Source organism: Equus asinus, chromosome 28 (assembly GCF_041296235.1).
Source record: "Equus asinus isolate D_3611 breed Donkey chromosome 28, EquAss-T2T_v2, whole genome shotgun sequence".
NCBI lineage: Eukaryota > Metazoa > Chordata > Mammalia > Perissodactyla > Equidae > Equus > Equus asinus.
Window position 1 is genome coordinate 40474013 of NC_091817.1, and position 288358 is coordinate 40762370.

Genomic DNA, 288358 nt, shown 5'->3' on the forward strand with positions numbered 1-288358 from the left:
TTTTTTTGGTATGGTGAAAACACTTAATATCTACTCTCTTAACAAATTTCAAGTGTACGGTATTGTTAACTATATTGTTAACTATACATTCGATCCCTAGAGCTTATTGATCTTATAACAGACAGTTTGTACTCTTTAACCAACCTCTTTCCATCCCCCATCCCCCCGCCCCGTAAACATAGTCTATAAGGATGGACAACTTTTAAATAAATAAATAAAAGTTACAGATATACCAAAAAGACACAGGAGTTGATCTAAAAGAGCTCACAAGGGCTAAAACTGGAATAATTTCCCAAAATACGTGATCGTATAGGATTATACCCCAAAAGAATAAAATAAATATCTATAATCATATGGATGTAGATAAAAGACTGAATAAAGAAATAAATGAGAAGAAGAGGCAAATCTTTCCTATAAAAGAATTCCAAATAACATACATAGATATCCACCCAGGACTTCACTTCCTCTTCTTTGGGTGTAGGCTGAAATTAGTGATTTACCCACTTCCAAATAAAAGCATGAAAAGTATGGAAAGGTAAAAACAGTGACTGCATGGCAGAGAAACCTAGCAGACATCTTCTTAACCAAGTGATCAAAGTGAATATCATCAGGTGATAATTCATATGATATCACACATCACCTGATATGATGCAATGAGAAAGAGAATACCCTTCAGTGGTATTCTTCTCAAAAACCTGTAATCCAAATCTAACCAATAGAAAACATCAGAAAAACCAACAATCAGGGGCATTCTACAAAATACCTGACTAGTACTCTTCAAAACTCTCAAGATCATGAAAAACTAGGAAAGATTGAAATCTGCCACATAATATAGAAGACTAATGGCACATGGGTAATCTGTTATCCTGGCTTTGGTCAGGGAAGTAAAAAAAGATTTGGGGGCAAGAATTATCTGACATGAATAAAGTTTGTAGTTTACTACCATACAATGCAGCTGTTCTGCTGCTGGGTCTTTATCCAAAGAACATCAAAACACAAATGTGTAAAGATATATGTACCCCTATGTTCACTGCAGCATTATTCACAATAGCCAAGACTTGGAAGCAACCTAGGTGCCCATCAAGGGACAAATGGATAAAGAAGATGTGGTATATGTACACAATGGAATACTACTCAAACAGAAAAAGGATGAAATCCGGCCATTTGCGACAATATGGATGGACCTTGAGGGTATTATGCTAAGCGAAATAAAAGTCAGAGGGAGAAAGGCAAATACATATGATCTCACTTATAAATAGAAAATAAAAACAACAACAAACAAACACATAGAGGCAGAGATTAGTGGTTACCAGGTGGGTAGCAGGGAGGGAGGAGGTTGAAAGGGGTGAGTAGGCACATGTGTATGGTGATGGATTGTAACTAGTCTTTGGATGGTGAACATGATATGATCTACACAGAAATCAAAATATAATGATGTACACCCAAAATTCATATAGTTTTATAAACCAATGTTACCACAATAAAAAAAAGAACTAGAACTTTAAAAAAATGTTTATAGTTTAGCTCTTAGTATGGTATCAATACTAATTTCATAGTTTTGACAAATATACCATGGTTATGGAAGATGTTAACCTTGGAGAAACTGGGTGAAAGATATACAGAAACTCCATCCTAAATTTCCAACTTTTCTATGAATCTGAAATTATTCCAAAATTAAAAGTTCATTAAAAAAGTTACAACATAAAAACAAAATTGTAAGAAGCCCTAAAAAGAATAAACAAAATTAAAGGAATCCAAGGGTGGGTAGAGTTGGTACCCGGTGTAAAGGTGACTAAGAAGAATGATTCCAATTGATTTGTGAACCCATCATCAACCTGTATTTCCCTAATGGATATGCCCAAAAGATGACAATAAAATGCAGTTGACTACTTATCCCCCAAGGAGCTTGAGAGCCCAGCAGAAACTTTGTGGAGTGTCTCAGCCATGATTGCCAAAGGGAGGCACTTCAGAACAGTGGCCTAGGCTGGATGTCCACAGGATCTAGATGTAGATATCTTTGCGTTTAAGCTATTTGAAATTTGTTGACCTTCTTAAATACACATATTAATACTTTTTCTCAAATTTGAGGAGCTCACATCCATTAAATTTTTCTGCCTCTTTCTCTCTCCCTTCTCTTTCTGGGACAAGCATTGTATGTTTAATATAATATGTTTAATGGTCTCCCAAAGGTCTTTTAGGATTTGTTCATTTCTCTGCATTCTTTTATCTTTCTGTTCCTCAATTGGACAATCTCTATTGATCTGTCTTCAGTTTTGCAGATTCTTCCTTCTGCTGGCTCAAATCTGCTGTTGAATACCTCTAATGAATTACCCATATCAGTTATTGTAATTTTTTTAACTCTTGATATTCCTATTGGTTCATATTTATAATTTCTATTTATTTTTCTTATCTATTATATGAGTTATGGAATTGTATTTTCTTTAATTCTTTAAATATTGTTTCCATTAGTTTTTAAAGCATGTTTATAACTCCTGTTTTGAAGTCCTTTTCTGCTAAGTCCAATATCTCAGCCTCCTCAGAGAGCAATTCTATTGAGAATTTTTTCCTGCACATAAGGCATACCTTCCTTTTTCTTTGCATGCATTATTGAAAAATTGGTACTTTAGATAGTACCAGCTTTGAATTCTGCTCCTTCTTGGTAGGTGGTTGTGGTTGCTGGATTTTATTTCTTTGTTTGTTTAGTGACTTGCCTGGACTAACTCTGTAGAGTCTGTTTCTGACCCTCTAAACCTAATTATCTCCCAAATGTCCCATTTCCAAATACTGTCACATTGGGGGTTATGGCTTCAACATCTGAATTTGGGGTGGAGGGGACATAATTTGGTCCATAGCAGGAAGGCAGAATAATGCCCCTCCCCCCCAAAGATGTCCACATCCTGATCCCAAGAACCTGTGACTATGTTACCTTACATACCAAAAGGGACTTTGCAGGTGTGATTCAATTTAAGGACATTGATTTGGGGAGATTGTTCTGGATTATCTGAGTGGGTCCAGTTTAATCTTGTGAATCTTGGAAAGTAGAGAACCTTTCCTGGTCCTCAGTCAGAAAAGTAAATGTGGCTACAGAAGAACGGTCAGAGAGATGCAACACTGCCAACTTTGGAAGCGGAGGAAGAAGACCGTGACCCACAGAATGCAGGAAGTTGGTAGCAGCTAGAAAAGGTGAGGAAACAGATTCTGCCCTAGAACCTCCAGAAAAGAACAGACTCACTGACACCTCGAGTTTTAGCCTGGTGAGACCCATGTTGGATTCCTAACCTATAGGACTGTAAGAAAATAAATTTGTATTGTTTTAAGCCACTAAGTTTGTGGTCAATTGCTACAGCAGCAATCCGTAATTAATGCAAAGCTGTTTATGGGAGTCTAGAGTCTTGATATCTCATGAGAATTTGTTGGGCTCCAGGAACTCACCCAACCCCATCAGCCAGAGCTGTTTTTTGTTTGTTTCTTTGTTTGTTTTGCTGAGGAAGATTTGCCCTGAGCTAATGTCCACTGCCAATCTTCCTCTTTTTGTGTGTGAATCGCCACCAGATGGCTGCTGACAGACAAGTGGTGTATGTCCACACCCGGGAACTGAACCTGGGCCTCCAAAGCTGAGCATGCCAGACTTAACCACTAGGTCACTAGGCCTGGCCCAAAAGTTTCGTTACTTTTTAATTTTATACATTCTAATTGGTATGCAGTGGTATCGTTTTGTGGTTTTAATTTGCATTTTGCCAATGACTAACTAGTTGAGCATCTTTTATATACTCATTTACCATATAAGTTCCTTGATATAGTAGTTGTTCAGTTTTCACCAATTTTGTATTTGGTTATTCATTCTCTTGTTGAGATTTGAGAGGTCTTTATATTTTCAGGATAAAGTCCCTTATTAGATATGTAATTTTTTTCCCCAAACTGTGGCTCATCTTTCATTCTTTTAACAGTGCCTTTCAAAGAGCATAAATTTTCAAATTGAGATAAGTATGTTTCAAAATTCTCTTTCTTAGCTTTGGTGATTATGGCTTAGGGTGTTCTGTGAGGCTGCAATCAAGGTGAAAACCAGGACTACAGTCATCTCAAGACTCAACTGTAGAAGGATCTGCCCCCTAGCTAACTTACTTGGCTCTTGATAGACCTCAGTTTTTCGCCTTGAGACCCTCTTCATCTACCTCATGACATGGCAGCTGGCTTCTCCTAGAGCAAGAGAGAGAAAGGAAATCAAAAGAGTTTGTCCAAGAAAGAAGATGCAGTCTTTATAACCGAACAAAAGACATCCCATCATTCTACCATATTTTACGCCTCAGAACTGAGTCATTAAATCCAGTACATACTTAAATGGAAGGGTTTACACAAAGTATGAATACCAAGAGGCAGGAATAATTGGAGGATATCTTAAAGGCTGTTTGATACAGTTCACCTTCCAGCACCCCAAATCACCACACCTCCACAGGCAAAATACTCTCAGCCCTTCCCATGGTCCCCCAAATTCTCATTCCATTGAAAGATTAGCTCAAAAATCCAGAATCTCATCATCTAGGTCAAGGCCAGGAATGGATGAAGCTCCTCTGGTGTAGTCTCTTATGCAAACTACTGAATTATCAGAATCATTCCATTTGATGGAAGAGAACAGAGATCTCAACTATTTATGTAACCACACAGCAGGTCCTGGGAAGGCCTTGAGTAGACCTCTGTGGGAGGTCACACAAAGATCTAAGGCCAGTTATGAACCAACCAGGTCCTGGGCTAGGCCAATCACGTGCAACGTTAATGGTTTCACCTCTATCTTAAGAATGTCCAAGACCTGTCAGGCCCTCACTGGAGGGTCACACACAGGTCAATGATCAATGCTCACGGCTCCTACTCCAAACTACTGGGGTGGCTATGCCCAAGCCATTACCAAGGCCAGTCCATGCCTCGTCATGGGATGGGGAAGAGAAGCAAGCTTCCTCTTATCTAAGTCTTTGAGGCCTTAACTAGCTCATCTGGCCTGCACTACAGCTTGTTGACTCCCTAAAAAGTCTCAGGTCTCCTTGACCACTGGAGAGCCAGTGTGCAGGGGTCACAGAAGAGCACAAGTCAAGCAAGGAAATGTGTAGATTGAATCAAGGACTTAATGAGTGGACAATTACAGGTCAGGAAGCAGTCACCATGCCTTCATATATTCTGGACACACCCATCTAAAGCCAGACCCCTAGATTCTTCCCAGCTCTGGGAAGGCCCAGGGCTAAGCAGGCATTGGGTTAGAGGTCATAGGCTGGTCAGACATCAATGGCCCAGAACCTCCTTTTGGACTGTGAACTCAGGCCATAACCATTTCCCATGACCTTCTCTGTCCATGGCAGGAGACCACGCACATCAGAAATAAATTCACTTGATAAACTGCACCCCTGGTCCTCTCCAAGTCCCCATGGTGTTTTGGAGGAGATACGGTTTGACAGTCTTGGTCTTGTTTGGCTCATCTAGTCTGCCACGATGACTCGTGAACTCCCAATGTAAGTGCTCCCTGTCTTGAGCTGTGTAGTTCTCCAAAATCCCTCTGAGAGCAAGAGACCAAGAAGAGATATGTTGGGTCATTGAGATTCAGGGAATAATCAGATTCTAGATAAGAGGATGTCACAGGAAACTTTCCCCATGCATTGTGCCCTTTTCCACAGGCCTGTCCATTACCTCATGATCCATAGCCCTACCCTGCCTTGGAGTGGGAGCCAGCCTCATAGGCTCATCAGAGAAAAAGAGTCAAGCTGCCGATGACATCTATGAGGCACAGCCCTACTCCTTACACTACACTTCCGTCTCAAGTCCATCTCCTGTGCTTGGCCAAGACCTTGTAGGGTTTAGGGGTCAGATAAGCACTCAACCCTCCAAAGAGGCCAGTATCCTCCCTGTCTCCCCCATCCAGGTGACTCCTGGGTTCCGCAATCTTTCAGGGAGGTTCACAAGATGTAACAAGTTTCCTCACCCCAGAGCAGTCTGGATCTGGCACCTTTTCTAACTCCAGATTTTATACTTTCAGCGGGATAAGGTCGTAGACTGTACTTGAGATTAAGGAAAAAACAGGGTCAGGAATGTGACTTGCAGATGACGGAGAACTCAAAGTGGCAAAGTAAAATGGGATGAAGAAGCAGAGAGGAGGTTTGTCAACCTGGGTATTTGTTTATTATATTATGTTGATGCCTAAACTATATGAGGAAATGTGTGGATATCATAGGCATACAGCTCCATGAATTGTAACAAAGTCTGCACACCCATGCACCTGCAGCACTCAGATGAAGAAACAGAACAAAACAAGTGCCCAAGCACAGATAAGGATTCCTATGCTTGGTGAGCTTTCAGGGTTTGGAGGAGGCTGATGGGATTTGTGAGAATGGTGTGTTTGGGAAGATTGGTGCATCCTGGAGTCTTAAGGTGTTTAGGAATGTTGATGGGCTCAGGGAGTGTTTTTAAGCCTAGGGATTAAGACAACTCACCAGTTGAGTGAGGCGGAGTGAAATGCATGAGGCTCTTATTTACGTAGTCCCATCCACAGTGACCAGGTAGAGAGGGTGGGCAGGAACTGATCATGGACAAATGAATTAACTCAATGTTTTCTAGCAGACAGAGCCCATAGACAGGGCAGGAATTCAGGAAAGCAGCAACCCATATGAGTTTTGAAATCTATCCACAGAACTCAAAGTACAGCAAAATCAGTTCTCCTTTGCTCTCCGTTACTGTAGTCTCCTCTAATTAGAGAAGAGAAGTGAATCAGGTATTGAGAAGATGAAATGAAGCCACCGTGAAGCCACAGAGCAGGGAGATGGTGACAGGTTGAGAGTAAGGTGGAGAGGAACAGGGAGAAAGAACAGACAACAGATGCACAGATTGCAATGGGATCAGAAAGCAGAGAGAGAGATCAGGAAACATGGTCAAAGAGATTGGGATGATGAGTGGCACTGGGTAAGAGGAGAGAGTGCAGGGCCAGTGAGAGAATGCAGGGAGATGAAGAGAAAGCAGGGAACGGGAAGATGGAAAAGCAGCAGGGAATGTGGACAGAACATAAGTGACAGTCTGAGAGCTGCAGGAACAGCTTTGGGGGATGCTTAAGGCACAGTTCCCTCCTACCTTTACCCCACCAGGAAGCATTGGTTTTGCTCAAAAAGGAGCACCTCCTAGGAATCCATATGGCACATATTAAAATATAGTTCCTTGTTATGCAGATAACTTTGAGGGAACACATGGTACGCCATTAGAGCCAGCACAACGTGCCTGGATAGACCCACAAAAGGACACACATGGTTTACAGTGGGCAGTTTCAGAGGCTCAGCACACCCTGAGGCAGATAAAGAATCCATAAAGACTGCACATTCTGCCAGCACAATGTCCTGAGGACAACTCAGAGCAGAGCGCCTGATGTGAAGGATTCTGTGTTACCAGATCTGTGAATGGAAGCCATGTAGAGGGATTCCTGCAGGGCAAGGGTATTGGTATGGGTCAATATCCCATGTGAGGAAATCTTTGCCGGGGTATTCTGCCTCATTGGTGTTCTCACACAGAATCACTGATGTAGCTAATTAGAAGATAGCAAATGTTCTTTCAAAGCTTTTGATCCTCTATGAGGAGAAAAGGAATTCATGAAGCTGGCCTGAAGAGCTTCTGTGGGGTGAGAGGCCAGAGTCTTGTTATTTCAACAGGACCTGCTGGAGACCTGAGACCCTCCACGCACCCTCAGCCACAGCAGAGTCAAGGTGGGGGGTGTCTTGGGGATACGAGTTTGGGGAAGCCTTAAAGGATTTACCTTGCTCAAGTTGAACTTATGAAAGTGCGTCTTCTCAGCTGACCTTGCTGGCTTCATCACCAACATTGTATCAATGTGATATGGATGAATCATAGATACTAGAAACTTGTAACAAGTTTCTGTAAGAAACAGTATCAAAAAGAATGGAAGCCAACCTCAAACTAGGATCAAATCTAGCGTATCACCTGTGTTCCTTATGGTTCTGCATTTAAAATGGGAATAATTTTTACTTCCAAAATAGTTATGAGTAATTACATAATTACTAAATAATTAAACTATTAAAAATATGAAGGGCATGGAGCAGTGTCCAGCACATAATAAATGTGACTCTAGTATTACTTTTGTTAATTTACTTAAAATAAATACTGTAGTTATTATATGGTAACAATAATTAATATTATGCTATAAATGAGGTTACACCCCTTTTAGGTCTCTCAAAAAATACTTTAAAATATGGATTATCTAACTCTATTTTATAAAACATCTTCCTGTTTATAGCAGTACTAATTGCAATTATGTTGGTAAAAAATAATTATAATGTCAATGAGGCATCACATTTCTGCTTACTTCACAGTTGATGGCAGAGCACAACAAGATTGTCAAAAAGTGATACTAACTACTGCTACAAAGGCAGCATAATGCAAATGAACAATGAGAAGGGCACCATTTCACATGAGGAAACCAAAAAGGTGCTGTCCTGACAGTGATGTCTTTCACCAGGCACAAACCCATGCACTGGAAGGTGATCTGTGGAGGTGACACAGGGCAAAGCCTGTGGTCCCACCCAGGCCCTCCTCTCAGGGCTGGGCAGACACTCCACGGATGGTCTGCCCCAGGTTCTCCCCTACCCAGTGCCTCTCCAAGACTAGTCATGAGATTACACACAGGGCAGTGATTGTGTCTATGTACCTCATTCCACCCTAACCCCAGGGTGGCCATACAGCAGCCTCACCCTGGGTCAGAGCAGAGTCTGAATTTAGATTTAAGATTGTCCAAGTGATGGGGGCCTCCTCTGTTTTCTTTTGACCCATCTGCCCTTCACTGGCAGCCTTCACATCCCTTATCCCTACACAGGAGCTTGATCTCCTCACTCCTCTCCCAGGGCCAGTCACATGGAAGGATGTCACAGGCATGTTGAGGAAAAACTACCATACCCTTGAAACACATACACACATTTGGCCTGACCTTGCCCCTCAGGCTGCATTCACTTCTCAGGCCCACTGTCCAGGCCTGTATGTATCCCCTGGGATCATAGAGGGCCCGCCTAGAACTCTGTCCCTCCACACATCCAAAGGCCCCTTCCTTGACACCACCACTGTCCTTTCTACATCCCAAATACCCTTATGGAAGTTTCATGACATGTATTGTCTGGTAGAATCCAAGAGATCTCTGGATCCAACACCTTCTTTAGGCCCAGGATTTATGCCCTCAGTGGGTGAGAGCGACCCTGCTTCAAGTTAAGAAGGAACACGGTTAAGGATGGAATTACTGGATGAAGGAGAGTATGACGGCATAAAACAGGCTTTGAATGAAGGAGCAGATAGGATCTTACAAGGGTGAGTTTTCTCTCATTTTTTGTAGTTTATTGATGCTTGATTTTTTAGAAATCTATTGATGCATAATAGAAATAAAGAAATCTGTTCACATTCGAAATGCACGTCTACACATTTTGACAAAGGATACACACTTCTTTCGCAGCACCCAGATCAAGATATAGTCTTTGTACAGCACTCCAAGAATGACGAAATTTGAAATGTTTGGAGGCGGTTATGAGCTTCTTGAGTGACGAGTTCTTTGGGAGTTTTGTGGTCTTTGGGTGGGTCTTTTGAATCTTCATTGGAAGGCTTGTCCCACAAGAAATGGAGGGATATTCTAGATAGCCTTATTTATATTACCCATTTGCAGAAACCAGGGGACATGGTGGTGCTGGTCTCCACATGTATGAGGACTGTATGTGTCAAGCCAGGCAGAATTGAATTATGTCTTAGCCAGGAATCATGGAAGAGTTATGCTTTGCCTAGGGAGTGGAGAAGCCATGCCTAGTGGAGCTCACCAGTCTTCCCAGTCCTGGGTGCCAACCCATTTAGAAAACAGAAGTGTGGCAGGTGCTAGAGATCAGAAAGCAGATCCAAGTAGTCTATAAAAGGATCAGTTTCAGATTTAGGGAGCAAAAAAACAGGTAGAGAACACAGACAATGAGAAGAAAAAAATAAGCAACAGGCCCTGGAGTTCAGGAACAGCTGAGGGGGCTCCTTACAGCTCAGTTACACCATCCCTTGTAGGATCCCTCGAGATGGCACCAATGCAGGTTGTCCAGAAAAATCTCCCATTCTTAATATCCTTAAGCTTACTTATATCTGCAAAGGCTGTCCTGCCTCATGAGGTAACATTCACAGGTTCTAGGAAATAAGATTTGGACATCTTCAAGGGCCATTATTCTGCTTCCCTCACATTACTGTCGCTATTACTTATGAGGAATAAAATTATAGCAGTAATTAGCACTGCTCTACAACGAGGGTTCTAACTAATTTAAAACTCATAAAACCTCATGTGCTGTAAGGATTTTCTTACCCTACTCTACAAGAACATCTGCACATTTAAATAGTATTAATTAGAATTATAAAAATTGAAAAGACAATAATGTCAATAAAGCATCATATTTATCCCTACATCCACGTGATGACAGAGCGTAACAGGACTTTCTAGTGTGGCACTAATTATTGCTACATGGTATCATAATGCAAATGAATAATGGAAGAAGAGCACCTCCATTTTACAGTAAGGAATAGAGAAGGGGCTGTGGTGACAATGATGGCTTTCACCAGGTACAAGCCAATAGACAGGCAGGAACTCTCTGAAGGTCACACGGAGGATAAAGCCTGTGGTCTCAACTGGGCCATCCCCTCTGGACTGGACAGACGTTCCAGGGATGGTCTGCCCCCTGCTCCCCTACTCAGTGCATATCCAGGACTAGTCATGAGATTATACACAGGTGGGTGATTGTGAACATGTACCTACTCTATCTTACACCTAGCGCTGTCCCTACAGTAGCTTCACCCTGGGTCAGTTTCCATGCTATTATGAGAGAAGAACTTGGACTCAACCTTAAATATGTCTATGTGATAGAGGCCTCATTTGCTTTCTCACGACCCATTTGTCCTGCACTAACAGCATCCTTATCCTCTGACCACTACATAGGAAGCCAATCCTCCAGTTCCGATCTCAGGGCCAGACACAACGAGGGATATCACAGACCTGTGGAGGGCACACTAGGCCTGGCTCTGGTCCTCAGACTGCCCAGGACCAATTGTTCAGGCTTGTATGTATTTTCTGGGGAGGTACAGGGCCAACCTAAGACTCTGCCTTGCACACATTCAGTCCTCTCCCTGGACCCCAACCCATAGGTATTTTTACATCCCAAAGATCTTTAAGGAAGTTTTATAATGTGACCTGTCTAGTCAGTTCTCAGAGATCTCTGTATCTAGCACCTTCTTTAGTCCCCATGTCTTATGCCGTTAAGGGAGAAGCAGAATGAGAGACAGCATGCTTCAGGGTAACAAGGAGCATGGTTATGGAAGTTATTCCTCAATGAAGAAGAGCCCAGGGAGGAGAGAAGAAGAATTATAGGTGCCGAAAAGATCTGTAAACAGGATAAGGATGCAGCCATTTCTTTGGAGTTTATTGATATTTGATGCAGAAACTACATAAAATATGTGCACATCATAAATGCCCATGTCTATGGATCTGGACAAAGGTTACACACCCCTCATTGCAGCACTCTGATGACGAAACAGCCTTTGAAGAACATCCTAAAAAGATGATAACTAAAACGCTTGGAGTGTTTTGTGAGCTTTACGAGAATGGTGTTCTTCATGAGTCTCCTGGTCTTTGGGCAGATATTTGGAAATGCATGAGATGACAAGACACGGGAGAAATAAAGAGAGATGTTAGTTGGGCTCACTTATATTTTTCCATTGGCAAACCAAAGGAGACACAGGGATGCAGGCACCGGTATTGTAAAAGTGTGAGTACTCCATGGGGTTGAGGTAGGAGTTGTCCCAAAGGCATGCCCGGACTGGTTCACCAATTGAAGCTCTTTCTTTCTTGGGCAGTATCTGGAGAGTGGAGAAATCGTAGCAAAGCTCATCACTTTTCCTCCCGGTTCTCAGTTCCATCCCATTAGAAAGAAGCGTGGGAGGTGCCAGAGAACAGAGAGCTGATCTAAATAGAGAAGAGGAAGTTTCAGGTTGGGGGAGCAAGAGGCAAAGACGTGAAGCAGACAGTAGGAAAAGAGAAATAACCAACAAATCCTCAGCTGTGGGAACAGCTGAGAGGACTACTCACAGTGCAGTTACATCCTGCCTTATAGTATGTGAAGAGACCTTGTTTCTGGTGTTCACTGATGTTCTCCCAAGGCATGATATCACACTCTGTCACATTTAGTTGATTTTTATTAATCAGAGGACCTGAAAAGAAGAGATACTATAACAAAAAGATCAACACAATACGTCCAGATGTCCACAGACAGGGATATGCTTTGGTCCATAGGTTTCAGACTCAGAGTCTCGCGACACCCCCAGGCAGGTATAGATTCAGCCAAGTCAGAGGACAGAGTATCCTGTGGAAAATTCCATGGGGAGAGGCTTTGGGGCAGGAGTTACTGTGTCATCATCTTCACGAATGTGTCTCATGTCAAGGAGTCCATGCAGGGGCTAAGTGGACACGGGGCTTGGGTTAGGTCAACTCACCCCATATGAGATACTCGTCGTTAGAATATAACATCTTCGAATGGACATGACTACAGGCAAAAATTGATGCATATTCAAAAAATTGCAAGGGTGCAGGGCCCTTGATCATCTGTGAGAAGAAAGCAGGAAAGTCATTTGGAAAGGAGGAGCTCTGATGGGGTGGTGGACTGTGGTCTTGCTACATCACCAGGACCCATTGCACTTCTGAGACCTCCTCACTCCTCCCGCTGCAGCAAGGTCCAGGGTCTTGTGTGTCTGTGGGAAGATGAATCTGGGGAGGAGATGCTGGATTTACCTGGACAATGGTGATATCATAAAGCAGCTTGGATGTGCTAAGATCGAGGATTCTCAGGTATTTACCAACAAAGACTGTGGGTAAGAAAAAAATATTCAGGAAAAACTCTGCCCCTCCTCATGTTTAGGCAATCAAGTTTCTCTTCATTCACCGATATCCAAGCCTCCAAGGGACAGAGTTTATGGAAACCAATGAGTTTCCCTGTCTAGCCACCTTTTAGAGGAGGAGATTTTTTGCCCTCCAGTAACCTCGGGTGAGAATCCCCATGGGACCCATGGTGGTGGCTCTTCTTGGGTCCATCCAGGCATACCAACGTCTGAGTTGCAGTAAATAGTTTGAAGGTGATCCTGGAAGCAATTACAATCCTGTACAGCAGGGGTGACAAACAGGGACATCACCACAGCAGAGGTCAGCAGGAGGGTGCGTTCCATGGTGGAGACCTAAAAGGCATGAAGGAGAGGTAAATTACAACTCTCTCACAGCAAAACTTACTCCATTCCACCCACTAATGTCTAAGATAGGGCGAATTTTGTCAAAACATGTACCAGCCTCAATTTCTGTGGCCCTGGGGGAAATGGAGTGTTTCCCCAGAGACTAATGGTAGAACTCACACTGAGTTCCTACCTACCTTTGCCAGTCTGGAAGCTTCTGCAGAGAGCCAAAGCTCAAGAGTGGATAATCATCCTCAGGAGGGTGTGGCCTGGACATTCATGGGCCTATGAGCCACACCTCTCACTCTAAATCCTTCTGCAGATCAAGCTTTGGCCATATAGCAAAGTGAGGAAGAGGAAACAGATGGAAGTAGCTGGGGCTTTAAGAGTTTCTTAATCAGACTTTCAGATCATCCTCTTTTCTTAGCTACATGCACTTTTACTTCCAAAGGGAACTCTTAGATCATCATTCCTCTTTCCTTCCATGAATGGTGGGCACCATTATTGGCATGGGAGTTCCCACACCATGCCCTGGAAAACCAAGTAGGACCCTTTGATAAACAGGAAAATGTCAAATCCTGTGTTAGCCACACACAAAGGAAAGGAAGGAAACTTGACCCTTTTAGTGATCACAGTAAACCCTAGCCACACCATGGATCAATATACCACAACTGTAGATATTTTGTGTCTTCCTTCAGGCAGAAAACTTGAGGCAGGTAGGACAAGTTGGGAGCAGGAATCAAGCTATAGAACAGAGGCAGCCATGATTCACTTACTCAGGACGAGGAATTATGTTTTTTCTAAGCTTTTTTCCCATTTAATTTTATTGATATTCTTAGCCTGATTTGTAGGAAAATCAGATGCAAGTTGAAGATTAATGAATCTTCTATAAGCATTCTATGTCCATGCTCACCAGCCTCAGACCTTATGACCTGATCTGCTTCATGTGAGCCTGCTGACATTGCCACCATCAAAGTATCAATATAATATTGATAGAACATGGAAACACGTATTCAAGATTCCCCAGAAGTTCTTCTTTAATCACCCTGAGAAGAACAATGTTGAAATGAATGAAGTCAGCCTCAAACTACCCTAGGATCAAGTCGGAGATACGTTCCTCCCACACCGTGGCATCCAAGATCAGGATATTTATCATCTCTGTTCCTCAAAATACAGTATTAAAATTTAAGCACTTGGAGAAGTACGTGGCACACACTAATGACTCAATACATATCGCTCATGTTTTGTTTTCATAAATCTCCAAAATCGTTACGTATTCACTCCTCTTACTGCTGTAAGAGGGCATCACAATCATAGCAGCTTAAAGTGACACAAATCTATTTACATTACAGTTATGTAACTCAGAAGTCCCAAATGGGTCTAATTAGGCTAAAATCAAGGTGCCAACATCACCGCTTTCCCCCTGGAGGTCCTAAGGGAGAATCTATTTCCTTATTTTTGAAGATTCTATAGGACACTGTCATTCCTTGGCTCTTGGACACCTTCTTCCATCTTCAAAGCAAATAACATATCATCACTCTGATGTCCTCCTTCCATTGTTAAAATTAATTCTGAGTACAGCCAGGAAAGGTTCTCTGGTCTTAGGACTTGTATTTTAGGATTGGACCAACCTGGATAACCCAGAAAAAATTTTCCTTCTGACGATCTTCAGACTTAATCACATGCGCAAAGTCCTTTCCACCATGTGAGATAACACATTCACAGGTTTTGGGGAAAAGGAAATGAAGATCTTTAGGAGTTATTGTTATTATTTCTACATATTACTTTCAGTACTATTTATTAGGAATAAAAATGCAGCAGTATTTAACACTGCTTTACAAATAAAATTCTGACATTTAAAAAACCTTCAAAGTATGAATCGTCTAACCCTACTTCACAAGAACATCTAAATTTTTAAAGCAATATTAATTGCAATTATAGAAATAAAAATAATGCGATGGGAAGAGGAACTGAATGAAGGTAAAAATAGAATCTGTCAACATGATGAGGTTTTGACATTCTTTGTAGTTTATTAATATTTGAATTTTCTTAAGTTTATTGATGCATAATCTAGATAAAGAATTACGTGCACATCTACACATTTTGACAAATGCACCTCTCATTCATTGCAGCCCTCAGCTGAAGAGAAAGTCACGAATAACACCTATAAAGATAATATTTGAAATGCCTGGGGAGGCTCACGGGCTGCATGAGTAAGTGTTCTTTGGGAGCTTGTGGGCTTGAGATCTTTGGACATGCACAAGATGGCATGACATGGGAGGACTGGAGGAAATGCTGAAGCGTGACACCAGGAGATGCAAATACTGGTCTCGTACAAGTATGTGAGCACAGCAAGCCATCAGGGAGGATAGAGGGCCAACAGCACCATTGTATTATGATACTGACTTATGTCATATAACAATCTGGGAAGTGGAAAAACCTCAGCAAGCTGACCCCCATCCCTTCTTCCTTAAGTCCTACTCCATTTGTAATAAAGAAATGTGACAGGTATGAAAGCACAGGGCATGTGCCAAGAGCAAAGAGAAGGAGCATTGCTCAGGTTAAGGGAGCAAGAAATGGAGAAGAAATAGATGATAAGAAGTGAAAATGGACCACAGGGCCTCGCTGCAGGAACTGCTGATAGGCTGCTTAAACTGGAGTTACATTCTTCTCTATAGTTTCTTTCAAAATAAAATCTTATTTCTGGTCTTTGTTGACCTTTCCCCAAGAAATCATATCACACTTGCTCAAGTGTAATTTATTACTATCCAAATCATCAGGCAGAAACAGATTCAATAGCAAAAGAGTCAGTACACTTTGTCCAGATGTCCACCGGCAAGCACACACTGCTGGGAGGTCATAGGTGGTCAGTCCCAGAGGCTCAGAACCCCTGAAGCAGGTACAAAAGGAGCCAAGAACTGCTAGTTTTATGTAAATAGAACCACCAGAGAGTAACTCAGTGGGTGGAATTCTTGGAGTGGGGCCTCCTGTGTGACTTTGGGCATGCATGGGGCCTAAGCTGCAGGGGTCCATTCTGAGAGTTCACACAACAGGAAACATGGCAGGGGTCAACATGCCCTATGAGAGGAAATCTTTGTTGGAAAGCTAAACTTGTTGGCTTTAGAACACAGAATCACTGACTTAGCTAATTTGAGGATATCATACTGTCCTTCAGGCCTTTTAATCATCTGAGGAGAAAGTGTGTGAAAGAAAAGAAACTGAAGAACTTTGATGGGGTGAGGGAAAAGAGTCGTGATATTTCACCAGGACTTGTTGGATGTCCGAGACCCTCCTCGCTCTCTCAATCACAGCAGAGTCAAGGCCATTGTGCTGTGGGCAGATGAGTCTGGGAAAGCACCGATGGCATTGTCTTCCTCTTGTCAAACTCCTGAAGCTGCATCTTTTCACCCGATCTTCTGACATCAATATTGATTGATATATTGACACCAGCAGTATATGAAATATAACATGGACAAAATATAGATACTAGAGACTTGTAACCAGTTTCTGTTTAATCACCCTGAGAGGAAAAGTGTTGAGAAGAATGGAGCCAGGTCTCAAACTATCCTAGAATCAAATCTAAGATATACTCCTTCCTGGCTGTGTTTCCTCGGGAAAGGACATTTACACTCTCTGTCCTTCAGATTCTTTAATGTAATGTGAGAACAATTTTGTCTACCAAGATGGTGGGAAAACAGTGTTAAATAATGTAAAGCACACATAAGACACAAAGATGTGTCTGGTACATGGTAATCCCTCAATGCCTGCTGTCATTATTATTGTTTTCATTCATTTCTTCATTAGTTTTCTCTTATTATGTATATAACATAATACCACAACCTTAGCCACAGAAATAATGGAAATTTATTATCTTATATTTCCGTATGTCAGAACCGCAGCAAAAGTCTCACTGGGCTAAAATTGAGGTATCAACAATGCTACCTTCCCTTCTGGAGGCTCTGAAGAAGTATCTGTGCCTGGCTTTAGGAAATTTCAGAGGCTGCCAACATTCCTTGGCTCTTGGCCTCCTCTGTGCATATTCGAAAGCAACAACGTAGAATCCCTCTGACTCTTACTTCATTTTCCTAACTATTTACGATTCAATTTGGGAAATGTTCTCCACTTTTTATTTTTTTATATTTTTTTATTAATGTTATGATAGATTACAACCTTGTGAGATTTCAGTTGTACATTTTTGTTAGTCATGTTGTGGGTACACCACTTCCCCCTTTGTGCCCTCCCCCCACCCCCCCTTTTCCCTGGTAACCACCGATCAGATCTCCTTGTCCATATACTAACTTCCACCTATGAGTGGAGTCATATAGAGTTCGTCTTTCTCTGACTGGCTTATTTCGCTTAACATAATACCCTCGAGGTCCATCCACGTTGCTGTGAATGGGCCAATTTTGTCTTTTTTTATGGCTGAGTAGTATTCCATTGTGTATATAAACCATATCTTCTTTATCCAATCATCAGTTTCTGGGCATGTAGGTTGGTTCCACGTCTTGGCTATTGTAAATAATGCTGCGATGAACATAGGGGTGCAAGGGACTCTTGGGATTTCTGATTTCAGGTTCTTAGGATAGATACCCAGTAATGGGATGGCTGGGTCATAGGGTATTTCTATTTTTAACTTTTTGAGAAATCTCCATACTGTTTTCCATAGTGGCTGTACCAGTTTGCATTCCCACCAACAGTGTATGAGGGTTCCTTTTTCTCCACAACCTCTCCAACATGTGTCGCTCTTGGTTTTGGATGTTTTTGCCAATCTAACAGGTGTAAGGTGATATCTTAGTGTAGTTTTGATTTGCGGGAAATGTTCTCCACTTTTAAGGACTCATGTCATAACATGGAGCCACCGGATATTCCAGGGCAAATCTCCTCAACTCAAGTCCCTTAACCTAAGCACATCTACAAAGTCCCATTCACCAAGTTAGGTCGTATATTCGGAGGTCCAGGGGATTGGGATGCAGGCATTTTTAGGAAGCCATTATTCTGAACACCAAAAATTACTAGCATTAATATTTATTAGAATCAAATTGCAGCAATAAATAGCAAAGCTTTATAAATGAGGTTTTACCTTATTTAAGCCTAAGGCGGAAAAAAAAAAAAAAAAAAAAAGGAAAGAGAGAACTGGCTGGTGCTCATTGGAGATCACACGCAGGGCAAAGATTATGGTCCTGACCAGGCCCTCCTCTCAGAGCTAGGCATACATCCCACGGATGGTCTGTCCCAGGCTCTCCCCAACCCAGTGCCTATCCAGGACTAGTCATGAGATTACACACAGGGCAGAAATCGTGTCTATGCACCCACTCTACCCTAACCTCAGGATGGCCAGACAGTAGGTTGGCCCTAGGTCAGGTCAGGCTCTCTTATGGGAGAGGAGTTTAGATTTAGCTTTAAAACTGTCTATGTGATGGAGGCCTCCTCTTCTTTCTTCTGACCCATCTTCCACACACTAGCAGCTTCCACATCCCTTATCACTACACAGGAGATCAATCTCCCCACCCCACTCCCTGGCCAGACAGATAGAGGAATGCCACAGGCATGTTGGGAAAAAAATCACCACAATCCTGACACTGACACTTGGCCTGGCCTTACCCCTTGGACGGCTGTCACTTGTCAGGCCCAACTGTCCAGGCTTGTGTGTACCCTCTGTGGAGATAAAGGGTTCAACCTAGGACTGGGCCCTGCACAAGTCCAAAGTCCTCCTCCTGGACCCAAACCCACAGAGATCTTTACATTTGAAAGAACATCAAGGAATGGTCATGCCATGCCCCACTGTGGTCTTATCCCAGAGTTTTATTGCTCCCAGTGAGGAGATACAATGTGCCTCCAGGTAAGAAGGAACAGACACATGGGTGTGTTCTTGGATGAAGAAGACGTCAAGAGTATACAAGAAGAATTGAATGAAGGTACCAATGGTGTTTCTGGACAGCTTTTTTAAGTCCAGGAACTTTTTAAAGTTTATTGATGTATAAACTACATAAAGAAATTTGTACATGTGATGGGTGTACATCTGTGTGAAGTTTTTTACGTTCACAGCCCCTCTTATGAGCACCCAGAGCAAAAGACAGTCCATGGAGAGCACCTCAAAAAACTGACACTACTTGACAGTCCTGGGGCGGTGGGATGGTTTGGAAAGGCTGGTGACCTCTGTAATCTGGTAGAATTGTGGGGACTAGTGTGTGGGCAGTTTTGTCTGCTAGGGAGGGTCGCTTGCTTGGAGAGGTCAGTGGTTTTGAGAAGTTGGAGAGTTCATATTTTGGGGAAGTTTGGATATGTTTATTTGAGGAAGACAGGAGATTGAGAGTGATTGTGGGTTTGGAGATGTTGATAGACTTGAAGATTTTGGCTTTGTGGAGGACGTGGGATTAGGGGATGAGAGAGTATTTGGAGAATTTTAAAGACATTAGCCATTTTGTGGGCTGAGGAATCTGGTGGATTGAATCAGGGTTTGATAAACTCCAAGTTAATGAGATTGGTGGCTTTGGGGAGTTAAATAGACATGGGGATTCGAGCATCATGGAGAAGCTGGGATTTGAGGAGCTTGGAAAGTTTGGAAATATTAATGCCTTGGGGGAGGATAGAGGTTTGGAGAGTTTGATGTGTTTGAGCAAGTGGGTAAATTCGAGCAGTGTGGTGTCTTCAGGAAGTCTGCAGGTTTGGAGAGGATGAATGGCCAAGGGATATTGGTGGATTTGGGGCAGTTGATGGACATGGGATATTGTTGGTCTTGAGGAGGTTGATGGTCATGGGACAATGGTGAGTTTGGGGAGATTGAGGTTTCTGTGTGTTTGTTTTAGAGGTTTGCATTTTTTGGAAGGTTGCAGATTTGTAGAAGTTGGCAACTTTAGAGATGTAGATAGGTTCATGGATATTGGGGTATTTGGGATGATTAAGTGTTTTGGACATTTTCTTGGGTTTGAAGAGTTTGAGAGTTTGGGGAACATTGTTAGGCATGGTGAGGATGTGGTTTGGGAGAGGTTATCATATTTGGGGAGGCATGGTGTTTGGGGATGTTTTAGAATTGGAGACACTGCATATTTTATGGAGGCTGATGACTTTGTGTTTAAGGGTTTGGTTTAATTGGTAGATTTGAGGATGTTAGAAATTTGAAGAAAGCAGTTTGGCTTGGGGAGGATGGTAGGTTTGGGAATGGGGCTAGACCCCTGTTGAGTGACATAGATGGAGCGCATTTGTGGTTCCATTTATATTGGTTAGTTCCAATAAGGTAGGCAGGTGCTGACTTTGTTCAATTATTGCATTTGATGAATGCAAGGCTGGGGATGTTCCATTCACAACTATGTGTCTCAGAAAGCATCTAACCCTCCCACTGTGGAAGTCTATTTGAAGAATGCGATAAATGAAGCTAAGATCATCATTCCTCTTCTCCCAATTCCTTTCCCAACCCAATTTGGAAAAGATAATAAGAGTAGGGGATCACAGACCAGAAGAGTGACAAGGTAAAGACAGAAGGGCAAAGCACAGAGTGAGGGAGCAAGGACCGAAGAAACAGAGCAGAGAACAGCATGATGGTGCAGGGAACAAAAAGTAGGAGCAGGGAGCAGCGTTCCAAATCAGAGAAGAAAGACGTGGAACAAGGTGAGGGGGCACAGAAAAGGGAGAAGGAACAAGGAACAGCAAGACAGGACAGGTAAGAGGGACATGAAGGCAGCAAATGTTCCTGAACTGCAGGGACATCTGAGGGAGCCAGTCACAACTACACAATGACACAAATACACTGCAAGTTGTCTTGTTTCTGCTCATAGTTGTGTTCCTCTTCCCACCCCAATTCCCACTGAATATATGCAAGTTCAATTTCTAGCATTCAGGAAATCTAGAAGGAAAAAAATCCCACAATGTGAGGGTCATCACAATGTATCAGGATAGGCATAGACAAGTTCCTAGTGGTTTATGAATTGTCAGTTCCAGAGGCTCAAGACATCCTGGGGGAAATATAGAACTACATATAGTTGTTCAGTGCTAGGAATATAATGTTCTAGTGACCTCAAGAAAGAAAATGTGCATGGAAAGGGACTCTTTCCTGGCTTGTGAGTGGGGCCCAGTACGGAAGTGTTCATGCAGACAGTGAGATGGCAAGGATCTGGAGATGGATCAACTCACCCCAAAGGGGATGCCCGCTTTGGGAAGTAAGCACAAGTATTCTCCTTAGCAGTCATACACATGAACTCAAACGCCCTTCAGTTGCTTTGATCCTCTGTAATGAGGATTGAAAAGTACTTATATTTATGTAAATCCAGTGTCTTCCTATTTCACCAGGATTCACTGGACTCCGGAGACTCACTCCATTCTTTTGGCCAGAGCTGTTTTTTAATGTCTTGTATTTTGGTGGGAACATGAATGTGGGAAGAGTTGGTTTGTTTACCTGGTGATGTTGATTCATGAAAAAGGATATTCTTGCTGACGTGACAAGGACCATGGAATTTAGCAGAGCACGCTGAGGGGAGGGGAGTCACAATTCAGGGAACCCCTGTTGTCAAGGGATGGAAGAGTTTACTCCTCAATCTCCCGAGGAGAGAGTAATCAGAGTCTTTTTCTCCTAAAATTCTCCAATGTAAATGAAAATCCTGCGGGGCAATGGCACTGGGGGGATCCACTCCTTCGGTCCTCAGGGGCTTTGCCCCGCGGGCTCCGGGCGGGCGCCACGTGGCTGGGCAGTGGGAGAGGGTGGGAAGCCAGAAACCAAGAAAGAGCAATGTGAGAGCGACGAAGAGGAAGAGGGAGAAAGCGAGATACTGGAGGACAGAGAACTAAAGAACAATTGACAGACACAAAGATCTAGAGAAAGACACAGAGACGGAGCTGAAGGGACAAGGAGGAGGGCATATAGAGACACAGACACAGACACAGGAAGAGAGACAGAAATGCAGACGCAGAGAGACACCCAGAGACAGAGAGAGAAAGAGACTCAGAGTTAGACAGGGAGTCGCAGGCAGAGGCATTTAGAGCAAAGGAGGAGAGTTTAGAGTAGGCGTGCGCAAACCCGCGCTCGCCCTCACTCGAAAATTGTGGCTAAGACCGCCTGACGCCACCCGGGATGAGAAGATCAGCCAATGGAGGTGCGCAGAGGCCAGAGGGGCATTTTCCTCAACCAACGAGAACTCAGAAGATTCTCGAAGCCACGCCCACTTGCCCCCGGTTTTCGCCTGGGCTCCTAATCTGCATAGCTCCGCCCCCAGAGATCTGTCTTCGGAAGTGAGGTCAGCTTGGCCTTTTGCCCATCGGGCAAACCCTGGTCAGTCTGCACACTGCCTTCGAAAACTCATTCCCCTGCACCATGAGCATGTTCACAGCTCGCGGTCCCCCTTTTCCACAGGCCGCAGAGCCCTTTGCCCGGCTGAATACTCCCACTTCGGAGAAGCCCGCCTCTCGATTTAGCAGCCAGGTCCCATAGGCAGGCCAGGCTGCGCACGGCACTCCGATTGGAAGCGGCGACTGTCCGTCAAGCATTCCCTCTCTGCCCAGACTCTATTCCACTTCTCCCTCAACCCTGCTGGTGGATAAGGGAGGGTGAAGACGCCTCAGTTCTGGGGAGCACGTCTATTGGTCGGGCACGGGTACCTATCATGACGTAAGGAGTCGGCGTCTCCTGATTGGGCCTAAGGGAGGCAGTGCCGCCCTCCGTACTCCGGATTGGCTGAACCTGAGCCGCGCCCCCCTCACGCCGACAGTCTTCAGTACGAGAAGTGGGCCCCGCAGGCCTCCGTTAGCCGCGGGAGCCAGTGCTGAGGGAAGGAGTGCAGAGGGGTCTCACTGGGTTCCCAACCAGACCCACGTAGATCCGGGAGTGGCGCGCGCCATCTCAACGGTGAGGGAAAACCGGTGGGCGGCGGGAGGGAGGGGTCGGGCGCTGCGGGGAGGGAATCAAGCTCTGCAACCGGAAGTGTCTTCAGAGCGGCGTCGCACCCGGAAGTGTGGCAAGACAGCAGCTGCACCCGGAAGTGTCATGCTGCTGCAGCTGCGGGAAGTAATGCTACCCGGCCAGTTGAGATACGGGGTTAAAACAGGTGTTTATGTATATTTATTTCCTGAGGCTCAGCAGAGCCTCCCTTTTCCAAACGTGTTGAAGGTTGCAAGCATTTGGTCATGTGTTTGAATGTCTCGTCCTGTTGAAACCCGAGGGGACTGGGAGTGTGCCCAAGGGGGCCAGGCTCAGTAAAGGCTTTAAAAAAGTTTCTTTCGCTGCCCGTCAATCTCAGTTCCTTTCCCCTACAGGGATGTGCAGATGGAGGCCGGTGGAGACGCTGCTGCCCCAGCCCCTGGGGACGCGGAGGACGTGGAGGACACGCAGTTCCCCAGTGAGGAGGCTGGAGACGGTGGAGATGTTCACGAGGGCTCGCCGGATCCCGAAGATGGGGGCCTGGAGGAAACAGGTATGCCTGCCCCCTCACTAGGGTCTTGAAAGGAATCCCTAGAGAGTGTCATTGTTGGAGGATGTCAGTAGGGGACCAATGAGGAGTCTTTGGGGACTCAGGAAGTAGCTTTAGCCATAGCAGCGTCAGTAGGAGGTCATTGTGAACTCATGGTTTAGTTTAAATCATTGAGGAATGAAAAGTAAATCAGTGGGTGTCAATGAATGTTCACTGGGGACTTGTGAGTTTAGATCTTTGAGGAATCAAAAAGGGGTCAGTTGGGGTCAGAGAGGGGCGTTAGGGATTTAGGATGTTTAGGTAAATGAATGGCCAAAAGAAAGTTAATGGGAGCAAAGGGGGATTATTTAGGGTGTTATTTAAATCATTGAGGTGGGAAAGGGGATCATTGGCGGCCACTGGGCACTCAGTGTTTACATCATTGAGGAGTTAATGGTGAGTTGTTGGAGAGAGTCTTTAAGAAACCAGATGTTAGTGGATATTATGGTGATCCTTGGTTGGGAGGCAGTGGATGTCAGTGAGATTATTAGAGAAGTCAAAGGACCAGTAGGAGGGTTTTTGAAGACCTGGGTGGATGTGTGAAGGTATTTGGTGGAGAATCAATGGGAATCATTGGGGAATCAGTACTCATTGACCACTTTGAAATTAGTGGATGTTAATGGGGTCATTGGGAAGGATTAGCAGATATCACTGAGAATAAATAGTGGTGGGGGGATGGGGGAGTCTTTGAGAATTTAGGAATTATTGGCAAGTAATGGCAGGTATTGGGAGGAGGTAATTGGGGACCAATTAATTGAGGACGTGGGAAGTCAGTGAATGTGAATGAGAGAATGAGAGAATATGAGGTCATTGAGATTCTACGGGAAAACTGTTGAGACATAGTTGCCAATGGATAATAATGGTTGTCTTTAGGAGATCAGTGGACATCAACTGGAATAAATGGGAGAGGTGTCAGGGGAATCAGTAGGGGGCAATGAAGTCATGGGTTTCATTGGTGACTGTTATTGATGGTTATGGGGAAGAACAATGTTGGTCATTATTAAAGTCCTGTGTGTTGGTATATAAAGTGGTGGTTATTGTAAGGAGGAGATGGCTATCATTGAGAACAAGAGGGGTCAGGGGAGTCAGTGGAGGTCACTGAAGTCCTGGGTGTTAGTGGAGATTAATAGTGGTCACTGGGGAGAAGGGAGAATACAATAAAGTTGAGGTCGCTGGAGGTCTTGGATATTAGTGAAGGTTAATGGTGGTCATGGTGGGGATGGAGTGGACATGGAGTAGAATAGATTGTGGGTCAGAGCAATCATTAAGTGTTGGAAAACCCAGGTATTAGTGATGTTAATGTGGAGTCATTGGAATATTAGTGAACAATAGTGGGAGTAAAGAGGGAATTGGGGGAGTCCTGAAGATCAGGGTGTTAGTGGATATTCATGGCAGTCACTGGGAGAATTAATGGTCATCACCAAGAATATAAATGGGTGACCAGGAGAGTCAATGGGGTTATTAGGGATCAGCGGACATCAATGAGAATAAATAAGGGATTAGGGTAGGGGGAGCCATCAAAGACCCAAATATTGGTAGAGGTAATGGTGGTCATTGAGGGGTGAGTAGATATCAGGAGAATAAATAAGAGGTCAGAGGTATTAATGTGGGCTCATTGAAGATGAATATATTAATAGTGGTCATTCAGAGGCAATGGGGTGCTTTGAAGAGTTGGGAATAGCAGTTATTGAAAGAATAATTGGTCTCTAGGGACATAGGGGGTTCAATAATGAGAATGAGAGATTGGATTATTGGGATTTTAGGGGAATCATGTGGACATCACTGAGGCGCAGAGGAGATACGCTGGAGGTCTGTTTCGGTATCAGGGGTCATTGGAGATCTGGTAGGAATTTTGTGGGTCCCTGGGCACATGGAGTTAGTGGAAGTCCACAGGCAGATGACCCACCAGGGGTTCCCTTTCAGGACCTGAGACCAAGGAACAGCCACCTGACCTGCTGTCACCACTGCCACAGTCGGAGGCCCCATCATGCACCTGTGGGCTCTGGAGTCCTGCAGCCTCTGAGAATAGTCCCATGGGTGGCCCCGAGAGTGGCTCTGGGAGCCAGGGCGGGGACCCCAGTGACGAGGACTGGCGCAGCAAGCGGAAGCACGTGTTTGTGCTGAGCGAGGCAGGCAAGCCCATCTACTCGAGGTACGGTAGTGTGGAGGCACTGTCGACTACCATGGGTGTGATGACAGCCTTGGTGTCCTTCGTGCAGAGTGCAGGAGATGCCATCCGCGCCATCTATGCTGGTGAGCAAAGGAGCACGAGGCAGGATGGTATGGTGATTGGGAATATGTCTGGCTAGCTGTAGGTCTGTCTGTCCGTCTGTAGCCTGGGGGACTACCCAGCCAGCCATGGGTGAGTCAATATGTGTGGATGGCTGGCTAGGTGTCTGGGTGTTGGGTGGTTCCATCTGTCTGGCCTGCTGGGTTCTGAATGATTAACTCACGGATTTAAGTGAATGACTGGATACTTACTTGTTGTTCTCAAAGTGTGACTTGAGTGCCTTTCTGGCTCTCTGTCAGTCCTTGCTCCATCTTCCCCCGCTTCATGCTGTGTGTCTAACCTGATTCCATGACCATCCCATCACATCTCTACAAATGTCCAAACTCCCCCAGCTTGTCCTTACCCTAGTCCAACTGTCCATCGAGTGACCATGTGAGCTCGGGCTAGAGGTTTGTGTGTTGGGGGGAAGGGTGGAAGAGCCCCACCTGACACCCTCTGGTCACTACTGACCCATTTCTACCCCCTGCCCCAACCCTTCCCTCTCCCAGAGGACCACAAGCTGGTGTTCCTACAGCAGGGCCCACTGCTGCTGGTGGCTGTGTCAAGGACTCCTCAGTCAGCATCCCAGCTGCGCGGGGAGCTGCTCGCTGTGCACGCACAGATCGTGAGCACGTTGACGCGCGCAAGCGTGGCCCGCATCTTCGCACGCAAGCAGAACTACGACCTCCGCCGCCTGCTGGCCGGCTCGGAGCGCACACTAGACCGGCTTTTGGACAGTATGGAGCGGGACCCAGGTGCCCTGCTGCTGGGCGCTGTGCGCTGTGTGCCCCTCACTCGCCCGCTGCGGGAAGCACTGGGTGCACTCCTACGACGATGCACAGCACCTGGTCTGGCACTGTCAGTGCTGGCGGTTGGCGGTCGACTGGTGACAGCAGCCCAGGAGCGCACTGTGCTGGCCGAGTGCAGGCTGGACCCAGCTGACCTGCAGTTGCTGCTCGACTGGGTGGGTGCACCGGCCTTCGCAGCAGGAGAAGCGTGGGCACCTGTGTGCCTGCCCCGCTTCAACCCCGATGGTTTCTTCTATGCCTACGTGGCCCGCCTGGATGCCATGCCTGTGTGCCTGCTGCTGCTTGGCACCGACCCTGAGGCGTTCCATGACATGGCCACCTGCCGGCGCTTGGTTGAAGACGGCATGCACACCCTTGGTGCCATGCGTGCCCTTCGGGAGGCTGCCAGCTTCTCTAATGCCTCATCAGCCAGTGCCCCTGCCTACAGTGTGCAGGCAGTGGGGGCACCTGGACTCCGGCACTTCCTCTATAAGCCGCTGGACATCCCTGACCATCACCGCCAGCTGCCCCAGTTTACCAGGTGGGCAATAGTTACCCTATGAGCAACCGGCCAGGCAGGAAGGCTTATCTAAGTGGAAAGTTTAGCACTGCATAGACCTCACCTTGGAGAGAGAGCCAACTGTGCTCTAGAAAGATGGAATGGAATGGGTGTCTGTCTGATGTGGGAGGCTTGACCACCAATCTCAAGGAATCCTTTATTCTAATGGAGAAGAGGGCCCCAGTATTCCAGGAATTCCCTAGTTTGATGGGGAAGCTGGGCCTCAAACCACCGAGACTCCTCCAGTCTAATGGGGGAGGCTCAGCTCCCTGACTTAATTGAACTCCCTTGACTGAGGGGAGATGGGCCTGCCGAGAAAGCCCTAGACTGACCTTGTCCCCTACCTCCCTCCATCACTGCAGCCCTGAGCTAGAGGCCCCGTACAGCAGAGAGGAGGAGCGGCAGCGCCTGTCAGACCTATACCACCGCCTGCACTCGCGCCTCCATAGCACCTCCCGGCCCCTGCGACTCATTTATCACGTGGCTGAGAAGGAGACGCTGCTGGCCTGGGTGAGTTGGGGAGGGCTCTGCAGGAGTTAATTCCCCACTTCAAGCCTCTTCTCCCTCCACTGTATCCCCTCTGGCTGTAACAGCCTCCATCAAGCACACCACGCCTTTGCTTCCAATGCTTGTCCCTGCCATTACACATGTGTCTTTGAAACCCATGAGGATTGATCACAGTGTCTACACCTCTCCATTAGCCCCATCTTTCTGTTTGTTCTTCCCCCATTAGCAAACGATACAGTGTCTTCAACTTTCCACAGGCTCCATTAACAACCATCACTGTGCCTGCTGAATTCCCATAAGCCCCGCCCATGTGTCTGCAGGCACCAGTTCAGTTTGGACTCTTAAGTCCCTGGCACTCCTTGAACACTACAGGCTTGGTCCCATGCTGTGCCTTCCACCTGGGGTATCCTTCCCTAGGGTCTCTTCCGGGCTCCTGTCATCACTTCCCATCAGTCTATTAAAGGTCAGCTATTCAGGGAGTTTGGTCAAGATGACCCCGTTGGAAACAGCACCTTCTCCCAGGCTCTGCCATTTAGTACACATTTATTAAATCATTCATTGCACGCCTATGTGTATCAGGCATCGTTCTAGGCTGAGGATTTTATTTAAAATTTTTTTAACTTTACTTTTCAAGCAATGTTAGACCTACAAAGAAGTTGCAAAATAGTGCAAAGGATTACTATAAATAGGTTCTTCACCTAGTTTCTCTATATGTTAACATAACCACAGGAACTTACCAAAATCAGGAAATTAATATCAGTACAGTAACATCTAATCTACAGACTTCATTCACATTTCACCAATTGTCCCACCAATGTCCTTTTACTGGTCCAGGATCACATGTTGGATTTATTTATTGTGTCTCCTTAGTCTCATTTATTCTGGAACAGTTGGTCTTTTTTGTCTTTTGTGACCTTGGCACTTTTAAAGAGTACCAGCCAGTTAGTTTGTAGAATGTTCCTCAACTTGGGTTTTTCTAGTATTTTATCATGACTAAATTGAGGTCATGCATTTTTGGCAAGAATATCACAGAAGTGATATGCCCTTCTCTGTATCATATCAGGAGGCCCACGATGTCAGTTTGCCCCACTGTTGACGCTGTTATCTGTGATCACTTAGTTAAGATGGTGTCTGCCCATTTTCTCCACCACAGAGTTAGTAATTTTCCCCTTCGTAACTAGTGAATGTCTTGTGGTGATTACATCAGTGTTCTGTCTTTCATTCACTAATTTTAATAAGCATTAATGATTTTTGCCTTCAGCCATTATTACTCTGGTGTTTACCAGACGGTGATTTTTCCAACTCCATCATTCCTACCACATTTATTGGTTGCAATTCTACTAAATGGAAGAACTTCTCTTCCTATTTGTTTGTAGAGTTTTAAATTTTATATCAGTATGGTCTCATGGATTTTTCTTTTATTCAGTGGGGTAAAAGCCTTTTCTGTCATTTACTTTTATGCTCAGATTGCCTCTGATTTAGCCTGTGGGAGCTGTGATTTCGTCAGGCTGGTCCCTGTGTCTTTTTGACACATCCTCATCACTGCTCGAACACTCCTTACTTTCTGGCACAAGACATTCCAAGCTCATCTTGTACTTTCTCTGTACTAGTCCTGAAATCAGCCATCTGTCCAAGGAGCCCTTGTACCTTTTAGTGGAGAATGGTGTTTCACAATCAAGATATGGTAGGCCCAGGAGTTTAAATTGGGTGGGCAGGGGATGCCTCACTGAAGAGATGGCATCTAAGTAGGAGGGGAGGCAGTGGACCATGTGGGTATCTGGAGGAAGTGTACACCTGGCAGAGGGAAAGGACTGAGCAAACGCTGTGAAGTGGGATTGAGCCTGGTTGTATTTGAGGAGCAGCAAGGAGAAGCTAGAATAGCTGGAACAGAGGGAGCGAGGTGAAGAGCAGTGAGAGGTGGTGCAGAAAGGTGTGACCTGGTTAAGTCTCCCAAATTGGTGTGAGGATTAAAGTGAAATAATCCTCATATTTTGCCCAGGCTACAGCGGATGAAAACATAGGTATGTGGAGCTTAGAAGAGGACCTTGTGTGCCACAATTGCTCAATAAATGTTAAGCACTCTTGTTGTTATGCCCAGTCTATAGATGAGCAAACTAAGGTCCAGAGAGAATACACACACACACATACAGCCAGCGTCACCCAATTGAAGCCACCAGATCTAGCTGATCCTTTGGCCCATCTGCAAACCCCAGGCCCACCCATGACACAATAATGTCAACTTACTTGCTTTAGCACAGTGGCCAGGCGGCACCAGGTGGAGCTGGTACCAGTGCATTGTCCAGACAGGAGATAGGCATGGGGCTAGGGTGAGGGGACACAATTGGGCATGGCCAGCTCCGGCCCAGCTGACTCTGTCTCCTCTCAAACCCACAGGTGACTTCCAAATTTGAGCTCTATACCTGCCTCAGCCCCCTGGTGACCAAGGCAGGTGCCATCTTGGTAGTGACCAAACTCCTGCGCTGGGTGAAGAAGGAAGAGGATCGGCTCTTTATTCGTTACCCACCCAAGTACTCCACACCCCCAGCAGCCCCAGCTGCCTCTGCGGACCAGGCTTCCCATAATGGCTTGTTCACTGGCCCTTGAGAGGTGGAGATCCCAGATTGGGAAGTGCTGGCAAGGACCACCTTTGGCTTTTACCTTCTGTCTCCACCCTGGAAATGGGGCATGGGTGGGGCGGCAGGGGCGTTAGTGGTGGTGTCTGTGGCTGGTCCCTGTCTCCCTGGACAAAGGGGCAAGATCTGAGGGTCTCCCCACAAATGAGAGATGGGTGGCAGCACGACTGCACACAGTGAGCAGGCTGCTTCCCCGGCCCCCTCATGCACCTCCACCTCTGGGGAAATCCTTAGGAAAACCTCTTCCCCTCTCTCTGCCTCACCTTCTCCACTTTGATGATGTTCAGGCATCTGTCAGGGGCTGCCTCCTCCTATCCTGGGCACCACCCCTTCTGTACGGCATGGAGTCTGCCTCTGCGAGGGGATCTCAGCCCTGAGTGTCCAGAGCTGCCCAAGGTCTCTTTGGGTGGCCCACAGGGATTCTGGAACTGGGAGTACAGGGCCAGCCTGTGCTTGGAACCAGCCTTAGGATATTTTAAAGAAAAACTTTACATGAAAGGCTGGAAACCCGTCCCCACAGCGACATTCCTTTGCCCTTCATGCACTTCATCTGTACCCTGTCCAAAATGACCATCAACGCTGGCTGCTGCTAATATGAACGAAAATGTACCCTTCAGGGTCTCCCTGTCTATGTAAACCAGGACAAAGTCCCTGACTTCCCCCAGTGGCTTAAATCCAGAATTTCTACACAGGATGTGCACTTGGCTTCTAAGGCTCATTCTCCTCATCCGTGAAATGGAGATAACTAACCTCGCATAGGCTGTTCAGTGTGTGAACAGAAAGGAACTCAAACTCTTGTGCACCACTACAGAGCACATGCACGTTTGTCCCAGCCTTGCACAACTTGCACAACACAGGCAACCTGGAGAGGGAGAGACCTCCCTACAGTTTTGTATGTGTGTGCACAACACTCTCCAACCGACTAAGACCCTAATTCTGCCCTCCTTTTCGCTCGTGGTGTACGCATGCGCACTAACTGTTGGTCAGGGACCTGGCGCGCTGTTTACCTGGACCATGGCTCCTCACCCTGGTCTACTGATGGGTAAACGCGCACTGCACGCATGCGCGTTGCAGGGCCTTTCGCCCTCGCGTGGTTTTTTTTTTAACCAATCATGTTACAAGGCGCACCCGTGCAAGCCTCGCGTTGGAAAATGGCGGGCAAGGTGGAGCCTTTGAAAGTGGAGCCACTGGAAGTCGCGGAGGAGTCTGAGGAGGCTGAAGGTAGCGAGGGCAGGCGGGCCTCTCCCCTGGGGCAGAAGGGAGGGAGCCTTCGTCCCATTACAGTAATGAAATATTGATAGCAGTACTAAAAAAAAAAAAGGTAAAATTGTAAGCCTTTTATAAAAAAAGATACTGTTCAACAAAGTGGAGAAAAATAACATGAATATTCTCATCTAGATTAACTCTTGTCAGCTTTATTGGATATATGGGGTAAGTATTTTAAAGTAAACAATAGACTCAGTACTTCAGTTTGCATCTCAACGGAGAAAAGAGTTGGATGTGCTCTTAAAAATCACCGTGCTGCTGCCACATCTAAGAAAGTGAACAGTGATTGCCCAATATCATCATTTCACACCTGGCCCATACCACACTGTGCATGGACTCTTCAGTTTTACTGAGAACGGCCGCTTCCACAGTTTCTTTTCTCCAGGGCATTTTGTGGATAATAGTCCCCCAACCCCTAGTGAGAGGGGAAAAAATAAAATCATCCTGGAGACAATTGGAAACTGCAGTCTAGTCAAAAGAAGAAAACCTTCCAAGACAATGAGCCACCACTATGCCACTAGCATTTTTTAATTAGAAATTTTCAAAATGTACCAAAGTACAGAAAACAGAATGATGAACGCCCGTCTCCCCATTACTGTTTCAACAGTTGTTGACTTTCTGCCCTCCTTTCATCAATCTCTAACCCCTCTTCCTACAGACTCTTTCAACTGCTATATTAATAAACGCGTTGGATGGCATTTTCCCAGACCTATCTATGCAGACATCAACAATAATAATGACTTGCTTGTTTATTGTCTGTCCTAGGATGTGAGCTCCATGAGAACCATTTACTGCTGTTTCCCCAGCTCCTAAAACAATGCCTGCTTGGCACATAGTGGGTGCTCCATGATTTTTTTTTTTTATTGTGTGAATAATGAAATAACTTAAAACCAAGAGCTCTCTTAGATTAGGACCACACATTGAATGCCAGCTTTCAACAAAGGACAGACAAAAATAAGATAGATGCAAATAGATCTCATTTATTAAGCACTTACTATAGCTGACACTGTGCTAAAAAACTATGTTAATATCAATCTTTCAAATTCATCAAAAGTGAAGTTATTAATTTCACCAGCAATGGAGAAAATATAAAAGCATGTCAAGTTACCATTTCCAGCCCATCAAAATTGGCTTTATAAAGGGAGAAATAATATCTAATATTGATTACTCTGTGGGCAAAAAGGCCGTCTCTTGCCTCCCTGGGAGAACTGACCAGTAAAGGCTTTGCTGGAGGCAGAATATGTTTAGCATCTCAAATGCTACTCCATGTCTTCAGTCACCGTGCTTGGTAATCATAGGAGGACTACACAGACCTGTGGACCAGGAAGGGTCATTGGAGTGTTGTTGATGGAAGGAAAACACGAGGAGCAATCACAGAAATAGCTGCATTGAGGTATAGCCATGCCTATTGTGGAATGCCCACGTGGTGGGCTTTTTTTTTAAGTGGCAGGAAAAAATAGTTAAATTCTAACTTAATTTAAAATGATGAAAAATTAATTTTTAAAAGGATAAGATCATGATTTATTGACATAGAATGAGCTCCAAAAGAGATCCTATTTTTATGAGAGAAAAGCAAGTTGGGATTAAAAAAACAAAAAGGAGGGGGCACTGTCAACTCTAGCCCTGTGTATGTAGCACAGAAAAATGGAGGCTAAAGACCTACCAGATGACCCAAACAAGGGACTTGGATTTGGCGGGCTGCACACAGGTTGAGGCGTTTTTGTGACTTTTGTTTTTTGGGAAAATGTAAGTAGTTCTATATAATTTTAAAATGGAAAAATTTGAATGGCATTTGAGGATGATATATTAATATTAATAAATATTAACATCCCGGTTTTGATGATTATATTGTGGTTACCTGGTAGAGTCCCTTTGTATATTGGAAATATACAGTGGACTGCTAAGGAATAATGATGCGTGCAATTTATGGGACAGAAACGCTCCCAAATGGGAAATCTGATACAAGAGCAAATAGGAGCACTATGGTCTATTTCTACAACCTTTGTGTACGGCTGAAATTATTTCAAAATAAAATGTTCAAAAAGGGGGCTTATGCTCTACAGGCTGTTTTGTTTTGTAATGTGGATTTTTGAAGAATTTTATCAGATGTTAGATTGATTATTGAAAAGATTTACCGATCACCCATGATCTTACCCCTTGACTAGGACTAGGAATGCAGTGGGGAGGAAAACACAGATAGATCTTTAGCAGAAATGGTTCAAAAGCTGGCTGAAATGACATATGGGGACAATCAAGGGAGACCACGTATGTTCTGCGTAATGGATGATAGTAATGATCTAAGATTAGTTATGATTGTTAATCTTACATTACCGTATATCCATTCAGTGGCCCACTATGCAGCCACTAAAAAGAATAAAAATATCACCAGTATACATTGTCGGATTATACATATAATTTTAAAGGTAACACAGGCTCATGTTAAAAATAGAATTATATATGGTGAAAAGTGATTGAATCAGGATGCAAATAAGGTCTATTCATTACCGTCAATTGATGTATGTCTCATGTCTCTTTTATTCTATAGTTTCCCCTCTCCCTCTTTTTCTTCTTTGCAACTTATTTGTTGAAGACACAAGATTGTCCTGTGGAGTTTCCCAGAGTCTGGATGATGCTGATTGCATTCCCATGATGTCATTTAACATATTCCTCTGCCCCTTATATTTCCCCTGAATCGGTATTTAGACATAGAAACCTAATAAGATTCTTTTTGTTGTTGGCAAGGGTCCTTCATAGGTGATATTATGTTCTTCCATCAGGGACTATGGTATTTGGTTCTCTGTTTTTGATATTAGCAATCATTAATAACTATTTCCTGGATCCATGAGTTCTTTAAGAATTTGCAAATCATGGTCTATACTGATTTTAAAGAAATTCATATGAAATCTTTCGGCCCTCTTGCATTGCTTAGAACTTGATGCTAATTTTGAATAGCAGCAGCAGCAGCAAAAGTGCACCCCCTTCTGTCATCCCTGAGTTTCATTAAGGGGATGTCTGTGGTGTCCTTTGACCTCTTGGGGAGAAGCTGACCCTGAGCTGATTTATCCAGCACACACCACAAACTGCAGGCACAGGGACAGGGTCCTGCAGGGTCCCCACTCTGGCTGGAAACCTGCCCCTCAGCCTCTCCTCCGTTCCAGCCCAGAGGGGTCTGCAGAACCCACTGGGACTTTCTTTCTCCATTTCCAGATAGGCTTGGACCTTTCCCCAGTCCCTGTGACTCTCCCGGGATCCTGTAATTCTTGTTTTCATCTCCACAGGGCAGACCAGGTCTTCGAAGAAGACTGAAGACTTGCTGGCAATGGTGAAAAAGCTGCAGAAAGGTCACGTGTCTCCTTGTGTCTGAGGCTTGGTCTGGGGTTTGGAGTCAGGCATGTGGTGCAAACCCAGCCCCTCAACTCACACCCTTGGGAAGTGATCCCACCACACTTTCTCCCTCTTAGACAATTTAATTCTTTGAACCAAAAATGCAGCTTCAAAATTCAAGTATAAGAGGAAGGAAAACTCTACCCTCTTACACACACACACACACACACACACACACACACACACTAGCCATCCATTTCCCTGACCAACAGGCTAGCAGCAACTATTTTTAAATTCTTAGGTATTTTTCCAGAGATTTATTTTTAAATACACTCGTGGGTGTATATTCTTTGTCTGCCCTTTGTATATGCAAATGGAAAATGGCAATGCAAATGGCTTTGCACCTTGCTTGGCTTGTTGAGAGGGCCTGTGAGCCAGCCTACATCAGGGCTACAGCACATTGCTGGTTGGGTTTGAGGTCAGACCCCACCCCCAGACCCTTCCCAGGTTAAATTTTACCATCCGTTTATCTGTTCCAAATAAAAGGAAACACCTGCTTCCCCCTACCCTGTGGCCACCTGCAGAAGTGCGTGGGGGCTGCTGCCTGGGCTAAAATTAGGTAGAGAAATTACCAGACTTGAAATGCAGAGTGACTCTGACCATCTCCAGTAAAGCAAAGACCCCCCGGGATCTGTTGCAGCACCCGCTCTCCCAGATGTCACAGGAGCTCGAGTTGGTGGCCTCGGAAAACCAAGGGCTTGAACGTATCAGCTCAAGAGTGTCTGGGGTTGGTAGTGAGACCCAGCAAGGGTAGGGAAGCTTCTTGCCCCAACTCCATGCTGCCGACCTTGAGGCCAGCGAGGGCTGAGGAGGAGGGCTTCTTCAGACGGAGCCCTGAACTTGGGGCTGTGAGATGTTAGAGAAGCCTTCTAAAGAGACAGCAATCTCCCTGTCACTGGAGAACTTGAAAGCTGCCACCCACAAAATGGAAGCAGAATTTGCCCCGTTTCTCAAATGTGGCCAATACCAGATTCCAGCTGGGCAGAAGTGACAACCCGCCCTGCCAGGCTTCTAACAAGGTGGGGCAGGCGGGAGGTCTTCATTGGCTCCCCTACACTCAGATTTATATCTGGCAGCTTCCATCATGTCCCAGGAGGCCCTGTGTGACCTGCCACCACCACATCCCCCCCTTGCCTCCTGCTTCTCTCCGCTTGCTCACAAACTCACAGCCACCACACTGGCCCCTCAGCCATTACTTTGGGCGTGTGCCTTGCTCACTCCCACTGCAGGAGCTTTGACTTGTTGTCCCTCAAGCTGGCATGGCTCCCCTCCAGACTCCCCACCCCCACAGAACTGCAGGGCTGCCTTCCCCCACTTCCTCCGGCCCTTCCCACGGCTCAAGAAGCACTTTTGACCCTTGCACTCTTCAACCCCTTCACAGTCATTACTGCTACCTGCATGCATATCGTACATCTTTGTTCAATGTCCAACCCTCCCACTTGGAATGCAAGCCCGGAAAGGGCCCAGCACACAGCAGGCACTCAATAAATGCATATTGATTGGTAACAGCAGAGGCACAGTGCCAACACCCACACCCTCCATCTGCCTTGGACAACCAGGCATCTGTCTTCTCTGGCTCAATCTTTCTTTCTTTCTGCAGAGGGAAGTCTGGAGCCACAGATTGAAGACCTGATTAACCGGATTAATGAGCTTCAGCAAGGTAAACTCCGGGACCTTGGCTGGCCAGCTGGCCAGGAAGGACCTGGACTCTGAATGCCTCCGCTTCCTCATCTATAAAACCCAGGCCCCTCCAGGTTGTTTGAAGATGGGTGTGCAATGTCATGGTCTGCGAGAGAATAGCAAGCATAGAGGCTGTGCTCATACACTGTCTTCTTCCCTTCTTTGGTCCAGCAAAGAAGAAGTCCAGTGAGGAACTGGGGGAAGCCCAAGCTCTCTGGGAGGCCCTGCACAGGGAATTGGACTCCTGTAAGTGAGACCAAAAGAGGGATCCAGAGATCCCATGACCATTGCTGATATTCCTGTGCATGCCTCGGGGTCTTTGCATGGGCTGTTCCCTCCACCTACAGTGCTCTTACCCTGCAGAAGCCAGATTGCCTCTTGCTATCTCAAGTCATCTTTCAGCTGTCAGCTCAAGCTTCCGCCTAACAGGTCTACCTTGCTGGTCCCACCTAAAAATTGATATGACCTTCTCTCTGTCACTCTCCCTCCAGGGCTTGATTTGTTTCTTTACAGCCTTTATTTCCACTTGACATGGTGTATTTATTTATTTCTAGTCATTTCTCCCATCAGTATAAAGCTTGTGCATTCTGCAGAGTCTTCACTCCTTTAGCATTTGCAGGGAATGTGGGCACCGAGGGGGAGAAGCTGGATCAGGATGGTCCCCAGTAGGAGATAGGTGTAGGGTGGCAAGAAGATACCTCCCCTCCGCTGGGGCTGTACCATACCTCCTGTGTGACAGTGGGCATGCCCTTGGCATGAGGTTGCATTGGGGGCACAGGATGTGCCCTGGAGGCTCAAAGTGTCACTCTGTTTTCCAGTGAATGGAGAGAAAGTGCACCTGGAGGAGGTCTTGAGCAAAAAGCAAGGTATTTACCAGCTGTTCTGTCTTCATTATTCTACCCCATCCCTCCACAAAAGCCCACAGTCCCCAGAACAGCCAGAGGAATCCCGTGGAAACCTGAGTCCGGGTGCTTCCCCCTCAGCTCAGATCTCTCCCCTGGCTGCCACCTCACTTGGAGTTAACACTAAAGTCCTTTCAGGGCCCTCCAATGCCTGATGTGATGTGGGGCCCATTACCTCCACCCAACCCTGACTCCCCAAGAACTCTCACAGGGCACCCTTGGTTCCTCTCCCCACAGAGGCACTGAGGATCCTCCAGCTGCACTGCCAAAGCAAGGAAAGTGAAGCTCAGAGGTAGGACGTCCTGCCCAGCTCGTCCCCACTTTATTTCCCAGCCTGAAGGAGGAGGGAGCAAGAGCTAGGGAAAATAAATCTTGGACACAAACTCCCCATTTTCCCTTTCTATAAAATGGAGTAACTACACAAGAGAATTCTCTGCTCATCTCTCATATTAGGTGGTGGTGTTAAGATTAACTGACTCGTTTAATAATTCATTGCTAGTTTCTTTATCAAATTTCATCCACTGGTATTATTCTGTCTTCCCCTATTGATTATCCAGCTCTTTTGCCATCCATTCATGTGTTTATCTGTCCACTCATTTAGTCATCCATTTACCCACCCATCCATTTATCCACCTGTCCACCCACTCACCCACCTGTCCATCCATACATACATCTGTTCTACTCTCCAACCCTTCAGCCAGCCAGCCAGCCAGACATTATCTCTCCAGCCTTCCATCTAATCATTGTCCGTGTAATCATTCATTTATCCTCTCTCTGTCTTTCCACTCATCTGTCCATCTGTCTGTTAATTTCTTCACCCAGCCAGCCATCCAGACATCTTTCCTTCCTTCCAGCAGTGCTTCCTCTATTTCTCTATCCAGCCATCTCTCCACTCATCATTTCTCTGGCTAGCAATCGTCTCTCCAGCCAGCCGCTCACCCATCCAATTAACTGTCCATCCAACCATCTATCCATCCATCTCTCCATCCTTTGAACCTTTACTTAACACATTCCTGTGGCCAGAAGTCTCATACTCGGGTACACCATGATTTTAATTGTGTGGGAAAATCTGATGATGGATAGTTTAAGTGTGTGTATGTTTAACCACACCACACACACATGTCTGATAAGGATTTTATGTTCATTTCTCAACCTAATCCTGACAATGACAATTACAGGAGTTAAGGGCTAATGTCACCCTCCCATCACCACCACCATTTTACATATGAGGAAACTGAGACCCAGAGGATTTAAGCAACTTGTCCAGGGTCACAGTGGAATAGCAGATCCAGGCTTTAAGCCAGGACTTTAGAAATCTATGAAACTAAACCACTGCCCCCCTCACAAAATTTTCTTGGGAAGGCATGGTATGATGGGGAACGGGATGGACAGGGTGATGGTCTCAATAGAGGCCCATCAGGTTTCACATTCAATCAACAGAAGAAAGGAGAATGATGAAGGCTATGAATGGACTCCTCTCCTGCAGGAGGGAGCGGGGATCATTCAGAGAACATGGCTGAGGGTCATCTTTCCCTTCCCAGGAAGCACACGTTGCAGGATTGCACGGATCAAATTTCTATCCATAGCTCTCATATGGCAGAAAGTCAGAAACAGAGGAAGCCGGGGTAACTGCTAGGGTAACCCTGGGTCTAGGGCCTCGTGTGGCCCTGGGTGGGGAGTGGGAATGGGGCTTGCATCAGGGAGAGTTTGTTGGCAGAGGAGCTAGGCTTGGAGGATAAAGCCCATAAAGAGGCACCTAGCAGAGGGAGCTCCAGCAAAGACCTGAAGGCCTGTGCATGAGGAACCCCAGCCCGGGCCAGGCTGGGTGTCGGTCGGAGCACGTGTTCTCTCTTTCTGCCCCTAGGTTGCATGTGGAAGAACAGCTGGAAGATCTGATGGGTCAGCACAAGGACCTCTGGGAGTTCCACGTGAGTCATCCTCATCACCTCCAACCAAAGCCCCTCCTCTCCCGGCCTCAGTGTCTCCGCTGACGGGCCGAGGGTCCACCTACTGCTCAGGCCCAACTCCGTGGGATAGTCCCCTTGACTCCTTTCTTCCTCTCACCTACCCACTGAATCCTTCAGCTTTTACCTTAAATGTGGCTACCTCTCACCATCACCCCCCCTCCCCCAGATCCTGTATCTATTGTCCAGACTCTTGCAGTAGCCATTGCTGATCCTGCTTTCCTCCTGCTCACGCTGAGAGTGCTCACCTTGCAGTGGCAAGTGGGAACCCTGAAAAAGCAGTGGTCAGGGCATTCCTTCATTCAACTAATGTCACTGGCTGCATCTGGCAGCATTTCAGGCAGGAGGAGGTAGTGGGAACCAAAGGGGCAAATCCATGCCATCTCCAGGCTGGCCGGGCCAGGGGCGGGGGGAGGGGGGGGGCGGTGGTGAGGCATAGCCAGATTCTAGACAATAAGTAGATAGATCATGTAATGTCAATGGGGAAGGCCTCTCTGAACAGGTGACATCTGAATGCAGACACGAAGAAAGTGAGGGAGGAAGCCATGCAGGGATCTGGGTGTAAATGTTCCTGGCAGAAGGAAAGGCCAGTGCAAAGGCCCTGAGGCAGAACTGAGCCTGAAGCATTTGAGGAAGAGTAAAAGTGGGGGAAAGGATGAGGAAAGTGGGAAGAGATGAGGTCTGAGAGTTACAAGGGGACATGGGGAGCGATTGGCGAGAAATGCATCTCCATCAGCACCCAGCCACAGCAGACACTGCACATTGAGTTAATAAATAGTTGAATGAATGAATGAATATGAATGACCTAATTCAGATAAGGACTTTCGGAGCGGCGCGCAGGAGGAGGGGGCCAGGAGGACAGACTGACGGACAGGGCTCCTCTCTTTCCTCGCAGATGCTGGAGCAGCGCCTGACCTGGGAGATCCGTGCCTTGCAGAGCAGCAAGGAGCAGCTGCTCACTGAAGGTGAGACTCCAGCGTTGGGCCGGGAGCGAGGGGGCGGGGCCTGGCCTGCCGGAGTTCCTGGCCCCGCCCATGACGCCCGGCCTCCCGCAGAGAGACTGGCGCGGGCCAAGCTGGAACAGGTGGCACGGCTGCTGCGCTCGCCTCCTGGGGTCCAGGGCACCCCGGCAATGCACGACGGGTGAGAGGGGAAGGGAGGCCTGGGGAGAGGGAAGGAGCTGGGAGGAGCGAGTGGGCCGACGTGCCCCCAGCACCGCCCCCAGAGTCCCCCCCCACGACTGCTGGCTCGGGGGCCAGTGGGCTCTCTCCTGCCCCGGCTTCCCTGGCGTCCTCCGGCCTCCGTCTGTGTGTCAGTGGCTTTCTCCCGGTCCCCGCCACACTTGATCTCTGCTTCCTCCTCTCTCCTGTGCCCCTTCCTCGCAGGCTGCAGGCGGAGCTGGAGAAAGTCGGGGGGCACGTCCCCGCCCAAACCAACGGCACCGCAGAGGGAGGGGCCGGCCACGGAGAGGTGGAGCCCTGGGGTGGAGGCGAGGCGCTGGGGTGTCCCTGGAGGCCGTCTGAGAGGGATGTGTGGGGAGCTTGGCGCCCGGGGGGCAGTGGGAAGGGGACAGGGGCCGGGCAGCCACCAGGGCGCTCCGGATCCCCGCCCCGCAGCCTGACTCCTGACTTCCGCAGGCTGGCCCCCAGCGCCCCCGCGCCCGCCACGAGGACGACCTGGAGAGGCCGGGGAGCTGGCCCTGACGCCCCCTCTAGGCCAGAAGGACCCCCCCCACCCCACCCCCGCGGGTCCCCACCTTCCTTCAAGGCCTGCCAAGAAATAAAGGCGATGATCGCGGACCGTCCTCCACCTCCGGGGCTGAGTCTGTGCTCCAGGAGTGGTTGGAGGTGGGGGGCCGTCCCTAGCTCCTTGGGGAGGACAGGGGTTTGGGGGGAGAAGGAGGGGACTCGGGAGGTGGGAGGGGTCCCGGGCACCCTCAGTCTCCTGGCCAGCTCCCGCAGAAGCTCAATAGATGTTCCTGAGCCGCTCAGTGAATGAGCAGGGGTTGAGGAGGTCGCTATGTCTCCACGGCCTCATCTCAGGTTCCGGAACCGTCTGTTTTACCCGCAACAGCCGGGGAGAACATGTTAAAAACTTACGCGAGGTCCTGACGGTCTCCTCGGGTTCAGAGTCAAATCCCAGCCTCCCAGAGTCCCTGCATTCCCCCAGACTCCTGCTGACGCCCTGGACCCCTGGGCCCTGTCCGCCTGCCTGGGCTCCCCTCGCACGTTCGGTTCTGGTCGCACAGCTGCGTTCCCATCCTTTCCTAAGCACCGTGGCATCCCAGGGCCTTTGCCCTACTGTGTTCTTAGGTGGGGTGCCCTTCTTCCCGTCTCCTCAGACCGCAAGTCTGTGAAGGATGGCAGCTGCTCCAGGGGCTGGCTGGCGGAGGGGGTAGGGGGGGTGGGCGGGGGGGCGGGGTCCAGTTCCAGGTGTCCCCGCTTACCAAGCATGTATGGATGAAACAAGGCCCTGGGTTGTAACTAGCGTGGTCAGGGAAGGTCTCACTGAGGAAGTGAGTGGTGCCTGAGCAGGGAGGTGAGGGGGCAGGTGAGGCAGCGAGCACTGTGGGTGTCTGGAGAAGGTGCACCTGGCAGAGGGAGTGGGCGCTCAAAGGCTGTGAGGTGGGACTGAGCTTCCTTGTGTTGGAGGAGCTTCTGGAGGGGGCCAGTGTGGTGGAGCAGAGTGAGGTGAAGAGGGCAGGGAGATAATAGCGGAGAATTGCTGGGGACCCAGTCCACTTGGGCCCTGTCTGTCTAGTCTGTGCAGTATTCCAGGAACAGGACCTGGCACGCAGCAAACCCTCAGTAAATGTCCGCTAACACTTATCATGATGATGATTCATTTTTATTCCCAATCCATCGGTGAGGGAAACTGAGGTGTGTGAGGCACTTAACAGGGGCTTGTAATCTAAGTGTTTAATAAATGGTTCATTTAATTTATTATTATTGTTGTTATTCCCAGACTACAGATGAGGAAGACCAAGTTGTGTGTATGTCTTAGAACAGAGATATTCATGCAGTAAATACTCAGTGAATGGTACCTATCATTCATTCTTCTCATTACTAGTCTTTTTATTCCCAATCTAGAGATAAGGAAAGTTGAGGCAGTGAATATGTACAGTAAGCCCACAATAAATGTTGAGTCTCAGGCCATTCTTGCTATTATCATTCCAAGTCCACAGAGGAGGCCCAGGGAGCTTTAGTGCCTGTACCACAGCTCGCACTAGGCCCAGCTGACCACGGGCCTGGCTTCTGATCCCCTGTTCCACTGCACTGCCCGCCTGCTTTAGGCCAGCCCCCAGGGATCTTTACGGAACTTTAGTGTCTTCTTCATCATCCTCTCTGTGTCACACAATGGGGACAGCCTGGATATTCTGCTGACTTACCATTTTCCTCCTAGGATTCAAATCTTGGCTTCCCTGCTCACTGGCTGAGTGACCTCAGCAAATTGCTTAATGTCTCCAGAACCCAACTGCCAAATTTGCAAGATGGTGATACCAACCGCGCAAAACTTATAAGCCTAGCCAACTCCTCACTCCTCACAGAAACCTCCCTGAACCCCTCGATAAGTTACACTGCCCCTCATGTGGGTACGGTGTGGTGCGAGGAGGCGTCTGGAGCCCGGGATTGTCTCTCCCAGACTGACCCCACCCACTCTGTCTCCCTGGGTTCTAGTAAAAGGCCTGAAAACACACTAAAAATAGCTCCCCTTTCCGTGACCGCCTGTGTATTTTTGGACGTGTGTGAAATGCCACTGAAATTTCTTGGATCTGAAGGCTGAGGATGATTGTTGTTTCCCTGTGCTGATAGGTTTTATTCTTAACTATTTTCCTTCTCCCATCTAAAATAAATATTGCTTTATTCCATATTCCTGAAGTCCCCTAAAGGCTTACACTTTGGCTGGTTCTTCTTTGCTCCCACACGTCTCCTTGTGTCATCTGCTTTTTAGGTAAGAGCAGTTGTCAAATATATTCCCCAAAAAGGAAAGGATCGAATTGTGTTCTAGTCAGGGAACTTTTTTAGGCTTCTCGTCTTTATTATGTTGGGATTGTGGGTTTGGAAGGGGAGAGAAAAAGGACAGGAGAATGGTATTGGGGAATGTTGAACAGCAATGTGAGAACTGCACTTTTAAAACACTGGGTCATCGGTAAGAGCTGTGCCATCCACTATGACGGTAAAGGCCACATGCGGCTACTGAGCACTTGCAGGTGGCTGGTCCAAATTGAGATGTGCCCGAAGTGCAATATACACACTGGACCTCAAAGTCTTGGAACAAGAAAAAACATTTAAATATATCATTAATGATTTTTATGTTGATTACATGTTCAAATGATAATATTTTGTGAATAGTTATATTTATAATGCTTAATATATTGAATTAAATAAAATATGAAAGTTAATTTCGCCCTTTTTTGCCTTAATTTTTCAAATGTGGCTAATAGAAAATTTAAAATTACATATGTGGCTCAACATTTTATTTCTGTCAGGCAGCACTATTTTATTAGAGAGTGTGGGAGGGGGTGGGGCCATGCCATCTGCTATGCTCCCGGCCCCTTTATAGCCACTATCTGCAGGCCATGTGGTTCCTGATCCACCGAATGTCCTGATCTAGCTTGATCCCTTTGGTGCCACAAGGGCAGCACTGAAGAGCGGAGCAGTAGTTTTTCAAATGGGTGCTGACTCTGAGATGGATGGGCATGTACACAGGGCACACACAGAAGTCTCTGCGCCCTGCTCCCTTCTCTGTGTACATATCTCAATTTGTGGATGAAGAGATCACATAGTCTTGCATTTCAGAAAATGTTTTATGGATCTGAAGGACATTGCTGGGAAATTCTTGGTATAACCAGATTTCTTCGCTAGCTCAGGCAAAAGTGCTGATTTTATCCCCTGGACACCTAGATTAGGATAGTTTCTTCTAATGCCGCTAGCAAGAGCCTCAAAATTTGTAGACTACAAAATTACTGGGCTTCCAGAATGCATTTTACGCTTCTGCTGTGCCACCAAAACTACGAGTCCATTTACCTGCATCCTCCCTTTGATGTCCTTCATTATTTAGACTCTGGGCTTTTCCTGATAGAAATCCATAAATATTGGGCTTTGATGTGAAGTGGCAAGCCAAAGGCTGGTACAACGTCTCAGGGCTTAGAATGTCACAGAAATCACTAAATGCCCTGGCCTGGATGCAAGGCCATTCATGCCCCAGCCCACCTCCCTTCCTGGCCTCATCTGTCTCCGCCTCAGCCCACTCCCACTTAGAGGTCTTGTACCAGCAAAGTGCTGTCTCCCACGACCCTGCCTTTGCTCATGGCGTTACCTCTGCCTGAAACATGCCCCCTCCCCCCCCCCCCCCCCCCGTCCCCAGTCTGTTTCGTCTGGGTAAATATCACTTGTGTAGAATCTAAAGCTAGTGGATAAGACATATAGACGGAAAACTCCCATGTACATTGTCAAACTGTGTTATCAACAGACTTGCTACTTTACTTGTATTTATTGAAGGGTCTCGTGTCAAGCTTTTATTTCAAGAAGAGTGTAACTGATATGACTTATCCATGATCCTGCAGCCTGTTCCTGGTAAAGCTGGGGTGAATCCTATGCCCTGCTACAGTGGATACATCAAAAATGGTCGGTTTGAGGCTGGTTCAAGCATTAATAAATAGTGGCAGTAATGGGGAAGGCAGGGGACTGTTCTAGACTGGGGGAGACTAAAGAGACATAACAGCCAAGTAACATTAAATTTAAAAAAAAGAGTCCATAAAGATACTGATAAAAATAAAAAGGAGAAAGAGGAAAAGGAAGAGCTCTTTTTTACAGATGATGACAGCTAATAAATGAGAAAGGAGAGAGAATTTAAAGATCTCCATTTTGTAATCCACAATGAACTAAATGATTCAGGGATGATTAGTGAATGGATGCTGCCACCACTGGTGAATGGCTGTTGAGGAGCAGGTGTTCTTAAAGATTTATCCTACGGCTTATTTATTAACTCTGAGGGGGCATGTGCCTTTACAGTGGGGAGATCGGAGTGCTACTGCTGAACCGAGGGCCAGGTTGAGCACGACCAACAGCGGGACAGTCTGACCTATGTTCCTCTTGGTGCAATGAGTGGGAGGTACACATCATCACCCATGTGGGGGTCTTGATGAAAATGTTTAACTTCAATTTAATCAACATGGAAGAGACACAGTGAGAAGTTCTGTGGGACAATTGTCCTGGACTCCTGAGAGGAGTCGTGTCATGAAGAATAGAGGAGGCTCTGAGGTATTAGTTTCCTATCGCTGTGGTAACAACTACCACAAACTTGGTGGCTAAAAATACAAATTCATTACCTTACAATTGTGGAGGTCAGAAGTCTCAGTTCTGGAAGACTTCACAGTTCTGGAGGACTAAAATCCAGGTGTCCTCAGGACTGTGTTCCTGCTGGATGCTCTCAGAGAGAATCTATTCCTTACCTTTTCTAGCTTCTCAAGGCTGCTTGAAGTCCTTGACTCACCTTACTCTGATCTTTGCTTCCACAACACATCTCCTTCATTGACTCACACTCTCCTGACTCTCTCTTATCAGGACCCTTGTGATTACATTAGCCACTCCAGGATAATCCCCCAACTCAAGATCCTTAACTAAATCATAGCTGCAAAGTCCATTTAGCACGTAAGATAACATATTCACATGTTCTGTGCATTAGGATGTGGATTTCTTTGGGGGCCGTTATTCTGCTTACCACATTGCAGGAACTGTTCTTGAATGAGAGAGACCAAAAAGACCAAAGGCAATTCATGGAAATTGATTGGAGCCTGGATCAAGGCTGGGGGAAAACAGCTACAAAGGACCTTTTGGGGGCCTTTGGGGAATTTAAGTACGGACTTAAGACTGGATGGCATTGTGGAATTAGTGTTGATTTTCTAACAGATGTACTGCCACTGCCGATATGGTTGGTTGGAGAATGTTCTTGTTTTGCGGAGGTGAGGGCTGAAGTAGGTTTCAAGTTTCGTGATGTCTGCCCCCTATTTTTGGATGGTTTGACAGAGGGGCAGTGTGTGCATGTGCTGCATATTCAGAGAGGGGGAAGGGTGAAGTGGATGTGAAGAGGCATTAATGGTCATTGAATCTAGATGTTCACTGTATGGTTCTTTTTGGTAGATTTGAAATTCTTAAAAATGAGGGAAGAAAACCCAATAATAATAAGTGGTAAATTGGGGCTCAGTTTCCGTGGCCCCTCCTATCTCCCAGACTTCCCAAGGAGGAGTCCCTGAGATGGCGGCCTTTATATTTTCCATGAGCACATAGAACTGGATTGAGAATCTACCCTGAGTCCCCCAGACACGCACACTTCTTCCTTCAAACTCTTTTTCCAGAACTGAACTTGCTCATTTATGATGTTCTTCTTAGGTCCAAGCCCAACTCTGCCTTCTTAATGAAATTTCTTTATTGGTACTGAATGCCTTGGAAACGAGAAGTGCATTTCAGGCTGTTACCGAAGGTCTTTTCATCTCTCCCCAATCTCTGTTGCTTGTCAGGAGATGTTTCCACTCTCTCCTTGGCCAGGGAGTTCAGGAATTAAGAAGGAGAATGAAGCCTGCCTCCCCTATGGGAGCCTCCATCAAGAAATGACTCTGCCCTCACAGTGGTGGCCTTTCCTGATCAACAGCAAATCTGTGTCCTTTGGCTTTTGATTTGCCCTGTGTTCTCCCAACTCAACTGACCTTTGAGGCAGGGCCAGTTCCCTTTACACTGAAGTGATGGATGGCTGCTGTGAGTATCTTCACTCACTGCCTCCCATAGCGCTCCTTTCTCCCCTGCCTACCTCCTCTGTCCACAGGCCTGGTATTCAGTTCCCATAATTTGTTCGCAGAACTTTGCATCTTTATCTCTCAGGTTCAAATGTGAATGGACCTGAGGAAGCTCAGCATTGCCAAAAGGCTGAAGGGCATGCCTAACGAATGTGAGAAACTGTGAGAACCAGGCAGAGGAGCCAGAGGAGAGGTGCGCACCTGAGCTGGATGTGCTGGATGAAGGAGTGGCCAGGTGACTTCATTAACCTCTCCAGGTGCGTAATAATTCCTCCCCGAGGGCAGGTGGTGGAGCGTGCTAGATAACAGAATAGAACCCAGAATCCCAGCTCTGCTGCACGCTAGCTGTGTGACTGCAGGCCAGTTACTTAACTTCTCTCTGCCTTAGTTTCCTCATCTGTAGAGGGTTGTTGTGAGGGTTAAATAAATTGATAATAGATAGAAAGTGCTTAAAACAAGACTTGGCACATCATCAGCACTCTGTTGATGGTAGCCACCATTATTATTACAAAGAATTTTCATATCCTCATTTGGCCATCATCCCAGTAATCAATTCTAGGTAATCAACAGCGTTTATTTTTGTGAGTAAAGGAAACTAATGGCGACTTAACTAAAATCAAGATGGAACTAGTATTTAAGCCCAGGTCTTCCTACCTTAAGTCCCAGTAGGTCTCATCCTGGTCACCAGACACTGCAGAGGAGGAAAAAATAATTTTCCCTCTATCCTTTATGGTGAGTGTCTGGCTGAGACCCCTTTTTCTCCAGGGCACCTGGTAAATGGATAAGCTTATCTAGGCTGAAAGTCTCCACTGTGGCCACTGTAATTCAATCTTGTCTTTGATAAGGTTAACCTGCTTGTTCAGACTTCAAACAAAATTTTATTCACCTGAAGCCTCACCCTGGCTCCGGTCCAACTTAAGTCAGAGCCAGTCCGGCTTTTAAGTCAGACCCGGTTCTACTCCTGGCCCTTTTGGATCCACTCTAGAAGAAGAAACGCTCAGTCTTAAAGCTCATAATGGCAAAAGCCACAGAGCTGGGATCCAGGATGCTAGAGACGTGCCCAGCAACTCTGGAGGCAGCGAGAAACCAGCGAGCGCAAGGCCCTCAGCAGGTACCTCACCTGGTTGCTCCTTGCTCCTGGGGGCTGTCGGGGGTCTCCTTGGGCTCCCTCTCTGGCACTAGAACTGTTAAAAGATAAACTGAGGTGTATGAAAAATTTAAAGAGTTTATTTGAACAAAAATCAATTTGAATTGGGCAGCATCCAATCCAGCAGATAGAAAGGAGCTCCGAGGAGCTGTACAAAATGAAAGATTTTGATAAGCAGAAGGGAGCGGGAACAAGGAAGTTTTACCAGGCGAAAAAGCGGGTTGGTTACTGCAAAGTTACTTTCCTTTAGGGGATGGCAGGGGTCTCTGTCAGGCAGATTACGTATCTAGAGCTGGTCAGGTGATTCCTGATGGCCTGGTGTAAGATTCCATTTCTGGCAGAGCCAAAACTGTAATTAAGTCTTGATTTGCTGACATGGGGCCTAGCATAACTGACTCCATTTGGGCCTTTTGTCTTGTTTTTAACAAAGGCTGGAGGCTTTACCCTCGTTAAAAAGATAAAGTGGAGGGGCTGACCCCGTGGCCCAGTGATTAAGTTCACGCAATCCGCTGCAGGCAGCCCAGTGTTTCATTGGTTCGAATCCTGAGCACGGACATGGCTACTGCTCATCAAACCACGCTGAGGCAGCGTCCCACATGCCACAACTAGAAGGACCCACAACGAAGAATATACAACTATGTACCGGGGGGCTTTGGGGAGAAAAAGGAAAAAAATAAAATCTTTAAAAAAAAAAAATAAAGTGGAGGCGACATCCTGGGCATTTGAAATAGCAGTTGCGGATTTTCTTTATAGAGCATCTGTGTGCACATGGGTTCCAAGTGTTTCTGCAGACTTCGTGAGAAACACAGCTTGTTGGTTATTGCTTTATTTCTGCACCTGAAGTAAGTTCGTGTTAACCATCAAGGCTTAAAGTACTGCTTTCGTTTAAAAAGAAGCTGGAGTCAGATGTCATCACTGTTTCTGCTGAAAGTAGCATCAGATTCTAGTGTTCATGCACATGAAGCATCTCGCTGAAAGGCTTGGCTCAGCTCGGAGAAGAATTTGTCACATTTCCCCGTCATTTCCTTACAGAATCTATGAACAGCTTATGAATGGACACCAAGGGCAACAGACACACATTACAGAGAGGATTTTTAATAACTGTTATTATCTTTTGGCCTCTGGCCAAAGAAACAGTGTCTGGGAACTGGCTAAAGGTACATGCTAACTTCCTATTGCTAAACTCTAGATGGCTTGGTTGTTTACAGACTTTTCTAAGTATGTTAGTGAAAGAAATAGAAGGAAAGAGGGAGGAAGAGGAGGAGGAGGGGGAGAGGCAGGGGGAAAAGGAAGGAGAGGAGGGGAGGAAGGAAGAATGGAAAATCTTGCATTCGGGATACCAAAGGAAGGATTATTCAGTAAGCAGAGAACTTGCTAGATAGAGCATGGAGGGGATTTTGTGTTACCTATGTCCCCAGACCCCATCCTATGGCTGGACTCAATAAGCTCTTCAGGGTGACTTGGAAGAAGTTACAAAACCAAAGCAGGGTCAAAGATGTGCCTCCATCCTGGGTTCTGAACTAAGAATTGGAAAGGAACTCTGTTATCAGAAATTCAGATATGTGAATTTGAGAAGTCATGGAGGTCCATAACAATGCTTTATAGCACTTTATAGCACTTTTAACTTTATAGAGCACTTTTTAACACTGTAGATTCTATATTGTAGTAAAGTGCTTTTATGTATCCTTGATCTCATTAAATTCTCAAAATAATAATGTAAGTGAAAGAGGTAGATGTGGCAGAAACTATAAGGCTCCCTTTGTAGTAGGAAGAATTCTAGGATGACCCCAGTGATTCAAGGCCATGCGTAATCCGTCCTCTTGATTGTGGGGGACCTATAAACATGGCGGGCTCTCACTTCGTGTTTAGAGTCTGCTGTGCGACACAGCTGCCTTCAAGAGAGGGCGATTATCCTCAGGGGGCCTGACTCCAGGGTGAGCCCTTACAAGGGACTGGGCGCTTCCTGGTGAGAGAGATTCACAGTGTGGGAGGGATTCCTTCAGCTCAGGGGTAGTCTCCCTTGCTGGCTTTGAAGCTAGAAGGGGCCACGTGACAAGGAATGAGGCTGCTTCCATAAGCTGAGGGTGACATTCAGCTGACAGCCAGCAAGGAAGCTTTTCAGTCTCATTTGCATTATTAATATTTTCTCCATCAGGTTCTGGAAACATTTCTTGCAAAGGGCCTGCTGGTAAATATTTAAGGCTTTGCAGCCATGTACTGTCTGTCATATATTTTCTCTCCTTTCTTCCTTTTGTACTTGAAAATGTAAAAAATTCATTCTTAGTTTAAGGATTGAACCAAAACAGGTTGTGGGCTGGTTAACCAGCTCCTGGTCTAGACAATCAACAAACAATAAATTAAGGCCTGGACTGCAGTGTTTGCCAATTCTGTACCATAAATACACCCACAATGCTTGGCTTCAACTGCCAACAGGAAGTTTCTTCACTGTCAGAACAAGAGATGCAGTAGTATATTGTATATAGTGTTTCCATGTATAAACAATAGGAGTAAATGACCAGAAGAGCACAGATAATAGTGAAATAATTAGGAAGGGTTGAGTTTTCGGTATCTGCTGCACTTGTTTTTAGTATAATTTGTTTAATTGTGAGTTTCTGTAATTTAATTTTTTTTTTAAAGATTGGCACCTGAGCTAACAACTGTTGCCAATCTTCTTTTCTTTTTTTCCTGCTTTATCTCCCCAAACCACCCCCCGCCCGTACATAGTTGTATATCTTAGTTGCAGGTCCTTCTAGTTGTGGCATGTGGGACGCCACCCCAAAGTAGCCTGACGAGCAGTGCCATGTCCGCGCCCGGGATCTGAACCCTGGGTCGCCGCAGCGGAGTGTGCGAACTTAACCACTCGGCCATGGGGCCGGCCCCCTGTAATTTAATTTTTAATAAAGGCTGTGTTTAACAACCAGCTCATGTAATTCCTGAAAAGTTAACCGGCTCTGATGAGCTGGTGCTAGCCACCCCCAGCGCAACACTGGCTGTGCCCTTAAAAGAGAGAGGTATGTGTTCCACTCCCCAGTTCTTTCCTCCTGTCAGCTGGAATGTGAACCCAGCAGACATGATCATGGGCCACTTTTCACCCTGTAGGCACGACTCCATCAGCGGGGATGGGAGAACAATAAGAAGGAGCCTGAGTTCCCTGCACAGCAGAGCTACCACATCAGGCCTGGACCTGCTCTGATCCTGTCATTAGGCCGAGGGGAAATCAACTTCTACCTTGTTTAAGCCACTCCTATTTAGAGCTTTTGTTACAACAATTGGCTCTACACTCAAATTAAATGCTTAGAAAGTGAGGAAACCGATGCTTAGAGAGGTAAAATTGCTTTCCCCACATCACAGGGCTGAAACTCGCACGCTCAGCATTTTAAACCACATCTTTGAACTCCAAGTCCACTGTGATTTCCATTACATCCTGTTGCATAGCCAATCAATAAATCATTCATTAATCAGTGCTGGCATCCAGCTTGGGGATTTAACAGAGGCGCAAGACTGCTCTTGACTGACTTCTTGACTGACTAGTGGTCCTGTCTCTGGGAATGTTTTACTATTAAGTAAATGATGTAGTGTGAAGAAGGCAACCTGTGAGAGAGTGAGAGGAGGGCCCTGCCTGGGCAGCTGGGGAGGAGGACAAGCTGCATCAGTGTCCTCTCACATCTGAGACTGTATTGCACACAAACAGGGAGCTCATCGCTGTGCTACTGCTATAGGGATCACAGAAATACAGAGGGAAAAGTAATCTAATATCCAAGTATTTGCATATCCAAATGTATTGGCTCTAAGTCCCACCTATATGGGCTCCTATTAACATGCTCCAGGACCACTTTTGAGGATTATAGTCTTATAGGACCACGTGTGGCCCAGGACCGGATTCATTCATAATTCAGAGGCTGACACATACACACAATTTGTAATCATTTTTCAGTGGAAATTTTCTAAGTTCTTGTAACACAAATACCTATTAATTAAAATGATATTAATATTTTCTTACGCAGTTAAGCAGTTGAAAGCATTGTGGCATCTCATATAGCATGGCTTTTCCCTAAATTAATGCTCTTTCCTTGTGTATGTAGGAATGTTTATATAATCAAAGGCATTAGTAATCTTTTCCCTCAAACTAACTACTTTCAGGCATAAAAATGATCTTATATTCTCTTTTGTCTTATATTCTCTTATATTCTATTTTGTCTTAGTCCTGGTCAGCCTAACTTAAATCCTTAATCTCAGGGGGGATTAATTTAATTCTCACTGTCGCTTCTCTGTACTGACACCAGCTGAAGACAAATGGTGGGGTCACCGCTACTAAACATTATGACTGTGTTCTGCTCACTCTGTTGGGAGGACAGGTGGCTGTATATTCCGATAAGGGAAATTCTGGGGAACTATAGCTTTCTATTTCCACTTTTGGCAGAATTATTTATTTTTTCCAGATGCTTCACTGTTTTGATGCTTCATTGGTCAGAGTCTTCCATATTGCACTTAGATGGGTCACATTTCTCTTGGCCTCTTTGTATCTTAGGCTTTTGGCTACTTGTTCATGGATAGAGTCCTGGCTTTTGCTGCCACCTCCAAACCATGGCCACTGCCACATCATCTAGTTGCAGCACAGGCGATCTCGTCCTCCTCCAGGGTCATTGCTGGCATCTGGAAGGACTCCTGTGTCACCACTGGATGGGAGACACAGGAGCTCCGGCAGGCAGCCCCCACCTGGTGGATCCATGAGGCTCTGGTTCCTTCCCCCACGCTGGGCAAGAATGAAGCGCCATGGCAGATTGTGCCACGTCATCATCACCAGTGGGGATCTGAAAAGCTCAGGTGATACAAGCTGGAAACCAGGAGGAGTCAACTCTTAGTGGGGCAAACTTGGACCAATGAGAGACAGGAGATGAGAAGAGGCTGGACATACATGTTTTCCGTCCTCTGATGTGCTGGTCTGAAGTCGGGAGTTGCTGTGCACAGTCCAGCGATGTCCTGTGTGGCTGATGACCAGCTGTTTCTCTTTGTGAAGCAGAGGCCACCTGAGGAGCGCACTACGTGGTCTTTGCTTCCCAACAGTCCCGGCCTCTCGCCACTTTCCCCTCACTCTGCTCCCTGGGATTACAGCTCCCCTTACAACATTAGCACTTACCATTTTTCGGTTTTTTAAAAAAATTTTAAAGTATCAATTTGTATACTGTAAGGCAAAGACAACAGAGGATCATGCGAAATAATTCCTCAGTTTTCCTTGTAAACATGGCACAAACTGAAAATAAGAAGTCAGCCCTTATGCGATTCCCTTTTAGTTTATAGCATACTGGCATTTATACGTTGGAAGCCACATGGAAGAGTAGAAATAAAAATAAAAAGTATTATAAGAGAGAACCTAATAAAATGAATCACGTGTTAGAGAACACATCCCACATCCGAGGAACCAAGTTGCCCCTGCACAGATATTTATAAAGTTGGATTATGAGCACAGAGTATGTTGAAAAACAGGACAAATTATTGCAAAGGCCCAAGTTACTGAGAAGAACCAGCCCCTGAGCACAGCAGGAGCAGAATCTACGTTTCTGCTCCTGGAACAGTCACACTGAAACCTCTTTTTCAAGTGCCAATCAAGCAGAAAACAGTGCTTCTCACCACCCTGTGGAAACAATGCAGACCACCCAAATGAGAGCAAGCAGAAGCTATTTCTTCAGAGTCTGCTATGGCAAGAGCCACCATGATTTGCATTTGGCAGAGACTCAAAGGCAGGCAGCGGAGAAGGAAAGCTTTACAGTGCGGAAAAGAGAGACTTCAGGTGTGGCCTGACTGGAGGCTGTTGGGGGAAGCTGTCCCTGGGCTAACCCAAATAGACATCTTGTGTGATGGGTTAGGGGCGCATCCTGCTGCTGCATGGAGTGAGCCTTTCTCCTGCTGGTCCTAAGTTGGAAGTCGGGGCAAAAATTAGGGAGCCTGTCAGTTATTAATGAAGTGCCGGCCATTTTGGGCCAGTCGCTAGAGTAGTTGTTAGGCGTCCTGGACTGGTTGCTGCATGTTGGGGGTTTGCAGGCGGGCTTCCCGCAGATGGTAGTTGCTGCGGGTCAGTTCTGTTCTCATGTGTGTCATGGCTCTCATCCGTTTGTATACTCAGTCTCTCAGCCCAGAGCACAATGAAGTGGTCAAGAAAGAAACGGTCTTGTGTTTACATAACTGCTGTACAAATGAGCCGATTCAAAATATTAAATTTGGGGCCATAATCTATTCTTTATTATTATTTCTCTGGAGAATTATGACTTCGATTTTTGCTGAAGATGAGTTTCAGGAAAAAAGTGAACTTGATATGACTTTAAATAAAAAGGAAGGGCTGTGTGAGATTGGAGAGGCGAGGTAAAAAGATGAGAAGATTGCCAGGGATGCATTGCATCCTGTGTAGGATAATGGCGGTATGATTGACAAGATGAAGGGCAAACTCAATCTGAGAAAGCAAGTATTTAAGACGTGGGTCACCGAGCCTGACAGCAAGTTGCCCTGCATTCACAACATTTAAAAACTTCACAGAAAGTATTGTTATTTTTCTCTTTCTTAGCCCTGGAAAAGTTTCTCTTCATGGTTTTGTTACCCGTAGAATGTTCAGGAGGTTAGAGATAAGTGGAACAATGTGACGCATTTCAGGGGTTTGGATTGATAAAAAGGCAGTGGATGGTATTTCAATTGTTCAGTCCAACAGGTAATCAACTCAATGCACACAGCCATGATTTCTGCTCTCAGTGAGTTTGTAATTCAATTGTTTTGAGAAAGGAAGAACAGTTGAAGAAAAATATAAGAAAATAAATCGAAGTCTGGAGAGAAATTTAGAAGGAGCCTCTATACCTCAAATAAAACCAACCACAAATTAGCTGTTTTGTTTGCAATTGCAAATGGAAAGCAGCAAGTTAATCTAAATACTATAAATGATTCTGCTTCCTCACAACTGCCAGAGTCACCGTAGAAAAATCTACATTACTTATTTCAGGAGACACTGGAACCAAGGGGCATTTGGCTTTATGAAGAAAATGGTTTTTATTAGTAAACAAATATTCTTTCCTGTAGGTGATGGTGGGCGAGCTTCCCAGGCCTGCTGGAACAAAATACCGCCAACTGGGCGGCTTCAGGCCCCAGAAATGTATCCATCCGCAGTTCTGGAGGCTGGACGTCTGACATGAAGGCGCTGACAGGGTGAGTGTCTTCTGGGGGCTCTGAGGGAGGGACTGTCCCCAGCTTCTCTCTGTGCCTCTGGGGGTTGTAGCAAATCCTTGCTGTGTCTTGGCTTATGGACACATCACTGCAACCTCTGCCTCCACCTTCACACAGCCTTCTTCCCTGGGCTTCTCTGCAGCCTTTTCTCCTCTTCTAAGAACGTTCTCATTGGATTTAGAACCCACCCTAATCTAGTAGGATCTTCTTTCAATCCTTAACTAATTAAATCTGAAAAGACTTTATTTCCAAACAAAGCTACATTCTGATTTTCTGAGTAGACATGAATTTTGTGTATTGAACCCACTACAGATGGACTCTGAATTCATTTTCTTAGAAAAACAACCAAACAAGGTACAACAAGGTTTTAGTTTATTTTTATTAGAAATATTGTAAAGAAATAAATATCATCAAGTTTCTTAACTCTTCAAAAGCCTTGGTGATTGTAAGTCAATATTCAAAAGTGTATTTAGGGAGGGGGAAGTATTATCATCCATCCTCCTCAGAGATCCTAAAACATATGCACATTTTAGATTTCCAAGTTCAACAATTCTAATCTAAGTCATAAGATTACACTACTTTTAGATTATCCAGAGTTTATTACATCCTAAATCTTAGAAGTGAGGAATTAAGTCAAATTATGCATTTTTTTACTTTGGAATCAATAAACAATTTTTTTATGCACTAAAAATAGGAAAGAAAGCAGCAAAAACATGGACAGATATTTTGATGAAAAAAAATCAATCTCTTGCTATAGCAACCCTGCAAAACACCAGTAAGACATCAGAATGGCCATGATAGAAACAAACAAACAAACAAATTTGGAAAAAGTTTTATGCAAAGTAAGGAAAACAGAAGAAATGATATTTCCAAGAATAGTAGCTGCTGTTTCCTTTTTTTGTTTGTTTGTAAAGTTTATATATAATTATCAAAAGGAGATTTAAGGGAAGCTGAGACATATCTTGAATCACGTCTTAATCACCGTCTTCTGTGTTGTATTACATTTAGGAAGACAAATTTCTAAAAAGTAAATTTAATTATTTAATACTGTAACCTGAAACTTAATAGATCCCCAATTGATTGCTTTATGGAGACTTTAAATTCAATATTTTAAGATAAAAATTCCAGGTCTTATCAAATTACCTTTTGATAATCAGTATGAGAAAATTGTATCTGGGAAAACTTCTATATCTAAGACATAGTGTGTTCTGTAGTAATTAGGCATAATGTATATCATGAGGGTGTGTGTTTGGCCACCAAATAATCCATTAAAATGAAATGGTACCTGCTCTATCACAATTTTAATGTTTTGGAATGAGTCTCTTCCTGTCTTTGGTAATTCCTTCAGATTATTAGTGGAAGCCAAATTTGAGTATCTTATTTAACCTGGAAGCAAAGCATAGAAACTCGTGAGGGATGTCAGTGTTTAAACAACACTGCAGTGTGACAACAGAGCCCTTTCTGGAAGTTGAAATATAAGAGAGAGGGAGAAAGAATAAGTTAAAAGGGAGGGGCAGAGAGGAGGGATTCTAGAGAAGACCAGACTCACAATTATATCTTTAGTTCCTAATACAGTGCCTGACACTGATGAGCACAAACAATATGTGTTGAATAAATGCATGCTTAAAAGATGCCTGAAGTTCAAGGCAATGTCATTTATCGAGAGTGGCTACAAATGATGACTGGATATTCCCAATCATCCAGATGCCTGGCCCTTCATCCAGAGCCCCAGCCCTTCAAAGGCTACAGCAATGATGCTCAAACACAAGCTTTTCTGAAATTCTAAAATGTATTTTAGAATTGGAGATCCATTATTTTCAATAGTTCCAATTATGGCATTATCCATTTTCCCTTATGGCATTATCTTTTTTCCCTTCTTAAAATGGAAAGTTTAGTGTTTTATAAGAAGCTGAAAGTCATTTGGTTACTAAAAAGAAAGAAGTAGAGGCTGGCCTGGTGGCGTACCAGTGAAGTTCGTGCACTCCACTTCTGCGGCCTGGGGTTCGCAGGTTTGGATCCTAGGCACAGACCTGGCACCGCTCATCAAGCCTCAAGCAAAAAAAGGAAGACTGGCAACAGATATTAGCTCAGGGCCAATCTTCCCCACAAGAAAACCCAAGTAGACTATATTTTATTAATTCTAAAGTGGAGCTATATGGCATTGAATCATTTCTACTTCTAAATGAAACTCGGAAAAAGAGTCTAAAATGCATTGGTCAACACTTAAAGTCCTGGACCAGGACCGGGAAGTCCTGATAGTCTTCGAGTACCTCTTAAATATTTTCTCATTTCTTAAAATAGTGGTTTGAAATGTTCTCTATGAAGTTCTTGAGTGGCTTTGTAATGGATCAAAGCTGAAATTTGGATGTATTTTGCTTCTTTGTATTTCTATATTTTGTTTTCTTTTTTTATTGTGCATATCTAGAAATAAAATTGATTTTGCTATATTTACTTTCTATCCAATGACCTTGCTAAACTCAAATGTCCTTTTAATAGCTTCTCTCTTCATTCATTTGGATATTCTATGTGTACCAAGTCATCTATGAATAATGGCAGTCTTATTTCTTCATTTCCTAAGCCAGCCTTATTGCATTACACAGGACTTTCAGTAAAATGTCGGAGAGAACTGATGATAGCAGCCCTCCTTGTTTTATCCCTGATCTCAAGGGAAAGCTTTCAATATTTCACAACAAAATATGACGTTTTCTGGAAGATTCTTATATTTTTTATCAGATGAGTGAAGTTCCCTTTTATTCCACCTTTGGTAAGAAACTTTTCATTAATGAAGGCTGAATTTTATAGATTGCTTTTTCTGCAACAATGGGAATATTTTATTTTCTCCATTATTTTGTTAATGTAGTGAATTATATTGATTATTTCCTTCTTTTGGGGGGAAAATGTTATTGAAGTATAACGTGCATACAGAAAAATGCAGACATGATAACTATTATAGCTCAGTGAATTTTCACAAATGAAACCAGAGTGATCAACTGTCAGATGAATAAACAAATCATTACCAGGACACCAGAAATACTCTATGACTCCTTTCAGTATAGAGACTGGGTAACTAGTATCTTGACTTCAAATGTCATAGATCGGTTTTGCCTTACTTTGATGGTGGTGGTGCAGGGTGGAGGTGGGGGGTGTCTGGCTTCCTTCATTCAACATTATGTTTGTGTGATTAATCCTTGTTATTGTAAGTAGTTGTCATTTGTCTTTTCATTTCTGGAGAGTATTCCATGGTATGAATATGTGACAATCTAGTTACTAATTATACTGTTTATGGACCGTTGGTTTGCATCTTGGTTTGTATTTTTTTTTTTGCCTGTTACAATCAGTGCATATATCAACATTCTGGACAGGTCCCTTTTGACTGTATCCATGCATTTATTTTGAAGATACACACACACACACACACACACACACACCCTAAGAGTAGAGTTTCTGGATCAGAGGTTATGCATATCTTCAGCATTAGTCAACACTGTCCAAGGGTTTTGCCAAAGTGATTGTACTCATTTGCACTTTCACCAGCAATATACGAGTTAGATTCCCATTAAATAATAGGTGTTACTATTATTATTAGAGAATATCCTTTCCTCTTATGGAGGTGATAGAGGAAAGTGAAAAGTAGTGGGCCTGGCCTCAGGTCAGATGGAGTGGACTACATGGCGTCTGGTTCTTATACTTTGCTTCCGTGGTGTTGAACACATTATCTTGCAGCACATAGCCATCCAGGAAGCTTTAATTGAAGTGAAAGGAATTGCAAAAGATCTCCTTCATAATATCTGGCTTGTGGAATGAGCAGGTACAGAGGCAATATATTGGTGGACGTGAGCAGCCTGAAAGCACTATTGAGAGACAATAAGATAGATAAGGCAATAAGAGAGAAGATTACATAAATAGATATGGAAGGACATTGAAGATATGTTTCCCACCTTGAATGTTCCATCTATTATCCTTATCATAGAATTATGTTTAAAAACTTGAATTGTTTTCGGGGTAACCTTAGAGGGATAAGGGGGAGGTCTGGTATCCAGAAATCCAGCTCCTTCAACCACCGCTACCCCTCCCCACATTCAGACAGGGCATTTCTACCCATCTCAGAGGAGATTTCATAGATTGCCATAGAAGATTTTATTTGAAGATACTGTTCTGCTAAAAAAGAAAAAGAAACAATTGAGATAGTAATATTCTTCTTGATAAATACTAAATTTTCTGTTTCCTGTCTCAACCACTCATTAATCATTTTAGTGTTTCTTTTCAACTGTCACACGATGATAACATAGGTTTATGTTTTTCTTTGTGCAAGGGACATTCTGATGCAGTGGATTTTTTTGTTTAGTTTTGTTTTTAATCACAGTACCCCATTGCTTATATTTTTGTCAGAGAACATCTATTCTGTCCATCTTTCAGTGAGACCTGATATTTTTATCATTCCTAATAACAACTATTTTTTGTAATAAAAAGAGGAACTGGAAGTAGATTTTTACATCAGTGGGATTGTAGCAAAGCAATTACATCTCGATATACATGACCTGACATGAATGAGCCAGTTTTAAAATTTCCCATCATCTAGAAAGGAAGTGGACTCTGCTAAATAATTCCTGATGGTTCTATAATTATTGGTAAGTCAGAAAAGCATGATTTATTTATTCATTTATTTAGAAGAAAAGGCAAATTTTTCAGGGAAGCATCAATATTAGTTAATAACAAATATTGTATAAAAAATATTTTGTCTTTTAGTGATGTTAGAAGTTGAGAGATTTTCCACAACAATCTAGTCACTTCTGAGAGTTTAGTTCTCCTTTAGTGTTTTGCTGTTTATCCTGTTCCGATAAAGGTCTGCTCTAAATGTTTTACAGTATGTGCCATTTAGAATATGGGATCTCAACTTCCTCTTGGCAGATTAGCATCCTGCATACGTACATGATTTTGTGGGTCAAGAGGTGTCTCTCTGATTATCAGATATAACTGGCAGCCGCAGTTCTGGGAAACTAAGTCCATGTTTTTCTCCACGTGTCTTTGAAGACATTCCTAGTATATTGGCTTCCCAATACTGAGCCATTGCGTAGGAAGTATATGCACATAGATAACTCATGCATGTTATCTGTGTGCTTGCGTAAACCGCTTGTTATGAACTCTGAGTCAGAGCCAGGAGACACCTTACAGCCTAGTGTTGAGGTTGGGAGTTGACACCGATATTCTTTAAAGACTCAGTCACTCCCTCCATTGTCAGAGTTGAGGAGGTAACTGAAACCTACTCAAGGTGTCAGAAGACGCTTGTCTGATTATTTGCGCTGCTGGAAAGAATTGATTGTCTCTCTTGGGTGCATAGATTCAGCTCATCTCTGCTTTCTGCTCAAGTCTTGTTTTGGCCCGGGACCCACCTTAGACAAAGCTCTCTTCTGAGTATTTCCACTGTTCTTGGGTTCGGAGTGGTGATCTCTCTGACGATGGTTCACCGTGTTGTGTGGTGTCAGAGCTCCTGCAGGGTGTCAGCGGCTTCAGGTCTAGCTAGAATCTCTGCAGATTTTGAGGTCATTAAACAGCCTTGGCTGAGTTTTGGGAACTGGGACTTTCCAGCTGTCTGTGCTTTGTTACATGAAAGTGTCCTTCACTAAAATGAGAGGAGTAAGATTTAAGGCAAAACATAGTAATGGAGAGTCATAACCAGAGTGTAATACTAGACCCACCTTAAAACACAAACTCTCATAAAATCTCAAGGAATCAGTTCTGAGAGTGGTGGACATGGGCTCATGAAGACTTTGTCTTACCATTCCTAATAATTGGCTGTGAGAATAATTCATCAGTAAAATTGCCTATGTATTTAAACTTTAAAAAAAAATCAAATGTAGACATTGACCATCACCCTCAAATCATATTTTTCTCTTAGTTAATAGTCTTTTTTTAAGGTATGCTTTTTTTCTTTTTTGGTGAGGAAGATTGGCCCTGAGCTAACATCTGTTGGCAATCTTCGTCTTTTTTTTTCTCCCCAAAGCTTCCCCAGTATATAGTTGTATATCCTAGTTGTAGGTTTCTAGTTCTTCTGTGTGGGACACTGCCTCAGCATGGCTTGATGAGCAGTGTGTAGGACCACACCCAGGATCCGAACTTGTGAACCCTGGGACACCAAAGCAGAGTGTGTGAACTTAACCACTCAGCCATTGGGCCAGCCCCTCAACAATCTTTTAAGTCACATAAAATGATATTGGTATCATTACTTAAAAGAATTTATAATTTCCAGCCTTTATGTCTGCTATGGTCTGAAAGTTTGCATCCCCCTACAATCCATATGTTGAAACCTAACCCCTAAGGTGATGGTATTAGGAGGTGGGGCCTTTGGGAGATTAGGTCATGAGGGTGGAGCCCTCAGAATGGGATGAGTGCCCTTCTAAAGGAGACTCCAGAGAGTTCCCTGGCCCCCTCCACCATGTGAGGACACTGCAGGAAGTGAGCTGTCTGCAGCCTGGAAGATGGCTCTCACCAGACCCGGACCATGCTGGCACCCTGATCTCAGACTTCAGCCTCCAGAACTGTGAGAAATGCACCTCTGGAGTTTATCAGTCTGCCAGTCTGTGGTGTTTTGTTATACCAGCTTGAATGCGCATGACTGTACGATTGCTTCTTTTCCTCTCTTAGACGTCTTGTTACAGCGTCTTTCCTGACCCAAGCACGGGACTCACCCTACGCATCATGAAGATTGTGCTTCTCTCTCTCGGAGAGGGGCATGGGGAGAGGAGCTCCTGGGAATTCACGCAGTGGCACTGAGGATCAAGGAACCCCTTAGGCAGCTGCTCAATTTAAAAGTTAAAGCGTTTTCCCAAATTGTCAAGCATCTATTTTCTCATGAGACGGTATGGTATTTGCACAATCTTTCCAGGATAGGCTGATAAAACAGACACAGATGGGCTTTGCTCAATAAGATAGTTTTGCTACTGACACGGAGAAGGAGCGCACGTGGTCCCTAGGTCGGTGTGTTTCACGCCCGGGGAGTTCGCATCCTTGGCGTGGGCGGGGCCGCGGCCTCAGAGCCCTCCCCGGAGTGGCGGCAGAGGAGCTGGCGGGTGTCCCTAGGGTCCGCAGGGGCCTCGCTGGAAGAGCGCAACCACGAGGATGGCCGGATCCTCCTTGTTCCCAGAACCCGTGTCACAGAAAGCCTTGTTCTGTCTGCCTTTTTCTTCCACGTTTCTTGCCATACTGTGCTCGGCAAACCAACTTAAAATTTCAACTTCCAATTTTGTTTTCTAGCTTGGTGAGGAAAGGTAATGAGATTTTTTTTTTTTTTATCTGAGAAAGGATGTTTTCCTTCTTTTATTTAACACATTTACTTTTGCAGTTACATGCGTGCCCAAGGCCCTCAGATAACTGGAGAAGGAGTTTCCTTTTGAGTTTGTGAAATCCTGTTGTTTTACTTTGATGGAGCTGTTCAAATCCCCACCCTGCCGGGTCCTTTAAAACACCTGCCTTCTGACTTGAAACACCCTGCATTCATTTACAATTTTCTGACTCCCCGAGTTGCTTGAACATTCTAGCGCTTGGCTTAATGAATTTCTCCCCGCCAGCTAACGTGACATTTTTTCACCGTGATTTTGTCGTCTTTGTGACGTTCCATCCAATGTTCGGTCTTCCTATCTCACAGATACCTTGTTTTCATCTTATCTCCACCGTCCTGTCCTAAAAAAAGCCCCGAGAGTTTGTTATTGCGGTGACTGCGCTGTCTCCTCAGTCCCCCTACCCCCTCTCCTATGGATGGCCAGCTCACTCCTCTGCTGCCTCCACTCCCTCCAGACCCGACCCCTCAGCATCTCTGTCCAGGGCACTCAGCACCCTTTTGCTGTCCACACTCTCCTCCTGTTCTCCTTTCTCTCATGTGGTTTATTTCCACAGTCCTTGGGTAGAATTATACTCTGGTAGACTCTCAACTCCATTGTCGCTTCTAACCCATTGTAGTCACTGGGCAATACCCCTCTTGGTTGAATAAAATGTTCCACCTACTCTGTGTCTGTGATGAGCAGCTCATTGTGGCTGAAGAAAAGACCTGGGCCCTCCTGCCCCGTCTCCCTTTAATTGCTGACCCCTGGCCTCCACTGGAACTCCAGACTCTGCTGACACATTTCCCTTTTCCTTGATTTTTCAAATTACCTCTGTCTGTCACGTTCTCAGAAAACTGAAGTAGAATGGTAACTTTGTCATCTATGGGAAGACTAATTTAACAGACCAATTTAACCAGAGGCCAACCTAACAGAATATTTTTATCAAAAAATTATAAAGATTCCATAAATAATTTACAGCCAATATGAATTCATATAACTTTATTGCTATGGCCTGTTCTTTCAAACCTAACAGCAATAATCATCAATGTTTGTCTGTTGTATGTTATCCTGAGCCTCGTGTCAGAATCTGTGCCGAACCCTGCTTTCATCTCTGTGACAACAGTGGCAGGTATTTCTCGCACTCCCTGGTTGACACAGAGTGAAATTGAGATGGGAGGAATTAAGTCACTTGTTCAAAGTCTTTTAACCAATAACAGTGCCGTGAGGATTCATGCTAAGTTCTCAAGTCAACATTGTAGGGCACAGACTCTTTCCACATGGCATGCGTCTTAAGGAAGGAAGCAGAATAAAGTCCTTATGAATATGTAGTCTGGAGGTTCCTAGACTAGATGCCTCCCCTAATCTTTTTCTGGCTACTATATTGTGATTAGATTCTTTCTCAAGCCCCTCCAGCTTCCACTTATAACCTGGGCTTAATGCTCTCTAGCGAGCCTCTTCCCTCAGCTCCAGTTACCTCCCTGAGGCTGACAATGCTCCTGCCTCAGGACCTTTTCACTTGCTCTTCCCTTTTCTTTCCTGATGACTAATGGCATCTGTGTCAGTTTTAGCCCCAAGTATTACATATTTTTGTTGTTATTATAAATTATATTATTTTTAATTTCAATGTCAAATCATTCATTTCTTATATGGAGAAATATGATTTATTTGTGTATGTTGATCTTTTGTCAACTTTGCTAAACTTAAGGTTCTAAGAGGTTTTTTTGTGGATTTCATAGACTCCTCTATAGACGTGCATTTGAGATAAAGTGTATTATGCTATTTTTGGTGCAATGTTCTATAAATGTCAGGTCATGTTGGTTAAACTGTTCAAGTCTTTCATAACCTTTCTGATTGTCTGTGTACTTTTTCTATCAATTATTGAGAGAGGAGTGTTTAAATATTTGACTGTAATTGTGGGTTTGTCTATTTGCAGTTCTGTTAGTTTTATCTTCATGTATTTTGAAGCTCTCTTATTAGTTGGATAAAGATCTAGGGTTATGTACTCTTGGTGAATTTTTCGTTATGACTGCTTTGTCATTATGAAATGACCTTCTTTGTCCCTGGTATATTCTTTTCTCTAAAGTCCGCTTTGATATCCTTTTCCATACTTTTAATTTTACATTTTTTCTGTCTTTATGTTTAATGTGAGTTCCTTGTCAGCACCCTGAAGTTGCGTCTTGCTTTTTTGTCCAATCGGACAGTCTCTGTCCTCAATAGCAGTTCAGACTGTCTGTATTTAATGTGGTCATTTTTATGGTTGAGTTTAAATTCACCATCTTATACTTTGTTATTTTTATACTCTCACCTGGTATTTGCTCATTTTTCCCTCTTTTTGTAACTTCTTTTGGACTGTGTATTTCTTTATTCCATGTTATCTCCATTGTTGGCTTATTTGCTATAATGATTTGTTTTGTTATTTTAGGGGTTGTGTAGGGTAAATAATACAAATCTTTAGGTTATCTCAACCTATTTAAATGATATTATACTTTTTTTGCATAAAGTACGGATATATTTTCACTCTACCGTTTTAGGGATAAAGAAAGCTGAAACTCAGAGAAGAAATGTGACTTGCCTATGGCCAGAAACCGTGTTGGGGCTAAAATAGGAATTCTAGTCTACTGACTTCAGACTCGGTGCTTTTTCCACGATGTAATGCTAGGATGAGAGTCGGTGTATTTTCTCTGGAGAATACCAAGTCACCACAATTAGAAATTATACTTATGAGCGTCAATGGGGAAATAGTTGGGATTATTTTTTTCTTATTTAGGAAAGTCTAAGTTTTAAATATCCAATAAGAAAGCCCTAAAATTTCCCTGCAGACCACGTGGAGAGCATCACACATGGGCATCAGGTGAACAATTAGAGATGAGGCTGTGAGCTGGTGTTTCAGCAGAGACCCTAGAGCAGAGTTTGGATTCCTTTGGCTTTTCCCATTAGTCACTCTGGGAGAGCAATTCACATCCCATAAATCACATTCAGACTGTGACTTGTAGGGTTGCCTGAAATTGTATTTACTCATCTCCTTCTATGTGCCAGAATTAAAGCGTATCTGAGACTGTCCACATGATAGGAACCTCTGTCTAGGCCTGATTATGTCAAAGTTGAATGCAGGATGCATATTTACTCCTTGCATTTGTAACGTTGGGATTGCACAATTAGTCTGTGAATACACTCCATTAGGGCAGATCAGATTTTATGTTCCCTGAATCATCATGAGAACAAAGACAAGAGTCCATTAATGAGATAAATGAATATGTCAATATTACTTTTAAACACAAGTATGACATAGATAGGAACCAATATTTATTAAAATTCAAAATAAATTTTTGAATTCCCACAATTCTCTTACATATATTTTCCTTAGTATAATTGCATTTACATCCAGCTTTACTCCAAGTATTATATATTTATATAAGATTAAAATGAAACGCCTTTCTGGATATTTACATGTTACCATTATTTGTCATTCTTACTCATGAGCTCTAAATGGCAGGTGCTTAATCTCTGAACCTCAGAGACAGGTCATAAATGTAATCAGTTGATATAACTAGTCTGATTTCTGTTTTCTCTGTTTGAAGAAAATAAAGAAGAAAGGTTGAAACAACGTTTGTTAGACCAGGAATTTATGTATGATGTATGTATATACTTTTCCAGCACCTGTTTATAGAGAATATCAATGATACCAGAATGCCTGGATTTCTTCCCTATATTTATAAGAATATTACGCAGAAATAGCCTTGCAATGTAACTTTTTGACTAACATTTATAGAGCCAGAAGAATTATCAGCCTTAGTTGTTAAGGCATGTGACAATATCTTTTTAGCTTCCCCTAGAAGTCTACAATGTATTGGGGGAAAGAAAAAGGAGTAACCGTTGTTTGGTGTTTCCACTATAAATGCACAGGAAGGCCTGTGTGTGTGCCCGCAAGTGATCATCGCAGACTTAGGCCCCTGAAGACAAAGGCAAGAAGAGTCCCTGTTCTGGTACATGATAGAGGAGAGTGGAAAGGGAAACAGTGAAATGAGAGGACAGAAAAACAAGGCCGCTTAGCCTAGTCCTGTCACTTTTGCTGTGTAGCTTTGCAGCTTTTAGACTATTTGCTGTTCGTACAGCCTTTCCCATATGGTTTCATAAAAAAGGAAATCTTTCCAGCATTCTGTGTCGCAGTTGTCTGTTGGGATAGATGTTTAGCTGGCAGTTTCACTCTCTCATTTCTTTAAAAGAGACATATTCTCAGTGATCTTTGCATTTCAGTTTCATGAAATTGCTTTATTTCAATGCAGAGCCATCTACCATCTAGATTCAATGATGCCGTGCCATCCCCCTCCACGTCCACTGAAGGTGACATGATGAGTCCTGTCCTGGGAATGGCTTTGGCTTCATTTCCTAAAATGTGCTTTAGACACACTGATTATTAGGGTGAATGATGACACAAAAACTGTAAAACTAAATTAGAGTATTTGCTCAGGAAAAGCAAGAATGTAGGGTGAAATTTTATAAACAATTTGTAGTAAAAGATTGGCTTTGATTAATGAGATGTTCATTCATTCATTTATTCACAAATATTTCTGAGTGCCCTCCATGATCCTGTGGAGGTTGGTTGATTGGTTATATTATTATGCTTGGTTGTTATGTTGGTAAATTAAAAAAATATATGGCTAATCAATAAACGAACAAATAAAAATTTAAATTTTATATTATAACGATTATATTTGATGAATGCTATAATGGAGAATAGTTTAACTGGGCTGCTATTCAGAAAGTATAGTTATAGGAAGTCCCTCAAGGAATTAGAATTTAAACCAACACTCAGTCATATGACCAGTCCACCACATGAAAACTTGGCCACATCATTCTAGAGAAAGGAAGAGACATGAGCAGAAAGGAAGCTGGAGATGGCCCGAGCTTAGCATATTTGGGAAATGGAGAGGGAGCTGGTGTGCTGAGAGGGGCAGAACTGAAGGTGGGGAAGATGGAGTTTGGATTATTTAGGGCCTTATAAATCAGAGTAAGGTGTTTGGAATATATACAAAAACACAGGTCCATATGGTAATTCCATTTCTTCTTTACTAATTAGTATTCTATTATTCAATTAAATTATTGAATACATACAAATTATTGAATAAAATGCCAACTTCTATTATTCTATATACATTAATAGATATCTACTTTAATCCCAAAAGTAAATAATCTCAGACCAGTCAATGGAAAAAAACAGGCATTGTGATAAGACTGACATGCTGAAGGAAATGACAATGACTTTGAAATGACATAAACTAAGGTTAAGTGATGGAAACAGATTTAGAACTCAATTCATGTTTAAGCTTTAATATGATTCTGTTTAACTTCAGTGGACTGAAAAATAAATCTTGGGTTTATTGATGTATTATGATATAATGTGACATGTGCTGTATGATAAAATAGTGTGACAAGCAAGATTCAGGAATCGATAAGGTAATGGAGATGGAGCAGTTTTCCAGTTTGAGTCTCTCTACTTTTAAAAGAAGATTGAAATCAGTAGAAACTTAAATATTATGAAATGAATATGTTATAACCTGTATATGTGTCAAAAATGTTAAAGTTAGGAGCTGTACGAAAAATATCTTCAATTTTTGGAGGGTTTACTTTACTACAGTAGTTGGGGGAAGGGCATGCAGGATGGGTCAATGTTGTGGATATGTTGTCATCTAAAGTGTATTTCGTATTTCTATCACTGTTTGTTTGCCTACTTTCCATCTCAAAATGTATTTATCTCTTGACCACTTATCCCTTCACGTCTTCCAGTCCTTGAGGCTCTTGCCTGTTTCTGAGTCCTGGCCACAGTGTGCTGATATGTCCCCTTCACACGGTAGTGCCCTGTTTTTCTGTAAGTGCTAGAACACCTTCTCTGCAAGACATACCGTAACCAAGACCCTCTCCTCTGTCTCAAAACCTGATGAGGAGGAAAAGATATTTAGATTAACAACTACAGTACCGGGGAAAAGTTATAGTCGGTGCAAGAGAAATTAAAAACACCTCAAGGGGGCATTCAGAAGAGAGTGCTGACGTTTGTTTGGGAGGATGAACACGTTTATGGAGGCAGCAGAATTTGAACTGACACTTGCAGAATGGGCATTGCTTTCCAGGCTGGAAACGGAGGTCCAGCTGAAGCCGGGTAAAGGAGAGTCGTGTGTGCACTAACCTTGAGAAGAGAATGATTGCCCCAAGCTGATAGTTTGTTGTGACACAAGCCGGCATTACCCAGCTTGGTCACCCCCTTTATTCTTCCTACTTGCCACCAAATCCCTATTGATTATTACCAGAAATAAAACTCACCTGGTAAGATAAAAATATCTATGCTGATATGGCTCAGTTATGTTTATTTTACTATGGGATCCAGGTTCCCAGTGATTCACACGCTTGCGTAGTCCACTCCCACATTGTACCAAGGGAGCAATATAACACAGAAGAGAGGATGGTACGTCACCTTTGAGACTAAGTTATAAAATATTGCTACTTCTGTCTTGGTTTTTTCTTGCTCTTTCTTGGATCACTTGCTCAAGGAAAAGCCCTCTGGAGAACCAAACAGAGGGAGGAACCGAGGGCTCCATCCAGTAGCCACATGAGTGGCCTTAGTAGCAGATCCTGAAACCCCAATGAAGCCTTCAGGTGACCAAATTCCTGGCCACCGTCTTGATGGCTACCCCATGGGAGACCCTGAGCCAGAACAACCCACCTAAACTGCTTCTGGATTCCTCATCTTAGAAACTGTGAATGTTTTCTGTTTTAAGTTACTGAGTTTTTAGGTAAGATTTTTAAGCCTCAGTAGGTAACTAGTACAATTCCCGACACCTAGAAATGCTTTGTGTATATAAAAGATTCTCAGTAAATGTTTACACTTTAAACCTTAAAGTGTACACAATTTTTTTATACTGGGGACTATATTTTTTAAAATTTTAGGTCTAAATACATAAGCCTCTATATAAAACTCAAATTATGTTTAAAGAATTTTTTAAATATGAATTCACAATCATTCCGCGTGCTCTTTACTTACACACTTCCCCATTTGGTCCCTGACATTCAAATATTGATGTTGCCCCAGGTTAAGATTTAATTCTAAGCAGCTGGCTCCATCCCAAATAAAAGGCTATGATTCTATTGTTGCTTATCACATATGATTTTTATTTTATTCTCTAGAAGCAAATTAGAAAAAAATGGTTCATGAAAGTGTTGATTCTTAAATGCAAAATTCCTAGATAAACATAATCAGGGAACTTAATTTTTAAAAAGTTCTCTTTTTCACTGTATTTACAGCTCTTTTTCTTGAGGATATCTGATTTAAGAACTTAACATTTATACAGGATCACAGTGAAATGGAAACAAGGTATTAACCTGCATGTCTTGATCAACCTTTTAGTGTTTTTTAATGATATTATTTTCTTAGAGCAGTTTAAGCTTCACACAAAATTGCGGGGAAGGTACAGCGATTTCCCATATACCCCCTACCCTTCCACATGTATAGCCTCCCCCATTATCAACATCCCCCACTGGAATGTACATTTGTTAAAATTGGTGAACCTGTACTGACACATCATAATTGCTCAAAGTACATAGTTTACATTAGGGTTCTCTCTTGGTGTTGTACATTCTATGGATTTGGACAAGTGTAAATGACACATAGCTGTTATTGTAGTATCCTACAGAGTATTTTTACGACCCTGAAAATCTCTGTTCTCTACTTATTCGTCCCTCCCCCACCCCCAAACCCTGGCAACCACTGATCTTTTTACCATCTCCATAGTTTGGCCTTTTCCAGAGTATCATATAGTTGGAATCATGCAATACGTACTGTTTCCCAGATTGGCTTCTGTCACTTAGAAATATGAATTTAATATCCCTCTGTGTCTTTTCGTGGCTTGATAGCTCATTTCCTTTTAGCGCTGAATAGTATTCCGTTGTCTGGATGTACCGCAGTTTATTTATCCACACCTACTGAAGGCCTTCTTGGTTACTTCTAAGTTTTGGCAGTTATGGGTGAAGCTGCTGTATGCATCCATGTGCGGGTTTCTGTGTGGACATTCGTTTCACTCCTTTGGGGAAATGCCAAGGAGTGTGATTGCTGGATTGTATTGTAAGGGTGTGGATAGCTCTGTAAAAAGCTGCTAAACTGTCTTCCAAAGTGGCTGGACCGTTCTGCGTTCCCGCCAGCAAAGAATGAGCCTTCCTGTTGCTCCACATCCTTGCCAGCGTTTGCTGTGGTCAGTGTTCCAGACTATTGCCATCTTAATAGGTTTGTAGTTGTATCTCGTTGTTGCTTTAATTTGCATTTCCCTGATGAGATGTGATGTGGAGCATCTTTTCATATGCTTATTTGCCACCTGTATATCTTCTTGGGCCAGATGTCAGTTAAAGTCTTTGGGCCATTTTCTAATCATGTTGTTTGTTTTCTTACTGTTTAGCTTTAAGAGTTCTTCGTACATTTTAGCTAACGGTCCTTTATCAGATGTGTCTTTTGTAAATATTTTCTCCTAGTCTGTGGCTTGTCTTATTCTCTTGACATTGTCACAGGGCAGAAATTTTTAGTTTAATGAAGTCTAGCTTATCAGTTATTTCTTTCAAACCTTTAAGTATTGAGATAATGGATATGAATGTGTTTTTACATGTTGTTCACATAACTTAATGTGGCAGACAGACCCTAAGTGACCCCCAATGAGTCCCAACCCCTGATGCTCGTGCATTTGTGCAAACTCCTGTCCTAGAGTGTAGGCAGGACCTGCGACATGCTTTAACCAATAGAATATAGCCAACACGATGGGATGCCATGCTTGTGCTTATAGTAGTTACATAAGCCTCTGTCATAGTGGACTGGAGCTAGAGAAGCCCCTTGTGAACCTGATGAAATAAGGGCCACGTTTGAGAAGCCCCTGTGGTGAGGACCTGCAGGAGGCTGCTCGGACCTGTGGGCAAGCCCCTATGACCTGAGGTAGCCTCCAGCCAACAGCCTGCAAGAAGCCAGGACCTCACTCACACAGCTGCAGTAACCCAGATGAGCTTGGAAGCACCTTCTTCTCCAGTGAAGCCTCCAGAGGAGAATGCGGCCCAGCAGCCACCTTGGTCGCAGCTTTGTGAGACCACGAACAGAGACCAGCTAAGCTGTGCTGCACTCCTGACCTGTGGAAACTGAGAAAATAAGAATGTGGTATTTTAAGTGGTAAGTTTGTGGTGATTTGGTGTATAGCTAGAGAAAACTAATACTTTTTGTGATTTAAATTTATTGTAACATATTTTTGACCTTGAAAAACCCATTTCCATCTTTGATAATAATATATATATATATATATATATGTTCTTCACTATTTCAAAATAAATTAAAAGTACTTCAAAACAATTACAATGACAAATCAAAACAAACCCTTTTTTTTTTTTTAAGAACACAATTCCCCTGGATATTTGTTATAACCTTCTATGGGGAAGGGGTGCATGTGTGAATTTTTCCTCCCCTGACACTAAGTGACGTTTAGTTCTATAACACATAGGCACCTATTCAATTTTTTTTATCTGTAGGAAGATGAAAGGGAGGTGGAAGGCAGGACCATTTGCTGTTGGGGGGTCACTCATGCACTTTACTGCAAACATATGTGATCACTGCATGGCCATGAGTCACCCTGGGGATGAAGGACAGCCCAGTTTCATGTGGCACAGCCAACGGGCCTCTGGTCTGCAGAGAGGATTCAGTGTCAGTTTATCAGTTTCCTCCTACGTCAGCTCCTCTCCAGGGATGGGCATAGGAAGAACGGCTGCATTATCAGAATCACAAGTGGGATCCTTCTAATTCAGTATGGTTTACACCGCCACGTGAACCTCAAGCTTTTTCTGGTTCGTACCTTGTCATCTGCTGATTTGTCCCAGCAAGAGTGAACAAGCAAGAGCTCCAGAGGCTGAAATCCACCTACTCTGCTTTATGAAACGTCCGACTTAAATTGATCTTGAGTACAAAGACTTTTCTCAGCTGTGCGACATCTCTCTGATAATGTTTTCCATTGTTTCTTGTTCTTTTCTGCCCATATGTTTCCCTGCGCGCTCACACAACAATGTCCTGCAGGGCCAGCCTATGTCTCTCTCTCCTTCTCGGCCTGGAGTCTGCCTTCTCTTTCTGCTTCCTCACCAGTGATTCAGTTGCTGCTTTCAGGTGCTAAATTGTTTCGTGCCTTGTTTCATTTGGTTCCCCTAATAACCTTATATGTTAGGTAATATTATTATCTCCAGTCTACGGGTGAGGAAACTGAGGCTTAAACAGATTAAGTGTTTCAAGGAGTTGGTGTTGTAAGCAAATTTTAAAAGGATAAAAAGAGAAAGCAAATATTTTTAAAAAGAAAATATATACAGAAAAATGAGATGACACAGGAGAATTTTGAGGGGAAAAGTATTTATTGGAAAACCCCATTTTTTGTTTCCTGTTCCAGGCTCTGACAAGAGAGCAGATATATTAAACATGATCTGATTAAGAAGGAAACACGTTGCTTTCCAAAATCCTGCATATGTTAGAGCTGTGGACTGAGGGTGAGAGCTGTGGGACCCCACGGAAAGGAACAGCCATTTTACTCTGAGATGGGCTGCATGCTCAGCTTTGATAGATTAGTATAGTAATATTATTATGGATTATGAAAAGGCAGAGAGACCAAAATTCTTCTAGGCCAGGAAAACTGGGTGACCAGTAGAGGGAAAGAGAGCAAGCGTATCTGGGGCAGGCTTGAAAAATAAAAAAATAAATGCAGAAATTAAGGCAGGAAAGGGGAAATCACTGTGCATTTCTCTCCTCTTGAAGGTCACCATCATGACCCTAATCTCCTGTAGTATGAAACCCAGCACCATTTACACACCAAGTACGTTAGTTTCCTTCAGTTGTGAAGGCGACTAAAATAGCTGAGCTACATACATCTTAGCTGAATTAGATAAAATCTCCAAAGTTCTGCTCATTCGTCTGGGTTGTTTCATTTTACTTTGGTATGTGCATGGTTCCTCTAACTACTAAATATCTGCGACTTGATGATGGATCCATGTAGACTCTATATTTGTATTTATCAAAGTGCCTGCCACTCACCACTAAACATGGCGAGATCTTGGTAAGTGTTTGTTGAGGAGTCCTGGGTTGAGGTTGGGAGAGGGGAATTACATGGAAATTGTTGAATCGGTGGTTACTTCTTGACACAGGAAGGAAGGGAAGTGTTGAGAGCACAGTTGGGAACCAGAGTACAAGGATCCCGGTTGTATGTATTTTATCATAGTGTCATGAGCAACCATGGGTAGGTCTTGAGCAGTGGCTTGGCCGTGAGCAGAACCACCCCCTGAGAAATTTAACTGAGCAGGCGGTTGAGGGAGGAAAGATGATACCGGAATCTAATATAATAGTTTATGAGGCGAAAACAGGGGGCTGACCCAGGCAGTAGGAAGAGGAAGAAAGAGATGAGGAAACTGAGATCTAAAGAACAAGACATAGGAGTTCACCTCTAATTCCTTCTCTGAGCAGCTCTAAAGTATGAAAATAGAGTGAGCTATTTTTCTATTGTGGACACCAAAACGGAACATCATGTTACTCTGTTTTGGTGGAACAAGTGTTGAGTTGTGGTCCCTTGGTGTAATGCCTTGAACTTGTTGAGCCTGTCACAGTACCTGATCCCTGGTCCCATTTGGGAGGAGTGTAGCATACATGGAGGGAAGTGCTCAAGTTCCGGTCAGCCTCCCAGGTTCCAATCCACGCCTTCCCCCTTTGTGGCTGAATTAACTGCTCACCCTCCCTCGTCCCACCCATTCAAGTGCATGTGAGGGTAGTGGTGGTATGAGTGTAGTATGGTCACTGTGGGGAGTACGGGACCTCCATGAAGCACTGAGCACAGCACCTGACCCATAGTAAGTGCTCATGCTCACTCACTAGTCTGCAAACGGTTAGCAAGGCAGCTGCTTCCAAAATTCTGATCACCATGTTCAGGGAACAAACCAAGGAGCATATTGTCCCACTTGATACAGTCTGCCTGAGTGTATCATGTTCTTAAATATTGGCCTCGCAATTATTTTTACAATGGGCCTATTAAGCTTATTTTCTTAAGATCAAAATTGGTATGCATTGCCCATTTTCAGTGAACAAAATAAAAGATTCACTTTCAAATTTTCTTTTGAATAAGAGGAAAATTTCCACACAATGGAACTATAAATTTAAGTGAAAGAATACACTGTGGAATTTACAATAGATGGCAGACTGAGTTCTTAGTCTTCCTGAAGGTGTGAAATTGTAGTTAATTGCTTTGTTCTCAATTTTAAAGAGCAAAGAGTTCATAAATAATGAGCTCGAGTGGGAGTTTGCAAAGGCTCTGAAACCTCTCAATGTGTTTTTCGTTGCCAAAGACGTAGTTCTTCTGAGTGTTGATTTTTCCCATGAATTTTAAAATATTTAAAAATACCCTACAGAGACTAAATGGTTGAAAATTATCTCTCAGTTCCCTTTAATAGAGCTGTGTGTGTCAGTGAGAAGCCTGCTACCTTTGGTTTCCTATGATTCATGCATCCTTTATGGAGGTATAATATTTCTTAAAAATATCATGTACTGTTCTACAGTGAAATTACTGCTTCCTAACTGCATAATGATAAGCAAATTTTCAAAAGTTTTGGGTTAACTCTATGTGTGTGTATATATAGACAGAGAGAGAGAGAGAGAGAGAGAGAGAGACTATTTCGTCATATTTGGCAACTATTTGTTCATTGAAAATATCAATCATTAAGTGAGAGCATGATCTACTCAATATCCTAAATCTTTCTGGATGACAAATTTCACCAAACATTTAAAAATACTTACATGCAGTAAACATGCATCATATTTGGCCCCTTCCCACCAAAACCCAGTAGAAGTCACCTCTTGAAAACCACGCCTGTCTGAGGTAAATGTAATTCTTTGGGACACCCCAGCACCATAAGATTAATTGAGATTTTCCAGACATTAATTCTGCCTAGTCATGTTGTATCATCATTTTTTTTTCACGCAAGTTTTTTCCAAAAATAACTTCCACGTGTAACAATGTAATCAGAATCCTCTTTTTAGTGGCCACATGTTCAGCAGATAATTGTAGCAGCAAGTAAATACATAAACCAAGCAACCAAACCTATGGATGAATAGGACAGTTTGACTAACACAACCCCCTGCTGTGGGAGTCCAGGGGGGTGGGGGTGGGATATTAAGGTTTGTTACTCTTTAGTTACCAAGAATCCCATTTTCCTCTGGGTTCTTCAAATCCCTCGCAGGCAATTGGAAATCAGACTTGAAAGCCCGATTCAGAGAGAACAAACAATAAATTGCTTAACCTGCTTGTGAAGTACAGTAGACTTTAATCTTATGTTTTGTCTTTGGAAAATCGCACGAGGGGAGGTAAAAATCTATTTTAGGTGACGTTAAGCGTTGCAGCATCCACGGTAATTGCAAAGTCACATTCCTTTAGGGGATTGCAGGGGTCTGTCAGGGAGATTACCTAACCAGTGCCGATTAGGCAATTTCTAATTGACCTGTTTAAGATTCCATTTCTGGGAGAGTTAAAACTGTAATTAAGTCAAGTCTCCATTTGGTGACATGGGGCTTAGCATAAGCGACATTATTTTGGGCTTGTTGTGTTTTTAACAATCTTGTACTGAGTAAAGATCACAATCCATTTAACTTCATTTTTCCAAGTTCGGTGATTCAGCTTGCATTAATTATTTGCCACATCCCTGGCACTTTGTTAGTCATTGAGAAAGTAACAGAAAATGTATTCGTAATAGGTTCTGATTTCAAGGACTCACTGGAGAGAGAAAAGACTTACGTAGTCAACAATAGCAAGCATGACAAAGTATTGTTCTATGAGGCAGGAAGAATAATTTTCCCTCTACCCTTCTAGGCTCTTGGCTGAGACATCCCTGTAATAAAAGACAGATAAACAGGAGAAAAACAAGCAGAAGTTTAATGACATGTATATATCCTATATATATGGGAGATACTCATGTAAATGTCTATTACAAAAAACTCACTTCTGCTCAGTTTTCAGAGCTTCGCCTGTATCTGCTGTTTCTTAAAAACAACCAGCCCAAAGTAGTCAGAGTGCCAAAAAGGCATATTTTTGGGTGGCATATTCTGCTCCCATTTACTCTTAAGAGGCAGTGGGGCCAATGCAAGATTCCCAGGCCATGAATCAGGTGGTTCCTTTCCTGACTCAGCCCTGTGTGACCTTTTTGGGAAAATGTAACTAAAATGAAATCTGCTGCCAACCCAGAAATCTTCTCCACCAAAAGCAGAAGAGAAAGAAGACATTTTTATTATTGAATAGGCAATAAACTAGAATGTGATGCGCATCCCAGGCAATCCACTAAAGAACAGACAGAAAGAAATCTCGCCCCTTCATATAGCCAAGCAGATACAGCCCATTGATAAACAATAACTAGTCCTCAAATAGTTGGCTTGACAGTACCTTGTGTCACACAGAAATCATCCTAAATTCCTTTAGTAATGGCGGTGACCATCTATGTTAGCTCATTGGCTTTATCCAAAGGAAAATCAAAGGACAGTAGGTAGTTTGGGAGCAAGGCACCTGTAGAAGTCAGGCTCCTCCCCTCCTCTCCCACAGAAACTGGGAGATGGGGCTCTATCTTCCCTGATGATTGCATTTCTAAGAGATGGTTCCCGGGTCCTTGAGAAAGACACTCCTCGGTCCCAAAGGTGGTAAGAGGCTTATTTAGCTTTTAGAAAGATTTATATACATTTCAAAGAGAGAAAGAGCTGACAAGTTTTCTAAAGTAGGTGCTCTAAGAAAAGGCAGGCAAGTGAAATCTCTCCCCTTATTTTCAACAGGGAGAATTAAGCCTCTGGCTCTGACAACCTTGCATAAGTCACTTCATCTTTCTCTGCCTCTTTTTCCTCCAGTGTAGCAAGAGGGGGAGATCTATGTCAGCATCCATAAACTATTTGCCCACCCAGTTAGAGAACCACTGAACTGCCACCAGGAAGAACTTCTGAATTCTTCCACTTTTTCACGTCTGTTCTTGTGGTAGAATTAAAGAAAAAAAAAAGTATACGAAGGCAGAAAATTTCAGTGAGAAAAGTGAGGACTCGCTAACAAATACCGCTGGCCAACAGTGGAATCAGAAGTCACATTGGGTAGTAAGAGCTCTGTCACCAGAGGTAAGCAAACAGGCAGCAGCCGATGAATGTGCAGTCACAGATGTGTGCAATGGTTCGATGTTAAAGTAAAAGGCCTGGTTGGAGTGTGGGGTGTTGGGGGTGGGGAGTTAGAAAAGGAGTTAATATGTGAAAAATGCCTGCTATTATCAATACTTTGGATCACCTCTTTCAGTGTATGAAGAACTTCTGAAAATTACTTTCTGGTGTAGGGACCTGAAATTGGCCACCCCAAGATATGTCTCTTTGGCATCAGCATTACTTGAGGCTGATTGCGTTTGATAAACTGGGACAGGGAAGGAGGCTCTGAGGAATGGAACTTGCCCTTTGTTAGAACATGTTTACATTTGTAAGGTAAATCTCTATCTGTAAAAGGTGCCTCCCTCTCTGTACCAGGAAGAAGAAAGGAGATGACCTTCTCTCTAGAAACTCTTAATACCAAAGGCAAGGACTTAAATCTGCATTTTATTGTGCTTCTCTGGTAACCTCCTGTAACTGACTTCCCTCCCCCTCCCAATGTTGGCATCTCCTTAAAGATTAAGCATCTTTCTTTAGGCTGGGAACCGATTGCAGCGCTCATATGTGACCCCCCAGCCCGAGGTAACACACCTGCCACCCTGCGGTGATCACTGAGACAGCAGACCTATCTGCCGTTTCCACCAAGAGCTGTGCTGACAGAGCAGCCTCATGACTATTGTAAAAGGGACATTTCAATCATATGTGAAACACCCTGTTTGGGGGTGTATAACCACTCTGTGCACCCCACTTCTTTGGTGCCCTTTCTTCCTTCAGGAAGAAAGGCCCCCGGCCATGGTCCTCATAAAGCTTTGTTTAATTTTCTCTTGCTATTCTGTCTTATGTGAATTTAATTCGTTCTCCGGCCAGACGAACCCACATTTGGGAAGAGGAAATGTCTTCCTCCCCTACACTGGCAAAGTTGCTTAATTTGCACCCCCAACAACAACAAAATCTTCACATAGCATTGTTTCTTCAGAACCATGCCTCTCGTGTAGGGCCTTCAAAGACCAGAAAGAAAACTATGAGCACAAGCCAGTTTAAAAAGTGCAATGGCAGAGATTTGTGTGGGGAAGATGGGCCCAGAGTATGTTTTGAGGTAACTATGGGCTCTGCTGATGGCCAGCTGGCTTTTCCTTTGTGTTTTCCTGCTTCTAACAGCTGACTCTGGGGATTCAGGTGTAAAAAAACCCAGCCCTTGCAGCTTCCAGCCTAGAATGCTGAACGTTCTGAGATCTGCTAAATGTGCCTCTAACCGGGAGATGGCAGCATCTGCCTAGAGATGCACCACCCAGCCTTGGCCGCCTCACAGCACCGCGGAGTATGGTTAAGAAACACTAGAGGGCTCTGTGCTCTCACTGTTGGTCGTAGAGTGGGCTGGTTCAGAGGATCTCCTTGTAGGGAACAGCGCTCCCCACGTCTCCACCCTACAACTACCCCCGTCTATGCATACACCTACACCTGCTCACAAAGAGGGCCCTGTGGCTGCCTACACAGGTGTGACTATTACACACAGACACACACACACACACACACACACAAGATTTCCAAGCTGAGACTGGGCCAATGAGCTACCAAATTTCAAGGTTCAGAGGGAGCTGTCATCCCTTCTTTACCTACTCTTTCACACTTCTGCAATCACAGGAAGTGTTCCACATTAAATACATGTTTCAGTGGCAGGATTTGTTAGACTCCATGGTCAACCAGGGCACCAGATGGACATAGGTTGTAACTAGTAAGAAACAACAGCAAGTAGAGAACCAGGACTACTTGTGTGCTTCTGTGTGCCTGGCATGGTCGTCATGGATGTATATATCCAATGAGATTTTAGGCATATAATAGTTTAATTTTGTGAGAGAAGTAACTTTATCTCCACTTTACATTTTAGGCAGCTGATTCTCAGTGTCACTTCTTAGTCGCTTCTCCATTGTCATAAACTACCTAGTGGTAGAAAAGAGATTCAGTCTCAGATTTATCTGTTTCCAAACACTTCTTTCTACAGACTCTTTCTGCTGCCTCTCCTGCAACATGGGAACAAGAAATATTCAATTCTCTGAAAGGAATTTAGTGTCAGTTGTGATTCTTTTTCCTTTTCCAAATAGAATACAGTTGACTTAAACATTTTCGACAAGTGCTAAATAGAAACTTTTCCACCAAAGGTAAGTTCTAGTTAAGTGGAACGTTAGGGGGAATTCTGGCTTAAGGTGAATTCACAGGAGCATTGCAAGCTACACAATTTCCTGTAATCACAATAGCACCTGAAGAGCCCAATTACCTTATAAACTTGAAAACAAGGCTAAATGAAAACTGCCATGCTTGTTCTCTAAAGTGTTATTAAATAAAATAAAATCAGCTGCACATTCTCAGGTCAAGGTAAGATGTGAATGAACGCTGACCCAGATGTCTTTTTCATGCAGGCTACTGAGGGAGGGCTGCAAGGCCATTATAATGTGCATGCTGCATCTATCCAGTAAATCAATATGAGCATAAAGTGGCATTATTAAAAAAGAAAGTTGTATTCAATGGATGTGATAATTTTCCTCTACTCTACCTTGGTCAAGTCCTTCCTGGTGGCGCTAAGTACTTGTTGCAACATTGTGGCAAGAAGAAAATTGTCAAGAGAAGAGAAACTGGATGGTCAGGTGGTACTCCCGGCCAGACATCCCCAGGGGCCTCAGCTGTTACTTATACTGTGGGCTGAAGAAGAAGTGTTTAAGGAGATTGCAGCACCTGTATGCAAATATGCAAATATGTAGGGGATGTTTGGGAGCTCTCAGTGATCGGATGTAAGCCTATGAACAGAAAGTACACACAGAGGTAGAGGCTGTCTCATTTAAGGTCAAACAGTGTCACGCATGTCACTGCCCTGCAGTGGAATGGGTGGCCTGGTGAGGGCATCAATAACCACTTGATGGACTGATGAGATACCCAAGCAGATAGTTCTTTCCATGTCTGACATGCTAAGCCAAAGCTGGGAGCACAATAATGACTGACGCAGGCTCTGTCCTGTCCTTGTTGAGCCTTCAGTCTCATGGGGAAAGCAGGCATTACAACCATGGGGTGTGAAATGACTATAACAGGGAAAGAGCAGTATGCAAATGAGCCCATCAAAGAAACACATAACTTGATCTCAGGAGTTGGAGAAGAATTCCCAAAGAAAAGTTGTCTAATTTCAGACCTGAAGAATGAATAGGAGTTGGTTAGATAAAGAGGGTAAGAGAAGAAAGGATTTTCCCATGGAAATAATCCACCTTCCCAAACACAACGGTTCCCATGGCTTCATATACGTGTGTGAACCTTTCCAAAACACCAAAGAAAATGTCTCATTGTATCTATTATCTGTTGCTGCCTAACCAACCACCTCAAAATGTTGTATCTTTCAACCATGACCATTTATTCATTCATTTAATATAAATAAATCAAATTTATTCTGCAATTTGGGCTGGACTCAGATGGATGGTTCTTCTCCTGGCTTATCTTGTGTTAGTCGCGGAGCTGCCATCATCTGTTAGCTCAACTGAAGTGGATGGTCCAGACGGCCTCAAATTTCTGGCAGTTGGTGCTAGCATTCTCTGGGGCACTTCTTCTGGGCTTCTTCTCCACATGGCTTCACATCCTCCCCTAGGAAGGACTGAACTTCTTTAAATGGCGGTGTCAGGCCAGCATTTCAAGAGGACAAAGGAGAACATTTCAAGACATCTTCGGGACTGGATTGTAGAATTCACATAGTGTTACCTCCACCACATTCTGTTGGTCAAAGCAAGTTTGAAGCTAAAGAATGAGGAAATGGACTCCTACTTTTGATGGGAGGCACTGCAAAATATTGTGGCCATGTGTTTCAATCTACCACAATCATGCTGAGAAAACCCAAAGTAGAGTCAACTAGAGGTTACACCAGAGGGGTGAGGCTGGAACTCAGTCTTTAAGGATGAGTAAGATTTCATTAAGGCGAGCAGAGGAAGGCACAGCATGGCAGGGAGAGATTAGACAGCATGGCTAGCCTGGAGAAGTTCACAGGGTTTGGTATCAAAGAATTGGGGGAGCAATTATGGGAAAAGACAGCAGGAGAAGAACGTCATCATATCAAGCAGCGTCCCACAATGCATTGGGTTGCCAATGAAGCGATCAATAAATATTGATCCCATCCAGATAAGCATAAAATCACAAAGGGCCTTGTATGATCGATGTAGGAGTTCAAGAGAATATTAACATCAGGAGATTTAGATAATGAGTTTTGTATTTGTATATCTGAAGTGTCATTTCACACACTCTGCAGAAAGTAGCCTTGGAATTATTTCATTCTCATGAATTGGTCAGAAACTTCATTATAGGTACTTGCTATGTCCTCTGGTGAGTCATCAGATCTGTGAGTTCTGCCTCGTTGTTTTGGTCACGTCACTTCACTGGGAGTAGAAGAGAGGTGCTAGTTTTTAGCTGGCTGCAAAAATTCCATCTGGCTTCACTGTGGACTCTGAAACCAGTAACTCCGAGGACCATTATGGAATCCCATGGACTTCAGCATGTGAGAGCAGAAGCCATCTAAGATAACACACATCTACCACCAGTGGGATTTCCATAGGATTTTTTTTTTTGCCTATTTATCTTCAGTTGGTAGGGAAAAGACATTTTGTTGCTGGACAGCCAGTGAGAGGAAGAACTAAACAGCAGTCAACTTTTTGGCAAAACCAGGATAGAGGTGACTTAGATCACCGAAGGTCACATGATAGCGAAATGATCTAAGCCACTAGGGATGGAGAGCAAAGAGTTCCTCGCATTCTTGGTTGCTCTGTGGGCAGGAACAAAGCCTGATTTAAAATTAAAGTGCAGACTCTCTCTTTTGAGCAAATCCTCCTGTCATTTTGAGGCAGACTGGCAACCACCTAGCCTTTATGTTCAGAAAGTCTTTTGAAAATCAAGTAGAGGCATGTTCTCAAAGCAATAGCAAGCATAACAAGTGTCTTCCGCTTCCTAAGTATACCCCTTTGTTCCTTTCAACCCCAAAGAGCATCTGTAGAAAGACAAACCAAGAATCTAGCAATTCTTAATAGTTAGCAGTTGGAATTTATGCTGTTCAATCAACCTTAAGGCTAGCAATAACTCCTCCTTTGTTTTGCTTTGGGGAGAAGTAGAGTCCCTTAGAGGTGGCAGGAAGAAAGACCTGTTGATTCAACTCATTTTGTTAGATTAGCTAGACTCTCCAAAATGACATGCCCCTGAGCCTCAGGTTGCCTCTGTTTTGCTAAGATAGGAAGGACTCCCTCAGGGACAGACAGGCCTGGGGCTAATTATGCTGTAGGCTGAATTCATCACTAAATCTTTTTCGCTAACAAAGACAAATTACCTCATACATTTTAAAAGGCCCTAAAAAATTAGGTGAGTGACTCTAACATCCAGCCAACACATGAACCCAGAGTCAGCACGTGGCAGCCTGCCAGGGAGACTCCTCGTTGTTGGTTTGCAACGACTGAGATGAGAGTAGGCAACCATCATCGGGCATGTAGCTGATGAGATCTTTCACAAACCTAGGTCTTCACGGCAGTCACTGAGAGGGAGGCATTATTAGTACCTTTGTCTGCAAACGAGGAAAGTGTGGTTCGGAAACATCAGAATCATAGAATCAAAAGCTTAGGTTTTGCAGAGACGCAGCTCTCAGTTCCTATTCCATCTCCACCGCTCATTTGCTGTGCATGTGCCATCTAGCAGATTTTTAAACTCTTCGAGACTCAATCGCCTCATCTTTATGATGGAGATAATACCTACCTCGTAGGCTTGTGACAACCGAGGAGAATCCATTCACACATCCGCACTCTCACATACAATACATGCACTTCAGAAGTGTTTATTTCACCGAGCGGTTGTGAAGCAGTGGACCCTAGAGTCCGATGACTTGCGTTCAAACTCCAGCTCTGCTATCTCCCCATGGTCCTAAATTGAGGAACTCGTTTAGCTCCTCTGTGCTGCGTTTCCTTATTTATAAAATGTGGACAATAGTAACAGCTGCCCCAATGGTTTGTTGTGAAGCTTAAAGCTGATTGTGTGGGTACAGCCAATAATAAGCACTTAGATGATGATGATGATGATAGTGATTCTCTTATCCCTCAGAATATTTGCTCAAGGTCACACATGTATAAGGTCCAGTGTCAGGGTCCAATCCCAGGAATTCTAACTTTAAGTTTTAAGGGTTTTCTATCGTAAGACAGGAGCAAAGCATTAAGGGCAAGGATGGGAAACAATTTGAAATCCCAAGAGATGGGATTTCTGTGATGGTTGAGCAACTTTCAAGAGACAATGGAAATGTGAGAGGGCTGGGCTAATGCCTTCCTTATGGCCAGGATGGGACCTCTCAGGCTTTGACCAGGGAGGCTAGAATGAGGTTCCATTGCAAGACCTGCGTAGCCTCTCCAGTCTGGGCACCAACTGTAGCGGTCATGGGACTGAATTATGGAGCTGTTGGATCTGCAGTGTGATCTTCAGCTCAAGTTTGAGAGAAGGATCTCTGACATGGTCACAGGGAAGCCAGAATCCCTCTCTTACTCCTCTCTTTAGCCCTATAGCTTCCTCTTTTCAGGGAAGTCATTTTTATCTGTAGTAAAAAGTGTCTTATCCTGTATCATTCATTCATTCACTCACTCTCCATGTACTACTACTTGCCCAAGGTCAAATGGCCGCTATATTGTTTCCATTTCCTTATCTGTAAAACTGGTAATAAGAGTATCTGTCCCATAGGATTTGAATCAAGACCATATAAGATAATGCAGGTAAAACACTTAGTTATTATTGATTCATCGCTGCCTTACTACTTATCGATAACTCTACTGGAAACCCATAGGTAGATAGCAGCAAGGAAAGGGTTGAGTCCTTTGGTTATTGTCTGAAGGTCCAGGTTTCAGTCCTGGTTGGGCCACTGATGTGTGACCTAAGGAAAGTTGTTTTTTCTCTCGGACTTTTTGTTCCTCATCTGTAAAATTAGGATATTGGAAAAGTTCAACATTTAAAGGTTATTTCCCATGAAACATTAGTCTCATGAGATTGTCCTTAGAATGAAAAGGGATTCAGTGGACATATAAGTCTGAGCAAGTCTGTATCTTCTGGTCCTCTCCTAGAACTCCTGAGTGCACGTTATTATAGTAAAGACCCTGCAGGAAAGGAGTCTCGTAGGAAAGAAACCTGTTTGATTGGGAATAAACTAAAGGTTTCCCAAAGCCATTTGACCATGGGAACTTTTTCCCTCGATAACAGCAGATCACCTTCCCATGGAATATTTTTTGAGACAGGCTGAACTACGCCATCTCCTAAGAGCCTTTTCAACTTTGGCCATCTTTTCTCTCTACCAACCTCGTCTACCTTCAATGTTCCTTTCTGTCGTTTCAGCATCAGGTGCAAGGGGTTGCTCTCCTGTTGGTAGGGGCCGCATCTGTCAATCCAAAACCACGTGCATAGGCAACTGACAAGTCTATATTTACACAGAGCCACAAGAGTAAAGTACACACCCATCCGTGCATGCACAAAGACGATAATATGCAAGATCTAAAACTGCATTTTACAACATTCTTATTGCTGCCAAAACTGTTTGGGGTTGTTTTTTTTCCACTGTTCCCTGGGCAGCCTATTTTTTCAGAATTGTATCCCATTTTTCTCACCCAAATGGAAAGAAAAACTTGGAACCAGAAGCCTTTCATTGCCTTCTGAGTAGCTGAGCCAAATCAGAGTGATGGTCTGGAAACCAGAAAGTTTGGATTCTAATTCTGCCTGTGCCGTGAGCTTGGCCTTGATCTGGAGCAAGTCACCTGTCCAATCAAATCTTGCATTTCTCCATCTAGAAGGCGAGAGAGTTGAGCTAGATTGGTCTGTGTATTCTCACCCAGCATGAGGTGTGGTTTCTTTTAGATAAATGGCATCTGAAAGCTGCTTTAGACCCAGCAGCCTCACAGGGTGTCCCTGTGGCCTCCTATAGGAGCCACCTGATCCTGTATGGTCTGCATTAGGCTCCCTGCACCAACAAGCAACAGCAGGAGATGGGAGCAGCCTGAGCCCATCTTCTCTTTTAAAAGAGGGTGCTCTTCACACCCCATGAGCCAATGCCTCCACTGATGTCACCCTCATTCTTTGGGAAAATGCTCTCTTCATCTATTGAGACAGCCTGTGTCCACTAGATCAATGGCCTGGATGGTAGGGATTTGATTGTTTTCTTTCTTTCTTTCTTTCTTTTTTTATATTATAACAAAAGAAATATCATCAACACAAACCCTAATTTAAATTATGTGAAGGATTTTACTTAAATCCACAAAAGCAATGAGAACCAGACCTGGGCTTGCAAGCAGGGCCAGTCACAATGGCTCAGATTAAGGCCTGAGGATCAGCTTCAGTTTTGAGGTTAAAGATTGTTCTTTCTTTTGTGGCTGTGTCAGGCCCTTAACATCACTTAGGCATAATTGATTCAGGGGAACTGAATGCTGTGAATGTGTACATTGGCTTCTGTTTCCCCTAAACTGTGCTTTAAAGGAGCTCAAATTCTCTGAACTGTTGAGCGCAGAGATCCTCTCACGAGGAAAAGCCTCAAGTGTTGATTTTGAGGTTGTTTACTGCATCTCTCTCTCTGCTCCATAGGCAAGCAGCTAATTAAGACCTGCTCAGGGCTTGTCTGGGTCCCTTCAGTAACTCCCTGGGTGGGTAGGTCTCCTTATACTTGCAGGTAGAAGAGCGTAAAGACCTGGGCTGTGCCTCTGCATGGCTCAGGGAATTTACCACTCTGTGACCCCAGGCTGGGTGTTTAACCCCTTCCAGGGGTTCCCACCTGGGCTTCCTTTTCTGTACAGTGGGGCCTATAATCCCTGTCATGAAGCCCTCATGGGGCGGCTCTGCTGGGACACCTCCCTTCCCCACTTTGCTCTATATCATGCACCATCTTGACTTTGCCTCACTCTACCTTGTTCTCTGGTGTCTCTGAGACTTGGCAAGGGCTGTCCCCTCTTCTGGCAACAAGCTTCCTCTTTTGCTTGGTGAACGTGGACCCATTCCTCCAAACTCAGGTCAAGTGTTTTCTGCCCAGGCAATTTTTCTTGACATTCCAGGCCAGGTTCCTCTGTTCTGTGCACCTCTCTGACACCCTGTGTTTACATTCATCAGAGCACTTAGGAAACGTGAAGTCCCCACCCTCAAGATGCTCATGGACTCATGATAGATGTGTCATACTCTTCTACATTTGTATGTTTGCAGCATCCCATGCCCCTTAGGGTGGTTAATGCTATTCTAGGCAGATCATAGTTGGTGAATGAAGTTGAAGAATGTATCTTATTTTTACACACCACTAATGGAAAAGGTCCTACTAGTGAACTGAATGAAGGAAAAAAAAATCTTGGTGATGGTCTATTATGATCCAGGATACTGTGTGTATGCTATCTCATTTAACCTCTTCAGATTCTGATGATGCATATGGTAGCAATGTAATTTGAGAGAGGAAGAAATTGAATCTCAGAGAGTTTAAGTAACTTACTCTGTCATGTGGGTCCTTTGGGAAGCAGACACTGAGATGGAATTAGTAGTTCAAATGGCTCATTTTGTGTGTGTGGGCAGGGAGCTCTGACAAAGTGTTGGCCAATTCAATGGGGAGCTTCGGAGCAAAGATTGCCCATTAGAGATGTCCCACATTGAGCAGAAATGGTTATCCTCCCGAATCCCCACTGTGCTCAGAGCTGAGGCACTGCAGCTGGAAGTTCTCAGCTAACTGCACTCCTTGCCATATTGAATCTAGATGTCCCAACCCCAACAAAGCCATGATTTCAAAGTGGGTCAATCTGACTTTAAAGTCCATTTTTTACTACACTACATTTCTGAAACTTAAGGGGCCTCCTATTACAGATCCTGAAATAAAGTTTCATAGATCAAATGAATGATCAAGATCAGCGCAATACCAACATAAATACAGCTCTAGAGTTTAAGCTTCTATGTAAAACAAGATACAAGGTGACCTTCTTGTTCACAATCTTGCTTCCATTACTCTGTTTCCTCTCTCTTAAAACTGTGTCTTGGCAGGACCTACAGGGATCGTATACTGAATGACTAAAAGTTGTTAAAACCCCGGATGATTGAACCTACTGATTAAGCAACTGCATGGATGTCCAAGTCAATTAACAGGGCTCTGATGGTCGCCAAGTGTTATAACCCTGGACTGGAAAGGCAAGGGATTTATTCAAGCTGGAGTGCTTCTCATGCTTCCTCTACCAGAGCTTGATCTGAGCCAAGTCTTGATTAACCATGACCTCATCTTCATCATTGACATCATGGGACTGCAACCTTCTGACCACCTCCATCCATGGCCATTTGAGGACCATCATAGATGGCACAGGATGTATTACAGTATGAACTCTCTGGAGTATTCAGAAAACTATAAATGACTACAAAGCCTTTTCTTTCAATCCAAGACTTTAAAATTGCTGCAAAATAAGATGTTAAGTAGAGGGATTGAGATGAGTTCAGCTTTCTGTCTGATGATACGGTTGCTCAATTTGGTAAGGCCAAGTCTAGAAATGGTAGTAAGGGTAATGTCTCAATCACTCTACTCAGACCCCAACTTGGAGTTAATGAGTATCTCTGGGATTGAAGGTCAGAATCATTACTTTATTACTGATGTATTTGAGGTTATCTCAAGAGAATGAGCAGACTGGTGGCAGGCACTAGAATCTTGAACCCCATCCAAGTCTACACTGATCTTAAAAGTTCCAGTTCCAAAGTTACCAGTTCTCTAATGGGAGAGACAATCCTAAAACCCAGTCCCAGTAGTCTGTTAGAATTATAGGGAGTCATATAGCTCTTCAAATCCATGTGTCGATAGCTGGCTCAACTAGTGGTGAGCTTCCCATCCCTGGAGATATTCAAGCAGAGGCAGGAAGGTCATCTGTCAAGTAGGCCATGGATCAGATTCTTGAAGAGGCAGAGGAGGGAATCCATGAATTCTCTTGTAACTCTGAAAGTCCGCATCTAATAAAGGTGGACACAGACAATCCAGTAGGAAAAAATTCACTGTGAATTATGCCTAATATATATATCTGCTAACACCTTCCTTCAGATCATGCTCTAGTGTCTAAGTTTACTTTCTAATTCACAAATCCAAGTGCACCACTTCATTGCTAAAGTCAACAACCATCCCCTTTTATAGTTCTCTGTGGTCCACCCTGACTACAAAACCTTTGCAATCAGACCTTCCTCTTTCCCTTTGGACCCCATCCCTTACCATTCCCCTTCTTATCTCAGAGCATGACATAAACTTGGATGCCACCTATATCAGCTAGCTATTGCAGTAAAACAAATGACCCCCAAACATGGTGGCTTACAACAATAAACATTTCAGAATTCAGAAGTGGTTAGCTGTGTGGCTCTGGCTTGAGGTCTCTGGGGAGGTTACAGGAAAGATGTCAGGCAGGTCTCAGCTATCTGAACACTTGGCTGGGCTGGGGAATCTGCTTCCAAGATGGCGCTCTCACATGTTTCCGGTTATTGTCTTCAAGTTCTTCTTCAGAGGGGCTTCTCCATGGGCTGCTTGAGCATCATTACAACATGTGGACTGACTTCCCCCAGAGTGTGAAATCCAAGAGGCACCAAGACAGGAGCCATGATATTTTTGATAGCCTAGCCTTGGAAACACACACAATCATTTTGGCAGTATTTCACAGGTTACACAGATTGGCTTTTTTCAGAATGAGAGGGGACTACACAAGGGCTTGGATACTGGGAGGCAGAGATCATTGGGGGCTTTCTTGGAGGCTGCCTGTTGCACTCATAACTCTGAACATGCTGTTCTCCTCGATTGCCCTTGCCTCTTCTCTGCCTAGTATTCTCCTATCCATCCTTCCAGAATCCTTTCAAATTCCACCAGCTTTGGAGTCTTTTCTGAATCCATTATATTAATGACATTCATTTCTGTTTCCCATAACACTTTGTACATAGTTTTATGTTATCTCTTATAAAAAGATGCATTCTATTATAAAGTATAATTTTATCTCTCCACCAAGAGATATATAAAAGAAAGGGCCAAGAGGTTTGTAAAAAAGGGCCGTATCTTATCTAGTGTTTCTAATATTGAGTTAAATTTTGGCAAATAACAAGTACTTATGGAATATGTCAATGAATTAATATCATTTCCCTCATCTTATCCTCCCTAACCTACTTTCAGGGGCCAAAATTAATACTAATGAAGTAAAGTACAAAATAGCACCCAAGATTAAGTAAAAGGTGCTCTGTGTTATTTTTCATTTAAACCCTAAACCTAAGTATAATTTTAATAGGAAACAACTTTCTGTAGGGAAAAGCGGAGAGAAAATGGAAGTTACAACTGTTAGAGCAGGAAAAAGCCTTAAAAGTTATGTTGTCCAAATTTCTCCTTTTGGAGACGGGAAAAATCAAGGCCTGATTTTAACATATTTTTCATGGCAGAAACTGGAAAAGAGGATTAATTAATCTCAACAGAAAGAAGAGAAATAAGTTGAGTATATTGGTTTTTATTCTTTAACCTTTTTCATAATCCAAAATCTCTAATTTCATCCCCATAAGTATTCCTTGAAAAAGAGCAATATAGAGTGAATTAATTGAATGAGTCAAAAGGGACAGGGAAATCAGATATTCACTCCAAAACACTGAGAGAAGTCTCAGGGATTTGGTGCCAGCCGTGGGTAGAGAAGAGCTCTTTATAAAACAGAGAGAACTTGGAGGAGGCCCCGTTCACCTCTCCTCTAGCTCCAGTGTTCTCTCTTCTTGATGCAGAATCCTAACTTCCAGAATGGGATGGTTTTTCTCTGGATAAAGAAAAGTAAATGCAGTGATAAAGGCTTGCTAACTGACTTCCTTTTAGGGGTAGGGAATCGAGGGAATTGGAAAGGGGACAGACAGGAAAGGGGACAGGAGAGAGAACATTAACTTTTGCAAATTTAAGCTGTATTTTTTTCCCTGAGTGGATCAGAGCTCATTTATGCTCCTGTCTCATTCCTCTGTGACCTTCACTATCCCAGAGTGGTACAAATAGTTTTCCTTGTTGAGAGTGGCCAGTACCAGTAGGAGCTTTCAGATGTTCCTGGGTGAGGAGAAGGAAAATAAGGTATTTGTGGAACCAGAGAACTCTAGGGTCCCGTGTTCCAAGCCCCCCAATAAGGCAGAGGCAGGGCATTTGCTGCTAGCATCATAGGAACAGAGACATACATCCAAAAAGGTTTTGATTTGAGCTTTCCAACAACAAGCTCAACAACAAGCTCCCTGAGGACCACTTGCCCCGCATCCTCATTGTGTCCCGTGTCACCGCAGCAACTAAGACTCAGCACATATGTTTTCAATCTTTGCTTGTTGAACCCACCCAGGGCAGATAAATAAATTGCTTTAGTAACTGCACTTTCAGGCCACTTACACAATAGGCTGAAGTCATTCTTAGATTTTCAGTGAGAATGGAAACCATCGTAAAATTATGGAAGAGTCAAGGGCTTGGAAGAGCCCTTAAATGACTCATCTACAATGTTGTTGGAATGGAATCAATGGTTCCCAACCCTGCTTAATATAAGAATAACCTGGGGTCCTGCAGCTCTACCCCAAATCAATGGAATCAGAATCTCTGAAGGTGAAGCATGGCCACAGTGTTTTCTTTACATTTTCTCTAGGTTATTACAATGTATATTCAGGGTTGAGAATCACAAAATCTAAATGATATCCTGGGCTCAAGAGGGTATGAGAATAAATCAAGTTTATCCAGAGGATTAATTGCTGAGCAAACTCTAAACCCCAGATTTTCTGGCTTCCAATGTGGTCTTCTTTCCAATGCACCATAGAAACACACTTAGTAATTAATGCCCTTAGTAAGGTCTACTTAATTCAGGGAATAGAGACAGTAAATCTTTTTTTTTTTTAATTGAAGTAACTTTAGTTTATAACATTATATAAATTCCTGGGGTACGTCATTATATTTTTACTTTTGTATGGACTACATCGTGTTTGCCACCAAAAGTCTAGTTGCCATCTATCACCATACACATGTACCCCTTTACCTCTTTTGCCTTCCCCCTGCCTCCTCTCCTTTTGCTAACCACCAAGCTGTTCTCCATATCTATGTGTTTGTTTGTCTTCCACATATGAGTGAAATCATACAGTAGTTGCCTTTCTCTGTCTGACTTATTTCGCTTAGTGTAATACTCCCAAGGTCCATCCATGTTGTTGCAAATGGCAAAATTTCATCTTTTTTATGGCTGAATAGCATTCTGCTGTATATATATACCACGTCTTCTTCATCCTTTCATCCCTTCATGAGCACTTGGGTTGCTTCCAAGTCTTGGCTACTGTGAATGATGCTGCAATGAACATAGGGGTGCACATCTTTTTGAATTAGTGTTTTTGTGTTCTTTGGATAAATACCCAGAAGTGGAATAACTGGATCACATGGTAAGTTCTATTTGTAATTTGGGGGGAACCTCCATACTGTTTTCCATAGTGGCTGCACCAGTTTACATTTCCACCAGCAGTGTACAAGGGTTCCCTTCTTAGAGACAGTAAATCTCAAGATCTCTTTCCTTAAGTAATGAACCCCAGGCATCCAAGATCTTCAGTCTCCATTACTTGTTGTTGACAACTGGGTTGAATTTATTATTTTTGAGAGGCAGCAGAGCTCTTAGAAAGCACCTCGGACTGCCAGTCAGATAAAACCAGTTTCTAGTATCAGCTTTGCCATAGACTAGCCATGCGACTTAGGTTAAATGCATTCAGTCTAGGGCTATGGTTCTCTATCCTGGCTGCATACCCGAATCATCTCTGCAAGCTTACAAGATGCACAGGCTGATTCCACCCCCAAGGATTTTCATTTAGGAAATCTACAGTGGCTTGGGAATCTGTGTGTTAGAAGATCCTCAGGTCATCCTGATGTCCATCCCGAACTGAAAATCCCTGGACTAGAGGTCTCCAGAGAAGAGTTTTTTTCAGTTCAGATATTCTCTGTGGTCAAACAATCTCTATGGCTCTGGGTTATACTCCACTGCTTAAGTTGTTTGTTTGTTTTTTAAAAAAACAACCTTATTGGGATGTAGTTTGTATACCATACAATGTACCCATTTAAAGTGTACAATTCACTGGCTTTGATATATTCACAGATGTGTGCAACCATCACCACAGCCAATTTTAGAACATTTTCAAAACCAAAAAAGAAACCCTACACACTTTAGCTGGCACCTTCCTGACCCCTAGCTTCCCCCCAACCCTAGGTAACCACTAAACTTCTCTCTGAATCTATAGATTTCTCTATTTTGGACATTTCACATGACTCAAATCACATGTTATGTGATCTTTTGTGACTGACTTCTTTCACTTGGCATAATGTTTTCAAAATTTACTGTTATTGTAGCATATATCAGTACTTCATTCTTTTTTATGGCTGAATAATATTCTGTTGTATGGATATACCACAGTTTGGTTATCTATTCTTCAGTTGACGAACATTTGGATTGTTTCCAACTTTTCTCCACCCAATTTTATTGAGGTCATATTGGTTTATAACATTGTGTAATTTCAGGTGTACATTATTATATATCAGTTTCTGTATAGACTACATCATGCTCACCACCAGTAGTCTAATTTTTATCCATCACCATACATATGTGCCCCTTTATTCCTTTCACTCACCCCCCCCAACCCCTTCCCCTCTGGTAACCACTAATCTGTTCTCTTTGTCTATCTGTTGGTTTATCTTCCACATATGAGTGAAATCATACGATGTCTGTCTTTCTCTGTCTGGCTTATTTCGCTTAATATAATATCCTCAAGGTCCATCCATATTGTTGCAAATGGGACAATTTTTTCCTTTTTTATAGCTGAGTAGTATTCCATTGTATTTATATACCACATCTTTATTCATTCATCCATTGATGGGCACTTGGGTTGCTTCCACATCTTGGCTATTGTGAATAATGCTGCAATGAGCATAAGGGTACATAAATCCCTTTGAATTATTGATTTCATATTCTTTGGATAAATACCCAGTAGTGGGATAGCTGGATCATACGGTATTTCTATTTTTAATTTTTTGAGAAATTTCCATATGGTTTTCCGTGGTGGCTGCACCAGTTTGCATTCCCACCAGCAGTGTATGAATGTTCCCTTTTCTCCACTTCCTCTCCAACATTTGTTATTTTTTGTGTTGGTAATAAAGAAAATCCCAGAACAAATAGCTTCATGGGTGAATTCTTTCAAACATTTAATGAAGAATTAACAAACTCTTCCAAAAGTTGAAGAGAAGGGAAAACTTCCAAACTCATTTTATGAGGCCAGCATTACTCTTATAACAAAGCCAGATAAGGACACTGTAAGAAAAGAAAATTACAAGCCATATCCTTGATGAATATAGAGGTGAAAATCCTCAACAAAATACTAGCAAACTGAATTCAACAGCACATTAAGAAAATTATATGCCAAGATGAACTTGGATTTCTCCCTGGGATGCAAGGATGGTTCAACATTTGCAAACCAATAAATGTATACATACATTAACAGAACAAAGGCTAAAAATCACATGATCAACTCAATAGATGCAGAAAAAGCATTTGATAAAATTCAATATCCTTTCATGATTAAAAAAAACCTCTCAACTAATTAGATTCAGAAGGAATGTATCTCAACATAAGAAAGACCATATATGACAAGTCCACAGCTAACATCATACTCAACGTGAAAGGCTTCCTGTAAGATGAGGAATGAGATAAGGATGCTTACTCTCACCACTTCTATTCAGCGTAGGAGAATGAAGCCTAGCCAGATCGATTAGGCAAGAGAAAGAAAAGGCTTCCAAATTAGAAAGAAAGGAATTAAACTGTCTCTTTGCAGATGACAGGATCTTCTACATAGAACTCTGAGTCCAAAAAACTGTTAGAATTAATCAATGAATTCATTAAAATTGCAGGATAGAAAATCAACATACAAAAATCAGTTGTGTTTCTATACTAACAACCATCTGAAAAATTTTTTTGAAATCCCATTCACAAGAGCACAAAAAAGCAATAAGACACTTCTGGATAAATTTAATCAAGGAGGAGAAAGATCTGTACACTGAAAGCTATAAGACGTTGGTGAAAGAAATCGAAGATTTGAAGAATTAATATTGTGAAAATGTCTCTACTACCCAAGGTGATCCACAGATTCAATGCAATCCCTATCCAAACTCCAATGGCATTTTTCACAGAAATAGAAAAAATAATCCCCAAATTCATGTGGAATCACAAAAAACCCCAAATAGCCAAAACGATCTTGAGGAAAAAGGCAATGCCGGAGTCTTCACATTTCTGATTCAAATTATATTACAAAGCTATAATATAATCATGGGCTGCAATAACATTTCAGTCGACAGTGGACCACACATACAACACTGGTCCCATACGATTAGTACCATGTTTCCTAGGTGTGTATTGGCCACACCATCTAGGTTTGTCTAAGTGCACTCTATGATGTTCACATAACCATGAAGTCACCTAGCGACGCATTTCTCAGAACATATCACTGTCGTTAAGCGTTGTATGACTGTAATCTCAACTGACCCACGTTCAAGTTTGCTGATTTTTTCCTTTGCCTGCTCGAATATGCTACTTAGCCCCTCCAGTACATTTTTTTTCATTTCAATTCTTGGGCTTTTTAAATTCCAGAATTTTTGTTTCTTTTTAATAATTTCAGTCTCTTTATTGACATTCTCTATTTGGGACATCATTCACATACTGTACCATCACTCTAAGGGTTTACTTTAGTTCTTTAGACATAATTTTCTTTCATTTCTGAAATATTTGAACCAGCTGATTTAAAGCCTTCTTTACAAAGGTAATATCTGGGGTTCCTCATGGAAAGGAAGAGAAAGGAAAGGAAACTTACCCCTTTGCTATTTGCTTCTCCACATTGACTCCCTTCAACACTGTGCCTGCGGATGACTACTCTCCAGATCTTTAGGCAGGTGTTTTTCATATTTTGTCCAAAATTTGTCTGTTTGAGAGTTGGTCTTCAGGAAGCTTATACTAACATCCTATAAGTGGAAGCCACGGGGCAATTTTTAAACAAATTTTTATCATTGGCCTGTTTGAAAAAAAAAATTGGCTCCTCTCTTTCCTAAGTGGAAAGATTTTATTTCCTGAAACAGACCTGTATTCTAAACCTGGTAATGTCATCTTTTGCTGTGTGACCTTAAGTGAATTATTTACCTTTATTGAACCTCAGTTTCCTCATCCTTGAAGGAAACAATAATGAGTTTTATGTGAGAATTAAAGAGGAGAGTGCAGATGACGTGCCTAGGACAATATCTGGCACATGATCAGTTCTTCGTAAATGTCAGCCCGCTTTTCTCTGTGTAGCAGTAAAAGTGTTGGAAAGGAGTTGAACTAGCTGGTGATTATTTGGCTTCTGCATTTGAAGGCAGTAAAACCAGCCTCTGAATGATCTGGGTTGATGAGATTATCTAGATGCCTGCTAAATCTCCCTGCCACTTTGTCCTGGGGATATTGAGACTCTTAACCCCAAACATAATCTTCCAAAAAGCAGTCCTGTACAGGGTAACTCTGAAAGACTCTTTGTGCTAATAAACAATGCCCAGAGTGTGCCTTCCAGATAGACAATACAGTAAAGCAGCACATTAATCTTCCCCCAAATCCTATTTCGTGTCTTCCGGACCTTGCAGAGGGGAGATGAGTGGAAACAATCGATCCATTGAGGATCACAGGCTGACCTCCAACTCAGACCTCTACCTGGGTGAGTAAATTTGGATGGAGAACAAGTGCTTTGGCCCCAGCCAAGGGTTGTTTCCTGCTCCCTGACGAGGCTGGCTGCGGTTCAGTTATGAACCCTGCTAGTAAGACTGCCACGGGAAGAGACATTGAAAGTGCCCACCCAGTGAGGATTTAATTAATAGTCACACAGGAACCGACCTCCTCCCACTCTGGGAAAAGGAGGCGTTTGGCAGCTGGTCATTCCCAGGCTGCCAGCTCTCAGTCCTTTGAGGACCTCAGCCATGCACCTGTGCCAGGAGGCTGGCAGCTGAGGGTCACATGATCCAGGGCCTCAAGAAATCTCAGCCACGAATGAACCTGCTTTCCAGTTATTTCCTGAAAAGCTTCAAAATCGTAAAACTCTTGGTTAACCCTTCTGATTTCCTTCGCTATTGCAAGAGCATCTGTTACCTTCTTCACACTTCTGTCTTTTTCTTGATTATCATTTTTATAGTTACCATTTGTTGAGTATTACTATGTGCCAGACACTCCCATTTAGTGCACAATACCTTATTAAGCCTTCAAACAATTCTGGTTATTATAGTTACTCCTGTCTAGGTCAATGACTAATAAATGAATGACATCTTGGTTGAGGGTCTGCACAGGGTTGAGTAGGGGAGTAAATTTCCAGGCACTTGTGGTTTTCTGTGCTTGCAGGCGAAGTGGGTGCTGGCAGTGAGAGCATGACCTTGGACAAAGAAATGCAGGTGCTTGCTTTGGGAGTAAAATCACCCCACAGACTGGTGTGTCAGAGATTGACTAAGGGTTATAAGCCATATGGAGAGGACGTTATGTAGCTTCTGCCACAACCATACACCTTTTCTGCTCAGCCCTTATCATGGTTGTGATTTTGTGTTTGTCTGAGATGCCTTGGTTAATGGCTGTCTTCATCCATGAATCTTAAGCCCACTCAGGGCAGAGCTCTATTTCTCTTCAACCTTGTAGTATCCATCACAAGTGGCGCTAACTTTTGTTGAATGATTAAATGCCTGTTCCTAAATGAAGAAATTAAGGCTCAAAGGAATGAAATGACATTGCCGCTGACCTGATGGGTTCTTTGGGGTCCCCCATGGATCTAATAGTGTCTCCACGAATCTAACACCATTGTATGAAATGTCTGTGAGCCCTGGTTCATATGTGAAATCAAGGAATTAATAATTATTTCACATGTTATTTTAAGATTAAGATAACTCCAGAAATTCAGATTAATATTTAGAAAATACAAAGTGTATCCCTTGCACATAGAGATTGTGCATTGATGTTATTATTACCATCATTCTCGCATCATCTTTGCCTCTCCCTGCTTTTTCCACTCCTATTGCTAGCCTTCTGAACTCTAGCATCTTATTACATTGTTATTCTCGGTTTTCCAGGTAAGTCCTACTAAGATTTTATGAAAATAAGCAAAACATTTAAATTTCATCAGATGACTCTTAAAACATAGATTTAAAAAAATCTGTTTCGTAGAATCCAAAAGATATCAAAGAACCCTATACCCAAAATCACTTTCCCCAGGTATACCTCTTTTTCTCTTTTAATGTGTAGAGTAGAAAGAAAGAAGTAAGATCAAATTAGCTTTTCCTTCCCTCCGTCCTTCCAACCCCAACCTTACCATTGACATCTTTTTCCCCTTGGGATGGAGGTGGGAGCATACGCAGGTATAGGCCCTCCTGTCAAACTCTTAAAGAGTAGGTTGAATGAGTATGGCTTAATGTTCCCATTCTTCAAATTATCTTCTGCAACCAGCATTCAGACTTCGATAGTGCCTTTCACCCCACTCTTATCCAAGAGAAACATGCTTGCCCCTGAGAGATCCTTATCCTTGAGTGACATCACAATAAAAACGAGGGGCTTACTACAGTAACGGGTAGTCAGGGGCAGGAGGATTTAATTATCATGGTTTCAATTGTTCTATTGTTTTATGTTTCTAAACAGGACAAACATAGTAGACCACATTACTCTCTTAACTGGGCATTTACAGCCATTTTAATCATTAGTTCATGTTATTGTTTGAGTCAAAACATGCTTACTATCTGTGCCACAAACATCAATACTGTAAACGTTTCTCCTCTTCAAAAGGGTATTAGGGAATCAATTTAGAACATTTTTAAAACAAATGCTAACATTATATCCTTTTCATCTCAATCATCAAGTTCAATAATCACACACAAACAAAGAACTTTAGAAACAATCTCATTGAGTGCTCTCTTTCTGGCCCCACAGAGTTCTCTTTCATAGATTATTTCAATTCTGTGCTGAAAGTGCCATTTAATTTTCTGAGTCTCTAACTAGATTATAGGCTTAAAGAGGGAGCCTGTGTTTGTCTTGCTCCCCCGTGTATCCTCAAGTCAAGAAGTGGTAGGTAATGGCGATACTATACTAAACCAGAAAATCCCCCTGTCGTCATGGACCTCCTGTTCTAACTGTAACTTGAGTACCAAGGACAAGCAGAAAGTTACCAAACTATGGCTATTCGTGATGTGAAATTGCAAATGGATGAAGAAAGTCGCCTCTTCCGTAATCAAAATTTGTTTGGGGTGCTGTGTTGCACCAAGTAAATATCCCCGATGGGGTATGAACAGTACAGGGAGAATTAGCTCTACCCAGTTCCTGTGTGACCATTCACGTGAGCATAGGTAGTCCTCATTTCGAGCATAGTCTTTTTATTTAGAGAGCTTTGTTGAGAGATAATTTACATCCCATAAAATCAACCCATTTAAAGTGTCCAATCCCATGGTTTTTAGTATATTTACAGACTATATATACTATATATATATACACACTAAATACTGTATATATACTATATACAGACTAAATATACTATACATGCAGTATATTTGCAACCTTCTACATACTTCTTAACTCCTGACTCAGGGCAAAGCTCTAGCTCAGTTCCCTGAAGATACCAGACTTTTGGAAAGGGACTGTCTTAGATGGTTTTAGAAATTGGTACTTCCATCAGGTCACCTTTGCCCTACATGGAGGAAGTAAGACAGCATTTTTATGCTTCTTATGGTAGTAGAGCATTTCTTTTAGGGGAGAGGAACTTAAGTTAGAATTATAGATATCATATGAACTCAGCAATGTTTCTTATTAGGTTTCTATTTGAAACTCACTGCTCATTAAAATTGTCACTAAACTCAAGAAAAGTGCCTATCCAGTGAAAAAAAATCACCAAGTATTTTATGACACAGTGAAAAGTATACTTGCATGAAAATTGTTATAACTGGACTTATCATTAACTCACTAGGTAATTTTAGGAAAGCCCCTCAAATGTTGGGGTCTCAGTTTCTACATTTGTGAGAGAGTTTGAAGTGATAACTAAATTCTCTTCCTGCTCTTAATTTCTACACACAAATTTGCAAGTGGGCCACTCTCTTCTTAATACTATAATTTTGTGATTTTATTTTAGAGGGGAAAAAAAACCCATGACTGCAGTCTGCATGGTCCTGATTTGTGTATGCGATACTCACAATCATACAGACTAAAAACAACCATCATCAAATGTTGACTGGGGTGAATGTAACAGTGAGGAATTAAAAAAGAATCTAGGACTCTGTGACCTTGGACCATCGCCTAATGGTTGTATGGATAAGCATCCCGTATTTTCAAGTATCAGTCCCTTTGGGTCAGGAACAAGGTCTGTTTCTGTGCTTGGATCTCACATTGCAGTTGATGCTTAACAAATGCTTGTTGAAAGAATGAGTATATTTAGATAGCAAAAATGCAGAAAAAAAATGTTAGTTTAGGCAGACCAATCTGCAAAAGGGTGAGTGTGACTCTATGTCAGAGAGACTTTCAGCATGAAAACAAATACTAACCTCTAAGAAAATGAGAAATGTTTGCCCCTCAGCTGACCAATATGCAAGTAGTAAAAATCCTGGATAATGTGGGCATCATAACAAAGGAAAGAATTTGCTGAATACAACAATTACTCCTTTATTGGTTTAGGACTGTGCAGATATATAAATAGACATGTTCATTCTAAATATCTGGAACCAATCTTTAAAAAATAAAACCCCGTAAATTAATGAAATTAGCCATTAAACAAGAAAAATCAGAGGCCCAGAACAGCACAAACCATGAAATTGTTTGTACTTTAGCGTGGCCAAAAAGCATCATCCTAGCAGCTCTTCCCTATATTATCAAAGACGTTGTGTTTTTGCCTTCTGTTGTACAAAAGCTGAAGTTACCATTTTCATTCAGTCGAGTCAGCCAATGCATTTCTGGCAATTTGTAAGGAAGTGACAGTTGGCCTGATTCATAAAAATGATTAATTCACCTCTTGGCACCTAATGACTAGGCAGGAAACAGGACAGAAGCCTTCATTCTTCCTTGACTCTGGATCTCAGGAGTACAACTGTTTTCTTGCGCCGTGAGTTTCTCCACACACACATGAGGCCTTGGGAGTAATTTGCCAGAAGACACTTTGCGTTGGGGATTTCACCGGCTTCTCTATTGTCTGTCCTTTCTTTTTAAAAAGCACAGTACACTAGTTCTTGCATGTGGGGCTTGACTGAGAGAAATGGCCAATTGCCCTCAATAACCCTGTTGTAGGCTACTGACATGCTTGGGAATGAGAAGAAACCCAGAGAACGATGACCTGGTCCCTGCCTGTGAGTCCTTTCCTTGACCCATCATTTACCGCCCCAAGAGTTTCCCAGGTGAAAAATACATGCAGACAATGAGACTAGGCCAAGGCCCCTTTATCTTTAGCTGAGTTTGGTCCAGACACTGCAGAGCTGCACTTAGGGCGTGGTGCTGAGGGACCTCCTTCGCCTGCACAAGGCAGACAGACCCAAGGCACTTCTTTCTTTGCCCTAGACCAGTGGTTCCAAAACTAGCTGTTCCTCTGAGAAACTTGAATGCCTTTAAAATATAAATTCCCAGGCCCCACCCCCAGGCTTAATTAATTAAGTTTCTGAAATGGGGCCTGGGAAGTTTATGTGTAAAATATCCTTAAGTGATTGTGATGTAGCTAATTACTTAGAAATATCGTCCTGAGACTCACTCTAGATCCAAACTGGCTTTCTAAGGGGATGGGGCAGGGGAGAGAGGACCCACTTTCTAAGCAAGGGGTGCTACTCAGCCCTATGGAGCATGGAATGAGAGTCTGCAGAAACAGAGGTGCGTGGTAAGGAACAGTGGAGCTGGCAAGGCCTTCTGCCAAGAGGGGGCTGCCCATCCTTCCTGGGCTCCAGCCACATGAAAGGAGAGGGAGAAAGGAGTCAGAGAGAAACATGTCTGGGCCTTGTCTCCAGCAGGAACAACCCCTGGCCCTGGTTCACCTTCAAAGACCATTTCCTCCAGGGCTCTGATTGTTAACTTACAGTGAAAATGCTACTCTTTGTATTGCACACCAGTTTTAGAAAGTCTGTTAGTTCCTCTATGGCTAGCATCCCCCACGGAGGGTCAAGGAGGACCAAGAGTTCCTTTAGAGTAGTGTTTTCCAACAAGTGGTGTGGGCATTGCAGTGCAACACTGGGTGACGTCAGGTGGGCTCCTAACCTATATAGGGCAAGGGCAGCCTAAATGGGAAGGCCAGGGCCAGTAGGGGAGAAGCGAAGAGGGGTAGAAAGAAACAGAGGGGCTTGGGGAGAAACGGCCTACAGGGTTTTCTTTTCCTAGACATTGCTGTCTCCTCCTCATCCCAAATAGGATGCTGTGAACAATCCTTGGACCTCATTTGTCCAATAAACCAACCAACAATTATATAAATTACTTTGTTATGACCTGATTATGAACTCACTTGTGTCCCTCACTAAACATAGTTTAGGAAAACACTTAGAAATACCTTGCAAGTGTCTCCTCATCACATTCAACAAGATGGTGGTTGTGTGCAGGGCTAAGGCAATTTGCCATTTGTTTGCAGAAACTGGACACATTCCAAAAAATACACTCTGGACATTACTCCTGATGGATTTTCTGTAAGCAAAAAATTTGCTGAATAAAAAATGTCACTTACATCACAATTCTCAATGTCTATCAGCAAAGATGCAATTAAATGGATATAATTTGCCTTTTCTATGTACAAATATGAATTGTGGTTCAAGATAAAAATAATCTTATTGACAGAAAATTTGATCTTTTTCCTAAGCTTAGTGATGCTAAACTGAATTTCCTGAGGAACTATGAACAGTTCACTTATTCTCGTTGAGGAATTTTTTCAGATATGAATTTTGTAAACCAATTATAGTGACTATGTATTAAATTAAAATTAATTCAAATATTTAGTGGGCTTTTATGACTACCTTCTATTTATGGCAAATAATACAGATTTTCCATTTAAAGGAGTTATAAAGAGTTTGCTTTATTTGACAATACTTTCCTTAGATCAAATCATTTTTTACTTAAATAAATTTAAATTAAAAATTTAGTAGCGGTGTTTTGTGCTTACAGGGAAGCTCAATATGAATGACAGCACTTCAAGAATCACTTCTCCCTGAGGTCATCTCTGGAGGGGGAAGATACAGTCACCCTGACCCAGGGATGACTAATGAAAAGTCACTGCAGGTGTTAAGATCCTCAGCATCAGCGGCGACCACAGAGGTGTTCAAGAACTTACGATCTTATGAGGAAGGTAACGCAGACAAAACATGGAATCCATACACGTATTTTTACTGTTTCTAAAATAAAGCCCTTCAGAACATAAGTGAGTAGCCTATTCTACATTGCATTTAGCAATGATGGGTTCTATGCTATTAATTCCATAAACTGTTTCTTGCATGATACACACTGCCATGAGGTCATCCTACAGTCAGCATATAGCATTCATGCCAAGAACACTGTTCTTCACTCTCTCTCCATCCTAATGGCCTTGGTGTTGTAGACTCCAGACACACACATGCTATTGCCCAGGAAACACTATCATCCCAGAGAGGAGCAGTTATTAGAGAACAAAGACAGTTATGCAATAAGTCTTTCAGTATCCCTTATTGAAAAGACGGGCTAGGTGGGAATGTATTACCTCCTGTCCCCAATTCCCTATCTTAAATCATCCCAGCTCTGCTCATAATTCTTCAGTGTCATATCGTTTATTGCCAAATCCTCTTCACATGTGTCTCAGGCCATAATAGTTCTAAGGCTTAGATGCCCTTCTTTCTTTTTTTAAAATCTCTCCCAGGGTAATGCAGCGCAATGACAAGAGATTAACCTTTTAAGTTCGATGGACCTGGCTTTGAGTCCCGATCCATCACTTGATGACCATGTGCCCTTGAGCCAAACAGGTTATCTCTCTGAATCCCAGAGTCTTCATCTGTAAAGGAAAGATTATAGTATCTTCCTAAGTAGGCTGTTGTGAGGATTAAATGAGATAACATATATAAAGGGTTTGGCACAGTACCTGGCACCCATTAAACACTACTGTATGGTTTCTTTTATTAATATTTTATTACCAAAAGGTACAAAGATACCTGCTCTCTTGTGCCATCTATTCCATTTTTCATTCTTGACCATAATTTATGTTTGCCAAATAGCAATAATTCATATAAAAATCCTCAAATAGGGGCTGGCCCCGTGGCCGAGTGGTTAAGTTCGCGCGCTCCGCTGCAGGCGGCCCAGTGTTACGTTAGTTCGAATCCTGGGTGCGGACATGGCACTGCTCATCAGACCACGCTGAGGCAGCATCCCACATGCCACAACTAGAAGGGCCCACAACGAAGAATACACAACTATGTACCGGGGGGCTTTGAGGATTTTTTTCTTTTAAAGTTAAACACCTCTTTTTTTTTTTTTTAAAGATTTTATTTTTTCCTTTTTCTCCCCAAATATATTTTAAAGATACGTATGCATAAATGATCCACATATACACATATACATGCATACCTATATATGAATGTGTGTAATCACATATGCGGGGAAAAATACTGTATATCCAGGTCAATTGGACTTTGCCCAGATAGTTTTTATTCTCCACTGGTCTGATGAGTTGAAATTTGGAAAAGCTGAGAACAACTGCTTTTTAATTTATTTTTTCTTCCTCCATCCCTCCTTCCTTCCCCTCCACTCTTTCTTTTTGCAGAAAGATTTTATCAGAATGTCTTTCAAATAGAAAAAGAATGAAAAACAAACCACATTTATGCTTACTAATTGGATGATTTCCATAAATAAATGTTTATGTGACCATGAGAGGAGAAAAAATAATTCACTATCTCCATAAGATGGTAAATGTCATCTATTTCATCCCAGCATTGATGGTTTCTGATTTTCTCAAACACAAGATACTCATTAATTAATGAATGATTTTTCTTATCTCCCTCACCCTGCACCTTTTTCTCAACTTTTCATTGAGAAATTACTCTGAGATTCTTAACATTTATACAGTTAAATCACCTTGGAAAGGACTGACTTCTAATTTATTCAAGAACTTAACAAGCTTCAAAGATAAAGAAACAGAGCACTTTATTATAAAACTTATAAAATAATTAAATATTACACATATATTTTGACTTTTCTCTATAACCCATGGTTTTATTCAACATTTTCCCTCAGAATTAATATCACTTACTCAGAGAAGCAAGTGAGAACACATAATAGGCTATTAATTATTAATAAATTAATTTTTCCATAAAATAATGATAATTATATAAGGAAACAAGTAACTTGCAATTTTTCAGAGGGCAAGAGGGTGGTGATATGTAACTATTTTCTTCTGATGATAAAATGGCCACTACTCTAGGCCAAGCCACACAGATTAAGAAAATATTCTAATCATTATTTCTCTGAGATTCAAGGATGCATGATTTTAATTAGAACAGGAACAAAAGATGCTCTAAATTTAACAAACCACTGTCGAGTTGTTTGTGCTGCACTGGCACATCCCTGTTTGAATTGAGACTTTTTAAAGCAGTAAAATTGGGTTACATTCATCAAAGAAATTGAGGAATAGAGTAGAATTATATAAATATGCCCTTTTTAACCACATCTCAAAAAATTACAGAATGACACAGTCTTGTAAGTTACTCCGGTTTTGGCAAAATAGTGTGGTGTTTTTCCAATTGAGAACAATTTTAAGATCATTAGTACATACCAACAGTTGGCTTCTGAAGACTGAAAATATCATCTGAAAAATTATAAAATACTCTTATTCATTGAAGGGTCTTGGCATATTATGACTTATTAATATCAACCTAGCAAGAAGACAGATGGATTTTTCTATTGCCACTAGGACCTTTTTCTTGTTAACTTAATCCTAAGGCAAATTTAAACACATAAGTTGGTAGGAAAAAACCACAAGTGGCCTTTAATTTCCCAAGCAGCTCTGATAATATGTAGGGAGCCTTATAAATGATGGTCTCCTCTCCTTCAAAGCACTGCTTTTTGCTATTTAGCTCCTCCTAGATTTTTACCAGAAATGAACATCTCACCAATTCTGATTCCCAAAGAGCAGAATCGAGGCTCCCGTGTGCTTATTCAGCTAGCACCAAAAGTTACGAGGTTGATATAACGTGTAGTGTGCCAATATTTGCCTTTCGTATGAGTTTGGTGTGTTTTTTCCAGAAAGTGAATTTCAGTTAAATGGAGACTTTAAATAGTCCATGTTGTCCTGTTTTCAGAATATTCCTTGGAACACTTTTCAAGTCGTGAATTTTAGTCTTGGAGACTCTCTATAAGCAGAATATACTTTAAACAAAATAATAAAAACAACACACACACACTAAATAAACATAACATGAAGCTTGCTAGTCCAGCAGCAAGCACAATCATGAGCACCATTTGGTTTCTCGTAGAACTCCTGGTTTAGGGTGTCCACAGTTCAAACTGTGAGCTCCAAGTAACAGTTAGGCAACGTGTTCCATCCAGATGTGATTGCCCCAAGTCTCAGCCTTTGACCTGAAGTCCTAAAGGAACTTTTCAAAACAGATGTCTTTGTCATGGAACCCTTTGAAGTTCAAAGGGGGATCTGTCCCAAAGTTGACAAGACTCTTGCTTTGTCAAAATTAAAATTTGACGTATCTCAGTGTGATTCATCACTTCTTTCGTGTAACAGTGCAAATGAAAGTTGTTCTGTTTTTGTTTTTTTGTAAGTCAGATATGTCATCGCTTCCCATTTTCAAGTGCTTCAGAGTACCATGTGCTTTGGGGAACTGAATAAGTCAGTCTGGTCTTCAGAGCTGGCTCCTTGAACACGGCAGCTCACAAGTGGTTTTGCAGTGTTCAGCTTTTGTTCTGGAAGGCAGCTGGTCTCTCTAGAGGTTGAAAAGCCCTGAAACACGGCCCTGCTGTGTTGGGGAAGCCACCAAGATCAGCTCTTCCTTGTGCATGACTTGCAGCACTGTTTACCATAAAATTTGTGGTTGCAGACACCATGTTGAGGAACTAGATGACACCAGCTGAAGAAATCTACACAGGATGGATCCTCTGAAATGAGAAAATACATTTAAGCATGTTAGGAAAATGTTCTTAGCCTTTTTTTTAAAGTGAGGGCCTACAGAACAAAGATGTTGGGTCAACCTGCCTTGTGCCTCCGAGTGGTTCCTCCATTATACATTAGGACCTTGGTAGGAGGGTGCAGGATTTAAGACACCTTGAGGGACTTTTAAACAGGTGGGGGGAAAAATGGATGTTAAAAAAAAAGTCATATGTAGCTAGAGGGTAGTCAGACCCTCCCCAAATAGCGTGGGAGCTACCATTTTGCATCTAAAGGAATGCAAAAGGAACCCCCCCAAGGATGTTGTTAAACCACTGGTTCTGCTTCAGAGGGTGTAGGGTGAGGACTGAGATTTATATTTCTAACAAGCATCCAGGGGATGCTGATGCTGCTGGTTCACACACATTACTCCTAATCTACTTGGAATCAGGACACCTGCATTTAAGGCCCAGCTGCAACTCTCCTCATAGCCAATTTGTAAATAAGTGAATTTAAGTCAGGGCCAGTCCTTTCTAACTTCTTTAGTTGTTTCAATAAGATAACAGATGTGATTATCTATTAGAAGCAGAACATTGTACATCTGAGATTCTTACCCAGAAGGGCCTCAGGCAACACAGAATGCACATGAAATTGTGTGTAAAATCATCTTTATGTAAACTTAAATGCACATTTAGGAGGTAGGGCCCCGTTGTTTTACTGGATCCTCAGTGTTTTCAATTCAACGGTATTTAGAGTCTACCCTATACATGGATAAGTATTCCCATTCCTAGCTGGAATTGTTTTCCCCTTCCTCTATGTAAGCCTTAAGTTGACTTTACCCTCAATTCACCCCAAATCACCCACCGCTCATGGGCTCCCAGTCGCGTCCCTTCTGAACGCAACCTTCAGTGGCTCTCCGCTGTGCCTCTGCTCATGACATTCAAGGCTCACAGCTCTCCTGCTGCTTTCCTGCTGCTCCCAATTTGGATCCTACCTTTCCATGATTCAAAACTACCACATTTCCTTCTTCAAGCTTTGGTTCTTCTGCCTCTAATTCCCTTTTATACACACATCCCATTTCATAGTAGTCCCAGTGATTCTTTTAAATTATAAGCCAGTTCACATCATGTCTCTGCCCCAAAGTCTCCCATTAGCTCCCATCTACCCAGAGTGAAAGGTATAGTTCTTACAATGACTGACAAGGCCCTAGGATCTGGTTCCTTCAGTCTTTGTACATGTGGGTTCACCTGTGGCCATGTGACCACAGGGTAGAAATTTGAAATTACTGATAGTGAAGGAAGGACACGGTTTGGGAGAACATGACCACTTGCTCAAAATGTGTGTTTCTTCTCCCAGAAGCTTTCTGCTGAAGAAGGCTGCAGGTTTATAGAATTCCAGCATCGCCTAGAGGTGATCTGGCTCTGACAAACCGCTCTATAACTAGTTTTCTGGTCTAGCGCAAGGCTCAGATAAGATAGGAGAGAAAGCAGAGGAGGGAAAATTGATGCCCAGAGCCTGGAGCTAAGTCTTGAAGAAGTAGATCAACGACAATTTAGAGATAGGAAGTGATAATGGACAGGGGAGAGCAAGTGAGTAACAATCCCAGATCTGATTTACTACACATTGGAAAACGTGGCAGAAGAAACTGGACAGTCTTGAAAAAGCTGTGATTGGATAAAAAGAAAACTCAGCAGGTACATTATGGAAAATGACTCTTTAGCACAAGGAAATCTGATTAGGCTGAAAAAATAGGTCATGGTGTTCATTAGATTACTTTAGAATAAGTTACACTACTAAGGAATGGTATAGTTCATTCAGATAATTGAATTTCGTGATTTTCCATCAGCACTCACTGTACTTCATCTGAACTGACTTGGACTAAGAAAACACGTAAGGCGTAGTCCTAGGATATTACCTATTCACTGTAATTGACTGTAATTGATCTGTCTCCTCAATTAAAATGTGCTCTCCTTGAGGGCAATTCTCATTCACTCATGCATTCCCGCTGATTAGCATAATCTCTAGCAGACGGTGATCACTTTTTCATTTGTTCAACTAAAATTTAGTGTAAAAAAATGGACTTGGAAGATTACCATTTCCCCCTTTCAAAGTAAGAATTAATGGCTAAAAAAGCCTTACCATAGAATTAAATGTTCCGTGCAAAAGTGTGCAAATAAGATCACTCGGAGCAGCAACTGTCCCAGATTGTGCCTTGCACACCTCCAAGGGGTGCCATTCACATCGACTTTGATGTGAATGGCAGTGCCTAGAGTGATGCAATGTACAAGTTGCACAACTTAGTGCATTTTTGAAAAATTCTCTGAAGACCAGTAAAAGTGACGGGAGTGTGGGGCCCTTTACCTCTCTTTTCAGGAGCTGGACAAAAGTTTGTATTACAGGCTCGTAGCACTGGAGGTTTCTGATGGGGCAGACAACTTGAGGAGGGCCGGCCCTGCTGAACACAGTGGACCGATCGGGTCTGGACCCCTCCTCCACAGGTCACCGTGCACTGCAGAAGAGGGAAAATGGAAGGAATGAGAAACACTCAGCTGGATGGTATCCTTTCTGATGTCAGTGACATCAAGTAGAAGGAATCCCCGTGCTTCATGACATTACCAAGACACCTGTCAATAAAACAGTGATTGTCCAGAGCTAGGTCCATGTGCTCACGGTCCACAGAATCTCTTCTGACACATGGGAGCCATTTGATCTGATTAGAAGGGGCCTAGGCAAATGCTATCTATTTTGCTGAAGAGTGTCTCTCTCTCTGTTAAGTGACTCATAAAGAAGAAAGCTTCCAGAAATACAGAAGCTGCCGTAAGAATGCAGAGACAAATACAGAAACATCTTGGCCATTAATCACGGTCTTTAAAGAATTCCAGATAATCTCTACAGATGCAATAGTGGACGGGACAGTTCAAAACCAGGAGAGCAAAAGAAATGATATCCTGAGACAGCTTTGGAATTATGCCCTTGCTGCCCAGCCAAGTTCTGAGTTAGCTTGGTGGATATGGTGCTTCCTAGAAGTCAAGGATTTCACTGTCCAATTAAAATTAAAACAAACAAAAACAGATGACTAGCAAGGACTATCAGCTTATTTTCTCCAGACACACTATGAAGACTTAATATTGTTAATATTGTTACTTCATAACAAAAGAAAAAACAAGAAAATGTTAGCAGGGAAAAATCAGCCCTTTCTTTTGATTTGCTTTAAAAAATTCACTATCCTTATTGCAGATAGGTGAAGACTTCATCTTGGACAAGCATCACTATATGGACTGATATTTGGGAGGAAAAAATACATTGGGTTAGAAAGAGTACGAGTTTTGGAATTAACTCAACATTCAAATATATGACTGTCATCAAATCATTTAAACTAAGAGGTGGCAAGCTTTTCTGTAAAGGGCAAGATAGAAATATTTCAGGCTTTGGGTTGCAACTACTCGACTCTCCCTTTGTAGCACTAAAGCAGCCATCGACAATACACAAATGAGCGTAGCTGTGTTCTAATAAAACTTTATTTACAAAAAACAGGCAGGAGTTGAGGGAGCAGATTTGGCCTGCTGGCAATTGTTTGCTGATCCCTGATCTAAATTATCTTGTAAAAAAGAAATCCATAGCAATATGCATAGCACCTAGCACAGTGTCCAGCCAGAGAGACACAATGATGTTAATTTCCTTTCCTTTCCTTCATGTTTTAGTTCCCAGATCCTCCCAGACACACAAACATATGCATATTTGTATGTGTACTTACCCATGCACACATATATACGAATGCATGCACACATGTATATATAAACACATATATAGACACACATCTGTGCTCACACACGCCTCCACCTGGCCCCTGTGTTAAATGGTTGGGTGGGCAGCACCTCTCAAGCCAGTGGGTTCTTTGAAGAGCTATGCAACATCTGTTGGTTGGAATTCTGCAAGGACCGAAACACAGTTTGGGATTCCTGAGGACATACTGCATAGTGCATAGTAATGGTGTGACAAATGTTAGCTATTATATTATTCAGAAACACAAGAACCAAATGAGTCAAGACTGTGAGCAGCATTCCCAAAACAGAGAAGACTCTAGTGGTGAAAAAAATTTTCACGATATTATTTTCTAAATGTAAAGACTGGCTCACAGATTATGTAACCTGCCCAGGGTTACACAGGTGGTGGAGCTGGCCCAAGAACTCAAGCCATTCTGCCTCCAGAACTTGAGCTCTTTGTTCGTTATGTTTGGATGGGTGTCTAACAGCAGCAGTGGATGGACTGCCTCCTTTTTTTGAATATCACTTAAACATAAACCTCCTAAATCCATGAGCGCTCACCTGTTGCCATGGCGATGAATACCATCCAGCTGCCATATTGTACACTGGACGGGCCGGGCAAGCCCCTTGGTTGCAGGTTTCTTCCAAGTTCAGGTCTGGTTTCTTAATATTGCGGCATCTTCGCTCTGGGAATGTTATCAGCTTTCCCTGGAAGGCTTTCTCGCTGCATTTCATTTCCCTCTTCCTCACACCCAAACCACAGGTCACAGAACACTAGGAGCCAGGAAAGAAGGCGTAAGTGTGCAGAGCTCCGCAGTCAAGTCTGCTGAGCAGATGTGTTCTGACATAAGGACACACCATCCATGTGAAATTAGAGAGAGGGGATGAAGGCAAGTCAACCACATGTACACAAGGACCCTAAAGATACAGCAACCGAGGCCCTCACGCGATAGATGAGGAACCAGAGGCCAGAGAATTTGAATGACTTTCCCAAAGTCACAGAGCTCATTATCACCATGAGGCACTGTCCAACAGGGACCACAAGACGCCACATGGATGTGAGTAAGACGAAGTCCGAGAGAAAGACAAGGTTGGCAGAGGATGAGATGAGGGTCTCTGTGTAGTGTTTATTTGGATATCCAGGTCTACCTGAGGCCTCCCTGAGTCGTCAAGAGTCTGTGCCAAGGAGGCAGGCACAGAGATGAGGGTTAGAAGCAGCTACATGGGAAGAGCCACCTGTAACAAATAATTCTCCTGTATTTTTATCTTTCCTCTCCCTTGGCTGAAATATAACCTGATGCTATGTTATGACAGGAAAAAAAGGGGGCAGGGCAAAGGAGGATGGAGGCTAATGAAATAAGTATGAGAAAACTTGTTTCTGTTTTAAGTATTTTAAACAGTATTATGGGATGATGTATGGGACCTCGATAAAGTGAATAAATCAGTAAGAATTGGCAAGAGTGTAACTCATGAATATAACGATGACACTAAGCTTCATCCTTACAACCGCTCCATTGTACAGATGAGGAAAGTGAGGCTTAGCCCTGTTAAGTGGTGAGCCCAAGGTCACCCCCTGAGTAAATACTGAAGGCTGCATTCCAATAGGGTAATTCTGATTCAAGCCCAAGTTTTAGCCATTAGAGTACAACGTCTCTTAAAAAAATGGGTGAGGAGGAGATGGACGTGCTATATACTTATCATTTAGATAGAAGAAAAGGGCATTGATGGAAAAGATCCATCAGTGGCTGTTGGGATGGAAGCTCTCCTCTACTGGACCTCAACATCCGCACTATTGACCTTTTCTCTTTCTTGGTGTCTTCCTCACCAGACCGTGAACTCCTTAAGAGCAGAGACCTCCTCTCACATGTTACTGATGCATACTTCAGGCTGGGCTCCTTTTCTCCTGTTGTTTATGTCTGTGAACTAAACTGAGTTTCCCAAGTCTGAAGTCTAGGAGGCATCTTCTAATGTTCCTTCTGCCCTACTCCCACATATGCCTGGAGGTACCACGTGCCCTCTTTTTTTTTTTTTTTTTTTCTTTTTCTTCCCAAATCCCTCCAGTACATAGTTGTATTTTTGTGTGTGTGTAGTTGTGGGTCCTTCTAATTGTGGCATGTGGGATGCCACCTCAACACGGCCTGATGAGTGGTGTCATATCTGTGCCCAGGATCTGAACCGGTGAAACCCTGGGCCGCCGAAGCAGAGTATGAGAACTTAACCACTTGGCCACAGGGCCGGCCCTCACCACATGGCCTCTTTAGGAACTCTCAAAGATACTCCTTCTCTCCATCCCTGAAACACTTTCATCTTTCATCTTAATTACTGCAGTATCCACACAAGCACCTTTCCTGCCTCTGGGATTGCCTGCTTCACACCGGTTTCCGTTTCTCTAGAAGGAAAACTTGATGGTTCCGCTTCTTTATTTAAAATTTTAATTGGCTCCCCAATGTTTATAGAACATATTTCTAGTCTGTCACTTGAGGCCCTCATTGTCTGTGCCTGATAACATTCCCGGCTTCCACCCCCTCCCCCCGTTCCTTTCAGACTGAGTGTTATATTCTCTCATCTTTCCCTCCTCTAAATGTCCCCTTTGTCTGGAACAACCTCCCCTGAACCCCACCTGGGCCTGATTCCTGCTCATCCTTCAGGCTCATGCTCCCTAGAAAGTCTCTTCTGACAAGGATTCTTCCTGACGTCAGGGTTGGGTGGACCTCACACTCTCCCATGGAATTACAGACCCCCATCCAGGCACTCTGCACACCTTACCCATGTTTCTATACAAATGCTTTATGAAGTTTTGTACCCCCACTGCCCAGGCACAGGCCCAATCAGTGCAATGGGTGCTTTATGAATGTTTGATGAAGCAATCAGGAGAGAAGAATGGATAAGTGCACACACATGTACCAGATGTGTGTGGAACGGAAAGGAGATTTCAGCATCTGGATGTTGGTGGGTGAGCTGAGCATTTCAGAAACACCCAAGCAGTACATATCAACTCATACCTCACTCCACGAAGAGACGATCCACTGCAGCCGGTTGTTTTTGGGGCATCGTCCTAGGACACAGCCCTCCTGGGACTCTGGTCTCGGGATGCTGGAGCACAGGCTCTCGGGGAGGTCCTCTGCTGCGGCAGAACTTTTGCACAGGATTTCTCGTTTCCTTGTCCCTCGCCCACAGGTCTTGGAACACTTGAGATAGAAAAAAAAAAATCTGCATGTTAGTTTCAAATGATTTTCTTCCAGGCGAATACTGAAAATATGTTAATGAAGTATTGGCAAAACTATTTTTAAGCATTAGAACCAAATGCCCAACAAAATCCCTTGCAGCCAGTAAGAGAAACCCTTCCTCCATCCAGAGCCTTAAGTGCAGATGTGCAGCCACCTTCAACCTTCTGAATGGCCAGTGGCTGCTGTGTTGCCCCAGGTCGGAAGACAAGTCTTATTCATAATGGAGAAGTTTTCTTTTCATATATAGCACTCATGATTACAGTTTGGAAAGTGGTCCGTGGCCTATTCATTGGTGTAACCATGTGTCTCTCTCTGGCACAAGGCAGAGTCTATCTGGGCGCTTGGGTCAAAAGGATTATTAGTGCTTCTAAGAAGGAGAATTATAGCAGAAGTATATGCACATGTCTAACAGCAACAGGCTGTGACATCAACAAAATGGGCTACGGGCGTCCAGTTCCTGCCCCTAACCTGTGCCATCTCTGGGCTGGGCATTGTGCTAACTATGGGGGAAAAGTCCATGACACTCATCAAATGTTGGTGGATACCTTTGCGTGGTGGGCGAATCACTTCTTGAATCATGCTCTTATCTTCTTGACCTTCACAAGAACTCTGTGAAACACACAGGGCAGCAAAAATCTCCTTGCTCTCCGATGAGTTGTGAAAAACTTGCCAAAGTCACTTAGAAGACTTTGGCTCCAGGCTGGGGTTTGCCCTCAAGGGATGCGTCCGTGTCCTGTTGTCCCCCCCGCCCTGCCCCGGTCTTTACAGTTTTGCTTTCTCTCTGAGGAGCCATAGGAGATGTGGCCCCTCTGGCCTGGGCTCTGTCAGTGTGCTAACATCTGGGGCTCAGTTCCAAGCCTGCACAGGGGACCAAGGTGAATTCTCATTCTTCACATCCTTAAGGGAGATGGAGGTAGGATGATGATATTATCATAATTAGCAAACCACAGCAGAGAACACGTATATACTGCCTTCCATGTGATGATGAATTTTAGCATATACCAGAGCCTGTATCACCCAACCCTCTAACCACCCCAAGAGATAGTTGCTATTTTCCCATCTTACAGAAGAGGCATCTAAGAATCAGAGAGCTGAGGTGTCTTGATCAAGATCAATCAAAGCTGTCAAGGAGTAGAGATGGACAGACAGATCTGTCTGATGTCAGACCATGGTTACGCCCACGAAACACATCGTCACTCAGTCACATTCAAAATTTCTAAATGGTTAGTCCTCATTCAAGAGAATTCTTATTTTATGTTTGCATTTTTTTTTAAGAATGGTGAATTTTTTTTATTGCTTTCCAAGAGGTGTCCAGAGACATGGTCCCTAACGGAAGAACAGGCTGTGTAACAAATTCTGAAGGACATCTTTCGTATTAGCCATGAACAAGTTCTCAAAAGGACACACTTCGTTTTAGTAGTCAAATAAAGAAATAAAAGAGAAAATTAAAAACGAAAAAGAAATAAAATACTCTCTTAAAATATTTCCATGTGAAATTTGGAGTAAGCTGCTTTTCAGGAGGTCCCATTTGAACCTCCCCAGTCCCTCATTTCCTTTTTCTGTGCTCCATTCATATTTGGCTGAATCAGTCCTTCGAAATCTCCTTTTGTAAATTATAACTCCTAACTGCAAAGAAAAAGACCAGCCTCAACACTATGTACTGCTTAGATTTACCCTCTGCTACAAATGAACACTCTCCCTTATTCTAAAGGACACCTAAGCATGCTCAAAGATATTCTTTCCCATTCTCAGATCCTTATACCCCTAACGGATATAGTTGCAACATTAAAAAAATCACATAATATCCTCTCATTAAAAAAAAAGGCTTATTCTAAACTCTCTCGGGGATGTGGTGGTGCTTGCTAAGCCTATGAAAATTCAACATGCTCTAGGATATCATGTGCCCGAAACGTGGCCAGGCGCTGCTACCTGGCTTCATAGCTCGGGCGATGAAAGCCCTGCATTTTTTAAAATTATTCCCTAAAATTGGCTTGCCATGCATGGTTTATCAGAGACTGGGCTATCATCGAGTTCTCACCCTCGACACATTTTGGACCAGATAATCCTTTATTTTGGGGAGCTGTCCTGTGCATTGTAGGATGTTTATCTCTACTAACTAGAAGCCAGTAGCACCATCCTTCCACATTATGACAATCAAAAATGTCTCCAGACGTTGCCAAATGCCCCCTGGGGGGCAAACTCACCCCCAGTTGAGAATCTCTGAGTTGGGAATGACAGGGAGCACAATGCCTCTTCCAATTTTATAATTTTGTACCTTTCCCTGGGAGTTTGTGACGATAGCAAAATTTATACCCAACTCCTCTCCGTATTCTTTGAACCCCACCTCTTTCCATTGAAGTAAGAGTTAAATCTCCTTTCTACGCCTCACTCTTTGTATTATTTTCCATCTGCTTTGGAGAATTCAGTAGCCAGTTTCGTGTGCCAATCCTCCACCATTCAAATCCTGTCTGGCTGTGCTCACCAGTCTAGCCTAAATAGCCCCCTCACTCTAACTTCTGGACCTCTAAGGAAGAGTCTAAGCTGTCATACAGAGGTTCCCAAACTTCAGGTTGCATAAGAATCACTAAAAATGCTCATTAAAAATGCCCCATCACATTAACTCAGTGTCATTCCCATGAAGATATCCAGCTGAGACCCCCCCCCCTTGGGGAGCAAAGACACCACCTCTATTTTTGCTACCTTCTTTTTCCATGGGGAACGAGACCACTGACTCCAAGACTTTCCCACTCACCTGAGACCAGGGCCCAAGGCTCCACTCTGGAGGGCAGGCGTCGTTGTTGCAGACTTGAACCTGAGTAGGTGTGCTCACTGGGCAGAGAGAATGCAACACTGCTTCCTCCTTCTGGAAGGGCTTCTTCTGGACACACTGGATCTTTCGGCTTTGCTGGCCCCCTGCACATGACCTGCTGCACACACTCCATTCGCCTGGCTTCCAACTTTCAGTGAAAAACAAAATTACTTCCAATGAAGCTGAGACTTTGGAGCACCACGTCCAAAGCAGTTACTGTGAAAGATTAACCACTTGATGAAGGCCTTAGGTCAATTTTAGAACCAATAAGAGTGATTCCTACTAATTATTCTTTCATAGATGTTGAAACCTACACTAATGTGGTCCAGTTGTATGGATCACATTTAATCACCGCACCGTTCTGGGGAAAAATGCATTCCTGCCCTCTGCAGGGGAAGAAACTTGTGCCATTTGGAAATCTGAGCAATTTATCCATTCAGCCAAATTTATTGGGATCCTACCCTGTGCCAGGGACTCTCCTAGGCATTAGGGCTGGAAAAATGAATGAAGCAATGTTCTTTCCATTAAGGAGCCTACAAGACAGTGAAGAGGTGGATATGTGAACAAATAAAGACAATACTTTCAGATAATTGCCACAATAGAAGTTAATACAAAGTACAATAATAAGACTAACTCAAGAGAGATCAATGAGAGAGAGAAGTGTGTGTGCAAGCATGCACATACGTGCATGTGCAGGAAAGAGGGGCACGTTCAGAGATCTTTCAGAGAATATTTCTAAATAGCTCCTCCAACTTCTTTTCTGGTTAGTCTTAAAATTTACTGATGGGTTAAAGATATAAGTTGCGTTCTTTATTTAAAGATTGCCAGATCACTTTTTTCAGTTATCTGAGACTTGTTTTATTGAAGGGTGATCAACTACTAATAAAACTATTAATCCTTTTCAACAACTACTTTTGATTAATTGAAATTCTATGATTTGAAGACCTAGCATAAAAAAGATCCACCAGATATGATCATTATACACTTCGGTCATAGCAGCAATGTCTAAAATTGACCTTGATTTACAAATAGTCTAAGTACCATCTTAAGAAATAAAACATCACTAAGACCAAATATGTGTTTGTTACACCTGTGTGTTTCTATCACCTCTCCCGGTCCTATAATTTTTCCTTTAATGTCCCTCACAAGTCTAATGTGTGAAGTTAAAGACCTTTAGTCTGGAGAATTTAGTGCACAAGTTCTAGGATTATATGTATTCTAAAACATTGCATAATCCATATTATCTTATTTAAAGAAAGATGACATAATTTCTTATGTTTATACCATCATTTGTATCTTATAACAAGATGCAAAGAAAATATACGTTACTATGAAATTATTAGTTTCAACATTAGCCTATAAAAATGGCATTTTTGTCTACCAAATTCAAGTTCCTTTCCCTTATGTGGCAAATAGGATGAGTTTGTAAAACTATCAGAAAGAGCATAACACAAATAGACTTTCTTCTTGCTAAGGGAGATTATCCCTGAGCTAATGTCTGTTGCCAATCTTCTTTTTTTTTTTTTAATGTGAGCTGCCACCACAGCGTGGCCACTAACAGACAAGTGGTATGACTCCACGCTCAGGAACTGAATCCAGGCCACCAAAGTAGAGCATGCAGAACGTTAATCACTGGGCCATCAGGGCTGGCCCTCGACTTTTTGCATGACATGCATGGCTCTCTGCACTTGGGCCCCAGGCTCACTTTCCACCTCAGCATTCCGTCTCAACCCTTCCCTCAGAGCCCAGACTCCTACACTGTCCATTTTCTCCCTTACTGCTTTTGTATACATAACTCTTTATAGCATGTATCTCACTGCATCTTAATTATTTCTTTACACATCCATCTCTTCCATTCAGTTGTGGGTTCACTGATGGCAGGAACTACAAGCTATTCATCTCCACATCCAAGTTCTCAGCTCAGAGCTGGCATACAATAAGGATATATGACATGATTGTTATTTGGGAAAATAATGGAGTTAAATCAGACGAACTCCCTTGTCCTTATAACTTTAATAGTCTAAGCCCTTATTTCTAGTATCTCCCTCAGGAAGAACAGATCCTGAAAGCCCCCATTATGTCAACAGAAAATACTGAGATATGAATAATAGAGCGCAGGGAAGGAAGGGAGCAAGAGATCCTGCCCATTGCACCAATCCAAGTGTGAAGAGTCATTACAAGGGCCTGTTCTGCATTTAAATAGCCAGTAAACATGTTACTGCACAGAATGTCATTTCTACATGTAGTCCTCAGGCAAGTTCTGGAGTTTGGCATGACCTCAGCTCTCCCCTCCTTTTCGTGGATGTACATATGAATGGGATCCCTTTGTTCACTTGGCAGAGATCACCAATGATGGTAAGGAGGCATAAAATAAGAAAACATCAGCTTGCCATCCAAGCCTACGTGTACTGACAAACCCTCCATGTACAGGTACACACACACACCCATCTAAAGGAGAGATTACCCCATAAAGGTCAATAACACTGTCAGGTAATCACGTCTTACAGCCGCTGGATATTTCTTAGAACCAGATACTTCTTAGCAAAAGAGGAAAATCCCTGGAAGCCCTCCAAATTTCTTTCTCCTTTTTGTGTTCAGGATACAGCTGGTTCCAGATTCTAAGAGAAAAACTAGGTTGACAATTGGGCATAGGGGATTGGCAGAGAGCTGAAGCCCCAAACAATTATGACAAACACACTATTTACAAGGAAAAAATATATGTATGCATATAAAAGGATTGTGCAATGTAATTGCATCACCACAAAGCAAACACTACTTATTAAGATGATCTGAAACATTAGTGAAGACAACATTGCTTTAGAAGAAACTCTGTCAATTTTATATAAATACATTTGGCAGAAGATAAATCACACAAGAAGAGACTCCATTTGGCTGGGAAGATTACTCAAAATTAGGGTTCAAACAATAGTGTGAGTAAAGTCAATCCAAAAATGAACCCACTGAGCTCCCCAGACTGTACCCTCATCAGAAGTGGATGACCACTTGCCTTCTACCCCTTTCTTTTTATTTTGTGTCTTGCTACTGTGTAATTTGCATTTGGGGTTTCACGGTCTGCTTAGTATTATGATTTTTAAATTCTTGGAAGACTATATAAAAGTTAGGCACACAACCACATGTAAATTTAACTAATACAGGATTCTGTGTTATTTAAATCTGTGATTGGTTTAGTTCAGAGAAGAGGGGTCTGTAGGCAAAGGTTAAAAAAAAAAAAAAGACATCTTTAGGCCTTTTTATCCCAAAGTAAAGTCAAAGCCAGAGTCAAATGAGTGTCTACAGCAAATTTGAGTTTTCAAGTTATATATCTTAACCTCAACTATCTTCTTCTTTCTTCTATTACTTTTCCTTGGGGGTAGGGGGGCGGGCATTCTATCTGTCTTTGAATTACTTTTGCTTGGAAGCACTGACAGTGGCTTTAAGTATCTCCTATCAACAATACAGGCAGACAAGTACAAATCTAACCAGAAAGACATTTCCAGATGACTTACTAGGCAGGGCAGGAGAAAGCATTGCATATTTTGGGTTCAGTTGCTGGCTTGGTTCTTGCATTACAGAATGAGGAATTGACTTGAGTATTCTGATCTCGTAAGCAAACAGCCTTTACACTTATGTAACCTAGCGAGACATCAAAAGTTACAAAGTGAAAATTACAGATAACCAATTCAATTTAGTTTCCAAGTTTAGCTTCCGATTTACCAGGGTTCTGATATTTTATTGAAGATACAGAATCTATATAGTTTGTGAAAACACCTCCTTCTGATAAAATCTGCAACTAATTTGAATCTCATTTTCCCCTGAGATAATTTTCATATTTTAATAATTTTAACGTGTAGCTTCTTAGTTTTCAAGACTGCTGTGGGTTCTAGAACCACACAGTGATAAATACAACCTTTTGCAAACACAGCAGCTGTAAAGGGCAACATCCCACAAGCTTTAACTCACGGTGTACACATCTAATGGAAAATGTTCTTCAAAGAAAAGCCATTGGTGAAGTGTGTGTAGAAATGCTAAGATTCTGCTTTTCCGTGAAGTATCTTCTACTTCCATAAGAGTATGACGCATATAGAAACAAAAAGTTGAACTCACTGAATATGTATTCATACCTGTCAGCTAGGACTCTGGTCGTTTGTCTATTTTAGTGGCACGCCACTGGCCTTGCTTTCAATGTTCGTTTCAGGACTTCTCATCAGAGGCATACATTGTTTTGTGAATAACTATATTTGTCAGCTTCCCAAATAGGAAGGCTGCCTCCTCTTTCAATTGTGTTTATTTATATTTACATGGTACTTTTCCTTAAAATGGAATCTGAGAAACAATGAAAAGTCACTCCTGCTATAATGATTAGGTTGAACTAGGCTTGCTTTCAGGAGGCGCTTATCAAAACCACACTGAGATTCCCTAAAGTTAAGAGTTTACTGCTGGACAACTTATTCATTTGGACTCTTCTTGTCAGACGCCTGGTACACACCATGGACTGTGACTCATGGGAAGGGACTGCTGAATCAAGGCAAGGGCAATCCCACAGTGCACTTCTCCAGCATCCTCCCCTTGGTTGGGTTTATTCCCTGTGAATGGAAAATGGGTAGAATCTCTCTCCTTCCCGAGAAACTGGGCTCTCCCTGGAATACCAGGAAGTTACTGCAAATGCTCTCCAAGAACATTTGACATATGAAAAACTGCTTATGCTCTAGGACTTAGTGAAAAAGAGTGTAAAGATATGTCTATAGCATGGTTCCTGTTCTGTAAAAAAAGAATGCAAAATGATACCTTTGCCAAGTGTCTGAGTATGTCAAACATGTTTTTATGTTTGCATAAGAAAACAATAGAATGACATAGACAAAGTATTGACATTGACTATTGCTGATAGAGAATTATGGGAGATTATTTTTCTTATAGCATATTGCCTTAAAAATGTTTATCAGTAAAAATGAATACATTTTTAATACATTTTAATTATTTTAAAACAGAAGTATTTCCTCATATTTTGTTAATTAGCATAGGCTCCTGAAGAATAGGCCTTACAGATATAAGAATTTCTTCATTTTCTACATTTCTGTCCTGTCTTTGGTTCTAAGATGCCCCATTTTGCTGAGGGTGCTCTGAAAATGAGGAAATGGCTGACCAACCTTCATGCTCTGGTTTCATGGACCTATTTATGGACTTTCATTCTTCTTCCCAAAGTGACAAGTGTGACAAAGATTAACTTACACACAAATAGGTGATATTTTTGGATCTAAGTAAAATGCCTGCTTCTACTCGCCAGAGGTTGGCTGTTGTTCCTCCTTCCTTTTAAGGGTGATTTCTCAAGATTTAATCCACTTGTCTACCGAGAGAGACTTTGCTGACCTCATCCCCGAGGGGATGGAATGACACAATACCTACATTTCAGAGGACCGTCCTAAGTTCACCTTACATGTGTTCTCACTTGTCTTGGCCCCACCTTCTCTAAGTCCCAGTGGGAGGTTTATAACAACAGAAAAGTCAGGATAGGGAGAAACTAAACTGCAAGCTGGAAATAAAAAATATATAAACATATAGACATATATCCTTATATTGATAAATAAATATATATTTTTCCCCATAAGTTTCAGATGTATAACTTTTGAGTTTTGGTTGTGATTGACTTGAGTTTCATGAGAATTGGTTCTTTCCTACATAGGAAAATTCCCAAATAGTACAATAATATTTACTTTTTACAGTGATGGTTCCCATAAAGGACAGTTCTTTTGTTGCTTATTTGAACTATGCAATTCAAAAAGGCCTGGAGTGAAAGAACCTGTTTTAATAAGAGACTTGGAAGACAGAATTAGGAAATTGACTACCTCCACCACAGGAGACGGAGCAATCGGACTGCACTGTACTCCAGGCGTGGATGTGTCTTTTTGAGGCTGGCTGAGTTCCATTCACGACCTTGGGAAGTGCATACTTCCAAGCTATCCCTGGATTTTTGCCTTGCATCAGAATCTGGCGAGTGTAAGATACAAATCAGAGATCAAGATACAGGTCAGACTCTGGAATTCCAAAAATCTCGCTGAACATTTTAAACACATTTGTATGACATTTTGACCTTAAAGTTGGTTCACATCATTGTTCTCAAGTATGTTTCATGTTGATTTAAAGTTTTCCCATGACGCTTTAGAATGTGTACCTCCATATCATCAAAACTGTGATTTAGATAGATGGTAAATAGGGAAACCTGATTTGACATTTGTCATAAGCCCACAACCCTCAACTCTAGAGATACCCATGAGTAAAATAAAAAATATTTTTTTAACCTTATATTGAAAGAAAGAAGGTAATATTATGAGGTCTCAACCTTCACGATAAACTTGAAAGCCTAGCATGATACTAACACACAGTGATGCCCCACAGATAATGGCTGCAACTCAATCTACAGATATACGCTTGTATGATGTATCCTGGACCACAATTTATAATCCTTCTCCTGGGTGCCAGTAGAAGCTGGACACAAGGGAAGCACTCCAAAATCCTTAGAATACCCCTCTTGGAGTTGCCTATCATCAACTTTAGATTCCTAGCAGGTTTCCACTAGGATTTCCACACAGAATTTGCCCAAAGAGGATGTGTCTGTTAACTGTGTCCCAGGATGAGAAGACAAAAAGAAATATGATCAGAAGTAGGGATTGGTAATATATAAACTGGAATGGATTTAACCTCAGAAGGGCAAAGACTCAGGATAAATCTGATCCTTTCAAGTCTGACTACTTAAATAAGAACAATCAATTCACTGGCACTTCTCAAGTGCCAGGTACCCTGCTGGGCTTTTTCTACGTATTATCTCAAAACACACCTCTAACAACTCTATAATGTAGCTGTCTCCTTTTTCAGTGGAAAAAAACTCAGAAGAACGAACTTGTGCAGGATCACACAGAAGACAAGTGAATGAGCTTAAAATAAAATGTAGGACCTCTAACAAAATGTGGGCAAACACTGCAATGTGTCACTTTGTGTCTGATGTGCGCAAACATTATTTGCCTCCCTTCTCGATGCTCTCTTTCCTTAACTACTACTCTCTTTTTTCTTTCAAGCTCAAAGTAGGGATAAAATAGCTGGTTCTCTCCCACTCCATGAGTCTTGTGGAAAATTCTTTACCACCAGAACTGGGCATTCATGTTCAAGAAGCAAAGCAGATTTCCAGTTAAAAATAGGGATGCCTGGCTCTATCTCTGTCTGGTGGCATCCCACCTCAATTAAACTTGGGTGGATGGCAGCTGTTCAAGGACCTCCATTATACCAGACCACTCCTTAGGATGCTAAAAAATGGTTTCCACTTTGCTATTAGCTTAAATGTTTCCAGGAATATTATGGCTGACTCTAGAGATTCCATAGTGTGGACAACAAAACAAATCTTGGTGCCTCCCAGAAATAACCAAGATGTTAGTAGATGTATCTTTATTACCCTCAATCTCTCCAAAACAAAAACACAAAACACGGCAATTAGTACCATTAAAATGGACAAATGCCAGGGCTGACCCGGTGGCATAGTGGTTAAGTTCGTACGCTCTGCTTTGGGGGCCCAGGGTTCACAGGTGCAGATCCCGGGTATGGACCTACACACCACTCATCAAGCCATGCTGTGGTGGCGTCCTACATACAAAATAGAGGAAGATTGTTACTGATGTTAGCTCAGGGACAATCTTCCTTAAGTAAAAAGAAGATTGGACATGGATGTTCGCTCAGGGCCAATCTTCCTCACTGAAAAAAAAAAGGACAAATGCCAAATTCTCATTAGTCATCAGTGAAAACCTTCTCAAAATCAAGGTCCTAAGGGTCTTTTAGTTCTAAGGATCTTTCTAATCTTTGCTTTTCTTATTTCTTCAGCTATGTCATACAACTCTTCTTGGAATCATGTGTTTGATTATGTTATAACATTTTATACATTTTGAATAAATAGCATGCTTTCCTTATTTGAGATTTTTGCAGCATTTCTGTTAATGTCTTCAGGCGATATTAAGTAAACACAGACACTTTAGAGTTTTATTGACAATCAAACCAGAATTTTGAGAGAAGTTTTACTTTCAGAAGATAATCTTGATGCTCACTGATATTTCAACTCAATTCCTCCTTCAATTAAAGTAGTATCTCAAATGTAACACTCTTGGCTGTTATTTTCTGTGTGTAATAGAAATGCCCAGATCTTGCAGGGGAGAAAATAATGCCGTGCACCACATGTATACGTGTGGCAGTGTAGTATAGGTGAAATGCATGAGAGTTACAGTGAGCTAGGGCTCACCAGGCAGGATGTTACAACACAGAGGAGTTGTGTCATGACATGCACGTAAGGGAGGCAAATTCAAGTGTAAGTGCGCTAGAGAAAGAAATCCATTCACTGATCTCCACTTCCTAGGACCACCCCATTTCCCCTTTCAAATTAGATTCTGACTTCTTTGCCATAGGGAAAGGGATTCCCAAAGGAAGTGCAAGAAAATAAAAAAACCACATTAGTTCTTGCTTTTGGGGTTTCAGGGACTTAACATTTTGGTGATTTAAGTCTACTTTCACCTTTTAGACAGATTGTAGAGCCTAAGTCATACACAGCATGTGGTTTCACTCTAAAATATTTTCAAATGTTGCTGTGAACAGCAGGATGGATTTAAGAAAAAATATTAGACTGTATTAGACTGTGAAGATCAAAGTGCATCACTATGAAACCAACAGAAACAACCAATATGTCAAGTTTGCCCATGCCTCCAGTAAGGCTAGCCATAAATTATCAATGCTACCATCAAGAAGAGAATTTACACAAGCTCCCCCTTGTCAACCTGTTTCTACATTGTACCCACACACTCCTCCCCCCCTTCTGTTAGCCAGGATGCCCTATCTTGGCTCCTGTCTAAATCTAGATTCTTCTCCACCATGCTCCAGATTCCATCTTCTCTCACTGACTTAAGATCATTACTATAATTAACCCCTCTCTCTTGAGCCTTCTTGAAATTTCCCTGGCTACTGGATTATTCCCATCAGCATCCGAACACACTATTATATCTCTCCTCTTAAGAAAATTATCTCCACATATCTCTCTAGCTCATGTCCCATCTCATTACTTCACTTTATAGCAAAAATCCCTCTAAGAGTTACCTTTACTCTCTGTCTCTGCATCTCTCCTCATTTGCCCATGATCCTTCTCTATCAAGCATCCTTTCACACCACATCACTCAAACTGCTCTTTCAAGGGCACCTTGTTACAGCCAATAGTTGATGGGCCTTGTCTTACTCAACCAATCACCGGCACTGCACTGCCTGCTTCCTTTTTTCACCACCTGAAACCCATTCTCTCAGTTCTTTTCCTGCCTCACTGACTTCCATTCCTAGTCTCTTCTGCTGAATCCTCAGTATCTCCTAACTATTCAATGTCAAAGTGACCTCAAACCTCTTGACCTCGTCTCTTGTTTATCTATATTCACTCCTCTGGGTGATCTCATCCAGTCCTGTGGTTTTAAATGCAATCCACATGCTGACCATTCCAAAATTCATGACTCTACACCAGCACTTTCCAATAGAACTTTCTGCAATGATGATAACGTATTATAATTCTGTGTTGTTCCACATGGTAGCCACAAGCCACATGTGGCTATTGAGCACTAGTATACTAGTGTGATTGAAGAGTAATACTTTCTATTTAATTTAAATCTAAACTTAAATAACCACATGTGAATTAGTGGCTACCATTGGACAGCACAGCTGTCAATGAAACCCATCCTCCGGCCTCCATATTCACATATTCAACTGCCTACTGGGATCTCTACTTTAACGTTTAAAAGGTATATCAAGGTCCAACAGTGAACTTGTGGTTTTCTTTCCTGTCTCCTGAAGGGCTGTTCATCCCAATCTCATAAAATGGCAACCCAACCCTTCCAATTGTTTAGGCCAAAATAAACAGTTGGAGCACCCTGATCTCCTTTGTTTTTCTCACACCCCACATCGACCTGATCAGGAAGTGATATTACCTTCACTTTCAATATACCTCAAATCTGACCACATCTCAACTTGTGTTACTATTGCTGCTTCGCTGTCTAAGCTCCCATCCTGTCTTCTGATTTCCATGATCATGGTCTCCAGGGATGGGAAGAAGCCATATTCTCTAGAGGAGGAGATGAGACAGGTCCACACATAAAAATAACACATGACAGTTACTTAAGAGGTTAAAAACAAAGTGCCATACAACCTGCAAGGGGAAATTGGGAAAAATTTCTGTGAAATTGGGAGAGAAGAATCCTATGACCCTAAAGAAGCTTTGCACCTGTCACTTAATTAATAAAGTATCGTGGTGATGATTTCAGCAGAGAACCCATAAAACAACAAAAGAGAATTTGCCTTCTTGGAGGATTTCTATTCCCCCAAAAGGAACAAACTTTTATATTGAGTTTTCCACCTCCCTTCCTTCATAGTTGAAACAAAAATATGTAAAGATCCTCTGAAAAAATTCTTGAGCTGAAAGTAAAAACAGCAGTAAATAGAATAGTTAATAGCAAGACGGCGACTAATCCATTCATATTATCAAAGTAATAAGATGTTTACTTATCCAGCCAAGGCAAGAAGAGAAATAACTTATACGATTTACTGTAAATGTTCACAGCATTATGCAACTTTAAATTACTAACTCATAAGATACATAGTAGCTGGTTATTGTTGTATTACTATTATATTTTTATAGCCAATGGCATATAGGACATATTGTTCCTATTTTGTTTGTTGAACATATTAATGCATTCAATGGATGTATAAATGAATGACTCTCAACTTTAAAAAATTAAATGACTCAATGCTTGACTATAATGTCTATGGAGCTATAAATTCACATGCAGAGTTGTATGTGTAATCACGTAGCCTAAAAGACAATATTTGTATAAACCAGCAGAAAGCTGACTTAAGAATTTATTTTAACATCAGCTCACAAAGCCCTCTTAAAAATAGTAATTATTTAAATAAATAGACACCAAAGCCAAATATCTAAAAGAGGAGTATCTGCCAATTATTTTATTTGCTTGTCAAGGATAATTAAGGCATTCTCTGTTCCTTTCTTTATCCTGTATTGAGGGAAAAAGGGACTAAGAACAGAATAAACAGCAGTCATTCTCATTTCTTACTGTTTGATGCTGGCAAATAGTCAATCCTCTGGAAATAAACCATCCATCTGGCTAATAGAATCTCTGGCAGCCCCTCCTTCACCCCTGTTCTCAAAAAAGAGTAGACTTTGTTCAAAAAAAAATATCTTACCTTCAGGAATGGCTACCTAATTTGTGGGGCCCAGTACAAAATAAAAATGCAAGGCCTCTTGTTTAAAAAAAATGAAGAATTTCAAGCTGGAGACAGCAGAGCGTTAAACCAAACATAGGGCCCTTCTGAGCATGCGGTCCTGTGTGACTTTGCAGAAGCCAACCCTGCCCAACTGTGAGCTTGAAGTTTCCTCACCTGATTCTGTTTTAAGACACAACTTAAAATTTCCCCAATTTTAAATGACCCTGTAGCCTAATAAGACTTTGTTCGCTCTTCCTAGGTAGAGACTGTAGCCCCCAATTTTCTGGGCTTGTTTCTACCTACGTACCTCAGTTCGACCATGACCATCATCTCGAGCACAGTCTGTTCCCACGGGAGCTGGGAAGCAGGAGCATCCTGGGATGATGTGTGATAACCACATAGCTAAGATTCTAACTGCCTCTGTGAATGCTGAGGAACACGTCTGGGACAATACCCAATTTGAAAATGATAATTCCCATCATTCAGGTCTATCTTAAAACACTTTCAGTGACTTTGTTAAGAGCAATCGGTAACTTTTTTCAGCACTAGTGGAGAAGACAAACGCCCTACAGGTCATGGGGATGCCACATCCCTCCCCCGCCCCCAACCGCGGCATAACATCGTAACACACCTGCTCTGAACCATCCCGCGCTGCACGTCAGACTGTACAGCCGAGCTGTTAAACGTACAAATTTGCAAAGACCGCCAGTGATTCAGTCTACCTAATTGGACTTAGTCCAGAGAATTTTCCAGCCAACTGGCATTGGGTCTCTAATTTACAGCTGGCAAGCAACGTCCTTAAATGCTTCCAGGTCCTCAGTAGAACTGCTTAATGTCTACCTTGAACACACGAACCACCTGACTTCAGACACAACACTCAGCAGCTTTGACCGCAGGGTGCAGAGTTATAAAATTTACAGCTTCTTAAGTTGGAAAACCACAGACAGGGTTGGACTCTACCAACTGCCCTCTGAAGGAGGGGGATGCAGTTTTTGCTTGGGGCACACCAAGTTAAAACAAAGGACACACTGAGTAATCTTGGGGGAAAAGCTTTCTTTCTTTTGCTCCCACTTTTAATTTTTAATATCAAAACTATAAATGCTTTCAACTAACTTTGTATTTGTTTCATCATTTAAGGCTTTTTTTTCTCTTTTAAAGAAGTTGTTCTAATTCTCCCATGGAAATTAAAGAGTTATGGACAGCCTTTAAAAGACTGGCTTTTTATTTTATGCTAGGAAGCTTGTTTCTTGCCTTCGATAATGTATTTGATTGCTTTAAAAATAATAATAGCAATACTGATTGTGCTTACTGTATGCCCGGCAAAACATTGAACATGTATTATTTCATTTAAAGTTGATAACAATATTATGAGGAAGGCGCAGGGCTATCAATATCCCAACACTGTAGATGAATAAACCAATACACAGGGTCATATTGCTAATAAGTAGCAACACTGGGACTCAAGTCTCTGACATTGTCCGACTCCAACATTTGACCTCTTAACTCTTGGGAAACTGCCCCTCCAGCTCTGAGATACAATGTCTGGGATTCTAATTTAAAATTCTAAAAACTGGATGAAGTGTTGAAAAGGTTTTGTCACTAGGACTCAATAGCATGCCATAACATTTACATTGCGCGACTGGTTTCAAACTTGAAAATTCTGTTTCTTGAGCATGCTAATATCTGCTGTAAGCATCCAGGCTTTCTAATCTCCTCAATCCATTTCCCCCTGCATTTATTTACTTATTTAAATGTTTCATTGAACCATTGTTTTAACAACTGAAATACGATATGCTTTATAGATTGGCCCTTCCCAATAAATTGCAAATTGCACCCTATGTTATACGTTGACTAATTCAAGGAAAGGATAGTTTTGTGGTGGGAATTCAAGTTTTTGTAAGTTCCCGTGATCTTTGGAAGGCTTGTGATATTAAAAATCAGCCGGTTGCCTTTGCCTTCTTGTTTGCTCCAAAGCTTGAAGAACATGACCAGGTATCATCATTGCTATTATGTGTGAATGAGTTGGATGTGACAAGAGACAGCAAGAAATACCCTGATCAGGGCCTCGGAAACGCATCTATTAGGCAGCTTCAAAGGTGTGGGCTGACACGTTGAACCTCGACTACAGTTCTAATTCAACTCACCAGCATTCCTCTGAGAAACAGTGTTCTCTGACCTGTCACCAAAGTATTTGCCGTGAATTAACTGGAGGCCTGCACTTCAAATAGCAAATGGCAACCTAGACAAATGATGTGGCATCACAAAATCACCTCTGAATTGTCCTTTGGAGTCTGTGTTTTTGATCATCTGTTCTGAATTAATTCTCCATTACTTCTTTGCCTCTTTTGTGTTCTGTGTCTTCACTCAGGCCAGGCTACTTGGCTAATCTCCTTTCCCTTACACCGATTGTATCTCAAGGCACATCTTTACTCATTTCAGCCCCTTTCCCTTGGGGAGAATTCAGACAGCAGGGTCAACAAGGAAGGAGGGAGATGAGAAGGTAACACTCCATCTGCGGTGCTCACACACTGTCATCTCATTGATCAATGTGCCCGTCCACCTGGTCCCCCGCCACCCCATCATCTCCTTTTGCCAAAGAGTGGAGGAAGTTGTTTATTATAGTAATTTTCTTTAGATGTCTTTTTCTGCCTTGAAACTAGCTGTGGTTAACCTATTTCTCACTTTCTGTCATCACAAAGGCTGCTGCACTTTTCAGCTTCAGGATTCTCCCTTGGTATACAATTAAATAGGAATGGACTTTCAAAGAGTCGAACACCCCCCTGTGCTGCTTAACGTAGAGGAAAAAAATCCTTAACATAAAGGAGAGCTTTTATTTTTAAGACTTTTCTAAAAAGGAATGCTGTAAAAACACAGATGATCATATTTCAGTCTCAGAACAGCAACCTGTGTTATCATGTCATCCTGAATCACTGGTTATCAGACAGAGATGAAGTTACTTTATAATGAAACACTCATGATGAATTTCCTCATCTACCCTCCAACTGCATGACAGTTTGATAGAGAACATGACTCATTCACTGCTGTGTGTGTGTGTGTGTGTGTGAGCGAGCGAGACAGAGACAGACGGAGAAAGAGAGAATGAGGGAGGGGAATGGCAGAAAGAGAGGGACAATGAGAGAGAGGGGAAAAAAAGAGGAAGGAGAGAGAGAGAAAGAGAAAGATAGGAAGAGAGGGAGAGATCATGAGCTAGCAAAAAAGTTAATCTGCAGTCACTTCTAAAGCATGTGTCATCTCCAAGTTGACTCCCTAGCTAAGCATTAAAAAAAAAAAAAGTTTTTGTGTTTTAAATTTTTATTGTCAAGGCCTCCTAAAATTATGTGTCAAACAGGGCCTTTGCACTGTGTTTAAACAAGGAACAAAGTCAGTAACCTTAAATTACCTACATTTCAATTTCAAAATGGAAAAACCATTATGTTTTCAGCCATGCACAAAAAGCCTAGCATATATATGTCTACTTCAGATTACATGATTATTTTTCAACAAGGACGTGTGTAAATGTCAACTCTGATCTTCAATTTTCACATTTCTACCACTTTGGAATTTAACTTCTTACACAACACACACTCACTAAATTTAGCTATGTGGGGTGCAGAAGTAACATAGGTTTAGTTTTTCTTGATGTTCCTAAACCTAATAAAATAAATATAATGTGGTGGTCTAAACATAATATCCTAAAGACTATTGAAATATAAGCTGACTTTTAAATCTTTCAGATGACTAACAAGTACACTAGCTCAATGGGAAACTCCTTAGACTTTATGCCAGACTTACGTTGTGGGGAATAAGTTGAATAAAAGAAATGTGGAAATTATCCAGTTTTATAATGACTGTATCTGTAGTGATCTCAGAATGTGTATGATTGCCAAACCAATATTGATTTCTTTTTGTGCTGGGGTGTGTGTATGTATGAGTAGTTTTTCCCTGGGTAATGCAGAAATATAATACAGAGTTGTGAAAACTAGCAACTTTTCTCCAAGTCATTTATATGTATGTGTAGGTACTTCAAAATAAAAATTTGACTGATGGACTTAAATAATGCCTAAAAAATTTAAGACCTAAGACAATCACATAAATCTTTGATTACCCTTAGGTATTTCCTTGGCCACCGAGAAAATCAACGGGGCCAGAACTATTTAAGTTGACATCCACCTGTTGCAAATGTTGAAACATGTAGAGTTGAGGTTCCAAGGAAAATGAATGTTTGTAACGGAGACTGCATTTTAAAATTGGACAGCCTCATGACTCAGAGATAAAAGTGAAGGTGTGTTTTCCATTTAGTTTCTACTGAGCTTCCCTATGAAGACATTCTATAAAGCTCTGACATATAAAAATAACCAGAAGCAGAAGACACTTTTATTTGGTGTCAAGCCACGCACTTATTTCTTGGGGTTAACTGACAGCAGTCAGTTATTCCCAGGATTGTTTTACCCTGCTTTGTACTAGAGAACACCCAGAAATAAGTGACAAGAGCTTGTAACCCACCACCCTATGAGGGCAAGCTGCTGCTCTCCCAGATTAAGGTAAATCTACTGTGGACTAAATTGTCAGCAACTTCTTACGTGTAAATGATTCACTTTGGGAAAGGCAAGCATTTTAGGAAGCATATTATTCCTCAAGTGCAATTTAGGAGATCAAATTTCAATACTTTAAATGCTTCTCTCTGTACTCTGTACAGTTCTAACACTAGTCCGAAGAGATGATGAAATCCAGTGGTTTTTAAAATGTGCCCTGCAGAAGTCTAGGCCTCTGGAGAACTTCAGATCACAACTGTGGTTTGGGACAGAAGGGCTGAAACAGTGGGAGGAGCAGGCTGGCCACTGGGCCTGTCGCTCCTGACTTTGGTCAGAAAAGTTCTCCTTTCGATTGCTTTATCTTTGCCTCCATGCAGGATTTTTCAATTTGGAAAGAAGATTCTACTCTTTACTTGAATAAATGAATCTTACTATGGGATGTCATTTATTCAATAAATTTTTTTTGAGCGTCTACAATGTCCCATGTATTATGCCAGTTTTGGAAGTTATAAAGATGAGTAGGTCATCTTTCTGCTAGTGTAGGGTTTCAGGTGCTAGAGATGTGCTTCAGGACAGTGCTAGAGGATGTAGTGGAAGACATTAGTTTAGCCCGGGGAAGTCATTTTGCAAATGAGAAAATTGGGACCCAGGTAGTTTAAGTGATTCATGCAAAGTGACATAAGGAGTGGAAGAGCAACCCACAGTGCCAACTATTTATACAGATGCTCCCTGTTCTAACCCACGTTGCTTCCAAAAAGAATGGGATCCACACACTAAACTCTCTCTTTACATTCTTTAAAGATCTGAGGCTTGAACGTTTGGTGACATGATTTATGACTTAACCATTTGTATATCTCCAATGCCTAGTGCAGGGCTGAGCAGTGAATGGGCACCCAGCACATGTTTGTTTAAATTTTTTACCAGACATGGAGAGGAAGTGAACAGACGAAAATTGCTTTGAAGGTAGTTACCTAAATCAATACATACTAAGATGGTTAAAGATAACTGGCTAAGATATTGGAAGGATCTGATGAATATGTATAAATGAGAGAAGAGGAGGGACATTATCCTCATGATGACATCCTCATGTGTTTTAGCAAACATACCCTTCTGTTGAATTTTACGCTATAATAAGACCTTAGTGAACATGCTGTAATTTTATGTGGCCAAGAGAGAAAGTGCTTTCTTTCATAGACTTATACTTTCTGTGGATGGAACGGCATTTTTCATTTTGGTAGGTTCCCACACTTCGATTTCAGCATCCCACAGGATTGTAAAACACATTCAACATTTTTATATTGGAGTGAACATATTTTTGGCTCCAAAAGTATTCATTTTGGTTCAATACATAGTTGTATGGAAAGGCATATGAACTTTATTTAACTTCCTTTAAAGAATACAGTCATAGACTTCTTGGATACTGATATATAGTCCAGTTCTGGAAAAATATAACTTATTGCTTATTGTCATTTTAACTTTTTTGAAATCACTGTGTTCTATCAATTTAGGAGAAGTACGGGCACCTGATGAAAACTGACCTGAAATTTGATGATGTTCTCCTGAGAGCAATAAAATATAAATATTAGAGTCATTAACCTAAATTCCTTTAAAAGATAAAATAAGCATAATACTAGGTTACTGGATTTTATTTTTTTTTTTAGGTCCTATTTGCAAGTTTTGAACAAAACCGTAACTCCTTTAAAAATACAAGCAAGCCATGTCCAATAATTCACGCAAGGCTCTCCCCAGACTGTTTTCAGACAGGTCACATTCCTAGGACATTAATTTAAGCTTTCATTGATTCTATAAGGGGAATGAGGGGCTCTGTAAAACAATGGCTAAGCGAATGTGACCTTACTCTATTGTGGCGAAATTATGATTCGTATTAACAGACATATTGATATAGTTCTTATTTCTATTTATGTAGTAGAAAAACTTACTTTAAAAAATATATTATACATATCCAATGGAACCTTGGGAAGCCTTAATATTTTTATAATTTTATTTAGATCTATCCAATATTTCCCCTTACATTTTAATTGTTTTTCTCAAGGAGCTCTCTGTATTTGCAAGGAGATGGATGAAACTGACCAACTTTGGAGGGTCCATCAGCCACTGAGGCTGCCCTTCCATTTCTCAAAAATAGCTCCTAAACATGAGGAAAAATTGTGGCCCTGGGGAACAATCCAAAGATTTAGTTTTAGCACTAAATAATGTCGGTGAATAAGAGATGAAGCTGTGCTTAGATGAGGCAAAGCACAAATAAGAATTCTGAGTTTGAGGCTGGTATCATGTTCAGCAACAATGTGTCAATTATCTGGTTAATTTCATCAAAACAGACAGTGCCAGGGGATATTTCAGGTTCTAAAGATGAAAGTAAGAAGAAACTCTGTTATTCTGCTTTGCCCTTTCCATCATTTCTTGTCTCCTTCTTTGTTGTGGTTTTCCTGCAGATAATATATGTTTAACAGCAAACCTTAAGTCATGAACAGAACTGTGAAAACCTACTGGAATAGTTTCGTGTTTATGAACAAAACGAGAGAGAAACAACAACAACAAAAATGGCTGCTCATCGTGAAGTAGTAAAACCTGTATTCCCCATCAGCAACGATTCACACTCTGTTCTGACCGCCCATGGCAGACCCTGTGAGAGGCAGCTGGCCCCACTTCCCCATCCAGGTCATTTTTCAGCCACGGAACTTGGTTTGTGCACGTTTGCTTAGAGGTGGATCAAAGGCCTCTTGGTGAAACTGATGCAGCCATGTTGCTCTAAAACTGATACCTTGCAAGCTAAATACACCTCTCTAAAGAAAATACACTTTTTCTGAAGAAAGGGGAAAGATGTTTGCTGTTCAGATGCTTGACAGAAAAGAAACAGAACATATACATTAAAGGAAAAGTTGGGGGAAAAAAATCGAGATCTTTAACTGGAGAGTTCAATTTCTATGAATTAGGTTTAATTAAAGTGTAATTGCAGGGGCTGGATTTATTGCTGAGCTCAGAACAATCCTAACTTTAGTCCAACTCGATTGAGGTTCCTGTTCTCATCCTCTGAAATGAAAACCCTGGAAGAGTTGGAAGAATCTTTCCTTGCGACAGCTTCTCTCAGCATAAGTGAAGTGAAATCTTTGAAGGATCTTCTATCACACAGACAGAGGTGATAGGACCTAGTATCTCAAGTTCACAAGGTAATGGGAAGTCAACTCCCACGGTCAAGGTCTAAGGCCCAGGTGTAAACTCAAATATCTACTGGGGCCAGAAATTCCTTTTTCTTAAGAAATGTCAAAATCTATATTTTTATAAGAAATCACCTGATATTAAGCCATTGATCCATTTTGTTTTAATATGATGAAGATTTGGGAGCTGGATTTTGTCTGTGGTCACCAGTTTGCTAACTATGGTTTGAGGTTTAGATTTAAAAATATATGTGATATGCTCAGAAGACAAAATGATGATAATAGTCACAAACATTACACACCAAATACTCTGTAAGCATTGAGCTTATCCTAAATTATCCTTCCGATAGCGCTAATAGTTAGCCAGTATTGTTCGCCCATTTTTACAAATGTGGACATTAAGTGAAACAGAGGCTAAGAAATTTGCCCAAGTTACAGAGCTAGTTAGGAGTCTGTACTTCTAACCATACTAAGTGTACAACACATAACTCAGAACCCAAAGTTACACATAGTCATATTTTAACTGTCTTCCACTCATCTTCCTTAGTAAATGTTAAAGACTAGGGCCTCAAATAAAAAAATAATAGTTGAATTAAGCTTATGTTTCCTTTACTTGAGAAGAGCAGAGCAGCATGACTAGACTGTGTGGAGATATCATACTCCTAGGTGGAAAGATCTGGACTCCAGCTCAGCTCTGCTTTTCTCCTAGCTGTGTGATTTGGGCAAATCTCTTAACCTTTCTTCACACTTCTTTGCTTATTTTTCTGGCAAGTCAGTGAGGTAGGTTTTCCATCCCAATTTTGTAGGTGAGAAGTCGAAGCTCAAAATGACTAACGTGAGTGCCTGGTCACATAAATCCTTAGTAAGTGGGAGCCAGCGTGACTTCTCCACGATCTGAAGCAAATCACTTGCCTCTGAAAGTCAGTGATCAGCCCCATTTTACAAACTGGAAAAAGCAAACTCAGAGACATTATGAGAACCAAAGAAAATGTACACATGATAATTGTCTGGCAGAGTCATGTTGGCTCTTTTTATTATCGCCATCATTACCCATGAACTTTTTTCTTTTCTTACCTCTAAGGAAACAATGACCCACAGAATTAAGGTGGTTTGCTACAAGTAAAGCTTCCTTGAAGTTCATGTTCTTTCTACTGTATCACTGCCTCCTAGGCCACTCGACCTCTGTGGTGAAGAGCTATAATGGACCATCCAAATGGCAGGCATAGACAACCTAGAAGAATGCCCGAAGTACTCCTCCTACACTCCTTAGCATTCCTGACAGTCTAGTCTAACAGTGAAAGGTTGGCATCTAAACATGAAAATCAACGCATTCTCTTAGAGACCCATTGGATTCCTGCTTTCTTCCCAAAGATGGAGTCGTTATCTTTTCCCCTTTGCACTTTGAAATTTAGTCAACTAGGAAACAAATTTGAATGAGAAGGATTGGAGTTCTTTAAGCTGGCTCAAATTGGGGTCATCACTAGAAATTTAGCAAGAGGCATTGAGAACTGAATGAACAGAAGGGGCTTACTTCAAAGACCAGTGTCTCATTTGTGGGTCCTGGCGCATACAGACGTTCCGGGCGGTTGAAGGCCCGCTGGTATTCAAACACGGTCCCAGCAAAGGGGAACTCCCCAGGCCAGTCGATGCTCCAGCCCCCTGTGAGGTAATACTTTTGACTGAGGCTTCGGACTGCGAGGTAACTGGAGGATATCTGTAGTTCCTGGATTTCAATGCTTCGGGCCCCCGCTGGAATGATGACAACTGGATAATATTCTAAAGAATAAAGAGAACACAACATTTTTGCTTTCCACATTGTGCACGGAGAAAGGTGACCAGAAATGCCCAGAGACATGTAATGTCTATTTTTATAGAGTTGGGTTTTAGAATCATTAACTGACATTCATTTCTACTCTTGTGAAGTGAAAATGATCAATTATTTCATTTTCCAAGTGGTAGGAACACCAGAGAGAGAGAGAGAAGATGTACATGCCTTTCCCAAGCATGCGGGTGTGGACAGAAAACACTCTTCTCCTTTCCAGAGCAACAAAGGCCACAAAACTCAAGAAAGCTTTTTATTTTTAATCTACCTGGAAGAAATGCAAAGCCATGTATTCTCAACAGCAATATTCAGAGAAGTTTAATTTTACTCAAGATGTTTAGACAATTACTCCAAATATTCACCTAACGTGAGTGTGGATCATTTAAGTTTCATGATAAGTTCTTTGTTTAACAAATGTACATGGGGCGTATGACAGCCTGGGCAGCATATTAAAACTGCAAAGAAGAAAGACATTTTTAAATATATATCTCTGAGCCGTATGTCCTGGTGAGACTCCTCACACTGTGAAACCATCTATCCTCTGGTGCTCTTGCACAAGTGTCAAAAACCATCATCTTCCATGTGTCAGGTGAGTTAGTAAAAGGCTCGACCATACTTAGCATGACTCAAACTCGTTCAGTGGCAAAGGGTGTGTCCCACTAGTGATGGCAATGAACCAGCAGCATCTCGTACCATTCGCTTTGTGCTGGTTGAGGTACAGGCCTTTATAAAACTTGCAAGTTGAATTATCACCTTTGCAGACACCACATGCATCCAGGACTGCTTTCGAGCCAAGTTCATGATCGCACCCCACTGGCTGTGACCAAAAAATAAATTAACAAGTGAGAAAATGGAAGATCATAGAAGCCAATGGCTAAGACTAACTGAAAGGTACCTGGTTTTCCGTAGTTACAGGACATTAGGAAGGTAGCACAGCTTTCTGGTTAAACGTACAGTCTCAGGTTCAACTGACTAGGGGTTCAAATCCTTCCTCTGCCATTTCTAGATGCATGATTAGGCAAGTTATGTAACTATCTAAGGCTTAGACTTCATCTGTAAAAAACCCACCATTGCTAATGGCAGGTGCGCTTATTCTAGCCAGGTCTACCACTGACACATCAAAATGCTGGACAGCATGCAAACACACACACTCTTAAAAGATCAAAGAGTTCACAACAAAGTTAAAATAAAAGGGAAAATGGAAACCCAAAGAGAAAGGGAAACTAATCAGAAATAAATAGTAGCACTATATCAAAACACATCTATGAGGTTCTAATCATACAGTGAATGTACTTAGTGAGCACGCAAGTTTACTGCTATTATTGACATTCTTATTTAATTTTTAGAACTACTGTGTGAAGAGGGATATGTCATCCTCTCCATTTTTATACAAGGGAAAACGAGTGGAAGTGAAACTGAAGAAACTGGATGAGGGTCATGGGGAAAGTAAGGGGAGAATTTGGAGACAGTGCTCACAGCCAACCTGAAAACATCGCCCTTTCTCCCTATGGCACCTGCTCTTGTCCAGACATGGAATCTCTTGCAGCCCTTCTCACAGCATGCGTTTGATACGGGGAAACACAAGGACGACCATACATCCCAAAGCAGAAATGCTCTTACTTCACAAATCCCATCGATGCAGACGTCATTTTTGTGCGGGGAGCAAGGGGTCCCATCTTTCACTTTGCCAGACATTGCAAAAAAAAATTCAAAGTTCTCAGCCTTGCAGTACAGTTTACATCGATCTTCCTCTAGAAGCAAAGAGATCGAGAGAGAGGACACGGTCAAGAGGAAATCATAGGAAAATGACATGACTACCACGGGTGAATGAAATTTATTTAGAAAGCTATCATGGTCAAAATGGAAAATGCTATGCACAGTTTTATGTGTGGTGTGTGTGCATGTACATGCATGAGAGCATATGCATGTGGTTTTTAAAAATATGAATCCCATTTAGCAATGCATATCAAATTGCCCTAATATTAATACATAAGAATTTTATTTCTTTAATCCTTAGTAAAAGCCGCAACTTGTATGATTGGTGGGTTGTGTAGCTGCCCTCCTTGGAGAGTAAATATTTTAGGCTTCACAGGCACTATGATCAGCCATTGACAGTATACAAATGAAGGCGTATTGCTGTGTTCCAATAAAACTTTATTTAATAAAAAACAAAACAGGTCAGATTTGGCCCACAGGAAATAGTTTGCTGACCAGGAAGTAGGACATGGATTACTTTACATATTTTACAGTCTGTTAACAGGAAAAATTTTAGGCACTTTGGAAAAATGGCATATGGTCAATAACGTTTATAAAACATATAAATAATCACATCATGAAAAGGAAAAGGAAGCAGATAAACTAAACCTTCAGGCTAAAAAAAAATGTAACTTTTATTGACCATTAAGTCCCTGAGAAGTTTCTGGCAAAAAGAAAAGAAAAAGTATTTTTCAGGCAAAAAGAAAAAGTATGATATTTATAGAGCTCTTGTTAGCAGAAAGGAGTATTATGCCAATTTCTCAAATAGAAAGAGCTCTTCTTGGCCATAAATTCCAGATGATGTTTCTCACATGAGACCTTATGTAGGTGACACTGTGCGATATCCCTAACAACAGTTTTACAACAAGTCTGTAAACAGTTTGCCAATGGTTCTGCTTCATAAAACCTCTCAATAAAAGACAAAGTCAAAAATGTGAAAGAAGTTCACATGTTATGGTCCAAATATGCCTACACGTGGATAGATTAAAATTTTTTCTCTCACCTAAAAATTTTTTTTAACAGCAGCTTTATTTAACACCCCCTACTTTTTACATATGACATTAGGGAGCTGGAGGACCTATATACCCTCTCTGTTGTCTATCATTCCCAGGAATTAATAAGTTGTGTAAAGTTCAGTTTTTCCAGCACAGATTCCTGGGCAAGTTTACAAACTAGTCCATTAGAAAGAGAAAAAAACCTCATTACCGTAAGTCAAAGACTATCTACATTTATGAATAAAATTCTCCTTGTTCTTCCCAAACTGCATGAATTCACAAGACCTTCAAATCACGGTCAGTCTTTTCTGATTCTAAGTAAGTACCAAAAGGAGCAGAGGGAGGCACAGAGGTCTCCACTTTCCTGTCTCCAACCACTGGGATGCGAGATCCTAAGGCTGGGGTCTCTGTTCTATTCAAAGTACTCTCCTCTGCAACTAGCCATGTGTCCCATGCAGTAAGTGCTCAGTAAGCATCTTTGAGTGAATGAGTGGCATGGCATGCTCCCTACTTAGTAAAAACTGCAGTAAAATTAGTGAAAGAACTTTGAAACCAAAAAACATTTTGCAAGTTATAAAATTTATTTGCTTAACCTTCTCCTCATGTCTTCAAGACAGAACCTATTTAAAGGATGATAACGGAACAGATTCCATAAACACTATATTTGAATGAAAGATGTAATGTGGGACAGGCAAAGGAATATCCAAGCAGAAACGGAGTTTTGGAGAAAGAACCGTAGATAAGAAACACAGAATTATGGGAAAATACAACCAAGAGAAAATAAATCTTCAAATGTCAGAATTGAAAGCAGTTGAAGCTATTCTATCTAATTGTCCACTGGACTCTGTTGTCTAGTATCCTTCCCAGGTAACTACTCAGTTCCTGATAGAATGCCTCCAGTGATGGAGATCTTACTACTCATAAAGGGAGACACTTCCATTATGGACAGTTGATATTCATTCATTCATTCATTCCAAAAGTTATAAAGATGTATCAATTACTGTTCTCATATGCTGTAGATTCAAGCATACTCAAAATGGATAAAAGCTTCATCTCTATGGAACCTAAATTCTTGTGGGGAGAAAGATAATAAATAAATGACTATACAATATAACTTCAGGCACAGATAAGAGCGGTGAAGACTAAAGCTGGCTACAGGTTCAAAGAATGACATGAAGGACAGATATTTTGGGTAGGCCGGCAAGGAAGGTCTCTCTAAGGTGATACGGCTAGGAAGTTCTTAGCCCTTGAATCTGTTCTCTGAAGCAATTTCAAACAAATCGAAATCCCTTCCTATTCAATATCTCTTTAAATTCTTGAAGGTCACTATTTTCTTTTCTACAGGAAACATCTAGAGATCCCTCATTGCTTCCTCCTAGACACAGATTTCAGAATTTTCATGTCTGTCTTTGTGCTTTGGGACAGTCATGACCCAGAAAGAGTTCAGGGCTCCTGCAATGACTGGTCTGGCATTGAGTAAAGTTGAACTGTCATCTCCTCTGATCTGGAGGTGCCACTTGTTATATTGATGTCTCTAATTACATTAGCTCCTTTATGGTTATTGATAACATAGATTCTTGTTGAGCTTTTGCACAGGAACAGCCTTCAGTCTTATTCTCATCATATTTATCTTTTTTTCAAGGGAGGGTGGTTGAGTTTTGATAAAGCAAGTGAACGGAAATAAGAGAAAGCAAACAACTAGAACAGTGACAGCTTATTCTGCACAGGTAATAAAAAGTACATTAAATTTGTATATTGAAACCTAAGTAAATGTTTTGATGCTTAGCCCAAATAAAAACAAATTAGTTTAAAAAGTAAAATACAAGCCACTGCTTTAAGTTATAATAGGAACCCAGTACAGAGACACTTTTCATTCATGTGTGTGTGTGTGGGGGGGGGTGTGTGTATACACACTCTGCAAACAGACCTTTCCATGCTTGTAATCATCTCACATGTCAGTTACTGAGTATGGTGTCTCTATGGGGCATACATGGTTTCATAAGCTTTGGTCTAGACAATTCATACCAATTTCAATTAACATCCCTGAGAGACTGAATTGCTGAAATGTCAAAGTTAAATTTAGAAACATAAGTACGTTCCAAACACATGAACTTTTTGGCTTACAGATGTGGGAGACAAGGGGTGAAAAAGAAGCATGGAAAAATAAACAAAACATATGGAACTGAATGAAAAATTGGGCCAGGTTGGGTCTGGGAATGAAAAGGTAAACATTGAAACTCTTTAATATAGACAGCAACTTCTTCTGTGTTGTTCATTCACATTACTGTCCTCATTGAGACATATCTGAGGTTCATAGAGATCAAATTACCTTCCACTTTCGTATAGGGTTTCCACTGGTAGAACCATCCACGGAAAGGTTTGCCATTATATTCTGCACACTGCTGGGCTCGAAAATCCAAGCTATTTTCACTACAGGGGTTAATGTTGCACAGTTGATAAATACGGCTAGAACCTGGACAGAACTTGCCACCATACTGAGGCCTAAAATAAAATTAAAGAACTTTAATGTTAGCAATCAAAGGAAGTATGTAGCATACAACTTGCCATGTCCCTTCTTGTATCCATGGCAGACATAACTAATCAATCAGGGACTTTTCTTTCTTTCAGTCCTTTTTTTTTTTTTGTGCAGTACCTGACATGGCCTCAAAATCTTTCTCAACACAACCCTCAGGTAGCCACTATCCCTGCTCATTAATTGGAATTGGCATGTTAGATCAAACATTTGCCATCTCTCATCCAATTTTTACATTAGGACAATTTACTTAAAGACTGATGAAAGCATATTCTTGACATTCATAATGTCACCTCATATCTTAGCAAATCTATAAATACACCTAAACGTTCTATTAATGTAGATATGTGCTTATGTGCCACACACACAAACACGCACACCCCATATGTTGGCATTAAAGCTCTTCAAATGCAAACCCAAAGTACTCTCCAGCTTTTCTCCCATTCCTGAACATTCTCATCGTCTTCCTACAGCTTGCCATGCACCTGGCTGCTACGTAGATGGCTGCTACATAGAAAGTCAGGGCACTGAGGAGAAAGAGCGGAAAGCCCCATTTGCCATGTTTTCCAATCCAGCTTTATCAGGCGTTGAGCTGATATTTTGAGTATTGTCTGCCTCGTGTGTGTTTTATTCTAATTGCTTCTAAACTGCAAGGAAAAACATTCCCTTGTTTTTATCTGCATTATCACTTTTTAACGTTGCAGGTAGCCTAATCCTTTCCTGCCAAGCACAATGGGAAATGGATTTCCAGAGTAGGGAATCTCATTAGAACATAAATAATTAGGATCTAATAGCAAGCTCCTTAAGATCTTGGTAGGTAGACTGTAAAAACCAGGAAGGAAAATAAAGAAAAAAGGAGCACAAACCACACGGAAAATAATCAATAACATCTTAGCCAGCTTACTCCGGGCACAACACGATGGTTTCTTTTCATTCCCGCTTTTTTGTAGTTTTCTCCAAAGGCTAAAACGCTGCTATGGATCATCTCATACAATTGAGCTTTGGCTCAACGTAAACATGTAACATGAAAGAAGGCTCCAGGTTAATAAATTTGTGTGATTAAAATTCCTTGTCTCTTTAGGAAGCACAAGAATGCCATAAAACAGCCCTGGATTTGCTTCAGCATATTTGACCAAATCCTCCTAGAACTGAGTGCTAAAATGGATTCAACAGAAACGGGAAGTGTCACACTGCCAGAAGGAGAATTTTTTGCTATTTCAAAACATTCTGGAGCAACTACTTAAACATCCAGCAGTCACCGTGCTAGAGCAAGTCCCTGCAGACTTCTTAAATCATTATCTAAAAAGCATTTAGAAAAACCTTAAAGGGCCGTACGATAGCCTTACAATTCCTGGTCATCTTTCCAAGCATATTTAAAACTTTCTTAGGAGGACCTTCTGTCTGAGATTTTACAAATCACCTTCGTTTAGACTACTCAAATTCAATAAAGTGAAAGAGGACCACATGTGGTACCTTTTCAACTCAGAAACTGTAACAAGGGAAAGACCTTAAAACTTGTGTAAGCCATCCCCTCATTTATAGATGAAGCGAGCTCACAAAACTTGCTGAATGAAGGTGACCCCGCTAGAAGGGGAGCAGAGCTAAACCTGTACCTTTGGACTCTGCAGGACGCTGTTCCTATGCCACTCTACCTGCATTTAACTGAGCTAGGCAATGGGAGCCGAGCATGGAAGAGGAAGAGAGGAACGTGCAATGGTTAGGGAGCTAGCCTTTTATAATAAGGCAGATCTGCACCGAAACACTCCCTGCCTCTTCTCAGCCTATCTCTAGGCAATTTTATTTAACCTCCTGATCTGAAGTGGTGGCAATCATGACAATTGACTGAGATAATGTTTGTAAAGAATTTAGGGCAGAGTTGAGGGCAGTGTGGCACAAATAAATTATAACTACTTTTAAATACTTTCTACTTTTAATGACTGGCAAGAATTTGGACTTTTGCATCAAATCCCTAAACACAGGGACACTTTTCTGCAGCTTTAAACATGAGAGTTAGGATTTAAACACGAGTGTTAGGTAGAAAATTCTACCATGACACAATATAATAAGATTAAAAACAAAATATGATAAGATTAAAAACAAAAATATAAACAGTCAGAAAACAAGTGTCTTGGCACATGATTTTGTCCTTATATTAGACTACTACAAAGTATACTCATATTTGCCTCTGCCTAATTTATCAAGTCCTGACTACAAATGGTTATAATATTGGCTGGCTAGCAGATCAGCAGAATCACCTGGGGAGCCCTGTTAAGAAAGATAGATAGATAGGCAGATAGGCAGACTCCTGGGCCCCTCCACAGACTTTCTCAATAAGAATATATGATGGGGAAGATCCAGAAATCAGTGTTTCTTAAAGCACACTTGGTGATTCTGATAATCAACTGAGCCTAGAAATTACTGAGTGAAAAATGGGCCAGAGATTTGATTCAATTTTTTTTCTAGAGCTATGACTCTAGTGGTATATTATTCTTTCTCAAATACACTCACATTTTAGGAAAATTCTAGAATGCCTTAGCATGTTTAATTTTTGCTATTTTAATTTCACTATTTTAATTTTTGCTATTAATTTTCTTGAACCGAGTTTCTAGGAATTTCCCTAGGCTCTCTTACAGTGTAATTGAATCACCAGGCAACCGGAAAAAAGGTCAAAGGATTAAGACTACGGGATCTGGGTCTGACTCTACCATTACCAGCATAGTGAGCTGGGCATGGGTTGCTGCCCTGTCTCTCCTAGTCATCTACTTGTCAAATAACTGGATTAGACAACAGGTTGCAACTCATGGATCTGTTCTAACCTGATTTGGAGCAAATGCCTGGAGAAGTGTTTGGAGAACTTTCCTGAGCCATAAAAGGCTCAGGAGAAAATAGGCTTTGATCAATAACAATGTCTGCCACGGACACTGGAAAAAGAAGATGGGCCATGTGTGCCTGGTATTGGCCATTCCAGAACCAGATAACCTTTAAACTTTTTTGAAGCTGACAAGTTTGATAAATCCATGAATCATCCAGGAATAATTCATTTTTTAGGAAACAAAATACGTTCTGGGAAAGCCATCATTATGTGAAATAGAAAGCTCACACTGCTTCTCACGTGAGAAAATGAAAACAGTTAGGTTGCGTGATGCAAACAGACCAAATGTTCAAACTGAAGCAAGAAAGAAATCAGTAACTTGAAACAGGGAGAAAAAATGGCTTTACTGCAACAAAGCGAACTAAGAACAGAAAACAACTCATTCAGCTGTCTTGGGATAGCACATCATTTATTTATTTGTGACTTCACGCATAATGAAAGCAAACCGTATCCTGATTAGCCTTAATCTTGTTTGAAATGATAAAACTGCACCAAGTGGAACTACTTTAGTGATTAAGCCTTTTATGAGGCATCTCTAAAATTACAATATGCTATTTCCATGAACAATGCCCTATTATAATGAGAGTTCTCCATCTCACAGATATGAGCGAGGTTTTAATTTAAATCTCAGGGGCATCATTCATGCACTTTACCAGCAGAGCTATTAAATTAGGTAATCTCTTTCTTTCCTGGGAAAATACTGAGATTGTAAAATGTTGTGATGTATGAAAACCAGATCCATGAAATATGCTGCAAAAACAAAAAGCAATGATTTTAACAATTCTGTCCAAGACACAGGCTACATTCAAAGTAGAGGAGGGTGATTTTATTAAGCTGGTATAAACTGTAAATGTATCACTGGTCTCCCTCTCATTATACCCAGTTCCTGAGTCTGATTAGAGCAGAGACTCACCTGGGGATGACTCTGCCCGCTATAGGACACTTGGCAACATCTGGAGACATTGTTGGTTGTCACAGCTTGGAGGCTGGTGGGGAGGGAGAGCCATCCTACTGGCGTCTAGTGGGTAGAGGCCTGGGATGCTCCTAAACATCCTGCCGTGTACAAGACAAAGCCCCACCACAAAAAATTTTCCAGCCTAAAAATGTCAACAGTGTCGAAGTTGAGAAATCCTAGATTAGCCTGAGATATCCCAAAGAGTGCCTAAGAAACCACAGAGTATCTCCCAACCTCCCCCCCCCCCATTTCTTTTGGAACAAATTGGCCTTTTGATCCAGCTCAGACTGCTGACTCAGATGAAGGACCATTTGTCTCTTTTCCTTTTGCTCTAGTTTCATTATTTATTTTAGTTCTCAATCTACCAGACATTTGTGCAATGCTTATAATATACCAGGCACTTTTTTAAAGCACTTTACAAATATTAGCTCAGTTGATGGAGGTACTATCATGATCCCATTTTTTGCAAATGAGGAATCTAGAGCCAGGAGAGTAAGTTGTCCATGGCTAGCTAGGAAGTGGCAGGCCAGGAGGCAAACCCAGGTTATGGGGATTAAGAGTCTGTGTTCTTAACCTCCATGCTATGCACCACTCAAATCGTGTTGTAGAATTAGATCACTATTTTGCAAGGTCCCATCACATTCTTCTCACTCCATCACATTCGCCAAAGTTCAGTTGCATCAGTACGGGTTCCCCCCACTGCTTCTGAGGGCTGGCCCTCTGTTACCCAGTGTTCCTGGTGAGTTTAGGATAAAGATGATGAAAACCACATGGACCCAGGCACCTTCTGCTGGATGTCCATTGGATGCTCCTCAGTGTGTCAGACATTCCACAGATGCAATTTCTAATCCTCCCCAGACCTTCAGAGGTTGGTATTCCTATCTCCCTTCTATACATAAACCCAAGCTCAAAGTTCAAGTGACCTTCCCAAAGCCACACAGTTAATAAGTGGCAGACCAAAGATTTGGAGTCCTATCTTTCTATCTCTAAAAGCTGGCCTCTTTCTACATCACCATGCCTGTCAGGAAATATACATCTCCCATGTGCTTCATGTATCTGATTAGAGCACATAAAAGTAACACAAAACCACCTTCATTTTCACAGAGCACAGACCACAGTTCAGAATCTGGTACAACTAGACCAGAGGGTGGCCACAGGTGACCACGGGCCAATTTCAATCTGTAGATGCACTGATTAGTGCTCACAATGTTTTATTTTTTTAAAGAAAACTGAATTTGTTGTCAATATTTTAAAAATTGGGAAATTTCACACAAAACATCGTTTGGGATTTTGGTTTCTCTTGAAAAGTCAGGCAGATCTGTCGACATGTGTGGATGTGCATTCCTGCAAGGCAAAAATCAGCCTCCTTTCTCCAGGTCATCAGTTAGAGACACACACATTCTACCAGCCAAGCTTCTCTGTTCTGGAATATCACAAGCATTTGGTTGTGTGACTGTGTTGCCCTCATTTAGATTCAGAAAGTAGCTCAGACGATTCCTGGAGTCCTTGATCATCATATTCACCCACAGAATAACTCCTTTGCTGTTTTCCAGTTTCTGGCCACCATACCTCCCCCCACCAGCGCATATAACCTTCACATGCAAACAGTAAAATTCTAGTTGGCTGCTATTAACTGGAGGGAAGAAAGGGACACTTAAGAACAGTGTCTAAGCAAAACAAAGCAAAAACAGTACGTTAGGGGGCTGAAGGTTAATGCCTTACACATACTGACTTTCTGTCAGAGCCTTACTTGGGGTTATTGCAGTGTCTCTCTTGATACTTGACTCCTCCACCACAAGTTCGGGAACACTCTGACCACTTCGACCAGGCAGACCACTGGCCGTGGATGGGCCGGGGCCCATGCTCCCCAAACTTTACACACTGGCCTTGCCGACACCACTGCAAAAAGAATGCATGACATGTTTCCTGTGAGAGACCACCTGGGAAAGGGCAAAGGGATGCGAACACCTGCACAGGAACAGGAAAAACGAGTCTGCTGGCAAACGGGAGAACGCAGGACACCTTGATGGAATTCCTTCGCTGGCTGCACTTTATAAACACCCACTCACTCCACGTTTACTGCATGCATTTTGAAAGGCTGACATCTAGAGGGAAGGGGCATCTGTCACCAACAGAAGGAGTATTATATGCTTTGTGAGCAGTCGACGTGAAATGTTCAGAGAAGATTCCACCCAACAGCCAAGGAAGTTAGTCCAGACAAAGTGACAAGGGAGCCTCCCCTGACATTTAGAAACAATGCTGTTCAGAGAACCGTTTGGATCATTCACTCAAGCAGAACCAGTTTTTAAGATATTAACACCGAACACAGAGCAGTTCTTATGAAACCAAATAGGTTTCCGTCTATGCAAATTGTGCTTTTAGATATCACCCTTTGACCTTTCGTCTGGATGAAAGGTCCCTACTACTTCAGCCCCTCTGATGACTTTGAGGTCTCTGAGTGTTTTCTCTGAATTAGCTCTGGGTCTCCCATGTGCCAATGATCCGCTCAAGCCAGGGTGAGAGTTGTTTTCTGTGCTAACCTCTCCATTTTCGCTCTCTTTGTCATACATTCCAGGCTTTGCTGGTCATCTCTGACCTTGGGGCCTGCATTAGCCTCTGTAGTGGTTTTTCTCCTGCGGTGCTTTTGTTATGAGCAAGTTCTGCATGACTTAGCGTAACTACACACTTTCCTAAAAGCCTCTGCAATTAGATCCAAAGGGCTGGGGTTTGGACGGTGCCAGGTTCTGCCGAGGAGGAGTAGGGGGGTTCAGTTACAGAATTATGGGGAGGTTGTTTGACTTTCAAATCTTCACTCGTCCCCCGGGGATCCATTTGGCTTTGTGGCTGTTTATTGTGAGGCCTGGTTGCCAGTGCTCTTTGTCGAGGTCAAGATATTGCTTCCTTTCTGCAAATTCTTGCCATGTGCTGATTAATTCTTCAGTTTTTCATTTCTCTTTTCCCTGGATTAATTGCCATTTCAGAGTTTGCATGAAATCATATAACATTGTTGAGAACTTTCGGGGGAAAGCAATCGGTCATTTGAGGATTTTGTCTACCACAAGCACGAATCTGAATCTTCCCTACCAAGAATCCCGCGGATTCTCCTGGACTGAGCACTGAGCTCAGTGGCTGAGACAAAATAACAACAACAAACAACAGCAAAGCAGGTACAGTTATTAAGCTGCTTCTATGTGCCCCAAATGGGACGGGCGGGGGCAGGGGCGAGGACTTCACGTGCACTAATATAATCCTCGCAAAGTCTTCAGGAGTCAATAACTACTTTCTGGATGAGAGAAATTGACCAAAGAAATACAGACGAACTTGCTCAGAGTCACACAAGCTACCCAAGTGGCTACACAGCCAGCTGAGACTGGATTTAAACTCAGTAGCTGAAGGACGCATAGACTTCTCACCTCAGAGGCAAATTGCCCACTAATGTATCTTAACTCTAATCTAATTTCTTTCTTTAGAAATATCACTTTTAGATCTTTTCCAATCCTTCAATTAATACGACTTTTCTTTTATTTCAGTATTCATCCTAGTATTGGATTAGGGGCTGACAGATTATCTACTGGGCTTTTTTAATCAGTATAGAAATCAGGACTATATAGGAATATACACACATACATGTACAACCTGCATGTAAATATAAAATTATACATGTAAAATATAAACTATATACATATATAATTTTATCAGTCATCCATATATATTACTATCCATATATAATTTCACATCAAGTGGCCATGACTTGGGCAAACATCTTTTATGCTAACACACACAAACCTTTCTTGCCTTGCACACATAATCTAGATAAAAGTACGCAGCTTTCACATCTGCACATGTTTACTGAACATTCATGGTATAAATATCACTGAAGGACCAGGGACTGGAGAAGGATGGGGAAGGATTAAGTTGGGTTTCAGTCATGAAGAAACAAACCAACAAACCCTGGAGCACTACTACTCTGCAAGACACGCAAGATGAAACATGAGTAAGTCATGGCCCTGGCCTCAGGGAGCTTTTGGTCTAATAAATAGCCAATTACACCCCATCGTGAAGAAAGACTCAGAGAACCATATATATGAATGCAGCAATAATTATCCTGGAGTGATGATGGATGGAACTTCTCAGAATGCTTTCTACTGGAGGTGACCTCACAGCTGAGGGCTTTTCCCCAGGATACATAACTAGAGCCTGGTCTTTAAAATAATGAGGTGGGTAGGGGGTGGTATCAAGACATCTGTTTTCTAGCTTCTGGCTTGGTTTGTTTCATGTTTTATTAACTGAAGTCTAATCCAGGGACATTTTCATCCCCATGGAATTAGATCCCTGGTGTATTTCTGTAATAAACCTTAGACTTATGCCATTTATCACTTATTTTCTTCATTTATTATACCAATATTTTCTTGTACATTATGTTTAATGTTTTCTTAATGAAAAAAAAATACCCATTAACCCTCAAGTTCTAAATCTTGATGCTTTAAAAATGACTTGAGCAGTACTTATATTTTCAATTATTCAATTGATTCATTGTTTTGTATCATCGCAGCTAAAACCCTCCTATGCACATTTTTAATGAGAATCCTTACTGGGATTTCTTAAGACCAGTAAATCTGATTAAAGATTGCACATAATACCTTAATTTTCAAACTGTTCACTTTCTTTAAAAGCCAAAAATTGCAAATCTTTTAAGAGATGTTAAATAAATGACTTAAATATCAGAAAGTATTTTCTGAACACTCATTTATTTTTGTGTGTCTGTATCTTTGCCTTTATTGTTGGTCTCTCCCTGAAAGTCTCTCCTCTCATCCACCTGAAGAACTTCAATCGAATTCCAACATCCGTCTTGGTGAACCCTCTCATCGTAGTTTACGCTAAGTGCATACTGAATCCCAAGCAAGATTCCTTTCTCATTCGTTTGGGTCTTGATAGTAACTAGGTGCTTAAAGATGTGTTTAAAAAGAAAGCTCTTGGCTTCTGCACAGGTTTCCCCACTGGACTGTAAATTCTTGATGACAGAAAACTGAGTTTTATTCATCTCTATAGCCTCAGAGCCTCCTGTCCCCGATATCTAGTTGTCAATAAATTATCATGGAATTGAATTCACTTTAAGTGACTGATTCTTCTATACAGGCTTGTGCCGCCTTGAGAAAGCCAACAGCAGAGATCAAAAAGCCTGTAACATCTCATGCTTTCTCATCATCCGGAGCTCCTCTATCATGGTCTTTCAAAGGATCTCCCTAAATCTAGCTCACTTACTGGCATCTCTCTTGCACCTTTACCTCCAGAATCTTATTGGGAAAGGAGAAGAAAAATAGAAACTCATATATGAGAGTTCTTAATTCAAAACATAGAAATCGCCCATAATCTTCCATAATGGTTCTTAGGGTTCAGGATACTTGCTACAAAAAAGACTTTCCAATACAATCTAGATGGAAATGCGGCTTACTCTTTAACAGGAAAGTCACTGCAAGTGATAGGACTCTATTGGGCATTCCAGAAGCCCAGTGATGGATCCTGTGAGGTGAGTGGAGTTCTTGGTAGGGAGGCACAGTCTTTTCTTTGCTACTAAAGGGGACACCTGCTCCATGAGGCTTTTCCAGACTGAGTCAAGATGAAAAGGCAAACAATATACAATGAAACCTATCAGCTCATTGAAATAGAAATCATCTAAAAAAGGAAAACAAAGGCAAAAAGAAAAAAAAATCTTCTTGAACAATTTAGCCACCTGGGTGATAATTAGCATTGAGTTTTATAGGAACTGCTAAATAGTGCTGGCTAATTGAAAGAGAAGTCAGAAAATATATGCAGCCAAGGCATTCCATTCTAAGGTCATCATACAAATAGTTTGGGTTCTACGCTTTATCAAGTTTCTAGAACTAAAAACTAACAAGTATGCTGTTTACCATACTCAAGCCACAAACGGTCCCTTCCGCCGCAGGCATAAACTTGGTCTCACATCTGTGGCCCACTCGGTGGCACCAAAGTGATTTGCAAATGTCCTGAAAGGAAAGAAGGAGCTCATAAGGGTGATGATGCAATAAAAACAAAAAATATTCAAAGCTTTTGTACACAATATTGTATTTTGAGATGGCCAAAATGAGGCAAAGTATCCAGAAAGTACAGGCTAGTGAAGTTGGTAATACAAGGTAACTGGGAATATGTTGCAGCAAACGTGTAAGCAGGAGGTTTCTACACAACTCTATATTTGCTCTATTTGTCCGTGTTTAGTAATGACTGGAGATCACAACAGTTAATTTAGAGAACACTTGGCTTGAAACTAAGAGACCCGGTTTATAATAATAACCACCAGTGAAGCAGAATAGGCCAAGACTGGGATAAAAACAAGTCTCATTCAAATTCTTGTCCTGGAATTCCGGGCTGCATGCCCTGCTAGAGGCACGTCATAGACCTGTTGCCTGACATGTTATAGAAGCCTTTTGAGCTGTAGTTTCCTCACCTGTAAAATAGGGATAAAATTAGCCGTTTCCTATGAATGGCTGTTCTCAAGGATAAATGATGTAAATGACCATCATCACCTTCTTCATCTTTACAGTAATTTCCAAGCATTTACACAATTTAATTCTTACACTAGACCTATGAAATACTTTAACTTTCATGCTAGACTGTATTAGGCAGAATAATGGCTCCCAAGGATGTCACCACGTCCTAACCCCTGGAACTTGGGAGTACGTGAGGTTACATAGCAAAGGAGAATTAAAGTTGCACATGGGATTAAGGGTACTAATCACTTGACCTTGAGATGGGGAGACTAAAATTTCCTAGATGGTCCCAAGGTAATCACAAGGGTCCTTAAACAGGGAAGACAGAAGAGAACCAGAGAAATGACAGTGGGAGGAGCACTAAGGGAGATGTTTCTGGCTTTGAAGATGGAGGAAGGGACCATGAGCCAAGGGATGCAACAGTCTTCTAGAAGCTGGAGAAGGCAAGAAACTAATACTCTTACAACACCATTTAGTGGTGGATACTAAACCAATTCCTCATATAAACTCATTAGATGAGGAAAATGAGCAAGCTACTGACCCTTTCAAAGCTGTAAAGTCAGACAGCTGGTAAGTGGCAAGGTTGGGATGCTAACTGGCCTGATTCCAGAGCCAGGTCCTTGATCCCTGCTCTGGACATCGATTTGCCATTCACAGATGTTACAAAGCTCTCGACTTCTCCCATTTTAAATAGGAGTGTAGCAGTGGCCTATTATAAAGTAAGGGGACTGAACCAGCTTCCTTGCAGCTCAAACAGTTGAAGTTGCGATTCAGAATGGCATCACTAACGGAATGTCAAAACCATGAAATGTCAAAGTGATTCCACTTTGTTTGCCACATTCTGTTTACAAGGTAGAAATGTGAACACATACATTTTGGGGAAAATATTAACAACCAGGGAGGAAACAAAAATGATTTTTGTGGTCACCCTGAAAATTCAATTACCCAGGCGCCCAATTCCTCAAGCCTTCCAGTTAATGTGGATTTCACGGTTAGAAAATATGGCAAGAACATGCTTAGAAATATTTCACAAAATCATTTTCCACAGGACTGAGAAAAGAAAACATAGGGAAACCAGTGATATGTTCAGTGAGTCTGGTCTTGTCAACCATAAAATCCTTTCCCCCCCAAAAAGAATGGAAGGATATTCAGGACACTGCTTGGAAACATCACTACCAGGAGGGTCCCCAGACATGCCCCACACGTACCATTTCCAAATCTCAAAACAGCTGATAAGACACAATGTGTAAATGTTTCCCATGGAAATGGACCTGCCTTCGACAGTAGTAGAAAGCATAAGGCAGCCTTCCAACAAAATCATTCCGGTTCATTATCTCTGTGTGCCCCTATATTGTGTCACCCTGCATGGGGGGAACAAGTTATGTGGGATAAGGAAAGTCTACATCAAAATGGAGGAATGAGAGGTAACCACTGAAACTATCAGCCACAGTTAGAAAGGCTTTCAGAATTAAAGGGTTTTCCTTCTTACAGCCAGGGGAAAGCCATAACTCACACTCATAGCCTATATGGTGGCCATCGAAATGACGCTAGGGCAGACCAAAGCAAGAGAGGCCCAGATTCCACAGCCAATGCCAAGCCACGGGGCTAAGGAAAAGGGGCAGCTGGAGAAGACCAGGAAAATAAAGCCAAACACAAAAACACAGGGATTCCAGAGTGAAATCAGACAGGCTGTATGAACATGTTATTTCTTTTGTGGCAAAGCACAGAAGTCAAACGTAATTACAGCCAACTACGTGCTTTGGTGACCATGAGGGCCCTCTGAGAAAGCTCCCTTTCAAAGTAAACAGAAATGGGAGTTTGCACTTTTTTGCTTGTTCTTCCCTCTTTTTTTTCCAGCGTGTTCAACTAACTTTTCCTTATCTATAATTCCCTGGACTTAAGTCATAATTTAAGGGAAAAAGAAAGAACCACAGAGACTCCAAGGTCTCCTATTGTCTGGATGTGATTTTTAAGGAAAAGTCTCAGTGCTGTGCATCATTCTGTCCTGTCACTCGTTGACCATGTTCTTCAGCTGTATTCTAAAGGACGGATACCCCTTCAAGGGAAACCCGATGTGCTAAAAATGGTAATGGTCTTTGCAAATCAAATTTCATAAAGCACCTCAAACTTAACAAACCTAAAACAAAATTCCCCATCTGTCCCCCAAAGCCTGTTCCATGTTCAGCCTTCTTTGGCTCACTCTATAACTTTATAACCTCAATACTTGTAGTCACTCAAGCCAAAAATCTTGGAGTGATCTTTGACTCCTCTCTTTCTCCCAGATAAGTCTCTCTGCTTTTTTGTGGAGGGATAAGGGGACAGAGGCAAAATCCTCCACTTTTGGACACTGGAAGTGCTAAAAAAAAAAAAAAGACCTGTTAGCTTGGGTTATCCTTGTAAATCCAATAAATAATTACTGAGTATCTGCTAATATGTCAGGTACAGGCCAGGCATTGCAGATATTCCCCACCTGCTGAGGCAAGAGACATAGATAGACAGTTATAATATAGTATCACAAGTTTATGATGGTGTCTTGTAGGGTGGAGAGGGAGCAAAGAGAAAGTAATGTTTAAATCTTCTTGGGGAAAAAAGGAGGTAATACTTAGAGCTGAGTCTTCAACAACACTAAGAAATGAGTAGATATTTGTCACATGGATGGGCATGCAACATTCTCGGATGGGAGGCATATATACAAAGGCTTGTAGATATGAAAGCAGAAAATGTTTGAAAAACATTCAAGGACATCAATATACTCGGAACATAAGTCCATGGGGAAAGATAATGGAAGTTGGAACATGATGTAATAAATTTAGTAGTTAACAAAGTAGGTGTGATTTAGATACTGTGAAGTTTCTCTTTATTCTCCGTTCTTTTATCCTAATATCAAATTCTTTTTCTGAAGAACTTTTTCCTGAGGTATAATTGATGTATAACATTACATTAGTTTCAAGGGTACAACGTACTGATTTGATGTTTGTATATATTGCAAAATGATCATCACAATAAGTCTAGTTAACATCTGTCACCATAGATAGTTACAATTTTTTTTCTTGTGATGAGGACTTTTAAAAGATCTGCTCTCTCAGCAACTTTCAAATATGCAACACAGTATCACTAACTATAGTCACGAAGCTCTACGTTACATCACCATGACTTATTATTTCATAACTGGAAGCTTGTACCTTTTCACCTCCTTCACTCATTACAACGTCAAATCTTAAAAGAAGAAGTACATGTCCATCCTGCTATATTTCGCGGGACTTTTCCTTCAAAGAAAATGCTCTCTGAGGTGATGGGCCTGAAAATATTCATTAGAATTCAAATACCTTCCCCATAGTTCCTATTCTGCCTCAAACCCTCTTGGTGCATCTATAAATGAACATTTACCAAGCTTCTGCTGTATGATAGTAACTGCTGGCTACTGAGGCACAGAGGACAGGTTGCTCGTTCCTAACTCGTAAAATAACGAGCATTGGAAGCATTGATCAGAGTTTCTTACAGTGCTTGGAGCATTCTGGCAAACAGCATTGATTCACTCAGAGTCAGAGAGCAATTAACAAGGGCATAATAATCAAATGCATGTTCTCCTCAATTGCTATGGAGGTAACCCTCCTCTAGGTCTGTCTAAATAATGTGGGTTATCCTGATGAACAACTCATTTTCTTGAACACTTTGAAAGGGAACAGAGATGAAGTTTGATATGCTGAAGACACAGAACCCTTGAGGTTGGGATGGGAGGGAAGACAGGATAAGTGATGAAAAATAGCCAGCCCCAGGCCCTTGGACAAGGAGGCCACTGTGAGGGAGCAGCGAGGTGTAATGGTGACACTACTGTGAAGGTATAAGGAGGAGAGCAAGAAGGAAACCCTTATTATTTATTAAACAGCGCAACTGTACCAAGAGATAAATCCTCACAATTGCCAGGGAAGAACTATCCTTAGTCTCACCTTCAGATGTAGATACAAAAGCTGAGAGAGGTTAAGTCATTTGCCCAAGGTTCTAGGAAGTCATGGAAAAAGGTTTTAAACCCAGTTCTAGCTAACTCCAAAAGCCAGAGATGTGTGTGTGTGTGTGTGTGTTTAAAATTTAAGATTGTCTAATTCAGTAGTTCTCAACCTGGAGCATTCATCAGAATCCCCTGGAGGCCCTGTTCAACCACACTTGCCAAGTCCTACCCCCAAAGCTTCCTACTCCCTAGGTCTGGGATCTGACCCAAGCATCTGCATTTCTAACTGGTTCCAGGTGCTGCTGATATACTGCACCTGCTGGTTCAAGAGGACGCTTTGAGAATTATCATCATTATTATTTTTGTGCTTCTAACCACTAAGCAAAACTGCCTTTCTAAGAGGCAAAGAGAAAACCAGGCAGACTGAGGAGAAAAGGTTAGAAAGGGAAAGTAATGATAGGACAAAACAGACCCTGAAAACAAACTTCCTCCTTTTCCTATGTTGGTGGAGTTGGTCTAAATGGTTCAGACCAACGGGACGAATAGGAGATTTTGTTGTTTCAGAAAACCCTCCTACTTCGGCGGGGGGTCGGGGGAGTCTGGCAGGGAACTATTTATGATCCTCAGAAGTGTAGCTATGGTTTAAGGTATAAGCAGGTCTAGGAGGGAAAAAATCATATTCCACATTCAGGATCCACCAACCAACTCTACCTTCTCTATCTTACCTCATCATCATCTTGAACAATCTCTCCTAAGCAATTCTCTCTACCCCTCCAGGCATTCCCATCTCTGTCCCTTGCCTCATTTTATTCAATCTTCTAGTCTGGAATTTCCATTTCCCTCTCCTTCTCTTCCCAGGAAAGACCATCACACTGAGATGCCGTCTTTCAAAAATTTGGTGTGGTTCCAGAAAAAGATCTATAATTTAAGAATGGTTGTTTAAGCCCTGCACACTGCCTGACACAGAACAGGCACCCTGCAAATGTTTGTTGAATGTATGATCCTGTAGGAATGACAGTAATTTTAGAAACTTCCTTTATATTTCTAAAGAAAAATTAAACATTATCAATTATGCATTTGCTGCATAGTAAGCGCTTAGTAAATATTTGATTAATGAGTGAGTAAGCCAGTGAATCCTATAAGAACAAAGTGAACAGGAGACAAAGTTAGCAGACAAACTTCTTCAATAAAGTGAATGGCTGCTTACTTCTGCCAAATGTATCAACTTAATAGGCAATTAGAAACAGTTGTAAATTTACTAATTTATATATATAATACACCAGCATTTGCCAAAGTAAGGTCCACGTAGCCTGGAGGATACACCAAAAAAATCATGGATGGTCTATGTGTAAACTTCTCTAATAGTTATACATTTAAATTGCATTAGAAAAATATGTAATCCCATATCAAACCTGTGATTTAATGGTTATTATTTCTTAGGGCTGGGCTTATATATTTTTAAGTGAGTTGATTTATAGAAAGCAACAACTGAATAATAAGACAGAGATACAGCACTACTGGCGAAGGTAATTGCTCATGACTGAATGTTAATGTTAATGACTGAAGCTTACGAAACACTGGTATTAACTAATGGAGAGAAGGAAGCTTAACATCAGTGTGGGTAATGTGTTTTGCTTAGGTCCCACCATTTAAAACTTTTGTGGCTTTGGGCAAATTGAATACATTCTCTCAGCTCCAGGTAAGAGGTGGTGAATTCTCCCTTCAAAAGGTTTTTGTGAGGATTGAGAAAAGTAAAATAAGTCTCTAAGAAGACTTATGTGGAGCAGAGGCTCACTTAGCAACCGCTGAAGGTGATGGTGGCGGAGGGTGATAGAAGCGGTGATTGTGGTGGGGTTAGAGGTATGGTGTTGGTAATGGTGGAGGTGGGGCTGTTGATGATGATGGCGGTAATGGGAATAACGGTGGTGGTGGAGAAAGAGGAAGAGAGAGAAGAAAAGAAGAAGAAAGAGAACGAGGGGGAATAGAGGGGGGAAAAGGAGCTGTAAAACTCCATAATTTCCCTGTGTCCAGACACCTAGGATTTCCATGTTTCTGTTTGGATACAAGGAATAGACCAACTTAAAAATGCTTCTACTTTTTAGCGATGTTGAGACTGTCAGTGATGTAGTTCTTGACCAACTGGAACAATGTTTCTCCCATCTCTACATCCTGGACTTTTGCCTTTTTCCCATTAATCTTTCTCACAATATTGAATGAAAGACTTGACCAAACATCTCATTAAGATTACTGAAGATACACCTTGAACTTTTACATATTAAAAAAAAGAGTTGCCTGCCAACAATAGTTTTCATGTCTTTCGAGGTGGTGATGATTTTCAATGTATCACACTAAAAAGGAATATGAACACAACAATAACAAAAAGAGTGATGAGAAGTAGGTAAAAGCCATTGTACCCAGATTTATTACTTGTGATAAAATCTTCATCTACAGGGGAAGAATTTTCTTCCAAGGATGCAGTCAGATGGTATTTAAACCAGACATGGTCTACGGGGGATAAGCCTGGATAATTCATTGACAGTAAAATTGCCACTTAATTATCATGCCAAACAACTGACATTTTAGAGATAACCCAGACTCTAACCCTTGGCCTTAGCAAACCAAATGTTTACACTTCTGTTAGGTACACAGATGCAGTGCAGGATCTTAATGTAAGTTTGTAATCACAAGCAAACATACCTTCGCAAAACCGAGGCTGCATAACTTGGCTTTTGCTCCAAATTGCCACTTGCACTGTGTGTCAGCATCATAAATCTGTCCTGGGAGTTTGTCCGGATATTTATACTGCCCTGTTTGCTTGGGCTCATCCACCAGACACCCAGCCTGAGGTGTACTGCAGTGACAACACATCATTATTAATGACTCTGTTTATCTATGATCTTTCCACTTCAAACCATACACCTCTGAATGCATTCATGCAGAGAAAAACATAACATGGCTAAAGAAACGGGTATATGCTCAAAGTTAAAATGTATATTTACTCCAAAAAGTGAGTTCTATGCTAAGAAAATGGAATTGACACAGCCAGGAAGGTTTTTATATGGTTCTGGAAGTCATCACCATCCAAGTGAATTGGCTTGGCCAATGAGGAGATGAGTAATGTCAATCTACAGACATACTTGAAAACTCTCCCCAACAGTCTTGTTCAATAATATTCAACAAATTTTTATTGAGTGTTTACTCAATATTGGGTGTGATCAGCATTAGGCTAAGCACTAAAGGTTAAAAATAAACTAGAAAGAGACAGCACCTGTCTTCATGGAGTTGAAAATCATGCTGTATTTTTACAGATAATGGAGCAGTGGTCAAAGACATACTTTACCTCAGATAATCCTTACAAGCAAAAAAAAGAATAAAAGTTTTTGAAAGAAATCAGGAGGAAGGATATATTGAGGCATAAAGCAGAACAATTTCTCTGAGGTATGTTCAACTGGGATGAGTTGAGGAAAAAAAAATCAGCCTTAATGACGGATAATCTTAGAAAGCACCATTTACTTAAATTATCTCCATTTACTTAAATAATTAAACTATGATATCAAGGAGAGGTAAAATATCATGGTAGTTAAATGGATCACCACTAGTAGTTACGAACTTAAGGACCACCACCAGACAGATGGTGGTCCTAGTCAACCGTTCCACCAAGACCAACTCTTATACATCTCATTACCAACAATGACTTCCACAGGAGTGTTAACAGATCGACAAGAAAATGTAACACACTTAACACAGCATAGTAAGCATTCAAAGTTAGCTGTTGTTATTATTATTACCATCCCAAAGCACTTACCTATATAATATTAATGATGGAAATTCAATCTACATTGGTGACCTTGATTTATAATGTTTATTAATTCTATTCTCACATGAGCTAGAAAAGATCATTTCAGGCCCCAAATTGCAAATTTGAAACTCCTACGAAAATCTTCTGTGTGACAAAGCTTATCATTAGCAAAAGATTTGTCAATTTTTTACTATCCTGTACGAGATCTTTTGGTTAGACATCATATTTAAGCAGTTTTCCCTGTGTGTATTGCTAATTTTGTAAACATTTGCAAATAAAATGCAGTAGTACAGGTTAAGAAAAAAGTATCAATAATATCAATTCCCAAAGAAATTTTGTTAGTTTCCCTAACATTTAGTCAAAGGAAGATGAGATCAGAGCCTGAGTGTTCTTGTGAGTCAAGATAGATTAATAAAATATATATACAGTCATTAGCCATATAACAACATTTTGGTTATGATGGATCACATGTAAGATGGTGGTCCCGTAAGATTAGTGCCATAGAGCCTAGGTGTGTAGTGGGCTATACCATCTAGGTTTGTGTAAGTACACTCTATTGTGTTTGCATAATAACGAAATCACCTGATGATGCATTTCTCAGAATGCATCCCCATTGTTAAGCAATACAGAAGTGTATATAACAACTTTAGCACTGTTACAATGGTCAAATGGTCAAATATATATTATAGCTAAATAAAATCAAAGGACACTTCAAAGAGTTTCAACTTTGGGTTTATCATTTAAGATGAATCAAACAGTCTTACCTTCCTGACTCATATTTTACTGATGCAGTCTAGGAGTTCTGAGTTATCAAATGGATTTTACACATCTATCATCCCCTTTGGATGTCTTTGGACAAAGAGCTAGCTCGTGGCCATTTCAAACCAAATAGCCAATCAAGACAATGATTTTTTATAAAACATGCACAGCATTTTAGCATTTTTAATATTCTTAAGACCAAATTGATTGAGTAGATTAAAACAATTAGTCACAGTAAAAAGACAACATGTCTAGCAACTTGTGGAGGTCATAGAGGAGAGAGAGTTACAAGCACAGATCCTGGAGTCATAACAGACCCAAGTGCGAGTCTTATGTCTACAACTTACCAGCTGTATGACCTTAAACAACACCATCAACTGCCCTAAGACTCTATTTCCTCAACTCTAGAATGAGCACAAGAATGGGATTGCTGTGTGGACCAATATGTGGAGAGCATTTGGCACAGTATTAAACCTTCAATGTATTTTTTTCAATAACAATAGTAATGACAATATCATCATCATCATCAATCCACTGAGAATTGGTTTTCGCAGCTGTTGAACATCATTCACTGTCCCCACTCCAAACCTGGGAATACCCTTTGCTTTGCCCTCTGTTACCTAAGGAATTTCTTGAGATATTGCCGGCTACATGAAGACCACGAAAACACCCCATTGTTTCCTGTCAGTGTGGGAGACATGATATTGCCTTCAGCCTTCCTGCAAGGGTTGCCTTCTCCATCGTGAATCATGCCAAAACTGAAATAAAAAAAACAGTAAAGCCTTCTTTGAACCCATTTTCTAAATTATAACCAGAGGAGGAAAAAGATGCATTAAGAATCAATGAATCTAACCGGGGGACAGAGTTATCGAAATTGCAAGAAAAGAGAAAGACAAAAATGAATTACTATTCAGTGTTGTCAAAATTCATGTAGATATTCTAAAGAATGCTAAAGGCTTTGTAATATTATGTCTTGGCCACAAAATCAAAAAATGGTACACCTGCTACATAGTTCAAGGGTGAGAAAATTTTGGTCAAGATTTCTAAGCTGAAGTGATGGGATAGTCAAATTCTCTTTTTTCAAATGGCAAAATTCTTTTCTTGCCACCAATTGTGGAACTGTGGCAAGGAAGTTCAGAGCAAGTAGGAGGTAGGAACAGAGAGAAGCTGATTATAAGTTGTTTAGGGACTATTCATGCATACAGCCAGTGTGATACGCAACCTTCTCTCTAATGATCAGTTTATTAGCTGAAATCACAAACTCTGATCATAGTTAAACTCCCCTATAATCATAAACATCTTTAAGAATTCATGGTTGAACCCATCTATTGAAGGCACATGCAGGACTTCTTTTGAATGCATTTTTCTGAGAAGACATGGATTTGTCCCATTTCACCACAGAAGGTTCTAGCAAGCGGAGAGTAAAAATAATTTTAGGTAGTTTACTCCCTAGAAATCATGTTCATTACACCTAAATGATTTTCAAGTCTCCTGAGAGGTAAAATAAATGTAACATTATGTATATACCCACATATGATACATACACCATAAAGGGAGAGCTTACTTCAGGCCATATTAAAGGGGTAGTAGATGTGGCAACAAGCTTCTCTGGTCATCTTTAAAAAATTCAGTACACAGAAACGCTTTTTGTGGGGGCTGGCCCCACGGCCTACTGATTAAATTCAGTGCACTCTGCTTCAGTGGCTCGGAGTCGGTTCCCAGGCATGGACCTACACCACTCATCAGCAGCCATGCTGTGGCAGCAACCCACAAAAAAAATAGAGGAAGATTGGCACAGATGTTAGCTCAGGGTGAATCTCCCTCAAGCAAAAGAGGAAGATTGGCAACAGTTAGCTCAGGGCAAACCTTCCTCAGAAAAAAAAAGAAGAAGAAAATAAATATACGTTTTTTTAAAAAAGCTTTTTGTGTTTTTTCTAGGGAGGCAGAGGACAGAGGGACATCAGTTTTATCATTAATTTAGGTTGTTCTTAACCTAATTATTTAAAGGAGTAAAATTTGTCTAAGAATATATTTTTATGAGGCAGATATGATTCCTGTGGAAATAAATGTGTTATTCTGATATAGTCTTATTAATACAACTATCCTTTGAAGGTAGCCTATACCAAATAAATAATTATGTTATAACCATAGATATGATTTTGTTATGACCCATGTCTATAAACTAGCCATTTTTCCAACATTCCTCCCAATTTTTCAGGCAAGCAATGGAGGGATGGCTGTATCCTGTGATCCTATCAGTGAATGCCCCAGGTATTCAGAGGTGACACATTCACAAACAGGGATTTACTAACCTCAACATATACTCAGGGAAACTGTTTTTCTTCTCCTCAGCTTTGCTTAACCAGGCAAACTAACCAGGAAATGAAGGGGGTTTGTTTTGAAGACACCCTTTCTAAATATATTTGTAAAAGTCAAAAACGCAGGGAAACTTATATAAAAAGTACCAGAAGAAAGAGTGCAAGTCCCCAAAACGGGGAAGGAATGGGGAGAGATTGAAGCCATTACTGAAAGAGGAAAAGGTAGTCAAAGTAGCACTTCACTGGAGCTTTACAGACATAAGAAAACCTAGTTTCAATTGAATTTTGAACTTATGTCTGAATTTTCTAATTTAACAGCATTTTAGATGATCGTATGCATTTTCTTTAGCACATGTCAAATGTCACATTAAAATCTCATGAACTGTCTTTTTCAAAATTTAACTCTATAAGGCCATGCTATCTAGAACGGAGTATGAATTCTATTTTATCTCTATTCTTCCCCCTTACATGTGACTCTTCTCTCCCATGCTACCTGGAGAATGTCTTTGTTTTTCCCTATCTAAAATGCTGTATTTTGAGGACTAGCCGGTGGCGCAGAGGTTAAGTGCGCACGTTCCGCTTTGGCGGCCCGGGGTTCCCTGGTTTGGATCCCGGGGGTGGACATGGCACCACTTGGCAAGCCATGCTGTGGTAGGCGTCTCACATATAAAGTAGAGGAAGATGGGCACGGATGTTAGCTCAGGGCCAGTCTTCCTTGACAAAAAGAGGAGGATTGGCAGTAGTTAGCTCAGGGCTAATCTTCCTTAAATAAATAAATAAATAAATAATAAAATGCTATATCTTGATTTTGGTGACTTCAACTCTCAAGCAAGGGTAATTAAGTTTTTAATGGCCAGTAATTTGAAAACTGACAATTGTTAATTTGGACTTTATGCTGGTGAAACAAATTAAAAAATATATATTTGACATTCACAGATACTTTATTTCCTGCTCTGGACAAAATGGCCTGTGCCTAACAGGCATTTTTGCAACTCCATTCACAATACAATTGGTTTATTCATATCTTGCTAAGAAGGCGGTTGTGTAAATACATAAAATGCTGGGAAACTGTTGATAACAGCAATGGTCAAGATTCAAATTTCCTGAACAAATCTACTCATAAGAGATACTAACACCAAAATACCAATGTGCAAATTATAGTTCTGGAATGGATGATGTTTGCTTTTACATTTAATTCAGAAATTAATTGGATGCTCTGAAAATGAGCATTCAATAAAAATGTTGAAAATGCACACAAACATTCCTAAACTCATACATCCAAAGAGTGCTGCCTTTTGAAAGAGTCATTTTGTAAAGCAGTATGCTATTCTAATGCCCATGCTATTGCTCAAACAATGTTTGAAAATTCTCTGTAAAATTGTCTCCACGCCAGATTATATGCCTCATAAAATAAATTCATCTCATTACTCTTAGGTTTCTCACTCCTCATTCCTAACTCTATCCTCACAAAAGACCTACTAACACCAATTAAAAGACTATTAAGTACATGCAAAGACACCAATACAAAGAATATCCAGTGTATGCATCAAAATTTCTTAAACAATTAGCACCATTACATTCTTGGAATTTGCATGTCTCTCTGATTATTTCCTTTTATCTAAGGAACTAAAAGTACCTTCACTGTATCAAAACATGGACTAAAATAAAGAAATGCCTAGAAGACCAGAGGGCCCCTTAGATAGAACTTAGCATGCCTAGTATACGTCTAGGTGTCCATTTCTACAAACCATGTAATACTGTGTAGCTATTAAATGTCGTTTTTAGAAAGAGCAACATCAACAATGGTTAGCCTTTGCTGGGCCTTTCTTAACGTCAGGTACTACTCTAAGTGTTACACAAGATTTATCCTATTTATTCTACCTAGATCAATAATAATCACTAGAGGAATGCCAATGAATTGCCCAACCAGTCTTCACACAAAGCGGTGAATGAAGGGGTCACTTACTTGTGCCCTGACTCATGAGCGATGGTGAAGGCCAGGCCAAGTCCTGTGTCCTCATTGATGGTACAACTTCGGTACTTACTGCACATCCCACTGATGGGGGCAAACCCTATTGAAGGAGCAATTTTAAGAGTTAGTCCAAAGAAAATACACACAGATACCTGATCATTTCTTAGGTCCTCAAAATGTTCTGCACAGCTTTAGTTTAACAGATTAAAGTATTTAATTTTTTTGCAGGAAAACACTAACGGTATATTGTTCTCTGTCCTGTCCAAATAGATAAATGCAGCATTTAACATTTTCTTGCTTTTTAAAGGTATTGTCATCAATTGACCTCCTAACAACCCTGTGAAATGTGAGTATTGCAACTCCTATTTTACATACAGAATAGTAAGTCATAGGACATTTATATGCCTTATCCAAATATCTTTATTATTTGGGTCAGAGCAATTGCTGAAATGATAGTTAAACCGACACAAAATGTCCACTTATAATCAAAGCTCAAGGTATATTTTCTAAGAGAACACATATCCCAGTCTGATTCTAAAGCAGATAACGTGGAAAGGCCTAAAAAATGTGAGAAGATTAAATTCATTTTTCTCCTATTCACTATAATGTGATAAATGCTCCTGTTCCCCAAAACTGCTTCCTTCTAAGAGTAATAAAATATTCCAGCCAGTCCTTGATACTATCTTGAACTACCTTATAGTGTTAAACGTCTTCCTTCCAGTTTTGGGTCCTCATAACCAGCAGAACAAGGCTATGCACCCAGTTAGTATTAAATACACACTGGGAATTGATTGCACCCATTTCGCTGCCATAATATAAGTGAGATCATATGGACAACCTAAGGTATAGGCACATATCATGGGTGGAACCATCATCATCACCACCATCATCATCAACAATGATCTAGATGATTATGAATTCATCAAAAAAATTGTTAAATTCCTACTATATGCAATGGAATATGCTAGAAAATATAGTACCGATGTAAAAGATTTCATCCTTACTCACTATCTTGTACAAATATAGAAAAGCTGAGTCCTTCAAAGGTCAAGTAACAGTCTAAAGGAGGCGCTGCTACCTAGAGGCACAGGTAAGTACCATGGAGCCGGGTCAAATTCTCTTCAACTACCCAGTTCTGCAGTCATGATGCTAATGGAATAACCCACAATTTATCTAGTTAAACAACTTTTCCCATGCCTCAAGGGTGATCAATAGAATTAACAGAAAAATGCAAAAGGAAAAAAGCAAATGGGCTCCCCATTCCACACTGAGTTCAGTTAATCAGAACAGAATTTACCAGCAGCTACAGTGAGGATACTCACAATCTAAAGATTAGTCTCCTCATTAAGGATCATAAGGGCCACCCACCCAATAGAAAGCTTCCATACTGTGTTTTCTGCTAACGTAAGTTGCACGAAGCCTCTGTTCATACCATACCTAGAGTGTCACACGGTTCATTCTTCCAGGAGCAAATATCAAATCCCGTGAGTAAGATGGCGTGGTCATGCCTCTTGCCATTCTTTCCAATGAGGGCAGACTGCCACTGACAAAAACTATTCAGAGACTGATCTGCATGATGATTGATCAATAATCCTCCCTATGGGAAACCCACACAAATCAGAGTGTGAATTTGTCACAGAGATGAGAATGCTGAATCGTTCCATTTGTACAGGCAAACACAGAAACATCATGTTTCTAGGGAGAAAGGTCAGTAGAGGAAAACACTTGAGCTAAGGTTGGAGACAACTGGTAAAAAAATACAACATAAAAACAAAAACTATTTTGGGTAAATGCTTACAGTATTTAAAGTAGCTACAGAGTTTCAGTAATGTAGTTTATGACCAATTGTATTTCTACAACAAACAACTTGACATCAGTTAGGGACATCTTTGTTCATCTCATGCTGGTACCACCTTTATAAAACTGTCATAACTTTTAAAACATACGCAGTTATGAATTAATGGTGACAAAGTTCAATGCCTTCCTCAGGAAGGCAGGAGTAAGTTAGTGAGCATAGCTTATTTACCCCATGTCAAAGTTTCCAGCAAAGAGCTTGGCCCATCATAGGTTACAATGAATCAATCAATACAATGAAAGCTCAATGAATGGATGAAGAAACAAATAGAAGACTCTAAAGGATAAGATAGGACTTGCCCTTAAAATAATTCTTTATCAAAATGTTTGCCTAAAACTATTGACTTGGGTCAAGTTGAGGGTTTGTAGACAAGATCTTTAATTATCAGTGAATTAGGATGCCACTGGCTTCAAAGTCCTTGGGCAAAGTATAAGTGGTAGGTTAAAGACAAAAGTGGCTCCAAAACAATATACACCCTTTTCCACCTTTCTAAAATTCCAAGGATAATTTGACAAGTTGTTGACCTGTGTAGCTCGACACACCTGGGCAATTAGATTCATTTTCGTCTTGTCTCTGACTCTCTGCTTTGTACGTTTGTTACTGAGGTTACAGATGAAGAGGAAAAGCCACAGGGGACTTAAAAACAGTCTGTTTGATTCGTAATCCCACTTCAGAAAAATACATTTTCAACATCAAAACGCTGCAAAGCACAGTGTGCCATGCAATTTAACACTATATTATATGTTCTGGTTTTATAATTTGCCCCATGCCCCTGTCTTGTACCTCACTGTAATCAATTCAAGGGCAGTTAAATAGTCCTTGTTTATTCTCTGCAGTGCCTAAGATGGTGTGGGGGAGATAACAGGTTTACTACAAGAATTTTAGAATGACTTATTTTGAGTATATTTTCAAAACATCCTTTTGCGTTTACCTGCAATTACCCAGCATATCCAACTTGCAAAATCCAACTAACCCTTAAGTCTATCATCAAGTGCCCCTTCCTTGTGAAGCCTACATAATATTTAATTTTTATATATAGTGTAACATTTATCTTTTATATTTATATGTATATGTGCATACTTAATTATATTTTATGTGGCATTGTATATATATGCATATATAATTATTTTGTGATGTTTTAGTTATTTGAATACACAACTCTATTAGACTGTACTTTCCTTGAGGGTAGCATCGGCATATTTTCAAATTTGAATTTCTAATGACCAGTACATGGATTGTCACATAGTAGGTATCCAGTAAGTGTATCCTGAATGCTGAATGAATGAAGGAATAAATGAAGTCTGCCACTCACAGGTTCTTGTTCCAGAAGAATGAGGCTCACCACAACAATGTTTATATCACTTCCAATGGTCCCATCTTTAAATAGGCTGGAAACCTGTTGAAACCATTGAAATCAAACAAAAATAAAATCCCAAAATATCCAAAACTGTGGGGGGAGAAGGAAAACCAATCAACCATATTTATAAGTATATAGGCTTCAATTTTACCAAATATATGTCCACATGAAACCAATTTCCTTAAATAAAACTCGGGGTTTTTTTCCAATAAAATCATGCGGCTACTTCTGCTATTCAACTCATGCAAGAGAATTCTACGATCTTTAGCTGTTCTGGAGAGCTGGAGGATTGGAGTTCTGACAACCCCCTTACCATGTTCATGACTGTGAGAATGTACGTGGTGACATTTGCCTTGCTGTGCTTTTCCACCATTTTCTTGTCCGCCACCACAAGGGTTTCCACGTTTAGACCCTTTTGTGACTTTCCGGCTGATCTTCTGGGCCGCCCTGCGCCCCCGTATTCATCAAACCTGAGATAGGTGTCCTCTGGGGGAGGCTTGGGGGCATCTACAATGGACATAAGAGCATTTGGGAAGGAAATCAGTAGAGAACATCTGGGTGAGATAGACAGAAATCTGAACAAGGAGGAGAGAGACGATTTAACCATCACTTCACTAATCCACTGGTAAGTGATGCCATTGCTGCCTGTCCTTGGGCTTTGTACCTTGCATCTGCTCAAGAAAGACTCATTCAACAGAAGTATGGATGGATGGGTGGGTGGGTGGAATTCAAAAACGCTCTACAGAGTAAAAGAAGACAAGCTACAGTTGTAGCCAGTAGAGTGGGTCAAGAAAAATCAATATTTCTTGAATTGTCTTTTTAAAAACAGAAAATGCTCATTTTATTTTATTGCTAAAAAACTGCAGAAATAGACACTATCCTTTACATCTGAATTCATGATAACACTTTATATATTATTTTCTAAATAAAATTTAGAAATATATATCCTGTAGAACACTGTCCGTATCTTATACTCTTGTCTCATCAACACAAACTTTAATGTGGTGCAGAATGAGTGGTCAATAAGGACTGGCTGACCCGATATTGACTTAGTTACTGGGGAAACAGCACTGTCAGGGGTGATATTTAAAACTATATGATACTTTTTAACAGGTAAGATGGGGTCACCACCTTAACAGAATGGATACTGGCCATAACTTTGAGCAGAGACCTGGGAGTGCCTGTTGGGTCAGGCATGACCCCTTTAGTTAATGGATAGTGACAACCCAAGGGTTGCTGGGGTGGAAGATGGCATTTGGAGAGCTCAGGACAGTAACTGTGTATTACTAATGCAGAAATACTTTAACAACTGGAATAGTCATAATAGTAAAGTCAGCTTTCCACAGAGTGAAATTAAAAGATCAAATCATCCAGAGTTAGATTCAAAACCTTAGGTTGTCCACATTGATGAGTGACCTTGAGTCTCAGGTCCCCATCAATGAAAAGAGCCTAATACCCAATCATAAGGTTGCTCCAGAGATTAGTTTTGATATCTCATATCCAATACGTACCATGGCCTCTTTGAATAACACTACTGTTCTTAATACCACTGTTATTATAGATCCATGCCAAATAGATGTTCCTTAATGAGGATATTTCAATAACACCCAAACCCCAAAACCAATTAAAATGGTAGAAGCTGTCTTTCATTATTGCTCCTGATCAACATCTCAGAGACACCAGTTCCTCTTCTCCATGGATAAAACTGTCATCTGACTGCTCTGTCCAACTCGGTACTCACTTGCCACTCAAGACTACTGAGCCTTTGAAATGTGGTAGGTGCCACTGGAGGAACTGAAATTTCTATTTTATTTAATTTTAATTAAAAAAGTAATACTTGATTCCGTTATTGAAAAACTTGATGTTTGGAGCAACTTGAGTATGTAAATCTAGTTTTTTCAATGTTAAATTTTATAAAAACCTGGAGACAGATTAAATATTTCTGGTGAGAATTTGTCACTTGATCCAAAATTGTACTGTAAGTGTAAAATAAATACTAGATTTCCAAACCTTAATATGAAAAAGAGAATGTAAAATACCTCATTAATAACTTATTATATTGATTACATGTTGAGAAAATATTTTGTATATATTGGGTTAAATAAAATATATTATGAATTACCTATCTTTAAATTTTTTTAATGTCACTACCAAAAAATTTAAAATTACATTTGGGGCTGGCATTATATTTCTAAAGGACATTGCTGGTCTAGAAAATGCAGAAGGTTGTTCCTGGGTCATAAACCATGCCCAAGGGTCCCTGTGTTTCACTGCCACCTCCACTCAAGTGCTAATGTTGTTTTCTGGGAAGTTTCTTCTTAAAGTCCTCAAAAGGAACCCCAACCACAGCTGGGAGTCACCTCTGATTTCTTTCATCATTTGGAAGACTGAGTACTTTTCTCATGAGCACAGAAACCAAAATGATACAGTGGAACCTTTGACTAAAACCTAGGAGAGTCTAGAAGAGCAAAGAGAAAAAAAAAACGCCTATCAGAATCTTTCCAGTTTTACCTAGAACTAATCATCCAGTTTCTCCCTGACAAGGATGATTCCTGGTCTGTCTCCAAGACTAGCTTCAGAGGGTGCTTAGTGTAGCCCCATTTCAACCCGCAAAATCAGCAACCCAACAGCATTTGAGAAAACCTGTCAAGGGCCCCCAGAAGAATAGAACAAGAAAAAGTTTCCTTACATACATTTCTTGCGTCGTCCACAAAAATGATGCTTTTGCAACCTTCGATGGCGATGCTCTCTTTCTTGACTCTGGGGTGTGTGGGGAGAGTGACTTGGGGGGTGACCAAGAAAATTCTGGCTGGAGCCCGGGTTGCCCAGGCAACGCTGGACCTTCTCCTCGGCTGTCCTTTTATACAGTACGTGAGGATGGTGGCCAGCAGGTGAGCTGTAGTTGTGTTCCTGGGCCAGGAGCTGAGGTAACGGCGAGATGAGGAATTCATTTTTTCGTGTCCTTATTAGACCTGACTAAAAAGCCGAATACAAAGGAGATATTAACAATTCCGTGGGTCCCTTTTGGTGGGACGATTTTTAGCAGTTGTTTCTTGGCTACTTCCTGTGTGCAGGCAACTGTGCCAAATGCTTGGCATGTATCATTTCATTTTATCTGCACCATTAGCCATTGCAACTATTATTACCCCCGTTTTACAGATGAGAAAACTGAGGCTAAGATAGGAAGTGGGAAAGCTAGTAGTGGCACCCAGAGTTCTCTACCCTCAGACGCAGGGCTCTTAGCTACTATTTTAGGCTGTCAATCTTGTTTGTGACTGAAGGGCTGAGCCATAGGACATCTGCAGATAAGTCTGCATCTATGACAAGGCAGACACTGTGATAAACACTGGAAGAAGTAATGAATTTAAAAACAGTCCCGTCCTCAAAGAACTCAGAGTATAAACAGTAAAAACAAAGACATTCCATCTTGATTTCATGAGTGCTAAGTAAAAAGACTAGCAAGGAGGGCAGAGAAAGGAGTGAGCGGTCACTGGGTATCTCTAAGTAGGGGTCTGGGGAATCTGATGAGGAGCATCATTACGAAGAGACCTATCTGCTAAGTGGAGAAGAAAGAAGGGATTCAGAAGCCCACGCCATCTCAGCTTTGCTTTCCAAGTTCATGGCACAATACGTGTATCTTTGTACCTGATATTTCAGCTACAATACACCCCTGCCTTTCTCTCAGCATCCTGTACCCCCTCTTCCCTGCACTTGGTCTAGAATTTCCCTGTTATCCAGGCCCTGCTATGAAAGTGTGGCCTGTGGACCAGCAGCTTCAGCCTCACCCAGGAGCTTGTTAGAAATGCAGATTCTCAGGTCTCACCCCAGACCTGCTGAATCAGAATCTGAATTTTATTTAGATCCCCAGGTGATCTGGGTGCCTCTTAAAATTTGAGAAACACCAATACAGACAATTCTTAAACTTTGCTGAATATTAGAAACACCTGGGGATCTTTAATACACACACATGCACGCCCATGCACAGAGTCACTCACTCCCAGGCAGAATCCCACACCGCCCAAAACAGAATCTCTGTCCTTGTGATGGATGTATCAGAATTTTTTTAACTGCCCAGATGAGTATTCTAATGTACAAATGAGTTTGTGAACCAGTGTTCTAGCCCTTGCCGCATTCATGTGCAAAATGGGGAGAATTCTTCCTGCCCTCGCCACCTTACAAGGGGAGAAAAATAACCATCATAGAAGCCCTTTATACACTCTCAACTGCAGCAGTTGAGATGACTGACTGACTGATGAGCGACTGAATCAACACATGTTCACTGAGCACCAGCTAGGTGCCAGGCACCCGGGTAAGAGCTGTGCATACAACTATGCAGGAGCTTCACAAATAGAGCATGCGGTTTACGGGAGCCAGACACAAATATTCAAGTATGGTACAGAACACAAGGGGGTGACAGGGTGAGGGCAGGTTTCCATGGGAACATAGAGGCTTGGCACCTAACCCAGCCTGTGGGGGATGGGTGGCATCAGAGGGGCTGTCCCAGGCCTTACGTTGGCCCTATGTTAGGATTCAGCTTCTCATTCCTAAAAGGAGTCCCAGAATGTGTGGTTTGGTCCTGAGTTTCCTTCCACTTCAGAAGTCTGCTGCCTTCTGAAAGACTGTCTTATTGGGTGCAGCCCTGACAGGATGTCTAGAAACCAAACACAAAGATAGATGCTTTCCCTCATTCAGCAAACACACCGAGCGCCTAATTCATAGCCCTGTTCTAGGCAGTGGCATAAAGAAAAGAGGTATACACTAAACAAATACAACCGTTCACATCCATGTCCTCAAGGAGACCATGGGAGAAGAGAATAGATCAGCAAGATAAATAGTTAAATAAGCAAAATCTCACAATCCTAGAAATCCTGTCTACCACATCTTCCAGCCGCATCTCAGAGCAGCCCACCCTTCCCCACCCAGCCCAGGGTCCCTGCGAGAGGCTTTCATCGCCTCTCATTGGGGTACTGTGTCTAGTCTCTCAACTCTCCCCCACCCAGTCCTCTCCACTAGGGTCTCCTCACAGCAGCCAGAGTCCCCGTCCAACATGAATCAACTCATTCCACGCCCTCCGGTATTACTCTAATCTGAATCTCTTTTCCTGGCCCATAAATCTCTGCATAATCTGCTCCTTGTGAAGGCTGGCAGCTTTATCTGTCCCCTCTCCTTCCCATCATTCTACACAGGACTCTTCTTTCACTTCTTGAATCGACTACGTTCTTTCACTCGAAGGGGAGCAGAATTTGCCATCCCAAAATATGCCTGTTTGGCCTAAGGATTATCTTGAGCTAGTTATTTTTAAGAAACAGCACACACAGAAGCAGCTCTGAAAACCCAGAAGTTAGCCTTTTGTAAGAGACATTTACATTTATAAGAGGAATCTCCCTCTGTAAGGGTGCCTCCCTCTCTGTGGCAGGAGGAGAAGGATGACTCTAAATCTCTGGAAACTCCTCCCAATGGAGGAGGAAACCGCTTAAATCTGCAGAACAGCCTTTCCCCTATTTGCTGTGCTTTACCTGTCACCTCTCATAACTGCCCCACCCCCAACATCTTCTTTTGTCTTTAACTAGATATAGTACTTAAGGTGGTGGCTTGGGCCATATGGGGGAGTTACTCAGTTTTCCTGGGTATCTCTCATGTATACAGGATATTAAACTTCTGCTTTTCTCTTGTTTATCTGTCTTTTACACAGGGGTGTCTCAGCCAAGAACCTAGAAGGGTAGAGGGAAAATAATCCTTCCCCCTACCACACTCTTAGCCGAGTCTGCAGTCACTTTTTCTTTCACTGCCATCTTCTCCCACAGACTTGCTTGGCTTTCTGTTGCTCACTGCTTATGTCTCAGCTTAAACGTCACCTCCTCAGAGAAGCTGTCCTCAAGACCCTGTTTAAAATTACCCTCCCCCACTTCCAGATTATCTCAGGTCACAGTTTATTTGCTGTGTGTCTATGTTCAATGATGGAAACAGACAAACTCAACCTTCTCCCCACCACCTCTGACACACAGTGTCAGCGTACACTCTGTGACTGCAGGAGCAGCATCAGCAACCTGGGGGCGTGCCGCACATCATCAGCTAGTGAGTATTTGCTTATTAGTCTATAAACATTTGCGAATAAGTGAATTAAAGAATCGCAGAGCGGAGGAGATACGGAGGGCATACCAGGCTCCCCCTCCCTTAACAGCGGAGGGAATCCACAGCTGGGAAGCGACATGTTCAGATTCACAAAACCCATGAAGTCTTTCTGCATTACAGGTGTGAAGCCGCAAGCACTCCACGCAATACCATATCTAAACCCCACGTCCTCCCTGTGAGGGAATCCCGGCTGGAAGCACAGGTAGAACCAGGTCTCTCACTCTCTCGTCTAACCCCGGCCTCCCAGTGCCCTCGCCGCTTCCAAGCTATAGGAAGACAAAAGGCACCACTGACAGTCTGCACCAGACAGAGCGAACAGCTACGAGCAAAAAAACAGCGAGTTCTCCATGAAAGCCCTCCAGGCTTTCTAACTTCCTAACTTGGTTAAACTAACAGCAAAGACTTAAATCACTTACTTGCCTTAACTGGACTAACCATTTCAGAAGCTTTATTTTCTCCCTGCTTCATGAGAACTGTAGGCAACGCAAACGCAGAGGGAAAACTTCTGTTTTGAGAAAGCCATAAAAAATCATAAAATTGTCATCCCATATTGGGACAAACACACTGGGCCCACATAGCCCTCTATTTTCAGTTCAGAGTGACAAAGACAGAAATTGAGAACAATTCTTTATCACAAAGATTTTACAGTGCTGGATATTATGGAAGAAAAATATTCTTTTTTGGGTTTAGTTTGATGGAAAACATTGCAGTATCACCAAATAAATACATTTTATAATTTAAAAATATAAACCCGGTACATCCAAAAGGAACCATCTGTTTATTTGCAGAATGCGTGAAGCATTTTGTTACGGAACACATGCGAAGTTCTGGCTAAGTAGTGGTGATCAGGACAGATCCATGGTCTCATGTAGCTTCCAGCTAAATGAGGGAAACAGGGATTAAACAAGTAAAGATTACAAAGGGAAATGAAACATTTCTTTGTGTAAAGTATGAAGAAAAAGAACAGGGTTCTGTGAGAGAAAATAACAGAAAAGATGAGAAAAGTGGGGAAACTAATTTTAGAGTGGAAGGTCATGGAACGCTTTTCTGAGGATGGGTGTTTCCACTGAGACCAGAACCCTTTTCTGGATCATGCAGGGGAAGCCTAGGTGGACTAAGAGATGGACACCTCAGAACTAAAGAGGGTAGAAGCTGGAGAGGGAGGGGAGGGGAGTGGGGATCGGAGACCCAATGGCCTGCTAAGAAGGAGATTGAGTGTGTGGACACCCTTAAGCTTCCAGTAGGCTAGAGGAGGACAAGAAAGGCTCCAAGTCCATAGGCGTGTGGGTACCACAAGCTGAGAGCTGGCCTGACTCCCCACCCAAGGGGATTCCTTTCCCTAAGACCACCAAGGGAGACAGAGGTAAAGAACTGGCTGTGTCCTCTTCTGGGCTGAAGGGTCTGCTCGCAATATTGTCCCCACATTAAACATTCAATCTTTTCCGATTTGAAAGACCTGGAAACTCAGTCACCTAATTTAGCTGGTAAGTTTAAAAATTAAATGGCTACTGACCAAGAGTGAATATTCTATTCAGATCATATTTCGCCATTTAACACTTTTTAAAAGCAGGTAATATAAGTTTTATTTGTTAGCAGTTGTTTCCTATTTTAGATTTCAATGGCTGAAATAATTCTCAAAGGACTCAGAACAGGTATAAACTACACTTTGAGAAATTTCCCTTTAAAACATTCTCCCTATAGGTCATATTTCAACTCCATTAAAGGCTTTGGATTTAACTGAAAAAGGGAGACCTCAGATTCTGATATAGTTGACAAATTAAGTGGTGGTATGAATACACAATTTGTTTTAAAAAGTTTAGAATGAACAGCCTTAAACGTTAATGAAAATTACGAAGCTATAAACCCTTTGAAGGTAGAGTTTTCAAGTGTCTTAAGTGACATATCCTAGTGCTTATACCTATCAAATAATCCAAAACTAAAAGACTTAACGATGTTTGCTAAAAGTGGACCAAAACTTCAAGTGGGAATAATATAGGTAAATCTTAAAGAAGTATCTTGAAATAAGAGTTAAAAAAAAAAATCCCATGCACAATATCATTATTCTATTTCTGCTTTTAGTAAAGACTAACTGATAGATAAACCAAGTAGCCCCCTTGAGGCTGGCTGGAAAAATATTGCCAAAGACACATATTTGCAGTTATCAATAATCAACTTCTTTTCCATTAAAAAATGTTTAACCTACTTCCAACAACCAAAAAAATTTATTTCAATCAAGACATCACATTCCTTTTTAAGTAAGCATTGTTTTATCCAAGCAATAGCACTAAACAAAATAATTGATTTGTTGCCCAACATGTATGAGGACACCCCAAAGGAGAAATCTCAGTTCAGAATAAGCCTTCACCGATTCTGAAGACCCTCTCTCTTATCCACCTGCCCTCCACTGAAAAGAGGTAGCATCAGGCCAGCGCCAGTGGCCTAGTGGTTAAGTTCGGTGTGTTCGGCTTTGGGACCCCAGGTTCGGTTCCCAGGCATGGACCTATACCTCTCCTCTGTCAGTGGACGTGCTGTGGTGGCGGGCCACATAAAAAAAGAGGAAGACTGGCAGCAGACATCAGCTCAGGACACATTTTCCTCAGGGAAAAAAAAAAGATAGTTACTGCTGGGAGATAAAAAGCGAAGTAGACTTTCTGGAGAATATGGCAGAAGGCACCATGATCATGGACAAGAGCTCTCAAGTTACGTGCGGGTCATCTGATTAGATGGGACAGGTAAAGGCCCACCTCCTCCCAGCAAACACCTGAGCAGATCACTCCCAGGCCATTCAACAGATGCTCATTGAGCATTCTGCCTGTGGCACATGCAGCTGCAGCACTGGGCAAAGACGATTTACCCAGGTGACCCCTGACCTCATCGAGGCAGGTGGACTCTCCACCCTCTCTCAGTCCCTATGGCTTCCTGAGTCACATTGTTAACGATGGATCAGGAAAAAAAGTCTGAAAGTCTTGCTGCAGAAGTTCTTAGAAATGCCTATTTTCTATCTCCTTCCTAGCCTGAGATGTTTGGTTACTTCTTCAAACACTCCAGCAGGCTCAGAATGAATTATCCTATTCTTTCACTTAAGCTAACCAAATTTGGCTCCAAGACAATATTAACTAACGTGGCTTTGACCATATGCAATGGTTTATGCTACTGACGGAAAGATGGATTGTCTCAGCCCCTTTCTTCAAAGCACTTAAATAATGCTGTCTGTACTGGTATAGGGGATGCCATTCCAGTGGTTCTTAAGAGATATTAATGACACACTGATGAAACTTACTTATTTGGTTAATTAACAATAGTTCTATCGAAATAAACACTTAATGACTTCAACAGCCCAAATTTCATGAAACCGGAATACGGTGGTTCACAGCTCGACATTAGGTTGGAAATGTAAGCCAACTCTGTCCAAATTATGCCTGTGCCCCTTCTCAGAAGGGCATGTACCTCCAAAAAGCTCTATTTTTTAAAAAATAATGTATTAATATCAAAATGGTTGACATGCTTACCATAGCCTATTATATAAATTTTAATATTCATTTCAAAAAAATTAAAGGCACAAATACTCATAAATGCACACGGTTTTTATAAGCAGTCACAATCTATGTTTCAACATTTATATATCAATCCAAGTGATTTAATTGTGATCAGTAGGTGCTGGGGAGTCTCTCTCCTCCTCCCTCTCCCCAGCTTCCTTTACCACCCCTCCTGGAGGAATAGGTCATTCTTCCCTCTATACGACACAGTGCAAGGCATTCTATCTGCAAAATCTCATCTGACTCTCACAACAGTTCTACTTGATGGGGACTTCTGTTAACCTCTCTACAGCTCAAGGCTGTCTGACCACACAGCCTTCCCTTATTCTTAAACATACATCCTATTAGGATTCAGGAAAAGTTCCAGAAACACTGTATTGTATAATGAAAATTTGCTAAGAGAGTAGAACTTAAATTTTAAAAAAAAGGTAAACAGGGGCCAACCCAGTGGCATAGTGGTTAAGTTTGCATGCTCCACTTTGGTGGCCCAGGGTTCACAGGTTTGGATCCCAGGCGTGGACCTATACACAGTTCATCAAGCCATGCTGTGGTGGCATCCCATATACAAAATAGAGGAAGACTGGCACAGATGTTAGCCCAGGGGAATCTTCCTCAGGCAAAAGGAGGAAGACTGGCACAGATGTTAGCTCAGGGCCAATCTTCCTCACCACAAAAAAAAAGTAAACATGTGAGGTGATGGATATGTTAATTAACTCAATGGGGGGACTCCTTCTGCAATGTGCATGTAGATTATATACATTGTATATATGTCATATACATTGTATATGCTTACATCTTTATATATCTTACAATTTTAATTATACCTCAGTAAAACTGAAGAAAAAAAGAAAAGAAAGTTCTAGAGAGGGTATGACTTTTTGGGGGGGGTAGGGTAGCAGCCCAAATCACTGACTCTTAAGAACAAAATACTTCTGGGCTGGCTTAATGTAGGTCCTAAGCTCCTGTCAACTACCTTTTACTGCCACTTCAGATGAATCCAAAGGACATACAGAGATACCCACCAACTCAGGTCTTCTAGAAACGAAGGCTGGAATCAAGTGATATTACAACCAGAGAATCATCCTTTTGGCTTCCCCTTTAATTTTCACACCAAAGGGAGGGTGTGCAGCAGTGTCACTGAGATTCTTCTCCACGGATCTGGAGATAACTTGCTCAACTGTTCTCTAGAATGTGGTCTTACTGGACATTCCTAATCTAGTTCAGTTTTCACCCTGCAACGCTCTCATGTCCTCCCTTCTAGGGTATTGGAAGTACTTTCAGGGCAAGGCTGGGCTACTCTTGGCAACAGCCATGGCATGTGTTGTACATCAGAGGTACTCCACACATCTTTGGGGGAGAGATACACAGAATAATAGGGAAGAGAAACTACATCTTCCCAGCCCCTTGGATAGCTAAATATGCCCTGACAATCAGCAAGAAGGAGAGATGTCACAGCTGCAGGACCCTTATAAGCAGTTTGGTCATGAAGACATTCTCATCTAAGGAAGACTAAGGAGGGAGCCGTTCACAGCCTTGTGTCACATAATCCTCTTTGCTCCAGCCTCTTCCTGAGAATAAGATCATTTCAAAGGAAGCTTAAGGAAAAATGTCATTTGGAAAATACATGACTGCCATAATGGCTGTTGGTTAATTGTGAGGGACCAAGTTGAGATAGCTAGCATGTCTGGATTTAATGGAAACCAGATTTTTCACGAACCTCACATGGGAGCACGCAGCCAGTCTTTCCCTCTAGATCATTCCAGGCTTTGGTGCTGTGTCTGCTAATAACAGACCTCCTCTTTCACATGTCACGTGAGCATCCTCTGGAAGGGGCGGGGGGGGGTGCTAAATATCTAGGAGCTGATGATTATACTTTATCTCTGTCTAAGCTGTGTTTTAATGTGAATTTCAGAATCGAAATTCGTACCCCCAACCTCAAATCTCCATCTTTCCCAAACAAGGTCCTACGGAATGTGACATTATGCAGTTAAGAATGTCGACAAATTTCAATATACGATTGATCTTTTGAACTCCTAACTCTGTTCTGCCCTGAATTCTCATTCCAGTTTAGCCACATATCACCCTAGGCCTAGAATAAAGAGGTGACCTCCTATCTCATCTCCCTGTTGGCTTACCCTCTCTTGTTCCAAAGTTATTTTTCTAAAGCATCATTCTGAACAGGTCACATTCATGCTGTATTATCACAAGGTGACTGTCAGAACAAGAAATACGGACTTCAAACCACCTTGTAGTCCAGTCTAATCCAAATCCAGCCCCAGGTAGCCTCTCTACTCAACTTCTACCCTTTCTACTGAGCACCAGGTACGCGGGCTCCATCACTGTTCCATCAACAGGACAGCCAGGCTCCCATCCCAGGGCCTTTGTTGTTGCTGTTCCCTGTGTCTACAACATTCTGTCTTCAGATACCTCACTTTGTTTAGATTTTTGCCCAAAGATCACCTCTTCGAACCACCCTATAAAAACAAAGCAAACCTTGCCATCCTCCATCTCAGTCAGATTTTTCTGTAGAGCCCGTATCATTACTTGATGGTCCATCGTGTAGCTGTTTGCTTCTAAGTTGATAGCCCGTCACTCCTATTAGCTCCATAAAGCCTGGGGTATGTGTCTGTCTTATTCATTTTCATATGTCCAGTATCTGGCACATAAGTGCTCTATAAATATCTATGGAATTAATCAATGAGCTGGAAATAAGGCAACAAGTTTGGTACTAAAGGAGACATAAAAACAAGCAAGACACTGATGCCTGCACTTAAGGATACTTTTGCTACCGGAGACAAACATATAATGAGCTACTCAGATATATTTCATCCCTTTCTGATTTACTTGCCCTTCCCATAGGCTTCCATACCACCCTGCACTTTGCCACAGCACTTATCAAAGGGGGCTACAATCTTCTTTCCTTGTAATGTAAATCCCTGCAAAGTACAGATAATGTACTTGACTTTGTGCCCTTGGAACTCAGCGGGCATTGGCATAACACTCAAATCATGCTGAATGAATGAGGGAACACAGAAAATTCTGTGGGAGTACAAAGTCAGAACACCTCTGAGGATAACATTCCAACTCTTGGACGGTGATGAAAGGCTGAGGGTTCTGAAGGGAAAAGTCATAAGAACCAATCTATGTTACAGAAAACTGGCTGGACCCAAGTTGTAGGGACTCGCTGCCTCCCGTAACGGAGAAGGATAAATTAATTTACATTTTATATTCTGCCTGGCATTATTGTGAAAAAATTTAGACAAAAATAGAAAATTATATAAAGAGCACACATTAGCTAACATCCCGTTTGTCAACTCCCACCATAGCATCTTTGATCCAGATTTTTTTAAAAGAGCCTATGTATTACAAACATAGGTATTCAAGATTAAAATCTAAATTCTCAGTAGTGAATCAATTAAGATGGATATTTTCATATAAGATTAGTATCACTTGCTATTAAAACCTAACTCCTTGCTATCTGAAAATCAATAATCAATACATCATTGGTACTGCTTGTTGTTTAAATTCTCACCAAATTTATTTGGTTTCTCTGTTCTGAGAGTAAGGAATTTATGTAGTCAAGATTAATACATGTTTGCGAAAAATAGTGATTTTTCTAGAAGGAACAGTTGACATGGGTCCTGTGACTCAGCTGGAGCTGCATAAATAGCGTCTGCCATATTTGCAAGATAGTAGAGGAATCATTTTTGCAATCAATGATGTTCCTCCATTCCCAAGACTGCTGCCTGCTGAAGCGCAGCATCAGGAAGACATATGTTTTCACTTGTTTCTGTAGTGGTGATGTGTTATGTCAAGCTCTCCACCCCACCTTGCCCTGTCTTTCTTGGAACTGACAGCATTCATTTGTTAAAAAGACAGCTGGAGCTGGAAGCCACGCCAGTAACCAGCTGTTAGAGATGTGTGAAGCATGCCACGTGGCGTCAACCCATTGGGTACCTGCACAGGGGGCTGGATGACTGACTGGACTTCCCAAGCTCTCCCAGGGGTGGTGTGGAAGTGCCAGGATGAACACCATGTTGGAAACGGCTGTCCCAATTTTCCTCAATTACTTGTCTTCTCCTGCCCCTCCCACCCCCTGCCCTAACGTAAAACCAAGGAACATAATCACAGGATTATGGGATGTTAGCAGTTGTATACTTCATCTCCCCAATTTTATACAGAAAGGAAATGGAATCCAGGGAGAACAAAGAAATTGCCCAAAGTCTCACAACAGCAGATCATTTTTGCCAGACATTCAGTTTTCTCATCAACTTAATGAAGAGACTGGACTTGATAATTTAAGGGCCCTTCCACATCTGCAATTCTATTCTTTGTATCAGTTGGGATGACATGCAGGTAACTTACTGTGATGCAAAATACAACTTCTGCCCAGGACAGCAAACTCACTTGAGAGCCTGGTACACAGGTAGCAATAAACATGTCTGTTGATGGTGCTGCCTAGCAACAGAGCCCAGTTAGCAGCCTGAAAACCCATCTTCAATCTGGCTGATTACCAAGCTTAAGGATGCAGACACTTGTATCCAACTCAGCCCTTCAGAGTCTGAATTTCTAGGATTTGAAAACCAATCTTCTAGAACAGAGATTACAAACTGATGCCTATGTGCCCAACCTGGCCCTCAGTAGGTTTTTTTCCCCCGCCAGCTTTATTGAGGTATAAATGACAAACAAAAATTGTGTATGCTTCAGCTGTATAACATGATGTTTTGGTATACATATACATTGTGAAATGATTACCACAATGAAGCCAAGTTAATGTAGCCATCACTTCACACGGTTACCAAATATTTTTTATATATGGTCAGGACATTTACGATCTGACACCCTCTTAGCAAATTGCAAGTACACAATACTGTTAACCATAGGCACCATGCTGTACATTAGATCTCCAGAACTTATTCATCTCGCATAATGGAAAGTTTGTACAGTTTGACCAACATCTTTCCACTTCCCCCACCCTCCAGCACATGGCCACCACCATCCTACTCTCTGATTCTATGGGTTCAACTTTTTTAGGTTCCACATATAAGTGAGATCATGCAGTATCTGTCCTGTGCCTGGCTTATTTCACTTAGCATAATGTCCTCCCACTTCATCCATGTTGTTGCAAATGACAGGATTTCCCTCTATTTATGGCTGAATAATAGTCCATTATACATGTGTACCACATTTTCTTTAACCACTCATCCGCTGACAGGCACTTTGGTTGATCCCATATCTTGGCTATTGTGAATAATGCTGCAATGAACACAGGAGTGTAGATATCAATTTGAAATCTTGATTTCATTTCCTTTAGCTGTATACCCAGAAGCGGAATTGCTGGATCATATGGTAATTCTAGTTTTGTTTTTTTGAGAAAACTCCATACTACTTTCCATAAAGACTGTACATTCCCACCAAGAGTGCATAAGGGTTCCCTTTTCTCCACATCCTTGCCAACACTTATCTCTTGTCTTTTCGGTAATATCCATTCCAACAGGGGTAAGGTGATACCTCATTGTGGTTTTGATTTGCATTTCCTTGATGATTAGTGATGCTGAACATTTTTTCATGTACCCATTGGCCATGTACCTGAGAAATGTCTATTCAGGTCCTTTGCTCATTTTTTAATCAGGATGTTTGTTTTCTCGCCATTGAATTGTTTGAGTTCCTTGTATACTTTGGATAATAACCACTTATCAGATGTATGGTTTGAAAATATTTCTTTCATTCCGTAAGTTGTCTCTTCACTTTGTTTATTGTTTCCTTTGCTGTGCAGAAGTTTTTTAGTTTGATGCACTTCCATTTGTCTGTTTTTCCATTTGTTGCCTGTGCTTTTGGGGTCATATCCAAAAAATCATGGCCCAGAACAATGTCAAGAAGCATTTCCCCAACATTCTCTTCTTGTAGTTTTATAGTTTCCAGTCTTAAGCTTAAGTCTTTCCTTCATTTAGCTTAGTGGTTGTCAAGGTATTTTCACACATGGATGGTTGTTCAAACTAATGTTTCTATGCAGGGACAAGCACTGGAAACTTCTACTCCACCATCTTCCTGACATAACTTCCCCCTCAGTAGGTTTTTTTGTTCAACTATGTGTTAACATTTTTTTTGTCCATGTAGGAATTTGAACCTAATATTGTCATTTCTTCCAATTTTTCAAGAGAAGTCAGAAATTCTGTTTTCTATATACAACTATTGGGTAGCAGCTAAGGAGTGGCTGCCCCCTAAGGATATGGCACATCCTGTCAGTTTGTCAGAGTCCCCACCCCTCCCTATTGTCCCATGTCACTCATGACATTACTAGTCTGGTGCCTGTGGACATTTGGCTTTTTGACTTCTGCCCGAATTTAACCCTATATTTATATTTGATGTATTGCTTGTATAAGAGTCATGTCTAATTACCCAAGGCATTTCTTTTTCCCTCTTTTATATCTGCCAGGTTCCCTAGCACAATGCTAACTCCACATATTTGTCACACACAAATGTAATTATTGAGAAAAAAATATCTGATTATGAATGGTCTGTACTGAGCAGAGGTAAAAAGAACTGGGATTTTGAGTCTGGATTTAGATTCAAGTTCTGACTCCACACCTTAATATCTTTGCAACCTTGGACCATTTGCATGACCTACCTTAGCCTCAATTTCCTCATCTGTAAAATGAGAATAACAGAATTCTATTTTTTAGCATTGCTTGGGATTATATCAGGTAATGCCCGGATAGTGCACCACTTGGTGACAGACATTCACTAAGAGACCAATGAGTGGTCACTGTTTGCATGAGGCAGGTAGATAAACACAGCTTTCTCAGAAGGTTGGAATAGAAACATAGTTTATTTACCTTGTGAAGTCTGTGAGTTTGCAAATACTTGGTGCCTTCATGCAGAAACAAACTATAGAAGCCTGCAAATGGGTAAACATTTCTGTTCTGTGAACCAAACTCGCCTACTGTAGCATCCAAATTACTACTCCAAACAGATGCTGGGGATGGAGGAAGGGAGCCTGGAGGCAAACAGCTAAGGACTGTTTGCATTAAAGTAAACTAATAGCCTCCATCCAGATTCAGCTTCAGAAAGACGTAAATAAGATAGGATGTTAGGCAAATGCACGTACTGTTAACTCGTTAACATATAACCGAGGGATTAATTGAATGTGTGCAGTGATTTCCAAGTTTTTCTTCATGCTTTCGTAGATTTCCTCGGTTTATCCAACGGTCAGGCAAGTTCTCTTCCTCTTAGCGTCACAGGGTGGCAGGGAAGACAAGCAGTGGCTTTCTTGCCAAATGTTGGGTCACCTCAATCTGATGTCAATAGTTACATGTTACTAGTTAGTCACGGGTCATGCATCAGTTTACAAAATTATGCAGAATGTCAGATGGCTCAGGCCACCCTTGTCCCAGCATAAATTGTATCTCAATAAACCGAGTATGTGTAGGCTTCCAGATTACTGATAAAAACAGACAACCAGGTTCTTGGAAACAATCTCAAAATGCACTATTCAAGAGTGTATGCACAAAGACAGTGCTTTTGTAACTCAGCTGCTCAGGCCTCATACACTGCCTTGTATTCCATAGTCCATTGCTTTATTTTAATGTCAAGCTCTGTAAACTGAATTGCTCCTGCTGTCATGTCTCTCCTTTAATCAGAGATTACAGACTGCATCTATCAGGAGCTTACCATGATCACATTAAGAAAATCAGCAGCCAGATGTTGAGTTCTTTAACTTCTGCCAAAAAAAGAGTTTTTATTTGATTCTCCAACCATAGCTAAGATAACATGTGAACTCAGATTACAGCTAATATCTTACATTTATCCATCAGCAACCAAGACTGCGGGTAGAACTGTACGTTGGTATCCAGTGGTGTGTTTACTTACCTGATGACTGCTGCCTTCATACGGATGCTGCAGACCCATCTACACAGCTTGAGTGAGAAAGATGGAGCCTGCTCTTGTGTGCTCTCTCACTACTACCCCCTCCCTACCCCTCACCCTTTAACACTTCCTAAGTGGGCGGTGATTTCTGCTCCTCTTTAAACTTGCCAAACCTGTTTCGGGCTTTCTCCAGTAGTTCTACTGGATTCACCTTCTCAGAAAGTTCTTCTCTGGCCATCTTATCAAAAACACCCCTCCTTTCATCATGATGGCCAGTGGCATTGCCGTCACGACAAAGACTGGAACAAATGTCTGGGTTCAAGTTCCGGCTGTGCTACTTGTAAGACTTGTGACCTTGGTGGAGTTACTCGACCCTTTGTGCCTCAGTCTCCTGAGGATAAAGAATATAGGCTTGCTCTGAGCATCAAAGACATTAATATATGCAAACCACTTAGAATAGCGTCTGACACATGGTGAGTGGCTGGCTGGCCTATTTCATTTGCTGCTTCACTGCCTGAAAGTACCATGTTTCTCTCATTGACTGATTGTTTGTCTTTTCCCACTAGCATATGGGGTAGCAGAGAGGAGGGACCTTGTACATTCTTTTCCTGTTTTTTTATCCCTAGCTTCTGGTACCAGGAATAGAGTCTGATGCATAACAGATTCTGAATAAGTATTTGTTGATGGAATGAACAACGTCTAAATGATGTTTTTGTGACAAGAGAGCAGCCACTAACGAAGCTGGCAGCGGTCAATTGAGTAAAGAAGTCACTAGGTGGAGAACCAGGCATGTGATCAATAATAAACAAAAACAAGAGTATCCCAAACTTTGCATTGTCTAGTTCCACATAATGTATATAAGATTACAAACTATGTAAGGAGTTCGGTTTTATTTCATTTGTCACCTTTTTGGGGAGGTGGGGGGAGGATGAAGGGGAGGCTGAAAAACTCTCCTCATGATATCATGTGACTGTCAGATTAACTCATTCAACAAATATTGAGTATTTATAATGGGCTAGGCACTGACAGAGGCCCTGGGATAAGGAAATAAAAAGCTCTGACTGCTGGCTTAGGGTACTCAGATTCTGACCAGGGAGACCAACAGCTAGACAGACAGCACAAGACAGCGCCCCCAGGCTCCCCTATCCCCGCAAGGAGCCTGGGAGACGGATGAAGGGGCACCTAACAAATTCTTAGAAAGGCTTCTTAGAAGAGGGAATGCCTAAGTTGAGTCTTTAATGAGGCCAGTGTCAGCCAGGTGAACCAGGGGGAGGGGGAAGGACATCCAGGTGAGGGTGCAAAGGTGAGAAACGGGGGGGGGGGGGGGGGGGCTGAGTTGCCTGCAGCTCTCGGGAGTGGAGCGTGGCAAATTGTTCAAAGCCCTCAATACTAAAAGGAAATGTGTACCCACATGTAATTCCAAATAAAAATAACATGATTAGTAAAACTTACATCCACCTGACATCAAAATAGCCAGAATTTTACAACTTGCAGAGCAAAAAAAGCCATGATGTTGATTAAACCTAAGGCCTTTGAGCTTTATTTTGAGAAAAATGGAGAGTCATCAGGGATTTAATTCTGAGGAGAGTTCATGTGGCAGCAACAACAAGGAAGATGGATTGAAAGAAAGACAAGACGCAAGACGAAAAATATCCATCAGAGGCAATTGCCTAGGTTTCTGCAAGAGCAAATGGCAATGGAAACCAAGCACTGGTGGTAAAGATGGGATAAACAACAACAACAAAAAAAGAAGAATATAGACTTACAAGGATTGAATTATTAGGAATGTATAGTTAAGGAAGGTACTCAGCTCTAAGCAACTGGGTAGATCAAAGATGAAAAGAGCAAAGTTTTTTACAGTCCTGCTGACTTCCTGTAAACCATGCCTTGAACCCATCAAATCTATAGTGTCCAATACAGTAGCCACTAGCCACACTGGCTATTTATATTCAAATTTAATTCATTAAAGTGAAATAAAATTAAAACTGCAGTTCCTTAGTCACACTAGCTGCATTTCAAGTCCTCATTAGCCACATGTAGCTAGTGGCTACCATATTGGACAGCGCAGAAAGTTCTATTGGACACACCATGCCACCATCCTTCCTTCAACTTTATCCAATAAATTGTCCACGATCTCACATACTTATATTGTGTTTTCTTTTTTAATCTAAAAGATGTCAAGCTACTTCCGAAAACAGGAATCTCTACCTACCTACAAGCATAAATTAAGTGCCACTGCATACATGCATTTGGAAGAGAAATCTGGCAGGACTAGGAACCAACCCTCCATGATTCCTCAATCTTAGATAAGCCTAAAAGAGGCTGGCTGCAAACAAGTGGAACCTAGTAATGTCAAATAACAATTATTTGAGTGTTCCTGATAAAGTATCAAGAGCCAGGGGGAAGAAGAGGAGTCAACGATAAGGTTCTATCCTCCCTTTTAATATCTGCAAAGAGCTTTATGAACAACATATAATCTGAGGTTAGAAATAATGGGAGTTACAATGTCCAAAAACAATTAGAAAAACTACAACTGTATTTGGTTTCAAGTAAAACGGAAGGAAAAGTTTGTTTTCTTCATGTAGCGGGCAGGCAAGGGGATCCAAGAGTTCATTTCAGGGTCAACTGACACCTCACTTTCTGAGTTTTGAAAGAGCCTCACAAAAGGAGAAGGTGGCTTTAGTGAACTGGACAGAGAAACATAATTCATACCTCTGTTAACTAAGAAAGTATACTCCATTGACTACCTACGTTCATAGAAATTTCAGTACCAGAAAAACAGTCCCTCCCACATAGGGGATGCTCAGTCATCATACTGGAAATTGAACAAAAATGATGAAATCATTTAACCAAATTGTTGACCACATACCATGTGCCAGGCACAGCTGGTAAAGCTAGTATCTACCCGTGGCTAATGAGAATGTGGATAATCGTCCCTCATGAGCAGAGGTTCAAGACAATTTTATTTCTGGTCCAAGTAGGTCTGAGGAAATATATAGTAAGCCACAGTCCCAGAGGAGACCTAAGGAAGGCTGGTGAAATCTACCTTTGGGGAAACTAGAAACCATACTTATATCTTCTTTGTGACTCAATCATTAGTTAGTAAATGTGACTTGAGACGGGGTTCAAAGGTGGGCAGGAAGACTGTTTGCAGGCGAAGAGGCCAAAGTTCTCTGAAAGCCCACTCTGGTCCATGGGATCTGGCCCCTGCCTACATATGTAGGCTCACCAAGGACCCTACTCCTCCAGCTGCCCATCCAGTGTGGCTCCACCATGGTGGCCTCATTGGTTCCTCAAGTCAGCCATGTTTCCTTCTCCTCCAGAACATGTGCGCAAGCCATTCCCACCACCTAGTGTGCTTGTGAGGTCTCCTCTTCTCCTAGTTAGTGTCTTCCCACCACCTTTGAGCTTAATCACTGTTTTCTTCAGAGCTGCCTCCTCTTAATCTGCTCCTCTAAGCATGCCTTCGTTGAACCACACATCTTTCTTTTGAAGCACTTACTGAAGTTGTAATTGTGTGTCTCTATGATTCTTGAATGGACGTATCCACTCCAACAAGCTTATAAGCTATAAATGCCACGAGGGCTGGAACATACCTTTTAGAAAGTCCATCATTCCATCTCTAACACCTACCAAAGGCCCTGACATCGAGTAGAAGTTAAAAAATTAACGAAAGGATGGAATGGACAATGGCAAACAGGACTCTGGAGAAACCTTAATTGGAAGAGCCTTTGGCATTTTTAGACCTGCTCTAGAGAAATGTGATCGATGTGATTACTGTTATTACTACCACTGTTACTACAAGTACTAGTGTTAGCAGCAGTACTTTCTAATGTTTATGAAGCACTTACCATTATGTGCTGGGCACGCTGCCAAGCTGCTTAATCTCATTTAGTTCTCCTAACAGCATTCTAGGGCAGGAAAAGTACCATTAATATTTTGTAGATGAGGAAACTAAGCCTCAGAAAAGGTAAGCAACTTGCCCAGGGCCACCCAGCTTGTACGGGAAAGCCAGAATTTTCACTCGTCATTTGACAACCAAACTCAAGCACTATATCACAACAATCTATAACTCTACCACACTCTGCCCGAGTCTTAAATAGAATCACAGAACTTTTCATCTCTAGACATTCCAATCGGGTAAATAAAGCTATTGCCACTTGACAGAGAGCGAAGCCAAGAGGTTAATCGACTTACTGTGTTCTCCATAAAGGGAAATTTGAAATATCAGCAGAAAAAAATATCAATACAACTTCAAACTGCCGCAAATTAAAAACAGATTGTAGCCTTTTACAAAACTATGACTACACTTCAGCATAAAGTCATTTAAAAATAACTATTTCCAGACCCCATCTCGGTTTCTGTACCAGTTTCACATGATTAGTACAATTTTTGAAGGAAGTTGTTATCAGAACCACAAGGTCAAAAAATCATTTTAGACCAAAACCGCAGGAAATATTCGAAGGCAAAAATCTTAATGGAGAAACAAATGTTGAAGGTAAGACAACTGATCAAGAGAAAACCTGCAAAGAGTAAGTTCTAAATTCCGGGACACAGGGGAAATCTAGATTCCAAGAAAGCATGTAAGAAACGAGGATTGGTTTATTCCATAAACTAAAGTCACAGACCAGGCAAATTTCAAAAACACTGTTTTCAGAGAGTTGCTCATTAAAGATGTTCCAGCTTTGTCCACTAAACGTGTACTCATCTGCCTTGCTTTGTAAGATGTTCATATCATTCCAAGTCTAATACTATTATTTCCACAAGTAAAGAAGAAAAAATCATTTTAGAATCTATTTTACACCCAGGAAAGAAGAAAAATCAACCATGTGAAAAGGAGGAAATTTGTGCATTTATTTATTCCTACACAAGTGAAATATATAGAAAAAGGCAGGATCCTCATTTTTCCAGTTTTCCCAAGGACAAAGAGGATGTCAGATTTCCCAAACGCTGTGGCTATTATATTAATACATCATGTTAACTCTTCTTCTCCAGAATCATTTTCACCATCCCCATCACCCAGCAGATAGTACAGTCAAAGAAACGTATGATTAACTCCATTCTAAAGTGGTGATTAACTCCATTCCAGAGAGTGCCCTTTTGCTTGACAAGCTTAATGGACTCATCTTGACTTGATGGGTAGACCTTGTAGAATTTGAAGTCATTAGCATATTGATTGGGTCCTCAAGCATATTAAATAGCATATTGCCTGGGTCCTAGAGCAAAATAAGCCTGAACTACTGCTGGAGGCAGACATGATAAAACTGAGGCTGTCCTACTTTGGGCGCATCGTGAGAAGGCAGGATCCTTTGGAAAAGATGATAATGCTGGGGAAAGTAGAAGGCAGCAGGAAAAGAGGGAGACCAAATATGAGATGGATTGATTCCACAAAGGAAGTGATAGGCATGAGTCTACAGGGGCTGAGTAGGGCTGTTGAGGACGGGACATTGTGGGCGTCAGTCAATCATAGGGCCACCAGGCGCTGGACATGACTTGATGGCAGGTAACAACAAAACATATTGATGTTAATTGATTCCAAGGAACTGAGTAAGTTTGCCACTATACAGAGCATGAAAAGAAAACAGGTTTTATTTTTTTTTAAAAGCCCCCAGGAAATTCTGATATTTAAGGCAGAGGTGGTTATACACTGGTAACATAGAGATGTGCTTTGTTTTGTCCACACGGAGCTTCTTACCAAAAGGTTGAATAAGTAGCCCACGTTAAACAGGGGAAGATTTCACACACTATCCAGACGTATGGCTTGTCTGGGAAACTCAGAAAAGCTGGCAACACTGGGCTTCATTCCTGACAAACTGGAGGGGACAAGTAGCTTTCCTCTTTAGGTGAAACCCCTGTCTCTGTCCCCAGGCCCCTCAGTGCCTTCTTACTGCATCGTGTGTCAAGGTTGCTTTCTTTATTTGCCTATCCTGCTTGCCCCCAGGATTTGAATTTGGGTACCTGATATAAAGAACAAGGGTGAGAAACCAAGAAGAAGCAGTCAAAAGAATAGAAAGAAACCCAGGGGGTGGTATAACAGTCACATCTTCCAAGGGAATGGAGAGTTTCCAGAAGGCCATGATGAAAATTGTCACATACTTTTAAAAGGCCAGATAATCTACGAGAGCAACGCGGCAGCCTCAGCAACAAGGAGGACCTGATAACTTTGGGCACAACAGTTTTAAGGCACCTATCTGGATCTCAGTTCCTCAGCCTCTGCATTATTGCTATTTGGGGCCAGATAAGTCTTCATCTGGTGTAGAGGGGCTGTCCTGTGCATTGTTGGGTTTTTAGCCGCATCCCTGGCCTCAATCCACTACATACCAGTAGCACGCCCTTCCCCCAGATGTGACAACCAAAAATGTCTCTAGACATTGCCAAATGTCTCCTGAGGGGCAAAATCACCCATGGTTGAGAACTGTTCTAGGTGGAAAACAGATGGAAATGGGTTAAGAAGTGGAAATTCAAGATCTGAAAAGAAGGATTGAAAATATGTATCTAGAAGCTTGGGTTTGCTGAAGAAAAAGACAGAATGACTGCCACAGGGAGATACTGAGCATAGAGTCAGACAGTTTGTTTATGTAGTATGTAAAAATAGAGATGACAGGAGCCTGTGGCGTGACCATCAGCATTCTGACTGCTGGCATCTCTTCTTTTGGGCCAGAAGCCACACCTCTTTGAGGGAAAATTCCTTTCCCCTCACTTCATTCCATGCACTCCAGGTGTCAGGGGGACCCACCACTAGCTTTTGGGGCTGCCACTTTACTTGGGTTTAGAGATGAGCCCTTCTCAATCCCGGCCGATGAGGCTCAGCCCTGTGCACTTGGCTTGATCTTGTGGGGAAAGAGGCTGTCATCAGTCTGAAACTGTTCAACTGGAAGGAAGTAAGACTAGGACTGCTTGTGGCCGTCCTTGCCATACTTAAGGAGGGCTGAGGAAGAAGCCAATGCAGAGGAAAGCAGACCCAGGAGAAGGAGAGAGACCAAATCCTGAAGACCTCGGTTAGCACCTGAATCCCATAGAGCCCAAAGCAGGCTCTCCTTTTCACTTACGTCAGGTGAGTCAAGCTTTTCAGTCTTGAATTGAAAGCTTCAGGAAAGCTTGAGGAGTTCTGAAGTTTTTATATTTTTTTTTTTCTAAAAGAGGATAAAACTAAGTGATGTCTGTTGTTTCTTCTAAGTAAGAGATTCCACTACTTGCTGCTCTTAGCAGGCTGAAAGGTTGCTTCATCTCTCTGACCTTCAGTTGCTTCAATCGTGAAAGGCAAACACCACCACCATACACTTCATAGAGTTGTCTTGGGCTGCAGGTAAGATAATGCTGCCAGGCACAAAGTATAGTGTGGGGTATACCAAGCACTCAATACGTAGTGCATGTCAGTAGCTGCCATTGAGGGCACAACCATGACCTGATTACCACCACCATTACCAATTACAAGTATAACTGTAATCACCCCAAATAATTCTGTATCTTACATAAATTAATTATAGATAACTTTGATATCTGCAATCTAGAATCCTATATGGTTCTATCTCTGAGAGTGGCTTATATGAACAGCTGACCAGCATCTCTCTCTTTAAAATAAATAAAAAGACTTTCTGGTACCAAGAAGTATATGGAGGCATGGGTTAGAGTGAATCAATGCCCACACCAGATATCTCAAATGAGCTAATAGAATTTAAAATGGAATCTCCGACCCCTGCACAGTGGAAAACCCACCCTCTGATCTGGGACCTCACAGAAGACCTCTGTGGTGCCTTGCATCACATCCCCTACAGCCCCCTCTGATTTCAGCCCCAAATGCAACAGACAGTTAAGGGTGAGCTCAGACTTATATCCAACTGACCACACCCCTCCTCAAGCCAGCATTGTGTATCTTTGGATATCTGCCCCAGGGCTTTCTTCTATGTCAGAGCCCACTCAGCCTCCAGCCCAGCATTGAGCATGGGGTGAGTTAAGACCCCCAAGCCTAGCCTCAACTAGTGGAGGATGGGATTCAATGAAAGCCACCCTTCTGGGAGAATTCTAGGAGGCATTTGTGTACTTCACAAATCTTGGCAGAATTGAGCTCACTGTGCCCTCAGAAGACTCCTCTAGAAAAGACCCTAATACTGCTGTTTTTCTTCCTTCATCACATTCTCCCTGCCCTCTCCCTTCTGCTTCCTGGGATCACTTCCCAAATAAACTACCTGCACCCAAATTCTTATCTCAGGTTCTGCTTTGGGAGAAACCAAATTAAGACAGTCAAGGCACAATAATTCAAGATAATAACAGCAAACATGTTTTCTATGTACCAGATGCCATTTCCAGAGCTTTACTTAAATTAATTCATCAGTCCTTTGAGACAGGTGATATTATTGACTCTGCTTTATGTGGAAACTGAGGCAAAGAGCATTTAAGTAACTTGCCACCAAATGTTGGAGCCAGGATTTGAACCCCGTCAGGCTCCAGAGCCTTAATCGCTGTGCTATACTGTCCTCATCAGAAGCTAGAATTCACAAGCTCTGTCTCCTTCTAGAACATTGAAAAAACATAGGTATCGAAGAACTTTAGTTATGTAATGAGATATTCAATTCCTAAGTTTCCTGTTACAGCACAAAATATGACCCACCACTTGCTTCCTGCCCAACGAAAAGACTATTCCACTGGGAGACGCCCAGTCTCTCCAGGTCTGATCACTCTTGTCTTCTTCCTGGAGGCAGCCCCCAGGGCCAGCAGGGTTCACTGCCCTGGCAGTCCCCAGAGAACCTTTCCTTTTTTATTTTTCCCCCTCCCAAAGCCTCACTGCACAGTTGTATATTCTAGTTGTAGGTCCTTCTAGTTCTTCTACATGAGCCTCCACCACAGCATGGCTACTGACAGATGAGTGGTGTGGTTCTACAACCAGGAAATGAACCAGGGCTGCTGAAGTGGTCAGAGAGCCAAACTTTTAACCACTAGGTGATCAGGGCTGGCTCCCAAAGCACCTTTCTGAGCAGAGGTTCTAACACAGAGGGGTCTCTTCCAGGTTCCTACAAATCCCTGAGTGTGCCTGCAGCCCTCCAGCACAGGAAGTGGAGAACCAACCCCACTTCTGAGCACTGGCTGAGCTTCCTAATGGGACTTTAAATTCTGAGAGTAAATTTTAAGTCCCAGATTTAAGCAGAATGTAAACAACTTTAAAAATCGACCTTAAGTAGGAGAATGTTTATGTGCCCTTCTCTTCTTCTTGATATACGAACATGCATTTGATCAATATGGATAATTAAAGGCGAACAATATACTTTTAAAAAACAAAGTAAGTGTGTGCTGGATTAGCACAGTTGGCTCCCCAAAACCAAGCTTTAACTTTCCAGTTCTTATTCTTACAAAATTATCCTAACTCTCTGCAGTTTTAAGAGATGCCTGGCTCAAGACCAAGAACTCCAGCCATGCTTGAATACCCTGAATTCCTTACCTCTGAATCTGGCTTCCTCGTGGGAAATGCCCTACAGTGTCATAAAAACACAGTCTCTATCAAATACACATGAAGCAATTACTGGGCAACAATCACATGGTGGTACACTATCAATAATTATTATTTTTATCCTCATTGTTACTATAAATAACAAATAAAGCTACCAGTTAACTGCTTATGATGTGCTATGCACTGTTTACACTGCTTTATGCGCATTAACCCAATTTCACGTTCATTATAACTGAGACAGATAATAATAATGTCAACTTGATAGTTAAGACAACTGATGCACAAAAAGGTTAAGTAACTTGCCCAATGTCACATAGATGGTAAGAGGGAAATACAGGAATTTATCATTAGGAGGGCATTGGTACCATTAAGAGTTGGAATGATAAATATAAATCAAGAGAGCTTTTATCCCTGGGCTAAGATTTGATATTACTCTGAATAATAATGCAAGCATTTATTGAGTATGCTTTCTTTGCATCATCTCACTTAATCCACATAATGACATTTGGATGTAGCAAGTATTTTATCCACATTTGGGGAGGACATAAAGAAATCAAAGTTTAAGCACTTTTCCTAATGTCACAATGCTATGAAGTGGCAGAGACAGGCTTTAAACTTAAGATTGGCTGTGTTCAGAGCCTGTGCTTTCAACCCACTACATCACACTACAGTACAACACTGCTGGGAAATGGGGGGTGGGAGGTCTTAGCAATGCATACGGTTAAAAGTCAAAAGTCCCCTTGCTTTTGGATATCAGGGTTCCTCTTCCTGGAACACAGCCTGTTGCTGTCTGAGTCAGGTCCTCTGATCAACACCTAAATGACCGTCAAGCCTCAGCCAGCTTATTATCTATTATAGAAGATGGAGTCATTCATTTCGTTCAAGATACGTATGTGGAGGACTTGTATGTTCAGATATTGTGAGAAAAATTAGACACAGTCCTACCTCATAGTTCTTAAGGTCTAGTGGCAGAGACAAACAATAACCACAGAATCACACAATTAAGTGTACAATTACAAATGGAGATTAAGAACTGTGAAAGGAAGAGACACGGATGTGAAGATGTAAAACAAAGGGACTTGAAGGAATCCAGTTTGGCAAGAGGCCTAGACAGGAAAGGAGGCTTTTCTAAGAGTGTGACCTTGGAACAGAGAGCTGAAGGACAAGTGGAGGTACATTTGGGGCAAACTTTCTTTGGGGTACCCCCTCTGAAAATTCTTCAGGTGCTGATTCTCATGAATCAAAAGCCTTGGCCTTTAAGAGTACTGTATCTCCAGGGCAGCCCAGTGGCATAGGGATTAAGTTCATATGCTCCACTTCAGCAGCCCAGGGTTCACAGGTTCAGATCCCAGGCACAGACCTACACATTGCTCATCAAGCCACGCTGTGGCAGTGTCCCATATACAAAACAGAGGAATATTAGCACAGATATTAGCTCAGCAACAATCTTCCTCAAGGAAAAAGAGGAAGATTGGCAACAGATGTTAGTGCAGGGCCAATCTTCCTCACCAAAAAAAAAAAAAAAGAAAGAAAGAAAATACTGTGTCTCCTTCAGGAGGAGAAGGAAGTAGAGGAAGAAAAACCTACGAATGAATGAATCAAGAGCTTGAATTGAGTTATGCATTCCTGCTACAATAATCATAAAACCCCATGAGGCAATGGATGCCTGTGAACAAAGAGAAGGTGATGCTTCTGAGACACAAGAACATAGATTTGGGGGATCAATTCTCAGGGCCATAAAAAAATTAGGTTGGAGAGGAAATGGATTTTGAGTGTGGACTGGAATCTCAATCCCACCCTACTATATTATCATATGGACCCAGGGCTTCCCTAAGTTAATAACTGAACCAATGACAATAATATAATAAGAAAATAGAAATAAAAATCATAGAAAATTGGCTGTAAATTCCCTGGCTAAATATTCTTAAAAAATGAACATGGGAAACAATAGTAAATGTGATTTGACTCTCAAATGCATGGTTGGCGGGGTGGTTAATAATAATGGAGTTTTTTGTTTGTTTGTTCTGTTTGTATAGCAAAGGGCTATAAATTCTCAAAGACCAGGCCAGGTCATTCTGTACGTCTACTTTCTAATGTCCTTCTTACACAGTCCCCTCTGTGGTCTTTTGTGTCTAATGTGACTGATTCTACGCCAGGTTCTGAGACTGCAAAGATTATGATCTGGTCTCTTTCCTCAGGAAGTTACCTGTCTAATGGGAAGATGGCCAAGTTAACAGGTAATTGCAACACAGCCTGATGGCACAGGTAAGCCCTGCGCGCACACGGCATGAGTCCTCAACTCAGTGTGGGAGCACCAGAGAAGATTTCTTGGCAAAAAGGATGTTCAGACAAAGTCTTAATGAAAGAGCACGTCCAGAGTCTTCAGAAAAAGCGTTTTTTTAGGACTGCTGTTAATTACCTTAGCCATTGGTGAGGAAAAACTTCCAAGTGATTTTGGACAGATCAGCTCTGACTAAAAGTGACATTGAAATCCAGACAAGGGGAATGCAAAAGAGAGACTTCATTTAAGACTTTGTCTTGCAGCAGCACTTGGCCACCCCTGAGGTGGGACTGGGAGAGAAAATCTGGACGCCTCAGTGGTGTGTTGACAGCTAAGTGGACCCAAACAGCTCTTGGTCAAATGCATCCAAAATGTTTCAATCCTGAATGAAAATCAAACTGAAACACTGGAATTCTTTCCAATATCTTGAGCACCTCTCACCCACTGGGGAGAACATCTTGCAATGTCCAAATCCAGAGTCAGTGCAGCCCCGAATTCAATCATCGATGGAACAGATTTATTTTAATGCTCTAAATGAGCAGGAAGACTATTCAACTCCATTTAACATTGAAGGATAGTGTGTAGAAAATAAACTCTTCTGGTGTGCTCTTAAGTGCAACGTTTTGTAAACAAGAAACAAAGTTATTCCTCTGCTTCAACAGACGAGAAACCTTTAAGTGATTAACCTCTTGTATTATTCTGCTAGGACTGCTGTAACAAAATACCACAGACTGTGGGGCTTAAACAACAGGACTTTATTTTCTCACTGTTCTGGAGGCTGAAAGTCTGAGATCAAGGTGTCAGCCAACCCAGTTCCTGGTGAGAGCTCTCTGCTTGGCTTGCAGACACCCACCTTCTTGCTGTGTCCTCACATCACGAAGAAAGAGAGCCCTGGCATCTCTTCCTCTTCTTATAAGGGCACTGTTCCTATTAAATTAGAGCCCACTCTTAGGATTTCATTTAACCTTTTTACGGGCCCTCTCCTCCTCACAGGCCCTACCTCCAAACATAATCACATTGAGGGGTAGAGCTTCAATATGTGAATTTGGGGCTGGGGGAGACAAAAACATTCAATCTATTCACCTCTATAATACTTAGCTGCTGCTTCTGTAAAATGGTGATAATAACGAAGCTGTATAATGTGGTGATTATAAAACTTAAATGAATAACAAAGTAAAATACTTAGAACATGTTAAAAAAATAAGCTAACACTATTATTATCAATTGAAAGGTAGCACAGTACAATGCTTAAAATCTTAGGCCCTGACCCAAGAAAAACATTTTTAAACTTACAAGCTATAGGTAGAAGGAATCCTCATAAGGGAATGAAGTGTTCCACTACCTTCTTAAGTATAACTCTTCATAAAAAATAAAGTGACATTACATGCAAAATCATTACTCCTCTTTACTGATACGCATATGGCTTTTTGTGTCTCAGTTTCTCACAGCCCCAGCCACAAAGCAGATATGCAATACAGGTTTATGTTGGCTGTTCCCATCATTCCCAATTTTACTTTTCTCTCTTTTCCAGAGTGTCCTCAATAACTCAATAGTAAAACAATAAAGATATAAATTGAGACCATCTTGTAATAGACCATCTTTTCCATTGAAAACAACCAGATAAGCTATGCAAGATTTCCACCCCCCCCCAAAAAAAATCTACTTGAAGATATTAAATAACTATAAAGACTTCCAGGACCCAAAGGGTAAATATCCAGGGAGGAAGGGAAACAGAATTAAGTGATCTGAGAATTCTACATTATTTTCTTCTCAAGGCATTCGATGAAGAGGCTGAAAAGGCCAGAAACCTTAGCATAACTTTCTGCTGATACAAGAAATGAGGAAGGCAGAAACTTGTGTTTGGGGCTACCAAAATATCCAGGACTTGTAGGGCCAACATCCTGGAGAAGAGAAGTACAAAGAAATGAAGCCAATAGCCTGAAATGCTTATCTCTTTGAGGAATTTGCTACTTCAGAAATGGTACTGATTCAGAGAAGCCAAGCAGAAAGTGACAACTCAAAGTTTGAGGGAGCTAAACCAGGGTCTTGGCAGTTTCCTGGGGAGATAAAAAGAAAATTAAGCTCAGTAACCACCAAGGGAGAAGAAAACTGGTAGACACCTCCAGTCTTCAGTTGAGACGCCTGAAGGAGTACATCCTAGGTGTAGGGGAGAACGGGATGTGGACCGGACTTTACAAAGACTGAAGTTTAACCTCAAAACAGCTGATTGGGTGAAATTTATCTACCCTCACCTAACCACCTCAAGATGCTAAAGGCTCATTTAGAATCCCTACAAATTTTCATTCATACTGTTCACCATTTTATTAAAATCAGAAGGCATAACAGAAAATAGGACCAAAGTGAGGAAAACCCTCAGAAACTAGAAAGAGATCCACAGCTGATGCAAATATTGGTGTTATTAGCCACAGACTTTAAAGGAACTGTGGTTAACATGTTCAGGAAAATAAGTAGTAAATGCGAAAATTTCACTAGAAAACCAAAATTTATTTTAAAAATCTCATTTTAGAATGGAAGTTATAATCATTGAAATTAAGAACCCAGATTTAACAAAAATTCAGACATAGCTGAAGGGAGGGTTCATATTTTGGAAAAAAGCTAAGTAGAAAATGTACAATATGCTTTTATTGGTTATCTGAAAATAAATCTCTAATATATAGGCAATTGAAGTCTCAGAAGAGGAGGTGAGACAACATAAGACAGATGAAATATCTGAAAAGATAAAGGCCAAGAATTTTCCAAAACTGAAAATGCCTTCAAGACACATAGCCAAGAAGCGTTACAAGCTGCAAGAAGTTCAGATGAAAAGGAAAAACAGACCCAGGCACATCATAGTACTATGGGTGCAAACCAAAGTCCTAAAAGAATCTTAAAAACATGCAGAGGAAAAAATTTTTTAAAGTTCTATTACCTTAAAAGGAGCAACAGTAAGAATTACAGTAGGCTACTCGACTGAAACAATGGAAGGCATTGATAATGGAAGGAAGATAATGGATTAATATCTTTAAGGAGCTGAAGGAAAATAAAGGCCAACCTAGAATTCTAAACCCAGTTAAGATGAAGAAAAATTAAAGATCTTTCCAGACAAATGAACACTGAGAGAATTATTTGTCACAATACTAAAATAAATATTAATGATATTTCTTCTGGAAGAATATAGATTAATGAACACAGACATGGAAGGAAGGATGGAAATATGACAGAATAAATAACAAAGGGAAAATGGGTAAAGGTGAGTAAATCTAAATATTAATTCTATAAGCAATAGTGTTAATATCTTGCTGGATTTAAAGTAAATATAAAATTAAAATATATGACAATAAAACCTAACAAGGTAAGAGGAGGATAGATGGATTTCAAGTGTCCTGAGTTTACTGCATTGTAACAGAAGTGGTAAAGGCATTCACTTATGTTAGACTCTAACAAATCAGAGCAGCATGTCAAAATCTTTAGGATACCCACTAAAAGAATTAAAAAATTCTTCACAACTAACATGCTGAAAGAGGGAAAATAGAACAGTAGTGATAAAAATAATGACTAATTCAAAAGAAGGCAAGAAAGGAGAAAAAACAAAACAGAGAAAGTAGAACAATTTGAAAACAAATACATAGCAAATTTAATGCCAAATATCAAGTATTTATATTAAGAGTGTATGAACAAAATACTCCATTTAAAAGGCAAAGAGGGCTGGCCCCATGGCGGAGTGGTTAAGTTTGCATGCTCCACTTCAGTGGCCCAGGGTTTCATCGGTTCAGATCCTGGGCGTGAAACTGGCACCTCTCGTCAGGCCATGTTGAGGCGGTGTCCCATATAGCACAACTAGAAGGACCTACAACTAGAATATACAACTATGTACTGGGGGCTTTGGGGAGAAGAAGAAAAAGAAAAAAAAAAGAAGATTGGCAACAGATGTTAGCTCAGGGCCAATATGGAAAAAAAAAAGAAATAATAAAATAAAATGCAAAGAATGTCAAAATGGATTTTAAAAACTCTATGATGTGCTGTTTATAAATGACTCATCTTACAAGTAAGGACAAAAAACGTTGAAAGTTAAAGGATTAAACAAAGTTACACCATGAAAGCATAAAACTATTGCTGTACTAACCCAAGTAGACTTTACAGCAAGAAGCGATACTAGAGACATTTCATATTTCAAAAGGGGTTAATTGACCAGGAAGAGATCAAAATTTTAAATCTGTATAAACCCATAACAGAACTTCAAAATATATAAAGCAAATTTTAGAAGACTAACAAAAAAATTAGACAATTTCACAATCATAATGGGGGACTTTAACATACATCTCTCAAAAGCTGGTAGATTGAGCAGCCAGAAAAATCAGTAAGGGCAAAAATGATGTGAAGAGCACAAAAAATATACTTGACAAAATTGATGCATGAAACACTGTACACACAATGAGCGGATTCACACTTGTTTCAAGTACACATGAACCATTTACCTTGACTCTAAAAATGACCACATCCTAAGCTATGAAGCAAGACTCAACAAATTCCAAAGGATTGAAAAGTGGATGGCTGCTCTCTCACCACTGTGAAATTAATCTAGAAATCAAAACCAAAAAGATAACTGGAATGCCCCTAAATGTCCGCAAATTAATCGATTCACTTCTAAATAATCCTTGAGTTAAATTATAACAGATTTTTAATAAATGGCAACAAAGATTTAAGACTTGTGATATGCAGCTAAAGTAATGCTTATATGGAAATGTTTAGTCTTAAAATCATATATTAGAAAAAAAAGGTTGAAAAACAAAGATCTATGACTCTATATAAAAAATGAAAGGAATAGCACATTAAACCCAAGGACAGTAGTAGAAAAAAATACTTTTCAATTCATTTTACAAAGACAGCCTAACTTTGATACCCAAACCCGACAAGGAGATAATAAAAAAAATAAAATTACAGAGATTGCAATTTTACTGAAAAAATTTAAAGACAAACAAATGAGACATCCCATATTCATGCATTGAAAAACAATATTATAAAGATTAACCTGTAAATTCAGTTCAATCCAAGTAAATATGCCCACAACATTTTGGTGGGCATTGGCAAGCTGATCCTAAAATGCATATGAAAATGCAAACGACCCAATATAACCAAGACAACCTGGAAGCACAAAGATGAAGGACCTACACTGCTAGATATGAAGACACACTACAACGCTACAGTAAGTAATAAAGTGTGGTATTAGAACAAAGACCATTTAAAAAATGCAATAAATGAGAGAAATCAGGAATAGACCAACACATCACCATCACCTGTTTTACGACGAAGATGACACTGCAATGTACTATAATTAAAGGAATTATCTTTAAAATAAATATATCAGCTGGACATCCAATGGGGGAAAAAGGGTATTTTGACCCACACTTCATGTCACTCACAAAAATAAATTTCAAGTAGATTATAGACTAAATGGGAAATAAATAAAACTTCTAGAATTTTACATTGGAAAATATCTTTATGACCTTGGTTGTAAGACAGAGTTTTAATACAGGATGCCAAAGATTGATAAATTGGGAGACATTAAAATTAAGGGTGTTATTTATCAAAAGAAACAATTAGTGGGGTGAAAAGATGAGCCAGAGAATGGGAGAAAATACATTTATCTAAAAGAGATCCTGTCTCCAGATAAACCAATAGAAAAATGGCAAAACAAAAAAAACTTAGACATTTGATAAAAGAGGATATCCAAATGTCCATTAAACATGTGTAAAATTGCTCAACCTCTTTAGTCATCAGGGAAATGCAAAATCACAATATGATAACTACCTACACTCCAGACTTGTTAAAATGCATAAAGACAAAAAGTACCAGTGTTGGCAAAGATGAAGAACAAGAGAAACTCATGTTCAGCTTGTGGGGATGCAAAATGGTAGAACCACTTTGAAAACTGACAATTTCTACGGAAGCTAAATTTGCACATGCCTTATGACTCAAAAATTCCAACTCTAGATACCCAACAGAAATGAGTACATCTTTGAACCATAAAACCCGCAAATGAATATTCATAGCAGCATTATTTATAATACCCAAAGACAGAAACAATTCAAATGTTCATCAACAATAGAAGGGATAAATAAAGGATGGCTATTTATGCAATGGGATACGTTAGAGCAATGAAGATGAATAAACTACAGCTCTGTACAACAATATGGGTGGATATCACAAACATGCTATTGAACAAAAGAAGCTAGTCAAATAAGAACATTCTGTGGATTGCATTTATGCTAAGTTCTAAACAGGTAGAACTAATCTTCAGTGATAGAAGTCATGCTAGTGGTTATGTTTGGGAAGTGAGGCGATTAGGAACCTAGAGGAAGCTTCAGAAGGGCTTCTAGAATGATAGTCTATTTTCTGACCTAGTTGGCAGTTACATGAGTGTGGCCACTTTGTAAAATTTAATTGAGCTATATCCTTATTATTCATGCATCTTTCTATATTTTTGCTATTTCAATTAATTTTTTTTTTCTGGTGAGGAAGATTGGCCCTGTGTTAACATCTGCTGCCAATCTTCCTCCTTTTTTGTCCTCCCCAAAGTGCCCCCAGTATGTAGTTGTACATCCTAGTTGTAGGTCCTTCCAGTTCTTCTATTTGGGACGCCACCTCAGCATGGCTTGATGAGTGGCGCTAGATCAGTACCTAGGATCCGAACTTGGGAACCCTGGGCCAAAGACCCACAGCACGTGAACTTAACCACTCCACCACGGGGCTAGCCCCATCAATTAACTTTTTTAAGCCAGAAATTGAAACATTCTTTTAAGGAGAGAAGTGGTATGCAGGATTTCAGAAGCGCCTTGTAAATGGAGTGGCAACATTTTAGTCAAAAACTCTAGACTAAAGCTACATTGCCTGAAGCCCTGTCCTACTGGAACAGACATTGAAGAAACTAGAGATAAGAAATTACATTAGAGGCAAGAGTAGCATTTAACAGGGGACTGACTTATTCCACAGAGAGTAACAAAACCCTGTTCACCTAAGCTGATATGACAGGATAAATAGTATCGCAGACATTCCGCTCTCAGTAGCTGACTCAACAGCCGAGGCTGACAGATTTACAATGGAGAACTGAATCCTCAGATCAAAAACCACGGGCTCCGTTTGGGGCTTGATGACCTTCAGTATACACTGAAACCCTTAAATCAACAGCTTTATGGCATTTATGGTGAAGCCCTCTGACAGGTCTGCTTCGTCAAACAAGCCTCGTCTTGAATCTGAGTTCAGCTAAAAGCTGGGCTATCAGAGGCAAGCATTTGCTAACAAGAGAGGAAAAATGCTCCGTTTCTGTTCAAATACTTAATGGAAATCTTGCGTGCTTTTGGGGTAAAGAAAAAAGTGGCAGCAATGTAGAGATGTACATAATCTTTAAGATTGATCAGAGTGCTAGACAAGACTTATTTATTCAATGATGCCATAGCTCCTGCTAATGTTACCGTAGTATGGTTCTCAGGGTATGTCTGGGTTGGCTCTAAGTGGCTCAATACCACTTTCTTAAGGGACAACTACACAGACCACATTACACCTCCATTAAATACGGATGTTCTATAATAGTGTCTCAAACTATTTTGGCTCAAAGCCATGTCTAAAAAATTAGTATACACACCTCCCACATCTTATAACACGGCTCAGTGAAGACACACATACACACCAACACTGCAAACTTTCATGAAATATTCATTTTTCCTAGATAATATATAATCTAGGATTGTCTATTTTCTGCAGCTCTAGAATTTCCTTTCTTACTTATGTTCACATAACGAAACTGATGCATGGCCCCCTAATTGGTTGCAACCCGAAATTGGAAAAAAGAAATTTTCTAAAAGGAATTAGAATTTTTTTTCAAATGTGTGAGCTAGGCTACCTTTTCTTTTTTTGGCTTTTATGTTGAGATATAATTGACATATAACATCATATTACTTCAGGCATATAACAATGATTTGATATTTATATATACTGCGAAATGATCACCACAACGTCTAGTTAATATCCATCACCACACATAGGGACAAATTTTTTTCTTGTGATGAGAACTTTTAAGATCTACTTTCTTAGCAACATTCAAATATGCAATGCAGTATTATTAACTATAGTGACCATGCTGTACATTACATCCCCAGGCTGCCTTTTTTTCTATTTCACTGATTCCCAAAATTTGGTGAGCACGAGAAGTATTGAAAGTGAAGATTCCAAAGGTCCCAATCTGAGAGATTTTAATTCATTAGATTTGGTTTAGGAGCCTAGGAATTTGAATTTTTTATAAGCACTCCAAACAATGCATATGTAGGTAGACTGAAGATGACAGTTTGATAAATGCTTCTCTAAACCCATCCTTCTATTTTGAGATGAGGAAACTGAGACCTCAAGAAGGGATGTGATTTGCAACAGGTCACAGAGTAGCCAGTAAGAGTCTTGGGACTAGAACCAAGGGTCTTGGCTCCAAGACCATCTCAACGAATGGCCAATGACCTTTCTCCCTTGTTTTAAAACCATGATGAGAAGGTGAGCAATAAAACTGAGCATTAGCGAGTTGGATGGGCAACTAATAACATTTAGGTCCCTTTGCAGAAATAAGCTAGAACCAAACCCAGGAGCAAGTACAATGAGCTGAGAAGACATTCTTCCTTCCAGCCAGTAGGGCAACTGAATGTGTTCAGCACAGTGAATCTTTCCAAAACCTTCCTTTTTTAGCCTCCAACCTCATAGTGTGGCCAGCAATGGAAGAGTCTGCCCTTCCCAATACTCCTTCTTTATCCAGCAGTTTTGGAAGACACGTCATTCCAAACTGGCTCATTTATTACAACTGAAACCCCTATTTTCCTGCAAAGTGCCAAAGAAGCATAAATATCCACTGCCCACCTGTTTTAGGTGATGAACTGGAGAGAGTAGGATGGCAGCACTGATTTCTTGGGATGGCAGATGCTCATTGAGTCTTTAGGGCTTCCAGAGCGCCCTAGCCATTCATTCCCACTCATCCCGGAGCATTCACATTCACTGCGTCTCCCTATGGGGTGCCCTCAGCACGGCCACACCTCTGCTCCCTTACACCCTCGGGTCTCTGCTCAATTGTCAGTTCATCAGCAAGACCTTTCCTGACCACCCAATGAGGAAGATCAAATGCTCCCTCCTCAGCCTTCCACTCCACCAGCGTCCCTGTCTCCCTCACTCCACTTATAGCACTTTGACCTTCCAACATACTGCACATTCACTGTCGGTGTGTTTAGTGTCTGTTTTCCTCCCTGCCATGAGGGCAGGGACTTTTCCTACTGTATTCACTGTTGTTATCTCCAGTATCTAGAATGCATCCTGGCAGACAAGAGGCCCTCAAAAATTACACGGGAAATGACTAAGCGTTAGAAGCTTGTTCTCTCCAAGGCATTGTGATGCGTGTTCTGCATGAAGAATGCTCACCACAACCGTAAGAGGTAGGTGATTTTATCTATAAGCTAACGATGAGGAAAATGAGAAGCACAAAGGATTTAAGGTCACTCAGGGTTTCTCAGCTCTCACGTCGAGGTGCTGTGATTCACACTGGAGGCAGTCCGACACTAATGCCCTTTTTCAGGAATACGAGGCTACGCGGCTTCCTGGACACTTCCTGGCTGCACCTGGTAGATACTCAACAGTATTTGATGAGTGAGTGAATTAACTGCATATACCTTTAATATATAAAATATTTGATTATATTAGTATATAATTGATGTGAGGACATATTTGTATATATTTATATTTGAATATATATACTTGAATATTTATATATTTGAAGAGAGAGAGAGTGAGTGCCAGGCACTGTGACAGATCCTTGAGAAGCAATGATGAGGAAAAAAACATTTTAAAGGCAGATTTCATGCCCACATGACACTTGCCATCTAGCACAGGAGAGAGATACTGAAATAATCCCATTACTAAGTGTAAAAACACAACTGGAGTACAGTATGAGAACAAGAGGCACAAAGTCAACTTCGCCAAAGGATGGTAGAAAGACCCCATGATGGCTAACTTCATGTGTCAACTTGATTATGTCATGGGGTGCCCGGATATCTCGTTAAACATTATTCTGGGTAGTCTGTGACCATATTTCTGGATGAGATTAGCATTTGAATTGGTGGACTGAGTAAAGCAGACTGCCCTCCCCAGGGTGGGCGGGCCTCATCTAATCGTTGAAGGCCTGAATAGAACAAAAAGGCTAAGGAAGGGAGAATTTGCCCGCTCTGCCTGCCTGTCTTTGAGCTGGGATATTGGTTTTCTCCTGCCTTCAGGCTGAGACTGGAAATTACACCATTGGCCTTCCTGCTTCTCAGGCCCTCAGACTGCCACTGGAACTACACCATTGGCTCTCCTGCGTCTCCAGCTTGCCAATTGCAGATCTTGGGACTGCTCAGCCTCTATAATGCATGAGCCTATTTGTTTATTCATTCATTGATTCATTCATTCATTCATCCATCCATCCATCCATTCATTCATTCACTTATTTATTTATATACCCAATGTTATATATATCACATTAATGTACTACATACTATGATATTATGTTAATATATTAATATAATATATATAATGCATACACACTTCTGTTTCTCTGGAGACCCCTGACTAACAGAGGCCCACTTACGTTCAGCCTACCCCCAAGAATAGAAAGAGGAAGGAGGTGCACCCGAGAAGCACCCACCGCCACTCCCCTGGACTGAGGATGTCTCCTTCCTTTCTGTAGAATAAAGGCCACCTGCTCCTCATTCCATATGTTCTGATAAAACCCTCTTGGACTTTTCCTGCCTAAGGAAGCCAGGACTCAGCAAGGGACTATAACATTAGAACCCACGTCAGGCAGCTCCAACTCTCCAGCTGAAGAAGCCACTGCCCAGGTAGGGCATGGAGAAACCCTCCTATCAGCTCATTTCTCCTGCCTCTCTGTGGAAGCCGCTGGGTTCACTTAGATTGTCACCAGCAAGGAAAATTTGCTCAGATAGCCATTGAAGCAGACATAAAATGAGATAACCAAATTTTCTGATACGTGAAATGAGATCCTAAATCAGATACAATGTATATTTTAATGTTCACAGCTCTGGATTATTTTTTGCCACTGAACCCCTCCATCAGAAAGGGAAATTAATAATAGTGTGACATTAGCTTTTAGTGCCCTGACCACGGACCTCGTAAACAGTACATTTTGCTCTGCCTTTTTTTTTTCTCCTTCTTCTTCTTCTTCTCCCCAAAGTCCCCCGGTACATAGTTGTATATTCTAGTTGTGAGTTCCTCTGGTTGCGCTATGTGGGACACCGCCTCAACATGGCCTGACGAGTGGTGTCATGTCCGCACCAGGATCTGAACCAGCAAAACCCTGGGCAGCCAAAGTGGAGAGTGCAAACTTAACTACTTGGCCACCGGGCCAGCCCCTACTCTGCTTTTTAAATACATTAGTTAGTGTAACTAGAAAAGTTATTATGAAAACCAGAAAAATGAGAAATGAGACATTCAAAAATCAAAACATTAAAGTTAATTAAACTAGCAAGTTTTGACCAAATACAATTAGAAGAAAATTAATGCGTAAACTCTGAAATTTTTCAAAACATAAAATCCTTTACTTATCTTCAGGAGAAACATTTAATTCAGTATCCTTATTTTAAATCTGATCTCACCATCAGCGCTGTGCAATTTTCTTGTAACTGTACAATGGTGAAGACACCATTACCTGTCCACACCAGAGGGTATTCAAAAGAAAACCCAAGATGCTGTAGAAGTCTTGTTTGGAAGACAAGCTATTTCAGCAAAGTAGTGAATGAAAAGGGACTCTTTTTCGCCTGTTGGCCTTTACTGTACATGTCAGGGAACTCCAAGACAGGAGACGACTAGTCCTATCCTGTCTAATATAGTAGGTGATACTGGGCACTTGAGATGGGGTCGATCTGAGTCAAATGTGCGGTAATTGTAAAATGCACACTGAATTTTGAAGACTTGTGTGTGAAAGTAAAGTATCTCATTAATAATTTTTGTAACAATTATGTTTTGAAATATTTTTCATGTATTGGATTAAATAAAATATAATACCAACATGAATTTCACCTATTTCTTTTCACTTTTTTAATATGACTACTAGAAAATTTAAAATGACATATGTTGTCTTGCGTTATAGTCTACTGGATAGCACTGTGCCAGAGCAAAGAGGCCATGGAATTCCATGCATCATAAAAAAGAAAGAGGATTTCATGGGGGAAGACCCCACTTCTGTTGTCATTATTTAAAAATAAAAATCCACTGCACACTAAAATTAGATGCATTAAAATAAACATCTTCAAAGACACAAATGAACTGCATATGAATGTTGAGCAGTGTAATCCATCAATGAGCATGCCTGGTTTGCGACATTGCCCCACATGTCATCGTCCAAAGAAATCAATTAAAGTGGTTACAGAGTGTGAAGTCATCCTCTCTGCCAATCATGGAGTCGCCATCTCGCTCCAACTGCCCACTGACAGGCATATAATGTGCTTCCTTATGCCGGCTGCTTTAAAGCCATCTGCAGTTATTGTTAGCACACACCGGGCGGTGTGTAATAACAAGACAACTGACAAAGTAGTGAATCAACAAGATAGACAATGCATCCAAGATGCACTGTTAGGAACAAATATCGATAGTGCTAGATGCAGTAAGACAGCACAGTGGGCACTGTACCCAGGAAATGTTGATTCATGAAGCGTGTAGGCAAACTGTCCACTGCATTTACCTGTCAGCCACTCCATGCTGAATGCCTTGTTGCATCACGCTTGACTGTTTTCTCTGTGAGACTATGAGCTCTTCGCAGAAAGTGCCCATAACTTGTTCATCCCTATCACAGTTAGGACTTTCATTTCAAAGTGACAGAAGCTAAAGCTAAGCTAGATTAACAAAAAAAAAAAAAAAAAAGGGGGGGGGAGTTTATGGTTCACATGGATGAAAAGCCCAAAGTACTTTAATCTCAGGCATACCTGGACATCAAGACTGTGAGGACCCTATTCTCAAGTGAAAAGAAGGTTGCAACTCTGTCCTTAGATTCCATCCTCTTTGCTACCCCCAGGTGTCCCAGCATTTGATTTTATTGGCACTGAGCCTGTTACATGTTAATCCCTGAACCAATCACTGTAGTCAAGGATATCTGATGTTCTGATGGGTCACTATGGAAAACATGTCACCTCCACCCAAATTCCGAGGACTTGAGGCAGAGGTGGGAAAGGTCCCCAAGGAAAGCTGCAATGTTTTTACCAAAAGACTGGGGAAACAGATGCTTGAGCAGACAAAAAATTATAGGTGGCCACTGCCATCTCTGAATCTCCACATCTAACCCACACATAAATGATACTCAATTAATGAGTTTTTTCAATGAATGCATGCATAAGAAATATCCAATTCACGATATATTCCAAACATAGAAATGACATATCTCTTCTACTTTACATACACTCATTAGAACAAATGCTTACTGAGTGCCTGCTATTTGTGAGGGACTATTCTAGCCACTGGAGACACAGCTGTGAACAGCAGAGATGAAGCCCTGGTCTTTATGAAGCAGATATTCAAGAGGGGAAAGCAGCATGTGCAAGATAACAAACAGTAAGTTTATTACATGAGTGATAAATAGGATGAAGACAAATAAAGCAGGGTAAGGGAATGGGGAGTGACGCGGTGTTAGGGAAGAACTTGCTGCAATGATGACATTTGCACGAAAGTGAAGGCAGGAACTAGGTGAGTAACCGGAGGAAGAGCATTCAACAGGCAAAGTCAGGGGAGTAGGGGCAACTGGGGACGTTGAAAGAAATTTGGATGACAACCTAAGAGTAATGGAAAGCCATGAGCTGGTGGAGAAGAGGAAGGTGAAATTATCTGGCTACTGTGTGAAGAATAGATTATAAGGACACAAGAGATGAAAAAGAATTATCAAGACAGAAGCTACTGCAGGAATCCAGGTGAGAGATGAGAGTGGGTGAGATCACAGGGGTGGCAGTGGAGTGATAAGAAGTGATCAGAATTGGGTGTATTTTGAATTGACCTGTGAGCAATGATATTGATGTGGATGTGTGTGTAAGATCACCTGGTATTTACAGATCTTCGCGGACTAAGGCAATCCTTTAAATTGCTTGTCCATCATGTTAAAAATTAGTCTCCTCACTCCTTTAGTTGTGCTCTCCTGGTGCTTTAAACATAGCTTAACTGTAACACTAATTTTGTTGCTCCGTCCTTACGTCACCATTACTCCCCACCCTCACGTTGGAATATCCTAGAATTTAGGAACCATAGTATCATTTTTGTATTTCCATAGACTATCATAGTACTAAGACACATAGTAGGTTGGGATAAATGTTTTGGGTTAGAAGGAAGGGTAGGTGGGTAGGAGGAAGGAATAGAGGGAAAAGAAAGAAGAATGTCAAGCAATTAGTTACTGATAGCTAGGAATACAAACTCCAAAGTGACCTTGACTTTGCTTACCTGGCATATGCATCAAGAGGTTGAGTAATTTAAAGGATGTTGCAAATTATATAGATACCAGCGTACTACTCACTCTTGGATGATGGGTCTGTTCAAGGAAGGGATGACAGAGACGGGTTAAATGATCAGCTCAGCTGGTGAGTCTATGCATATGAGAGAATTAGGTTCCTTGCCTTGCATTCAAATTAGAACAGAGCTCCTTGTCTCTTCAAGGACAGTGAAGAATTTATACATTTAAAGAAGTTAATGTATAAATTGCCCAACTACATGCAGTACATAGAAAAATCTAATATATCTTTCCAAGTTTCTCAGGTTTGAGCACACATTCACAAAACACAGAGAACATGCCCTCTTTCCTCCCCAGAACTGCCCATTGCCCCCATTCCTATAGGTCGAGAGACTACAGAGGACATTTAACTTTTATCTAAGGGCAGCTGCTAATCCAGACACAGAACCCACATTTCTAATTTATACCCACACAGGTTGCCTCCCTCATAAGAATGCAAGGATAAATTTTATTATAAATATTCCTTTTTCTTCAGAGATTCAGTTATTTTCAGCAGGCTGGGTTGGCATGCTGTAAAATTCAAAAGCAAATAAACATCTTTTAAAATACTTCCAGCCGGTTTTCCTGCCGACACCCAATCGACCCCCAGTCCGCATGCGCTGTTCATCATCTCCCCAGCAAAGTCCCTCAGAAGTAGGTGAAGTAGCTGAAACCATTATTCTTAATGACACTGAAATCAACAGCAAGTATACTCTGAAAAAAATAAACTTACATAAATGCATTCTATTAAAGAGGCCACTTTGTGACTGTGCTGTATCAACGGTTCTCAGCTGGGGACAATTATGCCCCCAGGGGACACTTGGCCATATCTGGAAACATTTTTGGTTGACACAACTGGGGAGTGCAAATGGCATCTAGTGGGTAGAGCCTGGAACGTGGCTAAGCTTCCTACATGCACAGGACAGCCCCCCACAAGAATCCATCCTAAAATGTCAATAGCGCCCAGCTGAGAAACCCTGCATTAAATACAACCATTTCCTAAGCAATTTTAAGTACTCAATTTCTAAGGAAACTTGCTTTTTCTCTTTGGACTCATTGTCTCGTCTGTCCGTTGAAGTAGCATGAGTAGCTGATGGATGATTTAAGATGACCATGATTCTGGAAGGGAATGTCTTCACGCCTGTGTTCCTCCTGCAGAGGAAGTGCTAGAGAAATTCTCTGTGTTAGCTTTTTATTGCTGCATAACAAATTACCACATACTTAGCAGCTTGAAAATAATGCCCATTTATGAGTTCACAGTTCTGCAAGTGAGACGTCTGGGCACAGTGACTGGGTTCTCTGCTCAGGGTTTCCTAAGGCCAAAATCGGGGCATCAGCCAGGCTGCACTCTCTTCTGGAAGTGCTGGGAAAGAATTTGCTTCCAAGGGGGCTGGCCCCGTGGCCGAGTGGTTAGGTTCGCGCGCTCCGCTGCAGGCGGCCCAGTGTTTCCTCAGTTCGAATCCTGGGCGCGGACATGGCACTGCTCATCGGACCACGCTGGGGCAGCGTCCCACATGCCACAACTGGAGGAACCCACAATGAAGAATACACAACTGTGTACCGGGGGGCTTTGGGGAGAAAAAGGAAAAAATAAAATCTTTAAAAAAAAAAAAATTAAAAAAAAAAAAAAAAGAATTTGCTTCCAAGCTCACTCAGGTTGTTGGCAGAATCCGGTTCCTTCCAGCTGTAGGACTGAAGCCCCATTTCCTTGCTGGCTGTCAGCTGGAGGCCACTCTCAGCTCCTAGGGGCCACCTGCATTCCTTACCACCTGGCCCCCTCCATCCCCAAAGCCAGCTACAGAGACTTTTACACAGGTCAACTCCCTCTAGCTATGAACCCCTCCAACTTTTCCTGATTCGTATGATCATATGATGATTAGACCTACATGGGAAATCTCCCTATGTTAAGGTCAACTGATTTGAAGCCTTGATTATATCTGCAAACATCCCTTCCCAGCAGCACCTAAACTAGTGATTGATTGAATAATTGGGAGAAAGTGTGTGTCCAAAGAGTGTGTCTAAGCTTGGGGCCAACTTAGAATTCTACCTACCATGATTTGCATACAGTATCATTATCTCACTTAATTCTCACAGCTGCCCCTTGAAATTGTTTTTTCATCTCCACTTTATAGACAAGGAAACTATATTCTCGGTTATTTTGATCAAGTCTTGGAGCTGGGTGAAGGGTACATGGGAACTCTCTGTGTTATCTGTGCAACTTCTTGTGAGTCTAGAATTATTTCAATATAAATGCCTTTGAAAAGAATAATTTTGGGGCCGGCCCCATGGCTGAGTGGTTAAGTTCACATGTTCTGCTTCAGCGGCCCAGGGTTTCACCAGTTTGAATCCTGGGCGTGGACGTGGCACCGCTCCTCAAACCATGCTGAGGCGGCATCCAACATGCCACAACCAGAAGGACCTACAACTAAGAATATACAACTATGTACTGGGGGGTCTATTGGGGAGAAGAAGAAAAATAAAAAAATAAAAAGATGATTGGCAACAGATGTTAGCTTAGCTGCCAATCATTAAAAAAAAAATTGGGAGGTCAGTCCCATGGCATAGTGGTTGGGTTCAGTGCACTCTGCTCCAGCAGCCTGGGTTTGCAGGTTTGGATCCCAGGCGTGGACCTACACCACCCATCAGCCATGCTGTGCTGGCGACCCACATACAAAATAGAGGAAGATTGGCAGAGATGTTAGCTCAGGGTGAATCTTCCTGGGGGCACGGGAGGATAACGACTAATTTTGCCAAGATCACACAACTAGTAAGTGAAAGAGATGTGCTCCTAAAACCCCATGCATTTTAAAATGCCATCCTGCCTTCTTAAACTACTGCATCAGGCATTTCTAAGGTGATAGCATCTTGAAAGCTCCTGACATTTATGTAGACCAGGAGTTCTCAATCCTAACCATGCATTAGAACCAACTTTTACAGGGAGCCTTTAAAAGCCACAGATGTGTAGGCTCCACTCTCAGACGTTCTGCTTTCATTGGCCTGGGGTGAGACCTGGGCATCTGTATTTTTTAGAGCTCTGTATGCCAAGAGTCACTGACCTAGACTTGTTATTTAATCATAAATGACAGTGTTAAATATGAAACGTTAAACAGAAATTAGTATTTGCTTTACACACAAAAGGAATTCTTTTCAGAGAAGGAAATTCATCTTACTTCAATGCATTTTACTGAAAAACTGTGATGACAAAACCCTAAGACTAAGATGCGGAAAAATACATTCGCATATTTAAAGAGAGTGCAATTTACGTAGTATTTTCTTTCCACCACATCTCTGTGCAACATAAAACAGACCTAAACTCAATAATCGCGATGGAAAAACATTGTATCCATTATTTACCCACAGAGAAATTCATTTGGGGTCCCTCTTCCTTTGCCTCCTGGAAGTGGCAAAGTAAAATATGGAAGGGAGTTGAGGAATGGGAAAAATCACAGAATGAACCCAGAGACACTAAAAAGCACTCTGTTGCAGGAGAAGCTGGTAAATCATCAGAGATAATCTCCTTTTACTAGCTTATCTCAATCCCTTTCAAGTGCCGTCTCAAAGAAGGGTGTGCGCATAGCCGACTTCTGGTAAATTAGTGATGTGCGCTCTAGAATTTATGTTCGACAGCATGCCCCCTTGACTTGCAGTGGTAAGAAGATAAAATATCCCAAAGCTCAGCAGCATGAATAAGCAATCAAAAGAATTCGGCTGCAAACGAAATCCTTAGACACATCAAAGGCATCCCTTGAGGAGAGGTGAGCCTGCTGTCCAGACAGAACACTCTCACCAGACTCGCATTATGGTATTTGAGTGTACACCGCCCTGTGATTGGTTAGAAGAACCGTGGGAACAGGCTTTCCTGGGAAGACCTTGAGAGAAGCGAGGAGGAACTCCTGGGTTTGTGGACAGAGATGTGTAGGAAGCCGAGGCAAATATTTTGGGTCATGAAAGCCTTCGTGTACCCTGTTATCAGTAGGCCTGTTTATATTTGGACTTTAGGAATTAATCAGGACCATTTTCTCTTAAGTTGTTTATTGCTGTCGGTGGGAAACCATGCAATTTACCAACACATGTGCTCTGCTGGAAAGAACTCTTTTTCTAAGTGACTGTCCTAGGCTCATGGAAAACAAAGATGAAAAGAGTTCTCAAGAACTTTGCATATTATATGACCAAAGTGATAGTGACAGTGATATTAGGTGGCTAATGTCAACATCAGCAAGTAAATCTCTCGCCATAGCTAATGTCCTGCATGTGTTTGGCATCTCAGCTTTTCATAACGTAGGTCTCTTGATCTCTCTCTCTCATAAAATATAGAATTGCATGCAACTAAGAAGTCCCACATATATACATATTCTTTTCAGCAACAGCTAAAAACTGGGAACATGTTAATTAGAAGCAAATGATTAAATATGCAGCAGTTAAAAGAACAAGATAAATGTATACATGACGATAAGAAAGAAACTCCAAGGTAGACATTTTTAAGTACCCCCCTTCCCTAGCAAAAAAAATGCTTCAGGAAAAATATTCGCTAATACAATTTATGTACATTTTAAATGCACACACACACAACAGAAATAATAAACTGGTTTCAAAAAGAGCTTCAGATTGCTAACTGTGGGGCCCTGGGCTTGCTGTGTTCACATTAATTCACACATCAATACATAAATTAAAACATAACTTAGTCCTGTTTGGATACACAGAGGAATTAAGGGTGGCCCTCTGAGGCTTTCAGACAGGTGAGAGAGCAAATAAAGCCCAGAGTCCCAGACAGTGTTCTCATGTGTGATATAGGTTACAAGCAAGGTGTTATTGCTGAGTAAGTCACATGAGATACCAGGACCCCAAGGAAATGTTGGACACATCTCTGGAACTCAGGAGGTCCTGTGTGCAGAAAGAAGACAAGTAAGGGCCAAAAGAGCTGAGAGGCAGAGAAAGAGGATAGTGATGACATCCCTGGGTACTTTGGATCCAGCCTTGCTGAAAGCTAGCCATCCTAGGACAGGGAGGGGAGGAGGGGAAAAGGGGGAGGAGGGAGGAGAGAGAGAAGGGGAGGAGGGAAGAATGAGCGAGAGGAGGAAGGGAGGGAGGGGTGAAGAAGAGAAGAGAGGCTGGGAGGGAGGGAGGGGAGCAGGGAAGGCGAGAGGGAAGATGGGAGGGAAGGATGAATTAGAAAGGTTATCCCAGAGCCAAAACACTTTCTATGCTTAAGCTAGTTCGAGATGGAGTTGTTCTACTGGCAACAGAACAGTCCTGTAATACATAAGCAAGAACAATCTTTGCATTTCGATTCACACTAGCCACCCCTACCTGCCCTCTTAGCATACATTCTGGCTAACACTAGTTGGAGCATTAATAGTCACACTTACAAGTTGTGACACATTCCATATGGCAAAAACAATTCTTCAAAGAGGTTCCAAGAGTCCACCATTTCCCCTGAGAAGGTTCTTTGCAGAAACCCTGAGGACACCGATTCACAGTCACCAGTGCCAGCTGAGCTGGAAGTATTTGTAAAACTTTGCTTTCCTGTATTCAAATGAACAGCCAAGCTCTACCCAGGACCTACGGACTTTTCAGAGTTGGGGCCTAAATATATGTTGTTGCTTTTTTTTTTTCAAAGTGCCCAGGTATTTTTGAAGAGCATGGAGCAAAAAAAATGTTACTTCAAACCTTGAGTACTATAAATTACATAGTACTATAAATTAAATACTCTAAAGGCCTGGGTCTGCATCTTAGCAGAGTCTCCCTCTCCACAGCTCCAGTTTTAATAACGCAATATGTGCTCAATAAAGGTAAACTATTATTACTATCTTGAATAAAACTTTCCTGCTGGTGGGTGGTAAGGAAGATTGACATCAGGCAATTTTGGAAGATCTTTATGGAAGAAAGTCTGCAACAATGACAATTACTACTCTATCATTACTACCACCAATATTATTACTTTGTACCAGGCACTGTTTGAAGCACTGTACATAGTATTTTCCTTTCAATTAAGCATCCATAAACCTCATGGGGGAGGTAGTACCAGCATCCTCATCTTACCAGTGAAGAAATTAAGCACAGAGAGGGTAAGAAATTTGACCAGTTCAAGCAGAACTGGGACTTCAGAATCTCAGCTCAAGGCCATTCCATGACACTGCTTTCTCATGCATGCATTGACCCAAATCTTGATCTATTTGTGGATCCTTCCTCTTTGATTCCTTTCTTTCTCTCACTTCTTCATAGTTGATAAAGTCGTGGTTATTTTCCCCCACGAAATCCCCCAAACAATCTCACCAGGATGATTGCCAGCACCCAAGTGCGCTTTTCCTGTCTTGACAGGCTTGGAAAGGCTCCAGAATGTGAGCTTCCATTGCCATTTCCTTCCCAGACCCTGTCCTGGTCCAAAGTCAAGAATAATCAAGGATGGAGTTCCAACTGTGTGCCAGGCGAAGCCCTCAACAGAAATCGTCCCAATCCTGTGAGACACACAGACACAGTGATCCCACTGCCACTGCACAGAGGAGAAAACTGAGGTGCAGACACACAAAGAAAGCTTGGGAGGTTTGATGCTTCAGCAGCCATCCTCAAACAGTCAGAGAGCACGGGGAGGAAGGGTCCACCTTCACCTTCCCATGTGAGCACCCCTCAGATCAACCATGGAGGGGGAGGGGGAGGGTGGCCCTGTGGCGTAGTGGTTAAGTTTGCGTGCTCTGCTTTGGTGGCCCAGGGCTGGCGGGTTCAGATCCCGGGCGGAGACCTACACAGCACTCAACAAGCCATACTGTGATGGTGTCCCGCAGACAAGGTAGAGGAAGATTGGCAACAGATGTTACCTAGGAGCTGATCTTCCTCACCAGAAAAAAAAAAAAAAATCAGCCATGGGGTCCTGCTCTCTGGCAAGAACCTCAGCGATTTTTTTTTTAAAAAAAAAAGACATTGGCTGGCATTTTGCTAAAAGTGTTGCTAAGAGCAAATAATTGTCTTCACAAATCACATCTGAAAAGGGCATACAGGAAAGGCAAAAAAAAAGTCTTTTTACCTTTGATGAGTCAAGTAACAACCAAAGAAAACATTTCTGATGTGGGTCAGCCTGTATCCAAAACCTTGTAAATACAACCCAGTCTAATCCTTCATTTCACAGGATCCTCTCAAGTGACTGAGAAGTTCCAAGGGGTGTATGTAATTCAGCAAACCCCCGCTAGCCACCAAGGCCCCACAGAGCACAGAGGCTGGTGTCTCGCTGCCTGTCTGGACTAAGGTCATTTAACTTCAGTCCTTTTATGAATGGAAGTCAGCTTCCTAAAGACTACTGGGCAGGCAGTGACCAGTAACCATCAATGGCTGAGCCTTCTGAGTCATAAAATATTTCTGAAAAGGGGAGATCAAAGCGTCCCGACCGCCTATTGAAACCCAACGGTTTCTAAAGCTCCTTGCAGGGACCCAGGCTCTCTGGAAAATGAGTCCCTGCAGTCACAGTCTAAAAGGACCACCACTAAGAAAGATACAATGAGGACATTAGGGCAGCCAGCCATGGAGGAGAAACGTCACTTACGGTTTAATTGTCGGGGACAAAGAAAAGAGAAACGAAGGAAAGCCAAGTGACAAAATTGGATGGTGCCTCAGGAATCAAGGCTGGAGGGATCTCGTGGCAGTCTTGACCATGGCACACATTCCACTCTGAGCCCCTGATGCAGGGCTGAGACTGGATCCTAACCAGAGACTGGACAGAAGATGCTAGGAGGAACAGCACAGCAGTCTACCACTCTCGCCAGCCAGGCCCTGGCTGAGGTTATTAATCAAAAGTAAAGGACTGATGTATTACAGATCTGGGTGGAGATGTAAGACAGGTGAGAGTTCTTGCATGCTTTTTCACCTGATCTTCACATTGTGAGCCTGGTGCTAGAGTTTCTTAAGTAAGGGGTGCATTTCCCCAATTGCAACACACACTAACCAGATTTATCAAGCAGCAGTAAAGTGAAAATAATCTTAGACCTAGGAATTGCTCTTTTATGGTGAACCACACAACTCTGGACAAGTTGTTGATGGAAGTATGATTCAAAAGAGGGGGAGTAGTCAAACTAGTATCAAAATTTTACCTCTTGAAACTTCACAATGCATATCAGCATATTAAAAAGTGTGAAATGTATTACAGAAAAGTCATTTGCTTAATTTCATTTAAACCTGAAGTTTGCCTAACTTTCTGGGCATCTCTAAATTCCCAGAGCATCCCACCACTTAGAAGTCAATACATAATATTATGGTATCTCTTTTGGGAATCATTGCTTTGGTGATTTTCTTGTCACTACCAGGCTGTAAAGAAATGCTCCTTGAGAAAGAAAGTTCCCATGACCAAATAAGTTAGGCAAACCCTAGGTTTAAACAGAGTTAAACAAAAGTCTTTAATGTAGAACGTTTCTGAGTCATTAATATGCTAGTGTGCATGGTGAAGCTCCAAGAGGAGGACCTTGGCACCAATTTGACTATGTTCCTCCCTTTCCTAAACCCATACCCCATGAACTCCTTATTCCAGGGTTCTGTTGAATCGCAGCTCCATTCAAAAGAAAACAGCAATTTCTAGGTCTGAAATTACCACTCTATCTTCTTCCTTAAATGAAATTCTATGAACTGGAGTACAGCATCCATCTTGTTTGCAGGTTACCCATTGTGCTCTGAACAGTGCCTGACATAACAGAAGCTCATCAATAGTTGTTGAATGAAACAATGATCATTCAGTGTGTCTTTCCGGTCAGTTCCTAAAATATGACACTTCCACTAAGTCTCAAAAATGGAATCAGTCTGTCAAATCCACAGCAATTATTAAAATAATCTGCCTGTATGTTCAATGTCTTAATCGAATGGTTCTCTAATGTTAGTATGCAGTAGAATCATTTGGAGAATTCAAAATAAACATTCCCGGGCCCAGCCTCCCTGGTGGACTGTTGTGGGTAAAGAAATACAAATTTTCAACACTTCAAGTGAAGCTAATGCAGCTGACCACACTCTGAAAAATCACCATGCTAACGAAAAGGAGCAATAAGGTGGAGCATTTTGGGGCAGAAAGGCCTTTTAGATTTCCTAACATGTAGGAAGAAAGATACAGATTTATTCTATCAATTCAGAAAAAAAATTAAGAAATACAGGTCAAGGGGGCTGGCCCAGTGGCGTAGTGGTTAAGTTTGCGCACACCACTTCGGCAGCCTTGAGTTCACCAGTTCGGATCCTGGGTGTGGACCACTTATCAAACCATGCTGTGGCAGGTGTCCCACATATAAAGTGGAGGAAGATGGGCACAGATTTTAGCTCAGGTCTTCCTCAGCAAAAACAGGAGGATTGGCAATAGATGTTAGCTCAGGGCCACTCTTCCTCAAAAAACAAACAAACAAAAAATACAGGTCAAAATCATGAGAAAGTAGGCATAGTTCAATATCACGGTGAAGAGTCTCGCAACAATGGCATGGGCTTCCTGCTGTAATGACCTTCTCATCACTGTGGTAGTCCAGGAGAGGCTGGATATGGTAGAAAGAACGTACATGGCAAAAGTGATTAGATTAGGTTAATCTGCAACCCTGACACTCTGGGACGAAGGTTGCAAACCCCAATACCTCCACAGAGTATTAGGCAGCCAAGTGTAGGGGGTGCTGGAGAGGGTGTGCTCCTGTCGAAAAGCATTCAAAATTTTAAAAGTAACCATACCCAGACATAACGGTAGGCAGGATTCATTCAGAGAAGTTTGCAACTTCTGTTTTATGAATTATTCCAAGTAAATAACTGCCTACTCAACTTCTGAACAAAGTGAGACTCAACAGTTGAGGGGAAGGGGGTGCATTTTATGAAAATGTTTTAAGCACAGTTTAATTCCAGTTAATTCTGGAAATTCCCTGCCAGAGAAATCCTAGCTGGAGTATGTACGTATGCATGTATGTATGCATGGATGTATGTATTTCACTATTATAACCTTTCCATCTCTTCTCATTCTCTCCTGGGGTTGCCCTAGCAGTCAAGATCATGGCTAGTTTTCCTGTTGGTACTTCACTATCTAAAGGTGACATCACTTTCCTAATACGCACCACATGCACATTAGGAGACTGCTATAATCTCTAAAGGCATCCTGATGCCAGTCATCAGGCCCCACTGTCAGAGAAACACTGGTGCAGAAACTTCAAGTGGAAGAAGTGTCATCCATCAGTTTCATGCATCTCATGTCAGTTTCTGTATCAATGGAAGAAGAATTGCTCATCTCTTTTGTTACCTTTGATGAGTCTCTCCAACAAGTATATTAGAGGTCTGTCCCTCTCCTGAATTCTTGAACCATCCACCATTCTGAATCCATTATAGTTGCTAATTAACTTCTGAGAAGGTATGAACCCGTCGTTTGGCCAAAGAAGCTGGGCAATGTCTATGGGTTCCAGGAGGCTAGAAGGATGAAGAAATTCTTGCTCCTGACATGATTATTTCTCTCCATTACCATCTCTCAGTGGGCCTAGGGAAGTGTGCCCTCAGTGTGGTATCTTGTGATCTCACGGTGCTCAGTATTGCTATTCGATGTGTTTAATAAGCAGATGAAAGCATTGTTAGAGATGCATGGTCATAACAAAAAAGACGTTAAGTTGGTAAAGCAGTGTTTTTGCTCAGAATTCTTATTTCTATTTACAGAGAAAGGAAAACAAAAACCACAAAGTAGGCTGAAAACATTTACACTATTTCTTGTCTATATATGATACAGCTAGGTCACAAAAGAGGGGATAGAAATGGCCAATAAGCATAAAAAACAGTACTCAACTTCAACAACCACCAGGACAATATAAACTAAACCCATAATGTGGAACCACTTCATACCTGTCCATCAGAGTGGCTAAAATGGAAAAGATTGACAATAGCAAGTATTGGTGAGGACGTGGAGCATCTGGAACTGTCATGCACTGCTGATGGCAGTGTAAATTAGCACAACCACTCTGAAAAGCTGTTTGGCAGAATCTACTAATACTGAACACACACATACCCTATGACTCAGAAACTTTATTCTCAGGTGTGTTTCCAGCAGAATGTGTCCATACATTCACGAAAAGGCATAGACAAGAATGTTCAGCAGTACTCTTCCTAACAGCCCCAAACTGGAAACAATTTGAATGCCCACCACCAAGAAAATGGAAAAAATGTGGAATATTCATAAACCAGAATATTGTGTGATTCTACTTATGTAAAATATTAAAATAGGCAAAATTATGCTATGTTAGAAGTTACCTCTGATGGGTAGTGACTGGAAAGGGGACACAGCGGGGGCTTCTGGGGCACTGGTAATGTCTTGTTTGATGTGGTTGGTGGTTACATGGGTATGAACTTTGTGAAAATTCATTAGGCTGTCCTCTTGAGTTTTGAATTTTTATGTATATACATTATACTTCAACAAAGGTTACAAAATTAATACAGAGCAGTGTCTCAGCATCTCAGTTGTGGTTCTGTCTTCTTTGATGTTTTTTTCTTATTGTTTTATTGAGTATGGGTGTATGTGTTTGTGTTTCACAGATGTTTGGCAGGGTCACGGGGAGGTGGGTAATGTCATGGGGATAAACTTAATTTTCTCCCTGTCCCACACCAAGTGGGCCCTGCCAGGGTCAACAAATAGCACAATCAGAGTCAGATGCCTACAGATGGCAGTGGTCTTAGAAATCGCTTTACATGGTTCAAGAGAGGAAACTGAGGCCTGGATAAGTAAAGTTAATTAAGCACGTGCAGCTGGTGTGTCGAACAGTAGAGACCAAATCTGGGTTTCATGATCCCAATTTACATCAGTCTTCTACACAGGCGGATGTAGTTGTCAATTACCTCTTTCACATCCATCTTTAACTTGCCTTATTCTTACGTGTTAAGTGATCATTTGCCCCCTGTGCAGAAGTAAATCTCCTCCTTAGGAGAAATAACCCAGCATCGATTAAGATGAGACAATTGATCCGATTTCCTCTCACAGAGAGTGAATCCTGAGAGAGCTAGACATAAGGCAGCTAAGTTTTGCTGGAACCAGAACAGTACAGAGCCATTATTCCCTGCCAGGAACTGCTGTAGCACTTTCCATGTAAGAAGTCACTTAATCCCCACAGCCCTGTAGCCCCTCTTATTATTCCCATTTTACAGATGAAGACGTTAAGACACACAGAAGTTAATAACTTGCCCAAGATCCTATTAGTAAGCACTGGTGTGAGAATGACAATGGGCTGGTCCTAAACACTGTGTTATGTGGAATGGGATAGTTTAAGCCACTATGGTGGGTGCAGTGCCTAACTCCTTAAGATGTTAGGATACTGGAATACACAGGAGAGAGGGAAATACAGGAGAATGCCCCCAGAAAGAGCAGGAGACTCATCACAACCAAACCAACTCAACAAACAGACAAGATATGTTCACATGTGTGGAACCACGCTATAATATATAGGTCATTAGTGAGCCACACGGATCATTGAAATGAATCGAGCTTAGTTGAGGCTTTTTAAATCTTTGCTTCACTCTGTACTTCAAAGATTATACCAAAGAATTCCATAACTCTGGTTGTGATGAAAGATTTTAGCTAAATTTCAAGCCACAATATGGAAAAAAAACAAAGTTAAATAACAAAATTTCAACTAGCAAAGAACATGGGAGTCCTCATTCACCGGCACCTAAGCCACTCCCTCTTGCTTTGTGCCATGATGAACCACGTACACTACTAACTACATGCTCAGCTGGGCCTGCTCACATTTTCCTTCTTCAGACCATTCCAGAGCTTGACCGTTGTGTCTCGACACACACAATCTTTTCTGTCAGTTCAAGACACTTTTCAATTGCAACACAGAATGAAGTCAACCCCAAATGTCGTTTACTGCCTCATATATTTGATTGATTTCTGAGAGAAGTATCATTTACACCAATATTCTTGGCCTGGAGCTCAACAGATGAGGATCACACGGAGAGGAAATAACACTCGTCCCAAATGCTTTTAAGTGTTCTGCCTCCCCGGATGCCACACTCAATCCTGCCAGCCCTTGAACACACCACATCGCACTCTAAAAGAATGTCTTATGTGAGCATGACAACATGAACAGATTGGTTAAAAGAAAACAAAGGGCCTCCCTTCTACAGTTAAGGTTGGGCTTAACAGAGCTGCTGAACACAATTTTGCATTGCAATACAGTTTTTCCGTCTCAAAGCAATGTAGAGGCATGCGGCTTGTTATATAATGCCTGGTCTCTCAAGACATTACAAAGCGAATGGCATCCATCAAATTAATTTCCTTGGGGATCATCTCAAACATGGAGAATGAAGAAGCCCAGACCATTAAACATCAAAAGCATGTTCTAAATGGTAATTAAAGTTCTATTATATTTTATTTTTCTGGGAGCAGATTAGATTAATTCAATTGAGAATATTATCAGTATCAAAGCTGACACTGTGAATGTGTCGAGTTGGCTGGAAGAGCGCTTAATATTGCAGACATCTGTTCATTCAAGTTACACAAAACACACGAAAGAGGGAGTCGACTCCAAGTGCGGGGTACTTACCAAGCCGGCACACGTAGACACAGCGACGGAGGAGGAGCTGTCATTTCTGATAAATCCCTGATAGAAACATCGCTGCACCTCGGGTTCCCGAGTCTCTGAAGCACCATCTTTTCCAAGTACCTGGACAATAAAGTGACTGCTCAACATCGCCGAGGGCTTAAGTTCTAAATGTAGTTCCTGTCCAAATGCTGAAAATCGGTAATGCAGGGAGCTGCTGGCACTCTGCGCCGACCGCTTTTTCCTGCCGTTGTGCAAAATGTCGTGTGAAATATACGACCCGTCCGAGTCCACTTCTACCGGAGTGACAAAGACGTAATCTGCAATGGGAAACGGTTAGCTGTCAGCACCCAGAGCCCACAATGCCCGAGGGTCACTTTCCAACAGGCTGGCAAAGAGCAATACACAGCCCAGATATTTTTGTTCCTACAGCCACGCACTAGGTGAAATAGAATTCAGAGCAGCTCATGAAGAGAACTCTGTGGTCTTTACAGTTAGCTCTGCCACCGTAACTCCTACAAAAACGAAAAGTCAAGCGCAATCCTGATGAATGTCAAGAATGTTTGTGGAAAACGCCACCACTCTCACGATCTGGAGTGAGACAGATGGACTTTTTATATATTAGCCATAGAGCCATCCATACAGAGAAGTGATTTTTTTGGAGACAAAATTAACAAATATAAAACCACAAAAGAAATCAAATTATTTTTCGAGGAGATTTATATTTGTGTTTAAACTGCATCGGGAGCAATTTTTTTTTCTTTTTGCTGAGTTTAAAATTCAAATGACAACTCACAGTGCTGAGTAACTTGAGATGGTACCTCAGATAATTAACAAGTAACCAGAGTTTCATATTTCTGATATTAATTATATGTGATGATAAAACTCCAGCACTTGTATCGTTCCTAACATTTGATTATGAGCTTTCACAGGGACAATTCCATTTAATCATAAGCATAAAATATAGTGGATGCATAAAAATGCCTCTAAATCATCAGAACTTTCCTATATAGTCTGATGTTTAAAATTGCTCAGACATGTTGGTGGGGGAGAGTCAGCTCAGGGGACACCTGGAAAGGCATGTTTGAAAATACCTTCACCATTGCTCCCTCGAGCAGCACTAATTGCTGCCTGTTCTAGAGAGGAGGAGCGAAAAAAACAATTTGCTGCTTGAAAAAAATGAAGCCAGCACACTGGTTTCTATCACCAAACATTGAAACTGAAAAATATCATCCCACAAAATGATGTGGAATATGCCCTCTGCGCATTAAAAAGCACTCTGCATTTCCACTTTCTAGGTACAGAATGGGAAACTAATTTGGAAAGTGTTTAGAAAGATTCCGAATAACTAAGAGGCATGTTTGAGTCACTTCCGTCCCTGGTTGCTGGAGGAGGAAAAGAAAGAGGAATTTCCCTTTTCCCAAAATAGTCAACAACCAAAAAAAAAAAAAAAAAGGCTAAGGAAAGAACAGAAGCCTTGTAGCTACCAAGGACCAATGAGTGATCTAATCAAGCCTATGTTTGCAAAAAGAAAATCCCAATATGACAATAATTTTCAATTGTTTTCTTCTGCGTATGAACCATCTGTGACTCTTGTTTGAGCAACTCTTGTTCTTACACTCTTCTTTCTGTCCTGCCTCTTCCATTTTCTCCTTGACTCCTTTAACTAAATCTAATGACATGCACATTAAAAAGTAATTGAGAAAAAAAAGATTTTCTCTTCTCTTAACCTTAAACAACTGAGCAGTATATACACTATTCCTCTTCTTTTAAAAATCTCTATTTGTTGCTTTATAGGCATGTGGCTCTTGAAACCGCTTCCCTCCACCAAAATAGACCTAACCTGACCCATGCTCCAGTCTCTACAATAAGTGTTTCTTACCTCCTTGTCTCAAAGCATCTGAAATTCTGCCTGCTCTTAGTTGGGAGCTCACGCAGGAGCCTCATCCAGCCAGCCTTCCATGGAATCGGCCCATAAAGCCCCCCCCCACCCCCGACCGAGACACCTGCTACTAGTTTGTTTCCAAGGGGAGAATGAGCCAGCTGATGGTAACATTCAGTCCTTGATGCGAAGACGGGCAGTCAGAGCCCCCTGTAGAGAGTGATCTGGTCAGCTCAGGGGCTGACTAAAGATGAGGTCCTTATAGGTGGTGGCTGGAACAGAGAGGACCTCCAGCAATTGGGCCCTGATGGGACAATGAGGGGTTGTTTCAGAAACTGCAGCCAGCCTCTCTGGTTGAGCAAAAGGTTAATTTCTCAAGAGCTAATTCCTAGCTTTCTCCTGTCCCCTCACTCACCCACTCCGTGGCACAGCCCTTCTCCATGACTCTGCCATCTCCTACTCCCCACTGTGACCCCTTGACCCCTGACAGAGAAGGAGATAACGCTGCAAGGCTAAACATTATAGAATCCAGGTTGGACATCAAGGTCTTGCTAAGACACCTTGGATCAGGGATCAGCTGTTCTCCTGTAGCTGTTGGGAACAATGGAAACAAGGATTTTCCTTCTGGGCGCCACCGAGAAGTTAATAAATGACAGAAGTGAAGGGTGTTCTGGAGGTTTGTGGCTGAGGAACCTTAGACGAGAGGAAGGCCTCAGAGACCTCAAGCTACCTACTTTCCTCTCTTTAAAAGCAGTCTTTGGGAATGCATGACACAAGGGCAGAGAAAAGAGGAGGAGAGAGGCAAGGAAGAAAAAGGACAGAAGTGGAGAAGAGAGTGAGGAGGAAAGACGCGGGAGGAAAAGGGGCTCAAATTCTTTCCTCGCCCACCAAGAATTAGCTTTCCCAGAAGGGAAGGAAAAGAGGAAGGGGCCTTTTGATATCAACCACCTAGTCAATGTCCAACCTCCTTTCTAATTTCTCACCGAAGTTAGGATTTTTTTTTTTTAACAAGCCACTTGTGAACGAGAGAAAGTATTGTTTTCTCATTTCAGTGACTTGCAGCTTGAAGCGCTGATTCTTTTGAGAAGTTCAGAGTCTTTGCCACATCCCCCACCCCCTCTCCAAACAGGAACCATTTCCACGAGGCACACACACCTGCCAGGTTGGAGGCTGCGCTTTTCTAGCTTTTCTCTCTTTTAGGGGAAGGAAGGGACAAAGTGCCTGAAAAGGCCCTTCTGGGGGCGGGGGCAAATACGAACCATCGTTTAATCCGCTGCCGCCGCTGCTGCTGTCACTGGCTAAGGCTGCGGCGACCGACGCACAGCAGAGGCAGCACAGCTGGAGCGCCTGCAAGAGAAAAAGTGACATCGCGCGTGAGGGGCGCGGCGGGCCTGGCGCCCCCTGCCACCCGCTCTCGCCGCGCCCCTCGGGGGGCACCTGCCTTGGCCACGCGCCCCAGTCCCGCCGGAGCCCACGGCGGGCCGGAGCCGGCGGCCGGGAGGGCGCACGCGAGCAGGAGGGCGCACTCCATGGTCAGGTGCGGGCGCGGCGGCTGCGGGCGGCCGGGCGGAGCGCACGGGCGGCGCGCATTCTCCCCGCCGCCCCGGAGCGCGGCGCTCCAGGTGCGGCGCCAGGTGGGAGCCGCGGCCGCTCACATCGGGCCGGGCGCGCCGGGGCCTCCCCTCCTCCGGCCGCCTGCGCGCCCTCCCTTCTGCCGGCGCCGGCCTGCGGAGCTGCCGCCTGCGGCTCCCCGGGGGGACGGGGGCTCCCGGGCCGGGGCTGGCGCGCGCCTCCGAGCACAAATGGCCGGGGGACTCTGTCCGTGCCTGCCCGCGCGCTTGCCCGCCAGTCTGTGCGTCTGTCTGTGTCTGTGTGAGCGTCTGAGGCTCCCGGGGAAAGCAGCGCCAGCTGGCTCCCCCAGCGCGCTGGAGCCGAGCGCCCGCCTCTCCACCGCACGGTGATTGGCGACCAGCGGCTCCTGGGCCCGTCCGAGCCCCCGGGCTGGTGCAAGGGCGTGGGATTCCCGGCTCCCGCTCCGAGGGAGGGGGTGAAGGGGGAGGGGAGGCTGGGTGAGAGTAGGGGGGAGGGAGGGACCGACTGCAGAGAGAGGGAGGAGAGCGCCCTGGGTCAGGCTTGGAAAACTTAATTGAAGCGCACGGAGGCATGAGTTGGGAAGGAGCGAGGCTCAGGTAAGAGGCGCGTCTTCTTTTGCTGCCTGTGCAGACTTCTCTTTACGAGGCTTCTGGCGAGACAGCCAAGGTATTTAGCGTCCCCGACACCTCCAAAGTGCCAGGTGCCATCTCCTGCTTTATCTCATTTACCTCAAGTCCTGTCCTCGCAATGTGGGAATTATTAACTCCTTGATAAAGATGAGGAAACTAGGCTCAGCTGGGCTCAAGACAGTGCGGCTACCCAAAGAGTGATCCCGGGAACTCGCAGGTCTCAGGCAGCCTGGAGACCTGGCCCCCTGAGCCTTGTCACTGCCTGCAGCTGTGCTGGCTAGCGGTGGCCTCGCCTCTTCTCCGGGATCTTTCTCTCTTCTCCAAGTGACCATGTTTCCAACTCCTCAAGATGGAATCCTGGCCCGAGACAACCCAACCTACAGAAACCAACCATAACAAACAATTCTGCCCCCATCACCATGAATGTGCATCCCATTTGCTGTGTGCCTGTTCATTTACTCAATACATTGATTTGATCCCTATTGTTTCCAGTGATGAACAAAATATATTCTCACAGGCCAGGGGGAAAGACCCTCATTGGATAACTCAACAATAATACTGGAACCAAAATGATCACAAACGCTATAAAAGAATAGGTTTCTAAATTAGAAAGAATAAGCAGAATCTAACTTAGTTGGGGGAGTGGGGGTAGGAAGGTGTGTGTAAAGTAAGATGTCTCTTAAAGACTATTTCAAATAAGACCCCAAGGAGTGGGTCAGTTTTATAAGGAAAGAGAGGAGTAAGATCTTGCGTGTCTGGACAGGGAGCACAGCATACGTGAAACTCTTGAAATAGACAGTGTGCTTGCGGTGATGGAAGAGTTGCAGGCCAGAGGGAGAGGCAGACAGCAGATGGCCAAGTCAACAGGCCCCTGTAGGCTGAAGTGAAGCATGTAAGAATCTGTTAGACTTAAGATGTGAGAGAGAGTGTGAGTGTATGTGTGTAGGGGACAACGTTATCTCCAATAAAAACGACACAGAGCTGTGCGGATCTGGATCAGAGGTGCCAAGGCGGGGCCACGGAGGGACAAGTAAGGGAGCTGTTGCTAGAATCATGGTGAGCAATGATGGCGTCTTGGAGCAGGATGGTGGCACTGGAGGTAGACCTATACCCTGCTCCGGTCCTAAGGGGACTGAGCTGGTTAAGATGAGGTCCATGTCAAAGCTTAGAACAAGTGACAGCTCAACATGCATGGTCTGTTCACTGGGTGCAGGAGTGAGGAGGTGAAACCAGGGCTGCAGACGCAGTGAGGGTGGGACAACGTCTGCCTAGGGGAAAAGCTTTGTGTAAAGCCCTCACAGGGAGAAAACCTAGGTTAAACACACCACTTGGGTTTCCCTACCTAGTCTGTTTAAGCTCTCCGGGCCTCCGTGTTATAATCTGTAAAACAGAAATAAACGCAGCATGTCAAAAGGACATGCCGAGGAAATAAGTGAATATATTTTTCTGAGCACTTTATAAGTGGGCTTTAAAAGTAAGAGCAATGGATACCTCACATTTCTGTTACTTCGCACAGCCATGTCAAACCTAACGTGCATCACAATCACCTGTGCTGCTGGCTTAAATGCAGATTCCTGGGCCATGCGCCGTGGAAATTCTGCTTGGGGAGATTTGGTGGAGGGCCCCAATGTGCATCTGGAGCAAGCACCTGTGGGTGACTCTGACACAGGTGATTTCAGTGCTTCGTGTGATTTCAGTAAAGAACTGGACACTGCGGGAAACTGGGCATCCAGGAGATACAGTCAAAACGGTGCTCGAAGGCATGTCACCAAGCAACAGACTAGATAAAGAAGGAGACTGGGAATGACAGCACTGTGAGCCACATCAGCAAGCAAATACTGCAGGACACTGGAGGGGTAAGAGGTCTGCCCCCAGGTGGCTGAAAACAACTGTGTCCCTCATCTGCATCTCTCCATTGGATGCATTTGTGCGCAGTCATCCACGCCACTCTGGTCTCTCTCTTTTTCGGCTCATAATGTAGGTGACAGGGCTGGCATCTCAGAACAACTCTTACCTGTGCTCTGTGCTAGACTGTGGTGTTTCTCACCCTCAGCACCAGTGACATGCGGGGCTGGGTCATTCTTTGCAGTGGGGGCTGTCCCCCACAATGTGGAGTCATTGGAGGATGTTTAGCAGCATCTCTGGCCTCTACTGAGTGGATGCCAGTAGCATCCCCACAATTGTGACGAAATGTTGTGATATTACCAAATGTTCTCAGGGGAGCAAAATCACCCCTGGTGAGAACCTGGATGAATAGTATGGATCCCCATCCTATTCTGTGGCATTTTTCTCCATCAACCTGGAAGCTCATAGCCTCTCATTCAACTGGACGAAGACTTGTTGAGTGCCACCCTTTGAGGGACTGCAGGTCTCCTTCTCAACCTAATGTAAGTGGCCTATCCCCCACTGTTTTTGCAGCTTTTCTCCCATACCCTAGTAAACTTTGGCCCTCAGTAGATCCCAGTCTTCCATGGTTTGGTACAGAAACCAAACCATTTCTTCTTTTTTTTTTGGTGAGGAAGATTGGCCCTGAGCTAACATCTATTGCCAGTCTTCCTCACATACTTGTAGATCTAGAGAGCAAAACTTCCAAACCCATTCATTTGCAATGTCTGGTTTCTCCTATAGGGCTGATACACAAACACTGTTACAGCCATAACTTCTGGGATAATTTTATACACTCAGTATTCCAGGCCCTAGCCCTGCAATATGTATAAATTGCCTCTAGATGGTGACAGAGAGTTAGGAGCACCTGGCCCAGCCTTTCAGTTGTGAATTTGCAAAGTTGCACCAGCTTCTAAATTACATGGAAATATAAATTTTAGCTGATTTTAAAACTATAAATCTAAGACACTATAATGAATATCTAAAGTTCATAGTAATATGTCTCAGTCCATTTGGGCTGCTATAACAGAATAATATAGACTGAGTGGCTTATGAGCAACAGAAATTTATTTCTCACAGTTCTGGAGGCTGGGAAGTCCAAGATCAAGACACCAACAGATTTGGTGTCCGGTGAGAACCTGCTTCCTGGATCTTAAAGGGCCTTCTTTTTACTGAGTCCTTATGTGGTGGAAGGGGCAAGAGAGCTCTCTGATGTCTCATTTATAAAGATGCTGATCCCATGCATGAGGGCTCATCCCTTAGAACCTACTCACCTCCCAAAGGCCCCACCTCCTAAATCCATCACGCTGGGGATTAGGTTTCAACATATGAATTTGGGGGAGGGGCACAAGCATTCAGTCCATTGCATGAACCAATAGGGAAAAAGAAAAGGAAAAAATAGCCCTGTTGTGTTGTCTTCTGTCAAACTTAGCCCAGAGCCTGGCACACAGCAGGGCTTCAGTAAACGTTTATAAGAAGGAAGAGAGGAAGGAAGGAAGGAAAGAAAGGAATGGAGGGAGGGAGGAAATGGTGAGAAAATTTGACATGAAGAGATCACATAGATTCACTCTTAGCTTTTCCCCTTTTTTCCTTCTTTACAATCAATGGTACAGTTCAAGGCAGTGGCTTTTCTTCTTTTTACAGTGACATAAGTTCAATGTTTTTTTCAAAATAATGCACCTTAAGTCATGTACCTCCTCCGGCCAGGACAAGACATAGATGGCCATCTCTGCTATTTATTCACTTTTCCCGTGGTCTCTGCTCCATGAAGATGCAAGCGTCTCTCCCATGGAAGGTAAGAGACATTTAGCCCCTCTCCCGCCACAGCTGACTCTCTGTGCTATAACCGACCTTCTTTTTCTCTTCTCCTTTCCATGCAGACAGCAGAGGGACACTGCCCCTCCTCTGGCATTTTAAACCTGCATTGAATAGTTTGTCAGGTTTTGTTTAGCAGATTCCTGACAGTTTCCTCTAGAAAGTATTTTCATGTCCAAAGAGAAAGATGTCTGAAGCCATGCATCCAAACCTAGAACAGGGTGAAATAGAAACAGAGAGCAAGGCTTAACTTCTTTCAACACAGTAGCCAAGAAGGAAAATAAGGAGACGGAAATGGATTTATGCCTTTGGAGCCCTCAGAGGGAACCGTTGTCTTCTGGCCAATGTCTCAGACACAAGGTACAGTTAGGAACGCAGTGGAGAGCGGGAAAGGAGGAAGTGGACGACCACAGAGCAGCAGGTCCGAACTTTCTCTGTCTTCTTTAGAGAGAACCATCCAGAAAGATAAGGGGTTCCCCACACAAAATAAGGAGTGCCATTCAAACAAGTGACATGCTGCAACAACTTTTGTTTTCATTTGTCAGCGACAATACGGGAAACAGAAACTCAGTTTAACAACCAGCTCTGTAAACAGATTGGCATCAAACACAATTCAGGAATTATCAACTGTTCTCGCTCCTCCAGCTATATTAGGGCGTTCATTGCACTTTCTTACGACACTGATATTGCCTTCTTCCCCTTGTGACCTGTGCCGTCTGACTTGTCTGTGTGACGAGGCTTCCTCTGCTCATCTCAGCTTCCCTCTGTGGACCATGCTCCAGCTGCACATACTGCTTCCCTGTCCTGTTTTCAGTCTTTTCCCAAGCCCTACTTTTAAAAGTAGTTTGTTTGCCTGAGGCTGAAGAGGCAGTGTTAGAACTAGACAACTCATTTCCACAGATGAGTTCAAGGGCAAGTTCTGAGCACTCTGCACAGTGGAGGAGCGGAATATATTCTTTGCAGAAGCTCTGGAAAATATCAGGCTGCCTCGGAAAGAGAAATAACTTTTGTCTCCATCGAGTAGTTGCTCCTCATTCTCCACCGCCATGACCTCATCACACACAGGGTGAGACATCCGCCCTAGAGATTCCCAAACTCGCATCTCTAACACCAGCCAGGCATCCCTGAGCCTGGAACAGCCAGGATTGGGACTACTACTGGTAATAAAAATCACCTGGGGAATTATTAGAACTACATTCTTGGGCATCTCTACGAATGGTCCAAATCAGCGGCTGTGGGATGAGGCCCAGACATCTGTCTTTAACCAACACCTGGGTGTTTCTGATGTAACCGAATATATTACCAGCTAGTCATTGTGGGCCGCTGTACTTACACCTCCTCTTGAATGCCAGAGCTGCTTGCTGGTCAATAGGATGGAAAGTTTCTGGGATGCCTTTGATTCATTTCTTATTTATGGAGGAAGAAAAGTATAATAGAAAACAATTTAGGACAGGCCTTGGACTGAATCCTTGCCAGAGTGATGAGCTGCAATTGTCATTCATTTGATTTGATTTTGGGGGTGGGAAAGGGTAGCTGGCCTTCTAAATGTTTCTCTCACCCTTCTTCGGGTTTAATCCGTGATTTAGACATGCCCAAATTTATAATAACAGATAATAATTTCTTTTTGGCAAAAATTATTGGCCCAAGAGGTGGGCCTGGACTTCAGTGTGACCTATTAGAATCTTTCACTGGTGTCGACCTGCTCCATTTGGGAGAATGAATCCATCTTTCAGCTGAGGTTGTTACAATGTATGATTAGAGCCTGGACTTGTCAGCAGCCATCCTCCTGAGCTGCAAAAAGGAAATCCATTGAGAAGTAGGAAGGAAAGAGGAAAATACACAGGTTCCAGTCTGAAGCCAGGATGCTTGTACTCTAGTCCTGCAAATCACTACCATTTGAGCCAAGAAGCCTCTCTCCAACTCTCTTTTCCCATTTAAATAGGTCTGTGTTAGGTTTCTATCACTTTCAACAAAAGTCGTCCTAGTACTTCTGCTGTGTGACCTCGCACACAGAGTCTTAATGTGCTCGTCTCTCACACGGGGAGAATAATTGCTACTTCACACACTTTTACTTTTTAAATTATTTATTTATTTATTTTGGAGGAAGATTAGCCCTGAGCTAACATCTGCTGCCAATCCTCCTCTTTTTGCTGAGGAAGACTGGCCCTGAGCTAACATCTGTGCCCATCTTCCTCTCCTTTCTATGTGGGACGCCTACCACAGCATGGCGTGCCAAGCGGTGCCATGTCCGCACCTGAGATCCAACCTAGCGAACTCCCGGCCTCCGAAACGGAACGTGCACACTTAACCACTGTGCCACCGGGCCGGCCCCATATACTTTTATTTTGATGAGAACTGAATGAAGCTGCATATATAAAATGTCTGATGCAGAACCCAGAACCACTGGTGTTCAATAAACGGTCACCATTCTCCCCTTTCTTGAGCTTCTTTTGAACGTTCTTCCTGTAGCCGGTCTGCTTCCCGAGGCTGTGAACTCTTGCTTAGAGAGGAACGCCGTGTGCATGTTCTTTCATCCAAACTCCAGGCTGGACCCCGACATTTCCCATCTCATTCCAGGGCTGCCTGGTGCCTGGGTGTACATTAGACAGTGTTTCTCCCTTCTGTATAAGCACACGAAAGTGGCCAAAAGTTGGAAGCTATGCAAATTAGGCCAAGGTGCCCCCTCTGGGCTAATGACGCCTTTTGGGGACAGGATTTAGAAGGTTAGGACCTACTGGGATTTCATTTCAACTCAGCCCAGACAGGGCACAGCCTGAGTTGCAGCCTCCTCTTAGGCCTTTTCTTGTTTTGGATGGGGCAACTGGCCAGGAGTGAAGATGCATGCCACCTCCTGCTGTGTACTACATTACTGCTTCCAAATGACCATTTCATCCTCCCCTCACCTACTCAGCATCCTTCCCATGTGTGCACACTGTCTCGGGGCACTCTTTCGAGGACGGGGCTGTGCAGGTGGAGGGAAATGCACTATGTCCTTCATCATGTGCCCTTCACTTCTGCCATCGGTCCCCCGAAACTGTCCCCAAGGCCTGACTCCAAAAGACAATTTCATAATCATGAAATGACAACAAAGCTATTTAAAAATACAGAGAATGATGAAGATATAGAACCTGCTTCTTTCACTCAGAGAGAAGCATTAAAAATGTTTGAGAGCGAGCGAGCCCTTGGCAGTATTTCTCTCTTTTAAATAGTTGCAGCATTTGAAACGAACGATCGTTGCCTCCTCAAACCCTCTCATCTGCTCAGTTTCCAAGTGTTTGTCCTGTTTTTATTTCTTTAATTTTTACTTATTTCCCTGCCGTTTTTGTCTCTTAAATATTGGTGCTCCCCAGACTTCTGTTCCTGTCCCTTACTTTTCTCATAAGATAATCACCATTCCTGGGCATTCAGATCCCCTCTGGTTTGCTGACAATTCCCAGATCTGTTATTTCAGCCCAAATCTCTGTCCCAGGCTCTAGACACACATTTCCAACCACTTACAGGGCATTTTTAACTGGATGCCTCAGGGGTGCCTTAAACTCAAGGAGGCACCAAGCAAAACCATCAGCTAGTCTCCCTCTGCTGCCATCTGCCCAGAATCCCAAGCAGGGGAGTTTGGGAGCCTTCCCTGGATGTGAGAGGTGAAGGGGAAGTGGGGGGGTCCATTGGTCACAATATCTACTTTCAAAATGCCTCAGGATCAGTCCCTGTCATCCTCATCTTTTTTTTTTTAAAGATTTTATTTTTTTCCTTTTTCTCCCCAAAGCCCCCCCGTACATAGTTGTATATTCTTCGTTGTGGGTCCTTCTAGTTGTGGCATGTGGGATGCTGCCTCAGTGTGGTTTGATGAGCAGTGCCATGTCCGCGCCCAGGATTCAAACCAACGAAACACTGGGCCGTCTGCAGCGGAGCGTGGGAACTTAACCACTTGGCCACGGGGCCAGCCCCCATCCTCATCTTGATTAATTGAGGCCTTCAGCATTTGTCACCCCTTAAGATTTAGCAAAGGGGGCATCTCACCCAGGACAGACGTCGCTGATCACCCTGGCTGGGTTAGGTTGGGCTAAGCACACCTCCCTGTGTTCTCATGGCAACCTACCATTCCCCCTGGCCTCTAGACAAGTACAATAGAGGCCATGACCCCAACCCAACCACCTCCGCCTCCTCAGCTGCTTAGAGCAGAGAGTACGCTATCATCATCTTTGTTTCCAGTACCAAGAACAGGGCTCGCTCATTGAATGGAAACCTCATTGCCTAGTGGGAAAATGGTCCAGACTGCTGCCATAGCACTTGATATCACCTCCTCAGCCAGCCCGACTGTGGAACCTTATCACCATTGCCTCCTTGAGGAACCAATTCCACACCTGAACAGGTGCCACACCTGCCTGTGAACCAGCTCCAGCTGTTTTCATTTGTGTTCACACCCTTCTGCCCCAGCTTGGCTTCATTTTCATTCCCTCCCTCACCCTCTGGTACACAGGCCTTTCTTTTTCCTCTTCCCTTCCTAAATAAACTTGACGTTCTTGTAGTTGTTCAAATAAGTCTAAGCGCCTTGACACTTGCCCTGAACATTATAACCACACAATTCCCCACCTCAGCTGATGTTCTCAACCTGGGTGCACATTGGCCAAGGCCCACCCCCAGAGAGTCTGAGTTGATGGGTCTGAATGCACATCAGGAGTATTTTTAAAGCCTCCTAGCTCCAGGTGAATCTAATATGCAGTCAGTCGCGACCCAACCATCATCTACAGTCTCCATCCGTTCTCAGAATGCAATCCCCAGACCAGCAGCATCCGCATCACAAGGGAGCTCATTAGACACGCAGCATCTTAGGCCCAGCCTCAGACCCTAATCAAGCCCCAATTAATCAAAAACCTGCATTGGATCAAAATCCCCAGGTGACTGTGTGCACATGAACATTTCAGAAGTGCTACTGTGGAGTCAAGTAGACAGGACTTTGACATGAACTGGATGAACGTGGATAGTCTCCTGCCCTCTGTAAGCATCAGTTTCCCCATTACAAGATGGCGATAATGACAGTACCATCTCGAGGGTTGTAGGGAGCAGTAAAGGGATCATCAGGTTGTCTAGGTCAGGCACTTGAGAAGTGGTAGCCTTATTATCATTCATTCTTTCTCTCTTTCCATCGCTCTACCCACTATGGTGGGAGCGGGCAGAGCAAGAATACTCTTTATTTATTAAGGTATTATCCCGGGAAGCACAGCCAATAGGAGGCTTGCAGATGCATATTCACATCCAAATTAAACATTTCCAAGTTTAAGCATGCAAAGGGGGTGCAGCTCCCTTGATTAATCTGCATCATGCCAAACAGCACCATGATCTGGACTCCTAGACACCGTGTCTACCCCGTTACACAATCGCCATCCTGCTGAGCGTGCTGGATGCAGCCTGCACCCTGTTACACAGGCAATTTGTTTCCAGAAGCTGTGTAGCGACTTGGCCCCACCACGCTTGAGACTGGAGTTTCCACGATACGACAAGGCACAATTTCAAGAGGCAGGCAGATCATTTAAAACCAATTATTGGACCTCAACTGGCTTTTGCAAGGAATTAATTTAAGGACTCTGAGGTGCCAGAGGGATAATAGTAGAAGGGATGGGGCGGGGAGGGGGGGTATTTCTTACTTTTAAAGCAGTCTGGGATCTATTTAGAGAGGTTCCAAACATCAGGGGTTGTGTCCAGACTGCAACCTAATACTTTCTGTTGCTCTCTTCTGTCGAGTTCTAATGTCCCCTGTGATTTGAAGGAGCTCTCTGAAAAGCTAACATTGAATGGGGACATAACAACAGCCTCGGGACATCAGAGCCCGCTTGGGCCGGCCGGCCCCGCAGTGCTGGACGTTTTTATGTGCATTACATTAAGAGCTGCCATCTCTGCGGACGCAGGGGGAAGCGCTTCCATGGTGGGTGGCCCCAATTAAACCCTGTGCCTAGTGAGTTTCCGCCAAGGCTGACTGGAAGGCAGCCAGGGCTGATTAGAAAGCAGGTACCTCAAATGGCCCAGTGCTGCCATAATGAAAAAGCTCTGGAAAACTGCTAGATGACACAGAGGAAAATCATTACAATTGAAACTGCCCCCACGCCATGCTCCCTCCTGCCTGGAAAAAACCCCCACTTCTTCAGAATTGCGTAAATATCGCTTTGCCTAATGAGTTAACTGTACAGTAAATGAAAGATCTCTCACAAACACAGTTTTGAACACACTGCTTTAATTATGAAACACTTATTTGGTTTCAAGGCACATGAAGAAGATGCAGACAAAAACGAAACAAAAACAAAAACAACTCCCCCTCCCAAAAAGCAGATAAATTGTCACAAACACTATAGAGCTGACAAGTAGGTTTAATATGGAGCGTTTGCAAATATTACTTCATTTAAAAATAGTAATTAGTATTTTTTATGATGACAAAACCAATACAAGCTCCTTTTTAAAACCTTGAAAAATAAAGAAAAGTATAATGAGAGAATAATTCATCATCCCCCCACTTAAAGGTGACCACAGATGCCGTGGTATCTTCCTTCTATTGAGACTGCGTTGTACCTATTTTCCTGTGCTGCTTCACTTAACTAGTAGGATATATGGACTATGTTGCAGGTATTAAAATTCCCTGTACTGGGGCCGGCTCCATGGCCCAGTGGTTAAGTTTGCCTGCTCCGCTTTGGTGGCCCAGGGTTTCACCAGTTCAGATGCTGGGTGTGGACCTAGCATGGCTCATCAGGCAGTGCTGAGGTGGCATCCCACATAGCACAACTAGAAGGACCTGCAACCAGAATATACAACTATATACTGGGGGGCTTTGGAGAGAAAGAAAAAGGAAAAAAAAAAAAAAAAAAAAAAAGATTGGCAACAGATGTTAGCTCAGGTACCAAAGTTTGAAAAATAAATAAATAAAATTCCCTGTACCGTCAATGGCTGTACCGTCAGAGCTAGCGAGGCAGAGCCAGGATGAAGACCCAGATCTGTGAGATTCTCCCTTCATCCTTACTCCATCCATTTGCAGACACAAAGCAGTGTAGTCAAAAGAGCATGAGTTTGGAGCCCAAGTGTTGTTTGCTTCACGCGGTGCAAAAGATAAGTGCCCCATGAATACGTATTGCATAAATTCCTTTTGTTCCACTTTAAATTTCATGGGTGCTATCACTTGCAAACCTGGTGACTGCAATCACAAAACGTTAGATTTGCAAGGCTGTATCTTTTCCCAAAAGCTACAATTTTGAATTCCATTTTACATATGAAGAATATCATAGGTTTAGTTAATAAGAACCGGGAAAAATAGAAGTACAAGGCATATATGCATCTCAGAAAGTTCCACTGTAGTCAAGAGAGATGCTAGTTTGGTTGAGAGATGGATAGTAGTAACAACAACAATGATGAAAGTTACTCCCACTAATTGATTGCTTACTTGATACTAGGCCAGGCACTGTGAACACTGGAGGAAAATAAACATCAAAGTACTCTGCAAAATAGTTTCCTAGTCTGGAAAATGAAAGTAAGAATGTCCAATGCACAAAGAAGTTAAGTAATTACAAGCTGACATAATTTGGGTAAGTTTTAGTGGTAGAATATGAAACGGTGTCTGCTGTTTTCCGGTGATACAAGTAGGGTCCATCTCGCCAGCAGTTATAGGGGAGCTGGATCCTTGGGTTGGTGGGTATAACCCAGCCCTGATCATACAGCACTAGTTTCAGGTTTCCAAGGAGTCTTAATGTGGAAGAGAAAACCCTTGTACTCCTGGAGTCCACCAGCAGGTGTCTATGTAGCCATCCCTGAAGGTTTGACCAGACGAGACCTCAGCTGAGAATGGACAGTGTTAAGCATTCATCCCTAACTTACAGAGTTACACCAAAAAGGACCTTCGCAATTCACCTGGGCTATCCCCTGGTATCAGAATACTCACCCAGGCAGGTCACAGGCCTGACCCAAGACGGCATTTCTATGTTTAAATTATAGGGAAAAGGAGTTGAGAGAAGCAAAACTCAGAGCAATGCTGAAGGGAGGAGGATATTTAGGACAAAAACTTAGAGAACAAAAACCAAAGACAGTAACTATCAACTGGATGCAATATCATGGAAGGGCAAGTAAACCATTTAACAAATGGAACGAGAGGTAACAGTCTATGAAAAGGGGGGCATCAGATATTAAAAATTGGTATGTATTAAATCTGTATCTCTCTTTAACTCCTTTGACCCTGCAAACAGCCCTATGAGATAGATAATATAAATAGCAATTGATAAACTCTAAGCTAGAACATAGATTACAGTCTTTTTGAACCTTTTTTATTCCATCTTTTTTCAGATGGAGTGAATGATGACTGAATTCAACCTGTCCCTTAAAATGCAAACACCATTGGTGTGATCCCTAAATCCTTTGCACTATAGGAAGTCTAGTGGCCTTGCCAGAATTTGAGCGACTTCCTAGAGATCTGCTTTCTCACGTTTCTCCTGGCTGTCACCAAACTCTCACTGTCACCCACTCTCGCTTCTTCCACTGTTCTCTCCTCTGTCCTGCATCAACCCAGACATGGAACACAGCCCCTTCTGTTTTCCCCAGACCACTAAGGAAAGGCATATGTGTGTGTAGCAGTTGTTAGTAAAGTTTGGGGACTCAGATGTTTTTTATTTTTTTATGTTTTATTTTTGTGAGGAAGATTAGCCCTGAGCTAACATCTGCTGCCAATCCTCCTCTTTTTGCTGAGGAAGACTGGCCCTGAGCTAATATCCGGACCCATCTTCCTCTATTTTGTATGTGGGACGCCTACCACAGCATGGCTTGCCAAGCAGTGTGTAAGTCTGCACCCGGGATTCGAACCTGTGAACCCCCGGCCGCCAAAGCGGAACATATGAACTTAACCTCTGCGCCACTGGGCCGGCCTCCACAAATGCTTTTTATTTTTTATTGTGGTAAAATACTGTCTTAGGGTTCTCCAGAGAAACAGACCAATATGATATAGGTAGATATATAGAAAGACAGTTATGAGGGATTGATGCGAAATTATGGAGGTTGAGAAGTCCCACAATCTCCTCTCTGCGAGCTGGAGGCCCAGGAAAGCCAGTAGTTCCACTCAAAGCCTGAAGGCAGGAGAGCCAGAAACGCTGATGTCCAAGTGCAGGAGAAGATGGACGTCCCAGCTCAAGCAGAGAGAATGAATTCACCCTTCTGCTGGCTTCTCATTCTATTCAGGACCTCAACGGATTGGATGATGCCCACAGGCATCGGTGAGGGTGATTTTCTTTACTCACGCTACCCATTCAAATGCTGATCTCTTCCGGAAACACCTTCACAGACACATGCAGAAATTATGTTTTACCAGTGATCTGGGCATCCCTTAGCCCAGCCAAGTTGACAAATAAAATTAACCACCACGAGTACACATAAAATTTACCACTTTAAGCATTTGAAAGTGTACAATTCAGTGGCAGTAAGAGCATCCACTACATTGTGCAACCATCACCACCATCCAACTAGCTTACATCACAGAGGCCTGGACTGATTTGAAGAGATCTCAGATCTTCCTTTCTTACAAGTCATTCGGCCACCCACCGCGTGCTCGAGGTCTCCGTAACCCCTAAGACTCCTCCTTCCTCTCCTGCTCTCCTGCTTTTTGTGCAGAACAATTTAGCCTGCCCCCGCGGTCCAGTTCCAGGCCTGTGTCAGCATATCAGATAACTCATTAATGTGTTCATTCCTAGCTTCACTCTTCAGCAGAACAGAATAACTGACAGAAGCGCTGATGTTTCAGACCCCCTTTCTGTTTACGCAGGCTCCGCAAGTGCAAAGAAGCTGGAGAGAGACTGATTTTCTCATGGCTGTGAAGAGTGCCATTTCCTTCAGAGGACAGAAATAATAATCATCAGTTTAGGCTTAAGACAAAGTATTGTTGTTGTTGTCTATTTCTAAAATCCAAAAGCTGGGATATGTTCTCTCAACCACAGGGCTACAAGTGAAACCAAGCCAGATCTTCTCATCACCAGTTCAGACTGACCTAAGTGTCCACTTACTAAGGTCAATCCAATAGGCCATAATTGGCATGAGCCTGAGCTGGGATGTCTCCACAAGAAGCCTTTCAAACTATCCCCAACCTGGCTGAAATAGGTTGATGACCCTTCTCTCTGCTCTTCGAACACTCAGTGTTTCGCTCTGTCATAGGACATAAAAATTAAACCAAAAACTAAACTGAAGTGGATGGCTTCCTATTGGACTTTGAGCCTCTGAAATCTAGGGGCTTTGTTAATTCTATCTTAAATGGTGGTTCTCAACTGGGGACATTCCCTATATCCAGGGGACATTTGGCAATATCTGGAGATGTTTCCGGTTGTCATAACTCAGAAAAGGGTTGCTACTGGCATCTAGTGAGCAGAGGTCAAGGATGCTGCCAAACACCCTACACTGCACAGAACAGAATTCCCACAACAAAGAGTTATCCAGTCCAAAATGTCAAGTGCCCAGGATGAGAGACCTTGATCTTAAAGGTGATTCATTTAGCAAATATTTGTTAAGCACCGTCTCTGTATCACATCTTGTGCTGAAGGTTGGAAACACCTTGTGCCTGTTTCCTTACCATAGCTATTTTTGTAATAATAATAGTAAACACCCAATGACCATTAAAGGGTGTAGGGTCCTATGTTAACCCTTCGAGTATATAATATTATCTTCAAGAAATAATCTTCAAGAATAGGTCTGAATGTCACCATCTCAAATGATAGAACGGAAGCTCAGAGAGGTTGAGTAAATTTTTAAGGCAACACAGCATCTGACTTGTGCTCCCTGACTCATTAACAATCACACACACAATTGTCTACCAGATAAAAAGACTTTGGGAATCATAGAATATGCATCACAGTGCTATTGTAGAGATTATTCATTTTATCTCATATTTTTGTATTTAGTGACTCCACAAATATAGGAGGCTTTCAGGCTAGAATCTTGAGAATGATCTTTGCTGTGGTGGATGGTTTTAGAGATGCTAGGTTGTCACTTGAGATAAGAGAGAAGACACTAAGTCTAAAAAGGGGACATGATTGTAGGGAATCTTGAATGCCAAATTATTTCCCAGGGATGATGAAGCTTTGTTGAAGACCCTCTGCAGGAGAATGAGTGTGTGTGTGTGTGTGTGTGTGTGTTAGGGAGACGGGGACTGAATGGATGGCAGAAAACAGAGAATAAATCATGGCAGGTGACATTGCTGAGGGGGGCCTGGACCACGTGACAAAAGAAACATCTCCATTTCTTAGAATCTCAATCCACTCATTTTCAGTAGGCGTTTCTATTTCTTCACACAGGTAAAGAACACTGTGTGCCTTCTCATTTTACCAAGATCTTCTGAGAAGGAGTAAATGTGCAAGGATCTTAGGGGTGATGTTCATGAGAAGAAATGGGGACGAGCCAGGAAGACTGGGAAACTCATCAGACCAGGATGTGGGTTTGACTCCAAATGAAGGAGAGAAGGAAGGATGATTGAGTGGAAGCATCTTAGATTTCCATGCCATATAAGAAAGTTTCCAGAAGGCCATTGAAGAGGCCTCAAGCCAAAACCAGTCATCAGAGGAGTCCCATGTCTCCTAGGAATGATCCTGCCTTAGTATCGCCAATACCCTCACTCACTGGCTCCGAGCAGCCCAATGGACGTGTGGCCTTGGCACAAACAAATCATGGAATTCAGCACATGACAGCTGGGCCCTTGGTCAATTACCCTCCTTGTAGTTGAATGTTTGTGAGGCACGTTCGCATAGCCATCACGCCAGGTGCTTTAAATGTTTAATAAAAGACACACAAATCCTCTGCCTTCAATTCAACTAGACATGCATGTACTCAAACACATGCCCTTTGGGCAAACAGAATGTCACCTGCCTGCCGTCTAAAATGCACTCGAGCATCAATTGGTGGCACTAGCTTAAAGCCAGTGAGCTCATCTGCTTGCAGGACATGTCATAAATGCCCCTCTCTATGTACAGTTGATCTCCCACTGCACCCCACCTTCCCCCCAAAAGTCCTATTATTTTGTTTTGTTTCCTGTTAAAACCTGTATCTCAGCTCTGATTGTCTGGCCCTCCTGTTTCTTTCTGCAGCCACTAGACCCAGGATGATAAGCTATAAACACTGTAATCACCTGTAAACAATACCTCTGTGAGGTGAGCGCCAAGCAAGGGAGGCGGGCCAATCGTCATTCCTCTCCTGATGGTCCTGCCTCCCCCTCCCCAGGGCTGTGCGGGTGATGTGAGGGGCCAGCCTGAGCTGCTGGACCCTGGCCAGCCAGCTGGGAGTCCTTGGTGGGACCTGAAATAGTAATCAAGCAGGGCAGATGGAGGTGAGGAGCTTTCAGGATCCTACCTGAGTGCTCCGTAGGTGGCCGCAGGGCACTTGACTCAGATCCAAGAGAGGCACCTGGCTCCAAGTTGGCACGGAGCCAGTTTCAGAGGGTAAGCTTGCTGTGAATGACGGTGTCTGGATTCAGTTCGTGCTTTATTGTTGTGTGTCTCTTTAAAACTAATTCCTCAGTGAAAGATGTTTGAAACCTAAGCCTCCCTATTCCCCCTCCCCATTTTATTTTCAGTTGCAGGCACTTGTCCCTGTTGAGAGTCAGGCAAGTCCTGCTGGTAAGCAAAAACCTGCTGGAAATTGAATCCTTGAGCTACGCCAGGCACAATTGTTGAACTATGGAAGCTTTCCCTGCTGGTCTAGAAAGGATGAAGGAAAGAGCAAACCTCTTTCCATCTCCCAGAGCATCCAAGGCTGTGCCTGGTGCAGCAAATGAAGAAGGGATGATCTCAAAAATGTTTGGAGCTCACTGATGTACGAACTGTCTTCCAAAAATGTTTATGGGCTGGGACAGCGGTTCTCAAAGCACGGTCCCCAGACCAGCAGCATCAGCACCACCAGGAAACTCATTAGAAATGCACATTTTTGACACCCCCACACCTACTGAATCAGGATCCCTGGGGGTGAGACCCACGTTCTCCAGGGGATTCTGACCATCACTAAAGTTTGAGAATCCCTGCTCCAGAGACAGAGGTTGTTTTTCACCATTAACTAGAACACAAGGCAGTTTGTTTAATTATGTAATACTCCTATCGTGCCTTATCACGGTGTAGTTGTTCAAATCTTTATTGAACTTCATCTAAGTTCTAGGCTTTTAACTAGGCATAAGATGGTATAATGGTAAATAAAGAGATATGGTCCTCATTCTCACGAGCTTATCTTTAGTAAAGAGAACTGATAATAATCAAATAAACACACAAATAAGTATATAGGCACTGGTTATTTAAGGTGCTTTGAATAAAATGTATAGACCTGATCCGTATGGGAGATTCAGAAAAGCTTCAGCGAGGAAGTGGTACTCGAGTTGAGAGAGAAGGCAAACATAGACATTATGTTGGTAAACTCTGGAAGGGAGGAGGCTATTCAGGCGAAGGAAACAGCACATGTCAAGGCCCTGCATCTGGATGAAGGTGGTTCATTCAAGAAACTAATGGAACATTAAGAAGGCCAAAGTGCAGAGGTCAAAGGGCAGAGAATTATGAGACAGGATGCGTAAAAGAGACTTGGAACCATGTTAAAATGTTGGTCTTTATTACTAGATCCATGGCATCCACGGAAGAGTTTGCAGATGGGGCGGGACAACATAAGTGGATCAGCATTTGGAGAAATCCCACTCTGGTTGATGTGTGCAGAAAGGATTGGGAAGGGACAGGGTGGAAAGTACAATTAGGAGGGGACAGGGCAGAGATGCGGTAGGGGAGGCCAGGGGGGTGGAGGCGGAGAGTTGGAGACGTGGAAGGAACTGAGAGGTACCGGGAAGACTCTGTCACAAGTCCTGGGGTGAGGGAGACAAAGGTGTCAAGAATGAGTTCCTTTTCTGGCTTGCCCAGCAAGAAGAATGGGGATACCATTCAATGAAGCGACATCTCTGAAAAGCATCAAGTTTGGGACAGGGTGGAGGCTGAGACACAAAGAATGAAGCTTTAAATATGTTAAGTTTCAGCTGTCCTTGAGACTTACAGGTGTAAGCCTGGAGTGGGATCTCAGAGAAAAGGGGCCTGGAGATATCAAAATGGGAAGTGACTCACACACCTATGTCTCAGGGTTGAAGCAAACAAAGAGTCTAGAATGAGAAGACAGCAGGTGTCAGGATCCATCCTAGAGGGACTCCAACATGTGTGACTCGCGTAGAGCAGGGCTCAATAAAGGTTTGCATAGTAACATGAAGAAGGAAGAAGGGAAGAAGGGAAAAGGAGGGAAAAATGAGAGGAGAGCAGACTGCATTGGGATAAAACTCCGGCTCTGTCACATGTCTGAACACATGGTTCAGGTGTGGCTCATGCATGTCTGTGGTGTTGGTCAGGCGTGGCTCACATGTGTTTTTGGCATGGGTGGCACGTGGTTCAGGCATGGCAGGCAAGTTGTGCCAGTGTGGCTGACATGTGCTTCAAGTGAGTTACTTATTTCTTCCAAACCTCATATCCTCCATCCGTAAAACGAGGGGAAAGCAGTCCAAATCTCATACATGTGTTGTGAGAACTATATGATGTAACATTTCACACACAGCAAATGTCCAACAAACCTTAGCGATCATTGCCCTGAGGAAGGCACCAGAAAGACTCTTCATGTTATTTATGGAATTGTTCTATGAGTAAATAATTGAATAACAATATCAATCCCCTTCCTCATAGAATTCTTTTTCTGAGACCCAATTTGCAGTAATGGAGTGGGGGCGGGGAAGGGAGTGTGTTGTAGTTTTGTGTTCTATCCAGGAACCTTGGGCATTCATTTGGAGCCTCTGTCCTCACTGAAGGAATTGGAAAAAACTGAGGCAGGATTTCAACCTAGCAAGACTTGTTTTAAAAGACATATTAGACTGTCTTTGTTATGTGGCTCTTCCTGAGGAAGTATCATCCTGTATTACAATATCAGGATGGATTATGCCAGTTGCTCATCTGAGCCTCCTCACTGTACATCACTTTTAAAAACCACTTTTTGAAACTCACCTTTCAAAACCTCATGACTTTAAAAAAAATCTGCCTTACGTTGGAAGATCTCATTTCTTTTAGAACTGTCAGCTCTAATGCACTGTTACAATAAAATTAAAAGACAAATATCAGGCGTTCTAAGAGACTCCAAAATGGCTGAACAAATGAGTGTGTTTCTGGAGGGTGATCTGGGACATGTTTTTTAACAACAAAAAAAGCCAGGGTTGTTCTGTGAAAGCAAACTTAAAAAGTGACTAATGGCATTACTGTATCTTTGGATAGAAATACATATATTCCTAGGATCATTGGAAAGAATTTCACTTTCTTGTTCCTTAACCCTCTGAGAATATGGGAGCAGCATGCCGTGAATGCCATGTCTAAAACACGACGTGAGGATTATTATCTCCAAAGATGTCCCCAGTCAACAACCATGAGGTGGTTTTACTGTGGAGGAAGTCTCGGAACCAATGATATCTCCTTAAATCTCCTAAGTTACAAGCAAATAATCCTAACTGACGCAACTCACAAGGTGTTTATAAGGACTCCAAAACCCTCGCTATAGAGATCTCATGCACCCTCCCTCTGTAAACACCTCTCTTCACATTTTAACCATTGCGAAATAAGGTGATGTGCAATGAATAGCAACTTAGAAACGTGATGATAATGAAAAGAATAAATAAAAACTAGAATTTAGTGGGTGCTTCCTTTGCTCTGGGAACCACACGAAGAATTTGTATAGTTTAGCCATTTAACCCTCACAATACTCTATGTGGAAGGTACTGTTGTTCTCCCATATTACAGAGAAAGAAACTGAGGCACAGAGAGGTCGAATCACCTGCCCATGGCCACTTGACTAGTGAATGATGAAGCTGGGATTAGGAAAAAGGCATCTAACTCCAGACTAAGCTCTCTTAACATGAACCAGGAGGCGATTTTGTAGGTCTCTCTCTCTCCTTCCAGCTAACAAATATTACCTCTTCCTTCTTGTTGGAAAAAAAAAGTCAAGGAAGATCATACAGTTACATAGATAGATATGCAGATTTTGTGAACTTGAAAGAAAATAAAGCATCAGGTATCATTTCCATTGTTGTTAAGGAATAAGAAAAATAATACAAATAGAAAAACTGGAATGGTAGAAATTTTGGAAACGGAGTCCAATTGTTTCTGTGTCAACCTCATAATTTTTCTTTTCTTTCTTTTTGTCAAATCTGTGTACCACCTGAACTATTTAATTATTTTTATGTAACTTAATTCACTTTACAAACCTTAAAATGATTTCATACAATGTGAATATATTAATAGTTTAAAACATTCAGCTATAAAAATTTTTTAAAATTCTGTGTGCTCCCGAGAACCTTGTGGAGTGCCAGCAGTGGAATGCGTTACCCATGTTGGAGACTCCGGTGAGAATGATGGGAAATGCAGGGAAGAAGACAAAAGAAAGCAAACAATGGCTTCGAGACGTGGTGGCTCCAGACCTCTCATCTCCAACATCTTTTTCAACTTCCCAAGGAATCCCCATGGGGCACGACTCAGTTGCCTGGGAAACTCTGGTCTGCATAACCTGACCACATGTCATTCTGTGACATATGGAAGGGCCTGCTGGCCACACCAAGGACCTGCCATAGACATGTCACCCTAAGTCTGAACATTTCCTGCACAACAAACTCAAAAAGTTATCCATCAGGGAGAAAAGGTATCACAAAACAAAACGCGAGATGTTCTAAATTCAACAGTGGGTTTAAGAACGTATAATACTGTGGTCTCATGTATACAGGCGAAAAAATGCAGCAAAGCCCAAATGTTTAGTTTCAAAAAAAGGAAACATCTAGTCAGTTCTGCTCCAGTGTCTTCTCTGTGGTCCAATTAATCAAATCAGGATGGATCCCAAACTGGTAGCCACTTGCCAAGCTTGCAAAAAAATGTCTGATTCTGATTATTAAATAAACAACTCCCATAAAAGGAAGTGTTATGGAGAAAGAGAAACATTTTCTTCCCCTGAATTGCAGTGTTTTGAACTCCTCCCACGAGTTGGTGGTAGGAAAAGACTAAACTAGCTAGAAATTGAGGATATATCAAATCATATTTTATTCCAAACATAAGATATCAAAATGTCTAAATTGCCTCTTAAAACTTTAAGTGTTATTGCTTTGTCTTAGATTTTAAAGAAAATAATTATGACACATTCTTGGATGGCAAAAGTTTGGTTACATATTTCTTTACAGAGTTCTATAAATTAGTTTTCTCTTAAATGTAAAACCTTCAAAGCAAATACTAATGAATTCAATTTTGATTTCATAATCTTTTTCATGATTCTTTATGCCATAAGCCAGAAGGCTGATTTAAACAACCTCAAGGCAGCTTTTGTTGGGATAAGAATCAACAGATTTAGAGCTGTGTTCCAACCCTAACTGCTACTTACTACGCATAGGAAAATGCCCCACTCTACGTCTCTAATCTCTATAGTCATCGTATGTAAAGTGGTAACACTTCACATGACTGTTGAAGATATAAATGAAATAGCAAAGTGGGAATTCTTTGTAGTCGGGCAGAAAAAATATCTGGAAAGTTAACACAGCAAATTCTCAGCCAAGCTTTCCTTTTGGGAATGTGGGTACATGTCGAGGCATGTGTCGGGGATGGGGGTTGGTACATGGCGTGATGGAAGACCCCCATGTTGTATTTTACATACTTCCAAACTATTTGAATGTGTTAAAATGAACATGCCTCATGTATAAATGTCAACAATTAACAAGACATATAAGAATAAAAATAGCCAGAAGACAAAAGGGGTTTTTGGTCCTTGATTTGTATCCTGAACCAAGTGAAGCCAGGTGGAAACCAAGGGTCTGTGTCCTTCCCCAGAACTCCGCCAGGGGCTGACAGTTCCAAGATAAACTGTTGAATCACAGGAAAAACAGCACCTCATGTATTTTGGCCCATCCAAGCCTCAATTTGCATCATTGAACAGCTTGATCTCCTTGCTTGAAGGATTAAAAAAATGAAAAGAAAATATAAACCACCCTATTTATCATAACTATGTTCACAATGCTATTACTACCAATCACTGACATTTATTGAGATTTTGCTTTGATCTGGGAATGGTGCTTAGTATTTTTTTAATGAATGTCTCATTCGATGTTTGCATGACCATTTAAAGAAGGTGTTATTATCATCCCCATTTGCACATGGGAAAAATGATACTGGAAAAGTTAATTAACTGCTCTACAGACACAGGGCTAGCAAGTTGTAGAGTTAGAAACTAAATTCCAGCAATCTGGAATGCTACTCGGGATTAAAAAGCAGGAACTCAAAAGTATTGAAGCAGAGAAGGTTGGCAAATTGGTCCTTTCTGAATATAGTTGAATTTCTTGTGGCTCGGCTTATAGACTCTGAATTTTTAGTGTTGGAAGGGAAGGCACAGGTCTTTGAGCTTGACCTCTTTCTCAGAAAGAGAGTAAGGAATCTTTTTGACATATCCAGGATAGATGGAATCTATTTTATTTGCTTAAATAGCTCCAGTAAGGGGAATTCAAGATTTATGTGGACAAATCTTTGCACTGTTGGATAATTCTACTCATTAAGACTTTTTCCCTAAATTAAGCAGAAATTGGTCACTCTATGCAATTGCACCAAACGTCTTAGTTTTTATATCTGGAAACCTGCATAATTAAGTCTGCTTTCTCTTCCATATGCTAATGCTTGAAATATATGCAGACAATGCTTGTGTCCTCAAAAATTGGGATGGTTTCTCTGGAGGAGAAAGCAGTTTAGATTTGGGTTACTTGCAGTCCTGGACTCAGATCTCAGTTTGGCCCTTTGCTAGTCAATAATCTTTGGGCAACTTACTTAAAATCTGAGTCTCAATCTCTTCATCCATAAATTGATGAACACAGTGCCCATGTCCATAGGGCTTTTGGAGAATAAAATATAAAGTTCCCAGCATAGCAGAGTGCCAGGCACAGAATAAGACCTTTCCTTTCATTGCTTCGTTGGCTTTCCTCTGATTTCTCTCTTTTTCTTTTCTGAACCTCTTGAAATGTGAGGCTCCTGTGTAGACACAATACTCCAGATGTACACTCATGCAAAGGAAGGCAGACTTGTCAGGCCCAGAATATAAACACTTTGATATTTTATTTAAATGTCCTCATCATTCCAAAGGTCCATACTTGCTTTAGAAATGGATGAAAAAAATCAGACCTCTTTTCCCCACTTTCTAACCAGGTCTTACGTCTCCCATGATAAACTTATTGATTTTACTATTAGCCCAAAGAGTAAGATTTCCTTTTCTCCCTGTCGCATTCCATTTTCGAACACTATTCCCGCCTGTTGATTTCACTGTGTCTTGGTTCTGTCGCCTCTGCTATTAGAAATCCCTCCCCACTTTGTGGCAGCTGAAAATGTGATAAGCATACTTTCAACTCAAGCAACTGATAAAAAATGACAAACAAGACAGGGCCAGGGAGTGATCCCCCTGTCACTCTGTTGCAGACCTCCCACCAAGTTGACAAGAAGTCATTAATCAACCTCCTTAGTCATCTATGATTGTGTTCAGCAGTCCTACCATCTAGTTCCCATGTCATAATCCTGCATACACAACTATCAGGGAAACTTTATCACATGCTTTTCTGAAACTGGGATGCCTTTGTTTCCTGGTCCACCAGCCTCATAGTAAAACCATAAATAAAGTAGGTGGAGTTATTTTGGTACAAAAACACAAACCACATTAGTATCAAGATGTACTCATAAACGCTCTGCAATTTAATAATCGGCACTGGGCTTTTTAGAGAAGATTTCTTCTCCTTAAAAAGATTAACTTCCTTCTTTGGTTTCCAGAAGTGACTTAAATAGATAGCCCCCATTTTAGAACATTTGGATGTTTCTCATGTAATGGCATCCTTCCTATTCTCTAATGAAATACAAAAGTTATAGAAAATTATACTAATGAATCTTCAGATGTTAGAATTATTTTCACAAGCCCTGAAGGAAGATAACTGCTTTTATGTATGTGATTGCTATCTTCTTTCCTATCCAGGAAAGTTTCGGCTTTTTAAAAATTTATTTGATCTTTTTTTTGCTGTTAGAGGACAGAGCCATGCAGCTTCATTTTAGACCAGCAAGGGAGACAAATGGACATCACCTTATTCTTTTATCAAGCAAGTCTTAATTCTTCTTCCTTATGTCATTTCTAGTTTATTTATCTTCTGAATTGCAAAAATTAGTTTATAAAGCTTATTATTAAATCTTTACATCTCCACAAGCTTCTTTTTTTTTTCTTTGTGTGAGGAAGATTGGCCCTGAGCTAACATCCGTGCCAATCTTCCTCTGTTTTATGTGGGACACCACCACAGCATGGCTTGATGAGCAGTGCTATGTCCACACCTGGGATCCTAACCTCCAAACCCCAAGCCACTGAAGTGGAGTGTACTGAACTTAACCACTGTGACACCAGGCTGGCCCCCACAAGCTCCTATTATATGATCACTTCAGCCCAATAACTAAAAGAAATAATTTTTGTTTGTATGCATGTGTATTTCACCTATTTGCAATCATTGATACACTTTTCTATTTATATTTTTTAAACTAGTATCAAAATATATCCTATTTTGTGCTGTTATATATCCTAGTGGTAACATTTAAGCGAAGATTGATATATCAACTGTCTGGACTATCATGTAGATTTCGAAAGACTGAAAGTCTAAACTGTATAATTTTTAAATTTAATTTTTGTATAAATATGAAAAAAATCTTGTCTATACTAGTACAGAATTGCTTTTCGTCTATTTAAATTATCTCCTTGATATTAATTCTCCTGAAACAGAGAATTGGGTCAAAGTGAATGAGTATTTTCATTCCTCTGAACGTATATAACCATTTATGTTTAAAATAATTTATGGTGCTACCACTCACGCACAGATACGTTGTTTCAAACTCCATCTGCGTTATATATACCGTTAATTTTCAAGTGTTCTGTTCTAATAGAAACCATTCTTTTTCGTGATTGTCCCATCACGTCTTACCTTTGTGGCTTGTAGATATTTAGACAGTATACAAATTGTGACACTTGTTATATCAATTTCCCCTCTGGCAAATTAAGAAGAAAATGGTTCTATTTAGTTTTATTCCTCTCCTTTTGAAATAGTGCAATTAGCTTTAGTGATGTGGCAACATTACATCATTTTGTAAATAACATCCTCCTAGTATAGTATCCACCTAGTACATTTATCAGTGTGGGCTGTAATGGTAACTTTATTACAACTTTGCGTAACCAACAATGGCAGCTTTAAACTTTGTAAAAGCATATGCAAAACATGAAACAGCTTTTGAAATTCACCGAATTTGTCTGCCATAAAAAAATTACTGAGAACCCATTTGTTCTAAGCCTGGTAGGTGCTGTGGCAGAGGCAAAGATAGGTAGGATATGGCCCCTATATTCAGAGACACGTCATTGATGAGGGATCATAAAAGAAAAAAAACAGACAAACACAGGAATAGGAGCCAGGATATGGAAAATGCTCTGAGTGTACAAAATGCGATGGGCAAAGGTTGGAGAAATTAATTTGAGATTTGAAACTCCCTGCTTGGGGTGGGAAGAGGTGGTGGAGTTCATGGTGATTACAACTTATCGAAATCTGAAAGAGAGATTTTCTCTGCTGCTCAAGTTAGACAAGAGTGCCAAATAAGGCTGATTCCTAGGGAATCAGAAATAAACTCTCTCCCTAGAGAAGGGTCCTCTCCCACCCTTTGTTTTTTAAAAGCTGAGATTGTGCTGAGAAATGCAACTCTTTAGGAGTCGTGCTGTGGGAGAATGCAGTGTGTCTGGGGCGTGTGTGGTTTTGGGTGGTGCTTTCCCAAGGAGGAGAGTTTGGTCTGGGGTCCAGAAGGACTCTGAGAACTGGGCTTGGTTCCTGGCGATCCTGCAAGACTGGAATGTGACTTGTACATGGAGCCACCAACTGTGTTTCGCCATCCAGCGCTAGGGACGGTGAAAGACAATTTGTCACTTCAATATTCATCAGGCCAGTCCACCAAGGACCAAGCGTTTGCATCTTTTTGTTTCTCTTAGGCCACCCCGAAATCCCACTGTGGCCAGCTCTAGGTCTGGAGAACGGAATGTATGCATTGCATTCTTTTTCAGGGTAGCTGATCAGAGGCCTGCCACCTTACTCAGCAAAGAATGTTGTTTATTGATCTTAAGTAATTCTGGGAACCTACTTCCAAGACAGCTTGTCAAAATACTGGTCAAATTAATATGTCACTTGATTACCCCCTCATGGCTGCCAAAGATTCCATAAATTTGATACATATATAAATATAAATCACATCTCTTATTACCCTTTATCTTTTCTCCCACTAGTGATAAACTATTGAGCCATTCAACTTGGCTAATTAATCTTGAAATGCACAATGCAATTGGTTTCAAAAGGAAGTTGGGAGACTTGGATGCAAATCTTGGCTCCCACCGAGCAAGTGGGCTGGATTCAAGTGTGCGGTTTCTTATGCAATAAGATTGAATTTTCTCCTAGATCTTTCAGTAACTGCTCCTTTCTAATCATTCAGATGCCAGTTGAAATATCAGCTCCCCAGAGAGAGCTTCCCTGATCATTCAATTTAAGTAGCCTCACTGTCCCTCGGTGGCTCTCTATCCTGTTATAGTCCAGCATTCAATTTTTAAAATTTTATATTTATTTTATTTTTCATCATAGACCTTGTTCCTATCAAATAGTACCTAATCTGTTTATTTATTCTCTGTCTCCTTTGACAAGAATGTAAGCTTCATGCAGGCAGGAAGGAGCTTTTTCTGTCCTATTTATCTAGTGCCTGGCACACTGTCTGCCATAGGGTAAGCGGTCAATAAATATTTGTTGAAAGCAAAATTAAATGAATGGGATTTGGCAATGGATTCTTAGATATGGCAGTGTTATGGGGTAAATTGTGTCCCCCTAAAATTCCCATGTTGACACCCTAACTTCTGATATCTCAAGTGTGACTATTCTTGGAGGTAGGGTCTTCAAAACGGTAGTTAAGGCTAAATAAGGTTGTATAGATGGACCCTAATTCAATATGACTGATGTCCTTATAAGAAGAGGAAAGTTGGACGCACAGAGACACCAGGGTTGTACATGCACAGAGAGAAGACCATGTTAAGAGGCAGCAAGTGGGAAGCCATTTGCAAGCCGAAGAGAGACCCTCAAGGACACCAAAGGTATTTTTGTCATGGCAAAACAAAAAAAAAGAGGTATTTTGTTACTGCAGCCCTAGCAAACTAATGTAGACTCCAAAAGCATATGCGACAGCAACAACAAAGAGAAAAATTGGACTTCATCAAAATTAAAAACTTTTGTGCATCAAAGGACATTATTAAGAAAGTGAAAAGACAATCTACAAAATGGGGGAAAAATTTTCAAATCATATATCTGATAAAGGAATATCCACAATATATAAAGAGCTCCTAAAATTCAACAACAAAGTGACTAACAACTCAATTTAAAAATAGGCAAAATACTTGAATAGGCTTTTCTTCAAAGATGTGGATGGCTGATAAGCACATGGAAAGATTCTCAACATGGTTGTTAGGGAAAAATAAAGAGATATTGTTTCATACCAATAGGATGGCTATAATAAAAAAAATAGAAAATAACGGTTGTTGGTGAGGATGTAGAGAAATCAGGACCTGCATACATTGCTGATGGGGATGTAAAATTATGTAGCTGCTTTTGAAAACAGTCTGGTAGTTCCTCAAAAAGCTAAACATAGAATTAACATCCACCTACTAAGTGTATACTAGACATATACTCAAAATAATTGAAAATAGACTCAAACAGATAATTATATGCCAATATTCATTGAAGCATTGTTTACAAGAGCCAAAAGGTGAAAACAACCCAAATGTCCATTAACAGATTAATGGATAAATACAAGTGGTGTATCCATACAATGGAATATTATGCAGCCATAAAAAGGAATGACATTTTGATGCATGCTATAACATGGATAAACTTTGAAAACATCATGCAAAGTGAAATAAGCCAGACACAAAAAGACAGATATTGTATGATCCGTTTACATGAAATATCGAGAATAGGCAAATTCATAGAGGAAAAAAATAAATTTAGAGGTTACCGGAGGATAGGGGAAGAGAGAAGGGGGAGTTACTGTTTAATGGTTACAGAGTTTCTGTTTGGGACGATGAAAAAGTTTTAGAATTAATGGTCATGGGAGCACAACATTGTGACTGTAATTAATGCCACTGAGTCGTACACTTAAAAATGATCAAAATGGCAAATTTTATTATAACATTTTACCACAAAAAGGAAAAAGCAATAAATGAATAAATGATTTATAACACCTCTCTTCTCCCAGATTAGACTTATATTATCAATGGTTGAGATAACTGCTTCTATATTTGAGGCTTTTTTTTTTCTACTTGGATTTTCTTTCTAAAATGTGTTAGAAGGTATATTAATACGATTTTTATAAGTTGGAAACTTCTGACTCTGCATATATTCTCTCTTGGAAGCAAGCTGAAAAATGATGTCTTTCAGAGAGGCTTCTCCACAGCTGTAGACCAGCTTAAACTCCTGTGAGAGGCTCCCGTCGTAGCTGGCACTTTTCCCTAACGCTCATTCACACGAGGACCCCCTCGCATGGTGTGTGGTACACAGTGGGTGCTCAATACAAACCTATTAATGGGTGGAAGCACTAAGTGTAACCAGAGCATCCTAAATCTTCTAGGGCATCCTGACAAATCCCAGCCATTTAACTTCGTATATGACATCAACCTCCCTCATTAAATCATCAAATTAGAGAAAGCTTTCTTTTTCCATCTTCAATAGGCATTCTCCAGCAAAGATACAGGTTTTTTTTCAAGCTCCAAATCTTCAAAACGGTATATTTCTTTGTGTTACTATGGGTAGAAAAATGCCCCATATAATTTATTTAAAGTTTCATTAAGGAATCCTAGTAAACTCTTCTCCTTCAAACATGTCTTAGGATTGTTTGTGTGTGTGTGTGTGTGTGTGTGTGTGTTTAAGGAGAACATAAATGTCTTCAAAACATAATATTTCCGTATTTAAAATGCTCCAGTTGGAGATTCCACGGAACCCAAGCACACGTGGCAGAGGACGAAGAGCCTTTAGGAGAATCATCCAGAAGGCAAATAGGGGCTAAAGATTTCAGAGAAGACCACGGACTGAGCCTGACTCCGAAGCTTGGACTCCCTCCTCATAAGATTCCAACACACTCCAACATTAAAGCATACAGTTGTGTGGATAGGATCATCTTGACTTCAGTAGCTGTGTATGAATGTAAACTCCACCAGTTCTCAAGAAGCTTGACTTTCCAAAATGGTTAGAGGGATGGCTAGTACAAGGCTTGGTGCTAGTTGCTGAGTCCTGTCGCTCTCCAGGAAGTACTGGACAGGACCAGAATTGTTTGAAAATAATTTATTTTTATGGAAGACCTGTATAAAGCTTGCACCAAAGCAAACAGTGATAAAACTCCAGAGTTCTGCCCTTTGCAAGGAAACCTCTCGAATGGCCAGGACTGATTTCAGCCTACCGAGAACTAAACTGTTTAATTGGATTTGCGGTTAGGCACGGGACAGTCTGAATTCCCCGTTCCCAAGTGCAGAAAACGCGAACCAGGCCCCACTGGTAGTTCTGGAGATGGTTTTCGAAAGCGCATGAACAAAATCACAGTGAAATCTCGGGGACCGAACATAATTGAAGAGACTCGCTGTCTCACCTGCTGCTGACATCAAGGGGAAGTGTTTTGGCTCAGAACTGGTAGGTCTTTAATACCTCTCTGTTAAAAAGAGAGATTAGCAAGCATTAAGCAGAGAACAAGCCTGCGGCTAGAACACTTGGCAGGCAAGGTCATCTAATTAGAAGGTAATTGAAAAAAAAAATACAATGGAAATAATAAAATGCTTTAAAATTCTTATTGCGGCAAGTGAGATAAGGATTCCTTGATTTGTGTTTGCGTTTGGGATAAAAAATGAGTTGAAAGACAAATAGTCAGGAATTATTAGTATGCAGTGTCCTCTGAATATGTCGTGAAGGATTCTGATGTTTCCCTAGGATATATTTTTTGCCCCTTTACTGAGGGTAAAGAACCCTTTACCTGAGGGTAAAGAACAAACATGGGGAATTTTGAATCTCCTGAAAAATTCTACAAGCAATGGTCCCCTGGATATTTCCTTCATTTTTAGAATCATAATTAGATAATCTCTAAAGTTTCTTCAGGCTGAAACTGATCACTTTTTAAATGATCCTATTGGGGCTCAGTGAGGTGATGGGTTTTGCCCAAACTCCCGGGGCTAGTAAGTGTCAGAGCAAATACAAGGACTCATGGTACCCTGTTCCCCATCTGCCAAGAGAAGCTGCCCAAGCAGGTTTGGGGCAATACTCCACTCTTCTCAGTTCCAAACGTACTTTCTTCCTGCAAACTCTAGCCTGTAGGTATTGGCCAACTGGGACAAGAGGAGCCTTAGCTTACCAACTGCAAGGCAGAGACCATCTGGTGTGTGAGAAAGACGTGTGAGGATGACCTCAGGGAAGAGATGACACCGGCCCCAAAGCCACTGGAGACCTTACAGTTCCGTTCTTACAAAGAGCTTAATGATGGTCTCTTCCTTCTGTGACATGGGAGTCTACCCGGTGTTTATTGTTCCCACAGCCCAGACCCAGGGTGGGCCTTCTGTGATTGCTTCCCAGCCCCACCCTGTCTGTTGAAACATGCAGCCCCTACTGAGTTCTCTCTAGTCGTCCCAGCAAGATTTCTCTAAACCCTACTGTTGATAAGAGCCGAAGCCATTGTAGGGAATGCCAGAGGTGTCTGTGTCATTTTGTTTTTCAGCTTTGGTCCCACTGCTACTTACTTTTAACAACAAAAAAAATCAAATAAAATATCCCCATCAGGAACATTACTTCCTGGCCTCACTTGTTCAAACAGGCATCTGTCCACTTACAGTGACATGCATCCTATTGAATCACGGATGGTATATACCATCAGATACTGGAAACCGCAAAGACTTCACTGGCCCCAGTTTTTTCCCTTTGGGCTTTTCTTTTCTCATTTTGTAATTGGGGCAATTGGGAATTCTGTGAAATCAAGTGGGTTGCTGTCACTGAAGGAAAAGCACATTGATCTGTTTGAGATTCATTGGTTCAGCAAGAGGTGTACCTAAATTCAGCTAGAATGACACTTGAGATGGGACTGTGACATTTTTGGAAACTGACATTAAGGATATTCCCTGGTGCGCCAGAATTCACTCTCAGCGATCTTGACTGGCACTCTCGAAATGTAGCGAACATCAAATGAGCAATCCTTTGGATAAAGAACGTGAGAAGAGAGCTTTCCCAGAGGCAGAGCTGTCCTGTTGCTCTGGCTTCCTCCGCTCTAGAATGCAGCCTCTGCCTGCTCTTTCCTTCTTCAGTGAGAAATCTGGAGGAAAGTGCCCAGTCCGGATGGAAATTCATGCCACGCTGTCGGAGACGGGTCAAAGATCATTTCCTGATGTCACCTGGTGCTCAAGCAGAAGGGCGTTGATACACAAGCACGGGGAAAGACAGCGCAGTGGTCAAGAGCATGGCTGGGAAGCCAGGCTGCCTTCCTTGGAGAATCCTGGCTCCAACACTAACGAGCTCTGGACTCAGGCGTGTCACCTTTGTGAGTCTCCAGTCCTTCATCTTCAAAGTGAGACCCTAAGAAGATCTTTCTCACAGGTTGTGGAAGGATCACGTGATACCCTTAGAATGTGCTTGGCACTAAGCTGTTAGGTTTTGACATGCATGTGCCAGCAATAACAAAACTTGTTAGTAGTTTTTGTGCATGGGGCAGCCTTTGCTCACTTCTTCAAGGTGGAGAAACAGGGTCCTAAATTCTCTCTCTTGATCAGTATATTTGAAAGAGAATGAGTAGAATTCTCATCCCGGCCCCCCTGCTTACTCAGGATCTTATATTGGGTAAGTTACTTCCTCACTGCATTTACCAGGACTCTTTTGGTTGTAAGTAATAGAAGCCCAACTCAAACCAATTTAAGCATAAAATAGGATTTATGGGATCTGGCCACTGGGAAGTCCAGGTACTGGCTTCAGGCCCTGTTTGAATCTGGAGATTACGAATGACTAAACTCTGATGATCTCCTTTTTTCTGATGTATTACCTCCCTGCCTACTGTATTCTAATTCTTGGCTGTTCCTCTCCTCTGTCTTGTCTTATCCTCTCCCACTACACACAAGTTTCCTTTGCACGGTTTGGGAGATGGCTCCCAGATAACTCTGATTCATGCCTTCGAGTTCTGTATCCCAAAGACAAAATCCTTTTTCTTTCAGCCCTAGATGGACAAAGTCCTGGGGAAGATCTTGGAATGACCCAACTTGGGGCATGAAACTAAAAGCTGGGCCACTTGGAGAAATGCAGTTCTAATGTTTGGCTGGGTCTGCATTGTGTGCCTAACCATGCCTCAGCTGAGCCGTGCCGAATGGCATACAGCATATCCACAGAAGAAAGAGGGGTATTGAAAAAAATAAGTGATGCACAATCTCACTCAGTGTATAAAATTCTCTATGTTGAACTTCATACCTAGATATTAATGATTCCCACTGGGGGCATATGCCAGAATCTCAGGAAAGGAATTAAGCATATTAATTTTCAATCTTTTCTTGTCTTCTCAATGTTATTGTTCTTAATGACTAAGACTTTGTATATTCTCTTTAGTCAAGAGTTCATTTATTTGTTTGTTTTCGACTTTAAGACCCACTGGGCTGGAAGAGCCTTTGCTATGAGAAAGGGAAAAATGACTATTACTGGTGTGGTCCCTGTGTCTGAATCATATGTTCACATTTCCACTCTGACTTAATTTTCACACCCTAAAGGAGCAGGGAACTCCACAGTGTTCCGAAGATTATCCTGTGGTCCTGTTTCCAAGGCTAAGCCCTCTCTTCCCACTCCCCCCTCTCACCCCAGAGAATTTTCAGTGAAGGGAGTGCAGAGCACAGGAAATAGTATAAACAACTACTTCCAAGAGATAAACTTGGGATGAAATCTGGGCTCTACCCCTTACGAGCTGTGTGGGCTGAGACAAGTGGTGTTACCTGTCTGAACCTCACCTTCCTCCCTGTAAACCGGGAGGAGGGTTAACGATTTCAAAGGCTTGTTGATAAGATTAAATAAGACAGTGGGAAGCATATCTTCTGCTTCCAGACAAGACAGATTAACAAGATTTGCCCTCCCACCTGAAACAAGCCAACAAACAAAAAGAGCCAAAATACGTGGAAAACTTATTTTCAAGACATTGTACATGAAGCAACAAAAGATAATGATCCGTGAGAGATGGGAAAGAGATGAAGCCAGCACTCCAACTGTCCCAGCTGGCCTCCTTGGAAAGGTCTGCAGTCTCTGGTGTGTCAAGCGAGAACCCCTGTGAGATCTGGAAGACTCTGAGTTGAAGGTTTGTGTCGAGTGTCCAGGGACCAAGGCAGCTAGAGCATGCACACCATTGTGAGTAGAGCATGCAGACCACTGTGAGCAAAGAATGCACGCCACTGTGAGCAGTGCATGCACAACACTGTGAGTAGAGCACACACACCGTGTGACTAGAGCAGGCACACCAGTGTGACTAGACCAGGCATACCACTGTGAGTAGAGCACACACACCACTGTGACTAGAGCAGGCAGGGCTGAGTTTGGAGGAGAAAGAGCTGCACTTAGAGACAACCACCAAAATCAGCAGATGGTCCTTGGTGAATATTCAGCAGAGGACTAATCAGCAGGGGTTTGTGAGGAAACTACTCAACATAAGGGCCAGGACCATCCAAAGGGATCAAAGGGAACACTGCCTGGTACTCCCACAGAGCCAGGAAGAATGCCTTTACCCCAGCTGGAACTCACTTTCCCGGGGCATTAGGGAGAGCAGCCAGAGGAAAACAGACACGTTGTGGACAGAAAAACTATAAGGATGGAAGCAGATTTCTCCTTGGAAACGATGCCAGGAGGAAAACAGTGAGGCAGTCTAGAACAGTCAGTGTCCAGGCCTTCTGTCCTGATGCTCTCCCGTCCACAGAAAGCAGACCCCCTTCACAAGGTTGAAGCTGTTTTCCCCCTCTGTGGGGAGAGTAGAAAACGAAGGCGAGTTTGCTCTAGGGGACGTGACTTGAAAAAGTGCTCGCATTACCTCTGTTCACACCCGGTTGGCCAGAACTGAGTCCCAGGGCCAGCCTGGCTGGGAGGATGCCATAAGCATATTCTCTAACCTCAGCAAGGATCCCACTCAAAGGAAAAAAGTAGAGCTTGTATATTGCAGGGTGATTACCAGTATCTACCACACTGCCCAGTTCCCACTTATTCTTTATCTGACCTCCTCTTTATTTGACCAATTAGCAAATATGTGTCTACACCACAAGACTTTAAGCTCCATGAGGATAGGAACCAAGTTAATTTGCATTTTTGCCCAAGATCTGTTTTTTTGTTTTCTTTTGTTCTTGTTTCTTTCCTTTCCTTTCTTTCTTTCTTTTTTTGTTTTAGTGTTTTACTGTTTTTCTGCATTGCTTTTCTTTTAACAGCCTTATTGAGATATAATTCACATACCATACAATTCACCCATTTGAAGTGTAGAATTCAGTGTATTTAAATACATTGCAGGATATTTGAAGGATTCTGCCACCATGACCATTATCTAACTGTAGAATTTTTTGCCATCCCCAAAGAAACCTCATACCTGTTCACGGTCACTCCCCAATTTTCCCTGGCACTGTTTCAACCCCAAGCAACAAGTAATCTACTTTCTCTGGTTTAAATACATGAAATAGCAACAAACCTCAATCCCCAGTGCCTTGGCACCTCACATGTAATGGACACTCAATAAATATGTATTGGACTTAGTTAAAAATCTTTATGTGTCATCATACGTTCTCAAGCTAAAGATTCCCTACAAAGATTTTTTGAAGTACATATTGGTGGACTTTATCACTTTATCTTGTGCCCAGAGTAAACAAGTAAAATCTCACTATCTGGCAGCTGGTAATTATCTCAGTTTACCTCCATCGCAGATATCTGTGAAGGGAGCAATTGTAGCTCCCATTTCACAGACGAGAACACTCGAGTCTGCTCCCCCCTCACTAGCTGGCTGATTTTCAGAATTGTTAACCCACTTGCTGCTCAACACAGATCTGTCTGAGTCCTCAGCTTAACTAAACAAAAAACACAACAGCCATAAGTTGGACCTCTTACAAAATGCCATCTTAACAGGGCTTATTTTGATTCGGGTGTGTGAGCCGTTACATAAACAGTATTTGTTTTTAAACAGAACCCTTACAACCTGCTGTCTGATCGGGCTGCAACCACCCTCCTATCAGGCATTCTGCCTGTACCATCATTTTCCCCAACGTGACATAAATATCCACACCAACACTCAGAAAAACTGGACATCTTCACAGACAAGAATTTTTCTCTTCCTTAAACTGTTTCCCAGCTTGCTCTCACAGTTGGCTAGATGCCTGTGTTGAATCACTTGATATTCTGACTTTTCTTACAGTACTCTGCAACAACCAGAAGCACAGACACCCTCTCTAACTGTGTGGGTTCTGGGTACAGGGAAAAATGAGGGCATTGAGGCTTCTGGTTTGTCATAGAAGGTCCTCACACTTAGGATCTACTGGCTTTATTTTAATATAGTCGCTTCAAGTATCGAAATGAAAGTATGAATTGTTTAAAGTATCTATTTCATAGCTCCTCGTCCTCTCCCAGAGCCACAAAGTTGCCAAATGTTGCTGTCTGCACCGCTCCGTCTCTCCTTCTAACTGGTCCGTTTTATAAGGCAACAATGGTTTTTCTTTCCAGACACCTTGAGGAAAGGATGGATGAAACGAAATGAGGCTAGTGAGGGTAGGAGCTGCCTCAGAGACTCAGGATGAGTGGCAGGAAGATGAGGGCGTCTGGGAGGGCCCTGCCCACTGCTCCTGTAGGCTTTGATGTTGTGAAGGTATGTGGAAGGTAGCCAGGGAAATTCAGATACACTCACCCAGTAATTGATTATTCAGCTGCATCTCGGAAAGGCAGAGCTTGGCAGGGACTGACAGCTATTGTTTCCTTTTGCTGCCTTGGGGGGTGGCAGCCAAGGAAATGCGGGGCAAAGATGCAGCCTTCAGGGGACCAGAGGTAAGAAGTCATCCAGCCCATGAAGCCTATTGTTCGGGTATTTGCAAAACTCCTTTTTCCATCCAGTCTGAGCTGGGCAGTGGTGTGAAGTAGAAACTGATAAGAAGGAAAGACAGAGCCATTGATGAATGGGTGGAGAAGAAGGAAAAATGAGTGCAGACACTACACACAAATGGAATTTTTGTGGGTTTAATGAGTTTTCAATTCTTTGTGGGGCGGATAATATGAATCCACCATAGTTTAGTGTGTGCACAAGTATTCTAAGATAATGAATATTAATTCTGATCCATCATTTGTTCCACTGCATGTTGACTTTCACATATTTTTAAATATACTATTGAAAGAGCTTATGAAAATTATACCACTGTTCCCCTCAATGCAATTTGCTTGTTATTTTTTTTGACAGAAGAATAAATGTCTATGATAATTTTTGTGTAATAATGTCCATCGGTTGCTTTTCATCAATACAATGGACAAACATTTTTAGGCTGGAAGAGAAAACTTAGACACCTTCTAGGTCAAGGATCCAAACTTGGTGTGCATAAGGATTGTGGGGAATGTAGAAAATGAAAAGGTATATGTTGGATTTTCCTAGGGGAAAATGCATGCATACACTTTGAAAGATTTTAACATGATCTTACTCCTCAGATTTAATGTTCAAACAATTTCATCTATTGGGAAATTTCAAGGGCTTGAGCTGTTTATGCTTATTAACAAGGGAGTAATGTTCACCTAGTAACAACTTCTCAGTTACACACAGTTAACTGATGCCCAGACTGACTTACAAAACGCAACCCAGCTAGTGGAAGTGGCCCCAGAGACTTGACACCAAATACTCTAGTTCCAAACTCAACCCCCTTTGCATGATATTCATGTATTTGATGGCTGGAAGTCCATGTTTTGGTATCTGTCCTAATCGACTCTCTGCTAAAGAGAAGAAAACGAGGATCCTCTGAATGGCAGCTCGTGTGCTACTAGAAGTAGTAAGTGCTCAATAAATGTTATTAGTTTACCGCAAGCATTGTGCTAAGCATTTTATATTTAGCATCTCTTGAAACTTCATAACCATACCACAAGTTGGGTACTTGTGCCCATCACTACCCCCACGTTGCAGGTGAGAAAACTGGGGTCGAGAGAGGTTCAGTGTTTTGCTCAAAGTCTCACAGTTAGCACATGGTTGACTCAGTGCTCATGACAACTGGATGCAGAACTCATCATAATTGCTGCAACATATGAATATCTAGGTTCACAGCTGTTTTTTTCCTCAAACAATGTGGGCTCTGGCTTTGGCAGAGTTTGAGTAGAATTTGACCATTATTCCTTCGCGGTGTTCTGACAATAGCACAGTCTGCCTCAGCATGTAGCGAGCTGAACATCAGAGAAGCGAACCCAGTAGGTGCAGAATGTTCACCAAGAGAAGGTGCCTCTGATCCAGGGTGAAACCATCAGCCTTGGGTCCTTTCCAGTGCCCGCCGTCTATCATGCTCATGACATGCCTTTTGTCTTGCCTTTCGATGCACTGATTTTGGCTCTCCCACTTGTATCTCTCAGATTGTGGTGTCTCTTGGTGTCACTAAGGTTTATGTGGCCATGACCACACTGCTAAGCTGCCTTCACAGGATACATGAATTCCGGAAAGAAGGATTTCTGAGAGTGTAACCTTTCTTTTTCTCATCCCAGTGAACCCGGCAATAAACAGCATGGAAAGAGCAAGACTTTTGCTTGAGTCCCAGCTGGTATAACAACATGACCTGGGCTTATTGTAGGGTGTTGAGACCATTCAAAATGAATGACCATGAATTGGCTTGGAAGCTGCCTGCCACACAGAAACCTAGCAGCATGCTCGAAGCGCAGATTATTTGAAGAGGAAAGGACTTGGTTATCAACTTGGTGATCACCAAATTGGTTACCATTTTGAAACATGAGAAAACCCAGAGAGAACAAGCAAGTTGCTCAATGTCCCACAGCAAGTTGGTACTAAAACTTTGACTGGGACACCTCTTCCTGGGAGATATTCCTGAAGGCTCCTTTCATCCATCTATCCATTCATCCAACAAACTCTATTAAGGGTCTTCTTTGCTGTTGTCTGTGTTAGATGATGGAGATTCAAAGACCAAGACTCCCCAGTCCCTGTTTTTTTGGAGCTTATGATCTAGCAGCGAGGAAGACATGTATCTAACAATTACATTAACTTGATAAGTGCTGTAATAGAGACATTTAGATCCTATGGAAACAGAGAAGAAAGTGGTTGAATTTCCAGGGAAGATATCCTGGAAGGAGTTACGTTAGAACTAAAACTTGTAGGATGAGCAAGAGTTTGTTAGGTGGCCTAGAGGGAGAGAGAGAAGCAATTTAAGAAAATGGCACAGATATGTGAGAGGCTGTGTGGAGACGAGAGAGAAAGCCCTCACGTCACACGGATGTCGAAAACAGAGACAGAAAAAGCTGAACAAGTAGAAACACTGGCTCCTCAGAGAAACATTTGAGATGAGGGCCTCTTTGGGAGAACTACACAGAGGAATCCATGGAAATGTGGTCAATCTGGAACAATCGTCTTAAAGCAACCTAAAATATCTAAGGACCCATCTGTCTAACTTGCCGTATCTCGTTTCACATCAGTCGATCTTCTAAGATGGTTGCTGGCATCATAAAGAACGTGAAAAGTCATAAGTGAGGGGAGGACCAGGGAAGCATAGCATTTCCTTGAATAGATTCTTCTGTAGAGGCAGCTTAAGAGTGTGGTCAAAGCTTTATATAACTTTGTGACACCAAGAGACACCATAATCTGAGAAAGACAAGTGGGGAAGCCAAGACTAATGTCTCGAAAGCCAAGAGGCCAGCTAGAGAAAACAAGCCCCGTGAACCATAGTTGCTTGCGCCACAGGTTTGCAATGTTAGTGACTCCATCCGAAGCTCCAAGAGTCCTTTCAACTGAGTCCATCCTTATATATGTAAAAGGTTCGTTTCAAGGGGGTCCAAAGATTGCCGTGAGTGAAAAATATGCTCCATGTGGTTAGGGTGGTAATAGAATGGTTAGCTCACTCCCACTCCGAGAAGGCCCAGAGACCTCAAGGAACTGACAAAGCTAAATGGTCTCCTCATCAAAGCTGTGGCGTGATGCCAGTAAAGCCAAAATGAGGAGTTTCTAGTTCCAGAAGTGGCCACATGTCTCTTTGAGGAAAGAGTGACTGGATTTGCTTTTTCCTCAGCATCTATCTCTGCCTAGACATGCTTCATTTTTTTCCCCCAAAAGATTTGCCTCAGGTCAGCTGGAGAGAGGAGTTTTGCTTAACTCAAGATTTGGCGCAGACAACCAGAGTGGAATAAATTTTGAAAGATCCAAAGTGTGGGGTCTGGAATGACCAGCCAAAGTTATTGAAATTTTTTTCCACATAAAGTCAGGAACTACTTGAAAGGTAATAGGGAGTCTATGCTGCCTATAATTATTTGATGCATATAAGGAGCTACAGAGCTCCTAATTTTAAGTACATATGCACTGTGATGGTTAACTGTATGTGTCAATGTGGCTGGGCCATGGTGCTCAGATATTTGGTCAAGCATTATTCTGGATGTTGCTGTGAAGGTGTTTATTGGATACAAATAACATTTAAATTGGTGGACTTTGAGGAAAGCTGATTACTCTTCATGGTGTGGGTGGGCCTCATCCAATCAGTTGAAGCCTTCAATTGAACAAAGACCGACCTCCCCTAAGCAAGAAGGAATTCTGCCAGTAGGCTGCATTTGGACTGGAAGTGCAACTCTTCCTAGATCTTCAGGCTGCCAGCCTACTCTGCAGATTTTGGACTCCTCAAGTCTCCACAATTACATAAGCCAATTCCTTAAACTAAATCTCTCTTTCTCTAGATGATAGATAGACAGACAGACACACTCCGTTGCGTCTGTTTCTCTGGACAGCATTGACAAATCTATACACATACGTAGTCATATCTTCATTCATTTAATCCTCATAAGCACTTTACAATCTGGCTATTATTATCTCTACTCTACAGGTGAGAGAATTGACAATCAGAAAGATTAGGTAACTTGATCAAGATATCACAGCTTACAAGAGACAGAGCTAGGACCTGAACTCAAGTCCATCTACCAAGAGATTGTACTCAACTCCCCAAGTGATGACAAGTAACTATGCAAAATGAAAGAAATTAAGTGGCAGAACATGCGAAGGCAGAAGACCCACAAGTGTGGAATCATCTCCCAATAACCATCACAAGGAAATCATTTACAATTGGAAAAGACAGGCTGCTGGAAGATTCTGGGCTGCTCTGGCAAAGGCAAGCACAATCCAGAGCCTTCTCTCTCCCCGTCTCTGCCCGTTGCCCGCACTGCTTTGACGGGTTTTAGCTGATTCTGGACGTGGTCTGGAAGGAGAGAAAATTCATGGCAGCCCAAAAAGAGGACAATTAGGTTTCACGTTAGCTTCCTTCGTGACTTCATCATTGACTGTTTCCCTTTGTTGAAATATTTTAGAAAATTACCCCAGACAGATTTTTGGAAATGTGGGACTCAGAGATTTTTTAATGAAGGACATTCCACTGAGAGCAAGCCTAAATATTGACTCATCAGAGGAAGTATGTTCTTGGGGTAATGCTGATGGATACTGGAAGCTGATTCCTAGCTCTGCAATTTTAATCTGGGTGGACATGGATATGCAGAAGTTCCCCAAGTTTCTCCTGAGATCTCCAATGTCTAGTTTAGACAAGGCTGGAAGAGGACCATTGGTCAGCCCCACTCTCTCTAGTCTTCTTCCTTTACCTGACCGTGCTCTTAGCTTTCTCCCAACACACTTTGCTACTGACATGACTGAGAAACATTCTCCCAGCTTTGACTGGGGGCTAAACTTGCCATTCCCCTGCTTAGAAACAACCAACTCAGAGAGCGCCTGAGGATGAAGTCATGGGAGCATCTTTGTACCTAGAGACAAACATTCCATTATTTCAGCATTTGCATGCCCCCCCATTCTCCATTAGCTTAGGTAATCAGTGTTGACCAAAGGATTGTCCCCCTTGGTCTCCATAGTGTGAAGATTTATTTCCAGCATCCTCCAGATTTTCCACTGATGTGTTTGCATCCCATACGTATCTCAGCCCTCTCCAACTTTGATTCTGTTTTGTTTTTATTTTTCCTTTTGTGTAGTCTCTCAGTAGTCCCTGATGGCTTGTGTATGTGATTTCATACCACGAGAATGGTGTCACCATAGCAATGCAGCATTAGGGTGTATCATAAATCAACCACAGTTTGGGGCAACGATGACAAGTGTGATTTATAGGCTATCTCAGCTCTGATTTCCATATAGCTATTCTCTGATTCACAATTATTCCTCAGAGGAGAGAAAAGTAAAAGAAAGTGCAGTGTGGGTGGTAGCTTCCCTCCTCAGAAATTCGTGATAGTCATCATCTCCATATAGAAAAGCAGATATTTATGCTTTCCAATGGATGAATGTTATCCATGGCAACTTGGAAACCGTCAGAGCTGGAAGAAGTGAGTCAATGCAGAATAATTTTCCCTTGACCTGGGTAAAACTCATTTTACATATTGGTCAAGAGAATTAGAAAATTGCCAACAATTTATGGCACCATGAACCACTAGGATGTAACCTAAACTATCAATATATAAATTTCACACATAAATATTGGTGATCAACTTTTGTTGACATTGAGTGGAAGCAGAAAATGTGATTGATTTTACCAAAAAGCACTTCTATTTACGCACAAATGACTTTTGGCCTTTCAGCCTTAGCTAGGGTGGACTACAAAGTTTATCTTCCAAATTGGAATATCTTTTTGAGTTAAAGGGGGTGCTTTTAATTATTCCTCTCAACAGAGTCAGTCCCTGGCAAACTTCAGCCTGCTGTGAGCTGATCAAGTGTCACAGTGATCACTGTGTCGTCTGCCCCAAGTCCAGATCCTTAAAGAGCAGGGATCAAGATACTACAGCTTTCTTTGTTGAGAGGCCATCTTCTTCCCGGTTAGGGGCCAAGAATACGTCTGCATCGAATGAATCACACATTTTGAAATAAATTCATCCAGGTGTCTGGTATAAGGTAAGCACTCAATAAATTATATTTAAAAGTATATTTTAAATATTAAAATGAATATAATCTATCATGGTTTAGATAGCCGGAATCTCTTGCAGATGGTCAAATCAGCAGTTTTGGGGGACACTTTAAGATTCTGTCTTATTATTTTCTCACTAGACCTCTTTTTGTGCTTTTCCAATGTAATCTTATCTAGAACCTGAATATATAAAAGAGATAAAAGCAATTAAGTTTGTGCAGTTTGAAGGAAAGCTCTTTAGCATTTGCAGTCCCACTAAAGTACCACTTCCAATCCAAATGGTTTACTTGGAGTAAAATTTGAACACTACAACTCTAACTAAACCCTGATTAAAATGTTAAAATATCACCTAAACATGATTTGGAGAAAGAGTCTTGATATTTTAGTCAAGTTCAGAAGTGCATTAAGGGAAAATCAAGAAGAAATATTTGGCATTCACTAGGTTTTTGGTTTTCTTTAAATTTCAACGCCTATGATATAGCAAGTTGAATCCTGAGCAATTCCTTCAGCTGAACTTCAGAGACAGAACAGAACAGAAAGAGAAAAAGACCACTGCTATTTGTACCACTTATCTTCAAACTCTTTCAGACCTAAGAAAACATTCGAGGGAAAACACATTTTCTCAATGAGCTCTATGACATTTTTCTTAAACTTCTCCTCTGTCTGACCTGCCAATTCCTTGCTTCGACTCCCTAGGCTGCATTGATAAGTTGTTCTTTGTAACATTGTCTGAAATGTAAGTAGGTGCTTCCATTTCAATGGGATCCCAGAAGATTCCACAGGATGTTCCTGTTAGGGATTGTGAGAGTTGGAGGAAAGATTTGGATTCATTGACTCAGTCTAGAAGTTTCTTTCTCAAGTTCCACAAAGCCAGAGTTGTCAGCTGCCGGTCTGTGCTAACATCACAATAGGGCCGCACCCAGAAACTTGCCATACCCAATGCTCTGGGAAGCAGTTAGCCAAAGGCTAGGCCACACTGGGGCTTCTCTCCCATTCTACATACCCCTTTCTGTCTCAGTGCATCTTAGCATGTCACTGTGTTAGTTATCTATTGCTACATAACAGATTACCACAAACTTAGGGACTCAAAACAACATGCACTTATTATTTCACAGTTTCTATGGATCAGGAATCCAGGCACAGCTTAACTGGGCCCTCTGCTTCATTATCTCTCATAAGGCTGCAATCAAGGTTCTGGCCATAGCTGGGATCTCATCTAAAGGCTCAACTGGAGAAAGACCGGCTTCCAAGCTCGTGTGGTTCTTGGCAGAATTTAGTTCTGGAGGATTGTTGGGTTGATGGCCTTAGCTCCTATCTGGCTATTGGCAAGAGGTTATCCTCAGGACCTTGCTGTGTGGCCTCACCCTTAGGGCAACTCACAACATGGCAGCTTGCTTCATCAGAGCAAGAAAGTGAGTCAGAGAAGGAGAGAGAATACAAGACAGAAATAACAATCTTTTATAATCTGATCTTGGAAGTGACATACCCTGTCACTTCACAGGCCCTGCCCACACTCCACAGGAAAGGATTACACAAGGATGTGTGTGAGTACTAGGAGGTGAGGATCATTGGGGGCCATCTCTGAGTACACCTGCCACAATCACTGTTTGCTCTTAGGGACTTATCTGAAGCAGAGGCTGAACCAGAGGTCGGTGCATTTCCAAACAAGACATTTAAGTCCTATATCTCTAAACTATTCTCCAGCCTCCTCACATCCCACTCCCCTTTGTAAGCCCTTCCTTTCCTCTGCAAGCACTCCAAGTCTACCAAGCCCCACGGCCTTCATGCCTGTTGTTCCCACTACCTAGAAAGCTCTTCCCTCAGGTCTACCCAGGCCCCTGTTGAAATGTCACTTCTTCTTAAAGGTCTGACCGGAACACCTATTGAATACGTATTTTTTGAGCTCCTGCTATGTGTTAGGCGTTCTATGGGACTCCATCCAAAAAATAAGAAAAAAACCAGAATCTGTGACCTCAAGGAATTCTTTATTTAGTGGAAGAGACAAACACCTAACTAGCACTCAGCAGACCTTATTGCAATTTACTATGAGAGAGGTAAGGGCAGGACGCAGAAGCAGGAAACTGGGAAGTGTGACTTGGTTGGGAGAAACCCACTGAGTTGTCTGAAGTTTGAAGCCAAACTCCTCAGCACAGCACAGAAAACCTTCACAACTGGTGTCTTTTCAGCCCCGTTTCTTCTCACTGTATGGTCCCGTCACAAAGAGAAAAACAGTCAGATGCGGTGTCCGTGCTGTTCTTGTGTGTACTCCCCTCCATGGGTTATTCCCTCTGTCAAAAATATCCCTTCTTGCTTGTTAAACTCATATGCATCCTTAAAAGAGTCAAATCAAATGCCACCCCCATCTTAGCTCAGGCTGCTATAGCAAGGTACCACAGACACGAATGGGTGACGACACACATTTATTTCCCACAGTTCTGGAGGCTGAGCAGTGCAAGCTCGAGGTGCCTGCAGGTTTGGTTCTTGGAGAGGGCTCTGTTCCTGGCTTGTAGACAGCTGCCTTCTCCTCACTGTGTCCTCACATGGCAGAGGGAGGAAGCTCTGGTGTCTCTTCCTCTTCTTATAAGCCCACCCTAATCCTACCATGAGGGCCCCAGCTTCACGGCCTCATCTAAACCTAATCACTTCCCAAAGGCCCTATCTCCAAATACCATCCCACTGGGGGCTTAGGGCTTCCACATATGAATTTTGGGGGGACACAATCATTCGGTCCATAACAACCTCTTTTAGGGAACCTTCCCCACGTTCCCAGAAACTTAAGCAGCTACACGCACTGTGCTTCTGTAACATTTTGGACTTAACTTGAACAGCATGTATTATCATTGTGAACGTGACTTATTAAACCAATGAGCACCTTGGTGGCAGACTCTGGGTCTTCCTCGCTGGCACCTCTGTGGGTACAGGTCAGGTGGGCACCCGGCAGCGGGCAGTAGACGCCTGGGAAGAGCACATTAGAGAGCAGAGAAGCCCTTCTCTACAACGGAGGCCGTTGCTCACCCACCTTGATCTCTCCTTTCAGCTCACGTAAACGCCAGTTGAACTTCCAGCTGCCTGAATCTTAACAGGAATATTTGCAGTTCTCAGCCATCCTGTAGCTGGTGAGGAGTTCCAACACGTCCACCCAGAAATCAGACCCCTGAACACCCCCAGCACTTCAGAGTGTTCAGTATGTTATGGTCTTTGAACCCCAGGCTGAATTGGATACATCTGTCTTCCAAAGAACTTAAATTCCAGCGTGAAAATCGGAGAGGAAAATAGTGTCCTCACATTCAGAAGGTGGGTTCCTGAAGTGTGAATTTTTCTGTCTGCTTAGGGTTGCTTCCTTACTGTTCTGACCCTCAGGCTGATGTTTTTCACTTCATCATCAGTGTTCTCAAAGGAATTGCTTTACTGCCAAGGTTCTCTGTAATCTTTAAAGCACAAACTTACAACTGCAATCATATTTTATATGCAATTTCCAATGTATTTCAATGTAGTGAAGACATGCCTTTCTAATGCTTTAAAATTGAATATGTTTAGAAAGTCTCACTCTACGATTATTCCTGTCCCTTTAACCCAGCCCCTGATATTGATGGTGATAAGAAAAAATGGCAGGGACAAAAATTACCATTTTGAGTATTTATTATATGCCAAGAACTATACCAGATGTTTCCTACACAAATATGTTTGTTTGTTGCCATTTTATCCTTGAAAACCATCTGAGGCTGATATTACTAATACATCTGGCAAATGAGAAAATTTAGGCTCAAAGAAGAAACTGAGGCAGACGGAGAAAGTGTAAATGTAGGGGAGGCCAGGAAGAGGCCTCAGGTCCTAGCGAACCATTGGTCGGAGGCCCCCCTCAGTTTTTCTTCCCCATTCTGTCTCCTAACATCCAATCCTTGGGGATAGTAAAGTCTTTTGTTCTCAATGAGAAATGAAGTAAGTGCAGCCTTGGTTGCAGAATCAGTGACTTACAATCACACTAAGATACAAGTGACCAATAACACTATGTTTTTTGAGGACAGGTTTCAGTCCTCAAAGTCCCTGGATGACTGAAGAGGAAGGAAGGGATCATGTCTTCTCCCATTAGAAAACGACCCAGACAACTAAGGTTTGCTGGACCGAGGATAAGAGCAGACTGATAACCGTGACATTCTCCCATAGTTTGGTCCTGTTATTCATTCCTTCATTCACTCAGCAAGTATTGTTATGTCTGTCCATTGTACAGGATTAAATAAAATGCCTAACTTAAACAAACACCCCTCGACATCTCATACGGAAGTTTCTAAGAAATGAAATGTTTCAATAAGTCACCAACAACCCATTCTGTTTCTACACACATGACTAAGAATGTGTCTCTTTATGTTATTCAATAAAGAAGAATGAACCCAAGTAAATCATTCTTTCACAATTTTGCGAGGCCTCAGAGTAGATCCCTACGGACATCTCTAACCCTCACACCTCTTCTCTTTGTGTAACTGAGGCCACTGGAGACCACCCCAGGCTCTAGGACCACTCTAGAGCCATTGAAAAGGGGACTTAAGGAGACTTCAGTTCAATAGTTGATATGTGGCTCTGCTCAGAGACCCTGCCCTACCCTGTGACCCAGCGCCCATGGCCCAGCACTGTTCTGATAAAGGCATGACCTACCTGCCTCAGGACTGCGGCTGTGCTCTTTGTTTTTCCTGTTCCATTTTTTTGCAGTGGCTCCTCCCACTTGTTGTCGTGCCTCTGGGTTGCTGGGTGCCTGCTTGCATTTCTTGGTATTGCCTCTTCTCATGAAGACACGTGGTGGAGTGGAATCTGTCATACGTCCCCTGCTTCCATTGAAAAAAAAGAGTGGAGAAATACTCTGACTTCAGAGCTGCTTCGTAATTTTTCCTTAAACAAAAATTAAACTGTCTTCTTCAAATGGCAAAAAAAGCTTCCAGTTAATAAAAGATTCTGAATGAAAGTTCTAATATTCTAATACCCAAACCCTCAATGGTGAATGAATATTTGTCAGTGCTGATCTGAAACCCACAGAACAAATATCCCGCGTGTGGCAGAATAGCAAATGCCATGAACGCCAGGGTTTTCTACGAGTTGGAAACGAATTAATGTCCATAAAACTTCGAATCATACAGATTCTCTTCATCAGAAGAGAAAAAAGAAAAACAGAATATACAGACATTCATCCTCAATGCCACAGTTTCAGTTAGTAACATTTGGGTCATCTGAAACAAAATGTCCAATACAGAGATAGATAGATAGATGATAGGTAGATAGAGAGACAGATAGATAGATAGATAGATAGATAGATCATTGATGATTAGTTTTGTTTGAATGAACTATCTTCCTTCTCCATCACTACCAGTGCTCAGAAGTCATCATAAAAAGGGACCTGATGCTACAGACCAGCTAAATATTGGAAAGCAGATTTCAGTATGAGGAGCTGCGTCCTTCTCTCCATGTGCAGTCACCGACCAGGATGGGAATATGGAATCTGAAGAAACAGATGCTTTATTCTGGGAAAGGTCCACTCCTCAGTAGGATGTGGGTGGAATCAGAGCCCTGGTCATCAGCAGCCCTCTAACTCTTCTTGATTCTGGACCCCTCTAGGAGCCAAGCGTTTAGTTTGTTTTGCCTGCTTGAGAAATCAAAAAAAAAAAAAAACAAAACCACAAGGCAGAAGTGAGGCCAGTGGGAGGAATTCAGCTACCTACAATTTGAGAGCCAAGCTTGGAGGAGTATGTCTGATTCCCTTCCTCCCACCCCGTCCACCCCTCCCAAGGCTGGCCAAGGCCCATTTGGAGTGAGGAAAGACAAAGAGTGGCTGGGAAGGAAGGTGGAGGAGGTGCTGACAGTGAGTTATAGCTGCCTACACAGTGAAGGCTGCAGCTAAGGGGAAAAAATCTGAGGGGCAGGCCCTGGGGAGGTGAAGATGATGCAGACAGTAGTCCAGGGAGGAGCAGAGTGGGAGTGTGGAGGGCATTTTGCATTAGATTAATAGAGGCAAAATGGAGAACATGAAGGAATAGCCACAGGTCATAGGATATAAGCTCCACATAAAAATCAAAGAAATTGCCTTCCTCCAGGTTGAGGAGAGGTTGGCCTGCTCATGAGTCTCCCACCAAGCTGACGTGTGAACTTTCCTCCTTAAAGAGCCCAGAGAGAAGGTTGGGGAGTGCAAGCTTCTGTTTGTGCAGCTTTGCTCAAAATATATCACTCATCCTCAGGGCTGCCTCTATGCTGGTAGCCTCCTTGCAGAGACACAGGCGCTCAAATAAAATAGATGCTCCTCTGTTGACTGATCCATGGCAAGAATGCAATCACACACTAAAGTAGATTATAAATAGAGGCAGTATTCTTTAAGCACCTACTATGTGTCAACCATTTCCACGCTGTAAGCTAGGCATTCTTATCCCCATTTCATAGATGAAAAGACTGAGGCTCAGGGATAATAAGTCACTTGCCCAAGGTCCCATAATGAATCAGAAGCGGACCAAAGCTTTAATACCAGCAACTCCAGCTGTACTAAGTTCCAAGGACTGTGTTCCTTCCATCATACTCTTGAATTTGAATTAAAAGCAGGAAGGGGGCTGAGAAAAAGCGAGGAGAGCAGAGTGGCATGAAGCAGTTTCTAAACTATACCTGGTGCTTTATAATTTTAACACAAAATAGGAATAGGTAGTACCATTGGGAGACAATTTTCCATGACTCTCACACATTCCTGCACATCTCATGAGCAGAGGCACTGATAGCCTTTGTTATGCACCGCCTTTTAAAGGATGTAGAGCAAACAGACTTGGAAAACAGAGATAGCATCTCCTTCTGGAGCAATGCACAGACAGGCTTACTGTGCAGCATAAAAGATTCAGGTTCCCTAAGCTTGTGGCTCCTCTTCTGTGATATACCCCACAACTTGTGTAGGCATCACTTGGCCCTCTTTGCATTGCCCTGTGGGTGCCAGGGCAAGGGAAGCTGACACAAACATGAAACTCATGCTGGTTGCTGTGCCAGGAGAAATGAAGTCTTTTGTTGCTGACCTATGAGTGCCAAGCCTTCAGCCAACATCTATGAAAACTTGGCAGACTAATTTGTTAGCTTGCAAATAGGGTAACATCTCAGACCCCACCATGCTGGAGGCTTCCTGGGGAAGCAGGGAATGGACAGAAGAATCCGGATAAATATCCTCTTACTTGTCGTCTGGCACCAAAACAAAGTGCAGATGCCCTCATGTGGCACACCAGAAAGCGGTCAAGTACCTCATGCATCCACAGGCAATGCAACGTAGGCAATATCTTGGATCCTAACAAGCCATTCTCACCAGGCCCCAATTTCTGAATGCACATCGTCACTCACTAGGCCGCCATATGTCTAGAGTACAATGAGAGTACTTGACTGAGTGCTTAAGAATGGCAGACACTTCTGAGAGCCTTACATACATTATTTCATTGAATCTTGACAAAGCTCTATGAATTAGGAGTTATTGCTCTCAGAAAGGTAACTAACTCATGCCAATCACACAGCTGGTGCCCGAGTCTGTCTGAACCCATGCCTGCCATTAGCATTCTAGAAGACTATCTCCTCTTGCCAACACTCAATTCATCGCTATTCTTGAAACATATTCCCTTACAATTCTTTAAAACAATTCTTTAGACAAAGAACTTTGTGCTAGTAAGAAGAGGCAATTGCCACTCAGGGTGAAAAAAAAAAAAACTTATTTAGTTAATGAGGAACACTTGTTCAAGCAAAGAAGCACTCTGGGGCAAATGGAACTTTATTTTTTCCCTTAATTATCTGAAGTCCATGTTAGGGTAATCCAAACCTCCCCACAGAGAGGATGCAGTCTGCATAACCCCATTTTTTTCCCTCTTTCCAATTGCAGGACATATGAGGACCTGGGAGTGACCCTCTTGGACTGAAAGAAGACATGGCGCCAATAAGCTTAGGCAGTGAGAATGCCTTTCGCTGGGCCAAGAGACATAACCGAACTCGTCAGTTCATGCAACAGTCAGGATTGAGGCCAGGCTGCAAATATGGGCCTGCCCACCACCTATGTGGCTACTAGGACAGCGTGGCTGCCATTCTTCAAGGTGTCAGGCCTTCTGACAAAGTCCACTTTGGAGAAGGAGCACTATGGAGCCCTTCTGGAAGAGTAGACAGCGTACAGGCACTATGGCTGAAAACATGGGATCCCTCTTGTGCGTGTTGTCAGCTGAGGGATCCAGGAGAAGCCCCTTAACATCTCAGAGATGGCCAATTCGTGAGCAGTGTTCTCAGCTTTAATTGACCATGATCACTTGTGAGAATCACGGCGAACAATGTTACTGTAGTAGTTTCCTAGGGCCGCCTTAGCATATTACAACCAACTGAGTGGCTTAAAACAACGGAAATTGATTCTTTCACAGTTCTGGAGGCTGTAAGTCCAAAATTAAGTCCCTGGCAGAACCTGGCTCTCTCTCCTAGCTTCCGGTGATGGCTGGCAATCCTTGGCATTTCTTGACTGGCAGCTACATAAGTCCAGTCTCTACCTCCATCAGCACGTGGTTCTCTTCCCTCTGTGTTGTCTGTGTCTTCACATGGCGTTCCCTTCTCCAGGTGTGTCTGTCCCAGTGTCTTTTCTCCTCTTCTTACATCAGGAGGACATCAGGCATATTGGATTGGGGCCCACCCTGCTCCAGTATGACCTCATCTTAATTTATATCTTGATTACATCTGCAAAGACCCTATTTCCAAATAAGGTTACATTCACAGGTACCAGGGATTAGGGCTTGAGTGTGTATTTTTGGGGGGACACAGTTCAGCCCACAACAGTTATTAACAATCAAGTGCCCAGGTTTGTGAGCAATACAGTTATCCTGTATCCATTATAGTAGAAAACATCAGAATAATGATATTTTCATGGATTTGTTACTTTCTCCTTTTTCTACTACTCTCCAGGAATGCCAACCTCCTTTTACATCCTTAAACATGCCAGATCCTTCTGGCCTTAGGGCCTTTGCTCCTTCAGCCTGCAACATACTTCCTACATCTTTTGCATGGCTGACTCCTTACTTTTCAGGGTCTGTTTAAATGCCACCTGCTCTAAGAGGCTTTCCCCACACGCCTCCTTTATTCTCTACCCGAGTAGCTTATTCTTCTCCTTGGTAACACTCAGCATTTGTATATTATAATTTGTTTCTTTGTTCAAGGACGATCACCTCCCATCTCACTGGTGTGTAAACTGTATGTGGGCAGGCATTTTAGTCTATTTTTCTTACTATTACACAGACCAGCACAGTACCTGGAATGTAGTAGAAATTCAATAAATATCTATTGGCTATATGAATGTATGAAGGAGATGTTTTCATGAGTCAGAGAAAGTGGGGTGTACTTCTAGCCAGCACTGGGAATGACTCCTGCTGGCAATGGGCCCTGGTTAGTGTGTGCTGTCTCTTGCACATTATGCGTCAGTATTTCATCCTATTTAAGAATGTGGGCTTTGGAGCCAGACAACTGGGGTCCTAGTGCTGGTCCTTCCTCATAGATCCTGTGTGACCCTCAGCATGTTACCTAGCCTCCCTGAGACTCTGTATAATATGGATGCATGGTTCTGACTTCATAAGATTATTGTATGAACTATTCATTTAACAACCATTTTTGAATGTCTTGTTGGGCACCAGGATAAAATAGGAAGAGACACATAAAGTGCTTAGCAAAGTTTTTGGCGTGTTGGAGGTGTTGGGTAAGTGGCATTTTTCTCAATTGAATACCTCATATGCAAAGGCAGAGCAATGAGGAGATCCAGCAGTTATAGTATGAAGAGGACCAGGGAGACCAAATGTCCTCAGCATCCTTTCTCACTGAGGGTGCCCCACTCTGCCCATCCATTGTGACTGGAGAAGTCTCCACTCGGCAGCTGGACAAAAAGGGGTGAGAGGGGTCAGTGGGAAAAAGAATGTGATGGAATAGTACCCAAATGAAGCATCATTTGTCACCACTCTGTTGGGAGGCAGTGGGATAGGAAGGCTGGCATCATTCACTCCAGAGGTACCAATCCTATCAGGCAAATGTGAGTGCTGGGAAAGTGGCAAAGAGAGGTATAAAAGCACAGGCTTCAGAGTCAGCATTGGGTACAAATCCAGTTTCCGCCATGTACATGAAGAGATGAGGCAAAGAACCATATCCAATGTGGAGGTTCATTTGGGGTAACATGGAACACCCACTATGTGCCATATCCTTCGCTAAACACTCTATCACATTATTTGTGCAATCCTCACAACAACTCTTTGAGTCAGGCACTAATATCTCCATTTTGCAGACATAGAAAATGAATCCTGGGCGATCAGTTAAATTTCCCAAGGACAGCCAGCTACCAAGCAAAGCAGGAGGTGGAACTAACCTCTGCCTGCATTTCTTCTGCTCCCAACGCTCCGCATCCCGCCGATATCCAAGATTCCTGGGTGTGGAGTTTTTGAGCCATAAACAGGCCAAAGTTCTAGTTGTTCAGTGTGTAAATGTCTACATGGCCACTCTTATGCCATCATTTTTATAGGGCACAGAGTTATTTGAGTTTATTGACACAGAGGACTTTCTGAAATGGCACTGGCCTCTTATAGGATTCCATACCATAAAAACATATTAACGAAATATCATTTTACCTTTGAGATGAAAGACAGGAAACCTTGATGCAATGAAGCTAGACCAGGATTTCTCAAGCTCAGCACTATTGACATTTAGGGCTGGATAAGTCTTTTTGGTGAGGGCTGTCCTACACATTGCAGGATGTTTAGCAGCATCCCTGGCCTCTACTCACATACTAGCAGCACCTCCCCCCAGTTTGTGACAATGAAAAATGTCTGCAGATTTTGCCACAGGTCCCTTGGGAAGGGGCTGGTAAAAATCACCCAATTGTGAAATGGTAGACTAGACAAACATGGGTCCAAATTCTTAGTCTACGACATTTGTGGCTTTGGGAAAGTTACACACTCTCCTTGAAACTCTGTTTTCTTATTTATACAATGAAGATATTAATTCCTATCTTGCAAGGTAATTGCGAGAATTGATGAGACGATGCATGCAAAGCACACTGTATATGAGCCCTCAGTAGATGCTCAGTAAGTACTTATAAAAATAAGTACTTATTTTGGTAAGACTTTTGATTAGTTTTCATAATCCCCACATTTGAGGATCTTGTTTGTTTTACCCCTGGAAGGCAAAGTACACTTTTTAAAGTTTATTGCTACCCGTTCTGAGCAAATTGGCCTTTCATATTTATGAATAACATCTATCAAGTATGCTGTGCCTGTTATCTCCTTTTAATCTTTTATGAACCACTTTATTGAGGTATGATTGACAAACAAAAAGTTGTACGTATTTAAAGCATACAACTTGATGAGTTTGGAGATGAGTATAAACCCATAAAACCATCACCACAATCTATGCCATAAACATATCCATCACTCCCTTAAAGTTCCCTTTTAATCTTTACAATAGTCCTACAAGGAAGGTGATGCCATCACCATTTTAAAAACAAACAAGCAGATTTAGAGACATTAAGTAATTTATCCAAGGTCACACAGTTAGAAAGTAGGTTCAGCCTCTAACTCTACATCCCAAGGTATTTTCTAGTATCTTGTTTTCCTTCACACATATCCAACAGGCACTTTGTGAGTCCTGTACTGAGAACAGAGTCTCCTTCGTTAGGGTTTACAGGGAAAAATGAGCAATTGCCTTATGTAGGATGAGTACATTTTGCACAGGGGGAAGAAGAAAGGGTTATGAAAGCATAGAGGAGGCATATTTGTCTCATCTGGAAGGTTCTAGAAAGCTTGCTAACAGAAAAGATATAAAGAGAATCATAAAGAACAAGTTGGAGTTAGCCAAATTGGAAGAGGGAAATGGTCCAGACAAAGCTACACAGGTGCAATCTCCTAGAAAGAAAATAATGGAACTAGTTCAAAATGCATGGAATTTGGAGGGCAGGAGAAGAGAAGTAAAGGCTGAGATGGGAGGTGGGTAGGGGCCAGACAACCCAGGGATGTGCCTGGTTGCAGTGTTGGAGCTCCTCCTTTGGGTCAGGGGGCTTCTTGGATGTTTCAACTCTCTCCTATGTCCCACTTCTCACATAGACCCCTAAAATCTCTCTCCAGTGGTTTAACAGGATATAAAGGACTCCATTTTCCTATGACAGCTGCAGCTGTGAACATGACATGCTGTACTAGGCAAGTGGAAATGCTCTCATGGTAAAGCTGATCCACATGTTACCACGTCCTTTGGCCAAAAGACCTAATGAAGAAAAATTAACAAGACTGCTGTACTTTATCCAGGACCTGTGACAAGCTACACACTACCAGGTTCTTTCCAGAAGCCTGCATAAAAACAGACACCCAGCTCAGCAAACACAGCAGAGGCCAGGACTCCTGAAAGGCTGAGGGGAAGGAAAATGGGCACGCCAGTTTGGGAGGCAGGGTGACACTGTAGGATGACTCTCGGCATAGATTTACGAGGCCAGATCCCTGTTGATCTTGGCAGGTCCTCAGAGGCCATCGCTTCCTGAGGAGGAAGGTTCCTCAACAGTACCTCCCACACATTAGGGGTTTTCATCATGACTAGGAGGCAGGCAGGCTGCCCTTTTCCTCACATTTTAAAACTTTCAAATAAGAAATGTTAATTACACTTCAGACTTGAGAAACCTCAACTCTCCCACCTGGCTGTTCTGCGATATGTAGATACATATAAAACGGTCACTAGGTTGAAGGCAAGACTTGTGGAGCTTTTCTTTGTATCCCCAGCACCTTGAACACAGTGGGTGCTTGACGAATGGTGGGGGACAGGAAATGAAATTATAATCCTTATGGTAGGCTTAAAAGTGTCTTGTCTATCCTTGTTTTTCACAGTTCCAATCACCACTGATAAAAAGATGAGGTATCCAAAATATCTGTGGATTAACTGTTCTCAAAGTATATCATGTCCATTTGTTCTCATTTTGAAAACAGCAAGGCAAGTTGGGAAAAGATTGCCCTAGGGAAGGGCACAGTGACAAATCTGGAAGTCAGAGAGGTCCATAGATAAACCTGCACAGACACATACACACTCACACACACACACTAAATCACGTGTTATTCTCATGTAAGTTTTTTAAGTCACCACAGAAACAACAAATCATTTGTAATATAAAAGTACCCTTGACAAACTCCCTTAAGAAAGAAGAGAGGAGGGAGGAGGAACAGAAGAGTGAGTGAGAGAAGTAATGTTCTTGTAATGCAGCCTGGAATGATAACAAGGAGGGTGAGGACTTAGAACTGATATGTTGCTGACTGTTAAGGACAAGCGTGTTGAGATGAAAGTGGGAGAAAGGGAGAAGGTCAGAAGCTTCTACTAGATTCTTCGATGAAATGAATTCAATGGTACCAAAGCTCTATAAACTCAGATCCTGGAAGAAGAGCCAGAGAAGACACTTATATACACAGTATTTCTCTGCCTTCCCTGTAGTTAGGACAAGGTAAACACATCTATTAATGGTGCCCTCTTTTCCCATGAGAAATGTGTGAGATATTCTGTACCTCCTGATCTATAACCACACTGGCAGACAAGAAGTAGTACAGGCAATTTAGTAATTTTTATACTGATTTGAATAAAAGTAGGAATCAAGAAATACTCAAGAACTGTATGCTAATATGCAAGTATTTTATATTAATATGCAACATCAGCCTTCCTCATCAAGTCCCAAGGCCAAAGCCTTTAACCCATGCTTTGTACTTGAATCAAAAAGAAAACTGGAAATCCAGTGGCGTTTCCCTGAGGTCACCTTCCCCAGTTTAGTCCTGTTCTGGGATCCTGGCCAAGCGTGCTTCAGGAGAGGAGATGGGGTGTTGGAGTTTCCACAGCATGTTTCCCAGTCTCCACAGATGACCACGCACAATGAAGTGGGCATAAGCCCATCTAGCAAAAAAAGTCTAGAAGCTGATCCAATTAAACAATAAAGATAGTCAAGAAATTATTCCTATGTCACCCTGTAGAGTAGCCTTTGAAGGGAGGTTGTGTTTGGCTAACCCTGGGGAGCTCTAAAATCTACCCAACCTTCTCACCGGAAACACAGGGAGTTTTGCATTTAATTTCAGAGGTTCATAATCCCCTGGAAGTCCATCCACGGACCTTTCTCTAGAAAGAAAATATTTGCCAAATAAATTAACGGTGCAGAGAAATCTCTCTTTGAAGTAAGTAAAACTCTTGCCTCTAACTTCTTCTGAATAGTTTTGTTTCTTATGGATAAATTCCCATTTTGATAAAGTTACCAAGAAGGCTTATTGAATGGTGTCAAAGAGTCACCTCTGGGGTTTTTACTCTTCATTAAGGTGTCATAATGAGTAAGTCTACAGGACAATTTCAGGGGAACCAAAAGGTTGCACTGGCTTCTCCCTGAGTGAATTTGGACAAGACATTCCCCCTTCTCAAGTTGAAATTTCTACATCTGTAAAATGAAAAGATTGTGCCATATAATCTTTAAAGTTCCTTCCAGCACATGAGAGAATGAATACTTATGTCCCAGACCCTCCAGAAACTCTGATAAACCTTCCTTGGAGAGAAATCAGTAGTTAAATTTTGATGTTTACGTGACCAGAAGAGCAAGATTTTTCTGCAGACAAGGCAAGAAGGAACAGAGGCTGATTCGATTGAGAACCGAAAATAAACCAGTTGTCTCATTTTCCCCTCAGCTCCTACTTTGAGAATTAAAAGCTATTCTTGAGTTTAAAAAATTCCTCAAAATCGTCAACAGTGGCAGAAAATTAACCGTAATAAACTGCAAAGACCTCTCACAAAGCACCCAAAGGGAAGGCAGGAGCAGGTCTCGTTTCCCTCCCGCTTCCTCTGTTGACTTCATCACCCTTTGCTGCTGACTATCACTTTGCTCGTAAGATGAAACCTGGCCAAAACTGCATAGTTAGGGAAGAGGAAAAGGTGAATCATCATTTCTCGGTGATTATTACAGGCCAGGAATTGTGCATATGTTATTTCATTTCTCATAGGAATTCATTTGAATGATGAGGAAACAGAGACTCAGTGGTGGTAAGAAACTTGCATTAAAGTATCCAAACAGAGATCAGAAAGGAGACGTCAGCCCAGATCTATCTATTCCCAAACCCCATATACGTTTCAATAAACCAGGCTGACTCCTTGAAGATCTGATGTGTGACCTCCACAAAGATGTTTCTGAATCTGAAAACAAAGATGACCTAATTTAACAAATGACCCATTCTGTGAAAGTCTGTCACTGCCCAGAGGGCCATGGATGAGGACTACAAAGACTAAAACAAGGGATGACCCTGAAAACTGTATTTTGGGGGGGACAGACAACATCACTCAATGACAAAGCAGCATATCAAAGATGAGAATTCTGGGCTAGCCTCTTCCACTAACCAGCAATGAATCTTGAGCAACCGCTTAACACATCTAGGCTCCTGCTCCTCTG

At 42.2% G+C, this 288358-nt stretch overlaps 3 protein-coding genes and 1 long non-coding RNA gene across 9 annotated transcripts; 2 read left to right on the forward strand and 2 right to left on the reverse strand.

The window, feature by feature from the left end:
• The first annotated feature begins 22922 nt into the window (after nucleotides 1-22922).
• Nucleotides 22923-30408, forward strand: MON1B (MON1 homolog B, secretory trafficking associated). Of its 2 annotated transcripts, none has more exons than XM_044760932.2 (6): nucleotides 22923-23080; nucleotides 23488-23645; nucleotides 25605-25934; nucleotides 26460-27279; nucleotides 27660-27807; nucleotides 30199-30408. In XM_044760932.2, the coding sequence occupies exons 2-6, from the start codon at nucleotides 23498-23500 to the stop codon at nucleotides 30406-30408; spliced, it is 1656 nt and encodes a 551-aa protein (XP_044616867.1). In that variant the 5' UTR covers nucleotides 22923-23080; nucleotides 23488-23497. The 2 variants fall into 2 exon arrangements, with proteins under 2 accessions (XP_044616867.1, XP_044616868.1); XM_044760933.2 differs by lacking the exon at nucleotides 22923-23080 and adding an exon at nucleotides 23148-23279.
• A 1141-nt stretch (nucleotides 30409-31549) lies between these two features.
• Nucleotides 31550-44896, forward strand: SYCE1L (synaptonemal complex central element protein 1 like). Its single transcript, XM_070500799.1, has 11 exons — nucleotides 31550-31658; nucleotides 34982-35044; nucleotides 36688-36747; nucleotides 36939-37013; nucleotides 37586-37633; nucleotides 37907-37961; nucleotides 39534-39597; nucleotides 40529-40598; nucleotides 40689-40776; nucleotides 41019-41480; nucleotides 43036-44896. Exons 1-11 carry the CDS (start codon nucleotides 31550-31552, stop codon nucleotides 43067-43069), a joined length of 1128 nt encoding a protein of 375 aa, XP_070356900.1. The 3' UTR covers nucleotides 43070-44896.
• A 59863-nt stretch (nucleotides 44897-104759) lies between these two features.
• On the reverse strand, nucleotides 104760-230784 carry ADAMTS18 (ADAM metallopeptidase with thrombospondin type 1 motif 18). 4 transcript variants are annotated; one of them, XM_070500798.1, is made up of 23 exons: nucleotides 230229-230784; nucleotides 230047-230134; nucleotides 226909-227225; nucleotides 172301-172583; nucleotides 169921-170114; nucleotides 169563-169646; nucleotides 167833-167992; nucleotides 166390-166495; nucleotides 162726-162863; nucleotides 160245-160398; nucleotides 153005-153100; nucleotides 148846-148994; nucleotides 143065-143237; nucleotides 139606-139736; nucleotides 138679-138802; nucleotides 137695-137939; nucleotides 123019-123160; nucleotides 120685-120811; nucleotides 117122-117326; nucleotides 114145-114330; nucleotides 111704-111916; nucleotides 109740-109887; nucleotides 104761-107389 (listed from the first exon to the last, which is right to left on the reverse strand). In XM_070500798.1, the coding sequence occupies exons 1-23, from the start codon at nucleotides 230316-230318 to the stop codon at nucleotides 107274-107276; spliced, it is 3669 nt and encodes a 1222-aa protein (XP_070356899.1). In that variant the 5' UTR covers nucleotides 230319-230784; the 3' UTR covers nucleotides 104761-107273. The 4 variants fall into 4 exon arrangements, with proteins under 4 accessions (XP_070356897.1, XP_070356899.1, XP_014699791.1 ...); XM_070500796.1 differs by having other exon boundaries at nucleotides 104760-107389; nucleotides 138739-138802; nucleotides 230047-230234; XM_014844305.3 differs by having other exon boundaries at nucleotides 230047-230231.
• A 44111-nt stretch (nucleotides 230785-274895) lies between these two features.
• LOC139042365 (uncharacterized) lies at nucleotides 274896-278502 on the reverse strand. Of its 2 annotated transcripts, none has more exons than XR_011499044.1 (4): nucleotides 278320-278502; nucleotides 277573-277739; nucleotides 275795-275877; nucleotides 274896-275123 (listed from the first exon to the last, which is right to left on the reverse strand). It is a non-coding gene; the product is annotated as an uncharacterized lncRNA (long non-coding RNA). The 2 variants fall into 2 exon arrangements; XR_011499045.1 differs by having other exon boundaries at nucleotides 275795-275997.
• Between the last annotated feature and the right edge of the window lie 9856 nt (nucleotides 278503-288358).

Excerpts from the sequence above, each read along its gene's own strand:
- MON1B (XM_044760932.2), top strand. The coding sequence starts at position 23,498 with ATGGAGGCCGGTGGAGACGCTGCTGCCCCAGCCCCTGGGGACGCGGAG. Across the intron at positions 23,646-25,604 it reads TGGGGGCCTGGAGGAAACAG|GACCTGAGACCAAGGAACAG; the intron begins GTATGCCTGCCC and ends GTTCCCTTTCAG. Across the intron at positions 27,808-30,198 it reads AGGAGACGCTGCTGGCCTGG|GTGACTTCCAAATTTGAGCT; the intron begins GTGAGTTGGGGA and ends TCAAACCCACAG.
- SYCE1L (XM_070500799.1), top strand. The coding sequence starts at position 31,550 with ATGTTACAAGGCGCACCCGTGCAAGCCTCGCGTTGGAAAATGGCGGGC. Across the intron at positions 37,014-37,585 it reads GCACAGGGAATTGGACTCCT|TGAATGGAGAGAAAGTGCAC; the intron begins GTAAGTGAGACC and ends TCTGTTTTCCAG. Across the intron at positions 37,634-37,906 it reads GGTCTTGAGCAAAAAGCAAG|AGGCACTGAGGATCCTCCAG; the intron begins GTATTTACCAGC and ends CTCTCCCCACAG.
- ADAMTS18 (XM_070500798.1), bottom strand. The coding sequence starts at position 230,318 with ATGGAGTGCGCCCTCCTGCTCGCGTGCGCCCTCCCGGCCGCCGGCTCC. Across the intron at positions 114,331-117,121 it reads GCCTTGGGCCCTGGTCTCAG|TGTTCCAAGACCTGTGGGCG; the intron begins GTGAGTGGGAAA and ends TTCTATCTCAAG. Across the intron at positions 111,917-114,144 it reads TCGTCTCTTCGTGGAGTGAG|TGTTCTGTGACCTGTGGTTT; the intron begins GTATGAGTTGAT and ends CCTGGCTCCTAG.